General features: G+C 37.2%; 4 protein-coding genes across 18 annotated transcripts in view; 1 reads left to right on the plus strand and 3 right to left on the minus strand.

The window, feature by feature from the left end:
• Positions 1–24,119: 24,119 nt before the first annotated feature.
• Positions 24,120–58,564, minus strand: LOC134529910 (uncharacterized). The gene is made up of 7 exons (XM_063364467.1): positions 58,277–58,564; positions 47,482–47,557; positions 41,807–41,868; positions 37,616–37,651; positions 30,001–30,115; positions 27,292–27,356; positions 24,120–24,296 (listed from the first exon to the last, which is right to left on the minus strand). The coding sequence occupies exons 1-7, from the start codon at positions 58,343–58,345 to the stop codon at positions 24,246–24,248; spliced, it is 474 nt and encodes a 157-aa protein (XP_063220537.1). The 5' UTR covers positions 58,346–58,564; the 3' UTR covers positions 24,120–24,245.
• A 12,039-nt stretch (positions 58,565–70,603) lies between these two features.
• LOC134529109 (sideroflexin-2) lies at positions 70,604–126,381 on the minus strand. 11 transcript variants are annotated; one of them, XM_063362853.1, is made up of 9 exons: positions 126,213–126,381; positions 122,530–122,711; positions 121,007–121,177; positions 111,104–111,302; positions 98,323–98,448; positions 95,881–95,947; positions 93,162–93,261; positions 79,172–79,219; positions 70,604–70,898 (listed from the first exon to the last, which is right to left on the minus strand). In XM_063362853.1, the coding sequence occupies exons 2-9, from the start codon at positions 122,685–122,687 to the stop codon at positions 70,787–70,789; spliced, it is 981 nt and encodes a 326-aa protein (XP_063218923.1). In that variant the 5' UTR covers positions 122,688–122,711; positions 126,213–126,381; the 3' UTR covers positions 70,604–70,786. The 11 variants fall into 11 exon arrangements, with proteins under 11 accessions (XP_063218923.1, XP_063218920.1, XP_063218921.1 ...); XM_063362850.1 differs by lacking the exon at positions 126,213–126,381 and adding an exon at positions 125,873–126,128; XM_063362851.1 differs by lacking the exon at positions 126,213–126,381 and adding an exon at positions 124,681–124,783.
• A 17,372-nt stretch (positions 126,382–143,753) lies between these two features.
• Positions 143,754–169,841, plus strand: LOC134529111 (ubiquitin-conjugating enzyme E2 L3). Its single transcript, XM_063362860.1, has 4 exons — positions 143,754–143,859; positions 151,055–151,150; positions 159,414–159,600; positions 164,100–169,841. Exons 1-4 carry the CDS (start codon positions 143,833–143,835, stop codon positions 164,252–164,254), a joined length of 465 nt encoding a protein of 154 aa, XP_063218930.1. The 5' UTR covers positions 143,754–143,832; the 3' UTR covers positions 164,255–169,841.
• Positions 169,842–185,563: 15,722 nt separating this feature from the next.
• The window catches only part of LOC134529112 (histone deacetylase 6), a 116,008-nt gene continuing 13,213 nt past the window's right edge, over positions 185,564–288,358 (minus strand). For 2 of the 5 annotated variants that reach the window (XM_063362861.1, XM_063362863.1), the window contains exons 2-19: positions 286,218–286,304; positions 283,187–283,317; positions 277,923–278,106; positions 277,184–277,281; positions 276,207–276,380; positions 262,803–262,995; positions 260,956–261,015; positions 250,453–250,542; positions 249,001–249,107; positions 236,524–236,625; positions 224,018–224,163; positions 208,529–208,613; positions 207,076–207,163; positions 202,530–202,712; positions 198,547–198,704; positions 196,426–196,618; positions 191,572–191,701; positions 185,564–187,201 (exon numbers count right to left, since the gene is read on the minus strand). In XM_063362861.1, coding sequence (XP_063218931.1) covers positions 186,912–187,201; positions 191,572–191,701; positions 196,426–196,618; positions 198,547–198,704; positions 202,530–202,712; positions 207,076–207,163; positions 208,529–208,613; positions 224,018–224,163; positions 236,524–236,625; positions 249,001–249,107; positions 250,453–250,542; positions 260,956–261,015; positions 262,803–262,995; positions 276,207–276,380; positions 277,184–277,281; positions 277,923–278,106; positions 283,187–283,317; positions 286,218–286,304 — 2,499 coding nt within the window. In that variant the 3' untranslated portion in view covers positions 185,564–186,911. Of the gene's footprint in view, positions 187,202–191,571; positions 191,702–196,425; positions 196,619–198,546; positions 198,705–202,529; positions 202,713–207,075; positions 207,164–208,528; positions 208,614–224,017; positions 224,164–236,523; positions 236,626–249,000; positions 249,108–250,452; positions 250,543–260,825; positions 260,886–260,955; positions 261,016–262,802; positions 262,996–276,206; positions 276,381–277,183; positions 277,282–277,922; positions 278,107–283,186; positions 283,318–286,217; positions 286,305–288,358 lie in introns of all 5 variants that reach the window. The other 3 variants (XM_063362862.1, XM_063362866.1, XM_063362865.1) reach the window with 3 other exon arrangements.

Consider the following 288,358-nt stretch of genomic DNA (forward strand, 5'->3'; position numbering starts at 1 on the left):
ATTTAGCCCTGCATAGACGTGCAACGACTACTTCTTAGCTCCAAATGGCTCCAAATGCTCCAAACGGCCTCCAAATGGCTCCAACAGCTCCAACAGCCTCCAAATGCTTAACACAGCTCCAAATGGCTCCAAATGCTCCAAACGGCCTCCAAATGCTTGACAGCTCCAAATGCTTAACACAGCATAAACAGTTTCTGCTAGCTTGTAAACTTATCATTGTTGAGCAAATGAGCAAAGATAGAGTTCTTGTACAAGCCAGAAATTTATGCATTTTTTTAAAAAATTTTTATTAATTTATTTTTATTTTTAAATATTTTTTCCTGTAATTTTATGATAACAAAGAAAACATGTGGTGGTTTTCTCCGAGTACTTCTGATTAATCTGGTCAATATTATGATGGTTTTCTCCGTGTGCTCCTGATTATTCTTGCCAATATTATGATGGTTTTCTCCGTGTGCTCCATATTATTCTTGTCAATATTTTGATGGTTTTTCCCGTGTTCTTGCAATCATTCCTGTGGTTTCTTCAAGTGTATCTGACTATTCTGAGAAACCGCTCTCTGCATGGATTTTTTTTTGTCTAATGAGACAAGTCATTTTATTTGGAGTTACATTTAATTCGATAATTTCTGCTACTTAATCAAAACTTGCAATATTTTTTTCAGGTGGAATTAAAAAATATCATTACTCAGTCAAATTAATATTACGCCATGAGACATCTGTGGAGCACCAACATGCAAGACGAACTTCCTTTTCCTTGGAGTCTAGCGAAGCCATCCTTCTTTTGCGATCGTTAGTGAGCATCCCGCATCCCGCATAAAAGAACTAAATATTATTTACCTGCAAGTAACATGTGGCGACATCTGTTGTTGAAAAGCAGAACTACTTGCAACAAGTACCTTTGAATGAGATAAATTAATTCTCGCTGATGAAATAATTAAAAAATTCTATTTAAGTAATACATCTAATTTAAAACTCTTAGTTTGCTTCTGGCATTAGTCTCAGTAACTAATATGAATCCTGATTCGGGATTAGTTGCTGTATCGAAACGTCATCACTGTAGATACTGTAGCAAGGTGTTTACCTTGAGAAAGAATGCTAAACGACATGAAAAAAGCGAGTGTAATTTGGGTCCTTGTCAAAAACCATTTAATTGCAGTCAGTGTCAGAAATCCTTTGGTAGGAGATATTACTTGGATAGACATTACAAGACCTGTACAATTAAGATGAATAAAGATAACGAAGACTGGGCTACAACATCGCGAAAGAGGAACGAAGGCGAAAAGCTAATGCTAAAATTACTGATCTATATCAAGATAATAATTTAAAATTTAAAACAAACGAAGGAAGTTGTAACCTCATTAGAAATGAAAATATATTTACTCCAATATCTAGTCGTCTCCATGAAAATGTGAAATACGGAGAACCACCTGAAGCTTACAAGGTCGAAGACTTTGATGAATCATCTGAGGCTGGCATGATTGAAGATTGTGGTGACACATCTGAGGCTGACATGATTGAGTACTGTACTGAAGCACCTAAAGCAGGCAAGATCGAAGACTGTGATGGCGGTCTGAGACCGAAACGATGGAAACGACGTAATAAAATAAATTATCCTGATCAAGTTTGTGGTGCTGACATGATTGAAGACTGTGGTGACACATCAGAAGCTGGCATGAACGAAGACTGTGCTGACACATCTAAGGCTGACATGATTGAGTACTGTGCTGAAGCACCAAAAGCATGCAAGAGCGAAGACTGTGATGGTGGTTTGAGACTAAAACGATGGAAACGTCGTAATAAAATAAATTATCCTGATCAAGCTTGTAATAATCACTGGCACGATGTCGAAAGTGACCTTGTGGTTGGTGTTAAAACGATAGACACCAGAGATAATAATATTTATTATAAACATGCAAGGATGATGAACGCAGCAGAAGAGATTGATTATACCTCATGGGAAGATCCTAACATATTGGTTGACAGGCTACGACTACTACATGGATCGATTTGTGCAGGAAACTATTCGAACATTAAAGAAATATCCTTCATACTCAAAGAACTGAGGGAAGCTGGCTACATACAATAATGGCTTAAATTAAATGTATGTGTATAAACTTGAAGATAAATTAATATATTTTCTTTCCAAATGGTATCTACCAATTATCGAAATCTGATTTCTAAATAAAACTTATAACTTAAAGGTGCAAAATACGTTACCACTGCCAGTCAAAATGTATACTAATAAAGACATGTTAGTAATCATGCCAAGTTCGATAAGAAAAGTAATTGGAATCAGTTGGAACCAATTGAAGATGGAGCTCTTGGAGAAATTGGAGCCTTTTGAAGCATTTGGAGCCTTTTGGAGCTGTTGGAGCCATTTGGAGCTTTGTTAAGCATTTGGAGGCTGTTGGAGCCATTTGGAGGCCGTTTGGAGCATTTGGAGCCATTTGGAGCTGTGTTAAACATTTGGAGCTGTCAAGCATTTGGAGGCCGTTTGGAGCATTTGGAGCCATTTGGAGCTGTGTTAAGCATTTGGAGGCTGTTGGAGCTGTTGGAGATGGTGTACTCCAGCAGGAGGTAGCTCCAGGTAGCATGTACTGAACTTAAAATGTTGAATCCATGATGGTTGACAAGGACAAAGTCAAATTTCAAGGTCAAGGACAAAGTTCAAGGTCAAGATCAAAGTTCAAGGTCAAGTTCGAAGTTCAAGGTCAAGGTAAATTGCAAGGTCAAGGTCAAATTTCAAGGTCAAGACCAAATTTCAAGGTCAAGGTCAAATTTCAAGGTCAAGGTCAAATTTCAAGGTCAAGGTCAATGACAAAGTTCAATGTCAATAGATGAGGTTAAAGGTATGGTGAAGAGAACATTATACTAACATGTCGCCAGCACACTCTAGCAGACTACAACAAGATGGCTGTCTTCTGCGTACGAAGGCAAGATGGCGGACATGACATCATACCAGCTGATGGTAAATACCTTGTTATTGGTGGTAGGTCAGTCTATAGGTGGCTTCTGTGGAGGAAGGATCTGATGTTTTTTTTTATTTTTTGCCCTCACCGGTTTCGAACCAAGGACGGGAATCGATATAATCAATCAGAATTCTATTAAGTTAATTTTTTGATGAATTTTGGTATTTTTCCCGATTTTCTAACATAAAAATTATGGATTTCCAAGATGGCGTCTAAATTTCAAGATGGCGACCATAATGGTAATTGCAACATTAATAGGATCCAATATGACGGTCGTAACATAAAGTGTAACGATGGTATAGTACTCAACCAAGATGGCGGGTGTAACGAAATATGCAACATTTATATAATCCAAGATGGCGACCGTAACGATAACTGCAACAGTGGTTTTTAAGATTTTTATTATTTATTCGATCAAATAATTTTTTAATGATTTTTAAAATTTTTCCCGATTTTCTAACAAAAAAATTGTCGATTTTCAAGATGGCGGGCGTAACGAAAATTGTAACGGTGATATCATAATCCAAGATGGCGGTCATGGTATCCTTATTCCTAGAAATGGCTTATAAGCGGCTATCTCTTAGGAGTTTTAAGCCAGTTTTAGGAATTTTCAGCCGTTGGGTTTTTTATGGAATAAAACGGGAAATTTTCCCTCGAAACGGGAATTTTTCCCTCGTAAACGGGAAATTTTTTCTTAAAACGGGAATTTTTTAGTCATTTTGAGTCAATTTTGAGGAATTTTGAGGAATTTTTGAGTCCAAGATGGCCGCCGTGACGTCACAATCCAAGATGGCGGACAGACAATCACAATCCACGCGCCGGCGCCAGTTTCATAAAATACTTTCCTATACTACTAACGACATTATAGCCCACTGTATGTTTCAACATGCACGGAGATTATATAACAATAACTATGGCAGCAGACAAAGTACTCTAAAAGTAATGATCGCAAGCACATTCTAATACATATTTAGAATTATATTTATCAAGACAATTTATGCTTTGATTACGAATTCTGATGGCAAAACGGGGGGTCGCACACCACCCCTCGGATTGGACTTAAACACCAAAATGTCATTCACCTCACAAATTAGACTCGCCCCACGAGTAGTGGCAACCTGCAACCGATTCATTGGGACGATGCTCACTCGTCCTTTTTGCTGCCTATCATCGGTCACTTGCTGTCGGGCTACTCGCTCTGCACCCAACTCGCCCCGTCGGCCTTGGGACGATGCTTATTCGTCCTGTTTGCTGCCCATCATTGGTCACTTGCTGTCGGGCTACTCGCTCTGCGCCCAACTCGCCCCGTCGGCATTGGGACGATGCTTATTCGTCCTGTTTGCTGCCCATCATTGGTCACTTGCTGTCGGGCTACTCGCTCTGCACCCAACTCGCCCCGTCGGCCTTGGGACGATGCTTATTCGTCCTGTTTGCTGCCCATCATTGGTCACTTGCTGTCGGGCTACTCGCTCTGCGCCCAACTCGCCCCGTCGGCATTGGGACGATGCTCACTCGTCCTTTTTGCTGCCCATCATCGGTCACTTGCTGTCGGGCTACTCGCTCTGCACCCAACTCGCCCCGTCGGCCTTGGGACGATGCTTATTCGTCCTGTTTGCTGCCCATCATTGGTCACTTGCTGTCGGGCTACTCGCTCTGCGCCCAACTCGCCCCGTCGGCATTGGGACGATGCTTATTCGTCCTGTTTGCTGCCCATCATTGGTCACTTGCTGTCGGGCTACTCGCTCTGCGCCCAACTCGCCCCGTCGGCATTGGGACGATGCTTATTCGTCCTGTTTGCTGCCCATCATTGGTCACTTGCTGTCGGGCTACTCGCTCTGCGCCCAACTCGCCCCGTCGGCCAGTCCAAGCAGAGACGTCACCCCAGCGCGCCCCAGGTGCCTGAAGAGCCTCGCCACGTTCCGAAACTCGTCCTCCGGCGTGTGCTTCAAGATGGCGTGCCAACAAGTCACTTCTCAACCTCCTCCACTCGGTTATAGAAAACACATTCAATGGTATGTCATTGCCTCACCGTTCACCGAGAGGTCGCAACAACACTTTCATCACAACACACGTCATCCATGCTGGTCATTCTGTCGTGTTGGTATCGCCAGAAAAAAAATACCTCGCCACGCCTCCGTCGTCACCCCAGCCCGTACTTGTTAACTCTGCCTTTACCTCTACCACTCGCCAACTCGTTCAGCTAGTATTCCTCCCGAGAGTCTTAACACCCAAGATTATCTCGTTAAATGACTGTGTTTTAAACTGAAGAACGAAGTATCTTACCCCTGCAGATCTGACAGAGTCCGGTTCCAATGCTCACAGGGGTCGGGGGTCATGACGTCACAGACGGCGGTGTTGCTTCTCGGAAGTGCAGGCTGGTACTCCTTCACGGGTCGTTACCACAACGCCGAAATACCATAACGCCGAATGTCAAAATTGACCACAACGCCGACAGCTAGAAAACTGCTGTGTACCACAACGCCGAAATAACAACTGAATGAATTTGTGTGTGTTTCTTAAATGTACCTTAACACCGAAATACCACAATCAAACCTAACCTTACCTAACCTAACCTAGCGTAATATAACCTAACCTAACTTAACTTAACCTAGCCTATCCTAGCCTAGCCTAACCTAACTTAGCCTAACCTAGTCTAACCTAACCAAGTCTAACCTAACCTAACCTTTGTGGTAGTCCTGCAATTACATTTTTCGGTGTTAGTGTATTTTGGCATTGTGGTAATTCGGCGTTGTGGTACACAGCAGTTTTCTAACTGTCGGCGTTGTGGTCAATTTGGCATTTCGGCGTTGTGGTATTTCGGCGTTGTGGTGCGTTCCCCTCCTTCACTTTGCTGCGAGGCGTTTATATGCCCTCTCTGCCAACGGCCTTTGAGACTATTCTGGACCTCGCTAGAGCTGCCGGACTTCCGGCCAGCATGGCCATCCAAACCGTCTGGAGTGTTCTGGGCTTGTCGGTATACCTCCCAGGGGTGAACGAAGCAGTTTGTGTGTGCCGGGTGGTGAATCCACCAAGGATAAAACGGAATTAAGACAGAAAAATAAGTCCCTAAATTTAATACAGTTACAGAGGAAAATATCCGTAACAATACCTACGAAATTATTTTTATATTGTAGCTTATAGTTTTTCACGAGCAATGTGTAATTCATATCTATTTTTAACTTTATTAATTGTTCAAGTATGATGTCTTATTCCGAGTGCATAAGCGGAGTATCGAACTCACGACCTCATAACTAATAGTCTAGCATCTTAGCGACTCGTCCATTCTGCACGCTTACATAATATTGTGTATTGAGAATATGACTTTCGTAACCCAATGTAAATCAACTGTGGATTTTTGAATATAAATTACAAAATAATTATATTTTTTGCAGTTACTTGGTAGTTATTAATTTACTCTGACAAATATTTTGCAGTTTTACAATGACAGTTTACAAGTGCAGTGTACTGACAAAAAAACAGAACACTGATTTATTTAACGTTTTTTGTAAGTGTAATTTTATCTATAATCCCAATTGTGTAATAAAACTAACTAACTTAGTTAATGAAATAACAGGTGAAAATTAATATATTATTTTTTCCGAAGCCAGTAGCACTTTTTTTTTATATAGAAATATTTGTGTAAAGTTACACAAACTCTGGTACTAGTTCAAAATCACACGACTTAAATGTAAAATTACGAAACCTATGTATCTGTAATTTAACGATTTTTTTGCAGTGTGTACAATACTATGTTTAAAAACAAATAAGTAAATGTATGGAAAACACAAGGTTTATAACAGTTTACGCTTTCTGATTAAGATTTATTGGAATGCACTATTTTGACTACCCAAAAACTGAAATTCAGTTTGACCAAACTGAAATAATTAATTTTACCAGACAATTTAATGTTTGAAGTTTATTTTTAACACTATGCAGTTAAATGAAAATTTCAAAACAATAGACTCAAACAAATGTCAATTAAACTATAATCTTATAAAATACTACGAATAGAGCAGCGATACTAAGGATGAAATAATGTTGAATATATTGAGTTGAATAATATACAGCCTAATAAATGATGAGAGAAATTACATAGATTTGTATTTAAAGATACAATTATTATAATTAATGTTGACAGTGAGACACAAAATCTGAGCCTAAGTATAAAGTTTCCTGAATAAATTTTAAAAGATTAATTTCACAAACTAATGCTGTTTGTTAAATTTCTTACTTATAAAATGCTATTTTTTGAAATTATTTCTTTCTTTTTACATCAGCCTTACAATGAAATTTACCTGACAAAATATATGTTTAAATATAAACTACAGTAGTAAGTAGTAATGCAACAAGTCAGTTTTAAAACAACCGCCAACCTTTTATGAAATGCAAATTATAATGGGTGAATGCCAAGCAGTTGTTTCATGCATGAACAGCCCACAGTTGAAGCGTGGTTTAACCACGTGAAACCGGATTCGAAAAACGTTTAAGCAACACATATGAAAGAATAACATTACCTACTTCAAGGCTGTAAAATGAGCCAATTGTGCACAGACGTAGTAATTATCTCACCTGTTTCGTGTTTCAATGAGAGCTGATAATTAAACCACTGCCCACAGGGTAGTGCTTTCATCCTGTCTACCGCCTTCACCGACCCTAGTATGAGATCCTGCCGTGACAGCCTGCCATTGCCGTGACAGCTTGCCGTAACACCATCCGTGACAGCAGCTGTGACACCGGCTGAGAACGTGCAATGACCAACAGGCTTTATCATCAGCCATGACAGCCTTGCGTGACAGCCTGCCGTGACAACCAGCAATGACAACCTGACATTGCCGTGACAGCCTGTCATTTCCATAACCTGCCATTGCCGTGACAGCTTGCCGTAACACCATCCGTGACAGCAGCTGTGACACCAGCTGAGAACGAGCAATGACAAACAGGATTTCGTAAAAGACTTTCAATGTATTTTAAAATGTGGAAGAAATTAAATATTGTTGTAGGGTACATTTATGCATCTTATAAAAATTTTTATAATAAAAAAACTAGTCTTCCATTTTTTTGTGAAATATGGTTAGTAGTATATGAATGGGGCCCCGAGCGCAGGCTTCAGGCTGTGGTGTCTGTGGTGTTTTCCGCCATATTTGATTGTGACGTCACGGCGGCCATCTTGGAGGAGTGTAACGGGACATAGCGTAACGGGACAAGTTTGACCTTGACCTTTGACCCTCAAAATTCGCCAAAATTGGGCAAAAATTGCCCAAAATTCCTCAAAATTCGTCAAAAATTACAATTCTGTGAAAAACATTCCGCCAAAAATTTTCAAAAAATTCCACAATCCAAAAATTAGAATTTCGAAAAATCCTCAAAAGTCGTTTTGCCTTAGAAAGAACCCAAAGTCCTGAAAGTGGCTTAAGCATCCTTAGAGCTAGCCGCTTTAAGCCGCCAAGGTCATGACCTTGAAAATAAGGATGCCATGGCAGCCATATTGGATGATGACGTCACCGTTGCAGTTTCCGTTACGGCCGCCATCTTTAAAATCTTCATTTACTATCCGATTTTAATGAAAAAAATTTTAAAAATTATAAAAAATTCACTTAATAAAATTTTAATAAAAAATATTTAAAAAATATACTTTTACGACACGGAGTTCGGAGTCCTCGGTTCGAACCCGGTGAGGGCAAAAAAAAATTAAAAATGGCGACCGATCCTTCCCCCGTGGTGACTTTTGGCAGACTGACTCCCACCACTTTTCTTAAAGCATATATATCGTCACCTAGTATGACGTCATGTCCGCCATCTTGTCTTCGTTGCTGGAGACCACCATCTTATTTTCGTCGACGAGAGTGCGCTGACGCCATGTTAGTTTAATTCTTACCCGCCAGAGTGCAGTTATCATTTATTACTGTGACACCCGCCATCTTGAAATTTGGCCGCCATCTTGAAAATCCGTAATTATTTAGCTAGAAATTCGGGAAAAGTTCCAAAATTCATTAAATAAATCACTCATTAACTTACATATCGATTCGATCCGCTCCTGTTCTCGGTTCGATACCCGAACGATGCAATAATGTTTAATTTTATGTAAAAAATAATAATTGCAATAAACCATGTTCAACATATTTAAAGAGACTCTAAATCCTCTACTACCATCATCCTATCAGACATCAAGACCACCATATTGGAAATTCGTAATTTTAATGCTAGAGATTCGGGAAAAAGTTCAAAATTCATTAAATAAATTTGTAATCTATATACTGATTGATTAGATCGAATAAGGTCCTTGGTTCGATCCCTGGCCGATACAAAATAACTTTAATTTTAAAAAATACCACAAAAGCGACAGGTTTGAGAAAATAAAAACACCACAAGTTCTTTTAAAAAAATTTATTACATAAATTCAATACACTACTACAAGTACAAAAAAAACACTGACAAATTATCAAAGCCTTTTGGATTCCTCGTTTCAAACAGTCTTCTTATTGTACGGACTAAGCCTTTTACATGACTTTAAATGTCTATCCGATCCGTTCATTACCGCAGCCAGAGACGGACTGAAGTCCATATCACCAGGGTCTCACTTATATAGACTCATCAGTCGGTAAAAAATAAAAAATAATAAAAAAATGCATAAATTTCTGGCTTGTACAAGAACTCTATCTTTGCTCAACAATGATAAGTTTACAAGCTAGCAGAAACTGTTTATGCATTTTTTTATTATTTTTTATTTTTTTATTAATTTATTTTTATTTTTAAATATTTTTTCCTGTAATTTTATGATATCAAAGAAAACGTGTGGTGGTTTTCTCCGAGTACTTCTGATTAATCTGGTCAATATTATGATGGTTTTCTCCGTGTGCTCCTGATTATTCTTGCCAATATTATGATGGTTTTCTCCGTGTGCTCCTGATTATTCTTGTCAATATTTTGATGGTTTTCTCCGTGTGCTCCTGATTATTCTTGTCAATATTTTGATGGGTTTTCCCGTGTTCTTGCAATCATTCCTGTGGTTTCTTTAAGTGTTTCTGACTATTCTGAGAAACCTCTCTCAGCATGGATTTTTTTTGTCTAATGAGACATGTCATTTTATTTGGAGTAACATTTAATTCGATAATTTCTGCTACTAAATCAAAACTTGCAATATTTTTATAAGGTGGAATTAACACATATCATTACTCAGTCAAATTAATATTATGCCATGAGACATCTGTGGAGCACCAACATGCAAGACGAACTTCCTTTTCCTTGGAGTCTAGCGAAGCCATCCTTCTTTTGCGATCGTTAGTGAGCATCCCGCATCCCGCATAAAAGAACTAAATATTATTTACCTGCAAGCAACATGTGGCGACATCTGTTGTTGAAAAGCAGAACTACATGCATAAAGTACTTTTGCATGAGATATATTAATTCTCGCTGATGAAATATGAAAAAATTTCTATTTAAGTATTGGATCTAATTTAAAACACTCAATTGGTATCTGGCATTAGTCTCAGTAACTAATATGAATTCTGATTTGGGATCTGACGCTGTATCGAAAGAACATAGGTGTAAGTTTTGCAGTAAAGAGTTTATCTTGAGAAAGAATAAAAGACAACACGAGAAGAATGACTGTGTTAAAAATCCACTGCGCAATATGATAAGTTGTGTTCGATGTAGCAAGTCGTTTACGCGGAGAGAGAGCCTAAAAAGACATGGCAGAACTTGTAGCGCCAAGCCTGCGTACAAGCTAGAGGACAACGATGAATCTACCATCCTAAGGAAGAGTGATCTGCATTACGACAATAATTTTCTTGGCTCTTCCGATCTCGACAAAGAACTTAAATTGAAGGAGGTTGATGATTTACGGAAGAATGAAGACAATGGAAGAATCCTTAACGTGAAAAGTGAGAATATATTCCAGCCGAATTCAAGTAGATCTTTCCTACTTTGTAAAAATGATGGACTCCTAAAAAGGAAGCATGAAGACGATGAAGACACTTCAACATCATCAACATCGAATTATTACGGTAAATTGGGTGAAGACGATTCCTTCTACGGTGATTGTTACAGTGACTCTGAGGCTGTTGACAAAGACATAGACTATGATGAAGCACCTAAAGCTGCCAAGATCGAAGAATGTGGCGGTGTCCTGAGACCGAAACGGTGGAAACGACGTGATATATTAAATAAATCTGATCAAGCTTGTGATGATCACCGTCTCAAACATGAAAGTTACCCTGAGGTTGGTGGTAAAACGGAAGACACCAGAGATCATAATATTTATAAAGGTGCAAGGAAGATGGTGGTAGAAGAGATTGATTACACATCATGGAAAGATCCAAACATATTGGTTGACCGGCTAAGACTTCTACATGGTTCTCTTTGTGCAGGAAACTATTCGTGCATCAAAGAAATATCCTTCATACTCAAGGAACTGAGGAATGCTGGCTACATACAATAATGGCTTGTTTTACTTGCATTTGTATAATGTAAAGCAATAAAATAAATAATTTAAATTATAAGAATTTAATGTTTTTATTTCTTGTATTCTGATTTCTAACTAAGACTTAGATCTCGTAACTTGTGCTTCCTTTTTGCCTTTTTTTTTGTTGATGGAGCTTTCAAATGTGCTGCCTTTTCGATGATGGTGCTTCCAAATGTGCTGCCTTTTCGTAGTCGGTGCTTCCAAATGTGCTGCCTTTTCGTAGTCGGTGCTGTCAAATGTGCTGCCTTTTCGTATTCGGTGCTTCCAAATGTGCTGCCTTTTCGTTGTCGGTGCTGCCAAATGTGCTGCCTTTTCGTAGTCGGTGCTTCCAAATGTGCTGCCTTTTCGTTGTCGGTGCTGCCAAATGTGCTGCCTTTTCGTAGTCGGTGCTTCCAAATGTGCTGCCTTTTCGTAGTCGGTGCTTCCAAATGTGCTGCCTTTTCGATGACGGTGCTTCCAAATGTGTTGTTTTTTCGTAGTCGGTGTTTCCTATTGTTTTTTCCTTTTTTGAAGGTGCTTCCAAATGTGCTTCCTTTTTTGTTGATGGTGCTTCCAAATGTGCTGCTTTTTCGTAGTCGGTGCTGCCAAATGTGCTGCCTTTTCGTTGTCGGTGCTTCCAAATGTGCTGTCTTTTCGTAGTCGGTGCTTCCATATGTGCTTCCTTTTTTGTTGATGGTGCTTCTATTTTTTAAATGTTGTTTTGACTCTAGTATTTTAGTAAATTGTTCTTGATTTGACTAGCGTATTATTCCATACGGTGCATGTATATAAGCGAGTCCTAGACAGCAGGACGCTCAGTTTGTTACTGCCGTCGACGGTGTACGGATCACCTAGTTTGTTTCTTCTGGTGCATAAGTCGTGTCAAGTAGCTGTTCTTGAGACCTCGATGGCATCTTTACCGTCTTTAACGTTGAACTCGGAGGTTGTACCATCGACTACGGGTACCTTGACGACAGCTACGACGGAGAAGGAGCAGATCCCGTGTGCAACGACGATGTCAACATTGGAGGAGATTTCAACAGACGTGATACCACCATCATTCGAAGTTTCATCGTCAGCACTGGATTCTTCAACTAATGAAGAGCGTACATTGCGTCAGTGCATATACTGTGGTGCATCATTTACTATCACCTCAAATGCTCGCAGACATGAAAGAAGCAGTTGTTCTAATAATGTTAAAAGAATACAATTTCAGTGCAATAAGTGCAAAAAACTAATTTCACGTCTTGATAGCTTACATCTTCATTATAAAAAATGCTCCGAGACGTATAATGAACATGGTTCTTGTTTTGACTCATGTGTTGTACCGACTGATGAGTCTATATAAGTGAGACCCTGGTGATATGGACTTCAGTCCGTCTCTGGCTGCGGTAATGAACGGATCGGATAGACATTTAAAGTCATGTAAAAGGCTTAGTCCGTACAATAAGAAGACTGTTTGAAACGAGGAATCCAAAAGGCTTTGATAATTTGTCAGTGTTTTTTTTTTGTACTTGTAGTAGTGTATTGAATTTATGTAATAAATTTTTTTAAAAGAACTTGTGGTGTTTTTATTTTCTCAAACCTGTCGCTTTTGTGGTATTTTTTTAAAATTAAAGTTATTTTGTATCGGCCAGGGATCGAACCAAGGACCTTATTCGATCTAATCAATCAGTATATAGATTACAAATTTATTTAATGAATTTTGAACTTTTTCCCGAATCTCTAGCATTAAAATTACGAATTTCCAATATGGTGGTCTTGATGTCTGATAGGATGATGGTAGTAGAGGATTTAGAGTCTCTTTAAATATGTTGAACATGGTTTATTGCAATTATTATTTTTTACATAAAATTAAACATTATTGCATCGTTCGGGTATCGAACCGAGAACAGGAGCGGATCGAATCGATATGTAAGTTAATGAGTGATTTATTTAATGAATTTTGGAACTTTTCCCGAATTTCTAGCTAAATAATTACGGATTTTCAAGATGGCGGCCAAATTTCAAGATGGCGGGTGTCACAGTAATAAATGATTACTGCACTCTGGCGGGTAAGAATTAAACTAACATGGCGTCAGCGCACTCTCGTCGACGAAAACAAGATGGTGGTCTCCAGCAACGAAGACAAGATGGCGGACATGACGTCATACTAGGTGACGATATATATGCTTTAAGAAAAGTGGTGGGAGTCAGTCTGCCAAAAGTCACCACGGGGGAAGGATCGGTCGCCATTTTTAATTTTTTTTTGCCCTCACCGGGTTCGAACCGAGGACTCCGAACTCCGTGTCGTAAAAGTATATTTTTTAAATATTTTTTATTAAAATTTTATTAAGTGAATTTTTTATAATTTTTAAAATTTTTTTCATTAAAATCGGATAGTAAATGAAGATTTTAAAGATGGCGGCCGTAACGGAAACTGCAACGGTGACGTCATCATCCAATATGGCTGCCATGGCATCCTTATTTTCAAGGTCATGACCTTGGCGGCTTAAAGCGGCTAGCTCTAAGGATGCTTAAGCCACTTTCAGGACTTTGGGTTCTTTCTAAGGCAAAACGACTTTTGAGGATTTTTCGAAATTCTAATTTTTGGATTGTGGAATTTTTTGAAAATTTTTGGCGGAATGTTTTTCACAGAATTGTAATTTTTGACGAATTTTGAGGAATTTTGGGCAATTTTTGCCCAATTTTGGCGAATTTTGAGGGTCAAAGGTCAAGGTCAAACTTGTCCCGTTACGCTATGTCCCGTTACACTCCTCCAAGATGGCCGCCGTGACGTAACAATCAAATATGGCGGAAAACACCACAGATACCACAGCCTGAAGCCTGCGCTCGGGGTCCCATTCATATACTACTATGGTTGACTTTTAATGTTAATAAGAATTTTATAAAGTTAAACTTTTAATTATTACAATATAATCATCGTAAATTGTAAAATTACTTTACAAAAAATAAACATCTAATAAAAAAATTTATATTAAAAAAATTAATGTACTATTTGAGAAAATTTATTTTAAAAGTAATTTTACATATTTGTACCAACAATTCTGACATTTTTTAACATATATGTGGTTTTAATCATTTGATTTATTGGTATTTGAAACGCACTTATTGGACCTGGTTTTTACAAGAAGCGTTCGCCATAAGTAACAGTATAGGCATGATGTATGTGCATGCATTATTATCCTGTACCCAAATGGTAAAGAATGTTTTTTTTTTTACACGCGCTTCACGTCTCTGCAAACAAATACTACATGAGAACGAACACTAGCCTAATAGATCCCTTAGCTAATGGATCCGCTAGAAGTGCATCGTAGTGGACGCGGCCACATTTGCGTTGCTTCCGAATTCTCACAAGGAAAGCCTATGCATCCCTACATGCGTCCACTAAATCTAAGTTTCTAAGGAAGCGACTCTCGCATCCACTGATGCGTCCCTAAAATCCATTAGCTTCGCAATCGTGTTTTATTTCGTTTGTATATAACATAAGTTGAGTTTTCTGGCATAATATTTGTTAAAAACGTTATAAGCGTAAGTCATGACTCAAATAGAGACAAATGAAAACTTTAATAATAAAAATTACTGAAATGCGAACTTAAAACTTATACGGGGATTCAATGCTGATTATAATTTTTTTTAATATTTTAAAATTCATAACAAACTTTTTATTTTAACGTGACAACGTCTAATAAATCGATGAACGCCGGCTGCACGCACGAAAAAGTGTCCCGTTACGCACATTGTCCCACTACGATGTGTCCCGTTACGCTCATTGTCTTCCGCGGAAACCAGGCACTCGTTAATACATTTTTCCTTTGTTTATCGCGAGGGGCGTTATTGTTAATGAATTATAAATAAAATTTCGTGCCCGGGGCCACAATTGCATATCATTTTGAGCACTGGAAGACATAAAAACGTAAAATATTCTCGACGAATTTTAATCTCGGCCCCAGCGCACCACGAGCGTCTGGGTTGGAGATTAAAGCCGAAATTCTTAGATTTTATCATACAAAAGATAGAAAAATTAAAAAAAAAATTACTTCCTCAAAGAATAACATATTTTTAATGCCTAAATGGTTTGGTTGCAAAAACCTATTACGGCTCAGTTTCAGGCCGAATTGGATATTTAATTTTCTTCTGGATCAATCATTTCATCGATGTTTTGTTATGACGTTGTCACGTTAAACTATCGTCCGTAAACCGACTTTACAGACAACCAAATTTTTGTCATTAACATTTGTAACCACCACGCTACATTAAATGTTTTTAATTAGTCGTTATTTACGTTTTGCTGAATATTTGTAGGTATCACGACTCTAAATGGCTACACATTAGTAGCTACGACCAGTTGTCTACAGGTGGTGCTAGCAGTAGACGTATTCGGATACTATCCATCCATTAGAAATGCGTCCTTTACATTATGGCTGCATTTGCTAAGGGATGATTGGTCGTTGTCTCCACCAACAACACGGGATTGCTCACGCCACATATTTCTTTTTATTATTGGCTTTAGGTTGTTCAGTACTAACAAAACGAAATTCAGCCCGATCACAAAACTTTAATAATTTATGTACACACACAAAAAACGATTAAATAAGTATAGTTTTGGGTAACGTCTTTTATTAGTAGGTTATTAGAAATCTAACCTCCCACTGAATAATTAGTGAACGTTTCTGGGTTCAAGTCGCTAACATGCGAAGAGATATGAATAACCTGAAAAATTTAAAAAAGAAATAAATAATAATAATAATTTAAATTACTGTAGGTTAAAATTATGTTCGTCTTTAGTTTCTGGCTTCTGTTGCATGTTGATATTTGCGAGGTTTAATTGTGTAAGAATCACGCGACAGTTTTTTGTAGGATGGTTTAAATTGACACAGTGTTAAACAAACAAAAAAATGAGAGAGTCTTTCAGTGCCCGTCAGTGACGTATAAACAAATAACCTCTGCAACGAGAAAATTCATGTGTTCTCATGTTGCAAATAAACTTATAGTACGAAACTCTGACACGAAATTTAACGTAGAATTATTTAAAATAATTCAGAGCGTGATAAATATACGACAATATATATTTTTTTCAACTTCATTTCTGGACGCGAATCACACGTGGTTCCTACATCCGCCGCTAGAACTCGCTGCCGGAGCAGCTACTTCGACTATCGAATCATTCGATTTGCGGAGCGATAGGTTGAACTATATAATGAAACGGCTCCGATAAAAGCAAAAAGACTTTGGACTTTATTTTCGCCAAGGAAGGTTTTTTTTTTAATATTGACCATTTGTTGAAATCCATTAAACAATTAACACTGAAATGTTTTCCTTTGTCTCTACGAACTTTGGTTCGCACTATCTGCCACAGATGGCGGCACTTTTGTTTACGCGTTTCCGTTTCATTCACGAAATGACTCATGCCAGATTCAGAGTACCGAGAGCTATAGATGTTCGCACGCCAAACATTTGTTCGAACATTTTTGTTCACGAGTACGACTGCGAACACGGCACGAGTCAGCCACGGAAGGAAGGCGGTGTATAAATAATAACATCATCGTGGTGTTTCTCGGCCCTCGAAGCGCTAGGCGCTGCGCCGCGGAAGACGCGCGTAGCCGCAGCACATACCGCGCTGTAGTGGAAGCAGCAGTGCGGGGTGGGGATAATTGGAGCTAAATGCTTCACAAACCGGATTCAGATCAAACTGTCTGGCCGGGGCCGGCCGGGTACAGTCGCGTGCCGCGGAAACATGCGCCCGCCCTGCGAGGCGAGGCGGCTACGCCGGCGCCGCGCACAGGCAGCGACTGTACGCCCTTGGTAACGTCCCGCCACTATTGCCCAAAATGACTCGCGCACGAATTGATTGATAGATAGACCCGTTCCCCCGCCACTCGTGTGTATCGGATGAAATATTTTCGGTGGAAAGTGGAGGCGGCAGGGCGGGAGGCGGGAGACGGGGCAAGATGGCCGCCCGGGGCCATGATGGCGGCCATGTCTCCTTCGCTCCCCCTGCGCCCTTTCGGCGCTCGTGTTGGTAGTCGCGGTGGTTCGCTCGCAGATTTCGTGGCACACGCGCGCTTCGCTCGTCCCTCGAAACGCTTCAGCCGAATAATATGCCATGAGACATCTGTGAAGCACTAACATGCAAGACGAACTTCCTTCTCCTTGGTGTCTAGCGAAGCCCTCCTTCTTTGGCGATCGTTAGTGAGCATCCCGCATCCCACATAAAACAACTACATAATATTTACCTGTAAGCAACATGTGGTGTCATCTGTTGACAATAATCGACGCTACTTTAAACAGGTTATTTTGCATTAGATAAATTAACTCTCACCACTGAATGGTGCTATTGTAGTCAGAGTCATGTAGTCTCGTAGCCACGTAGCCAGTTGTCCTGGAAGCTTCGTAGTCCTGTAGCCTAGCAGTCTCGTAACCTTGTGTTCTGGAAGCTTCGTAGCCATGATGCCTTGGAGCCTCGTAGACTTGTATCGTAACCAAGTAGCCTTGAAATCACGTAACCTTGTGTTCGGGAAGCTATGTAGTCGGCTGAAACGTTTCGAGGGAAGCTGGAAAACATCAGTAAACAAGAGCAGACGATTTTAATGATCTATTTAAGGGGGTGTCTCCCATTTAAGGTCGAGATTTTATATTTACAGTAATTACAGATAAACTTGTAGACTTTTTTAATTGTTTAACTTTCAAGAAATGATAAATATATAACAGCGCATACTTTTTGCTTAATTAGCTGCCAACGTTACATTTTTTAACGTTTTTGGGTTGTACAAATAGGGAGAATTTAATTTATTGCAGAACTGAAACTTTTTAGGTTTAACTAAAATGTCACTGGCTACTTCAAGAAATGGTTTTAGTTTCTTTCAGAAAATGATAATTAATTTTACCTGGTATTTCAAAATTCTCAAATTTGTTACGATCTTGACAGCCAAGAAACATGAAACGAATTTTTGTGATAGAAATGCAAACCATATCATGAAGTAGCCAGTTGCATTTCAGTTAAACCTAAAAAGTTTCAGTTCTGCAATAAATTAAATTCTCCCTATTTGTACAACCCAAAAACGTTAAAAATTTAACTTTGGCAGCTAATTATGCAAAAAGTATGCGCTGTATATATATTTTTCATTTCCTGAAAGTTAAACAATTGAAAAAGTCTAAAAGTTGATCAGTGATTAATGTAAATATAAAATCATGACCTGAAATGGTAGGCACGCCTTTAAGCATTGGTGTGCTCCTTCAATTCAATAAATCCTGATATTGAACCATTAAATATTTTAGAACCATGACTTGTTTAAGCAGTTGTTTTACAACTAACAATCTTTTTTTTTTGTAAAACGTTTTCGGTATTTTTAATACCTTCCGTGATTTGCGAAGAGTTTCGTTTGCCCACCTTCGAAAATCAACCTATACCCATAGCCGCATTTCTACTGATGACATGTTGGACACACACTTTTTTTTAAGGCTCTTAACTGACTACATGACCAAATTTTTGGGTGTTTTAAGTGTTTATTAACGGAGTTAATATGCTGTTATTTAATTTTATTTTACAGCTTTCTTTTAATTATTCATGCAATGTTTAATTTACAGCTTGTTTTGATTCGAAGAAATATCTTCATTTATACTTTAAACTATCGATAAATTACGTAATTGGTACTGCTTTACTAGAAAACAGAAAAAAATCACTAAAATTCTAAAAATTTTTATATTTTGCCAAGCACTGAATATAATTAGCAACTAGACGCGCAGATTCACATAACCCGAACGAAAAAAAATTAAGAATTCGACTAACACGAACACGGAGTATGGAAGTATGTATATTAGTATGGGAGTATATACCGGAGTATGGGAGTACGTACCGGAGTATGGGAGTACGTACGGAAGTATGGGAGTACGTACCGGAGTATGGAAGTACGTACCGGAGTATGGGAGTACGTACCGGAGTATGGGAGTAAGTACCGGAGTATGGAAGTACGTATCGTGGTATGGGAGTACGTACCGGAGTATGGGAGTACGTACCGGAGTATGGGAGGACGTTCCGGAGTATGGAAGTACGTACCGGAGCATAGGAGTACGCACCGGAGTATGGGAGTACGTACCGGAAAATGAGAGTACGTACCGGAGTATGGGAAACATAGGCTACATTTTAGAGTTTGTGTTTTCGAGTCTTGGCCTTACTCAAGAGGATTATGAAACATGGCCACAATACACCGAAATATGTAACCAGTAAAGCAACTACAGATCATCTTTGTAGTTAATTTGCACGCTAGCAGTGACCGAACTTAATTTATAGCAATAGCATAATCTATACTGTTTATAATTAAGTTATATGTTATAGTAATGCATCCAAACTGTTTCGATTGCTACTTAAAAATTACTCTTAAGAAATGATCTGCTAATATGGATTCCTTAAAATAAAAATTCTTTGTTTTATGGTGGTTAAAATATAAATAGCAAAAACGGTAAACTACCTTCTTAGATTGTAATCGTCTTAAAGTTGATGTCGATTATGTAGTCAAAGTATCAAACATTATCAGGTAATGATTAAATACGTATATGTTGTAAAATGTTTTTTTATAATGAAACGGTTAATTTTCTTTTATCACACCTCACCGTGTTAACTAAGAAGACAAATTGTAAGAAGCATTTTGTTATTATGTTGTATCGAAAATTATTCTCACACCAGCTACCACAAAAGCAATGACTCAAAGTATATGCTAACCCTATAAAATTCTCTAATTATTTTCTTCCTCTCCGTTAAATTTTATTTTTTCTGAATAAACTTAAAATTCACTCAAACGATCCAATATGGAGAACAGGAAAGCAGTCGAATTTCAAAATGTTTGTTAAAATTTAAAACGTTTCTACTCAATTGCTATGACCAGCATACTTCAGACAAATACAATGCCAACCAGATAGTGTTGAGATTTAACTGGAACATAACAACCCCTGGCCCACCTTCGAATATATTTATTATACCTATTCGAAGAAAAAATGGGCTTTAGTTGAAAAACGTTGCTGAGACCAATAGAGACTTACTGCATTTAGTGAAATTCTTTTTTTCTAATAGGCGATTTTGAAAAAATTATTAGCGAATTTTTACGATGCGCGTGCACCATTCAACGGAATTTTCACATGATGAAAAAAAGGCTACATTACAAATAAAAATTATGTATGTGCTTTTAAATATTATACTTTAGTGATTGATATTGAATACTTATCCATATCATTAAAAAGATTTATTTATTGTGAATATTAGTCATGGAAATTGTGTTTATAAACTTTTGCAAGCATATTTGTAAGTGTATGTGAGGTTAGTTTATACTTCTTTAGGCGCATTATAAAACAAAGAGAAATAATTTTTACGATGTGTGCGCAGCATGCAACAAAAATTGACAGGATGGAAGTAGGCCAAATAAAAATAAAAATTATATATGTGCTTTTAAATCATATACTTAAGTGATTGATATTGAATACTACTGGTCCATACAATAAAAAAAAATATTGTGAATACTAGTGATATAAATTTTGTTTATAAACTTTCTCAGATGTATTATCAAGTGTATTTATATAAGTGAGGATATGTTCCTGTATGTATACTTGACTAGCATTATAAATTATTACATTATTATTTAATAAAATGAATTAATATTAACAAATAAGAATAAAAATTTAGGATAATTATTAATTTTCATTATTAACTAAAATTTATCTCGATTATTTTACTAAATTAAATAATTCATTTTATACACATGTTTATACTAATATTGAATACTGAGTAATTATTTATTATTCCTAATTTGATTTTTTGTATACATTACCGACCGTATTTATAATATCACTCCAGCCCTTTTAAAATTTTATTTTTATTAATTATATGCATGCAGGATTAAAGTTAGTTTTTATTACGCTAAGTAAGTATAACTTCTACTTAACGCGCGTACATAAGTGCACACACCAATTTTTTTTTATTCCTGTGACTTTTCGAATGATCAGTAAAAAAAAAAAACGAAATGTGCGTTCTTATCTGGCCGGGTACTGAGTTTCTGTCCTTCGTATACGACAAAAATGTACAGATTGGACATTCTTCAAAAATATTTTGAACTAGTTGCCATAAAATATTAAAAGTTTCACAACAAACAGCTATATCATTTCAGTAATTCAGACACATTTATATGATATTGCTGTGTCACACAAACACAATGTTTGTTATATATATGTATATATATATAGGTGTACCCTATATATGTATATATGTGTGTGTACCACAGTGTTGTCCCACGCAGGTACCGTCTAAGTTCTGGTGGAGGTCTTTAATTAATTGCCGAAACTGTCGTAGTACTCGGCTTTTTTCCCCATACTTTATGTATGCTACCCAGTGCGCGCCATTATCTGGAGATGCAACTAAATTAATAATGGCACACGATTCTTTGGCTGTGCAGGTAAATCTTCTCGCATGAACACGCCTTGGAAAATACGTATTTTCATTTGGCGAGCATACTTGATTAAATCTACATTTAGTGAGCGGACGTTTCAGAAGAGAACTTTGGATTTTTTAAATAGTTTGTTTCTCATGTCTCGACCTGCTTTGTAGGGTCGTAAGTAAAGCCATGCGCCATTTTTTGACGTGATAACGTCTTATAAATTGATGAACGCTGGCTGCACGCACGAAAAATTGTCACGTTCCGCCTGAGCCGAGCGTGCAAGAACCGTCCAACCACCGTGCGAGAAAATCTTCTATAATATCAAACAGGTTAAAGCGGGCTTTTTAACTAATTGTTCGTGATTATATTTAAACAAATTATTTAAATTAAATTTGCAAAAAAACTGTAAATATTATTTGAAAATTAAAAAGTATGAAATTTTTCATTAATGTTTTGTTATGACGTTATCACGTAAAATTATCGTCCGTAAACCGACTTTACAAACAACCCCCTTTTTTTTACCTATGGAAATGGCTTCCATGCTAGCATTGTGTCTTCGTGCTTCCTACAACTGCACGCTCGATTCAGGTAAAAGTAGCGGTAGAAATACACCAATAAACTTTTTGTCGAGAGTCTGTCTTTTTGACGCGATAACGTCTTATAAATCGTTGAACGCCGGCTGCACGCACGAAAAAGCATGGCTCATTGTCACGTTCCGCCTGAGCCGAGCGTGCAAGAACCGGCCAACCACCGTGCGAGAAAATCTTCTATAATATCAAACAGGTCAAGGCGGGCTTTTTAAAAGCAGCAATTTAATTTTTTTTATTTATTTGTCCAATTTAGTCATTTCATATTAACAATTTATTGACATTGATTTTATTTCAGTTTATTACTATAACTAGTTGTTCGTGATTATATTTCAACAAATTATTTAAATTAATTTGCAAAAACTGTAAATAATATTTGAAAATTAAAAAGTATGCAATTTTTGACGTGACGTCTAATAAATCTATGAACGCCGGCTGCTCGCACGAAAAAGGATGACTCATTGTCCCGTTACGCTGTGTCCCGTTACGCTCATTGTACGCTTGCGCCGCATCTGTCTCTCTTCCACTCGATTGGAACAACCATCGATTTGACTTTTTCGAAGCACCTTAAACTTGAAACACTCCCATTCGTTTCCTACTTTTCCTATCATCGTCCTATCCTTAACAGAATAACACAGATTGGAAGAAGTTAAATAGCAAACATGTATAAAAGTTATAGTTAAAATAATCTGTTCGTTAAAGTAATAAACATACATATTTGAATTAATGAGTGCAAATAAAAGTAAATTTATCAATTAAATTGCAGATTTCATTTCACTCCTTCTTTGTATCCATACAAAATAGTGATAATTCAATAAAATTGATTTAATTTTATTCATAAAAGTATGCAATCATTTGATCAATGTTTTGTTATGACGTTTTCACGTTAAACTATCTGCTGTAAACCGACTTTACAGACAACCAATTTTTTCATCAATGTTTTCTTATGACGTTATTACGTAAAATTATCGTCCGTAAACCGACCTTACAGACAACCCCCCCTTGTTTTTTGCTTGGCTTTTTGCACGCGTGCACCAGAGAATGTGTGTCCACTAACATCGCAGGACGAATAGCCTAGATGTGTTTATATCTCTCCTTCAGCGTGTGCTCTTGTGTTGTCAGTACCCGTCATAACAACACTGACTGGAGCAGCCTACCCGTGCGGCTGGTCAGCACGTCAGGGTTCCTCTTAGGCAGGGGCGCAACAACTACATTTCCAAAGGGGAGGCAATATACCTTTTTATAAAGAATCATCGATCCCCCCTATTGAAGCGGGGGTCCTCCCCCGGGAAAATTTGTATTTTAAGGTGGAAGATGGTGCTATTTAAGCAGTTTTATTATCTAAAAATTGATTACACAGCACTTTATTTGCCCCCGTTTGCCCCCACTTCAAGGTTTCAGAAGGGGGGGGGGGCAAAATACCCTTGCCCCCCCCCATGTTGTTGCGCACCTGCTCTTATAGGCATAACCGCACCTCCGTCATGTGACACTTCTTAGACAGAGTTCGTCATTTGTTAGCAACTCTAGTCTTCTCTAGCAGAGTCAACAGAACTGTGAAGCGATTAAAAATATTGTGAGCAACTACTTCTTTATTTCTTGTAAAACTTTGTGAGGTAAACAACATTGCGTGTATCTTTTCCAATAAAACTTTATTGATAGTAAATATTTGAATACAATATTATATTTTTATATAAACACATGTTCACTGGCAATAACAGTAAATAAAAATGAAATGTATATAATATTAAAAACTTACTCGACAGCATAAACATTTACCACTTAGTAGCCAAAATAAATAAATGTAAGGAGCATGCATCCTTGAACAACTAATATTTGTTGTAATATTCATCAGGCATAACGTATTCTTCCTCCGTCATCTGAAAAAAAAAATCAAAATATTTATTTACTGCAAGTTGGTGGTAAACGTAAGCTCTTTTAAGATACAGTTTAAAGTACAGTTAAGATATATAAACTATCAATGATGCACATTTGACATAGCGCATGCCTAGTGCGGGTGCTCTGAACAGTAGGCCTATGTGGGTGTGAAGCTACGCAGGCCACCCAACAGTCATGTTGAACATTGATTGCTGGCACGCCTTGTCCTCAAGTGTGGTGAGTACATGTCAAGGGCGTAGCCAGGGGGGGGGGGTGTTTAGGGGTTCAACCCCCCCCCCCCCCATTAGCACCAAATCTTTAATTAATTTCTTATTCATCACTCAAACAAATTTCATATTAAAATTAATAAAATTTTTACCATTACAATATTTAAATTTAAGTACCGAAAACTGCTAAAATAGCACTATTTTACACCTTAAAATCCAAATTTTCCCGGGGGAGGACCCCTCCACCCCCCGCTTTAATACGGAGGGGGGGGGGCATGCTTCTCAACACCCCCCATACACAAATCCTGGCTACGCCACTGAGTACATGACATGTAGTGCACAAGTGTTGAGCACCACGGCGAGCGGCGAATGACCTAACCACAACAATGTGGCCCGCCATTGGTCCAGTAGTTAAAATAAGGAAGCCTTCTTTTCACAGACGAGAGAGCCAAACGCCCGATCGTGCATCTTCGGGTTTTTGAAGTGAAACTTCTAATGCGACTTCCAACGAGGTTGCGTTAAACGTTTAACGCCACCATGGAGGGGATATGAAAGCACTGTTGCGTTAAACGTTCAACGCTCCTGGGGAGGGGGAATAGAAAGAGACAGAGCGAGAGTGAATGCGTGGCACTCGAACGCATGCGCGAGCGTTAGCAACGAGTAGCGTCCAATATTCCAACGCAAGAGGGAGAGAGAAAGAAAGATACGCAAAGGTAGAAAGTAGGAGAGAGAAAGAGAGTGAGTCGGTAGATCCCAAGCACATGCGCGTGGTATTCTTGCTATGCAGCGAAGTAAACAGTGTGGGCGTCGTGAAAACCAAAAGGGGAACTACCATTGATGTAGTTTTTGCAAGAAATATTGAAAAAATAGAACTCAAACATTTTGTATCTTACTTTAGTTATCATAATCCCATTGTAAATGTTATAGATTTGGATATTTCTCCACTCGAAAATGATAATTAAAAGATGCGATCAATTGTGAATTGTAAGCAATGTTAATAAAGTTTGTCTTAAAGAAACAATATGATTTCACTAAAAATCAATTTCTAACCCTTCATATTTTCATTTCCACATTACGAAGTTTCACTTCTTCCGCGCGGAGGGACTCCACGCACTATTTTTTTGTTCATTGTAAATAAATATGGCGGTGTTGATAAAAGGATACTAGTGGTCAATAAGGTTACGTTAGCTACATTATAAATACTTTAAAACATCGTGGACGGTTGATTTGGTTAGGATAGCTACAATAAAGATACGGAAATAAAAACATGAACTGCGGGGAACTTCGGGTTTTGGCTCTCTCGTCTGTGAAAAGAAGGCTTCCCGTTAAAATACGGATACTTGGAGACGTTACAATCTAGTGGCTGAGCCCCGTGACATTGAGATAGCCGTCAACAGACGTGGACGGCATTCAACACATTGTTGTCCGGCAAGAATGAAGGGAGGAAATATTCAGTTCTTGTAGTGACAATATTTCATAACAAAGCAGCTGAGTTGACTGCCAGTTTGTGGCATTGTATATTGGACGGATCGAAATGTCAAAGCTTCTGACTACAATCAGGCCTTACTGGGAAAAATTGAGGATGGAACAATCTTGAATAAAGTATACTTGTCCCGTTTGAATAATTATGTGTATAAAAATAACACGATTGTACGGTTTTTATATCTAGACTTTATCTGCAATTGATCTGAAATAGTTCGGTCGTTATAGTATTGTGCTGTTCAGGGAGTGGGGCAGGTCAGGGAAGATCAGCTAACGATGAAGTAAGAGTGTATGTGACAAATCATGGGGACATACAATACAGAGTTTTACAGACAAACACATCATCATTATTTTTGACTTGATTTAAGTTTCTGGACATACGCCATTGCTAAGAACTTTTTCTGTTGAAGAAAAACTAAAAAATAAAAATAAGGAAATAAATAAATAAAACCCAAAAAAAGACAAAAAAAAAACACAAAATTAAGCAAAAAATTGCTGTTTTCAACAAGGATATAAACACCACAAAATATTCCGTAACAGGAATATGGTCAACAAAACAAAGAAAAACAGGTGCGACTGTGTTTCCGTACCATGTGCGTCTCTGCCTGAGGACGGGAGCAGATAGCAGTTCCCGAAACGTCGCTTGTTTCTGTTTTGGTAAAACTATTGTGTTCGTTTCGTCTTTTCGTTTTGTCGTGTTTTTGTCTCGTTTCAACTGTTGTGCTGAATTATTTTGGGTTCAATATTTTTGTACTGTCATCATTTATGGTTTTTTTTATCGTTGTATTCTGTTTTGGAAAACTATTGTGTTTGTTTCGTCTTTTCGTTTTGTCGTGTTTTTGTTTCGTTTCAACCGTTGTGCTGAATTTTTTGGGTTCAATATTTATGTGTCGTCATCATTTGTGGGTTTTTTCGTTCTCTTAGTACATTTTGTTTTTCTTTGTTTTGTTGACCATATTCCTGTTACGGAGTATTTTGTGGTGTTTATATCCTTGTTGACAACAGCAATTTTTTTCTTAATTTTGTGTTTTTTTGTCTTTTTTGGGTTTTATTTATTTCTTTATTTTTAGTTTTTAGTTTTTCTTCAACAGAAAAAGTTCTTAGCAATGGCGTATGTCCAGAAACTTACATCAAGTCATGCACTCCCATTGCACAAATCTTTCAAAGATAATATCATTATTTTTCTACTACTCTATGAACATTTGGTAGAGAAGCGATAGTTTAAAGCCAGGTAAATTGTAATGGGTGCAGTATGTGCACTACTAATGCAGTGCGGTTATTTACTCACTTTCAGAGTTTCTGTCCAGAAGCACTGAGTGAAGAGGAATGCTCTCTCGCACTTTTCTTGCGATTCTGAAACAAAATGTAAGGAAATGCATCAAAGTACTCCCATAAATCATCACTACAAAATAGTGTTCAATCCAAAAATCAAACCTACTTTCATGTTTAAGTATACTTAAAATATTTTCAGTTTTCTTTACTGTGGAACATTTTAATTCTAAATAGCACACAGAACCTAATATAAGGCACTGTTGCCAGACTACTTCGTGGCTACCTGCAAAATATGTGCTTCATATTACATTTATTGGATACATAATTACCAACAAAATATTTTACTAAAATATTTAAATATAGATTATATTTGTAACTTGTAGTATTTAAAAAGCTCACGCAGATCACGTGTGTGTAAGGCTAAAAATGTTTGTGTATTTAAATACACACATACACATTCATATATAATATAAAATCGATGTATACATTTAATGTAAGAACTGTTAATAATATTGCATTCTACCAATACAATTTATGCTACATGCTTCAATTTCTGTAATTTTCTATGTTTTAACAATGTTCAGATTGTCGAGTTTTAACAAAGTCTATTTGTTAATGAGGTTCCTGTTCAGGTGCTAACCAGTAAAACCTTTAATTTCGCCCCCAAAGCCACCACCAATTTTACGAGTGAGGACTCTGCATAAATTTCCAGGTCCATATTTGTTCCTGTACTTATGTAACATATACATGAGTTTTCTCTGTGTGGTTCTGGGTGTATGCTCAGTTTTGTAAACCACTAAGACATTCAAGTGTCAGCCTACACAAAATTGCCTGCATTTTTGACAAACTGTACAGCTTGTGTAAACACCCCTACGACACTGCTTTAGGTTAAAACCTTCGAGAGGCTGAATGATATAAGGGTTAATTTCTATGTTTGCATGGAACATCAAGGATATATTATTGATGAAGATTTTAACTCGCTAACTGAGACAAGTGTCCAGCTGCTTTGCATTACTGATTACGACTTCAGCCTGCTGTCAGTCTACATCTGCTTTTTCGATGTGAACTCTCTTTATGGGCATACCATTTTTGGCAAGCTTCAGGCTGGCAATTTTTAGTGGGTACAGGAACCATAATATGGTAATTGGAACTTTAATACCCTAGACACAGATTAAGACTACTCCCATTTCCTGTCCTTCCTTCGTGAATGTATTGACCACCAATATGATCTCAGCCTCTTGCAACTGTGAATGGTATACTGCCAAATGGCATGGCGAACAAACTCTTATTGACTCTTGAACTGCGAAAATATTATGTTTTACATGTTAAAACACTACTGAACTATCTTGCAAATAGATCCATGCTTGACAAAGTTCATTTTCTATGTTTTGATCAAAAATCCAGGATGGTAAAATATGTATGTTTTGATTTAATTTTAAATTTCCATGCTCAGGCTGCAAACCCCTTTGATACATTCTTCTATAAGTTAAAGTCGAATGCAGTCTTTGGGAAATTGCCATGATGGGAACTTGACATTCGAGAGGTTTCATGGTAGGACTCCATCTATCGTATTGCTTAGTTGATAGATCGTCCGACATTCAAGGATAGGTAGGTTTTTGACCACCACCTGGTCCTCACTGAGTTATCTTAAGGTAAGATAACCTTCAACAAACCCCTCTACACTGGCGTGGCCATCATAGATTTATCTAAGTTGTACCTTTATGACTTCCACTATAGTTACACGCAGGTTAAATTCCCTTCTCCTTCTCTGCACCTACTCTATTTGGACACTGTTCACTTATTTACTACTTCGAGAGTCACCATGTGTTTGCTTCGATTATCCCCGATTTGACTACACAATTTGATGCATCGAGTTATATGGCACATGATGTTCTAAAGTTCTGGTCCATCAATCATGGCATGACTGGTGTGATGAAAGGTGAAGCTGGTTGGGGGAATCATCACCGAATATATAGGTCTTCAACCCAAGCTTTATGCATTCAATATGGAAGGTGGTGCTTCGTTCTAAGCAATATCTGGAATGCCTGTGCACAAATTCTTAAGTTTTACAAAGTAATACCATTTTCGTTCTTGGAATCACATTGTTTGGATGGAATGGGTGACTAAAGTGGTGTTGTTTTTAGGGGATGACAAATGGAGCATCTTGGATGATGGAATCAGTACACTTCCATGAGGTCATTTCTGTCTGGACCCGAAACCCGAACATGCTTCCCCTCAACATCCTCTCCTAAATTTCAAGATAAATATTGACCAACATTTTGTTATTTTTTAGTTTCGATGGGGAGGGGAATAGGGGGAGAGTGTTGGCGCCACCATCATAACAGAGAATTGGATAAAAAATTAATAAATAATAAGAAGCACAGCCCCAGGGGCAGGTTGAGCGTTGTGGAGAAGGGTGAAGAGGGGTCGGGGGAAAGGGGTATATACTCTGATGGTGTGAGAGGTGGCGAGGGGGAGGAGAATGGAACCAAATTCTAATGATAGGGGGAGGGGGTTACAGTGATTGACTACCCTAATTTTCATATCCTTTGTGCACCGCAGAACATACATGCTCCCCCTACTCTTTTCCATTGCAAAAATCATTCGAGGAACATATATTTTGTAATATTGGCCCGACCAATAATGCCTGTTCCAAACTCCGAAGCAGCTGTCTAAGACGAAGCAGAGAAGAATGCAGAGTGTGAGAGGTGTGTGGCATAATTACCAGCTCCAGTCTTGATGCACCTGTAGATGAGGAGGTCAGTGGTGAAGAGATCCAGTTCCGAGCTGGCGAGCGAGTCTCTCATGTTCTCCTGCAGGAAGTTGCCCTTCTCGTCCATCTGCGGAGAAGTCCAGCCAATGTCTCGAGCGCAGCGCATGCGCGTCGTGAACATGCTTCTGCGCCATCAAACAATACACCTACATTCAGGGCCGCAACTAGAGTCTCTGGCACCCAGGGCATGAATGGATTCATGCGCCCCCCCCCCCCTCTTTTTTTGCACATACCACACCAATAAAGCGGGGGTCCGGGGGCCCTCCCATGGAAAAATGGTGCTATTTAAGCATTTTCCATACCTGCATGTAACAGTTTCTGTGCTACTGTACCTTCCATGCATGAACCCACTATGTTCATAAAGTAGTCCGTATAATCACTAGACTTGTTCATTAAATATGTTGAGACGTTATATTGTAAATCAGATTATACATTCCTGGCATGCAAGTTAAAAAACGTTTTACCAGTTACCAGTTGTAGTAGGAATTACAATGCAAGCGATTTCGGCGCCGCCACAGCTTTGCGCCCGGGGCGTATGCCCCGCTTGCCCCCCCCCCCCCCCCCCACCCCCTAGTTAAGGCCCTGCCTACATTCCCATTCATGAAGTCCCCCTCATTGGTGTTTGCAACAGACATGTTCTGCAGAACTTTACCTTGGAAAATATTGTGTTAGCAAATAAGACTGTTGTTTACCAAGCACATACTTTCCTTAAAGAAAACGATAAATAGTTTATTTTTAATTAAAGCCATATTAAAAACGGTTCTGATAATTTTTTTTTACAAAAAAATATTTCGCATTAACATATTGTACTTCTTTACGTAAAATTTACAATAACTTGTTCCAATCAGGGACACACAAGCATTGGCATGTGATGATTTTTAATTAATTGTGACACTTCATCACACTACTGTGTGACATTTTGTAAAAACAAATTCCATGTCAATCATCTTTTGATGATGCCACAATCAAGAGAAACACAACTCGATAAGAGACAATGATTAAACGCAGTGATATTTCATGTAAGGGTACAAAGTACTGTAAGTTCTTTTCCATCCCTCTGATTGGAAAAAAAAATGTTCTTACATTGAATATATATTTAGGCAAATACTTGGCAATCTCTAACACAAAAAAACAACATTCTCACTGGTCCATTCTAATGAAGAGCGAGTTTTATTCACAGACCACAGGCAAAATATAAGAAATACTACGCATGAGAAGAAAGTGTGTCGAAGAGTATCAAATAGTAAAATTATGATACAATACAAACTGCGCTCAGAAGATCAACCATACGGCCAAAGTACATTTTTTCTTGCATGCCATCTCGTAAGAGACACTGCCGTCCCCCCCCCCCCCCCTTCAAAAACAAAATACAAATTCATTTTAGTTATATAAGCATATTTTTTGTGATTTTTATACTTATTAATGCTACTTTCTGGGTTAGTGAAAATGCATTTTCGAAAGGTTTTGAAATGTTGGTATGAGTGGCGTGAACCCCCTGCCTCTACACTGCTCTCCCACAAAATAGTCTTACGGGAAGGGCATTGCTAGCATCGAATGTTTCAACAAGTGGCTTAAAGTCACGAGGACAGCATGAGTGCGTTCCGCAAGTTAGTCCATAGTTCTCGAGTGAAGTACGTGTTGGTGTGGAAAAGGTGAGGTTTGAATTCAAGAAAAGTGAGCACTTTTTTGTACAAAATGTTCCAAATAAGATTTTCTTTTTAAACATGGATAAATGTCCAGGAACACTTTCTGATTCCAAGTCTGACCCTGAATCTAAGAGAGAAAAGTGTAGTGCATCAGTTAGTAAAGCACAAAAACATGACTCTAAAAGTGAAGATCCCAAAGCTGGGCCTAGGCATGCACAATAAACCTCTTCCGACAAAAATAACTTGGATAACATAGATAACGGTGTCTGTTATGATTTGGACTCAAATTCAGAGTCGCAGAAGTATTCTAAAATGATTAAAGAGCACATAAGCAAAAATTAAAAAAAAAAAAAAAAATGTTTGACGAGACCCATTCTTAAATCCTGGATTAGTTCGGGTAAAAGTAAAGTATGTACTGCTTACTGTAAATTTTGTAAAATACGTATTAATTGCAGCAAAAGTTTAATGATTCGTCATGTAAATACTCTTGAGACTCAAGTTGAATGTAGAATCTAAAAAAAAACACCGGGTATACTGTCATTGTTCAAATATAGTTCAATATACCAATCGTAAAAGACGGCTGTATTAAGATTATGCGCATATGTTGCAAAACACATTCCGCCATTGAGTACTATGGATACTCTTCCAGATCTGTTAAAAACAGTTTCCCCAGACAGTGAAGTCGTTAAGAAAATACAGTGTGGACGTACTTGATGTAGCCTAAATGCTCTATTAAAAATGCTTAGCTGTAGATTCACTAAATGAAATTACAAATAAACTTTTAAAACATTATTACCATTCTTTAATAATTATTTATTGGTTAAATTACATAACTGCAAACAAATATCTAGCAATTGTTTATTTCTATGATGACTCCAAAAAATCAGTAGAGGATTCGTTTCTTACTATAACTGATGTTAGTGATGCAACAAGTTCAACTTTGTTTTAAGCTATAATAGATTTATTAAACAGGTTTAAAGTGCAAGGCATCCACAAAAATTATTTTAATTTAGTACGTCACAATTAGTGGGATGCTACAGCTGCAGATACAGGATTCGACTCGAGGCATGTAAGAAAAAGATGACAAACTGAAAAGAGTACTGAAACAGGAAAAGGTGCTTGGATAAACATATTGTAAATGGTTAGTATAGTGTACACGACTTTTTTATTTGTTGTTTTGTTGTTTTGTTTCCCTAACCTGTCCATTTTTTTATAATTTTAATCAAATTATCTTTTTTTTTTTTGCATCGAGTAAGGATCCAAACAAGGCCGGATATCGATCGAATCAATCATTATTTTAACAAACTATTTTTTTTGATGATTTCTGGAAATTTTCCCAAATTTATAGTTTAATAAATACGAATTTTCAAGATGGCAGCCAAGATGGCATCGGTAGCTTACTGACTTCTGGTGGATGAGTAATTTAAGCAGTTTATAGGATTTTTTCATCATATTTTATTGAATAAATATTTTTTACCTGAAATTAACTTTTTTGCATCGAGTAAGGATCGAACCAAAGACAGAAATCAATCAAGTTAGTATTTTTTTAATACGCGTTTTTTTCTGATTTTTTGATTTTTTTTTCAGAATTTCTAGCTAAATAATTACAGATTTAAAGAAATGGCAGATTCCAAGATGGCGGATTTGTAGTCGTCAAAAATGGCCGCCGAGGTCCTGATCATAGTCAAATAGCGGCGGACACGCCCGAACATGGCCGATTCCTGACGATTGCTTAGCCACAACTGAGTAAGCTACCAAGCCAGAGGCCCATTAGAAAAACATTAGGCACGTATCGGCTATTACACACTAATGGTGTACATTGAGTGGCATAGTGGGCCAAACGGGCCCACTGTGGAGTAGGAGTACACAGAGAGTGTGGTGGATACCACCATTTACTCCTGTTTCAGTCTAACTTTGGTTTTTGTACTACTTAAAAATATTTAAGAAATAATGAAATTTTACAAAAAAAAATCACTACATCTAGTGACTTTTTTCAACAGTTGGTCTACTTGTGGCTTTAAATTTTGTCTGTTTCCTTTAACGTGCCATTTTATTTTAAATTTTAGAATAATTTTTCTCTAATGCCCATTTTGTTTTGGCCTAATTTATTTTTTTCTTCTCCAGAATTTTTAAAATACTATTTTTTTCTGGGTGGAACGTGTTTCATTGACCGGAGTTTCGGGAAGTGGTTACGTATTACGCCACTGTGAGGCGCGACTGTCGTGGCTAGCGTGGAGCGAGAGCTGGTAAGTGTTGGCCAGTGCGCTGATTGCCGGAACTGTTTTATTAAGGAGCTGACGATTCGGACTCGGGCAACGGCGCGTGGGAATACTTTACCGCTATCCTGTTAAAGCAATGCTTTTACGTGTGTGTCTGCATATTTTACTTTGCAGCCACAACTACCCACAGGAGAGGGGAAGCCTTCTTTTCACAGACGAGAGAGCCAAACGCCCGCTCGTGCATCTTCGGTTTTTTTTTGTTCATTGTAAATAAATATGGCGGTGTTGATAAAAGGATACTAATGGTCAATTAGGTTAGGTTAGCTACATTATAAATACTTTAAAACATTGTGGTCGGTTGATTTGGTAAGGATAGCTACATTAAAACTACTGTGAAATCATGTAAACTTCGGGGAACTTCGGGTGTGGCTCTCTCGTCTGCAAAATGAAGGGTTTCCCACTGGTGTTTGTGTGTGGTAGTAACCTCGAGTCTCCTATCGTGCACTATTGGAGGTCGCGTGTCGGTAGCTATGGTGGTGTGGGAGATACGGTGGCTGGAAGTGGTCCACATTTCGACCAAAGTGTTCTACAAAACGTTCGGCATCTCCTACAATGTTCTGGATTCCTCCAGTTTGGTAAGTGAGTGGGCCTGCGAATTGACCACCGGTCCTTGAATCTATACTAATACTAGATAATGCCCGGCATGCGTTGCAATGCCTCAATCAATTTTTTTTGTAATTTTTTAAACGTATACTAAGCATCTCTCTTTATCTCTCTAATCCTCTATCTATGTATATCTCTATAACTCTCTCATCTTTCTATTTATATCTCTATCTCTCTATATATCTTTCTAGCAGACCCGACAGACATTGTCCTGCCCAAATGTACTTTTTGTGAGATATGGATATGGCGGTAAGTATTTCTACGCTGGACATTTTGTATCTTCTCATTATGCCCTCCTCTTGGGCACGCCACTGCCGTTACCAAAAACCTTTCCCATGGTTACGCAGAAGGCAACAACAATGCAAAAGCCCGTTGCCATGGAGGCTAATTATCAACAATGCTTTGTTTTCTTGCTTTTAAAGCGTGTTTTTTTTTTTTTAGTTTTTCTTAACTCAGAATCGAGATAAAATATCCAATTGTGAATCTAAACCATCCTCGAATCCCCGTGAACTCACACACAAAATTTCATCAAAATCGCGTACAAACAGACAGACAGTAAAAGTACTGTTTTATTATAGTAAGATAGATAGATTATTCTTACATGTTCGCATCCATGCAGTATATGAAAAATCAGCATGCATAGCCCCACACCTATATCTAACTATACGTATCTACTGCCCACGACTTTTTCCGCATGGAATTTTGTATTATCTTGCACCATTTAGAAATTTAAACATTATAACATAACAGTTGATACAGTTGTAGTAGTTTTCTTATGTTCAAAAATGATAATTTTTCTCACCTCTATTTCAGTCTTTGCAATAAAAATATGTTACTACCTAAATTTTGAGTAAATATGTTTCTACTTTCAAATGTAATGACGGGAAGACACTTCATAAAATGTCTTTGTAAACCACATTTACTGTTTTTTCAGTCTCGAGCTAGAATGTAAAGATTGTCTGCATTACTGGCCCGCGAGCAAGCTACATACATTTCATAGAGAGAGAGAGTGAGAGAAAGACACCTATTGAATGTCTATCTAACTAATTTTTTTATGAGAGAATATTTTTATTAAATAAATCATGAAATCATTCAACGATAAAAGCTGTTTATTTAATTAAGCGGACGGGTTCGCTCCAAGGAGAAAATTGACGCGGCGAGACCTCGTGGACATAGAGAAATGACACACACTCACTATTTGTGTGGCTATGAAACATGATTTTTTTCTGCAATTTAAATTGTAATATACAAAAAGGGTATTGAAAATTGAAACAAATATGGCGACACTATAAACTGTCAGGATCTTTATTTTTTTTCTTACTCTCTACTTAGTTCCTTACAATAGCAAAACTTAATGGCTTCTAATAATGCGTTGCAATTTTTGCTTTTAAAGCGTGTTTTTTTTTAGTTTTTATTAACTCAGAATCGAGATAAAATATTCAATTGTGAATCTAAACCATCCTCACTATTTGTGTGGCTATGAAACATGATTTCTTTTCTGCAATTTAAATTGTAATATACAAAAAGGGTATTGAAAATTGAAACAAATATGGCGACGCTATAAACTGTCAGGATCTTTATTTTTTTCTTACTCTCTACTTAGTTCCTTACAATAGCAAAACTTAATGGCTTCTAATAATGCGTTGCAATTTTTGCTTTTAAAGCGTGTTTTTTTTTTTTTAGTTTTTCTTAACTCAGAATCGAGATAAAATATCCAATTGTGAATCTAAACCATCCTCGAATCCCCGTGAACTCACACACAAAATTTCATCAAAATCGGTCCAGCCGTCTAGGAGGAGTTCAGTGACATACACACGCACACAAGAAATATATATATAAAGATTATAAAGCTGAAGAGTTTGTTTGTTTGTATGTTTGAACGCGCTAATCTCAGGAACCACTGGTCCGATTTGAAATATTCTTTCAGTGTAGGATAGTACATTTATCGAGGAAGGCTATAGGCTATATTATATTATCAATAACATTAGGGATCCTTACTAAAAGTCCAATTTAGAATCAAATGCGTTGGAGGGCGTTAGATACAACATGCAGTACACGTACGAAGTGTGTGTTGACAATGCCGCAGGCGCTAGAAGTTTATTTCCTATTGCCTATTAACATTGTTGCCACGCACTAGATGCCTTATCATTCTTAATTTTCCCATACTAGTAAAAAAAAACCCGTGTGATGTTAACAACGAAGCAATCAGTACCCTCATAAGAGTTCAATTAGTATTTAAATACTTTTTATCACTTTAAATCGAAAACCTAAAATATTGTTTTTTTTCCTCTCTCTGTGTTTAATTTGTTTTTATTGCCCTTTTTTTCAAGTATAGGTATATATTTTACAGACTTGAAACTTCACAGTAATGTTCCTTATGTTACGCAGGATGACATTTTCCGAAAATTAGATCCCATGGGTGGTTAAAACCAGGCAACAGTGGGTACTTTGTCTGCATGAGAACAGGATTTTGCATTGTTCATGCCTTCTGCATCTCCATGGCAACGGGCATCGCGCGGCAGTGGCGTAACCACAAGGAGGGGCATGTATAATGAGCGGCGCAAGAGTGATCTGCCTGTAGACTGCCGTAGCGAAGTACGGGTACATCAGTTGTACGTTGCGTGCACGAGTCGGGAAACCATCGGTGCTATTCATTTTCTCTCCGGTACATTATACAGCATTGTAATAAATTTTTACTGAATTTTTTTTTATTTACCATTACTGTAAATGGGAGATGTTGCTTAATTTTTTTCCATTAGTATAGCCGTGCGAAGCCGGGTCGGGCAGCTAGTGTATTATAATGTTCTCGAACGTACTGTAATTAACTGGACCGGACTGAACTGCACAGATGTACCAAAAAAAAACAGCTAAGCATGGTTTTCCCAGCTAGTTAATAATAAACTCAGTACAAGTGCAAGGATAAAATGGCACTTCGTATTGCAGAATTCCCAAAATATCAGCGCTGAAATAAAATTTATTACATTTCTTCAGTTTTTAGTAAGATTATATTAAAAAAGAACTTTGTATAAATATACTTACGATTTCATATTTTGTGTACATGCAGTGAAGAAAGCACTGAAACAAAAAGAAAATATAATGGTACTATAAAACATTCTGAATGCAAGCGAAATATCGTAAAAATCAATTTAAAAAATAACAACCGACACCCATGAGCATTGTTGGCAAGTTTAGCGTCAAGGAGCACATGGGAAAATACGTTCTTGCATTACAATCTTTCAAAAGTAAGTTAATAAATCATTGTTGTAAGTCACCCTAAACACGTGCCGTAACAACATGCACACAATCCTATATGCAATACAGAGTACAGTCACAACACTACAAAGTTTGGTACTACATTTTTAAAAAATAACATGGCTGAGACTGCTTGGTAGAGGTGAGATCTGAGGCATATGGCGAGGCCTAGTATTTCGGTACCAGCCCCAACGTGCCTGAGTGATATTTAGTCATTAAACCCGACTTACAAGTCTGGATCGTGGGTTCGGTTCTTGCCTCGTGTGCGTTAAGAATCAGTTTTTTTTCTAAGTCCTGCCACATTATGACCAACAGTTGATGTAAGACGTTAACCTGCTCCAAAGTGACAATAAATGAGCATCTAGATGATATCCAAGTTGTTTGAAGCTAACTGTGGTATTGTAGAGGTTGTAACCAGCCTATGTCCTTAAGCCGAACACACAAGACTAGTCCACTCCCTCAGAAACTACCATTCATCTCGTTGTTCCTGGTCCACAAGATTAAAACCCACCAATGGCCGTTATAAGAGAATAATCATCAAAAGCAAAGTATCACAGCAGATCCTTTTCCAACAAAAAATACCCCGTGTTTAAGTGTGATGAAGTAGTCACGAAGCAATTTTTTTTTATGTTACGAGTTTGGCTCACAACTGTTATTTTTTCTATGAGCCTTCACAGTTAATTTAAAAACAGCTATGTAAACTTACTGCAACTCACGAGACTTCGTAAAAACCAAACCCACCTGGGAGTCATACGAAAAACAAAGCACAAAGAATTAAATTTTTTAAAAATGTGTAAAAAAAATAGTTTAACATAACTAAGATGCACTTGTAGTTACGTCTAGAAAATTAAACAGTCAAAATTTTTTTAAATAATAAAGCTGATTTAATACAATTTATTGGACATACATCATTGCAGATTTGCAATTCTTTATGGTAGGGAATAAATTCATAAATGCAAAATAAGATATAAAAATAAAAACATAAACCCACAGAAAACAGGCCTAAATCAGATGCTGTCAAACAGTTCCAATTTTCTCCATCGAATATATTTGGACAGATAACCTCAAAATATGTTTTAAATCATGTCACACTATCAAAGTTTATTTTTGGTCTGGAGCTATCCCAAACTTTTCATCTTTATCTCAATTTTGAAACTAAACAATGCTGGATGTAATTTTTGAACTTATTATATTTGTGCATTTTTTGAATTTTTTGAGTATGTACAATTTTAATTCACAGTACTATTCGTTACATAATGATAATAAATGATCAGTGATTTTTTTAAATTTATAAAAACATATTTTCATTTTTAAACATAAATTGTTTTTTCATACGACGTTCATATTAACATTATTTTAGTTATTTAACTGTTATAACCTCTTTAATCATCGATGTGCTCATCGCCATTTTAAAAACTGTTGTGACGGAAACGGATGTCATTTCCGTTGTCGCTGGGCAAGATTTAGATTGGCCGATCGCGTCCAACATCCGACATATTTTAGAACCAGTCCTGTATGCAAAATATTTGATGGAAACTCAAGACATCCAACTTTTCAAAACAAACACGTTTGTGCTTTCATTTCATTTCATTTTATTTTGTCCAGTAAATACAGTTTATATGTTTTGCACATCACCGTATTGGACATGTCTATACAATTATTTTACAGTTTATTTACAACAAATAATTAATTTTCACATTAAAAAAACAAATTACAAATTGAAATTATAAATAACAAATTTATAAAATAACACAAAAGTACTAATATTTAAAAAACATTTTTCTAAAAAATATAAAATAATCATCTTATAATCTATGCAAATGCTATGCTTGTGACGTTTTCGGTGACGTCATAACCCTTTAACTTTATTTGACGCAATATACTGGAAGGTGTTGGAAGTGAAACTTAGACAGTGTGGCAGGGCCTTTAGCTAATGCAGCCATAACGTAGGGGACGCATTTCTAATGGATGGATACTATCCGAATACTTCTACTGCTAGCATCACGTGTTGACAATTGGAAGTAGCTACTAATGTGCATGTAGCCATTTTGAGTCGTGATATCTACGAACATTCAGCAAAAACTAAATAACAACGACCGATTTAAATAATTTAATGTAGTGTGATTGTTATAAATGTCAGCGAGGGATCAAAATAAAAAGTTTGTTATGAACATCAAAATATTAAAAATACGTATAATGAGAATTAAATACCCCTGTAAGTTTAAGTTCACTTTTCGGTAATTTTTATTAAGGTTTTTATTTGCCTCTTTTTGGGTTATTACTTACTTATAATGTTTTAAACAAATCTTATGCCAAAAATCAATAGTAATATTAAATAGGCTACAAACAAAATAAAACACGATTCCGAAGCTAATGGATGTAGGGATGCATTAGTGGATGCGATTGTCGCAACCCTAGAATACTCGATTTTAGTGGACTCGTGTAGGGATGCTGATGCATCCCTTGTGAGAATTCGGAAGCAACAAAAAATGGCTGTGTCCATTATGACGCACTTATTGTGGGTCCCTCAGCTAAGGGATCCATTTGGCTAGTGTTCAGATGCAGCTAGAGTTTGATTCCTTTCTTTAATGTGTAAACATCTTAGCTCTGGGTATACAGAATATAATAGGATTGATTTCGTGAAAATGGAACGGAAGTCGATGAAAGGAAATGTGTATCAAAGAAGGCGGACTCACGTGTATCAACATAAACCCGTATATAGTCACTCTCGTAAACATTAGGGGACATACCAAACGTATGGTTTGCCAAATTAAACTTTATGATAGTGTAACTACTCTGGTAAACTAAAATAGTCAGAGTGAAAAGTAATCCTTAGTTTAAAATACGAATAAAAGTGGCATTACAAGTATTATAACACATATTCTCCTTTTATATTCTCAACAGACTTCATAGTACAATGGTTGAGAGCATGCTTTATTATACTTGGGGCGAATTATTGACGTGGTTCTAACCTTCTTAACAAATTTTTTTTTTTTTTTTACTTTTTAATAACAAAATAATGATACAAAATTGTGTAATAATAATAAGCTCAATAAGATTAAGGTTTGTTTGTATTAAGGATTTAGAGATTGGTTTCAGCTCTTTAAGCAAAAACGCATATACAAACATATACTTAGTGTTAAGAGTATGTGTTTTTAAAAGTTTCAGGTAAATATTTAGTAATTCCATAGAAGTATAACTTCTAACGTGTTTGGAAACTTTACAGTATGAACTGTTTACTGAATTTTAACAATATGGGCAGTATTTAAAAAAAAAATGCCTTGTCGAAAATCAGGTCCAAAGCCATACTAAGTCTTTTTCGCTTTTACCGGAGGAGTTTCTATTGTTCCGTGCTGCCATCTGGGTGTAATGGTAGAAAGCAACGTTTACGATTCAGGCTGCGAATTCTAGCGGCGGCCGCAGAAAGAAATGTGTGTTTTTCGCGTCCAGAAATTTAATTAATTGGAAAGTTAATACGTTATCAGTATATTTATCACGCTTGGCATTCTTTTAAAGAGCTCTACGTTAAATTTTATGTCCGAGTTTAGTATTGTAAGTTTATCTGCAACATGACCAACATGAGAAAACATAAATTTTCTCGTTACCGAGGTGAGATGTTTACACATCACTGAGGAGTACTGAAAGACTTCCACACTTTTTTTTTTTTTTTTTTTTTAGTTCAAGAACCAAAGAGTAGAATTTAATCCATCCCTCACTTATTATTTGATACATTTTTTTTCCTTAACCAATTAAATTGTATTTTTTGGCCAAAATTCAATGGGCTTAGTTTAGAGTTACTTGCTGACAAACATTGAGAAACACATACATACGTATCCTATTAATTATTTTTATGGTTAAGAAAGGTAAAACACACAAAAACATCCATAAGAAATTAACTAAGTTTGGTTTAATATGTTTTAAATTAATTATAATTTTTAACATAAAGTTAATTGTGAATTTATGACTAGGTGAACATACCTTGAATGGAAGTGTCTTATCTGTGGACAATTGACGATTGATAAGAGCAGAATTTAGGGTATCTGAAACACGGAGAAAGAAAGTTACCCAACTCATTAAAATTAATTTGCAAAAAAAAAAAAACACTTAGGAAACGGACATTAGTGGTATGTTTGATGAACTCTAGATACGCAAGAGCAGATACAAATATTGAAAAATTGCCATTTAATCTGTCCAGTGAGAAAGTATGGCTGTCAACCTTAAACACGAACTTATATCGAATCAGACATTTAACTCCCCCAAAATGTTTGTCTTGATGCATGCAGTGTCAGCCTCAGGAACATATAAATATTAAAATATAACAATTATTGGAATTTTCTTCTTTATAAGTAATATAAGTATTCTCATTTTCTCTGCATCCAAGTGTGACAAATGATATTAAGAAATGCTGTAAAGGTACCTTGGACAAGTCTCAACAATAAATAAAACATTATAAACTAACAGACATCTGTAAACGAATCGAGATACTCTGCTCTAACTCTAGTGAACGTTGGAAAAATTATTATTCCACCATGTTCACACGTTCTTTCAAAACAACATAACAGAACTTCGGCACTTTCCAACAAACACAAATCCTGACAGCCTTATCACTGACCGTAAAAACTGACCACCAACACAAACATCCTGTCTAATCCTCGCCTCTCACCATAAACTGATTAAGCCTAGTCACAGACCGTTGGAAAAGCCATTACACAAATATCCTGAATAAGATTTGCCGCTAATTGTAGAAAACAGACTTTTAACGGACCCTACACACATTCCTGACTGAGCAGACAATTCAGTACACATATCCAGTGTATATAGAAATATCAAATTTGAAAAAAAAAAAAATGTGGTGGAGTGTGGAGACGATACAAAATTAGCTTGGTTTGGTGGTGATTATGGGGGAGGAGGGGGTTGATGCGTTGTGTCATGGGGAAGCCTTCATTTCACAGACGAGAGAGCCACACCCGAAGTTCCCCGAAGTTCATGCTTTTTTTCCGTATCTTTAATGTAGCTAACCTAACCTAATTGACCATTAGTATCATTTTATCAACACCGCCATATTTTTTTACAATGAACAAAAAAAACCGAAGATTCACGATCGGGCGTTTGGCTATTTTGCCTGGGAAAAGAAGGCTTCCCTTGTGTCATGTGCCGGGGTGAGGAGAGAGGTGGATGGTGGGTCGTTTGCTGGCGGCTGCGATTTTGGACGACACGTCACGCACAGTTACAAGTTTTTCTACCAGAGTGTGCTAGTGTCACAGTGTCATCTACTTAATAAAACTCTAACATTGATTACTGAACGACTGACTGACAAAGCACAGCTTAAACCGATGGGTCTAGAAGCATGAAATTTTGCATAGATAGTTGAACCCGAAGAAAATATTTTTTTTATTCGTCTCTTAAGATGGTCAAATGGGAAATGAAAGTGTCATTTTTTAAGTTATAAATATCGAAATTGGTCTTTAGGCTTCTGTTTATAAATAAAAGTCAGTTGTGTCAGCGGATTTTGCTAATTCATCAAATATGAGGATCAAATACATTCCCATCGGGCACACGGCTAGTATTTAATAGTTTCATAACAAGCCGATCGCGAACTGTTGAGTTTGAACCATCAGGAATTCATCGGGAAATGTACAAACCGACAAATCTGCTCCTTTAACCGCTCGGCCACTGAGACATGACTAAATATATCGAGTTATAATAGAGAAAAATATTCCTTCAAGCCCATGTTTTAAAATAAAAAGTAAATATAAATAATCTTATGACATGGTTACGTTTTTTGGCCTACGCCCCTTTATCCGTACCATATATTATGTATGGTATAAATTTACATTTTAAATTTTTTTAGAATAAAAATGTTCATACAAGTAAAACTATTTCATACGTATGTCTTTAACCCATGCCCTTCTACACTTACCATACACTATAACTTATGTTATAAAATAAATTTAAAAGTTACTGAATAAAAATTCACATATTTATGATACATATGATACAGGATGTTTTTACCTGTACTGCTTTATTTCGTACCATATATCAGAACACGTGCTATAAAAATACATTAATAAATTTATAATACAAATTAAATACATTTATAATCTTAAAACATAGGTATGTCATACAGTCTTAGCCCCTTTATCTATTACTTTTATAATCATCTACACTATACAAATGCATTCAAAATATTTTACCGAAAACTTAATATACTTATGATTATATGACATAGTTTTGTCCTTTAAACTAGGCATTTTTATCTCAATGCTATATCGGATTGTATGCAAGAAAAATACATTAAAATTGTTTTTAAGTATAACTTAATTTATAACATAGAAAAGTCTTACAACTTACAATTTGTAATAAGATACTTTTATCGCCAGGCAAACATAAAGTCTTATATATACTTATGTTTACAATACTATAAAGTTTTGAAAAGTTTATAGCTGTAGATGGGGGTTGTCAAACATTCGTGGACGCCCTAGTGACGTTTTGTCCGAGCAGGGGTGCTAGTGATGTATAGGCCCGTCTACAATAGCAATGTCCTAAACTGTGTCCGAAGGACACTCGTCGCTGATTGGTCCACGTGATCCTCTGACGTCATGCGTCAGTCAAGTGGGCGAAGGTCCGAACCTACCTGGTCCGAAGACATTCGTCAATTTGAACTTTTTGTCCCAACCTGTCTACTTCGGACACAGAAAAAGAACAGAACACTTACGATATTTTAATTTCCGGTTCCCGTTTGAAAACGTGGTGTTTGTTTTTGTTATTGAAGGAAATGGAAGGTGTTGTAAAAGAAACAGAAATATTGCAGCAAAAAACCATACGGCCGTACACACGAATACATTTATGGCAGTGTGATATGAGTTCATTTTTTAGCATTTACATTTTTTGCCACTTTGCCTTACTGAATAAATATATAATATTGAACTCCCACAACTTTCATAAGTTCAGTCTCATACTACAAAGCATCAAAACAATAAACAAAAACATTTGGTTTGCCACATTTACTGCACTCTGGTGACAACTTTAGAAATCAATACATTCGGACATCGGACATCGCAATTGTGGACAGAGCAGTTTTCGGTGAGACAATGTGACGTCACTCACATTCGGATAAGGACACGGAACACGCACAGTTTCGGACTATTGTAGACGGGCTCTTACGCTCACATTTGTTCGACCATCTATCTGGTAAAGTGTGCCACTGCCGACTATATTAACTCCCAGAAGTGGCGTCCAGAGAGCAACACAGTTGCTAGGTAATTCCACAGTAGCCACCAGAGAAGCTAGGGTCGCCTACATTAATGCTACTTGTTCGTAGGTAGAGCGCACCACTGTCGGCCATATTTAGTGCAAGTATCATCCACTACAAGCACAATTGTTGCATGCCCTAATTCCCAAAGTAGCTACTAATACAAGACACTGGGACTGCTGTCACAATGATATTAGCAATTGATAAAAAAAAGGGCACAAAATATCATTCTCAAAGCCGTAGGCAGGGCACGTGTGTTGCGCATAAGGAAGCATTCCGTTTCATGTACTACACGCATACCTAGTGTACACCATGACTAATACTCATTCAAAACAATGAAAGTGGTCGTTGTTTTGATTCACATAATATATCTGTTGCTGCAAATAGGTATATATATGAGGACAGACAATGTGAACTCTCAGTTCGGATATGGCTTTGGTAAGGTGTAGATCATCTCTCTGCACTACATAACCTAGAATTCATCTCCAGCGGGGATCCTGATGGCAGTGGCGCCGACAACTATGGAGAACTTGATAGTACCGGCACTGAGGGGTAGAGTGGGCTTTTGTACCACGAGTTTCATAATGTAATTGCAGCACACACATCCGTGGGTTTTTAAGAATGAAAATCTTACTACACAGTTATTTTCTTGTAACAAATAAACCAGATGGTTTCTTGTATACTTCGTGTCAATGTTGTGAAGTTTGCTGTTGTGAAATTTAATTTTTAACTGTACGGATATTGTTTGGATTCAATGTTTTACCTTCCTTTATAAGGTGCATAAATTATATGCCATTTTTTTTCTTTTTATTCTCCCAAAATGAACGCCGCCATCGCCGAATATGGGTTGAAGGGTCGTCAAGTATTTTAAAATTGCGATTATTTGTTTTATGACCATTAAAGTGTACAAAATGTATTCCAGAATAGTTTCGCTATCATCAAGTTTCATTTGGCACACCGACACGCTTGGTACGTCCCTCAATGACCACAAAAATGACTACATAAGAGTTAATGGCGCCACATGCGGTTCAGCCATTTGGACGAGATAAACGAAAAAGTGAGCTCAGCGCACGCGCAGAATTTGGGCAACAGAACGGCAACGGATAAGACACCAAAATCCGTTGCCTAAAAATAAGGGACTAACCGTGGTCCTATCGTGCACTAGGAATACGGTTAGTGTTCAGGTATAGCATATTCAATACCTGAACCCTTATTTTGGTGTCTTGGAATACCGGTCCCAGTGACTTAAATCAGCTTCAAATTGTTCTTCGTGAAAAATGGAATGCTGTGCCGGTGCAGTACGTTTAAAATGTAATTTATTTTATGCCTGAGAGGGTTAGGACCCTTCACCGTGCAACAGGGGTTAGGAGGCCCTACCTTGTCAAAATACCTGACAAAAAAGTAGAATTATCAGTATTAAGAAAGTGTTAAAATCTTATTTTTATCCTTTATAATTTTCTGTAATAAAAACTATTTCTTAATGGTAGACTTTGTTCAAATAACCTATAAAGAAACTAATTCTTACCGTAAGTTTGAAAAAAAAATCGTATTTACAAGAATGATGGGGGGAAATCAGATTGTCCGGTATTTTTTGCTGCTGAGTGTATAAAGGTTTAAAATAAATGAAAAATGAAAAATTTCTTTGGATGAATATTAATTTAATGTTCATCCTTTTTTAATTCCTCATTTCCATGTAGCAAAATGTTTGTGTGGAAATTCCTTGAACTCCATTAATGTTACAATTTGTACTTCATCAAATTTTAACAAGAATTAGGTAACTGCATGCTGGATTCTTCTTTTTAGAAAGTTTTAAAGGTAAAAATAAATCTGGCATTTATCGAATTTCAGCAGGAAACAGGGTAAAAGGGTAAAAAGGTACTGCGCAGAAATGGGCTGTTCACATCTACTGACAGCCGGTGCATGGGCGTCGCAACCGGGGGGGACGGGGGGGACACGCCCCCCCCCCCCCCCAATAATAAAAGTCTTCAATTTCGTCCCCTCCAATAATATATTTAGTTTCGTAGTTATATTAAAAATATGATTTCTGTGATATAACCCATATGTTGCGCATGGTGCATTTAGTCCAATCGTGGTAATGTGAGCACTTTTTAATTCGATCTTCGTGTAAAATCAAAATCAGGTCCCATACCGAATACAGATATGTTAACTGTGTTTTTACAAATTTGTTCTCCGAATAATATTTTTTTAGAAAAAATAAAATTTATATTGCAACCAACTATAATTAGAATATTTAGGAAAGAAAAATGCCTAAAAACCACCTTTTTGCACCTTCTAAACCCAAAATTTTTTCCAGGGGATGGATATTCCTCAACAACTAAATCAATTGAAGTCCCTCCCAAAAAATATATCCTTGCGACGCCCATGGCTAGTGACTACTCACCCAAGCTGACCGGAGACGTCGTGTTGCAAGCTCGAAGAAGTTGAAGGTCGTTGGTGATACTCATCGCGGGCTTGCCCTGCTAGACAAACATGGCTGCTGGGATCAAGTAATATCAAAATATAACATATTCCAATTCATTAATACAATAAGCACAACTCATGAAAAAGATGCATATAAATTTGTTTCGATAAGTCCTTATAAATTAATTATATATTTATCATATTGTTTAAAAAATTGTAATATTGCTACACAATTTTCTATTTACGGTCTGATATTTTAGACAATTTAAAACAATAGTAAAGTAAATGTCAACAAAATTTGTATGTATTGACAATTGTATACAATTCAAAATTTTCCCCAGGCTGTAAACTATTACGAGTTATTGCAACAAAGAACTTAAAGTCACGATCGACGATAAACAGCGAGAAACATTGTAAGAACTGCACTGGTTTGGGTATGTGTTTGAGGGGGATACGGTGTTAAGCACGCATCATGTGCACGAAATGGAACACTTTGTCGATGTGTGGCATGCTCTAGTAACAGTTTTGGTAGTTAAAGATGGACGCCGCTAGCACTCACAGCTGACACTTTGAAAACTACATGTGGCGCGCTCTGCCCGCCATTTCTGACATTACATGTAGCATGCTATGCCCACCATTTCTGGTATTGCATGTGCTACACTCTAGTTGGGAGTAATGCAATTAAAGCATTGGACACCAGCGCACTCTGCCCGCCATTTCTGAAATTGTATGTGGTGGTGTCCCTGGTAGACGCTTTCAACATCATTAATTTCAATACCATCATGATTAATTTCATACTGTTTTCATTTCCCCCTTACCACCTCCCTACCCACCCAACTTCTACCAGATTCCTACCTCGTCCTCCCCTCCCTTAACCTTCCTCCAGTAGATATAATTTGAATACCCACAGCATTAATTTTGCCCCACTTTATAATTTCAACTCCCCTCCATTCATACTTTTATATACCGTCTTTACTGCTACACTAATCAATTGAATCCATGACCGAATGGATGCGAGTAGCGAGAGTAGGCTTCCGTGGCGCAGTCGATAACGCACTGGGCTGCTGTGCGGGGGCTTTGGGTTCGAATCCCGGGTAAGACATGGATGTAATTTGTGTTGTCTTAATAAAATACATTTTAAAAATAAAATAAAATTACTGATAGTTTAACTTATGAAATAAAATCACAAAAACCCAGTGAAAAAAGTTACTGCCAGGCTTAAAAAAAACCTTCGAACCGTTGCTACAGTAAAAAAAAATCATACACGATGATTTGTACAGGGTTAGACAAACTGAACGGGTATGTTGGTTGACCCATTTAGAAAATATACTGAGCGAAAAGTCCCTAGCTATTTAATATTTTATTATAATTTTTTTTATATTTTGCTTACGTTCTAGCGAAATTTTACCTATAAACCCACACAGTTTTTTGTCACGTGTTTTAAATTTGATATATTTTATTAAAATTTTGTCCCTGATGCACTATTCGTCTTTGCAAGGCAGTGTTAGTTGAAAAGAACGACTTAATTAGTTCTGAACTCTTACAGTTAGAAAAAAGGGAACAATTAGGAAAAAAGGTCAACTTAAACTTAATTAAAAAAAAAAACTTATCGCACTGAGGAAGTTCAAATGCTTTCAAAAACTTCTCTAGGTAGTGTTTATTAAAACGGTGTACTAATTTAATGTAAAACTCTACCAGCTTGTGTGAGAAATAAGACGTAAGGGGAAAATGGAATAAAATTACAAAACTTTTTTTTTGTCTATCAAAACGTTACAAATCGGACTCACATATTGCGCCCTTATTTCTAATACCATAACATCATACTACTTTAACCGGATTTGTGCCTTTTTGTTCAATAAAATGTTATTTTTATTCTTATTTGTTGTGCTTAATTTTTCCTTAGCATCTCATTTTTCACACAAGCTGATAAAGTTGTATACCAGTTAATACACCGTTGAAATAAACAACACCTAGAGAAGTTTTTAAAAGCATTTGAACTTCCTCAACGAGATTAGTTTTTTCCCCTTCAAATTAAGTTGAAGTTAACCCTTTTTTCTAATATTTCCTTTTTTCTAACTTTATGAGTCCAGAACTAATTCTTATTAAATCTTTACATCTAACACTGCCTTGCATAGACGAAGGATTTATCAGGGACCAACTATAAATAAAAAGATATAAATAAAAAGATTACATCTAAAACACACGATAAAAAAACTACAGGTAAAATTTAAAAAAAAATGTTTACAAAATTACAACAAAAATTAAGCCCATAGTGACTTTACGCTCAATTGTGTTTTTTTTATTGGGTCCACCATGTCTTACCATCTACAAATCATCCTATATAAAAATCCAAAATGCAAAAATATTTAAATGATGATGTCTCACGTATACCAAGCACATTGGTAGACTCACTCGATGTGACGTAGAATCATTAAAGCCAGCGAATTCTGTCCCTGACGCAAACTAGCAGCTAGTAGACTCACTCGATGGAAGACAGAGCTGTACTGAGCAAGAACTGCTGTCACTCACGCTTACAGGCAGCTGGTAGGCTCGCTCCATGCGAAAGAGAGCTTAACTGAGCCAGCAAAAGCTGTCTCTTACGCACACAAGAAGCTGGTAAAGTAGCACGATGAAACAAAGGTATGTGTTGAGCTAGCGACTGGTACCTCTTACGCACACAAGTAGTCGGTAGACCATCTAGATGGAAGAGCTGTACTAAGAATACGACTCCTGTCTCGCATGCATACTGGCAGACAGTAGACTCGCTCGATACGAGGTAGGGATATATTGAGCTAGTGACTGCTGTCGCTCACGCACACTAGTAGTTGTTACAGTCACTCTATGGGTTGAAGTTTTGAACAGAGCTAGCTACTGCTGTCTCTCACGCACACTGGCAGATGGTAGACTCGCTCTATAGAAGGGAGGGATATATTGAGCTAGTGACTGCTGTCGCTCACGCACACTAGTAGTTGTTATAGTCACTCTATGGGTTGAAGTTTGGACAGAGCTAGCTACTGCTGTCTCTCACGCACACTGACAGACGGTAGACTCGCTCGGTAGGAGAGAGGGATATATTGAGCTAGTGACTGCTGTTAGACTCACAGGACGGGAGGAAGTTGGGACCGAACCTCTCACGCGCACATACAGTAGACTCAATCTATAGGAGGGAGGGATATATAGAGCTAGTGACTGCTGTTAGACTCACTCGGCGGGAGGAAGTTGGGACCGAATCTCTCACGCGCAAAGACAGTAGACTCGCTCTATAGGAGGGAGGGATATATAGAGCTAGTGACTGCTGTTAGACTCACAGGACGGGAGGAAGTTGGGACCGAACCTCTCACGCGCACATACAGTAGACTCGCTCTATAGGAGGGAGGGATATATAGAGCTAGTGACTGCTGTTAGACTCACTCGGCGGGAGGAAGTTGGGACCGAATCTCTCACGCGCACAGACAGTAGACTCGCTCTATAGGAGGGAGGGATATATAGAGCTAGTGACTGCTGTTAGACTCACGCGGCGGGAGGAAGTTGGGACCGAACCTCTCACGCGCACATACAGTAAACTCGCTCTATAGGAGGTAGGGATATATAGAGCTAGTGACTGCTGTTAGACTCACTCGACGGGAGGAAGTTGGGACCGAACCTCTCACGCGCACATACAGTAGACTCGCTCTATAGGAGGGAGGGATATATAGAGCTAGTGACTGCTGTTAGACTCACGCGGCGGGAGGAAGTTGGGACCGAACCTCTCACGCGCATAGACAGTATACTCGCTCTATAGGAGGGAGGGATATGTTGAGCTAGTGACTGCTGTTAGACTCACTCGACGGGAGGAAGTTGGGACCGAGCCTCTCACGCGCACAGACAGTAGACTCGCTCTATAGGAGGGAGGGATATATAGAGCTAGTGACTGCTGTTAGACTCACAGGACGGGAGGAAGTTGGGACCGAACCTCTCACGCGCACATACAGTAGACTCGCTCTATAGGAGGGAGGGATATATTGAGCTAGTGACTGCTGTTAGACTCACAGGACGGGAGGAAGTTGGGACCGAACCTATCACGCGCACAGACAGTAGACTCGCTCTATAGGAGGGAGGGATATATAGAGCTAGTGACTGCTGTTAGACTCACTCGACGGGAGGAAGTTGGGACCGAGCCTCTCACGCGCACAGACAGTAGACTCGCTCTATAGGAGGGAGGGATATATTGAGCTAGTGACTGCTGTTAGACTCACAGGACGGGAGGAAGTTGGGACCGAGCCTCTCACGCGCACAGACAGTAGACTCGCTCTATAGGAGGGAGGGATATATTGAGCTAGTGACTGCTGTTAGACTCACTCGACGGGAGGAAGTTGGGACCGAGCCTCTCACGCGCACAGACAGTAGACTCGCTCTATAGGAGGGAGGGATATATAGAGCTAGTGACTGCTGTTAGACTCACTCGACGGGAGGAAGTTGGGACCGAGCCTCTCACGCGCACAGACAGTAGACTCGCTCTATAGGAGGGAGGGATATATTGAGCTAGTGACTGCTGTTAGACTCACTCGACGGGAGGAAGTTGGGACCGAGCCTCTCACGCGCACAGACAGTAGACTCGCTCTATAGGAGGGAGGGATATATAGAGCTAGTGACTACTGTTAGACTCACAGGACGGGAGGAAGTTGGGACCGAAACTCTCACGCGCACATACAGTAGACTCGCTCTATAGGAGGGAGGGATATATTGAGCTAGTGACTGCTGTTAGACTCACAGGACGGGAGGAAGTTGGGACCAAACCTCTCACGCGCACAGACAGTAGATTCGCTCTATAGGAGGGAGGGATATATAGAGCTAGTGACTGCTGTTAGACTCACTCGACGGGAGGAAGTTGGGACCGAGCCTCTCACGCGCACAGACAGTAGACTCGCTCTATAGGAGGGAGGGATATGTTGAGCTAGTGACTGCTGTTAGACTCACTCGACGGGAGGAAGTTGGGACCAAGCCTCTCACGCGCACAGACAGTAGACTCGCTCTATAGGAGGGAGGGATATATAGAGCTAGTGACTGCTGTTAGACTCACTCGACGGGAGGAAGTTGGGACCGAGCCTCTCACGCGCACAGACAGTAGACTCGCTCTATAGGAGGGAGGGATATATAGAGCTAGTGACTGCTGTTAGACTCACTCGACGGGAGGAAGTTGGGACCGAGCCTCTCACGCGCACAGACAGTAGACTCGCTCTATAGGAGGGAGGGATATATTGAGCTAGTGACTGCTGTTAGACTCACTCGACGGGAGGAAGTTAGGACCGAGCCTCTCACGCGCACAGACAGTAGACTCGCTCTATAGGAGGGAGGGATATATAGAGCTAGTGACTGCTGTTAGACTCACTCGATGGGAGGAAGATAGGACTGAGCCTCTCACGCGCACAGACAGTAGACTCGCTCTATAGGAGGGAGGGATATATTGAGCTAGTGACTGCTGTTAGACTCACTCGACGGGAGGAAGTTGGGACCGAGCCTCTCACGCGCACAGACAGTAGACTCGCTCTATAGGAGGGAGGGATATATAGAGATAGTGACTGCTGTTAGACTTACGCGGCGGGAGGAAGTTGGGACCGAACCTCTCACGCGCACAGACAGTAGACTCGCTCTATAGGAGGGAGGGATATTTTGAGCTAGTGACTGCTGTTAGACTCACTCGACGGGAGGAAGTTGGGACCGAGCCTCTCACGCGCACAGACAGTAGACTCGCTCTATAGGAGGGAGGGATATATTGAGCTAGTGACTGCTGTTAGACTCACTCGACGGGAGGAAGTTGGGACCGAGCCTCTCACGCGCACAGACAGTAGACTCGCTCTATAGGAGGGAGGGATATATAGAGCTAGTGACTGCTGTTAGACTCACTCGACGGGAGGAAGTTGGGACCGAGCCTCTCACGCGCACAGACAGTAGACTCGCTCTTTAGGAGGGAGGGATATATTGAGCTAGTGACTGCTGTTAGACTCACTCGACGGGAGGAAGTTGGGACCGAGCCTCTCACGCGCACAGACAGTAGATTTGCTCTATAGGAGGGAGGGATATATTGAGCTAGTGACTGCTGTTAGACTCACTCGACGGGAGGAAGTTGGGACCGAACCTCTCACGCGCACAGACAGTAGACTCGCTCTATAGGAGGGAGGGATATATTGAGCTAGTGACTGCTGTTAGACTCACTCGACGGGAGGAAGTTGGGACCGAGCCTCTCACGCGCACAGACAGTAGACTCGCTCTATAGGAGGGAGGGATATATAGAGCTAGTGACTGCTGTTAGACTCACTCGACGGGAGGAAGTTGGGACCGAGCCTCTCACGCGCACAGACAGTAGACTCGCTCTATAGGAGGGAGGGATATATTGAGCTAGTGACTGCTGTTAGACTCACTCGACGGGAGGAAGTTGGGACCGAGCCTCTCACGCGCACAGACAGTAGACTCGCTCTATAGGAGGGAGGGATATATTGAGCTAGTGACTGCTGTTAGACTTACTCGACGGGAGGAAGTTGGGACCGAGCCTCTCACGCGCACAGACAGTAGACTCGCTCTATAGGAGGGAGGGATATATTGAGCTAGTGACTGCTGTTAGACTCACTCGACGGGAGGAAGTTGGGACCGAGCCTCTCACGCGCAGAGACAGTAGACTCGCTCTATAGGAGGGAGGGATATATTGAGCTAGTGACTGCTGTTAGACTCACCCGACGGGAGGAAGTTTAGGACCGAGCCTCTCACGCGCACAGACAGTAGACTCGCTCTATAGGAGGGAGGGATATATTGAGCTAGTGACTGCTGTTAGACTCACGCGGCGGGAGGAAGTTGGGACCGAACCTCTCACGCGCACAGACAGTAGACTCGCTCTATAGGAGGGAGGGATATATTGAGCTAGTGACTGCTGTTAGACTCACTCGACGGGAGGAAGTTGGGACCGAGCCTCTCACGCGCACATACAGTAGACTCGCTCTATAGGAGGGAGGGATATATTGAGCAAGTGACTGCTGTTAGACTCACTCGACGGGAGGAAGTTGGGACCGAGCCTCTCACGCGCACAGACAGTAGACTCGCTCTATAGGAGGGAGGGATATATAGAGCTAGTAACTGCTGTTAGACTCACTCGACGGGAGGAAGTTTGGACCGAGCCTCTCACGCGCACAGACAGTAGACTCGCTCTATAGGAGGGAGGGATATATTGAGCTAGTGACTGCTGTTAGACTCACTCGACGGGAGGAAGTTGGGACCGAGCCTCTCACGCGCACAGACAGTAGACTCGCTCTGTAGGAGGGAGGGATATATTGAGCTAGTGACTGCTGTTAGACTCACTCGACGGGAGGAAGTTGGGACCGAGCCTCTCACGCGCACAGACAGTAGACTCGCTCTATAGGAGGGAGGGATATATTGAGCTAGTGACTGCTGTTAGACTCACTCGACGGGTTGAAGTTGGGACCGAGCCTCTCACGCGCACAGACAGTAGACTCGCTCTATAGGAGGGAGGGATATATTGAGCTAGTGACTGCTGTTAGACTCACTCGATGGGAGGAAGTTAGGACCGAGCCTCTCACCCGCACAGACAGTAGACTCGCTCTATAGGAGGGAGGGATATATTGAGCTAGTGACTGCTGTTAGACTCACTCTACGGGAGGAAGTTGGGACCGAGCCTCTCACGCGCACAGACAGTAGACTCGCTCTATAGGAGGGAGGGATATATAGAGCTTGTGACTGCTGTTAGACTCACTCGACGGGAGGAAGTTGGGACCGAGCCTCTCACGCGCACAGACAGTAGACTCGCTCTATAGGAGGGAGGGATATATTGAGCTAGTGACTGCTGTTAGACTCACAGGACGGGAGGAAGTTGGGACCGAACCTCTCACGCGCACATTAAGTAGACTCGCTCTATAGGAGCGAGGGATATATAGAGCTAGTGACTGCTGTTAGACTCACTCGACGGGAGGAAGTTGGGACCGAGCCTCTCACGCGCACAGACAGTAGACTCGCTCTATAGGAGGGAGGGATATATTGAGCTAGTGACTGCTGTTAGACTCACTCAGCGGGAGGAAGTTGGGACCGAATCTCTCACGCGCACAGACAGTAGACTCGCTCTATAGGAGGGAGGGATATGTTGAGCTAGTGACTGCTGTTAGACTCACGCGGCGGGAGGAAGTTGGGACCGAACATCTCACGCGCACAGACAGTAGACTCGCTCTATAGGAGGGAGGGATATGTTGAGCTAGTGACTGCTGTTAGACTCACTCGGCGGGAGGAAGTTGGGACCGAACATCTCATGCGCACAGACAGTAGACTCGCTCTATAGGAGGGAGGGATATATAGAGCTAGTGACTGCTGTTAGACTCACGCGGCGGGAGGAAGTTGGGACCGAACCTCTCACGCGCACATACAGTAGACTCGCTCTATAGGAGGTAGGGATATATTGAGCTAGTGACTGCTGTTAGACTCACTCAGCGGGAGGAAGTTGGGACCGAATCTCTCACGCGCACAGACAGTAGACTCGCTCTATAAGAGGGAGGGATATGTTGAGCTAGTGACTGCTGTTAGACTCACTCGGCGGGAGGAAGTTGGGACCGAACCTCTCACGCGCACAGACAGTAGACTCGCTCTATAGGAGGGAGGGATATATTGAGCTAGTGACTGCTGTTAGACTCACTCAGCGGGAGGAAGTTGGGACCGAATCTCTCACGCGCACAGACAGTAGACTCGCTCTATAGGAGGGAGGGATATGTTGAGCTAGTGACTGCTGTTAGACTCACGCGGCGGGAGGAAGTTGGGACCTAACATCTCACGCGCACAGACAGTAGACTCGCTCTATAGGTGGGAGGGATATATAGAGCTAGTGACTGCTGTTAGACTCACGCGGCGGGAGGAAGTTGGGACCGAACATCTCACGCGCACAGACAGTAGACTCGCTCTATAGGTGGGAGGGATATATAGAGCTAGTGACTGCTGTTAGACTCACTCGGCGGGAGGAAGTTGGGACCGAACCTCTCACGCGCACATACAGTAGACTCGCTCTATAGGAGGGAGGGATATGTTGAGCTAGTGACTGCTGTTAGACTCACTCGGCGGGAGGAAGTTGGGACCGAACCTCTCACGCGCAGAGACAGTAGACTCGCTCTATAGGAGGGAGGGATATATAGAGCTAGTGACTGCTGTTAGACTCACTCGGCGGGAGGAAGTTGGGACCGAGCCTCTCACGCGCACATACAGTAGACTCGCTCTATAGGAGGGAGGGATATGTTGAGCTAGTGACTGCTGTTAGACTCACTCGGCGGGAGGAAGTTGGGACCGAACCTCTCACGCGCACATACAGTAGACTCGCTCTATAGGAGGGAGGGATATATAGAGCTAGTGACTGCTGTTAGACTCACTCGGCGGGAGGAAGTTGGGACCGAACCTCTCACGCGCACATACAGTAGACTCGCTCTATAGGAGGGAGGGATATGTTGAGCTAGTGACTGCTGTTAGACTCACTCGGCGGGAGGAAGTTGGGACCGAACCTCTCACGCGCACATACAGTAGACTCGCTCTATAGGAGGGAGGGATATATAGAGCTAGTGACTGCTGTTAGACTCACTCGGCGGGAGGAAGTTGGGACCGAACATCTCACGCGCACAGACAGTAGACTCGCTCTATAGGTGGGAGGGATATGTTGAGCTAGTGACTGCTGTTAGACTCACTCGGCGGGAGGAAGTTGGGACCGAACCTCTCACGCGCACATACAGTAGACTCGCTCTATAGGAGGGAGGGATATGTTGAGCTAGTGACTGCTGTTAGACTCACTCGGCGGGAGGAAGTTGGGACCGAACCTCTCACGCGCACAGACAGTAGACTCGCTCTATAGGAGGGAGGGATATATAGAGCTAGTGACTGCTGTTAGACTCACTCGGCGGGAGGAAGTTGGGACCGAGCCTCTCACGCGCACATACAGTAGACTCGCTCTATAGGAGGGTGGGATATGTTGAGCTAGTGACTGCTGTTAGACTCACGCGGCGGGAGGAAGTTGGGACCGAACATCTCACGCGCACAGACAGTAGACTCGCTCTATAGGTGGGAGGGATATATAGAGCTAGTGACTGCTGTTAGACTCACTCGGCGGGAGGAAGTTGGGACCGAACCTCTCACGCGCACATACAGTAGACTCGCTCTATAGGAGGGAGGGATATGTTGAGCTAGTGACTGCTGTTAGACTCACTCGGCGGGAGGAAGTTGGGACCGAACCTCTCACGCGCACATACAGTAGACTCGCTCTATAGGAGGGAGGGATATATAGAGCTAGTGACTGCTGTTAGACTCACTCGGCGGGAGGAAGTTGGGACCGAACCTCTCACGCGCACATACAGTAGACTCGCTTTATAGGAGGGAGGGATATGTTGAGCTAGTGACTGCTGTTAGACTCACTCGGCGGGAGGAAGTTGGGACCGAACCTCTCACGCGCACATACAGTAGACTCGCTCTATAGGAGGGAGGGATATGTTGAGCTAGTGACTGCTGTTAGACTCACTCGACGGGAGGAAGTTGGGACCGAGCCTCTCACGCGCACATACAGTAGACTCGCTCTATAGGAGTGTGGGATATGTTGAGCTAGTGACTGCTGTTAGACTCACTCGGCGGGAGGAAGTTGGGACCGAACCTCTCACGCGCACATACAGTAGACTCGCTCTATAGGAGGGAGGGATATGTTGAGCTAGTGACTGCTGTTAGACTCACTCGACGGGAGGAGGTTGGGACCGAACCTCTCATGCGCGGCGGGCACTCACCTGAGCGGGGGAGGCGCACCGTGCGACCAGAAGCGCCCAGGCGAACAAGCTCCAGCGCGCGGCAGCCATGATGTCAGGGCCAAGGAGCGCCCGCTGCCTTTTATTGGCTGCAGTGGGCTGTGACGCGCCGCGGCGGCGGGAGCATCAGCCGTGGCCGGAACTGGGCTGATTGTGTTCCCGGTTCGTCGCCCATTCGCCCGTTCGCCCATGCGCCCAGGCTTCCTCACCTCTGCGCGATCAGCTCTGATGCACGCCATTGTGTTGAATCCTCTTCATTTGCAACATCTCAGCTCTCCGTGTACGGCACTTCGTAGGGGAGACCTAAGATGCACATAAAGTTCTACCATTCCCGATTACACCCGATCAATTTACCTTCGGTCAACTTCGGGATTTGTTTTATTTTTGCGCAGGAAAAATGAATTCAAATATTAAAGGTGGTCGGTTAGGTTAAAACACTATGGACGGTTAGTTAGGTTAGTATAGCTACATTAAAATAAACAGAGAAATGTAAATATATATAAATAAACTTGAGGTTGGCAGAAGGTGAATTGTTCGGGTGTAATCGGGAATGGTAGAACATTATGTGCATCTTAGGATTCCCCACTTCGTAGGAGCAATTTCGCGAATGGAACGGAATTAGCATGAAACGGGAATGGGTAACCACCGTGCTGCCATCTGTCGCAGTTCGCGCAAACCAAAGTTCACAAAGCCAAATGTCAACTTTATAGTATTAACTGTTTAATGAATTTTTACAAGGTGGGCAGTATTTTAGTAAAATTCATTGTCGAAAATAAGCTCTAAAGCCGGAGTTTAGTATTTTTAAAACTTCTTTTTTTTTCTCGCTTTTATCGGAGCCGTTTCTTTATATAGTTTAAAATTTCGCTATGCAAATGGAATGAATCAATAGTCGACGTAGCTGCTTCGGCAACGCATTCTAGCGGTGGGTGCGGAAACTACGAGTGATTTGCGTCAAGAAATGTAGTTGAATAAACAATTTGTGTATATATTTACCACGTTCGGTATTATTTTAAAGAATTCTACTTTAAATTTCGTGTCCGGGTTCTGTATTATAAGTGTATTTGCAACATAAGAACACGTGAATTTTCTTGTTACTGAGGTTAGATCCCTGGCGACTGATTTGCTGGCATGGTTTTCTTTATCCCTGATTCCGTTTTCTCCGTATCAACAGTGAGGCCTTTCACGCCAAAATATGTAAGGAAAATTGGCATATTCATTTCGTGACATTCAAATTACGTTCCCTTTATGCAGTTTGTTCTGTTGGCCTACAGCTGATGTGGTTCACACTGTGCCAATAGTAATGTGAACGAAAACATTAAACTGCCAAATCATGTGTAACACAGTCGAGAATCTCACAAAACCTGCAGATAAAAACCAGACAACTGTGGTATGACAATAAAGACTGTAGAGGGAGTGCAGTCTACAACAGTTATACAATACAGACTCTCGAGTAAGTGCAGTTTTCAGTGACTCGACAATGTACATTGTAGAGACGGTTCAGTCTACAAGACATAGATCAGTATTATACTGTTGAGAAAGTGCAGACTTCAGTGGTCCGACAATATAGAATGTTGAAGAGGTGCAGTCTACAAGAGCTCGATAATGTAGACTGTAGGGAAGAGCAGTCTACAAGAGCTCAACAACGTACTCTGTAAAGAAAGTGCTGTCATTAGTGGCTCTACATTGTAGAATGTAGAAATAATGCAGTCTACAAGTGCTCGACAACATACACTATAGATGAAGTGCAGTCTTAGGTGGCTCAATAATGTAGAATGTAAAGTAAGTGCAGTCTATATGAGCTCTACAATGTAGACTGTAGAAGACGATCAGACAACAAGATCTCGACAACGTACACTGTAGAGGAAGTGCTGTCTATAAGAACTTGACAATGTAGACTATAGAAGATGAGAAGTAAAAAAGAGCTCGACTACGTACACTGTAGAGGAAGTGCAGTCCTAAGTGGATCGATAATGTAGACTGTAGAGGAAAGGCAGTCAACAAGAGCTCGGAAAAGTACACTATAGAGGAAGTGAAGTCTCAAGTGGCTCAACAATGTAGAATGTAGAGTAAGTGCAGTCTACAAGATCTTGGGAATTTGGACTAGAGGAAGAGCAATGTAACAGTGCTCGACAACGTACACTGTAGAAGAGCTGTCTTAAGCGGCTAACAATGTAGACTGTAGAGGAATAGCAGTCTACAAGAGCTACACAACGTACACTGTAGAGGAAGTGCAAACTTTAGTGGCTCGACAATCTTTAATGTACAGGGAGTCAGTCTACAAGAGCTCGACAATGTAGTCTGTAGAGGAAGAGCAGTCTACAAGAGCTCGACAGCGTACTCTGTAGAGGATGGAGGATGTGCAGTCTTAATGGCTTGACAGTGTAGACTGTAGAGAAAATGCAATCTTAAGTGGTTTGACAATGTAGACTGTAGAGGAAGTGCAGTCTAAAAGTGTTCAACAACGTACACTGTAGAAGAAGTGCAGTCTTTAGTGGCTTATGTATAATTTAGAGGAAGTGCATTAATAATATTGACATAGGTGACAATTGGTAACTAAAACGATTTTTGAAGAAGACTAGAAGGCCCTGTAGCCCATGATCGAGTATATACTATTTACGTTTTAGAAAAATCTCTATCCCAAAATAAAGGAATAGTAAACTGGAGTTTTAATGTCTAACAGTCTTACATTAAAATGACTAAAATAAATATAATCGTGTGCATTACAGATCACACCAAAGGTGATGCAGTAGTGGTTCATAAAAACGACGCCTTACTGACAGGAAACAGATGAACAATAGTATTGTATCTCCTGATAAAAGAATTCGAGAGAGCTCTCGATGTAACTGACTGTTGAAAGAACGCCAGGAAAAAAAAAAAAGAATTTCAAGTATTTTTATTTTGAAGATAATTTATACGATTCACTTGCTGGGAAGTTCAACATCCGATAAAATCAATCAGCCGAATTACAATTCGTATGGAAAAAACTTGATAGATTAATTAAGATCCTATCACACAGTCAAATATTTGTCTCCAAATATATTTGACAATAGAGTTGGAGGGGTGGCGTTTGAATGGGTCTGTCAGAAAATGCCAAATCTCCACTTTTTAACTTACTCTATTATATCAATACACTCTAGTGACACCGACTCATGCTATTCGTAAAAATATAATTACTATATTGCTTCTGTATCGCTCCAATGCGCAGTAGCCAGATCAGAGTTTATTGGAAATGGCCACGTGGTAAGAGAAATATCCTTTATTTTATCTCCTGAAATATTTCATTTGTAGGAGATGTAACCATTTCAAACAGATTGATTCACTTGGGAAATGTAACTACGCTGAATGTACCTTTTAATGGGAATAAACTACACTTAAAAACTGACACTATGTTAGATATGCCCTGGAAGGAGAATGACTCAATTCTGTAAACACAACTTGGCCGAATGAAGGATAAGGATTGCATTTGGGAATAGCAATTAGGCTGAATAAGTTCTGGAGCAGGGAATGACTTTCAGAAACTGCAAATAGACTAACTGTGCCTACTCATTGAAGAAGTACTACATTTTGAAACCGTAATTAGGCTGAATGTGCACTGAAGTAGAAAAGGACTATATTTCGAAATGCATTTAGGCTAAATGTAACCCGATACGATAAAGAACCAAATTAAGAAACTGCGCTTAGGAAAATTTACCATAGAGTCGGGAAGGGCTACATTTGGAAACTACAACTACGCTAAATAAACCCTGGAGTGAAAAAAAAAACACTGGAGTTGGAAGAAAGTTATTAGGGAATAGCAAATACAGTAAATGTGTCCAGGATCGTCTAAGGGTTATATTTAGAAATTCCAAATAGGCTTAATTGGTCCAATAGTGGTAAATGACTACATTTGTGAACTGCAATTGACGTAAGTAGTTTTTCAATGTGAAAGAAAAAAAAATGGTAACTGCAACTGGAGTGAATACTCTTTGACGTTGGGTTGAACTACATTTTGGAACGGCAACTAATGGGAGTATGAAAGGAAATCTGGGAAATGCAACTAGACAGAATGTGCTCTGGAGTGGGGAATGACTACATTCGGGAAATTCTACTAGGCTCAATGTGTCCTGTAGTCAAGAAGGACTGTATCAAAAGAATGCAACTAGGCTAAATGTGCCTTGGTGTGAAAAACAACCTACCTTTATGAACTAAAACTATGCGGAATGAGCCCTGAAGTGAGAATGCAACTAGGCTAAATGTGCCCGAGAGTGGTAAGGGACTACATCAGGTAAATTGAACTAGTCTGCCAGCACCCTAGAGTGGGGGAGGACTATATTTGGGGAATGCGACTAGGGCTGGTGTTACCTGGAGTTGGGATGGTACCTCCCAGGAGCCAGAGAGCTAATTTGCTGCTACTTCAATCGCACGGCTGATAACAAGGCGCAGCGGTGTGTGGAGTGTTCACCGGACATGCTCCAGCTGGTAGCAGATAACAGGGCGAGGAAGTTCCGATAAGAGCAGTTCGATGAGCTCGTCGCCTGACCCGCGACTCGGCCGACCAACTGCAGATACGCCCCACAGCGAGCCCATGTGCAACACGCAACAAGTACTTCGCACAGATATGCCGGATTATTGCGAATTTATATACTGCATTTCTTTAACAGGGCTAGACGCGACTCCAAACTGAGTTTTAAATGTGAAGTAAGTATAGCAAAGTTAATAAAACATTACTTCTTTTTTTTTTCTGTACTTAACCAAAGTGGGTAAAATCTGAATGTAATGTAACACTTTGATATGTAGGCTATAAATTGAGCTTAAAAAGATTTTTCGTTAAACTCAGGAACCATGGTGACTATCGAGCTATAACATTTTCACTAGCTTGCCAGATTTTTTTAATGACTTAATTCAATGTATAGTAAGCTAATTTTAACGTAATTAATTTTGAAACTGTCATCAAAATCTATAATCTAGTATTTTAAAACCTGAATCACTAAAGCTTATTTTAAAAAAAAAAACTTTAAATGTAATTCTATGTAGGTAAAATCAGACCTCTTGAGCTGAAATTCCTGCTATTTCACCGAGGGAAAAAAGTTTGGAACGAGAGATTAACTTCTCGCGTTATTTAAAATGTAGATCGTTCCCAAAATAAAAAATAGAGACAGACTAATATAAAAATGTACTAAGTAAAATAAAAATGCTGTATCACTTAATGCATTGTGAAGTTATTCTGCTCTTCATAGAGAAATGATTACTCTACAACAATGTCCGGAACAGTTAGAAAAATTTGTTAAAGTATAAATTCCGCTTTAAAATGCTCATTGACAGCACTGTAGCGTGAATAAATACGTCATAAATGTTATCATTACTATTACTATGCAGTAATCACATTTTTTGAAGACAAAAGTTTATTATCTGCTTGGGTGACTGCGGTGTTTAGACACATGTGAAGTGTATTACTAATGACAATGAATTAACATCGTGTGGTGCAACCTTTTTATATGTCAGCTGTTGTAATACAAGTATGTTTCAATCACCCACCAAAAATAAGTAATTTAATGTCAGATTAGATTTTCAAGTCTTTGTACCAGGTGACAACTGGTCAAGCAACAAACTGATGGTTTGTGTGAATCACAAGGAGATAGCTGTTCAAAGTTTAACATGGTAGAGTTGGTTGTTGACTTAACAAGCAAACCTGACTATGTTGTATGTCAATTAAAAGAACTTAGAGAAGAAAATAGCCTGTTTGAAGCCACGATTGAAAGTGTTTAAACTGTTTCAAATGTGAATTATATGAGCAGTGTCATTCATTGGTACAGTGTCAGACAAAACTGCATCTAGTTCCACTAATCTGCAGCATCATAAAAATTTCAGTGAGGTTGTCAGAAATCAACATGGAAAAGTGAGGAACACATTGGCCATACAGATGGCAGTGGTGCAAACGAAACCAGTCAGCAGTTTTCTGGCCCACTTCGCGACCCCTTTCCATGTTCCAGGCAAACAGAAGTGCATCTCACGAGGGTTCTGGCGCCAAACATTCTGCTGATGCAAGAGCTGAAGAGGATGGTTTACGTGAAGTTCGCAGCTGGTGAAGAATTTATGCAACTGCAAAAATCCTTCAATAACATGAGCAGCTCCGTAAGCGTGCCCAGATGGAAGTACGCAACAGTGAAAATTTTAAAACTGTTGCAAAACCAGTTAGGCTCACTAACGCGTTGTTTGTTTCTCGCTTTGCTCTTGACGTTCAACAATCGGACATCACGACTCACATCAATAGTGAATTGAACCTTCAACAGCTCCATGTAACAAAACTTTAAACCAAACATGATTCCTACTCTTCTTTTCTATAGCTGTGGCTGAAGGAGACTGGCGGAATTAATAATACAGTTACCTGGCCGGCAGGTTGTCTCAAACCCATTTTTTGGACGACTAAAGCCTGACCAAATATACGTTTATCTTCTTCACAGTTTACAGGATCAGCTATAACCGTGTCCACAACATATGCGCATTAAGGGGCCCGCCTACCTGGTCACACACACGGTGTGCAGAGCTTCAGGAAAAACAACGCGATTTCAAAACTACTCAAGATATCCGAGTGGGGTATGTTTACGAAAAGCATTTAAGAGTTCGCTGAGGCCCGAAAAGTACTTTTAATTTTGGATCATGTTTTTAAACTGTATTTCTAGAAGAGTTAAAATGGCTGAAACACATGTTTTCAGAGTAATTTTTAGGTGTAAAAAAAGTGGTATAGATTCTTGAAAGCACTTAAGGGGCTTGCGTTACACCTTTATCTTCATTTCCCCGTAATATAAAAATATGGTCACCGCACAAATTTCACAGTTATCAATTGACGACGAGAAGACTGCGCGCCAGTTCAGAGCCTTGAGCTTAGAGGCGATACCGCGCTAGAAATACCATCGAGCGTCGCGCTTATCATCCCGCCTCACTAACACACATACACCCCTGACGAGGCGGGCCCCTTAAGGGGATATCGGAGGGGGCACCATCATTAATATAGTTTTCAAATGACTGCAAGTAGGAGGGATTTACATCTTATTATCAGAATGTCCGTGGTCCTAACTATTTTTTAAAAATTTAAGTGCATATCCTGTTATATGTTGAACATAAAATTGGTTCACTCCTGAAAGTAATAGCTGTCATTATTTTTCTGAAAATTGCACTGTACTCAGAGAAGTTTGAGATCAAAACTTACGAATTTATCTCGTGGTGGTGAAGTACTCCCCCCCATCGAAATAAAAATTAAAGTTTAAGTACACTCGCCCCTCGAAGTACGGCATGATTTAAAGTAGCGTGGTCATAGATTCGAAGTAGCGCTTTTTTCTTTTGCATTAATTTTTATTTCCATGAGTGCAGAATGGCAACAGCATTTGTGTAACATCAAATACACTGCAATGAATTAATAATGTGATGAATCAACAAACAATAGTTTGCCTTTTTCTTAATAGCTATTGATTTTCTTCATTGAGTATTTATTTCCGACGACCCCCGAGTGTTCAGCCATTCCGCATGTCAGCGGTAGCTCTGGAGAGAAAAGGCATAAGCTTTCAGGGTTAGTTTACCTTGCTCGTACTAGGATGCGCTAGTGGCATCATGGCAATGGCAGACACTCATTTAGTAAACAGAGTCGGGAATTACGTTCACAGGTTAGTTTTCTCTGCTTGTCTGTCAATTTATTTTATCTGTTTATTGAGTGAGTGAGCTTTTTGAATAACTGTGAATCTGCATTTTGCTGTGATGGAATCTTTAATTGTTGTTAAGTCAACTGCATTCATAATGAAGAGACAAGCCTCTATTCAAAACCTTTTTACAAAGAAACAGTGTGTGACAGTGTTATTGACAGTGTTAGCGACAGCACTGTTAGTGACAAGACTGAAGTTGACTGTGCCAGTAACAATGTTTCTTTTGGTGTCACAAATACCAGTACTGTTGATTCAGACCCAGTTGCGGGGGACATTAACCAAGTAATAAAAAATATCTATGATATAGGAAACTATTGTCAAAGCAATTCCATTCGCTCATTAACAAATGAAGGAAATATTTCGCTTGTAGAAAATGTTTGGAAATCTCAATCTGTATATAAATTTACTTCTACTTCTATTAGTTCCAGTTTAAACCATACTAGATCTTTTCAAATGAAATGGCTAGAAGAATTTGCGTAGTTAGCTTATCCCAAAGAAAAATATAGACATTTTTGTAAATATTGCGTAATATTTTCTGACTCTAAAAGTGTAGAAAAAGGAGATCACCATGCAACAGGGGCATTAGTAACACAGGCTTTAAGTCATTTGAAAAAGCCAAGGAAATGTTTCGCCCACATGGAAATTGCACATATCATAAAACATCAGTTCTGATTGCTGAAAACACAAAAACCATTGTTACGAAAAACAAAGTGTTATCAATTAGGTCAATGCTCAAAGAAGATTGAATACAGATAAAAAAAAGACTGATCCCTATAATACGAACTATAAGATTTTGCGTAAGGCAGCAAATAGCATTAAGAGGTCATCGTGACGGTGCACAAATAGGCCTAGAAGAACCAGAAAAAAATTGATGGAAATTTTCGATCACTGCTGAGATACAGAGCTAAAAGTGCTAACAGCTAACAGTGCTGACAACTAACATTAAAGACCAATTGATGAACCGTGGTGGAAGGAGCATGTACACAAGTTCTTTTTTTCAAAACGAGCTCATTAACATATTTGGTCATTTAATCCAATCTCGAATTGTGACAAATGTTCGGAAGTATATTTTTTATTCAGTTTCAGCAGATTAAACTGCTAACATTAGCTAAATAGAACAGTTTTCTCTTTGTGTACATTATGTTCAAGACCAATCATAAAAAATTAGAGATTTCCTAACCTTTGTCCTCGTTTTTGATGTTACTGGTGGTTCAGGCTCAACTAACACAGTGTTAGAGACCTTGTCAAGTTTAGGATTTGACTTAAAGAAAATAAGAGGTCAAGGATACGATTATGCTGCCACGATGAGAGGGCAATTCAGAGGATTTGTCGGATGCAAGTAACATTCCTTCTATAAGAAATTGTATGGGCGTTATCAAAGAAGTCTGCGGATTCTTCCATGTCACCCAAAAACACTGAAATACTGAAATAAACGATATCTGACTGCAGTCCTGAAGGGAAAAAAAAAACTTATTTCACCATGTGAAACCCGATGTGTGGAAAGGTACGATTCGGTGCTTTTATTTAAAGATATTTTAGAATAAATCCTTCTCTCTCTTTTGAAAATAGAAGAAAAATCAAGCACCTCAGCACCTAAGGCACATGCTCTACGTAGTTCAATCAATTTCAATTTCTTGTCAATATTTTTCTTTTGAGACGGATGCTGTCAACTACACATAACTTGTCTGAGAAGCTTAAATAAATCTTTCTCAAGCCATAGCAAATGTTACAAGTGTATTTGATCTGCTCTTGAAACAAAGGGTAAATGCTAATGACAACTTTGAAATCCTGTATGTTCAAGTAAAGGAATTCACTGCAAAACTCGACATTAAAGAAGAGATTCCAAGAGTCTGTCGCCTTCAAACAGCCCGCAACAATGTCCTTTACAGAACAGAAGAAGAATACTATCAACGAGCTGTTTATGTACCTTACCTGGATGATTTTTGTAATTCACTGAAGGAATGCTTTGAATGTCACAAGAAAACAGTTGCATCCTTAAAACACGTCCTTCCAAAAGTTTGTACCAAAACAGATTTTCGGTTCATTGGAAGCTGCTTTCAATTTCTACGAAGAAGATTTGTCACATTAAGAGGTCATGCAAAGTGAATTTGTGTTGCGGAAAGAAAGTCAATTAATTTGAGAGATGCCTTAAGTTGTAGCATAGGTTTAGCAAAGAAGTCAGTATCTGGTTGGATAGCATCAGCCTTATTTTTAGCAGCTTTAAAGCACACTCAAAACTTAATCAAATGTAGTATAGGTGAGCATATATAAATTCTGTTTGACGATCACGGTAGCCATAAAAGTCTGGAAACCATACTTCTCTGCAAGGAGAATGGGATTGTTTTTGTCACTTTCCCTCCTAACTGCACACGTTTACTACAACCCTTGATGCATGTATGTACCATTGAAGAGTTATCTGAAATTCCTTTCAATAGCTAGCTTTCTGCTAATCACGGGGAAAACGTGTCTGTATATGGACAGAAAAAGCATATCAGAAAGCTTTCTCAATGGAGAATATTTTCTCAGGGTTCAAAAAGTGTAGGATTCTACCTTATGACAGGAATGTGTTCACAAAAGATGACTCTGCTCCTGCAAGTATTAGGCCTCTTTCCAGTAAGCCTTCTTCAGTAGATTCAATGGTGCATGACTAGGAAAATCCAGAAATAAATGCACACATACAAACACACAGTATATGCGCATTAATGCTGCCTACAACTACCTCCACTCTGATCATTTGTACCTTTTACCATCTTTCTTGAACAACTCAAAGGCGGGTGTTCAATTTTTGTTCAATTTTTGAGGATTTTATTTTTACCTTATGCTCCACTGTATGTTGCGACGAAGTGAGCTCTTTGGAAATAAGAACTACGCCGCAATACCTCTCGTGTAAACTGCCCAAACAAGCTGAAAACACGGTGCTTTAGTCATTTTCCATACTTTTTTTTTTTTAATGCTAATAATACGATCGATGTAAATAATTCACATCATACATGTTTATAAATTTAATAAAAACTTTTGTTTTCTTAGGAACATTGTAAGCTGAGAAAACAGTCAAGATGAAAATACCAATTTTAAAGACAATTTGAATGAAAGTCCCTTTAAGGAACACAAGTCTTCATACATACCTTGTTTTCTAACACTTTTCTTTTTCTTTCAGAATACATATTTGAATTGAATTCCTGCATAACGCTGCCATAATGGAATCGTTCTTTTGTTTCATCAAGAGTATTAGGCAGAGTTATTTTGTAGGCAGAGATGTAGCAACATTGCCAAGTTGAAGAAGTCCTCACCACGAAGATCTGTTTTCGTGGTCCAGCCACCTCCCCTTCTTTCCCCATCATAGTGCTGTGACGTCACTTTGTTTGGGCTCCACCCCTCTTATGCTTGGCGCAGTGGTGCCTGCGTAAGGCATAAGTACGGGTGTCGGTGAGGCCTCCGCCTTCTTTCGGGCCTGAATTTTGAATCAAGCGTTTGTAGTTACTATTAGACGGGAGCCTCACCCTTGCTTGGCCGAGTTCAACCTTAAGTTTCCAGTTTAGTATTTTCCATATCTAAAATTTAACTTAACACTAAAAATAAAATCGTGATGATTGTCAAAAACTATCCATACAATTTAACCGGGGGACTAGATATTTATTTTATCTATATAGATTATAATAATTTTAATGATATTGATGCAGTATTATTCCAGTAGATTTGGTTTGTTTAAAATCAGTGTAAACATACCCGTGTGATTTAATAAACTTCAATACAATCACACAATAATGTATAATTCTCGCTTCGATAATTTTCGTGATGATCAAAACAGGTGTTGCTCTCATCTTCTACGAAAGATTTTCTAAATGAGTTGTTTATGTGTAGGTTGGAATTTCCACACTTTTTTTTTAAAGCTAGATGATTTATAAGGTATTTTGTACATTTATTTACATCGACTCTCTTATCAGTAACAATGCTGTAGTTTGCATTTTTCACATAATCATATAATTTAAGTAATTCACTAGTTTTTGACGTGATAACGCCAGCTGCACGCACGAAAAAGCATGACTCATTGTCACGTTCCGCCTGAGCCGAGAGTGCTAGAAAATCTTCTATAGGGGAGCAGGGGGGAATGGCGATCACTTAAGCAGAAATCAGTTTTTCAACATAAAAAAAACATTATTAACAACGTGAAAAAATTCATACACTTTTGGCACACACACAAGTGCCTCTCGGAATTTGACGCTGTGACCCAACAAATTTATTGGTGAAACTTTGTAGCAAGGTCCAGCACAAATCTCTAAACATGTGCGACATACATAGAGTTAATGGCGGGTCCCTTACAGTTTGTGTGCGATTCGATCTGAAAAGTGTTTTCAGTCATTACCTGAAGTGTGTATTATTTAATTTTCCGTAGTTTTCTGTAAAATAAAGTATGCTTAATTCACACACAGGTAGGCGGGCGCTTTAATACAGCAATAGCAGCTCAAATGTGCTTGTTTAATTTGAAAAAGGCTCTTAGAATTAGCATCAATTACAAAAGAAGACAATAACATGTTATACGATTAGCAAGGAGAAAATCAAAGCAGGCAAAGGACTCAAAGGATGAAACAAATGTTCTTGAATATTTTATCTGGCTTTTGTAAGAAAATTAAAACAATTTATGAGAATATTTTTATTCGTACCTTTAAAGATCGTCAATATTATACACACTAATCACAATAAACATGATTTACAGATATCATTTTTTTTATATCCCATAAACTTCATGAGACTCCAAAAGGATATAATCAAAATTTTCACCTTCGATGGAAGTCATGTTCTTGAAGGCCCTTCCAGATGTTCAGAGACCCTTATTAAAGAAAACGTGTGTAGGTATTTGTCCCTTACAGTTCTCTTCAATTTTATGGTATTGGTTTGGTTCCAGCATTGCTATTGTGCCGACCTTCAACTTGCTGCAATATAAAAACACAAAATAAGTTTATTTGTATAATTAAATAAACTTTAGGTAATGTATGCTTCCACATGTTCGTTCAAATACACTTATAAACATCAATCATAATTTTGTAACGGGACATTCAAAGCCAGCTATAAGAACACTGTAATCATACAATTAAAATGTAAAAATCTGATAAAGTAAACACGTTTTAAAACATCCTCTATTGCCTTGCTCAATCCTGCAATCACTACAAGTACAGCCAACCTACGGGACAATTGGTTTTAGCGCCGACTTCTGAGTAAGGGGTTATGTAACTGTGACTGCACAGGGCAGCATTTGTTAATAATACAGAGTTATTGTAATGTTTTAATAATTATGTCTAGTACGGACAATTTACAACATAAGAATCTCACACCAAAATGTGTGTTGTTCAATAGTATTTACTAATCATTGAAGAGTAAAAAGTGTAAGTATAGAAGCTACCATTTAATTTATAATCATAGTGCTAGGAAGCACCGCAGTCGAATTTGATGAGGTGGACTCAAACAGACATCAAATACATGTAAAAAAAAAAACTCCAACCACACACATAAATATCGAGTTGTATGGGAGATACAGTTCAAATACTGTGTTTAACACTGTTAGTTCTTATTAGTGATGAAAAACATAACTGTTTGGCCGGATGCCGGATATGCCGGATATGCCGGATAGCCGGATATCCGGATATCCGGCCGCCGGATGTTCAGCCGAACATTGCCGATTGGCGTATCGTAACGAGCGAGCTCGCGTAGGTAGCGTACAAACGATCGGACGGACTCTGGTGAATTCTAGTCTTTTCGTTCATGAGCGAAGTTAGGAAGTGTTTCATTTAATTGTTGAGTTGATTGTAAACACGATCATTTGAGGTCATTAAAAAACGTGATATTGTGTAATTTGAGGTTATTATAAAAGTATTTTTTTTATATAATTCTAAACAGATTTAGCGACGAAAAATGACATCGGTAAATAAAATACCCTATCACCTGTATGGGAATATTTTGATATAAACAGTGACGATCAAAAGTTTGCTGTTTGTTTGTTTTGCAATGTTAAAATTTCTCGGGGCGGTGAAGGAAAACAAAAGCAGTTATGTAACAAGCAAAACTAGTTTTTTTTTTCTTTTTTTTAATTTATCATGTTAGGTACCTACATAGTTTGAAAAAATATGATTAAGAATATATTCTTAACATTATTGGTGTAATTTTTATATGCTTTTACATAAAACGTTTACACTGAGTTTTTGATTTTTAATTACGTTTCGTAAAGCACGTTTGTAGCAGAGTTTTTTGACAGTAACCTATTTTTTTTAGGTGATTCTCCCACGAAAAATCATACAAAAACATCCAGATGAATTCCGTGCACTGAATAAAGATTCAGCCGCCGTCGTGCCTACTGCAATGCCTTTAGACATACCGGAGACAAGTCCATCTTCAGTATCGGCCAAAAAGCAAATGACTATGAAAGAATCGTTCGAAAGGAGATTGCTTTGGGACGTAAATGACGCAAAAGCCGAGAAGGACCATCATTTAATAGCAGAAATTATTACACTAGACAACGAGCCATTATACATACTAGAAAGAACCAGATTCACCAGACTCCTAGAACAAGCTTTACCCCTGCAGCCACATGTACAGCGAAAGACCTTTTTCTGAACCTGGCTGTGTCTAAGAAGATACGCGAAACCGTTTGGTATTCATTCACCGTAATTTGAGCTAAGTGCAGTACGAGTACTAATTTTTTTTGCTGTAAAATGAAAATGTGGTGTTATCTGGATCAAATAAAGTACCTAAATTTTATATATAGTATTTTTTTAATCCGGTATCCGGCCGGATTCTCGCTTATTTTCCGATATTCGGCCGGATAGTACATTTAGGTCGGATTGGCAGGATACCGGATAGTTACCGGATATCCATTTTATCAATAATTCCTACTATACACAACATTACAAACTGAACTGTTCGCAGTGCCTCGTTCAGCAGCACCATCACCCATTTACACCTGCTTCTGCAAGTAACACTGTTAGATTAGTGCACATTTCCAGTAACCATGCCAATCAATCAGGGAATGATTTAATGTAGTGATCTTTATGCATCTACGTGAATTTTTAGTTCCTGTGCTTCTAACATTAAACACAATGCAACGAATCAATATATATATATATATATTTTTTTAGCTTAAGCATTATATAAATATTCCTCCAGTGGCTGGGTCCGCGTCTACATTGAGCTTGTCATCCACCATCGTTGACTGTGATGTCATGGCGGCCATCTTGGATGACTTTGACCCCAGCCACCACTTGGATTCCGCCACTTTGGATTATGATGTCACAGTTCCCAATTTGGATTCCTACATTTTCCCCACCATAATGTATTATACCACCATTTTGTTTTCCACCATCTTAGATTCTAGAACTGTCCGCCATCTTAGATTCTGCCATATTGAATGTCATATCCACCATCATGGATTCTGAAACTTTACACCATATTGGATTATGACATCGCATATGCCATCTTGGATTCAAGAATACTTCTACTAATTTGGATATTCGCATCAACCATACTGAAAATTCATAATTATTATCCAAAAAAAAGTCGGAAAAATATATATTTTTAAATATCTGATTACAATTTTAATTTTAAAAATGCACTTATGAAATGGACCTTAGATTTCTTTCTTAGAACCCGGTGAGGGCAAAAATAAATAATCCTTACCCCATGGAGGCTGCTGGCAGACTGAAACTTATCACTAATGCCTAGGAATATATATTGTGCCAACCAATATCACATCATGATGGCTATCTTGGATTCGCTATTTTGTTTTCGTCTGATAGAGCTCGCTGCATCCACCTTTATTTTTTTACTCGCTATAGTGCCGTAATGTCAATAACCATATCGTCTGCTGTCATAGCATGCACTATCCTGTCGATCATCTTGTCTGCCATATTGAAAATCAGTAATTATTACCCTAGAAATAAGTAAAAATATATAATCATAAAAATCACCTAATAGTATAGGCCTATTTATTCTATCGATTACTGTCCTCAGTTCGATCCTTAGTCGATGCCAAAAAGGTAATTTTTGCTTAAAATAACTTATTTAATCAAATATGATGTAATGTACAAAAGGCTTAAAATCCCCATCTACCAGCCTCGAGAAAGTTGCCTATTTAATATTGTCCATCATATTAATAAATTGTAATTATTAAACAAGACATACAAAAAAATTCTAAAAATCATTTTAAAATTTACTAACTTATATATATATATATATATTTATTTGTTAAATCAATTGATTTCCGTCCTTGTTTCGATCCTTTGTCAGGGCTAAACGTAATTACAGCTTAAATTCATTTCTAATTTCTTTCCCCATTACCTATTGATTGTGTATTAGTATGCATTACTAAGAACATAATTATATACAAGATAACTGCCCGACTGAATAAGTATGTTACTCGATAACACTACGCGTACATAGAGGACATATTCGGCACAACTTATGACTAGGGGCAGCCATTTTTCGCGAAAAGATCTGAACACTTATTAGACTGCAACAAGGTATACCCGCACCAGTGGTTTCTTCCTTGTGATTGGCGGCCGTCTGCGAGAGAAGTCGTTGCCTTTTTTTGACCGAGCCACTCAGGACGCGTTTACTTCCGCACTGAATCACTGTGATTGGTGTTGTTACAATCGATATGTACCTGGGAGAAACTCTCCCAATCACGAAACACAGACGGTGCTACAGTGTTTTAACTTTCATCTAGTCCCGAAATCTTTTCGCGAAATCTGCATGCCCCTACTTATGACTACTAGAGTGCCAAATACATGCATATAGGCCAAGCGTCTCCGAAACACGAGGCATTCTTCGTCGATACTTTACATGCCTTTCTAGCACGCCATGAATAATGCCAGGCAAATAGACCAAACATATTCGAAACCATGAAATCTTTTTCGATACTTGAAAAACCTTTCAAACAAGCCATGACCTATTTTAAGCAGACAATACAAGTCTCCGAACTGTCAGACCTAAGGTAAGACCTTTAAACCATATTGACTAACTTTAACTAAGAATATTTTATGCTTACTATAGAACCAAGTATCTGTTAAATGTGTTTTACGCTTCTACAAGAACAGAGATGATGTTCTAAACCATTAAATCTTCAGTACTGACTACAGATTTGACTACGCACATTTAACGAAAAGACGCAAATTTGGACACACATTCAACTCAGTAGGATACGATCGATAGAATATTATGGGATACGGTAGGATAAGTGGATTCGATTTCGGGATACCCAGATCTCGGCCCATTTCCAGTCCCAAAATTATCAGGATATAAATTTCCTGAACCCGGGATTTTTTGGATTGACAAAAGAAGAAAAATTGGTATGAAACATACATCATAAAACGAAAAATTTCCGAACTAAATGCACTCATATTATCTGTCACTTTCACTTTCTAGTCCACAATCTTGTTTAACAGCTGCTTTTAGTCGCCTTTGCGCTGGCAAACAGATAAGTTGTGATTTGTGATAGATGTGACGTGAGTGAAAATGTGTCTAAAAATCTGCGTTTTGCATCGCGCAAGTAGCATTATTTATTCGTTTTTTGGTTAATTAGCATAAATTAACTAAAATAATGGTTATGTACCAAATTTAGCAGTCATTTTTATTATTGTTTACAAGTGTAAATAGTAAACAGCCAATATTTTCTTGCAGTTCAGGGTTTCTTTTTTATTATAATGTTAAGTTCGATAAAAATTTGCAAAATTTTTATCTCTCCTGTTTACCCAGAGAGCTCTGTTTCTCTCTGTCTTTAAAATGTTCAATACCATAAGTCACCATTCCAATCAATCACTTTAAAAAATAAATATTTTTTACCTAGATAACGTAAGCCACTTTCATGTGCAAAATCGTGCTCTGTAAATATTACATTTAAACAATACTTATATATAATATTCATATTCATAAAACATGTGTATAATCTGAGCAAATTTTAATCTATCATAAAATTATATATATAGGATAAACATTGATGTTTATGTTAAAAATATGCATATTCATAGTTTAATGCAAAAAAGTATATATGCAAGTATACAAATAAATGTTTATTTGCAGAGAACGATTTTGCAAGACTTCTGTTCTCCACGTGCTCCCTTTTTTTTCTCCTACAAGACGTCTGTTGGTTTTCTCTGTATGCTTCTGTTATTGAGACTTATATATACGCCATGGAATTTTATTATATCGGACCTGAGATATACAGAGAAGTAGTATTTTGGTTAGTGAGTTCCTGTTACCAAATCAGCACTTATAATATTTTTATTATGTGGAATTCGAAGAGACACACTGAAATTGTAATTCAGGCACGTGAAAAGTTAAGTATTTTTCTATGGAAATTTGTATGCAGTTAACTTTATGTCCGAGTATTTACATATTGTAAAACGGTAACTGTAGCAACATGTTTCTTTAATTTATGCTAATGTTTTTGCAAGGTTTTTAAAATCAGGTGTGGCCACATTAAACTCTCCGATTATACTCGTAAGCCAATGCCATTAAGTACTCTGAATACGTGATATGCAAATGGAATTGCGTGCGTGCGTCACACAAGCAACGAAAACGTTAAGTGCAAATGTGCGAGCGGAGGTTGTGACGCCACTGCCCTGAGAGTGACGGCCAATGAACAGGTTGGCAGCCTTGGACTTCAGCAGCCGAGTTGTGGAGCAAACTGCGCCATGACAACAGCCATAAATTAGAGACCTGCAAAATTCGCGGCTTCATTCGGTGATAGGCTAGAATGCAAACACATATACCTCTTAGATAATTTTGCTATTGGCTTACTGTTCATCTGGACGAATCTCAACCAGTTATAAACCCTCAACCAAAGAAGGATCGAATCACAGACAAACCAGCTGAGACGACTTACAAGTCGGCAGCCAATGAACTTTCGTTATTTTCCCGAGTGTACAGGGGTATGTGCAGTCTATCCTGAAGACCATCGAAACAGCGAATTTTGCAGGTCTCTAGCCATAATGTGTGCTGCGATCTCTCTCCCTGCCACACTGCGTAGTTAAGGGTGCCTCCCATTTCAGGTCATCATTTTATATTTATATTAATCACTGATCAACTTTTAGACTTTTGACGTGATAGCGTCTTATAAATCGATGAACGCCGGCTGCACGCACGAAAAAGCATGACTCATTGTCACGTTCCGCCTGAGCCGAGCGTGCAAAAACCGGCCAACCACCGTGCGAGAAAATCTATAATATCAAACAGGTTAAGGCGGGCTTTTTAAAAGCAGCAATTAAAAAAAAAATTGATATAACGTTTTCACGTAAAATTATCGTCCGTTAACCGAATTTACAAACAACCCCCCTTTTTTTCAATTGTTTAACTTTCACGAAATGAAAAATATATACAGCGCATACTTTTTGCATAATTAGCAGCCAAAGTTACATTTTTTTTTACGTTTTTGGGTTTTACAAATAATGAGAATTTAATTTATTGCAGAACTGAAACTTTATAGGTTTCACTGCAATGCCACTGGCTACTTCATGCTATAGTTTGCATTTCTATCACAAAAACTCATTTCATGTTTCTTGGCTGCCAAAATCATAACAAATTTGAGAATTTTTAAATGCCAGGTAAAATTAATTAATATTATCTTAAAGAAATTCAAAGCATTTATTGAAGTAGCTAAGTTAAACCTAAAAAGTTTCAGTTCTGCAATAAATTAACTTCTCCTTATTTGTACAACCCAAAAAAATGTAATTTTGGCAGCTAATTATGCAAAAAGTATACGCAGTATATATATTTTTCATTACGTGAAAGTTAAACAATCGAAACAGTCTATAAGTTTATCTGTAATTACTGTAAATATAAAATCTTGACCTGAAATGGGAGGCACCCCCATAAGGGCTCCGATTGAATACCTGGTTATTTAGACGGTTAACGTTATCAGTTACTGGGCATTAAGGTCTGTTTTCAATCATTCACTATTCCAGTTGCAAAGAGCGACTAAAAAATCATTACAGCCATCAAAATTATGGCGTAATTTTTATACTGGCATTGTAATTTTCTTTTTTTTTCATTAAAAAGAAAATATTTTTTTCGCGGTTGCAGATGTAATTATCATTTGATCCAAGCTGCTTATTTATTTGCATAATTACGAAGACATTTTTACTGACTGAATGAATGACACATTTTATAAAATTTATCTCATATTCCGCTTAACTTTGACGTGCAGACACTATATAGCCTATTGACGCACACATGAAACCATTTAAGGGCCCAGCCTTCTCGGGCACACACACGGTGTGCAGAGCTCCAGGAAAAACAACGCGATTTCAAAACTACTCAAGATATCCGAGTGGTGTCTGCTTACGAAAAGCATTTAAGAGTTCGCTGAGGGCCGAAAACTACTTTTGATTCCGGATTAAGTTTTTAAACTGTATTTTTATAAGAGTTAAAAATGGCTAAAACGCATGTTTTCAGAATAATTTTTAGGCGTAAAACAACCAGTAGAGATTCTTGAAAGCACTTAAGCGACTTGCATTACACCTTTATCATAATTTCTCCGCCATATAATGTCACGGTCACCGCTCAAATTTCACAGTTATCCTGTGACGACGAGAAGACTGCGCGTCAGTCCAGAGCCTTGCGCTTAGAGGCTACACCGCGCTTGCCACGACCATGGAGCATGCGCAGTCCAGACTGCTTACACACACCAGCGTCTACAAGATAACTGCACGCGAGACCACAGTAAAAAATTTCAGAGTCCACTCTTACCATCTGGAATCAGTACTTGATTCATTTACTGTCGCTCTGTCAGATAATATGTGCTGGAAATCTGTTTACAATGTCCCGTTATAAATCAAGTCAAGTTTAAATAAGACAGTACTTATGTACATCAAACACTGAAACTGCCCAGTCCATTTACATCCTTTTCAACCCCGTTAGGTTGTCGACATTAAATAGCAGTTGGTTAACGTAAAGCAGTTCAGAGAAGTAAGTTTGGGCGTTCCAGCATCGTTAGAGACACGGTTATGCTATGATGGACAGTTTCCCTGCCTCGACATGAAGAAATAATGACTCGCATAATCTAAAATAGTCTGTTGTGTGTCCTTGGACACTGTATAGTTTAAAAACGGTCTGCTTAAGGGATGACTGGTCAGCATTTCTTTTCACTATTCTAGCACACTTTTTAAACTTGGCATTAACAATAAAAGAAACCTCAACGAAACTCAAATACAACACTTACCATTGTTGTGGGAATAATGCACACGCAGTAGGCACCATAAATAGCAGGCTAGAAAAGAAAAAAACACAAGTTAATAATCTGATCGTACCGGTTATAACACACCTGATGCAGAGATGATCTGAAAAAAATCAGCCCTGCAACTATACAGGGACAAGGGACAGGAATATCGTGAAGACATCGCACTGTCAGGCGCTCTGATAATTAGTCAATGCATACATATAGCTTATTTACATTAAAATTTTAATTTGGCAGGTCCTTATATATTACATTAAGTTTTAATATTTCATAACTCATTTGTTTGTTGCAAAAAATTATTTTTTAGGTAAGTTATTTGAGTGATTACTGAAATGGGGGAAGCTTGATTCGAAAGATATTCATATACATATCCCATTGCTGATTTTAACAGTGAGTCATCGAGAAACCACAATAATGAACAAGAAAGATGAATACACAATCATACAGAAAACCAGCCCAAATCAGCAGATGTCAAATGTTTAATACACAGACAGCACGGAGAGAATTCCGTGAAAGGAATTAGCCGGAAAAAAAATTATCACCGCACAGACAAACTGCAACTGTTTGTGTTCGTCTGTTCCGTCGTCGTCGTCGTCGTGTTGTCGTCGTGTTGTCGAGAACATTTGTTTAGTTTGATCGCCGTGTTTGCCTGTGCGTCGCTGTGTTGTCCTATATAGTTGTTTGTCTTGATGTAAGCTTTTGGACATACACAATTGCTAAGCTTAGCAATGGCGTATGTCCAAAAGCTTACATCAAGTCATGCACTCCCATTGCAGAAATCTTTCAAAGATAATAGTTGTTTGTATTCTGGGTTGTAGCCGCGTCCTTGGCGAATGATTCACCATTCACCATAGTTGGTTGGTGAATTATTCGCGGAGGACGCGGCTACGACCCAGAAGCCAAGCTACTTCAGTCAACGGCCGTGACAGCCTGTTGTTTGTGTTTTCTGTTCTTGTTGCAAGATCCCACCGCGTGGCTTGGCCGGGCCACGAGGCACGCCAATCAGCACGTCCGGTGGAAGGAGGTTTGCCGAGGTCAAGCGCGGCTCCACAGGAACCCCCTTCCGAGCCCAAATTTTACTTCTTATTTCTTTGTAGCGAATATTAATGTTAACTTAAATACTTTCGTTAATGCGCTAAACTCTTCTTTCAATCATAATTTGTACGAAAATACTAAATTTCAGTATTTGAGACCATATATTAAGTGAATATACCAAGGGCAGGGCCGGCGCGTCCATACAGGCGAACTAGGCAACCGCCTAGGGCGCCAAGTAGCTGGGGGCGGCGCAGCACGACACATAACAGCTGATATAATATGTTTAACGATTATTGAAACTAGATGAAAATGGATTTTTATAACAGTTTGGAATGTTTATATTGATATAAGTAATTATTTAAAGTGCACGGTGACCTGTTTATGATTTGTAACAAGTAAACTAGTAAAAAAAAAAAACGCAAGTCTGCTTACATTTGATTGTTGACAAAAGCTTAGGCTTACGTGATGTATTTTGAGGCAAGGACAATTTTTTTGGGGTGTCCGGCGGGTAGGGGGGGGGGGGGGGCATTAAGGTTTTTCGCCTAGGGCGCACAATTTACCTTGCACCGGCCCTGACCAAGGGCAATGTCATGATTATTAACTGCATCCTCCTGTGTGTGAGAGCCCTGTCCGAGAGATCTTCCTGGAGCTGCTATTGGCCGAGGTTCGGAGTGAAGCACGAACACAAGGCAGGAGAAGAGACCCTTGGGTGGTTGGTCACCAGAGAGCTGACATAACAACTGTTGGTTTTCTTTTACTGTAGAGCATGACCCCCACATTCGATTACGGGCCCTGGACCTGGACCCAGGATCGGTGACGACTCCCCCCCCCCCCCCAAAAAAAAAAACATTTACAGTCACGTGCTACATGCTACATTGGCACGGTTATTTCTTACCTACACTCTTTTTAGAATGCTATTTAACCTGAAAATACAAGGTAAAATTACGGTTTCTATTTTGTAAGTCCAAACTAAGCTTTATTTATAAGATTATTTTACTTTAAAATAACCACATCAAGTATGTATATTTATTTCACACACAGAAAAATAAAATTAGCTGCAGGTGTGTAAAATCTGATAAAATTTCATTGGATAAAAAAATATTTTTTTTAGTTATTATAATAGTTAAACGTTTAAAAATAAACAGGGCTGATCCCGGGCTCTGGACTCAGGGGTCCACCAGCCCCGCCCTTGTGGGGGCAATGCCGTAGAGTAGTCTGTAGAGAATGAAGCTTCTTCCCAGCTTCATCGGCTCTGTATTACCGACACTCATTTTACTTTAAAGTAAGTTTACGTTCAACATCGTTTCCACATGTCTTTGTGTATTGCTAATTTCAATTACGTCAAAATTGAGCGAGAAGAGTTTTTTATTGCAGTGTGGTTCGGTCACACATTATTTCAAGGCCAAGTATTACACACGGAAAGTTTATAATGTAATTTTGACGGCATTACTTTCCTCCAAGGCTATTTCTGTCAGTCTGAACACGAAATCTCGCTTGTATTTGTTGTTCTGACACAGATTATTGCGAAATGTTTTTTTACTAAAAGTAGAAGAATGGGGTGTAAAAAGTCGCGCAAATGTTCGCAATTATCATCACTTGTATTACGTTTTACTCCCATGATAACAGTTAGAAAATAAACTTTGGAAATATTTGTGGCTGAAAAACAAATGCAGGAGACGTATATTGTTCAATATAGAGAAATAGCACTTAACTAATGGTAATAACAAAATTAAAAATAATCAACACGACGTGGGAGACTAAGCCTTAAAAAATTTAGCGATCTCTACAGACTTACATCGAGTACGTAATTTTAACAGTGTAGTTCTTCGCTGATTCAACACCGCTATGGTGTGGAAAGTACAGCTAGCCCAACATGCTAAAATAATAATTAGTATTTTTTGTATTTAACAATAATGTGAAGCATGAAAGGAAATACTGTTATTTTTAGTAGATTATAGTTAATCCTAGTGTGCTGGAATGAACTACCCGAGTCAATCAGACTTAAAAATTCCCTTTCTATGTTTAAGAAAACATTATTCAGGTACTTGCTTAACTCCGATAATCAGGTTTAGCTGTGGTATCAGATATGCGTGACTGAATATGTGTGAATGTACGTGTATATGTATGATTTATTGTAATAAAATGTATATATATATAAATTGTTTGTGTCTTCGTTTTTACATAAATTTTTAGGTTATTAAATATCTTTAAATCTTTATAACTTTAGCATTAGAAAGATTAAAAAAAAAAGGAATTTTTATAATATGCCTTTAATATATTATACTTTAGGTAGCTCATGTGTATCTTATGTATTATTTTTTTTGTTATTTTTATATTTGTACTAATATGTTAATTCAGTTTTTATTTAAATTTATTTGTGACAATTTTTGGTATGAACCTAGTTAGTAAAGATGTACGTGTAGTAAAGATGTAAGTGTAAGACAAGGCGGCACGCCTTAACTTCGCCACTTAAAATAAGGCAATAAATAAAATAAATAAATAATATAGTAAGCTAATACATTTGACATTATACTTATGATTCCATTTTTATTTCTTTGAATGGTTTTGGTACATTCCGATGCTGGTTCTACTAGAAAAGTTTTTGTTGGCTCGGCGTCTAGTTGAAAACAAGGTATTAGAGATGAGCATCATAGCACGAGTCATGGAGACCACCGCTCATAGCAAGAAACCACCCCTGTATTTGCTATGAAATACCCCAATAAGTGGCCGGGTTCTCCAGATTTGGGGTCGAGTGTCTTACCGCTATGCCACCTCGCTCTAAATTGGAGATGGTGATGTAGTGAAGGTATTCAGTTGGAAATGAGAAATGATGATGCCATAACCATAATACGATTAGTAATTTGCCTACTGATCAGTGATGAGAAATAAAAATCATAGATTTATTGAAGTAACACAAACCACCTCTGCCATTAACAATCAGCAAAAGTGTTCGAAGTGACCTACGTCAACTTCATTACAAAGGGGCAGTTCCAACACGTGCAAGTTGTTTACTCTCTGGAAGATGGCGACGGTATGTGAAGTGTGCGGAGATCTGTCTGAACCAGTGTTGGGTGCCCTGTGCTAGCAGCACCCAGTTTGCAGAGGGCGCGATTATCGTATGACATGGCATACCCAAGTTCTGGAACGCTCAGACAATATTCTGCTAGAATTATGGTACGCTATTTTGACCTTACACACACCGTCCCACCCTCTAGGAATAATCTGCCACTGTCGAACATGCTGGCAAGGCCATCAACTTGCTTCCGAACTTCTCCACTATGTGCGCTACATGTACATACATTCGACTATAAACCTTAATAACTGTTAGTGCTAGATTTCACCACTGTAGGTCATCTTTGATTCCAGCGATAGTTGCCAGAGCACGACACGCATAATTCCAAAAATAGCAGCTAACGCCTAAATAGTTCCAGGTGTTACTGCTAGACTGCACTACCGTTGCCCATATTTACAATGGCTTCCAGAGCGCGAAATTGTTGAAATAAATTAATGAATCCGCTATCAGGCCCTAATGTTGCCCTGGTCGGCCGGCCCTAAAGTCACTATGGTTGACCGTCCCCGATTTCACCATTGTCAGCCAGTCCTTCACGTACCCTAATCGTCCGACCAAAAAGGCGTCCTTGTCGGCCGGTTCTAATAGATGCAATTGTCAGTAAAACATAAGTCGAAATGTAAAACCGGCTTTAAAGTCGCCCCATTCAGCCGACCCTCAATCTCTCCCTGATCGGCCAGCCCTAAAGTCACCCTGATTCGCCGTCTCTAAAGTCACCTTGAACAGAAAGCTTTAAGGTCACCCTGGTAGGGCAGCCCCAAAGTCACCTTGGTCGCCCGGCCCTAAAGACACCTTTATCAGAAAGCTTTATGGTCGTCCTGGTAGTACAGCCCCGAAGTCGCCTTGGTTACACGGCCCTAAAGTCACCCTAATCAGCCAGCCTTAAAGTCGCCCTGGTTGGCAGAAAATAAAGTAGCCATGGTTGGAGGGCTCATATGTCGTCCTGGTTGGACGGCCTTTAATTCGTTCTGGACGCACTTCTCGTAAGTAAAAAAAAAATATTTTTTCAGTGTATTTGCAATAAATGTATGTAAGTTGAATACTAGATGGCTTGCCATTCGATGGAGTGGTAGGCAGCAGAGTAAGAGACTAATTATTATCAAGCAGGCATAAGCCATTAATAGACGCATAGGAACATTTTGAGTTAAATTCAATCCCACAGGCAGGAGGTAAAAGTCCAGTGGACTAGGTACTCCAAAGCAAAACTGCACGAGTCTCTGGGCGGCACTCTACACAAGAGCTGGCACAGGACTCAAGTAAAAAAAAAACCAATGTCATACAGCTATAAAGTCGCCCTGGTCGGCTGCCCCTAAGGTCACTCTAGTGGGCTGGCCCTAAAGTAACACAAGTAAAATCAATCGGATCAGCCGGCGCTAAAGTCGCCCTGGTTAGCTAGCCTTACAATTAGCCTGCTCTGCATTAAAGCTTAAAAGAACTCAAAAAAAATCATTTAAAACATTTTTTTTGAAAAGCAGCAGTTATACAGAAGTAGCTCTTTTGCACAAAAACAAGTATTTGCAGCACACTTGCTACATGTTAGGGGTCGTCCATTAATCACGTGATGTTTTTTTAGGAAATTTTTAACCCCCCCTCCCCCCTAGTGATTTGTGGTGAGGTTTTAGACTACCCCCCTCCCCACCCCAACAAATCATGTGTATTTTTTCGGTACAAAATATTTTTAAAAATTTCTGAATATTATCTTTAAATATAGGTATAATCTAATTTAATTCTGGAAAATTAAGCACAGCATGTATATTCGGCGCCAAAATCACAGTCTTACTGGCGACTGGCAAGCCGAGCCGGGTGGTTCATGTTGCGGCGGGTGGGGATATTGTTGCCTGGCTACGGCGAGTCAAGGTCACGCGTCGCTTTTCGGTTTAGTAGAAATCGCGTGAAAAAAAAATACACGTGATATCTCTCTACACCCCTCCTCCCCCCTTGTGATGTTTCGTGATTTTTCCGAACCCCCCCCCCCCCCCCCTTTTCGAGCCTCACGTGATTAATGGACGATCCCTTAGTGTGTTCTAAGGTCTTCATACTACAAAATGTGCATAACAAAATATATAAGTGCCAATTCAAGGGCACTCTAATTTGAGATGGATAATTTTTGACGTGACAACGTCTAATAAATCGATGAACGCCGGCTGCACGCATGGAAAAGTGTCCCGTAACGCACATTGTCCCGTTACATTGTGTCCCGTTACGCTCATTGTACGCTTGCGCCGCATCTATCTCTCTTCCACTCGATTGGAACAACCATCGATTTGACTTTTTCGAGGCACATTAAACTTGAAACACACTCATTCGTTTGCTACTTTTCCTATCATCGTCCTATCCTTAACAGAATAACACAGATTGGAAGAAGTTAAATAGCAAACATGTATAAAAGTTATAGTTAAAATAATCTCTTCGTTAAAGTAATAAACATATTTGAATTAATGAGTGCAAATAAAAGTAAATTTATCAATTAAATTGTAGATGTCATTTCACTCCTTCTTTGTATCCATACAAAATAGTGATAATTCAATAAAAATGATTCAATTTTATTCATAAAAGTATGCAATCATTTCATCAATGTTTTGTTATGACGTCACGTTAAACTATCGTCTTATGACGTTGTCACGTTAAACTATCGTCCGTAAACAGACTTTACAGACAACCAATTTTTCATAAGCAATACAAATAGTTAGATGTGTAAAAAGATATGTCCAATAAAATATCAAAACAACAATGGATCTTAAAGGCTGAAAAGTTCATAAATGGTAAAAAAAACTTTTCAACTTAAATAAATGCAATAAACTTCATTTATAAATTATATTTTCCATCATCCCTAATTAATGGTTAAATGGCTTAAATTGTTTATCATCTCATTGAGTACAACTTCTTAAATTAATTTTTAACCTGCATAAAGATGAAATGTGGCACAGCATCCAAGATATTTTCTCTACTTACTTCCACTGTGATGTTTCTACACAACTAAAAATGAAACAAAAATAATTAAAAATTCCAAGCATAATTATTTAGAATATACAGTATAAATAAATTACAATGTTTTTAGTAACTGAAAATTAGATGATAATTAGTCCTCTAAGTTTGTTTTAAATGTACTTTTACTCAAATATGTAACTTAAGTAGAGTCCCGCACATCTGAACCCTGCTAATCCAAAAATCCGGCTTATATGTATTAGTTTGGGGTGAAAATAAACACAAAACATTTTTTTTTTTTTGTATTTTAAACATCATTTTCGATGTCTTCACCCAATTATCAACTTATTTTGTGATTTTGTGCATTTAAAGTGTAATAGGTTACGTTACGGGATAAATTGATGCTTCTAGAGATATATTTTACTACACTCTCTTGTATTATAACAATAAATTGGCTAATCCGAAAATATGTTCATTCTAACAGGTCTCTGCTCCAATTAGTTTAGATTAGCGGGCTGCTACTGTGTTAGCAATGTACAAAAGTTACACACAATGACAACTATTAAAACTATATCGTTTCTCATTTTATTTTAAAAGAAACACTCATTGAATTATTAACAGTAGTTGGAAAAATACACTTTGAACTATTCAAATGAAAAGGTAACATGCCATTAAGAGCAATAAAGAGTTTTAACTGCCACACTAAAAAAAAATAGCTGCAATTCCATGTTGGTTGATAAATTGTTTAAACATCAACTTGACTTGAGTAGTGTATATCCGGATATACAGTCTACGTCGTGGCCATTGCTGTTTTGTGATGTGTATCATGTGTAGTAAAAGACAAGTAGTACTTATTGACCAACGCATTATTATCTAAACTGCATATACACAATAGAGGTTAAGGGCCCAGGTGTGTCGATCAGTGCGGATTAATGAGTTAGTCGACGCGGGAGTGCGGATATTATTAACATTTCTCATCGTGGAGTCATAACGTCAAAAATCCGTCCTTCGTGGAAAAACTGAAAGGCCGTGAAAACTACACAGCCTGAACATTTCATATGAAAGCTGTAAGCTTAGAATACCAGTGGGATATTGTTCAATGAATGGTCAAGGTAGATGAAGCGAAAGCGAAAGTTCACAAGGCATTAACCAAGATTTCATTACTGGCAGGGAAGGATTTAATCCACAACATTGAAATATGTGAAACATCAAAGCAAGCATGGGACAAGATACAAATGCTATTTGAAGATTTTGACCTAGCTTTGTAAAATCGGATTGCTGCGTCGGCTAATCTTGACTCGGTTGAATAACTGCGAATCCGTTGACGAGTGTCTGAATTAAATAAATTCAACAGCTCAATGCCCATATGATATTAAGTTTGAGACATCTGATGAATGAGTTGGGACTTTACTGCTAGCAGGTCTCCTAAAAAAGTACAAACTCATGAAAATAGCCTTGGAGAGCTCCGGAAATCCAATTACAGCTGATGCAATTAAAATCAATAGCCACAAGATGTAAAATCTAGTTCAAGCCAAGTTGGATCACCCAACATCGATTCGGCACTCTACAGTAATCGATCGTCGTCGAATAACAAATCGATATGAACCACTAAAGTAAATCGATTTCCGTGGAACAACAAACAAAAAAAACCTGCAGTGCCTTGCAAATGCTACAACTGCAACCGGACGGGACAGTTTGCTGCAGAATGTCTATCAAGATAAAGGCGAACGAAAGAAAAGGGATAATAATTCTGACAATTAAACCAACAAAGCAATTTTATCATGTACTAGCTGCCCGACCCGGCTTCGCACGGCTATACTAATGGAAAAAAATTAAGCCACATCTCCCATTTACAGTAATAGTAAATAAAAAAAAATTCAGTGAAAATTTATTACAATGGTATATAATGTACGTGAGAGAAAATGAATAGCACCGATGGTTTCCCGACTCGTGCACGCAACGTACAACTGATGTACCCGTACTTCGCTACGGCAGTCTACAGGCAGATCACTCTTGCGCCGCTCATTATACATGCCCCTCCTTGTGGGTACGCCACTGCCGCGCGATGCCCGTTGCCATGGAGACGCAGAAGGCATGAACAATGCAAAATCCTGTTCTCATGCAGACAAAGTACCCACTGTTGCCTGGTTTTAACCACCCATGGGATCTAATGTTCGGAAAATGTCATCCTGCGTAACATAAGGAACATTACTGTGAAGTTTCAAGTCTGTAAAATATATATACTTGAAAAAAAGGGCAATAAAAAGACAAATTAAACACAGAGAGAGGAAAAAAAACAATAGTTTAGGTTTGCGATTTAAAGTGATAAAAGTATTTAAATACTAATTGAACTCTTATGAGGGTACTGATTGCTTCGTTGTTAATATCACATGGGTGTTTTTTACTTGTATGGGAAAATTAAGAATGATAAGGCATCTAGTGCGTGGCAACAATGTTAATAGGCAATAGGAAATAAACTGCTAGCGCCTGCGGCATTGTCAACACACACTTCGTACGTGTACTGCGTGTTGTATCTAACCCCCTCCAATGCATTTGATTCTAAATTGGACTTTTAGTAAGGATCCCTAATGTTATTGATAATATAATATAGCCTATAGCCTTCCTCGATAAATGTACTATCCAACACTGAAAGAATTTTTCAAATTGGACCAGTGGTTCCTGAGATTAGCGCGTTCAAACAAACAAATAAACTCTTCAGTGTTATAATATTAATAATAGTATAGATATTAACGAACATAGAAAACAGTGAAACTTATCGGTATTCTGATTCATGTGCATCAGTGTTTTTGACAAAAGGTAATTTAGGGAATTGTGTGTCCGAATCTAAGCTAAAATTCCTAACAGCAAAACATCAACCCTCTCACGACAAAATCTGTGGGAAATGTTGATATTGAGTTGTCAGTCAACGACAAAACTAGTCGTATCACAGACCACAAGGTGCATCATGCTCCAGACGTCGCAGCCAACCTACTCTCATTGAGTAAAGTCACAAGCAAAGGAAATACTGTGATTTTTCATAAAGATGGTGATAAAATACAGAACTCAAATGATGAACTGATAGCCTCAGCATCATTGAAAAATTAAATTCATCAGTTAGACACACTTCAGTCTGCATGTGTTCATAAAGTGTATACTGTCACTTGTGGTGAAGATCTATGGCACAACAGGTTATGTCATTTAAAAAGAAAAGACATGAACTTGTTAAAAACAATGGAATATGGAGTGCAAAACTTGCAGACAAGCAAGACCCCATCTAAAGTTTGTGTCAAAGGCAAACAATCTCGTTTTCCATTCACACAAAGCATCTTTAGAGCAAAGGAACCCCTGGAACTGGTGCATACGGACTTGTGTGGACCTATGGAGACAAGTCTAAAGGAGGCAGTAAGTATTTTTTAGTCCTCATAGACGATTATTCTCGATACATAATGTGTACTTCCTGAGGTCAAAGGATCATGTGTGTGATGTGTTTAAAGAATACTGTGTACTTGTTGAAAACCAGACAGGTAACAAAATAAAAATCTTTTGCTCAGATAATGGGACAGATTTCATAAACACTGAGTTCTTCAGTTTCCTTAAAATGAAGGTCATCAGACTCCAACGCACCATCAGGTCTTCGCCACCACAGAACGGGGTCGCGGAGCATGCTAATTGGAAAATAGTCGAAAATGCAGGGTCTTATTACAAGATGCAGGACTACCAAAAATGTACTGGGCTGAAGCAGTGGAGACATCTGTCCATCTCAACAACAGGAGTCCGACAAAGGCCATTGAAGAAAAGATACCGTTCGAAGCTTGGTATTCGAGGAAGCCAAAGCTCAGTTACCTCAGGATCTTCAGTTGTGAAGCCATGGCCCAAATTCCAAGAGAGAAGAGGAAGAAATGGGATCCCATATCCACAAAACTGATATTTGTTGGTTATTGTGAAAATACGAAAGGCTTTCGCCTCATAAATTCCGTGACCAAATAAGTGACTATCAGCAGAGATATTGTGTTCTTAGAAGAAAAATGCTCAACGAAATAATGGTGAGAGAAGGCGAACCCACCTCACAAACTGTTGGTATTGTTGCAAAAGTTATCCCTCGAGAGCCGGTGAGTGAAGATTTTCTTTTTGCCACAGACTGCTAGTGACAATAAACAACTTATCTCTCAAGAACCAGAATCTAAACAATATAAATAAATCGTTGACATTGCTGCAGATTCAGATGAAGAGCCCTTCATGGGGTTCATGGAAAATTATGATCTAGAAGAAACCTCAAGTCCTACACAGTTAAGAATGAGCCCCTCATATCAGGGGAAGCCTTAAAAAGTCCACAAGCCCAAAGTGGAGGGAAGTAATTAACAAAGAACAATCTTCATTCGTTATAAAATTAAACTTATGAATGGGAGGACTTCAGATGGTGCAGTCTCTCAAATCAAAATGGGTGTTCAAAATTAAAAAACCAGACTCCAAAAAAACAAAATAAAAGGCTAGACTAGTAGTCAAGGGTTGTGGACAGATGCTTGGTATAGACTATAAGGAAACCTCACTGGTAACTACACACACTTTATTACGATACCTCTTTGCACTGGCAGTAAGGGACGACCTTGAGATAGTGCATATGGATATGAAAACAGCTTATTTACACTGCCACTTACATAAGTCATAAGTGTGCAACCTCCAGAAGAGCTCGAGAGAAGACCTCCTGGCAAGGATTGGCAACTCAAAAAGGTTATGTATGGACTTAAACAAAGTGGAAGGTGATGGAATCGTTATATAAACCAAGACCTCACAGATATGGGACTAGGACAGTCCAAAGTAGACCCTAGTTACTTTGAACATACAACCGAAGGAGGTCTTTATGTGTGCCATATATATTGAAGACCTTATCTTCAGGAATGAACCGCAAGTTCAAAGGGAAGTCCAGAGGAAATTAGAATCGGAATTCCACATGAAAGACCACGGCCAAATAGAAAAGTACCTAGGCATGAAAAACAACAGGGACAAATAAAAGACAACTCTTCATTGACCAGACGAACTATATAGACAGTATGCTTCATAAATTTGGCATATGGGACTGCAACCCTGTTTCAACCCCAATGGAAGCCAGGACCACCCTTAGAGACCCTTCGCAAAATGGAACGGAGCATGATAGTAAAAATGTGACTCTGGTGACACTGTACTATATCAGCAGTCTATTGGCTGCCTCCTGTACCTGTCCCAAGTTTCTCACCCAGACATATCTTGTGCTATTAATTGTTTAAGTCAATTTAACAACAACCTACAAAAATACCATTGGCTTGTTGTCAAGAGGGTGTTTAGTTATCTGAAAGGTACAAGAGACTTGAAATTAGTATGTGACAAAAATGGGAACCATGAGTACTTAGCTACAGTGATGCCGATTGGGGGAGTGACAATAATAACAGACACTTAATTACTGCCTACAGCATCAAGTTCATGAGCGCCTGGTTTCATGGTCTAGCAGGTTGCCTTGAGCAAAATCAAAGCTGAATATATGGCACTCAGCTCTACAATTCAGGAAACCTTGTGGTTTAGAATGTTGTGTGGTGAACTGCAACCCGAACATGAACCCAAACCATCCACTGTGTTTTGTGACAACAAAGGGGCAATACCTCTGGCTAAACAATGTAACCAGCCAAAGATCCAAACACATAGACATCAGGCATCATTTTGTTAGGAAGTATGTCCAAGACAAAACTATTCATTTAAATTATTTAAAAACAGATGACATGATATCAGTCATTTTTAAAATGCCCTTAACCAACATAAAACATAACCATTTCATCAGTATGTAAAGTCTTAAATGTGTTATTGTGTTTATTGTTGAAGTTTGTTTATTATTTGCTTGTTCCTATTGAGTGTGTGTGTTTTAATGTCATGTTTTTGGTGTTTTCAAACAATTTAAAGGGAAGTGTTGGTTTGTAAATTGTTTAAACCTCAACTTGACTTGAGTAGTCTATCTCCACTCCTGTGTTTCCGGAATCTGGATATACAGTCTATGTTGCGGCTATTGCCATTTTGTGATGTGTATCATGTGTAGTAAAAGACAAGCAGTACTTACTGACCAAAACATTATTATCTAAACTGCGCATACCCAACACTCCATGTATTCAATTTAACATCCCATAACTGTTATTAGCAAATCAAAACAAACATGCATTTTACCAGCCACAATCTGGCAGAAAACACACAACAGTTCACTTGCTAGCTCATTATGTAAATGCAAACCAGCATCACAAAAAATGCAGAACATGTGCAGTAAGACCCCACTTCTATTTTCTATATTCTGCATTCAGGCAAAAAAAAAAAACTAAATTTTATCATGCCTTTAGGTTTAGAAGATTCTAAGATTAAAAATGCTTGGTATAAGGAAGAGTAAAAATGTTATAAAATCAGTTATTTTGTATTAAAATTAATAATAAACTAATAAGGTATAATGACATTAAGTTACATTTGATGTCAACACACTAACTGCACTGTAGTCAAAGGAGGAAGAAGAGAAAAAGGAAGTGAATTTATTTTATGTTCTGGTCAAGAGGTCACAAAGTTCAAGAATCATGAGAATGATTATTTGCAACTATACCACACTATGAGTTAGTTGGAAGGTACAACATTAATGTAAAACCTAAATGTACTTTTAGGAATTTTTCAGAATAACTGGAGGGAAGATAAATAAACTACAGAAAAAAATAATGTGCTAGGTAATGCAAATATGCAGACTGTAAAAAGGTAAAAACAATGCATGTTTAATATCCCAGTACAACAGTAACATAATAACCAAAAACTACCACAAGTGCTTGTTAAAAATTATAGGCTGAAACATGACTCTATAAAAGCAACAAAAAAATAATGGAATATCCAACACTGCCTACAACATGAATGTTTCCCAATCATAGCAAATAGTGCTAAAAAGAAAATAACACTTACAAACAGCCAACAAGCATCACTTGAATTGGTGCATGGAGTGGCTTGATTTTTTGCATCCAATTGTAGCTTTCCAATTTGACCATAATGATTGGGAGGATAGCTGTGTGCAAACAAATAACTAAACAAACACACTTAGTTCAGTCCTGGAGTGCAGATAACTGGATCAACGATGTTCCAGCTCCTACAAAATTGGGAGCAGTTAAGATAATTCATGCTACAAGCAAATACACATTAGCTGAACTTTGTGTCACCACCTGGATTATAATCCGATCACTTGGATAGAAAGCAGCGGTACCCCCCATGCTGGTAATCTACTGGCGCTGCCTTTAAAAAGACACATTTACTATTTCTTCATATTTATTTCTACTCCCATTTAACTCTCAATAGTAAAAAAAAAATGAAAACTGCTATAACTGCTGCATAAACAAGAGAGGAACTGACATCTAAGATTACATTCAATTCAGAATCAAAGAATAGTGCATAGCACAATACCATAAAAAAAAAGACAACTACAAAAAAAAAACAGCACAGTAACACACAATAACTTTTCCTTTCATTGATACAAATTTTAATAAAATTAAAGTTACGCAAATAGTTTTTCTTCATAAATGCTCAAGACTGTCCAAAACATGGTCAATTTTGCTTTGTACCTCTCACAAAAAAAATTCATGCATGACAAATTACAGGTTTATTACACTGCAGCACTAAAACCACAATACTTTCAATGAAATACTACTAATAAAAATACAGTTAAAATAAATAAATAAATATGACCACATGAATTAGTTATTTTCATATTTCAACATGTATGTACACTATAATACAAATGTACAATTTTATGAGGATTAATTAGCAATAGCATTAGCATCATGCACACTCCTGTAGTATCGTGCACACCCTTGCAGTATTGTGCACATACCTGCAGTCACTGTGCATACCCCTGCAATTATTGTGCAAACCTCTGCAAGCTCTTCAATGAGCATTGGTGTGCATGTCACAAATGTAAATAAATATAAAAAAAATACGTAAAGGCAGTCATGGGGACTGTCGACAGAAGTGAAAACTTAAAACTTTGTTTTTAAATGTGTAATATCATCATTTCTACGTCAAATGTACATAAGAAAATGATTTTGGTATTATATCACTCGCATGTCGGCGACACAAACCCATAAGTTTTGCCCCAACCAATAATAACTTTAAAATTAGAAGAAATGAAGTTTTACCATTGAAAAAAATTAAAATTAAATATGAAATTTAATCCACAAATAATCAACATTACCTCTCATAAATCAACAACCTGACATTTAAAGAAATTCACTATGTAAATAAAATAAACAAAAGAAAAACATTACCTCAACTTAACTACCTACTAAAAAATAGCCAATACTCACAATATGTACCACACAATAACATTAAAGTTTGCATGGAAAATCAAAATAAAATGAAAAACTTAAAAATTTAAAAATATAATAAATGAAGTTTTATCCTTGAAAAATCAAAAAACTATGAACTTAATCCCACAAATAATCAACATTCACTACGTAAATAAATAAACAAAAGAAAATCGCTCAACGCGGTCAATTCAACTTCGCTTACTGCTACTACAGCATGTTGGTGAGGAGAACTCACTAGATTTTACCCGTGTACACAGGCCGGTGCGCGTCGCCAGTCTGGCGCAACACGTCACTAGCATGTCGGTGACGCGAGCCCATAAGTTTCGCTCCTACCAAAAATCGCTCAACGCGGCTGAATAAGTTTTCACTTCAATAAATAAAATACTGGAGATACTTTATTTTTCAGCAACACTATGTTTTCACGAAACACTTCTCCCCCAAGGGGAGTCTAGGAAAAAGGATGGGGTGGGAGATTTGTTACGGGGTGTTTCTGAGTAATGCCCCTTAACGTGTGCGAGATCGCCACCGCCTGGCCACAGGTCTGTGAAAGCGAGTACCACACGCACAAGGTAGGGCCCTCTCGAGGCTCGAGGCAGGAGGCGGGCCGACACTGAGTAGACAGTATAAATAGGAGCGCGTCCGACAGAGAATTCAATTGGTCCAAAACTCCAGTCAGTGCTGGGCATGCTACGCCGACCAGGCAATGAGTGGAGACAACAAGTAGTTAACGGTGTCATGCTAACGAGTCTTCTTGTTCAACAAAGCAGCCAATAGGACAGGTAATCAGTTCTTGTTCTGACGTCACGATGTACAGCCCGCACTCTCGTGAAACTCCAGGAACAGTTAAAAAAAGAACCTCCCAGCGGCTGAAAGGCTTTGGGTTCAAAACTCAGTCTGCTGATACAACCTTTATGCATTTTTACATTTTATTTTAATACATTAAACCTGTAAGTTTAATTTATAATAAAATTTAAATAAACCTGACAAAAACATAACTTGTTGCCTTTATAAACATCTTAATATTTTCAAAATACTACAGCTGGACCGTCAAAATTATTAATAAAAAATTAAAACTTGCTTAAATAACATTAATAGCTTAAAATACATTTAGAATAAAGCTAAAAAGATTATCGTGGGATGGCCAGTGGTTACACTAGCCACAAGTGTAACACACTCAAATTCCAACATGATTACTACTCAGGTGTTTTTAGAAGGTTACAGGATATGCTCTTCCTTCTCTTAGTGAGAGCTTAACTACATCCCTGGGCCTTGCATTTAATACTTTCCTCAATTTCTGTGTACTTTATACAGTTGGTAGTACTTACTCATGCCTGGAGCACACATGATGATACGACACAGGACCACCTGAGAAATTCCTTTCACTGCCGCCACCTACAAAAAAAATAATATTTTTAAGTTTCTATAGTTCCTTATTTTAGCTGTTTTGGCATGCACTTTGAATCTCTTCAAATTATAGGTTTTAATTAAAATAAATAAAAATATTAGTGCCAGGTTAAAACAATTTTTAAATATAATTATTATTTTGAGGTATGCAAAACATGCAGTCACACAATAATATGAAATTAGGAAGGGAATGGGCCATAGTTGTTACCCCAAAAAATCGTTAAAAATTACTCAATTTAGCAGTTATCAAAGTTTTTTTAAAAAATTTCAAAATTTTTACAGAAACCAAATGGCTATTTTCATAAGTTTATCTATGCTATTTTTGCAAACAATTGTGTGGTATATCATAGATATGTAGAACAGGGAAAAAATTCAGTAATAATATACTTTGATATCACGAAAGTAGTATTTTTCTACTAAAGCGCCAATTGTATTTATTAAAGGCACAAACCTGATACGCTGTTCTATGTGCTGTGCTTACAGCAAAAAAGTAATACATTCTGTATCTTTACATCTTTGGTTATTTAGTGTAAAAGAAGGGTGACATTGATTACAAGAGAAGCTAAAACATATTTAATTTTTATACCTCATTTTATTTTACTTTTTAATTATATGATGTGACACTAAAAAAACTTTTTTTTTGTGGAGAAAAACTTTTTTTTTCTCAGGAAACGTTAAAACAAATGTGAAAAATAATACGGAATCAACCTGTCTTCTCGTTTATTTACACTTTAAGTTGCAGTAATTTTATAGTTTAGGCTAAGAAATAATTGTTAATGGTATGAGAAAACCTTTAAAAATGTGCACTAAGTATATTTAGCCACATCCATTAGTATGCATTTTTTACCAACTTGATAAACATGTTAATATTTTAGACAGAAAAATTAATATGAAACATTTGATATCAATCTTAATAAAATAATTTTTTTATTCTTGTCATTATTATGTTTAAATTTATTATATATAGATTTATTTCAAATTTTTGTGTCAGGAAAAATTTTGCATTTCAATAAATTTATAATTTATCTTGTAATTAATAATTGATCATTTGCTCAGTTTGTGTTCCAGTAGTTTTACAACATAGTTTTTGTCTTCTATGTGTGATTTTTTTTCTGTGTTAATGTGTATTTGTTCCTGTACATTATATGCTTTGTGTATATGTATTGTACATAAATGTATATAGAGCACACCACTAAGTTCCCCAACTGCTGGTATGCACATCACAAAAAATAAATAATTAAGTGGTTTTTGAACATCTAGGAATGTACACATTGTGTAGTTCTGTCCTGTTTGTCACAAGCGTGGCTCCAAAGGGAGGACGCAAGAGGCAATAGCCCTTCCCGAAACCCAAAATTTTATTTTTTATTTATTTATTTTGACTTCAGTTTGGCACAGTTAAGGCGTATACACCTTCTCTTAAATAAATACAAAATATTAAATATTATTAAATACTAGCCTAAAATATATTAAATATGGTTTTAAATAGAAAGAAAATAAAAATGTGATTAAAATTCTTATGATTTCATTCTCACACACACGTTCATTCAATATTCCCTTGGTTAAGTTTCTGTGAAATTAGAGAGCCATTTTTTAAAATGAGAGATTTTTTAAACATCTTGGTAGACCAGTGGTGTCTAGCATTTTGGTCGAGGCTGTTCCAGAGGCGAGATGCAGTAACTGTGAAGGATTTTGACAGTGTTTTGGTTTTAAGCATGGGGATTGAAAGTTCACAATTTGATTTTAAACGTGTTCCAAGCTTGTGATGCGAGCTTAAAAACTTATCAAGGGTATAAATATTGAGGAGTATCCGCTATAAGTATTTTATGTAGCATAAGTATAGCGTTTTTTATTTATTTTTGTGAAGTTAAGCCAGCCTAATTATAATACTTAATAAATGTGTGTGTGAGTGTGTGAGAGAATGACGTGTCTTATTAAAAATATTAATTATATTTTAATAACCTTTTTCTATTTAAAACAATATATAATATGTTTTAGGTTTGTATTTTATTATATTTTAATATTTAACATGGCTTTTGTTAGTACTAAACTTGGATGTTAAATTGGTAGATGATTCATCAGTAAATGCTGTAATTTTTAATGTGTTAGTATGTAATTTGATGTTTTATACCTAGTTATAACTTATTCTTTTTTGTTTATGTCTTACGGTCCAATGTAAGGGAAGGCGTACACAACTTAACTGCACCAAACAAAAGTTGAATAAATAAAATAAATATTGAAACAAATGGTTATAAATGTAAACAATTTAACTACTTGACACTAACCTTGCACTTTAATGCACACTTACATGCACAGGATAAGGTAAAAGGATTTTTTACTGCATGTGCCTGGATTTATGTACTTACTTTGGATTGTCCAACTTTGTTGCCATTATCATCGTACACATCCACACCATACAGGATTTCATTTTGTCGCATCAAAGGAATGTTGACACAATTAGCTGCTGCAACCGCAGCAAATGGAACATAGCGCTGAAAAAGCAAAAACCTTTATTAACACATGAATTTCAGAGAAACCAATAAAAACTGAAAAAAATATTTTTACTACCAAATTTACCAACATTCCTCAACCACAAACACACACACACAAGCAACATGAGAACACAAATTCTGACAAAAATTACAAAACTTACTTCCCGTCTGAATGCCAAAGAAAATCATTTTAACAAAATTAAAAGTTACAAAAGCTTTGCAAAAAATGAATAAAATTAAAAGTAACAAAAAGAGGTACGAAAAATGAAAAACAAAAATCAAACAAAAGAAGGTATGTATCACTTAAATACTAAACACAAGCAGTGTCAATGTGTGCCATTGCACTCTCTCTCCTCAGCACGCAGTTTCATTTTTGACTCTACGTCAGAGATACTTATTTAAAGGATTTTTCTCCCACTGTACTTTCTGGGCCTCGTTTGATTTAAACTTTACCCAGTAGGTTCTCTCCTTGTCTCAGCGCCACGGCTCCCATGCGGAGTTGGCGGCACGATTCCCATTTCGCCCGCCTCCTGCCCGATCCGGCATGTTATTTCTACGTCTGCAGTATTGGGTCCTGCAGCCTTCTCACAACGCAAGCTTTTCCTCCTCCCCCTCAACTATGAGTTTTTTGCATGCCTTCTCACAACCAGCACCCAGACAATGGGCACCCTCCCCTTAGGAAACACGCCACACCCATGCTAGCACCTGCACGCCCCTCGGGCACAATCTCTCCGACGCCTTTGGAACTTAACTCTGACTAACTCCTGTTTGCCCCGCCAGGGAACGACACCTCCCCAAGCTCTATGCACGTGGCTGGATCCACCACCGATGTCTTGCAGTACACGATCTAGCGGCAGTCATGCTAACTATAGTTCGGCGCAGTTAATATTTATCCTGGGTGTTTTGGATGCCCCTACACAAATTAGGACAGAGACTCTCCTCCCTCATTCCTACTAGCCACGTCCGCTTTTTATCTCCCCCACCCTTTTTTTTGAAGACTTGTGGGGCTTTTAACATAGTGACCCTCCCGTCCCCGCAGGAAGTCACAGTGTATCTTTCGTCGTGGTCACGTGTGGACTCGCCGACAGTTTGTACACGAGCATCCACATAACTCGCGAGCAGAGAGATTGACTACAGTGAAGCACGTAGTCACTATACAAAGGTTTTTTTTCCCTTTTTAGTTTAAAGTTATAGCCGTAGTGAGCAGGTGCGCAACAACAGGGGGGGGAGGGGGGGAAAGGGTATTTTTCCCCCCTCTGAAACCTCGAAGTGGGGGCAAACGGGGTCAAAGAAAGTGCTGTGTAATCAATTTTTAGATAATAAAACTGCTTAAATAGAACCATTTTCCACCTTGAAATACAAATTTTCCCGGGGGAGGACCCCCAGACCCCCCGCTTCAATAGGGGGGATCGATGATTCTTTATAAAAAGGTACATTGCCCCCCCCCCCCCCCCTTGGAAATTTAGTTGTTGCGCCCCTGGTAGTGAGTGAGTACTGGTTACTAATGTTTTCGTCTCCGCACCCGCGGGCGGTTCTTATAATGGTTTAACTTCACCTCCGGACACCCCCACGCTCTGGTGAGTAATACTTCTGACTTTTCCCTTGTAGCACCGTTACTCAAGCACCATGTTTTACTGGTCATTCCGGTGTGCCTTTATATTTCCTTAACACTGTGTGAACTATGTTCCACAGTGGGGTCCCAGGGACGGGCTGAATAATGCAAGCCCCAAGCTGTGTTCCTTCTTTCGGCCTCGGGAGCAGCCCTATTCAGCTACCCCTCTCTCCAACGCATCTAGAATCCAACATGCTCTGCCTCGTGTCCAGCCAAGTGCCAAAGATAAAACTGAGTAATGTAAGGCTTCATCTAAATATTCATCTCTCGGACCTATTTTTTTTAATATTTTACTTTAAAATCCGGAAGACATGAAGACTATTTGGTATCGTGGGACAGTTAATAGAAAATTATAATGTTTATCAATTTTAAGATTATGTGATTTCATCAGTCATATAATGGTTAGAGTTTAGATAACCTTAAAGCATGGTCATTAATAAAATTTGCAAATAACCGCGGGTGCCTTGCGAATTATTGTAATTATGTTTGTTATTGTATTTAAATTTTGATGACTGATTCTAAAAGTGTTATGAACCATGTAAGTTTCTCCCAGAAATCACCTAGTTAATACCAGTCAAATGAATGCCTTTAACTGTGATAAATGGTGATATCAAAACAAAACAAAAAGATATCTCCACATTAAAAATGTTATATAGTAACCAGAGATCTGTTGAGAAGATAAATTTAAAGTATGTCTGGAGACATTCTATGTATTCTGGTTGGTAAGCCTGAAAACAAAAAAAAAAGCTAATGCTTGCTTGGTACTTTGTAATGTATGTAGGATATAACACCGGGTTAATGTAATACCAGGTTAATGTAACATTAACATAAAACTAAATAAAAAGTGCTCGTGTGATTATGAGTTGTCTGTGTTTATATTAAAGAAATCAACAGGTTATGGGCCCAGGTGTGATACTGTTAAAATCGTTGGGATTGTTTTCAATTATGTGACAAAACGGAAAAACGTTTATTGCAAAATGGCTACATCGTCGGACGACTTCTTGCAAGTTGAAAAACTCGTTGGTCATGCAAATTTCAGTATTTGGAAATTTCAAATAACTGTGTTAATGAAAGCAGCAGACGTGTACAATGTCATTAGCGAAGAAGATGATACCGAAAAACGTGACAAGGATTGGGAAAAGAAGGACGCCAAGGCACAAAGATACATTGTTACTACTATTGACAAAGGTAACATTCAGTTTGTTATGTCGTGCACCACGGCAAAGGAAATGTTTAAAAAATTGTGTTCTATTTACGAACGAGACAGTAACCACAACAAGAACTCACTACTTCAAGCATTTTTCAATTTCAAAATTAACTGTGTTGCATCAGACCTCTCGGAAATTCAAAATTTATCTGTCAAATTGAAAAGTATAGGGCATTGTATTGATGATGAAACGATGATAGGAAAGATTTTGTCATCATTGCCGAGCAGTTACAAGTTTTTCATGACTGCCTGGGATTCAACTCCTAAGTGTGACCAAACCTTGACAAACCTTATTGCAAGGTTATTGGCAGAAGAGGAACGCACCCAGTCAAGTGGTGAGTGTGACAATGTTGCATTCAGAACTGTGAACAGGGACGTTATATGTTATAGATGTAACAATAGAGGCCACATATCCAGAAACTGTACCTTTAAATCAAAACCATGTAAAATATGTAAAAAGGACAACCATAGTGAAGAAAACTGCTACTTCAGAAACAAAGGAAACAGGGCTGGTACACGTGAAAATTTTAAAGTTGCATTTTTAACAGAATCCACCAGGAAAAACCATAAGGGAACATGGGTTCTTGACTCTGGCTGTACCTCACATATGGCCACAACCAGTCAGTTCATGTTGAATACTGAAAATGTTGACTCTGAAATCACGACATCCAAAGTTGACGAAAATCTCAGTGCAAAACTTAAGGGTGACATAGAGTATAAAGAATGTATACTTAAGGACGTGTTGTATGTTCCAGGCTTGACGAAAAATTTGATGTCTGTAAACAAAATTACAGAAAGTGGAGGCAGTGTTAACTTTGCTGAAGACAGGGTAGAGATTAATAAAAGTGGTGTCAAAATTGTAGGTGTTAAAGAAGCAAATGGACTTTATACCATAAAGCTGACACATTGTGAAAAAACATTTCTGACTGAACACAAACAAGTGACTGATGCAATGTTGTGGCACAGAAAACTGGGACATTTAAACTTTGAAAACTTGAAGAAACTGACTGACTTGTCCTTTGGACTGGAAAATCTGAATTTTAGTTCTGATACTGTCTGTGAAACTTGTTTATCATCAAAACAGACCAGAAAAACCTTTGGAGGAGAGAGAGAAAGGGCAACAAGACCTCTGGAAATTGTTCATACAGATGTTTGTGGACCTCTTGATTCTACCTGGGACGGCTACAATTACTTTGTGACATTCCTAGATGACTATACACATTTTGCTGTGGTAACTCTGATTAAGAATAAATCTGATGTCTACCATGCCACACAATGTTTTGTGGCTGAAGCAGAATCAAAATGGAATATGAAGATACACAAGCTTCGGTGTGATATGGGAGGTGAATACAGCTCTAATGAATTCCGAAATTGGTGTCTAGAAAGGGGAATTAAGATAGATTATGCTCCACCAGCTTCTCCTCAGCTAAATGGCCGCGCAGAAAGACTTAACAGGACTTTGATGGAGAAGACAAGAGCACTTCTTTTTGACTCTGGTCTCGACAAAAACATGTGGGGAGAGGCGTTGCGCACGTCCACATATTTGTTAAACAGAAGTCCATCCGTCACGGTAGACCTTACCCCTGCAGAGTTATGGTATGGAAAAAAACCTGATCTCTCTAATCTAAAATTGTTTGGTTGCAGTGCTTATGCCAAGAATGTGAAGAAATTAAAAAAACTGGATGGTAGATGCAAAAAACTTGTGATGATTGGATATTCGTCAAATGGATACAGACTATGGAATCCAAATGAAAACAGAATTGAATTGTCAAGAGATGTAACCTTTGTGGAAGGTACTGAACTGAGTTCTGACAGGGAGTCTTCAAATAGAATAATGGTGAGAAGTAAATCTTGTGAAAAAAATGAAGGTAACAAAAAATTGCTTATACACCGTGAACCAGTAGAACATGCCAAAATTGAAGATGACAGTGATGGCGAAGAACCATTTTTGGGTTTTCAATCCAATAAAACTCATGAAGAAGATTGTCAAGCTGCTACTAAAGAATCTGACGTATCTACTGAAGACAAAAATTCATGTGTGAAACAAAGAAGAGAGAGAAAATTGCCTACACATTTGCAAGAATATGTTCTACTGTCTTACCAGGAAGCCATCACAGGTGCAGATAGAGAACTTTGGCTGAACGCGATTCAGGAAGAAAAATCTTCCCTACTGAAAAATGAGGTCTTTGAGTTTGTCGAAAGGGACAAAGTTAAAGGGAGTCAAAGACTGCTAAGTAGTCGATGGGTATTTCGTATAAAGGACAATAACGTATACAAAGCCAGACTAGTAGTGCGTGGATGCGAACAAAAACCGGGTAATGACTTTGAAGAAACTTTTAGCTCAGTTGTGTCTGTAAATACTTTGAGATTTCTTGTGGCTTATGGAAATTCCAAACAAATGTCTTTCAAGCTCTTTGATGTGAAAACAGCTTTTCTGTATGGTAATTTGGAACAAGAACTTTACATGTCTTTGCCAGAAGGTTTTGAGAATGAAACTGGTTCAGTGATAAAACTGAAGAAGTCCCTGTATGGACTAAAACAAGCTCCAAGAGCTTGGAACAAAAGATTTGTGGATTTTATCACAAATCAGGGACTTTTGCAACTTACAACAGACAAATCTGTATTCAGAAACAGTGAAGGTGATCTGTTCATGGCACTTTGGGTTGATGATGGACTTGTAATGTCTACAAAGAGAAACAAAATTGATGACCTGCTGTCCAAGCTTCAAACAGAATTTGAAGTAAGAATAACCAACAATCCTGAATGTTTTGTAGGAATTGAAATCAAAAACACTTCAGATTCAGTTGTCCTTCATCAGAAGTCCTATACTTCCCAGTTGCTGAAAATGTTCAACATGGATTGTTCCAAACCTGTAAAAACCCCAACAAGTCAAGTAATTGAGATAGAACGATTATCCAATGTAGAAAAAGTTGTGAGTTTTCCTTACAGACAAGCAATTGGTAGCTTACTATATCTGTCCAACAGAACCAGACCGGATATTACATATGCGGTGAATGTAGCTTCAAGGAAAACTGAAAACCCTTCTGCAGATGATGTTCAGAAAGTTAAGAGAATCTTAAGGTATCTCCAAGGGACACAAAACTTAGGACTCAAGTACTCCACCAGTGAAAACACCACAGTGTTGAATGCCTATAGTGACGCTGACTATGCAGGCGATGAAGCATCTCGTAGAAGTACATCTGGATATGTCATCATGTATGGTGGTAGTCCAATTGCTTGGTCTACTAAACGTCAACCTGTAGTATCGCTAAGCACTGCAGAAAGTGAATTTATTGCTGCAAGTGAATGTGTCAAAGAACTGATTTTCTTGAATTCTGTGTACAACGAGCTAACAGGTGAAGACATTTTGGTGAACCTGAACATTGACAATCAAAGTACAATCAACATGATAAAAAATCACAGTGTATTTAAGAGGTCAAAACATATTGATATCAAGTTTAAGTTCTTGTGTGAAAAGGTGAATGAAAATAACTTTAACCTGCAGTATTGTCCAACTGAATGTCAGCTGGCCGACATGTTCACAAAAGCTGTCAACTCAAATACTTATTGTAATCTTGTAAAGAATATTGTTTTTGATGTCTGAAGACAGTTTGAAATGAATGCTTATGTTTTAAATTTATGAGGAGAGTGTTGAGAAGATAAATTTAAAGTATGTCTGGAGACATTCTATGTATTCTGGTTGGTAAGCCTGAAAACAAAAAAAAAGCTAATGCTTGCTTGGTACTTTGTAATGTATGTAGGATATAACACCGGGTTAATGTAATACCAGGTTAATGTAACATTAACATAAAACTAAATAAAAAGTGCTCGTGTGATTATGAGTTGTCTGTGTTTATATTAAAGAAATCAACAAGATCAGGTGGTTTTAATTCATTTGAAGTTTTCCTATTATGATCCACCATTTGCACTTCTGTGTTGTGGGTGTAAAATCCAAATTTGTATGTTCTCTCACTGTGTTTCTCCTCTGTCTATTGCCTTTAACTTAGTATTTACCAGCACGCTTTCCAGGCCTTTTGCAAGCACTCAGAGAGTGCACCTATTCTCTACGGAACACAGGAAGCACAAATGGTGCTCACGGTGGCCACCCACAGTTCTTCTTCACAGCTCACTCCATTCGGTTACATCTCGCTCTTGTGCCAACCATTGTTCTTTTGGTTTTTGTTTATTATGCTATGTACAGTTAAAATTCCTAACTGCACATTTTACGGACGGGTGACACAACTATTATATATAAACAAAAATCTGTGGCCGGTGCTTGCTAGGACCCTGACTTTTCACGTTCGAGAGTCTCTTTTATAGTTAATTCTGAGGGTTAGCCAGCACCCGACAGAGCCCATGCTGTCTTCCTCCAGCACCAACCTGGGTTTCTGGGGGAACCCAACCTGACACCACCATATATATTACTCATGTATCTACCTATGGCAGGTATTTTTCTAATACCGAACACATTCTACAGCATGTATGACTCCTGGCAAAATGTGGCTGTGACGGAACATAAACTACCTGCACGATATACACTATCCCCATTTTGTCGAAGAAATAACCCATCCAATGAAAACTTTTATGAAGAATTAGAGTGTGGTACATATCCAACGATAGCCTAGAAGCACAGTCAGCACACATTTTTCTATCTTTGCTTTCAGCTGCCATTGAACAGATACTACCTACACTTCCCTCCAACAAGACAAAGTAATGGATGGTAAACCTTTGAAAATTGCCTGCAGTGTGTCACCTCACTCCTCCCTTGGCTCTCTTGTGCTAGCCCAGGGGACGTGTTTCTACCGACCATACTGAACCATGCTACTCTCCTGGTAATATAAAATCCCCTTGGCAGCATTTACAAAGTGCCTAAAATATGAACAATGAATATTATTTAACTAAACCCAAACATATTTTTGGGTTTAAAGCAAAGTGTAACACTGTAATTTAACTTTTCACTGACTTAGGTTACGGGTGTCGCTCTTCCTCACCAAAGGCAGTACCAGAGGTATAGAGGTCAGCGTCCTTTACTCATCCTGTGGTCACTTGGTTCAAATACTAGCTTGAACACAGGTGATTTTAAAAATGAGTTTGTACGCTGTCACCCGCTAAGTCTCCCGACAAATAACCTGAATTAATGCTCTCTAAAATTGAACAGACTTGTAGGTCACCGAGACTGCTGTTTTGAAGAGCCCGCCATGCCTCAGCGGCGTTTGTCTGGCCAAGAGACTCTGTCCCCTCCTCTTCTTGCCTAGGAACCCCTTGACTCTCATACATCAGAATATGAATAGTACTTTAAAAAAACAGCACTCCGCCGAACCTGAAAATACATACTACGCTCCTACAGAACTTAATAAATTAATTAACAGTCCGGTCATCGTCATCAGTCCTCCGAAAATTCCCAGTGAAAATGGGAACATGAAATTCAAATACCGCATCAAGATAAAGACAACATTTGAATATAACATTGTGTTCCTAATCTTCTGCAAAAACGCACAACCTGGAGCAAGAGAAACAATCACACTTCCAAAATTACAACCTCAAACCGAAAATAAGTCTTGGAAATACTTCTACCCTGGATTCAACTAAATACATATGGCAGTTATAATACGCCTCTTGGGGAACTCTCTGCCTTAACAAAAGAGTAACGACTCTTAAATACTAACACCCCTCTGGGCTCTGGTCAGTTGGAAACGCATATTGATGAGAAGGCCACCGACAACAAATCACCTCCGTCTCCTGAGGGCAATAGTTAAGACAGCCTGCACACACTTCTGACAAAACAAAGTAGAAATGTACGCTAGATTCCTTAACAATGGACAGACAAATTCTACAGGACGGTAACACACCTCTTCCACATTCGAAAAAGGCTTGTTTCTAGTCTGTCATTGCCTCAGCCAATCATCAGGGCAAAAGAACTCCCGTGGAGGCCGGCGTCGCTGCTTAAGTACTGTGGCGCCCTTCTAGAACCGACGAGAGCAGTTGTGAAGAGTCGCGTCATTCCGAGCCGACCCGACGCCCGAAACATCGAGAATAGCATAATTTGCTCACGCCACTTCACACAGCGGCCTCTGTGGAATTATCAAGGCCGCTCAGCGATAGATAACAGCGTCAAGACAGGATGATACGCAGGGAGCGGAGGGAGGAGGGGGAAGCAACGACCCTTGTGATCCGGCCAGGTGCACGTGGCATGCCTTACGTCAGTGGACGTCACGTGACACGGCGCGTGACGCCAGTGACCATGGCAACCAGCCAGCTCCGAACCTGGTCTCTCGCATCCGTAACAATATTGATGAACCAAACTTATAGAAAAAATTAATCCTCTCATTAATTTCGACCCCCAACACCTACAAGCAGAACCCACTGACGAGCCTACATGTCAGGACAATGGAAGGAGTGCTGGTTGCTGTGAGAACAGAAGCAAGATGACTGGGGTTCATGTATGTGACTAGTGAGATGCCGAAGAGAGCCTCAGTCCACGCTGATAAATAGCTCTCAAAATTCATTATTATGTATTGGGAGGAGTTGCTTTAACATCATTCATTCTTGAATTTAGCACAGTTTATTCCTTCAAGTTAAAATGTCAAGAAGCAACTAGAAAGACCCTACTTTCTTCATATTTTGCTCTTTTAATTCCAAATTTAATCTCTACTCAACTTTCATACCCACCTCCTTCTTGATCTCTAATGACAATGGAGATATTTTTAAAAGAAACATGTTGTGTTGCATTCCAGGTAGGCCTGGCTAAGCAACCAAGAATATTAACAACACACTAATCTCTGGAGAGTTTGTGATGTTTATATACATTAATTCGAAGTTATGTTTTTAAGTTTGTCTTTTTGTCAAATTGGAGGCTGAATTATTCTTTCAATAGAGTAGTTTTTCTGCTAGAAATTTTTATTTAAAAGAAGTTTTGGACAGTGTGTTTTATTATTTTCTCAAAACAAAACACCGATCACAACTTATATGTCCAGATGATTTTCCACAGTCACTATAGCTCGTCGCTCAATTGAACAAAAAAAATTAACTGACATCCTCTACCTAAATTTTTAAGCGAAGTACAAAATTATCCGAGGCCAGTGTGGTCTTGCTGGCAATTACCATTGCAATGGGCCAATGCCAAAGCCTGAGGTCAAATTTATAGTTAAAAAAAAAGTCTGAAAACACATAAAACAAAGGTTAAACTTCAGCCAGGCCTTAACCAGCAGGCGTGAAATTATCTACACCAATCCCTCACTTAGCACGACTAATTCGTTCCTAAAAATGTTCGTGTTAATCGAAATCGCGTATTCTGAAGCATTAGTCCCCATAAATATAAGGCTAAATTATTTAATGTGTTCCAAGATGTGTAGGGAAGTAATCTTTACATAATATAAATGCGTAGAATAATACTTGAAAATGCATATGTCATATCATTTATCTTTTTAAGCCTACCACCGAATACGTTAGATAAAGAAAACATGGCACAGTGTAACGGGAGATAAGTGGTAACATATTTACCGTCAGTCAGCAGGTTGGCTTGCCCGCCCAGGCGTGACCTTCAACACGCGCGGGAGTCTGTCTGCCTGCTGTTGCAAGCAGCTGGATCCTTTGTTATTACGTTTAAAACTTAACAAAATTAAAACACTTTTATGAAATTAAGAACCGGTTTTATATAGGTAACTTTAAAACACACAGCCATATGTAAACATTTAATTTGTTATGCACACCTCTTATAAAAGCGGCTATGTAAACAAATCAGTTAACAGATAAACAGATTTAGATTTTCCCTAGAGCACAAACATAACATTAAAATATGTACAATATGTACATATACAAAACATAAAAGTTAGTTAAATATTTTCTGGGGTGAAATTAACACTATCATCTTGCTTTTTTTTAAAAAAACGTGTCCAATTTCATCTGCTTTGGTTTCTGTACGGTACGGCCTGGTCTGCAGCCGGGCATCAACGGTACGGCCTGGTCTGCGGCCGGGCATCAACAGTACGGCCCGGTATTTGTTTATCTGCGTGCGCATCTCTTTCCCCTCGCATTCCAAACCACTCTTCCCCCCTCGAATTCCATACCTGACGTCGCGTCGTTTCCGAGATTTTTTTTAGCCTGTGGCGATTTCGTGCTAACTGAAATTTACAGACGTGCTATTCGAGACTAGGGCAGTAAAATTTACATCGTGCTAACTGAATTCGCATTAATTGAAGACGTGCTATGCGAGGGATTGGTGTATTTGTAAAATCTTAATTCCTTTTCACGAGTTCCTGATGACGTGACTGCATGCAGTGAAAATCGAGTGACAAATAGTTAAACAAGGAAGTTGTGTTCCCTTACAAAGGTGAAAACAAAACAAAGCAACCCCGTGGGTTAACCAACCACAATCACAATACATAAATACATAACCAGGTTCATTACCATATAGGGAAAGTACATTTCTAGCATTTGTTCCCTTAAAATTTGGAAAGTAACATCACATCACAGCATGGCTTGTCCTGATTGGCTGGCGAGTCAGGACGTAGCGAAAGTTCATTGCTGCACAGTCGTGCACCTATGCGTTGGGTTTTCTCAACAAAGCACTAACTTGAGGCATGAAAAATAACTTACTGGCGACAGAGTATTGCACCCATGTCTTGACAGTGTTTCCTTTCTTTTTAAACCTCCTAGAATGTTACAGCCTCACTAACCAGAATATGCTTCAAAATTGTAAAAATGTAATTAATACATATGTTAATTTTAACTGATTAAGCAAAATAGAGAAAAAATCAATAATAAAAAAAATACATTCATCTTTATATAAAACCTAACCTAATATAATAATAATTAATATTCAGGCACAAACAAAATACCTTAAATGCCTATGCATAATAAAAGAAACATGAGTATAAATTAATTACGAAACATGAAGAAAACATCAGCAACATAACAAATTCTCAGTTACAGTATTATTAGTAGCAGGGGGCAGGAATCATGCTATGTTACAGGTGGAATTCCATCATGACTGCTCGTATAATTTTAAATCCTATAAAAGGCTATTTGAAACACTATTTTACTGAAAGTTAGAAAAAAAACTGCATAATTAGAATTTGTACAAATATTGTTCATTCTTGTGTTTTCACTATGACATACAGTTAAACCCAGCAATAGCATATGTTCAAGAAAATATTACAAATTGAGCTTCACCAATGCTAGATCATTCAAAGAATGTATTTTCTTTATTGGAATAAACAATAAATTCACTACCTAAGACTTGTATTTTTATCCTGTTACAGGCATAGATGGTGTGAAATGTGTAGTGCATTGTAGTGCAGTGCGGGTCGTTACCACAACGCCGAAATACCATAACGCTGAATGTCAAAATTGACCACAACGCCGACAGCTATAAAACTGCTGTTTACCACAACGCCGAAACAACAACTGAATGAATTTGTGTGTGTTTCTTAAATGTACCTTAACACCGAAATACCACAATCAAACCTAACCTTACCTAACCTAACCTAACCTAGCGTAATATAACCTAACCTAACTTTACCCAGCCTATCCTAGCCTAACCTAGTCTAACCTAACCTAGTCTAACCTAACCTAACCTAACCTAACCTTTGTGGCAGTCCTGCAATGACATTTTTCGGCGTTAGTGTATTTCGGCGTTGTGGTAATTCGGCGTTGTGGTACACAGAAGTTTTCTAGCTGTCTGCGTTTGTGGTCAATTTGGCATTTCGGCGTTGTGGTGCGGCCCTGTTTAGTGCCATTACACCAGATGTACACAATCATAGTTCAGTGGAATTCGCATAGAGTCTGCAGCATATTCAGAAACAATAGATGGCTGAATGTAGTTTGAAGGCAGTTACCTGAAGGAAGGGACCAGCGGTTCTCTGCCAGTAGGACTTGCACCCCATGGCAGTAACAAGTGCAGCAGCAGTTGCAGATACGTAAGCCAGGCCCAGCTGAGCCGGTGTGGTGGGAGATTTGGCATTCCGGTTCGTGTAGTTTACGAGTGCGTTGAATGACTGATTCACCCACTGCCAAAACACTACTGCCGGCAAAGTCCTGGGAAAAATACCTTAATATTTCAGAATACCTACCTCCTTACTTAAAATAACACAAAAAGATGGGATATGAGCATCATCACAATACATATCAGTTCAATCTGTGCAATGACTAGAGACCTGCAAAATTCGCGGTTTCGATGGCCTTCAGAATAGACTGCACATACCCTTGCACACTCGGGCAAATAACGCAAGTTCGTTGGCTGCCGACTTGTAAGTCATCTCAGCTGGTTTGTCTGTGATTTGATTCTTCTTTGGTTGAGGGTTTATAACTAGTTGAGATTCGTCCAGATGAACAGTAAGCCAATAGCAAAATTATTTAAGAGGTATATGTGTTTGAATTCTAGCCTATCACCAAATGAATCCGCCAATTTTGCAGGTCTCTAGCAATGACATGAGATTCTGATATCACTTACTCATTCCATGTTCTACAATGAAGCACATTAAGTTGCAAACTCACTTTCGTTTGTGTTTAAAATACCTAAACAGTCTATCATTTTTGCTGGAAGAAGTTTCCTCCAAAATAATGATTGAAAATGTTGATTGATGTATGAATAAACTTAAACCTTAAGATAGCCACCTAGTCAGGAGTGTATTTGTGCTAGTGAAGCGGAGATGATAAAGCGACGCTCGCTGGCGCTTCTAGCGCTGTATCGCCTCTAAGCGCAGGGCTGTGGACTGTCATGCAGTCTTCTCGTTGTGCATGGGGCAACCATGATATTTGAGTGTTAATCATAACATTGTATGGCAGAGAAATTAAGATAAAAGTAGAACGCAAGTCCCTTGAGTGCTTTACAAAATCTGTACCTGGTGTTTCATGCCTGAACATTAGTCTGAAAACACGTGTTTTATTAGTCATTTCCACTCTTATAAAAATACAGTTTAAAAATAAAATACAAAAACAGAACTCATCCACCCTCAGCGTATTCTTAAATGCTTTTCGTAAACAGACACAGCTCGGATACCTCTAGCAGTTTTCAAATTGCGTGGTTTTTTTTCTGAAGCTCTGCACACTGTACATGTGTCCGGGTAGGCACGAGGCTGACATTAACCCCTTAACATATTAACCCGAGTATATTCGTTTTTTTACATTTGGCACGTAATTATTAACCCGAGTTTACTCGTCTCACTAACAAAAACGTGCGTCTGATTATATTATTTCGAGTTTTCACGAATGAGTTACATGAGCTCTCGCTAGATGTCGCGGTAGGTATTTTCAGCCTTTGAAACAGACTTCCAGTAGTTTTATGTTACCCACTAGATGTCAGGGCAGATTCGATCCATCACGGTAGCCTACTTACACGCGTTCGCCGTTTGTGTTTGAACAATTGTACATTAGATGTCTCTAATAGTACTATTATGAATTTATGATGTTCCCGCCAATGTTTATATATTTTAGCTGAGGTGTCAACATTACTGTAATGTGAATAATAGAAATTGTTCAAAATGAGTGATTCCGACAGTGAAGGAAGCGACGTGAGTGATCTTGATAAATCGGGATCTGATAGTAGCGACAATTATAATGACATTTCTAGCTCAGAAGAATCAGGTAGTGAAGAGATATCTGGCAGAATGTGGTGTGAGATAAACTGTAGTTTGCCAACTATCTCTCCTCCAAGATACCCATTTACAGGTAAACCAGGCGTCAATGTAAATGTAAATGTTGACGATAATTTTCTTCGTTATTTTCTCATATTTTTTGATAACGATTTGGCTGAACTCATAGCTACAGAAACGAACCGTTTTGCATCACAGTACATTCAAACTCATCCTCAAACAAAATGGAAACCAACAAACAAAGAGGAAATCTATGTTTTTCTTGCACTAGTTGTGGCTCAAAGCATAGTCAAAAAACGTACATATCAAATGTACTGGGCTAAGAACCCAATATTTGACACACCATTTTTTAGGAAAACCATGCCATTTCGCATATTTGTTCAGCTGAAACAGTTTCTTCATTTTGTGGATAATGAGTCATATGATGCAGCCACCCATCCAAACCCTAAACTGAACAAAATATGGCCTATATATATTCATTTGCAAAATAAATTTTCTGAACTTTACACTCCAGAAAAAGATGTCACAGTAGATCAGTAGATGAAAGCCTTATGTTATATAAAGGGCATCTAGGTTGGAAACAGAACTTACCTCTCAAAAGGGCGCGGTTCGGAATAAAGTCATTCATGTTATGTGAATCGTCAAGTGGATATGTATATTCCTTCGTAATTTACAACGGACGAGGAACCAATTTTGATGATGAATTTAAGGTTTGCCAATGTCATCACAAGTAGTTATGTCATTAGTGCAACCTCTTCTTGGGAAAGGTTATTGTGTCATTACTGACAATTTTTATACCTCACCACAGCTATCAGATATGTTGCTATCACATCGAACCGATTCTTATGGGACTGTGAAAACGACAAGAAAAGAAATGCCACCAGAATTGCGGAAACAAAAATTGCCGAAAGGCAGTGTCATGGCTTTCCAAAGAGGGAAACTATTGGCATTGAAGTGGATGGACAAAAAACCAGTCACAATGTTGTCTACAATCCACAATTCTGAAATGAAAAGTGTTACAATCTATGGACAACAGCACATAAAACCACAAGTTGTGTTAGATTACAACAGTACAATGGGAGGTGTGGACATTGTTGACCAGCGCACAACAGACTATGCAGTACCTAGAAAGAGGGGGAAAAATACTATAAGAAGATTTTTTTCCATTTAGTGGACCTAGCAATATGGAATTCATTTTTGTTATATTCAAAGTTGGGAGGGAAGCAGTCACATTTGGAGTGCAGTGAGGCTGTTGTCAAAAATTTGATTGAACAGTTTCACAAGCCAACAATGTCACCAGGACGAGGTAGGCCTGGAAAATCAACGAATCCACTGAGAATGACTGAACGTCACTTTCCAGCTACGATCCCGCCAACTGACAAAAAAAGCAATCCTACACGCCAGTGTGCAATGTGCAGCAGGGTGACAGATGCACGGGGGGAAAAAATACAGCGTGAAACACGGTACATGTGTGAAGACTGTGGTGTGCCACTGTGTGTAGTGCCGTGCTTCAGAGTTTATCATACAACAGCAGACATTTAGGCAGAAATTAGTTAGGCTTACAGTCAGAGTGAAATGCATTCAAGAATAACTTCACAAATGTCAATACAGACTCGTGACATTATTCAGCTACTGTATTCAAATAAACATTATTTTATTTATTGTGCTGTGAAAAAAAAAACTGAATGTCTCACATAAAAACTTTGTTTTTTGTAAAGAATGACATCCTTGACATTACAATGATTTTTTTGTGTATTTGTGAATGTTCAGCTATTGCAATTAGTGTACACTGTACAAACCTTGTGAGGTAAATTTTTGTACCAAGATCTATTCGGACTGACAACATTTACATATCATATGTACAATTTTGTTTTTCATGTTATTCAGGCAATTTTATAAAAGTAGATGTAATTTTGTAAAAGAAATATGGTATGTTGCAAAAGTTATTTCATTGGTTTCTATGTAAGCTTATACTATATCTGGCTAATGTTATAAATATTTTTAGTAATCTTAGTAAATATTAGCACTGACGAGTATACACGGGTTAGTAAACCAGTGTCCATTCAAAATGACATGATGGTGTGATAAACGTGAAATTTTAATGTATTTTGTGTGGTATGTCCATTTGCATATTGAATAGGTAAAATAGATTGCTGCATAAATGTGATTTTCAAATAACTACTTTTGAGAAATAATTCTAACCATGCTGAACATTACTAATGTTGTTATAATGACTTCCAATTTGTGTTAAATGTTTTTTATCTAAATATTTATCTATTTAATTATATTCCATAAATATTTATAATGTATTTACATATATTTCAACAATGACGAGTATACTCGGGTTAGTAAAACAGTGTGCATTAAAAATTACATAATTTTGTAAAAAATGTAAAAAGTATGTTTTACATGTGGTACGTTTATTTGCATATTAAAAACAATAGATTACTGCAAAAAAACCAATTTTAAAAATGTTTTTTTTAGACACATATATCTAGCCATAATATATATATGTTAAGGGGTTAATGTTGGTTTTTCAAACAAAAAAAAAAACCAAACATTGGTCTACTTTAGTTTGGGTTTGACAGCAAGCTCATTAGAGACCACAAAACACAATTCAACATAAAGGCAAATGTGGAATCAGCCATGGTCTATAGTAGGGCATTGCCTCGAGTGAATTCCGAAGGCATGAAAAACGGAAATTAGGATGGCTGGATTTAGATTTGAACCTGGGTCTTTTGGAATGCAAGTTCACTCTCTAGTATCGCTCCATATCAATTCTTCTTGCTATAAACATTTTCTACTAAATACTATGACCAACAAAAATATTTTCCATCAACATTTAAATACATTATAAAATAATAGTCTATACCATAACTTGGACTAAACAAATTACTTGTTCCACAGGATAAAAAGATTATATAAAAACTAACTTATCCAAAATTTTTATACTAAAGCCCATTATTGCCCTACACTCGCTAACACATCAAGAACACTGGGTCTCAATGCAAGCAAGTCGGTTTCATTCATGATAGCTAAATCTCTAGCACTACTCAAACACAGATGTGAAAAATTAACTACTCAAACTACACATTTCTGACAAAATGTTTTACTGACCTTGACACTGCACGGGGTGTGCTACGATTACACAGAATGTCAAAGATACGGGACTGGATGCTGCTGACATGTCCAAGGCATCCAGCCCATCCGAACATTATGAATAAATGTATTTTAATACCTATTATACGACAGAGCTCTGTGGCTACACAGTGTTTGTTCCAATCATTAGTGCTTTCTAGGCTGGTAAAAGAGAAGTGAAGACCGTCATGTCGGATGTCAGGTAAGATCGCATTTGACATAGTTGCATTATAGGCACAGTGCGCCCTACTCTTGCAGCAAATGTGGTAAGTAACAGCAGGATGGCAGGAATAAAGAAACTGCGCGTCAAAACAACTAGCAATATGGATGGTTATAAAAACCGGAAAGGTAACATAAATTATTGTACGGTTGGGTGTAGTAATGCTTACAGAAATACATTATCAGATATTTTGTTTTATTCATTTTCAAAGCGGAAAATTGAAGAGGAACAATGAAGGTTGTAGAATTAAGCTGTAAGCAACAAAAGTAAGTAGGCCTTAACTGCTTTATATATATGTATGTATGTATGTATGCCAAAGTTAAAAATTTATGTAGGCTTACACTAATAGGAAGTCCTTTAATTTACGCACAAACTAGGTGGATATTATGTTACTGACCCGAAAATAACATCTTTTATTTAAATTCATTCATAGTTTCTGTATCTGAGACAGTAAAGAGAAGACATGTGTAAAATAAACACATCTTTGATTTTAAATCATGCACAGCTTCTGCAGCTGAGATAGTAAAGGGAAGACATGTGAAAAATAAAACTGCAAATATTCTGAATATTTTGTAGGAGAAGTCATAAATTTCAGTGCTGTATCAAACATTTCTGTTTAAGAAAATAAACAGTTTTTAAAATTGTTTACTTTTACTGATGTCCCATACCGTTATACATTTTTTTACATATGGTCTGTGAACTTAGTGATAAAGTTTTGCAAATGCTTTTCCATCATTTCACGGATATATTTTCTAACGATGTAATGCACTTTTATTTTAATATTAATTTTGCGAAATTGCTATTTACAAATGGAATGTGATATATTATATTTAAGTTTTTATTTTAGTCTAAATGGTTCGACTTGGGAACCATTACCAGCACCCAAATATGCAGTGTTCATTTATTTCATTCGAAACAAAAGGTCTGGACACCCCAGAGATCCTGCATCCAACCGCAGTATATTTCCAAAAATTATAAAAAGAAGGCTGCCTCACTGCATGCTTCTGAGACGTATGAAAGAGCCGCAGAAAATGTTAAAAAACTGTAACAATGTAAGTATTATAAATTACGATATTTCAAGTGCTGTAACTAAGAAAAATGAAGTTGCGACACACAAACAGATGTAAATGAAGCCACTGGTTGTGATTTTTTTTCCTTCCACAATTAATGGGAATTAATTGTCTACTGAAGCATATGTTCCATTACATGCTTAGCTGAATTCTTATAAGAAATATTACGAAAAGATCTCAGAAACAAGTGACATGTTAAAAACAAGGATTTTAAGTAAACCCCTCAATAAACAATGAAACAAATTTGCAAGAATTAATGGGTGTGACATTTGTGGTTTTCAATCTATTGTTAACACTGCTACCTTTGAAACACAATAGTACTGCAAGATTGATCAAGAAAATTATATTTTAATTATATTTTAGTATTTTTAATGAAGATGAAAACTGGTTTTTCACATTCTGCTACGAGGGTGATTTCGTAATTCACCGTAAAACTACATGACACATTTTCACCACTACTTTGATGCTGCTAGCATCTGCAGTGGCTAATTATGTGTTTGGCGAAGAAAGGAACATATGTAGAAACAATGCCTGCAGTGTCAATAATATGGAAATTGTATGGAAAGTTAAGTTGAACAGCCACCTAATGTTGATCAAAAAATTTCTTTACTTTAATTACAATAAAATTTCTGATGGACTTTTTACCAAGTGGAATGGTAACCTTAAAATAATAATCTTATGGTGGCCGATCAAATGGCACATTCATAACAAATAATTATTGATTATTGACCCTTTTAGAAGGTGGCAATGAGGTCATGCTGACAAAGGTTTTCCAGGAATAAAAAAAAGCCTCCCCGACAAATATTGTTGTAACTTCATCATATCTCATGACGGAAAATTAACAACTGGAGAAGTGGAAACTACTAGCAGCATTAATAGTGTTCAAATTCATGTGAAGAGGTGCATTCGACGAATAAAAATCTTAAACGTTTTACACAAATCATTCATTGAACTGCTCCCATATGTTAATGACATTATTCATATTTGATGTGTTTTAGTAAATATGAAGTTTCCTATTTTTAAAAAATCTATATAGACAGCTTTTAACCATTGAATTAATACATGCTAAACTTTTACATGTATTAAATAAACATGAATATTATATTGCTAAAGATAAGTTAGATAAAAAGAAAAAAAACTAAGCTACACAAAAACAGATAAACAAACAGTAACACACACAATCTGCAATGAATGACATTTGTTATAATAATGTATATTTCTTTGATATAAACTGAAACAAGTGTAGTTAGTAAAATGTCTATATTTTATCAATGCAATTCTCAACATACGATAAGTCCTGAGCTGGCTAAAAATAACCTAACCCAATTAGAGTACATGTTCCCTTTCATAAAAGCACTGCAGCAGAACAAAAATTCTGAGTTTCAAAATTAATTTTTGTCACCTGAATTCAGGTAGAAAAACCAATTAACAAAAAATGTTTGAAAACGTTTTGGAATTTTTTCTTCATCAAATCAGTTGCTGAATAAACTCCAAATGCACTGCAATAGGTTTTTCACACACTAAAAAATATTGTTCATCACCTGAACAAAGAAATTATTGTCCGACGACACCAAACAGAAGAAACTATTGCAGAGGAAACTGTCAATGAAAACGTTCCACAGTTAACTTGTAACTGGGTTCTCCCAGAGATCTTCAGTTCCTGGAGGCAACTGCCACATGGGCACACCCATGCTGGCGTTGATCGAAAATGCCGTTGCCCATGGTCGAGATACCTCGAGACCTCAAACCAGAGCCGGATTTAGGGGAGGGCAACCGAGCGAAAGCCCCGGGGCCTCCACAAACGGAGGGCCCCACAAATCCTTTGATATTCTTTTTTCGCTGTTTTACCTTTACCTACAGTACTTTGTACATACATGATTATATTATTGTTAAATATTAACAGAAATATTCATTAACACTAAAATTTAATTTCATATAATTCTTGTCTCCGATTATATTTGTGTATGTTTTTTTTTAAATACTAAGAGAATCTACTTGATTTCACAGTAAATTATTTATTGGAAAACTCTACAGAAAAAAATTGTTCGTTTTATTTGTAAAATAATTTGGGGCCAGGGGGCCTCCGCTCCTCTGTTGCCCCGAGGCCTCCAGACCTCTAAATCCGGCCCTGCCTCAAACCCCCAAAAGAAGGTCGAAAAAGCACCACAGCCCAGACTGAGCGACACCCAACCTACCAGTTCACCCACAGAGCGGCGATCAACAAAATGTGGCTGAACTGCTCCACAGGACAAGTATTTGTACAACATTCTAGAACATCACTGCATGTGAAACCACATGTACTCCCTTACAAACATAAAAAAAGATCACAATTAATCTTCCAAAATGCAAATGAACGCTAAGAAAAATAGAAAATGAAAATATTTGTGTCAAAACATATAGTAAATGTTAAAAAAAATAGGCTTGATTACCATAAAACTATCCTTAAAACAAATAATCTATTAAAAAATATTACTTTAAATTCAAACTTGATTTCACATTTAATTTATATTTTACCATTAAAAACAAATTATCAACTTTGTAAATAACTCTTCATAAACTTAACATCCCCTTTCTAGAAAAAGGACTGTTCCAAAATTTTAGCGGCCAAATGAAAATAAATACACTCTTTAGATACAATACTGATGCTGTATTGTAAATAGTTTGGATAAATACTATTAATTAGTCAGATAATATAGTAAACATTTGTTCATTCTATCATATTGTGTTACTTCAATGACTTATATTTAAAGGAAGAGTATTTTGAAAAAACTAACATTTTCAATTTAAATGTACGAAGAAATTACATTGTTTTCAGTAGGGACGAAAAGAGCTTCAACAAACTTTAAATATTGAAAAAGGTATATTGAAAAATTAATTCTGTGTGTCTGAGTACGAGTGCACTGTTAAAAAATCAAATTATAGAGCTAATGTGTTTATAACCCAAAACCTGGAGAGAGTTATTGTAAACATCCACAAACTAGATTTCAAACTTCTTATGATAACTGGTGACTGCATTCATCGGAGTCTTCGATTCTTCCATGATGAAGTGACAGAAAACCTAACATCACTACCTATTAAGGGATGGGGACATTAACTCAAAACCTATTTCTGCACTGAATAATTACACAATGGCTAAGGAAGCCTTTAATTACATTTAGTCATAATAAGTATTGATGGTTACATGAACAATATCATGCTGACACTGAACTGATTAAAAGTTAACAATTAGAATAAAACTGAAGAAGATAGGTCTGATTACAAGAGAGAAAATTAATTCAACAAAACGAAAAAAAAAAAAAAAAAATTGATCATTAACTTAGCAGGTTTAAAAATAAAATAAACATGTGGAGCACTGAGTCGCCACAGCAGACAACATGTTACTTAGTCAGTGGCTAGGTCCAGTGGCGTAGCCAGGATTTGTGTATGGGGGGTGTTAAGAAGCATGCCCCCCCCCCCCCCCCCGTATTAAAGCGGGGGGTCCGGGGGTCCTCCCCCGGGAAAATTTGGATTTTAAGGTGTAAAATAGTGCTATTTTAGCAGTTATCGGTACTTAAATTTAAATATTGTAATGGTAAAAATTTTATTAATTTTAATATGAAATTTGTTTGAGTGATGAATAAGAAATTAATTAAAGATTTGGTGCTAAGGGTGGAGGGGGGGGGGGGTTGAACCCCTAAACCCCCCCCCCTGGCTACGCCCCTGGCTAGGTCTAGACCTCACCTGTAAAACTGCAGCATAGCCCCAGTTACCGCCATGCCTCCGGGCACCTGGAAGGACATGCGGCCAAACACGTTCTGCTTCTCGCCGCTGTCCGGATGGAACGAACTTTCGTACAACTTCTTGGCATAAATGATTTGCTCCTGTGTTGTGCCTGGAGGTTCCTTGCCCAGCCTGTCACGAACATTACACACTTTTGTTAAATATTTTATCCCACCTGAGCTCGAATTATATCACTTTGGCACGTAGGCATCTACCATTTATGAACCTTTATTATATGTTAGCGTAAAACCAACTGCATTGAACATTTATCTTTTAAGTAACAAATTTCTTCAATAAAAAAGCAACAAATATAAAACATTCCACATGTATTATGAAATGTGTATCAGAATGCAGCGTCTAGGACTGATTCAACGCATTAGCTAGTGGTGCAGTTGCATAATTGAGAACCTAATGAAGCGAGAGCATGTTAGAACATTGTTTGTGTTTATTATGAAGAGAAAACACAGTAATTGTTTCTGTTTTTTTAAACTACCCAAACAGTGAAAAAAATTATTTTTATTCTCTCAAATTACTTTATGATGAAGTTATCAGTTTATCTGTATCAAATTCTTTTCTTAAAATACCTAACTGATAAAACAACACAAGTACAATGGTACACGAACCAGTGTTTCGCACAGTTACACTGAACTCCATTGACTAATTCTCATGCATGAGGTTGCATTCAATAAATCCATTTCATTAATAACAGTTCTCATTCAAATGAACATTTTCTCAAGTTATTCTCTAATATTTACAGAACTGTTTCTACAGTGTGTAATACTGAGTAGAATGTCAAAATCAAGTAACTTTCTTCCCATCATGTTTGGTATAAAAATAGTGCATGGAATACATAAAAATGTTATATTTTGTTTGTTCTAACAAATATATTAATTAAAACCCAATGTTTTTTTATTTGTCTGGTTACTACAGTGAAACTGTTTTACCCACATTTTTGAACGAAACTTTGTACATATTTGAACAGTTCCTAGCCAGTGCACATAATTTTTAAAGCAATAAACCTTTTTGCTTGGCATTTTTTGATATCATTACTTTTATAAAATAAGATACACATTCTATATATAGCAAAGAAAATTTTTAATTAACACTAAGTTGTGAACGACTAGTGGTATGCATTTCACAGTGTATGTGTATTTTACAAGCCTACGTAAAAATTCTTTCATCCGGCATTCTACGGTTTATCATATTCTGCAATTTGCACCAATCGAGTCATTAGCATTCACATTTTTTTTGGGTAGATTTCAGCTATATTGACTTTTGCCACCAGCTCACAATACTGCGCTGTCAGCGTGTTTAGTTTCCTCAGAGTCGATTTTCATTCGAGTACAGTGTTTCTTGTTTTCTAGCAGGTTACATTTCACTTTTTCACATTTGGCATGCCCATTAAAACTGTATTATGTTAGATGATCCGGCAAGGTGGTGGTTCCTATGTGACGGATAAAATACCTTTCACAATAATGACTTACCTGTACTGCTCTATCAAAACTTTAGCCTGATCCAGCATCTCTTCTGAAACTATGCATGTTCGAGGGTCTGTGACCCAAAAGAAGTGTTTCAGTCTGCCCAAGAACGTGCTCTGATCCCAGAGAGACTTGTCCACATCAAGCCTGCTCAACCCAGTCATCTTCGTCACTGGTCGCTGCTAACACTGAATCAACACAATCCACGATTGCCACATACTACGGTCATGGTATAGCATACAACTTTAAGTCACAAATACTCCTGAAACAATTCAAAACTGAAGACATCAGCTCAATTATTTCACAGTTATAAAAACCTGTTTGTACACTGTGTGAGTTGGTGAAAAATTAAAAATTTATTTTTGATGGATATTTGTACATTATTAGAGCAATGTATTTCCTGCATTAGAAAGTTTCATTTAAAGAGACTGTGGTGGTGGTACAGTCAGGTCACTTGTGTCCCACCAAGGTGGCCGTGTTTCATTCCTGGCTGGCACGACTCAAGTTGTCCGCAGGTGGGAAACATGGCAGACGTTGCAGCTTACCCAGGGTACTCAAATCCTCCCCTCCCCTCCCCTACCTGGTGCATTCCACCAATCCTGGCACCAGAGCTGTGGCTTGTGCCTCTGGCAAGACAGTCTGCTCCGACGAGGTCCAGTGGTCAACATGCATAAACGATGGAGCCCAAGTTTACGTCCCCACGTCCAATGTACAGGGAATTTTACCTTTCACTTTCATATCACAGAAGGCCATTACTCCCAAAGGACATGATTGACGTGATGAATGTTTTCATACAGGCTATGGATGTTTAGAAGCCCAATACAACACAACTTCTGTAGTGCCTCCGGGAGAAACCTCGGGAAAAGTCATGGTGAGCAAGACAACGGCACACAGCCAGAACACAAGCTAACCAAAGCACAATTTTAACTGTGGAGGCCAAAACGGGAAATTAGAAAAAAAAAATACCTAATTCCAACTTCAAATGAGGTGCGGCCACAATATACCAGCAACAAAACTCAAGTTAATAGACTGCCATGACTCACCTGAAGAACCTTCCTGGGACACTCTTTGACTCGTAAATACTTCATTAGACGATGATCAAATGCAAACCAAGGCTCTTACGCTCTCCCCTTTTCATACCCAAAAAACTAAAGCACACGTGCAAAGATCAGGGGAGGGGCGTTAAAATAAGGAATAGAGGGAACGCAAGATAGGTTGGAGTGGGGGCAGAGGGGAAAGTAGGGAAGGGACTACAATAGGGGAAGGAGAGACAGAGACCGAACCACAGCGATGTCTTCTGAAAGTTGTGAGGATCAATCCGCATACACATTTTGACTATTTATTTATACTTAAGGCTAGCCTTATTTCCAAACAATAAAATAGAATTTGATAACGGCACATGAGCGCTAAAACCTTTGCCATATGAAGCATGCTGTTACAAGTTATATTTTTCAACCAATCATCTGCTTCATTCGTATTGACTTTGTGAGGCTGATCCGTCTGTACACAATTTCCCTCATTCGAGGCACGGAAAATAAAAAAATGGTCACGTTAATTGCATGCATTGCAATGTAAGCTATAAGCAGTGATTTCTCAGAAACAAGTAAGAATTCAGAAATGCTGTTTTAAGGGTAAATACAGGTACATCTCTAGTGTTAAATTATATTTATATATATATATATATATATATATATATATATATTCGAAATTTTCTTTTTTCTTTATATAAAAGCCAATCTGTAAGAATATTACTAACTGAAGGCTTCCCATCAAATCAGACTGAGAGCTCAAGAACACTCAGTCCGAATCCGAACTCCAGTGTGTGGGAACGTCTCGCCAGTCCATCCATCCATCCATCAGTTAAGTGTGGTGACAGATATATTTGGTTACTTTGCTATATTTATCTTACTAAAAGTGCAACTGCAATTGCAACGTCCAAAGATTCGTCCATACTCTGCGACGAAACGATACATCCAACAGCAACAGCAATCACTGTACTGATCGGTGTGGGGGAAGGCTTCAGGTCGGTTTGGACTGTTAGGTCCGAACTGAGCACCTGGACTTATATGTGCAAAGGACCTAAATTCAATCTAAACTGTCAGTTCGGGCTAAGCAGTTCGAACCAAGAGCTGAACTAATGTGAGCCTCAACACTCACCTCACGAGTCGTGTAAATACAGAATTCTAAATAGTAAACATCATAGAGGTTACAGGCTTGGATTTATTTATTTTTTTTTTTTTTTTACCGCACCATTTAGAAGAAGGAGGGGGGGGAGGGTAAAGTGGCCAACAGCTCGTAGTCCAAGGCTATAGTTTTATTTTTGTCTTTTTTGCCTTTGAGGCCCTGTCACACTGTCAAATATATTGTATCCAATAAATTGGACAACAAAATTTGAAGGGTGATAATGGATGAAATACGTCTTCAAATATATTGTATTCAATATTATTTGACGAGCAATGTAAAATATATTTGAAGTCATTTCACACTATCAATTTTCTTTGAGTGAGCTCGTTTTACCAAACATTCTGTAGAGAACTGTAAATGACAGTATTTAGAATCAAAAACAAATTTTGGGTCAAGGAACACTGGCTTTTTTAAGTAGGTTATATTCCAATTTAGGTATATTGTGATCATACACAGTTTAAAATTTACGTTTTCCAGTTGTTTGCAATGCCTGCATTAAGAGCATCAAAGTGTTTCAAAAGCTGTAGCTGTAATTGCATTTGTAGCAAGTCTCAGTAAACTAGAAGAGAAATCTAAGAAAAGGAAACGCAGATGGTGGACGAGACAGTGGATACTTTCCCGGCAAACAAATGGTGTTTTACCCCTTTTTGTCATGAACTTCGATACGAAGATGCCGATTCATTTCCGAACTATGTAATAATGGATTCTGAAAGTTTTGATCTTCTTCATTCAATTGTGGAGTCTCGCATTGCAAAGAAGGATACTCATTTGTGCCAGTCTATACCAGCAAAGCAGAGGCTGGCAGTTCATTAAGATTTTTGGCGACAGGGGAATCATTTAAGTTCTCTACAAGTATTCCACACAACACCATCTCAAAATTTTTACCTGAAATTTGTAGTGCAATTTATAGTGCTCTTCAAAAACTATATTTAAAGGTATGTTTTGTAAGGATAAAACATATAATTAAAGGTAAATATGCAAGTAGGCATATCCCTTCTCATTCCCGCTTATTTTCTCACCCAACTAGCTGCTGTTGTATGGACACTTTCACTTGTATTTCATCAAAATTGTTCCTATACTTTAAAGTGAATGTGTTAATTTTTGCTGTGTTTAGAAATTGGCAATTTTGTTTTATTTTGAATTAAGTGTATTTACTGTTACAAACCTCAACCTGATGAGCCTTTAAGCTAACTTCACCTCAGTCACATTATCTTTTTAAAATAATTTTTTAACGAGATATTAGACCAGGTATGCTTGTTTCGTACAGCCTGGGAAGTATAGGCTTACTGACAAGGATCTGCTACACAAATATTTACATTCACGAAAAATGGTATTACTTTCAAAACTTAAATAATAATAATTGGACACGTAGGCAGAATTTTAATATTTCTAGGCCTTTCTTGCAAATCACCAGAGCTACTTGCTTACTCAGAGATGCTGCTTTAACATAAGTCAGTACCATCTATTTTCAGGAAATTATGCAGAAAATTCCTGACAATACTTACAGAGTAGCAGCTATTGTGAAATAAGGAGAACAATGACTTATAAGAAAGATTGATTGGGTAAGCCAAAATAATTTTAGTTACATTAAGTCTCTGAATTGAGATATTTTAAAATTTATTTTAGGTGTTATTAATTTGGATTTGTAGGTAAAAGTTCCGAAATGCATATCCTAAGGTTTGTTTGACTCGAGGTCTCTCGTGCTCCTCGGGAGTTGAAAGAGTTGAGAGCAAGTTGACCTGAGGGCAAAAAGAGTCGGTAACTTTTAATACACGAAGAAAACGCGATTTGTTGTAAAACAATGATGGCGGAAAATATAGCAGACATCGTGAGAAATTTGTTTGGAAATGGAAGGTTCATCTGAAGATGAAGTAGCTATTGATTTACCATATATTGGACTACAAATTATGAGAGAGCTTGATAAAGGTAAAAAAAAATATATAATTATTGCTTTTTGACTTTAAACCGCCTGTGGTATGCATAAGCTAACCTGTACTAGGAAACTATTGCAAATCTTTTGATTGTTAAATAAAGGACGCCGAATAAGTTATATTGTAATGTTTTTCCGTTTCAATGTCGTCATCTATTAAAATATTACCGTCATCACCAAATGTAGCTTGATAACATATTAACTCCATCGTCAAAGTCGCGCCAAAACAACCAGCAGACGACTTGCCCTCGCAACTCTTCCTCGAGAGGAGGAGCATCGAGAGCATGACCTGAGTGACCTGAGAGCAACTTGCCCCCACGAATAAAACGACCATCCACAATACTAGGTTTGTTTGACTCGAGGTCTCTTTTTGACCTGTCAACTCTCGGGGCACCCTTTTCCGGAAGCAGTTGGTGGATGGTCGTTTTACTCACGGGGGCAAGTTGCTCTCAGGTCACTCAGGTCATGCTCTCGATGCTCCTCCTCTCGAGGAAGAGTTGCGAGGGCAAGTCGTCTGCTGGTTGTTTTGGCGCGACTTTGATGATGGAGTCAATATGTTATCAAGCTACATTTGGTGATGACGGTAATATTTTAATAGATGACGACATTGAAGCGGAAAAAATTTTCAATATAACTTATTTGGCGTCCTTTATTTAGCAATCACAAGATTTGCAATCGTTTCCTAGTACAGGTTAGCTTATGCATACCACAGGTGGTTTAAAGTCAAAATTCAATATTTATATTTTTTACCTTCATCATGCTCTCTCATAATTTGTAGTCCAATATATGGTAAATCAATAGCAGCTTCATCTTCAGATGAATCTTCATTTCCAAACAAATTTCTCAGGATGTCTGCTATATTTTCCGCCATCATTGTTTTACAACAAATCGCGTTTTCTTCGTGTATTAAAAGTTACCGACTCTTTTTGCCCTCAGGTCAACTTGCTCCCAACTCTTTCAACTCCCGAGGAGCACGAGAGACCTCGAGTCAAACAAACCTACTGCTTCCGGAAAAGGGCGCCCCGAGAGTTGACAGGTCAAAAAGAGACCTTGAGTCAAACAAACCTCTAGTTTTGATACCTCATTCCTGATGGCACATTTTGTACGCAATGCTTGCTGTTTTAATTTAGTGTATCAACAATACCTGAACATAAGCAAAACTGGTATAGCAGTCAAATAATGATCGTAAGTTGAATATATGTTTTCTGGTTTAAGGACCATAATATTCCAAAACTACCGTAACTTCTTTTAGTCAAATATATTAACCTGCACTTCCGTAGATACAGATTCAATTGGAGGAAAATATACAATAACAATTACATATTCCAGCAGGAAATAAAATAGTATTAATTCAATTACTGCATTTATTTCCCATTCGCCATTGCTGATATTTAAACTATTACACTTCGGAAACGGAAACAAAAGCGGCCGCTTTATTTTAGAATACTCTGATTGGCTGATCCCATCCAACATCCAACATATTTTAGAACCAGTCCTATACGTAAAATATTTGAAGGAAACTCTAGACATTCAATCTCTCAAATAAACATGGCTGCGATAGTGACGTTTAACGTGACGTCACAACCCTCAAAGATATTGTATCCAACATATTGGAAGGTGTTGGAAGCTAAAATTTGACAGTGTGACAGGGCCTTACCAATCTAATATCCGCATGTAAATTTTACAAACATGCCTTACCCGGGAATGGAACCCAAGACCCCTCGCAATATAAGCCGGTGTACATCTGACTACTGTACGGAGGTCGTCAGGTTAGTGCTGTTTGAACTTTGCACGTGTATTTACTTGAAATAACGCATTAAAACCAAACTGACTGGTGCCGATTTGGGACCACTAAAAGGAAAAAGATATATAACTCATATCGATTGTCACATTACTAGAAAGCGTAGGAGTAATGCTCGTTGCTAGAAAGTAGGCATATTACTGATCTGAAAAATTTTTCCCCTTCATAAAGATAAGGCGTGATCACGGTCATATAGATATGTCTGGAAACTTCCGAGCCGTTGCTTTAGTGTGCCGCGGTGACCTGGATTATTAAATTATTAATTACATAAATTAAATATATTCAAACAGTTAAATGTGTATGTGTATTAAAAAGGAATTGTTTCCAATGATACATTTTTTGAATTTTATTTCCAGAAGAGTGTGGTTTGTGATTAAATTCAGAACCTCACACGATTATGTAATGTAACTATTTAAACATATTTAAGGTCAGATTTTAATAGTTTAATAAAAAATTTAATGAAATATAACAGTACCAGTGGGTATCGAATCAAAGACCAGCATGCAGATTACCAGGTCATTCATTTGACCAATTATTTTAATAAATATTTGTTTATTGATAACTTATTACTGGAACATGCACTGTACAGGCTGAGGTACTGACCACTGAGCCACACCTCTGACTTGACAACACTTTAAAACATATTCTTGAAACATCAATTAAATTTAAATAAAAGAATTCTGAAAATAATTAAGGCATTAGTACAGATAAGGCATTTGCCAAGTACCCAAACAAATATTAAAATAGTAATCGGGAAAAAATTTCAAAAATTAAGACGGAATTAGGAATGCTCTTAAGGAGGAATTAACTTCACTCGGCTTTGAAGTTACTTTCATAAAGCAGCTGAGTGCCAAACTTACTGACAGGTCAACAGGCCAGGTGTACTACGAGCTTTCTTCCTCGTTCATTGTAAATGTCGCGCCGAGCGCACGGGATATTTACTCTGTCAAACACTTGTACTATACAAGCGGGATTAAAGTCGAAAAATACATGAACCGCGTGGAAGACATTCCCTGTGTAAGCGATGTGGTGTGTTCGGGCACACAACAGAAAACTGTAGGGAAACCCCGAAATGCATCAGGTGCTCTGGGTCGCATTCCAGGAGCGAGTGTGAGGCCCCGGAGGAAGCGCCGAAAGTTTGCATTAATTGTAAAGCCACAGGGCACACCGCGGCGTGGAGACAGTGCCCAGACTTTCTGAGAAGGGTGGAGGCTAGGAAGCGAGCCGCGGCCGAGCAGGCAGCCCAGAAGGCAGCCCGTTTAGCTCCGTGAGCACCCGCGCTGACAACTAAGCACTTCCCCCCCCCCCCCCCCCCCCCAGCAAACGCGCCAACACTCGTCACCCGACCGCCCGGAAACAGTCGCGCCACGCGGCGATGACGCGGCCTCGCCCGCCGGCACGCAGGGCAGCCAACCGAACAGACCGGCAGTTCATGTGCGAAACGAGGCGTGTTTCGCCTCCGCTGTCGCTGGGCCCAGCGCTCCACGCCGCTCTGCCGCGGAAATCGTTCAGGCCCGAGTTGAGAAAAGCCAGCAAAGAGCAGAGACTCTTACAGAAGTAACGAAACTAGTACGATGTCAGGCCTTGGAGAAATCGCCGAAATTCTTCACTTATGCGATTATTGGAACCTTGTTCAGGCCCTTGAGCCATATTACATCCGCATCCGCGCCACGCCGACTAAAAAACAGCGCCAGACCATTTTGCTGGAAGCCCTACCGAAAGTGCTCCAATAAATGGCTGTAGACATGGGGAAAACACTGCAAATTCTAAATTTTAATGCAAATGGCGTCCGTTAAAAATCCTACGAGTTAGAACAATGTTTAGTCGTGTACGGGATAGATGTGGCATTAATTTCGGAAACAAAATTAAAGCCTCACCATCGATTTAATATAAGTGGTTATACAACCTATAGAACCGACCGCAACACTCTAGGGGGCGGCACAGCCATCCTTATTAAGCACGGAATAAATCATTACCCTATAGAAATAACTGGCTTAGAGTATATTGAGGCCACCAGCATAAATATTCGTAACAAAAATGCGCACGTCTGTATGTCAGCAGTCTATAAACCACCGAACAAGCCTTTATTGTTTAGGGATTTAAATAAATTAATAAATCCAATGCAACACTTTTTCATAGCAGGTGATCTTAAGAGTAATTCAATCGCGACCTCAAAATAAAATAGGCGGACCTGATGGAATAAATTTCGAATCACATAAAAAATTACCTCTTCCAGCACTCGAATATCTTTTAAAAATTTTTAATGCTCTATTTATTTTAAAAACCTATCCTTCCGAGTGGAAACTCGCGAAAGTAATAACGATTCCGAAGCCAGGGAAAAACGCGGCTTTACCGCAAAACAGGCGTCCTATTAGCCTTTTAAATAGTACTAGCAAAATTTTCGAAAAAATATTATTATTAAAACGACTTAAAGAGCACTCCGACCAACACAACATTATCCCAGATAACCAATTCGGTTTTCGGAGTGGCCACTTCACATCTCATCCATTAATTAAGCTTGTTGAAGATGCCACTGATGACTTTAAATCACGAGCGAAGTTTACAGTAGTCACTATGTTAGATGCGGAGAAAGCTTTAGACAAAGTCTGGATTCCTGGCCTAATTCATAAATTGGTTACTTTTAATTTTCCAGACACATATATTCATCTGGTGGCCCATTATTTATGGCGTCGAAACTTTTTTGTCGCGATAGATGGGGCGAAGTCCTCTATTCGATCCGCAGGGCTCCCCCCTCTCCACCTTCTTGTATAATGTGTATACAGCCGATATACCGCGCAAACATGCCCATGTACAGCTCTATGCGGATGACACTGCGGTAGTTTATCAATCCTCTAATTTAAATTTCGCCTTAACTATTGTCCAAAGACAGCTCACATCACTAGAACAGTGGTACACTCGCTCGCGCATTAAAATTAATGGAGCCAAGTCAACCACAATTATTTTAACTAAAAAACGTACAGCTCCTGATCGCGCACTTAAAATCCTTAATCAAGAAATTCCCTACGAAAAATCTGTAAGATATTTAGGCCTAACTCTCGGCTCAAGTCTCACCTGGAAACATCAGGTTAATAAAGTTTCCAGGATTGCACGCGGCACTTTAAGATCCCTATACCCAATGTTTAAGGCCCCTCAATTCCCTAGAAGGAAAAAACTTCAACTATACCTGCAAATAGTTCGCCCTCAACTTCTTTATGCTTGCGAGATATATGGCTATGCGGCCCAGTCGCACATAAAGAAGCTTTAAATAACACAAAATAGATTCCTACGAGTAATATCAGATTGTGCCTGGTATACTAGCAATTTAGAAGTGCACCAGCTCCTTAAAGTAGAATATGTCTCGGAATATATAAAACGCCAAAATAGGTCTTTTTATGGCCAACTCCCGGCACATCCTAATGTTTTTATACATACTATCCCCGACTACGACCCAGCTGTCCAGCGACAATTTAAAAAACCGCGACTTGCCTAAGCCAAGGCCACATACATCCCAGTGCACACAGCACCGAAACGAGTATACACAGCCGAAATGCGGCCCAGCGGGGCTCTGACTTGTTTTTGATATAGTTAGCGGTGTTGCCTGGCCAAGTACTGTCCATGCCCATGGTGAAAGTACACACCGTTGAAGCTGGTCTCGCCAACGAGTGGCATGCCTGGGCTGGCGGTGCCGAGTGCTGGGCACATGATTGCAGTTACTTCTGGCCCATGCGGGGCTTTATATTAGCATGTAAATTTGCCGTCGTCCGGGGGTCTCGGGTTCGAGTCCCGGTGGGGATCCTAGTGGGGATGGCTGTGGCGAAGGTAGTTTGTCCGGGTGGGCGCCAGGCTAGCTCGGTGTCTAACCAATAGGTGGGTCGTGGGGTCGGTTGCCCTGCGTGGCCCACTAGGACCGTCGGCGATGTTGCGTGGGTGTAAGGAATTCCCTACTCGGCAGTGGTTGGGAATCGTAGGGTCAAGTAATCGTACGCTGAAATGAGGCAATAGATGACGTGCGTCATTTATTCAGGCGACTGTGGTTCGGGTGTAGTGCCGATGGTTACACGCCACGTCGTACAACAGGTAACGTCACAAGATACAAAATTACACGATTACAAAGAAACGAGTCTGAAAGTTACTTAATAAAACGTTGCACAAGTTTACAAAGGAAATGTTACACGAGGGTGCGTTGCACAAGTTTATAAAAGAAATGTTACACGAGGGTGCATGGCACTAGGCGTTTCTGGGCCTGGTTACTCACACGATGGGTGAGGGTGATTGGAGGCGGCCAATCCCGTAAGTCTACGTATTAAGGCGGTGCTCGCGTCCAAGGTAATGGAGCGTGGACCGCAGCTAAACTCGTTCAAAAGTTCCCCTTGCGGGTGGTGTCAGCACCGGAGCGACTGATTAACGAAAGTTCTGTTCCTCGGGAGACGGCCCGTGCCGGATGCTGAACCTACCCCGTGGACCAAGTTGGGTGCAGGGGGGGGGGGGTTTAAATTTATGCAGCCGGATTAGGTCCTGGACCGAAAACTGGACCGGGTACGCACGGAGAGGTTAGTAGAAAAGAGGTTTTAAGAAGTGACTATATTTACCAGAAGTGAACTCGGTGTGGACAAAGGATGATGCCTCTCCGTGGGACGTGCGTCCGCCCCGGTCCACGAGTCGCGCTGTACTGGCGTCATGTCATGGCGCCCGGCCGAGGCTCGGTGGCCCTCGCGCCAGGGTTGACCTTATTACGTTATTTTCTATGTGACATGTTAACTATTAGAATTTAATGACGTTAAATTCTTACATTAATTATTAAAGTTGAACTAGTGTCATTTGTCCCTTCTACAAATTGCAGTTATTGTTTTTAGGAATTAATTCATTTAAATGCTACGTCACACCAGCGACTGTTCGTTTCTTGCCCGATTGCTCTGGTGGGGGTAAAAAACATAAAACAAGGGATGAATAATTATGTCACATGATCTAATTGATAAATTTGGGCAGAAGGCCGCCAGGGGGCCACTCACACATGTCTTGACGTATTAACACACGTGAGTGTCCGGACACTCCTACGTCGCACTTTTGTTAATTGACTGTTAATGTATACATAATACTGTTTAATAATCTTTGCTTGTTTTTATATCGTGATTGGGTGCGATGACGGTCTGTTTATTTGGGTGGGGGGAGGGGGGTTCTACCTTGGTTGCTGGTGGCTCGCCTGACTCGGGTGGGTCATGGCTAGGGGCGCGTTCCGTTAGCGGGATCGAATACTGGCGGTTGCAGGTCGGGCTTTAGGGTGGCCTTCGGCCGTACGATGTCAAATTCATTATTAGTGTTGCCCGGTCAACTGAACATCACCATTAGAAATTAAGCGTAGGAGTTGTGGCCAGGGACTCGTGATGAAGGTTTGGGCAATTTCTCTAACTGACCGACTGCCTTTTGCTGGCGACAGGCGATTTGAAGCTATGTCCTCTCCTGAGCGAGTCCCGAAGCAGCAACTCATGGGAAACTTTACATTAATCATTTCACGAATTAAATTTAAATTATTATAAATTCATTCTTTCAGGCCTTCATTAGCCCAGGCGGGGCTATAGTTTATGCTAGTTGTTTTCCCCAGATACTTTTAATAAAAATACAGGTATCATCCCAGTATTTATTAATGCTATGCGCTCTCTCCCTCACCGGACTAACCCTACACGATTATATGCCTCCTTGGTCAGCCGGGTATGTGCGGCCTTGGAGCTATACACTACACTCACACAACGCGGTTAATTAGGCCATTTTTGCGCAAACTCCACACGCCTCTAAATACAGACATCACGACACTTTCATGCATCAGTTAGCAAACTAACTGAGCGGAAAGGGTGACCTCCCCCCGCCTCTTGAGGATTACATTCTAGGACCATCCCCCTGGAGTGGCCTTTACCTCCCTCCTCTTCCTTGTTACCCAGCAAGAGGGAAGGCTGCAGCCTCGCTCGACCTGGCAGACTGTCTGCCTACAGGAGCTGTTCGACAGTGACGACTGAGGACATCACATCCCAGGAGGGTGTTCACCCCACTTCAAGCCACTCCAGCACGGGATGCTGTTGCTGGGACACATCAGTAAGTTGCCACACTTATGTGTATAACTGTGAGCATGATTGTAAATATTGCGAACAACAAAATATGCCTCTTTATGATGCCTATAATTGGCTGTCATAAGTTAACATATAACCACATATAAGAGTTTTATTAATAATTGTCCTTATATTCTGACAAATTGTTTTCTAAACAAAATGTTACAATATTCTAATCTTGTTATAAAATTTCGGAAAGTCAGTGCATTAGGATTAATGTATTTATCACAAGAACAGAATGTTATACGAAATTTTAATACCTACATTAAACTTTAGTAACAACTAATTTTAAGTTTTATCATAAGGCAAAACAGGAATAAATCTATTTGTATCAGCAAATTATACAGAATCAATGAATAATCAGGCACTGATATGTTTACATCTCAAGACAAAGGCTGGTATTCCAAGACCGAAAGGAAGGATTTAAGGCCAGTATCCAAGACAGTAAAAGAAGGATTTAGATTTTGAATATGCTACACCTGTACCCTAAACATATTTCTAGTGCACAATATGATATGGCCAGTCCCATATTTTTAGGCAACAGATTTCGGTCAAATTATGTGCATGTGCAGAGCATTGATTTCGTCCAGATGGCTGAACTGCATCTGGCACCACTAATAAGTATATTATAGTCATTTATAAGATCATTGAGGAATGTATTGACGTCCCTCGGCTTCTGGTCCCTATTTCCCTGTTTACTAGAAATGTCTGTTATGCCTGTACTGCTCTCGTCGGAGAGGTGTGGGTCCAGGCCGACGTGGCCGGGACCAGGAAATGCGGGACCTGGAGGGATGGTGAGGTAGAATGACAGGTAGATCGAAAGGACCACTCGATGTTAATCGTCCCACGAGCTCTTTTATTGCGTTCAGAGAGCTTGCCGCGGCCTGGCGGATACGTCGCGGGGTGCGCGCCCTTCTCACGAAGACCCGGACTCCCGAAGACCGTCTCGTACGGCCTACTCGTCCCGACGCGTACCGGCAGTTCTCCCACATAACAAAGTTCCTGACAATCAACTGCTTCGCAAAGACACGTGATGCGTGCGCGGCTCTTACGTACTGACTCGTAACGTCGGCGATGGTTCAGCAATGAGTAACTATATTCCTCACAGAGACACGTTATGCGTGCGCGGTTCTTATGTACTGACTCGTAATGTCGGCGAAAGTTCAGCGGTGCGTAACTATGCTTACGCGTCCTATAATGACCGACTCGTGACGTAACTCGTAACTCGTAACTCGGACACCCAATCGCGTGGGCGGCACGACGTAGGCAGCGCAACTGCTGCGAATGCTCGTACTGTGGCGGTGTCGCCGTACCGTGAGCTCGACAGACCCGTCTCGCGATCAGCGCTTAGCGGAGCGCACGTCCGCCGCTGCTCGAGTCCTGAGTTCAACTGCCCTTCCCCGCTCGCCCGCGGGCCGTCGCGCGCGGGCAGCGGGGGAGGGGAGGGGGAATCGGCCGGCGTGGCAGAGCGCCACCCCTCGCGACGCGGATGAGCGCCAGGCCGCGCTTACATATAGACACTGCGACACGTTTACGAGAATTACAAGATTATTACACGATAGTTGATACATTACAGTTGCATTATTTACACACTTAAAAAAGTCACGGTCATTTGGTAAGAAAATATATACACACAGAAACATTTACACATTAACACTGGCTCACTGGCGTGCTAGGGCGCACGCAGGTGCGTCCCTGGCCGATGCACATCACTGAGGGCTCACTGGGGGGAAAAACAGACCCCCTCAGGTCCGCGTCGGTGGCCAGGTACGGCCTCTGTAACTGGGAGGGTACGACGACTGTCGTCAGTATTAAGCAAGTTGGTGTTTCCAAATGAAACCTTATGATAGCGAAAATTTCATGGAATACATTTTGCACACTCTAATGGTCACAAAAATAAATATTCGCAACTTTAAAAGTACTTGATAAAATTAAAAATACATCATTTAATTTCTACGATAGTGCTGCTATCTGTAGGAATTTTGCAGATAAAATGTATAGATGGTTGCCTAACGTCCGCTAGAATGCATTAAAATCAGTTTCTAGCCTCATGCAAGGAACAATTTATTAAAGCAAATTCTTTTTTTTGTTACTTTGACGTCGTCCGGCCGACGACCACCACAGAGCCCGACCTGCACCCGCCAGTATACGCTCCCGCTAACGGAACACACCCCTGGCCATGACCCACCCGAGTCAGGCGAGCCGAACAGCGATTAAAGGCAAACCCGCGAAAACCTGAGTAGACAAGAGAAGAACCGTACCCATTCCTCCTGGAACATTAAATTAGGATTTTAGCGACAATAAAGTCTCTTCCAGACACACCCATTTAGAGTCTAGCGTAATGAGGTCAAACCTGGCGCAAGAGAGGCCGAGCCTCCCTCGGACGCCATGCCAGTTCGGCAGTTCAGCACAGCTCACGGACCGGGGCGGACCTACGTCCCACGGAGGGGCAACAGCCTTTGTCTTCATCGAAAGTAACGTCCGGTAAATATAGTCACTAATTAACAGAACCCCTTTTTTTACTTAACCTCTCCGTGAGTACCCGGTCCCCCTTTTCGGTCCAGGACCTAATCCGACCGCATCAGTTTAAAGACACCCCGCACCACACTTGGTCAGCGGGGTTGATCTTCAGTATACGGCACGGGCCGCCTCCCGCAACTCACAGAACTTTACTTAAGGTCACGCGCACGGCGCTGACCACAAACCCGCAAGGGAACTTGGACAAACTTAATTGCGGTGCGTGTTTCACCACAGTGGGCACAACACCCGCGCAGAGACATTCGTATACGGGATTGGCCGTCTCCAACCGTCCACCCCTTAATTCAGTGTATTTTTGTGTCCCGTATTTTGTATTACTAACTTACGTTACCCGAGTAACGAGTGCCACGTAACTTATGCGCGCCCCCTTAATTCAGTGTATTTTTGTGTCCCGTATTTTGTATTACTAACTTACGTTACCCGAGTAACAAGTGCCACGTAACGTGTGCGTACCCCCTTAATTCAGTGTGTTTTTGTGTCCCGTATTTTGTATTACTAACTTACGTTACCCGAGTAACGAGTGCCACGTAACTTGTGCGCACCCCCTTAATTCAGTGTACTTCTGTGTCCCGCCTTTGTGTTACGAAATTACGTTACCCGCGTAACCAGTGAGACGTATGAGACGTAACAGCGTCCGAGGCCCACGTAACGCGGAACACGAACAATACGGCGCCATGGAATTACGAGCAAACCTCCCCCCCCCCCCCGGGGACCTCTGTAGAGTGTTGTATTGTGTACGACTCGCTCCTATGAATAAAAGGTACGACACCGCCACCTCAACTCCACGTCTCTTATTTAAACATCATCTCACGCAACACTGCCGCCGGCCCTAGTGGGCCACGCAGGGGCACATACATCCACGACCCCAAATTCACGACTAGAGCCGAGCTAGTCTGGCGCCCACCCGGACAATACGTATCAAGAGCCGCCTTTTCCCACTAGGAGCCACACCGGGACTCGAGCCCGAGACCCCGGACGACGGCAACTTAACAGGGATAGGGTTTGGACACGTTCTGGAATACTGTCTGCGAGTTAGGTTACAGTTGTATCCCAAAATGGTTGTGCTTATTCGTTACCTTACCCGAATGTATTGGAATACCACCCCTAATCACGTAATGTGCTTCCAATCCTAGCGATTTCGTCATTTTAGAACCACACAAAGGTTAGTACATCACACAAGAGTAGCTAAATTGTTCTAAATTGTTTGTAATTAAAAATCCTTTCATTCTTATTTCCTTACAACCAATTTAATAGATTTTGGAAGGGAGTCAAAATCACTCTTATAGCAAATCAAGGGGAAAATATACACAATATGATACCATTTAAAAAAAATGTTTTCTTCAATCAAACAGTTAGTTGGTTTAAAACAAACAGTTATTCACAAATTCCAGATAAACATATGCTATTTTCAAATGTTATTAGCCCATATTAAAAAAAATATATATCATAAGGTGTGAAAATAACACAACCCATACTGAAGAAATGAGTATTTTAGGTGAACTTGACATTGTACCTCCTGTGGCAGTAAAACCCAGTCCCTTCCTTGCCAGTACTATTCCCCACTGGCAGATTGCACCCCCCAAACAGTTTGTAAGAGACTAAAACAATAAGATTCAACATGCAAGAAACTATCAGCGCAGAGTGTTGTTTACCCTTACTTCTGCTTTGAATTTAATAATTTAATTCATACCACCCATTGTGTATGCTCTTAGTGATTAATTAGCCTAAAGTAATAAATTGAGTAGTTATGAAATGAAACAGACAAACTCCATTTTTATAGAATTTTTAAAACTTATTATTTACATTAAAATTTAACGACCAACCTCCTTTGGCCACTTGTTTTTCGCACAAATAATTTAATCCTGATAATTGCTATATGTCTAGTTGGTAATTTTAGCATATAAATTGACTTCGACCGGGGCTACGCCCCCCCCCCCCCTAAGCCCGATGTGCCTCACGCCGTCGACACCCCTCTCCTCCCATCACAACCCTCTATTTCAAAACTCCCGCCCTGTGTGCAGGTGTGTGTGTGTGTGCGTGTGAGGCTGCCGACAAGAGGCGGGAGTAAAGTCTGTGCCACGACCCCTTTTATTTTATTATCAAATTTTTATGTTTACATAATTGTTACCTGTCTTTTCTTTAAATAGTATTCCCTAAGTGTTAACGTTTTAAGTGCTAGTTGGTAAGGACGGCGCAGCGCCCCACGCGGCAGGCAATGGAACTACCCGCAACCAGTTTGAACCATATTCCTAATTAAAATAATCAATACTGCTTAAATATTTAAGGAAACCTTGGTATAATTTTATTATAGAATTTTTAGTGTAATTGTTTTAGATAAACATGTATTAATAAATAACAGGAGAGGCTAACAGTAAATCCAGCGCTTTTCCGGCCGCCATGCAGCCCTGGCCTCTCCAGTCACTTCCATTCGTCACCCGGGGTAGGATGCTTGATGAGCACCGCACAACTTCATATTTTTCTTAATCAACTGATCTTTTAACATCCGCCAGACTTTTTATAATTCTTAAACCTTTTTGGTCAGCCTGTAAACTGATTCTCTCCCGCCGTTGGCGTTATTAACAGTTTAATCGAGTGTATGTAGATGCAGAGCAATTGGAGTCGTGTTGTAACGTTGCTGGAATAAAAGGAGTACGTCGAACGTGTGATTTTTAGTCGAGTGACCACGTGTTCCTGCTCCCGAACCTCGAGGCGTGTGGGACGCCTTAAGAGCCCACTGGAGTGGTATCGCGTGTTAAGGGAACCGGGCCTAGCCTCACACGGGTCACGTAACGCCCTGAAGGGAGTCTCCGCCGGGTCCACGTGCAACATCACATGGTGGCTTCCACTCCGACATTTAATTTGTTCGTTCCCTTACATCCCTAGTACGACCAAATATAAACTGTTTTTTTTGTGGGTTTCACACAAGGCGGTGCTGCTCCCCTCCTCACGCTGCCTCTTCTCAGGCAGTCTTCATCGGACCACGATCCCGGGCAGATGCATCGTCCCATGGGGAACCATAATCTTTGTCTCATTAATTCACTGCTTGTACCAGATCCCGTTTTCGGAGCGCACCCCTTGCTTGCCAGAAATGAGTCAGGCGAGCGCATCGGGGGTGAACCAACTAGACTCAAATAAACTTAAGGGTACGAAACCCCAGGGGCTAGACCCCATATAACAATTAAGGAACAAGACATTAGGAAACAATTATTAATTCACAGGCATTAAACAATTGCGTCGTAGCTACTCTGTGCGAGCACCGTACACACGGAGTAGACAACGAACCTCATTACCAGTCACTGTGGCTACTGGCCTTTATTAAAGTGCACGTGACAATGATCGAGTCAGATTAGGAGAAATCCAACTAGAACAGTTCACAGTGAGACAATATGTTAATAAATTAACAGTTGCCAACTTGATGCCACAATTCAAATAATTAAATACTATAAAATATTTGTTAGGCCTTAAGCACACAATTACCAGGTGTTACCTTTTAATTGAACTCCTGGAACGTGTTTTTAGCTTATAATAGATTAAATTAAGTTGATATAAGTTTTTGGTGCCAACTCACAAATGAGGTGAAAGTTTCCCTCCCTTGCGAGGCAGTCATGTTCGGCATTCTCCAACCACTCCGTGCTGGGTCAAGACGTGTGTCCGTCAGTAGCCTTTAACTTTGTTCCACCGATCGTTCACTCTGCACTTGATTTAATAACCAAACCTTTTTACTTCATTGCTGCTCACATAGACTCGGCGTGTATATCGCGACCCGGGCTTATCTCTACTGTTTCCTTGGTGATTCCGCTGCGCTTCGCGGACCACACAATTTACGGCACTGGCCGACTCCAACCAACTCGTTTTCACGTCCCAGCAAGACTGCCGCAGTATATTCACAGTGTTATGTGCCGTGTTTTGTTTTGTAATCAGCGTGTGTTAGTGTAATAGTACAACAGCTCAGACGTTGCATAGCGCATTATCTTAGCTTTTGTAGTGGTTCTGCTACGGCGTAGTGTACGTGTAGGTAGTACAGCGTACCCATGCGTACCACCGGAGAAGTCCGTGGATTAAAAGCCAATTTTATATAAACTGTGTCATCTACGATTATTCCGTATCATTCCGTCCTCCACACGGCCGAGCGGCCTCACAGCCAAGTCGGGAGTTTCAGGGTAGATTTCCAGCCGCATACCTGGCGGGACACGCGGGGGCAGAGTACCCACGACCCATCACCAATGGCCTAGTGTCCCACTAGCCCGGTCTCCCCCCTCCACCCCCCCATCAACAGCAGCACCGTGACGCCCGTAGCGCCCGTCAAGTACTTCCCGGGCCTTCTACAGAGGCCGGGTGATGGCATTTTAAAGTTAAAAATCCTAAATTCAGAATTGTCTATGGATTTTGTTATGAGCTGATATGTCGCAATTTTTAGGTTCAACCGTAGCTATATGTCTTTTTCTTTTCAAGTAAGTACATAACCAATGTCATCATGGATTCAGGGCCGGTGCAAGGTAAATTGGCGCCCTAGGCGAAAAACCTTAATGTCCCCCCCTCTCCCCAACCAAGCCGCAAAAAAATTTCCTTCCTCAAAATATACATCACGTAAGCCTAAGAGTTTGTCAACAACTAAATGTAAACAGGCTTGTGTTTTTTTATTTTATTATTTAGCTTTATACTTTTTACACACTTCAATGGAAAATAGTAATTCTTTTTTACAACTTCATAATTAATATATATATATATATATAAAATATATATTAACTGTCAGAGAATCACAGTAAAGGTAGTGGCAGTACATCAATGGTTGAACTCTTAAATTACTAACATGATTACGTGCAAAATTAAAATGATCCATTTTTCATGTTCCAACAACCTTAACGTTAGTTTAAAACTGTATAAAATCACAATATTATACCGACTCTCCCTCTTAGTTACAGAAAATGAAATAAATGTGTTATTTAAAAAATATTCCACTAGAAAAATTTAAGTCCATTTAAGTATGTGAGTGAATGACAGATTTTGGTCAGTGCCTAAGAGGCCCGCCTCCCTTGCATTTGAACTGCGTTGCAGTTGGTTAGGAATATCAGTTTATTTGGAGAGTTGCTATACTTTTGCCGTGAAACGTCTAATAAATCGATGAACGCCGGCTGCACGGACGAAAAAGTGTCCCATTACGCACATTGTTCCATTATGCTGTGTCCCGTTACGCTCATTGTTCCGTTACGCTGTCGGCGAGTGCAGTAATAATAGGTTATGGTACAATTGACTAAAAAATTATGGTGATTCATATAATTGATGATAGATATTTGATTACAGTTTATTTATATGAAAACTTGTTCATAATTATATTTAAACTTTATAGCTAAACGCCAGTTTTTAAAATTAATTACAAGCCATCTACACGTGAACTGTTTCGTCGACTGTTTATAAAGTGAAGTGAAAAGTTAATGTGGTTTTCATTGCTTATTACAACAAGAATTTCGGCAATAAAGGTTAATTAATTGACAATGTTTTAACCAACCATGCATAATGAGTAAAATTTAAACCAACCATACCTGTTCCACTATACGAAAATGTCACGTCTTCAGATCTACTTCCATCTTGGCTTATACACACTAAAATACGAAAACAGCCTAAACAAAAACATTGTGGATGTCAAAATTGTTTAGGTCAACCAGTGGCACCTAAATGTACCTTTTAAGAAGAATAAAGCTCATCGAAAACTGAGAAAACTGGATATGCATTCACTTTAAAATACAGACTGAGTCTTGTGTAGGAGCCACAGCTTGCAGTGATGATAACACGTATACATTTACTGTTTGAGGGGTGTTATTCAAGATTCTGATAAAAATGTGTGATACTCTATCATGAGAAACACGAGAAAAAGAAAGGTAGTGGGTTGTCTCGCCGGTACACCTGCTGCTGGGACAAAGGACCGCACATTTAAAGTCACAACCGATGAGGTGGTGGAGGGTGGAGACTGGAGGTATTGCCCTCTTTGGCGCACATCCTCTAAGTTACACCATGCCCCAGTCAATTGATACCTACCACGATAAATTAGTAAAATAAGCAAAAAGAGTTCATAGTGCCCCCAGTCCTTGCTTTCCGGCACCACTTCCTGTTCGAATTACTACTCTCATCGTCTTTCAAGCATATTGCTATTCATAGCCACCCAAATCACTCTCAACTTTACTTTTTTACCTATTATGAATCATAAACAGGTCACAGTAGACTTTAAATAATTACTTACATTAATACAAACATTCCAAACTGTTACAAAAATCAATTTTCATCTAGTTTCAATAACCGTTAAACATATTATATCAGCTGTTATGTGTCGTGCTGCACCGCCCCCAGCTACTTGGCGCCCTAGGCGGTTGCCTAGTTCGCCTATATGGACGCGCCGGCCCTGCATGGATTACAATTTTACGTAAAACAAATTATTAACTGACAACTATTATAAACAGATATCCACATCAAAATGCACATGATAAATATGATTACAAATATTCAACTTAATGACATGGCTGCTTTTTATTCTATTTATATTGGCTGGAATTAACGACTACTAATGCAACCATAAACTTGATTTTACGTAACAAAGTTATCGTTGGGTTACAGGTTAAGTTTATAATACTTAATTTTTTCAATTTTAATCTCACCTTAAACTTAAAATGTTTTCAAAATCACGTCAGAATAAACAACTACTCCGTATCTTTTTAACTTAATGGCTCTGTACTAGTTTTTTAGTTTTTCTATGGATGTAAGATAGAATGGCGGCGACTAGGAGGTTGCAGAAGGTATTGTTCTGTTAAAATAAACTTCTGATATTTTATTTTTTTACATTACTTGGTCATGATCAGTGTGCTCACTTGGGTACATTGTAACAGAAAATATTAACGAATGTTGAAAGTGGCACATCATAAAATAAGTTTCCAATTATCGGTTGACTATTCTGCAAAACGTTTTTAAATTCTTACTGTATTCTGAAAAACTCGTTTGCGGGAAGGCCGATGAAGTCTACCTAAGTTGTGGTGCAGGAGCATCGAAAACGAGATTATTCTGAAGAAATAAATATAAATTATTTTAATTTTTCCCATGTATATTTACCTTTTTTAGTCTATACAACTCCAAAAAAATTTTTTTTAATGCCTTTAACAAAATATTGAGTTTACCTAAATTCAGTGGAAATAATGAGTTTTGCATGAATTGATACAGTTTCACTATTTGAAGTATTTAAAATGTTGCTGACTAAGCATAACTGACCTTTTACTTTAATCACTTTGAAGTGCAAACACTTATCATCTTCAGGCAGCGGTTCGCAATTTATTTATTTTTTGGGCAGGGAATATGATAACTTTCTTTTGGCGGAACCCCAACTCCAAGGAACATTATTTGGCAATAATTGTGCCTGCTTTATACGACATAAGTCCTGACTCACTGAACGTGAGGGTTCCTTGGAACACCGTTTAGGAACCGCTGCACTAAGGAACATAACTATAAAACATACTATTTGCGGAAAATTAACGCAATTGATGTTAATTGATGTACAAATACAAAACAAATTAATTTTTTATGGAGTCACCATCCATCCTTAGCATTGTTTGCATGTCTAGATATGTATGTGTTACAGTATCAATTTGGTGTGATATTAAAATAGATATGCAATAAAAACAGATTCACACAACAGGCTAACTCTTAAATTATTATAAAATGCCATAATGCTTACCTTGACCTCTCACTACTAGCATTAAAAGATGAATTTCATATTTTAATGTCTACAGCAATATAAATTTGACGGTCTACAATCTAATTGTTTTTCAAAGAATTTAATGGGGGTAGTCTAGATCCCAACACCATTACATTATAATGACTTCACCAATGTTGCAGCGCTCACATTATTACCACTCCTACATTCTTATGGGACAAATGTGAGAGAATGGAAGTTTTGGACGGCATTTTGTTTTTCACAAACTGCCTTTCTTAATGTAACTAACTTTCGGGTATCATAAAGTATACAAGAGCGCTATGTACCTCATTTATTGTAGAACACAATATGGAAGATATATTATTATGCGTATTATAACTAATTTCCTCAAGAAATATAATGCAAAACAAGCATGTGAATCTTTACAGTCTAAAAGGCATTATTCCAGCGTTTGTAACGAAAGAACATAAAGGTCGTAATTAAACTTCTCCTTGTGGATGACTTCATCAATATCACTACCATATTGCAATGCAAACTTTTAAAACAATTTTTAATGGAGTCAAACCAACCTCACCCCCCCTTTGCATTGTTGCTATTTCTTCAACGAACACAAAATTGACACCTAGAAACACAAGGTGTTTTTACTTTATCTAATAAATTTTATTATTCATCTAACATAAGGAAGCAAATATTCAATCTAACATCACAAATTACCCTTCTCATCTAGCACAGCAAATGAATTGCACACAAAACCCAACTACTGATTACCACAGTTAACAGTCATAAAAAACTACCTTTCTTGGCTTTATGGCATTAAATCATCTGCTATCAATGTGACGTGTATATAAGAGGAGGTGGTGTTTTGATTGCTAAAAGTACTGTGATATGCTCTTTGGAGAGTTTTCCTCCCACACACTTTTCTCCTTTAAATTTCAAAGTTTTTTCGGGGGTCAACTTAAAGAAAATTCCGGTTTCATCATCATTAAAAATATCACTTGGAGCGTACTTTTCTTTCGATTCTGGCCACACACTATTAATCCAGTCCATAGTTGATATGGTGATGTTGCTTGAACTTTCCGAGCCATCCTTCTGATGCTTTGAAAGCCGTTAAGCCAAGGTCTTCAGAAAACTTCTCTGCCTTAGCTTTCACGATCGGCTCTGAGACAGGCATATTATTCTGGTACTTTCTGTGGAACCATGATAGCATAGTTTGATCCAATCTTCGTATTTAGGTTTCTTTAATTTCTTAGAAGATTTTCCTCCCTCCTTTGCTTGTAGAATTTTTTCTTTGTTCTTCCATATTGTAGACACACTAGTGCGACTGAATCCCAAGCGTCTTCCAACATCACTTATCTTTTCTGCCGCCTCTATTGCGCGTATTAATAAAACTTTTTCATCAATACACAAAGATTTTCTCTTACTCACCATGTTCACAGTTTGAAAGTTTGTGAGCAACTAAGAATATGATAACGTATAGACAATGACAGTCTAGCAGCTAAGGTAATCACAACAAACAAAAGAACGAATTTCTTAGAATCTTCGATACGTGCTAGACAATGAAGCAACAAAATAACAAACAAAAGAACGTACACAGCTGCAGTTCTTATTAATTTTGGCAACTTAGAAGTACTGTTTATTGCTTAATAATGAGGTATTGTTGTCGTTATTTAGAGTGGGTGTGATGCTGCATAGAGTGTATCATTGTACGGACAACAAGGTAAACCAACCGAAGTCAAGTAATTTCGATGTTTTAGGGAGTTTGTCGTTGGCATAGCTCTGGTCAACGTCAGTGCGGTCATAAAAGTATTCGTCCAAGAAGATATATTTCACCCAGCTTTTGAACTACAGAAACATGAAAATGGACATTTTCATTAAAAATGAAGATAACTCGTCTAAATTTTTTTATCTATAAGAACTGTCAGTATTTGATTTTATACAAAACTCTCAAAGAACACAATTGGTCAATCATTTATGATATTTGTGATGTAAATATTATGGTGGCTTATATAACTACAACTGTGAAGGTTTACAAAAAAAAATTGTGGAAACCACCTTTAAGCTACCTTTATTGGTAATCCAAGAACTTATTTCATTAAAATCTAATAAACATTACAATAAAAGGTTTCAAACATTTCGTGAATTTAAACTATTATGCTTTTTTTTTCTCTATGCTATTCAGAAGCTAAGTCTCACACTGCTCGTGATAAAAATTATTGGATGCAAATTTAAATAACAAAATCAAGCACAATCCTAAAAGAACATTATGTGTGATTTATGAGAGATAGATATAAACAGCACATATCTCCGAAGGTAATGAAAAATTCATTGACCAATGACTATTTCCTTATTGCTAACAGCTTTGCTAAATATTTTGCTAGTGTAAATGTACAATCATAATCGTTCAAATTCTGATCCAGTTAACAGTTTCATCCCTATTTCATATACTGCTGAATCTTGTCCTTTGAGGTACAAAATCCTTGAAATTTAAATTATGTCTGCAAGCTCTTTTGGTCCAAAGGTCATTCCTATACATAGGACAGGCAGCAAATTATATGTAAAAACTAGCTGCCCGACCCGGCTTCGCACGGCTATACTAATGGAAAAAATATTAATCCACATCTCCTATTTACAGTTATAATAAATGAAATAAAATGAAAATTAATTAATTTTGACAAAAACTTAATACAATGCTTTGTAATGTACCGAAGAAAAAACGAATAGCACCGATGGTTTCCCGACTCTCAAGCACGCAACGTTGTCATGGAAACAAATTACCCACTGTTTCCCGGGCTTAAACACCAATCAACATTGATAATCAGTTTATTATTAATTATAAATTATCAAGACTATTAATCGAAATAAAAACTACCCTATCTCTCAAGTTGGAAACAATTACACATAAATGCCAATTTTCATCGAAATCGGTTGACTTGGTAAAGAGTTCACTGGACCTTTTTAGAAATCAGATGTAGTTAGTAATTGTCTTCTTAATTTGAATAATTTATATCACTTTCAAATCCCGACCGACTTTGTTCTACCAGTGTATAGTTATTTACCTGTATATATCTAAAAATTGGTGGTCTGTATTTAATGAGTGATGAGGACTACACTAACAATGAAATAGTCGTTGCCATGGAGACAAATGAAGCATCAACAATGCTACAGCCGTTGCCGTGGTGATTTTCTGCCAACTCATACATACATCACATTAGAAAACTCTAAAATTATCAGATTAAGACCATTAATCGAAATAAAAACTATCCTATCTCTCAAGTTGGAAAAAATTACACATAAATGCCAATTTTCATCGAAATCGGTTAAGTGGTTTAGGAGTCCATTGAGGACAAACATTGTGACACGAGATTTATATATATTAAGATTATACGCTCATATTGCTGTTAAATGGATTTGCTAAAGTCTTTGACAAAATAGTATTAAAACACCTTGAATTTAACTTTAAATATAAACTTACTAATAATACAAATGGGTTTAGATGTGGTAAAACCACTATTACCTACTAAGTTACTAATTTTTCTCAATCTTATATATTCTCAAGTAATAACAAGTATGTATTACTCAACAAATTAGCTAACATTGGTTTTAGTGATAGATACTTAATTTTTTTTTTCAAATTTGAAGTTATTTAAAAGGAAGAAATTTCTTTGTTTCTTTCAATAAATTTTCTTAATTCTGATTTACACCTAGCTAGCTCTGGAGTTCCTCAAGGAGAATATCTATCACCCCTCTTTAATATCTTTATTGCTGTGCTAAACCACACCTTTGGCAGTTTATTTGCTGATGATCTAAAAATATACAAAATAATTACCTGTTTACATGACTGTTAACTTACTTCAACATCAGTTCATCATAAATAACCCTACTATTGATAAAAATTCAAAATGAAATAAAATATGCTATAATTTTAAGGAAAAAAATTTTATTTGGAAGACTTATGCAGAAAAGAATTTTTAATCTTATAAATTGACTAGTCATACTGTAAATAAATTACTCTGATAACTTATCAAGTTATTTGAAAATATGGCTAATTAACCTGCTATGCTATCAAAGTAATATTTTTATAGTGTGAATAGTGGAAGTTACCCAATTAAAAATTATTGCCGCATAAGTAGTGCAAAGAATGTTTTTTTCTTAAAAGTATAGTATGTTGAATTATATATTGGTATTATCCTAGGCATAAACTCAGCAGCATTATTACTACAGAAAATATTAAAAGGAAAGTTATTATTTATATGCTATAACAGTAATTGTTATTCTACATTGGGAATTATTTCTGTGGTGTGGCACCCCTTTCTTTAGGATGAACACACACACCAAAAACAATGCCCCCGGACTGGGATTATAGCCAAAGAAGGTACAACAGCAATAAAGTAACTAATTTATTTAAGCATGCATTGAAACCCTACTGTTGATGAAGCATAGTTCTTTGAAAGTAATTCATGAAGGAAACTAAATAGAAGAATTTAGTTGTACAGACAAATATATAAACACAAGATATTTTTTTCAAAATAAAATAAATTGCAAAATGTTACCTCTTGACATGTTTGCTTACATAACCCCATATACTCTGTGAGATAGTATGCAAAAATTTGAAATTACTTTACCTCCATTATGTGATTTGAAATATATCTCCTATATTAATAACATCATTATTTTGTAACTCAGAAATGTTGTTAGAGCCTCTTGCCCAAACCTTATTATGTAAACACTGCAATCCATGAATATTTTGATTTTAGGTTGTTTAATTTCAAAATGTTAGGTACTCAACATTTATTTAAAAGTACTTCAAATATATTTGGACATATGTAGGTACTGTGAATTGATTTTAACGGCAGTAGCATCGTGCCTAAAACTTTTGTCAGCAAGCACACTTACCTGATTGGAAAATTAATAATTTTTATTAATTATATACATATATTTGATTAGCGGTCTGTTTTCCTGGAACGAATTAGGGTATTACTTCAAGGGGCAGGTGTATTTTGTTGTCACCAAAAAAAGTATAGCTAAACAGCTAAATGACACATATTGTTTAGCAAAATTTGAGCCTGGAGTTGATTCAGTAGCTTCTTATGGAAAATTTAATATACTACTTTACTAAGATATGAATTTATTCCATTATTTGGAATTCTTCTGAAAAAATATTCCCATAACATGTGTTCAAACATTCGCTTGTGGCTAAAAAAGAAATTGTTAACAATTTTGCCTAGCTTTAGCAAGTGGCTTGTGCAAACAGCATTTTTCAACAACCATGTTAGTGGCTGATTGCTACAGAATAAGAAGTTTTAATGTTAAATCATAAAATAATTTTATTTCCATGTTTTCTGAATAAAACTTCATTGCATATGGCATTTTAAATGCCTTTTTTTTTTTGCCAAAAGAAAGTTAAAGCTTAGAGTTATACATAATTTTAAACAAAATATGTGTGCAGATTTATTCATTATCAGAGATTTCATATAAAAAATTTAACATAGTCGTAATGACATGGAAATTAATTTTACTAGATAGACATTTTAAGAATAATACACTATAAAGATTAAGTAAGACAAGTCTAGGTGGAAACAAAAACGTAAATGTGGATTTGCAAGTGACCTATCGTAAATAAAATAAGTGCTGAATGCATGAGATGTGATGCGTGAACTTTAGTGTGTTGATAGTAAATAGTATGATACATTTTGAAAAATGTTTTAAAAATTATAGCATTTTTTAACAAAATTGTACATTTCCTAGTTTAGCATTATTGGAATTGTTAAGTTAAATGATTTTTCATTACATGCTACTTTTATTGCTTTAGTCACAAATAATTGTTTTTTATTTGCAGTTAATTATTGTTGGTCCTACTCTTTTAAATAAAAGATAGTGATGACGATTTTGGATACTTTTTGTTATTAGTTTAATCTGTTGACAGTAACTCATCTATATAGCATACTTACTTCAACAAAACCGTCTAAAAGATTGAGGAAAAAATATTAAAGGTTGTTTTCCCCAAAAAATGGTCTGTCTTTTTAATTTTCAAACTGTGTTTACTATGTTCTGCTTGGTTTTTGGCTAGTTTTGCTTGATGTTCCTTTTGTGTTTATTTGCATTGATCTTTGTTGTTTCAAATATTCATGTGAGTTCATGCCTATTAAAGGCCTGGTTGCTTGTTAATAGGCATGCATTAGGATTTGAATATATCTTAACCAAATAAATAATCAATATGTGGCACCTGTGCAGGCCCATAATAACTGTTGTAGCATGACGTGGCAGTTGGTTTTCATTGTGTGTTTCAGGAGCTTGCGGACATCAGGAATTCTGGCTTAAAAGCCTTTCGTGACATTCATGTGGATGACACAAACATTCTCACTTGGCAAGGGCTTATTGTTCCTGTGAGTATTGCATTGCCTTATCAACAGAACCTATGTGAGCGTTGCAATTCTTGTTTGCGGAGAGGCTTCATGACATCTACCCCCACATTGAACAATAACATTATTATGAAATGTGGATGATATTTTCACATCCCGTCTGTCACACCTCTTTGTCATCAAATGGAATTTATGCGTGTGGGTGGCGTAAAGCTGGTCTCTCTCTTTTTTTTTTTAAATTTACATCTAATTTAATCAAGTACAGTACTGTTGTGTCCTTTGTTAAGGTGTGGTTTCATTAGTGTATATTGTCACGTGCACCTAGCCGGTGCCACCGCCATTTCTGTCACGATCCACTTTCAGAGGGGGGAGAGAATCGTAGCTCTTTACATAGAAACAACTCGCTTGGCATCAACTAGTCTTAACTTCATAAAATACTTTACTGTACCTAGGATCATAGGTTCGTCATCCCGTACAGGATGTCTGGTGAGAGCTGAACTAAGGAGATTTTGCAAAATAACATAATACTTAATTAAAATTATTTTATTCTTAAAGTCAAATACTCAACATCATTTTAAAGAACATTTAAATAGCGGGATTACAATTTAAAACAATAATCTCTTTACTTCCTTAACGATTGAACGACCTTATAAGAGAGAGAATGAGAGAACTTCACTAAACACTTCCCTAGTCCTTCCGAATACCTCAAATCATAATTAATACTTAAAATTAAAACAAAGATAAGTCCATACTCACATTTTCCGAAAAGCCTTTCTTGATCGATTACTTAAAACTAACGTAGGGGCCTCTCCTGCCCTTAAAATCCGAACGAACATTACATTTTAAAAATTATAACTAAACGACTAGTGACGAAGGCCATTGCCTCCGCCCGAAAGCTTGAAGATGACTACATTATGACCTAACTTAAATTAAATGACTCGTGGCCTCTGGCGTCGGCCATAGCTTCTGCCCGAAAGCTTGAATTCCTACATCACGAACGAACTAACAACTCGTGACCACAGGTGAGACGCATAGCCTCCGCCTGAGTGAGCCCCGAGTCACCAATCACTTGCGCTTAAATTCGCGCGCCCTGCCGCGCCTAGCATAACAAAAGCTCGTTATTGAAGTCAAATTTACTAAACAACTAACTAGAACATCTGGGAAGACTACCCCCCCTCTACCCCGATGTGCAGGCCACACCGCGCGGCTTGTTACGACAGCGCGCCCCAGTAACTGCGGCCCGTGGCTGCGCCAGCGCGCGGCCAAACAAACAAACAAAATTCTGCAAGCCCGCAGCGCGCCGCGCCGGCCCCGTGCCCCAATTACATGGTCACGCCACTTGCGCTGACGAGTGAACAGAGCAGCCAGCCCAGAGTCCCGTCAGTAAAGTCCCTAAATTTGATTTCAACAACCCTGCAAAATTTCAACCCGCGACATAACCCTCCCCTCACAGAGCTCGAGCCCCATCGAGCTACCTCAAAATTACAAATTGTCTTTTTCCATTAAACCATAACTATAAATTCCTCATTTCACAAAAATAATAATTTTCTTAGTTCCTTGCTGTCTGAACATACATCTAGATTCTGCATAAGATTTATTTTAAAACAACAAGTATTCATAAAATTAAATGTAAAACTTTTATCTGGTTTGTTCTCACAGGAACCTTCAGAGGCTCGAGTTCTCAATTCTAAAAAAATTGTTCTGTTAGTGAAGCTCTCTTTACAAATTAAATTACTGTTCTTAGTTTCTCAGTATTCGTTAAACAATGTGCAAATTCTTGATAATTATTATTATTTTTTTTTTCAGTTTCCGTTTATTACCATACTTCTTTCGTTCTTCAAAAAAAATTAAGTGTCCTTACAGTGTTTCAATTAATTAAACTCTTATCTCGTGAAGGTTGGTGCAACTCCTCGAAGTCAGTGTTGTCGAGAAGAGTAGCTCCCTGGGCTGGCCATCAGCAAACACCACTCAACTCCAACAGCTACTGGACTGGCTTCCAGGGCAGCTCACAACTTCTCCCCACATCTGCTTCGGAGTTGTGCCATCCTCATCACGAACAGATTACAATTCTGAAACATCATCAACAGGCATTACCATCACGCCTGACAAATACAAAACTAACTACTAAACTGCAATCGATGGGCAAGGATGCAAACACACAAAAAAATAAAATTAATTAATTCAACTGCTAACATAAAGTATCCCACCCTTAGCATAATCTAATCAGGCAAATAATTTGATAGGAAAAACTTAAGGAAGGGAAACATGACCTCCAATGATTTTCCCTAACTCTTGAGTCTTGATCTTCTCTATACAGCAAATAGTCCCCACGAAGTAACTGGGTTGAAGGTCAGTTCACATGACCCACCCATAACCTCTTCTACTCTTCTTTTCTTCTGGGGGCAACCACAATGCCCACCAATCTCTCTCCATGGTGCCGAACCAGCTATCCCATGAGAGTAAACAACGTAGTCAATAGGAGCGCAGAGGGGAAACACCAATCTCTGGCTTGTCGAGTCATAAAACTGCTTTATCTTCTTCTTCTTCTTCTTCTTCTGAGTAAAACATCTGATTAATCTTGCTACTATTCTTCCCAACAATAAAAAAAAAGTTCATCAGGTATCTTCATAAAAAAACATTCTAACTAATAATAAGTCTTCTTTTTCTTCTTCTTTATTTCTGTTAGTTGTAATAGAAGGCCATGTTAGGGAGGTTATAGGGAAAAAGAGTGGCCAATTCCCACCCCATCACCCACCTAGATCATGACTAATTAACTTTTAAACTTTCTATTTCAAACAAATTAAAAAAAAAACATTTTTTTATTCAAACTTTTAAATTATAATTACTTTTACTTCATAACCTCAAAAGCTAATCAATAATTCTAAATGAAATTGTGATTTACTGCATCCTTGTTCCATCCGATCTGTTTGTTTATAACCTTTCTTGTAAAGTATAAAATTTTCAAACATTACTAATTCAAAAAAAAATTTAAATTCTGGTGTCCTTTGAGTTACAATTAAATTTACTATTTCTTAGCTTGAAATAATTTAAGTTTTCAGAACTATTTCATTGTCTAATTCACAACACTTAAAAATCAACTCAAAACAACAAATCATCAAAATCAATAAGATCATCTGACCTACCTATCAGTACTGTGAACTTGAACTGTTCGTACACATTTATAATAAACTATTATCTTTAAATTCCAACCTAAATAAGGTTTTAAAAAAAACTACTAATCCCTCTGTAAATTAAGAAAATTAAACTTAAGGTATTAGTTCTTTTTGACAGCTACCACAACTCACTAGTTCCATTACATTACTATAACCTAAAAAGTTCTGTAAATAATGTTTATAACAAAAAAACTCCAGTTACTGTCTTCCATAAAAAAATAAAACTTTACATGACCTTATTAATCTCCACTTGTAAGTCCATGGCTGCCAGCTTTCTCTTCTCTTGAATCTTCAGTCTTGGCTCTTGTTTCAGTGATCTTGTATCTTGTCTCTCGAACTCTTGTCATCTTGTAAACTGGACTGCTGCTCAGCTCATCTTAAGGAATCTGTAACAGTTTCAAAAATACATGTTAATTTAAATTACATAATTCCTGTTCTTTGGTCCTAAAAAAAATTGTATTATTAGTACACATTACCCTGAAACAACATTATTATTCATTGTTTATTACTTAAAAAAAATGCTTTACCATAAAATCCTTTTTTGTTCTTTTCATTAGGCCTATTTATTTTCCTTCTTCTTAATTAAATTCTGCTTCAAATGTTAATCCTAACTTAAGACCTACCATCTATTTATTATTCATTACCTACATTATTTATGTTACCCTAAAATTCCCATAAGTTTCTAATACTTCCTATCAAAGACATTCTCTCTAAAAAAAAATTTACTTGTGACTCTTAACTTAACAAACTTAAAAAAAACTTTTACACTAGACTTAACTTATTATTCATTCTTAGTTACTAAATTTCTATATGTAAACTTTAGTACTTACAAACAAAAACTGCCTATTTCTCTCTACCTCTTAATCTCTTTCAATTATTACAATAATAATGTTACCTTGCATCTTTAAACTTTCTTCTTTTCAATTAAATTAGACATCTCATAACAATAAAAATTCTGCCTATACTCTTCTTATGGGTGTACAAACCAACAACAAAATTTCAAATTCTCAAGTTTCCTTATATTTAAATTATGCAATGCACATAACCTCTGTGGTGCCTGTACCCTTTTAGGCCTACCACCTTCTCCTCTCACAGCATAACTCTTATTCCTCGGGGGTCTGTATTCACTGTTCCAAATCAAATATCTCAAAAAAATTAAAAACAAATTTATTATTTTAAGAAAACAAAAATTTACATTGACTTTACTATGGAGCCTGGAAATCTCAATGTCCCACAGCAGCTAACATGACTAAATCCCATGGAACCCCAGGTTTACATAACCTGTGCCCAAAAATTTAAGCATACCAGGCTTTCCCTGCACTGGTTTTACAGCATCACACACTATTTAGGGCCCCTGATCTGCCATCAGTCCCAAGGAGTTTTCCCACAACCCCTCTCTACACAAGCGCCTACCGCATTCCTCTCAATTGGCTATCGGTTTTACGGCATTCTTTTGGGATCCGACCATCAAGTTAGGGCTAATCGAACACTAAACCTCCATACTTCCAAACTAATGTAAATCAATTAAATTTTCTCTGTAATTTCTTAAAATCCAAATAAAAATTATTCAAACATGCCCAAGAAACTTTCAAAAAAAAAATTCATAATCTTATCTTCAAACCCTTAAAATAAAAATAAATAGATTACTCTGTTTTCTCCTTAATAACTGTAAACTGTCAACAAATATTATGTCGTAAATTTAACTATGCTTACTGACTCTAAATCATAAAATCTCATTCGTCCTAATTAATAAACAACCAATTTCCTTGAAATCTCACTGTATCTCTCATACTCAAACTCCACTGGCTGAATATCTCAATAAATTCAAAAACAATTATCTAAACTCTTAAAGAAATTCCTCCCCAATTATTCAAACTTCTTCACATTATTTTATTTCATTACTTAAAACACCTTACTCAAAAAAATTAATTAATTCCCTTCCATTATTATTTGACCAGAAAAAACTTTCTCATTAATTAATTTATTAAAATTCAATTTCACATTAGGCAAGTACACTAACTCTCTACAGCAATGCTTCTCATTTCCCTCCTTCCTAACTGAATCCAATCTTACTTAACCTCCAGGGAATTTACCTCACAAAATAACCAAATTCACTGTAGTGCCTATCTGCTATAGGCCCACTACACAACAAGGGATTCTAACCCCACCAACAAACTTCATTGAAATGGTACCCTATCCCATACAGGATAGCCACTTCGGTACTACCATGGGGAACTCCTGCCCCAAACTACTCACAACTCTCAGGATTCTCCTGACCCTTAATTCCGTAGTCAGCCCATCTCCTATGGTCTGCGCTACAATTCCCTTTCTTCCCAGGGACACAACGCCTCACCTTAGGGTCCCTCGCCCTAATGAAAACATTAATTTTGTCTCTCTGTTCTTTTGGAGTAAATTCCCTCTACACACAAAATCTAGCCTTCCCAGTTTTCTCAATGCTTATCGATTTTATAGTGTACCTCCTTAATAATGTTTACAAATCCCAAAAAAATATTTTTAAAACCGAGGTAGAATTTAACTAACAAAAACATAAACAACTTACAACGAAACACTTCTAGCCTATACATCATACACTTCTTAAATTAAATTACTTACATACTGAAAGTTCCTCTTCTTCTAAAACACACTTAAATTTAAATTTATTTAACCAATAGTCTATTTTCTTATCGCTAAGTTACCGTACAGCTGATCAAAACAAGGTCACGGCCGTCCACGTCTCTGTACGTGCTCGTGACGTCACCGAATTCCATCAGGTGCGCCAACCCTCGCTTGCGGTTCCTCCGTTCTCCGCTAGGTCTCAGCACCTCCCCGTCACGTGTTCACTCTGCCACGTCCACTGACGTGTCGTTCTGAAACAACTCTCAACATTTTTCTAATTAAAACAAAACATCACTATAAATTCTATAACTCTCTTTTACATAAACTCTCGTTTTCTTTTTAATTCCTTTCTAACGTTTATCCTTCCCTCGACTGATTTAATTCGTACGTCTCGTCTCCTACGCGCACGAAAACAAAACAAACTTCACTTGAAAATAATTCCTATTTACGACAAAAATTTTTTATTTTAAATTATAATTCTCTTAACCTACAATCTTAAATTAACTTTAATAAAACTAAACCACTTGCATTATCTTTATTAAGTGTTTAAATTATAACGTATTCTCCTCACGTAAAAATCCCTGATAAACTCAACGACTTAAAACAACTTATCACTATAAACTTTATCCTTACAAGTATACTCAAATAAACATCTGTTACGTCAAAAAAAAAATCTCAAAGACTTCCTCCACTTAGATTAAATTCCGTAATCCTCTCCTCAATTAAACTCTTAATAACCTGCTATCAGAAGCTGAAACTAACTTAATAATAAACATAAAAATCTACCTCTCTCTCTCTCTCCAGAAATAGAACCTATCCGGCGAACTCTACCATTTCTGTCACGTGCACCTAGCCGGTGCCACCGCCATTTCTGTCACGATCCACTTTCAGAGGGGGGAGAGAATCGTAGCTCTTTACATAGAAACAACTCGCTTGGCATCAACTAGTCTTAACTTCATAAAATACTTTACTGTACCTAGGATCATAGGTTCGTCATCCCGTACAGGATGTCTGGTGAGAGCTGAACTAAGGAGATTTTGCAAAATAACATAATACTTAATTAAAATTATTTTATTCTTAAAGTCAAATACTCAACATCATTTTAAAGAACATTTAAATAGCGGGATTACAATTTAAAACAATAATCTCTTTACTTCCTTAACGATTGAACGACCTTACAAGAGAGAGAATGAGAGAACTTCACTAAACACTTCCCTAGTCCTTCCGAATACCTCAAATCATAATTAATACTTAAAATTAAAACAAAGATAAGTCCATACTCACATTTTCCGAAAAGCCTTTCTTGATCGATTACTTAAAACTAACGTAGGGGCCTCTCCTGCCCTTAAAATCCGAACGAACATTACATTTTAAAAATTATAACTAAACGACTAGTGACGAAGGCCATTGCCTCCGCCCGAAAGCTTGAAGATGACTACATTATGACCTAACTTAAATTAAACGACTCGTGGCCTCTGGCGTCGGCCATAGCTTCTGCCCGAAAGCTTGAATTCCTACATCACGAACGAACTAACAACTCGTGACCACAGGTGAGACGCATAGCCTCCGCCTGAGTGAGCCCCGAGTCACCAATCACTTGCGCTTAAATTCGCGCGCCCTGCCGCGCCTAGCATAACAAAAGCTCGTTATTGAAGTCAAATTTACTAAACAACTAACTAGAACATCTGGGAAGACTACCCCCCCTCTACCCCGATGTGCAGGCCACACCGCGCGGCTTGTTACGACAGCGCGCCCCAGTAACTGCGGCCCGTGGCTGCGCCAGCGCGCGGCCAAACAAACAAACAAAATTCTGCAAGCCCGCAGCGCGCCGCGCCGGCCCCGTGCCCCAATTACATGGTCACGCCACTTGCGCTGACGAGTGAACAGAGCAGCCAGCCCAGAGTCCCGTCAGTAAAGTCCCTAAATTTGATTTCAACAACCCTGCAAAATTTCAACCCGCGACAATATTATTAAACACTGAAACGTAGTCAGTTTCACAGTTTGCCAAAACAAATATTTCATTACCATCTTTTGATTTGGATGTACTCGTATGAATTTTTTTAATATTTGAAACACTGCATTTACCGTCAAAATTCTCATTCGCCAAAATATTTAAAAATTTGGCTTTTGATATTATTCTATTCGAAATTATGTTACATATTGGGCGTGTCTATATTTACCTCCAAACCAGAGGATTCTGAATTTACGTGCACACATGCTCGTGGACTCTGTGTATGTGTGTGTGAATTGACCCACAACCTGTGGTTGTTAACTAAGCTATGTGCTTAATTTTAACATAAGAATATTTAGCCAGTCAGTTTTCATTCTTCATGTTATCAGAAGTTGACAAGTGAGCAAAGAAAAACAATATTTCTATATTACATATATTTGAATGGAAGCCTGTGTAGAAAACTCATTTTATACTTGCAAGACCATAAATAAAATAAAAAATGATTTTAGTGTTAAAATATTTAAAGAAATTTTTCATTTTCTTGCAGGATAATTCGCCATACAACAAAGGTGCCTTCAAAATTGAAATAAATTTTCCTGCAGAATATCCTTTTAAGCCACCAAAGATAATCTTCAAAACCAAAATCTACCATCCAAACATTGATGAGAAGGGACAAGTGTGCCTTCCAATCATCAGTGCAGAGAACTGGAAGCCGGCCACCAAGACGGACCAGGGTGTGTATACAGTCTCCACTTCTCATTGACCGCCTGTTACTAGCTGCTTTGTAGGCTTGTCCCGCGAACAAGGGAAAGTAGGCAAATGCCACTTACTTGGCACGCTAAAATTTTTAAATTAACGCTGACATTACCAATACTGAAATCATATCTTAGGTTTGATCATTTATTTAACCATGTTTTCAACCAAATGTGATTCCTCGCTATGTTTATGCTGTATCAGGATGTCCGCCCGACGGGGGAAATCGGGAAACCTTGAATTAGCCAGGAAATGTTTTGTGGTAGGCCTACCGGGAAAACCACTGAATTGTGAACGTTGATCACATCATTACTTCCAACATTGCATTTAAAGAAGTTTTGTAAACGCGTATATATTATTGGTATGTTTAAATTTATAAAACTTCTGTAAAATAAAATGTGTTCAATTATTTTTCTTTTTATTGTGTCTTAAATAAGTATTTTAAGGGCTGCCATAAGAAAAGATCATAGTATTTCTGTTTATTATGATTTTACCATTACAATTAGTTTTTAGATAAATTTGTTCTACAGCCAGTATGAAACTGATTTTTAATGAATAGTAAAAAAAATAGGATGGACAAGTAGGGTGGTACTTTTACAACTCAGAATTCATAATGTGCAGATTACTGTGATTGAAAGGTTTTCAATGAAGAATTTAAAGCTGGAACATGTTTTTATAGGAAAAAAAAAAGAATTTTAATTGTTTTTGTTAATACTTACTTTTTTTAATGTTTTCACCCCTGGCAGTTACTAAGGTAATTTTAGTTGTGCCCTTATGGTTTGCTGAATTATTTATACTAATGCTGTCTTTTATTAAAATTTTGCTGTTGATTGCTCCTGCCATAGTTTAAACAACACACATGTGCTACATAATTATGTTCAAGAAATACTCTTTTATCACAGAAGTACGAGGGTTATTTTTTTTGCAACCTCCGATCGGCTGTAATAAAAAAAAGGGAATGAATTGGGAAATTATTTTAATGTCAAAAGAAACGTACATCTTTACTCTATTTTTCCACATAATCACCGTGCAGATTGAGGCATTTGTTGTACCGATGGACCAGCTTTCCAATACCCTCTGCATAAAATGATGCCTCCTGCCTATTCAGCCACGTTTTAACAGTGCCCTGCAGTGTGATTACAGTTTCATTTCTTCATGGCATGCCCATTAATCGATACCCTAATCACTCGTATACAAATCAATACGTCTCGTAGTGTTTACCCTCTTCCACCAACCATGTGGAGCGGCCAACTCACACCTCAGTTGAAGCTTGGTTATGGGAATGTCAACATGGCTGCAACGATAAACTGTACGGCGAAATGCGAGCTGCGTGGAGTCATCTGTTTCTTACAGGCAGAAGGGCACACTGTAGCAGAAATCCATCGCCGAATGAGTGTTGCAGACCTGCCAACTCTCACGATTTTGGTGTGAGGCTCACAATTTTAAGGTCCATCTCACGCCCTCACGCCAAAATAGTGTTTCCTCACGATTTTTCGGGGCCCCAAGATTTTGTTTGTAAAAGTTACAAAACAAGTTTTACGAAAGCTTACAGTAATGAGTTTCCATCAATACTTGAGTCACGTAAAGGAAGCAATTTTGAGTTTTGTAGCGTGTGCCGTGCTGATTTTTCTATCTCGCATAGTGGAAGAGGAGACATTGTGAAACATGTCGCTACAAAAAAACACAACTAACACGTGAAGTGTATTGCTTCCAATAAAAAAATTAATTTTGCTGTGAACAGTGATAATAGTGTTACACGAGCAGAAAGTTATCTTACATCTTTTTTAGTTGCGGCCCTGCATGATCACTACACGACAGCGCTAAATTATGTTCAACTAAATTAAATCTGCAACCTATAATTTGTTGAAATAAATTTTGAAGCAGAGACCATGTAACATATGTACAGGTATGTCACTTAAATTTAAAGATTCTCATTTGTTGTTTTTTATATCTAACCTGTATTTATGGGCCTGAAAATTTTTATCGAGGACCTCATGATTTTTTAAATTTGAATGTTGGCAGGTCTGGTGTTGTGTACGGTGAAAACTTTATGAGTGATGGCATTGTGCGAGAGTGGTGTCGGAAATTCCGCGAAGGCTGTATTGATGTTCATGATGAAGGTGGCCAAGGAAGGAAGTCGGTAGCAACAGATGAAACAGTTCAGAGAGTTGATGCAGTTGTTCATGAGAGACGTTGATTCACGATTTCAGAACTGTCTGAACAATTTCCGCTCATTTCAAGGTCAGCCCTATACGCCATTGTTACAGACAATCTCGGATACAGGAAAATCTGTGCCCGATGGGTACCCAAGATGTTGACTGACATCAACAAGGAGCGGCGAATGACATCAGCCTTGTTGTTTTTGCTGCGTTACGCAGACGATGGTGAACACTTTTTGACTCAAATTGTGACAGTTGATGAAACATGGATTCATTTCGATAATGAAGAAACAAAACTTCAATCACAACAGTGGATGCACACCTATTCTCCAAACAAGCCGAAAAAGTTCAAACGGACATTCAGCACCAAGAAACAGATGGCTACAGTGTTCTGGGATCACCAAGGTGTGCTACTGGTTGATTTCATGGAGCCAGGGACAACAATCAATGCTGCTGCATACTGCGTGACACTACGACGGCTAAGACAGTCGATACGCAACACGCGGAGAGGAATGCTGACATCTGGTGTTGTCTTGCTTCATGACAACGCCCGACCGCATAGTGCCGCCGTAACACAACAACTCCTTGCAAGATTTCGATGGGAAGTGTTTGATCACCCTCCTTACAGTCCGGATTGGGCACCGAGTGACTATCACCTTTTCCCCACGTTGAAAAAGTGGCTTGGAGGACGACGCTTCAACACCAATGATGAACTGCAGAGCACTGTTAAAACGTGGCTAAATAGGCAGGAGGCACCATTTTATGCAGAGGGTGGCGCATCGGTACGACAAATGCCTCAATCTGCACGGTGATTATGTGGAAAAATAGAGTAAAGATGTACGTTTTTTGTGACATTAAAATAATTTCCCAATTCATTTCCGTTTTTTTATTACAGCCTATCGGAGGTTGAAAAAAAAATAACCCTCGTAATATAGTGTTACGTTACATGTGTGGCCCGGCTACGCACACAGAGAAACGTAACAAAACAAAGACAAACAATGTTCTTCAGGAAATTTTTCATTACGATGGTTGCGTTCTACGTTATTTGGAAATAAAAGAGTTTATTAAATTACCTTTGTTTATTTCTTTCAAAAAAAATGTTTTTTCTCATCGTTACATGGCCTCAGTACACAATTTTACAAATTAATTTAGTTAGAAAACTTCGTTACTTGCACAGTTTTTTTTGTCTTTTCTTATACAAATTTTTACGATGTCTTTGAATTTTGATAGGATGAGGTCCAAATACATACCACAACACCATACATCTTGCTGTTGACGGCCGAGGAGTCTTGTCACTCGCCAAAAAAAAATTTTAGTAATGTCCCTTGGTTAACTACATAACTCAAGGTACCGTCGATCGCGGACCGTAATCACACGAAGTTGGGCCGATGCTGACGCCTAGGGCCTAAATTTCTAATTAATTAGTCCGAAAAAATAAATAACTTAAGTTAAAAAAATACGGCCTGGCCCCAGCCCCTAGGCGTTAAATTGTCCCTTAGTAACTTTCCATGATGTCTTGTGACTTGCCGACGACGCGACCGGGTTCGGCAACGATCGAGCAACAAGTGACTTGGTCGACGAGATTACCTTCCCTTGTAAAGGTGAAGACAAGGGAGGCAACCCCGTGGGCCAACTGACCAATCAGACATTTTATGTTTAAAATATGTATGTAATTACTGATAAATACACAAGCTAAAGTTTACTTTCTTTTTACAAGTTCTTTATTCAATTGAAAATAAACATCAAAATATTATCCCAATTATCTATTTAATTTTATTTGCTTGAAAACAATAGGTTACTTTCATGTTTTGTTTTCATCAAATATCAGCTAATACAATTGTGCTGCCATATTGCTGTCTGATAAACAAGTTTGTGTAAACACCCAATATTGGGTCGGTAAAGTTAAACTCTGAGTTTCTGTCTTAAACCCTACAAACTTGTTGGTGAAATGCAGTTTGTGAATAAATGAAATTGGCTCTTGAAGGTATAAATAATTCAAAAAGTATTTCACATTTAAGACCAGATTTTGCTGTGGATAAAAGTTACACCAAGGTAGTGTAGTATAAAAAAATATTGTTGAAAATGTTTTTAAAAAAATTAAACATTTAGGGTTAAATATTAGCAATGTTTTCTGTGAATGCCATCTTCCTGACTTCTCTCCTGCCCTTCAAGATGTTGCCTTGTGGCCCTTACCCATTCCTAATGAACACTCTTTGGTTCAAGTTATAGATTCATCAAGCATCAGTGCATAGGTTGTGACTATATTTTTATTGCTTGGCATTGTATATTTGTACTAATTTAAAATTTTTTTTTTTCTGCAGTGATACAAGCTTTAGTTGCGCTCGTCAATGACCCAGAGCCAGAACATCCATTAAGAGCTGATCTTGCAGAGGAATACCTGAAAGATCGCAAGAAATTCATAAAGAATGCAGAAGAATACACAAAAAAGTACAGTGAAAAACGGCCTGCTGACTAGATCTGAACGTTTCTAGTGATGCAAGTATGTTACGATGTCAGAACTGTTAACCTCATTGTTTTGACGTATTACTCATGGTACTTGATATGAGTAAACGTTTGGTGTCGTGTTTAGTCACCTTGATTTCCAGAATTGGGAAATTGACTGTCAGGAGTCTTATTATTTGTTTATATTCAACACATTTAAAAAAATGCAACTTCCATCCTGATTTGTAGGCATTAGACTTAAGACTCCATGTCTAATGGGGGACCTCTTGGCATGGAGATTTAAGGCAGCATTATTAAACCTAACTGAAGCTTTTGGACCAAAGTACATTTCATCAGTTTTTGCACAGCCCCGCATGTGGACAAGTGGTCAGAGTTTGTAAGAAAATAGTTGAGTAGCTCATGAAAGTGTAAGGTTGAATTCCCGAGGGTGGAAGTTATAAACATAAATTATCTTGTTACGGATTTGGTATTTGTTGTCCTAGATGACATCTTATTGGTCATATGGAAGACATAACCAAAAGTGATACTGTTGAAGTAGATGTGTTGGACATTTTAAATTGTTTTGCCATTTGCAGGTCATGGGGACACTGTTTTTAAAAAAATATCAATCACAATGTATGGTTGCAATTCTCAACCCCATCCTCCCAAATATCAGTATGCCATTTTAACTGATATGGAGGCAGGTTCTTTTTGTGTGCTATTATGTGTTAGACACTGTCGTTTGTGATAGGTATTGGCAAATAGTTTGCAAAACTATCTAACAGAAATTGTTTTCTACTTTGTGATTTATCTCGACAGCACAATGCCCCACAGAATGTTCAAACCTAAATTTAATAGTTTTTTCTTCGTAGTGAGCATCATGAACTGTGAGGGTTATTTGATTCAACCCAGAAATTTTAATATCTGTAAGTAAATGCTATGCAAACTTATGTATAGATTATGGTGCATGTAGTAATTGGTGTAGAATTATGCAAATATGAGTTAAATAACACACAAAGAGAGACACACACACACACATATTGACACAGACACAGATACACAAATACACAGATACACTCAGGCACAAAGACAGAGGCATAGAGAGAAAGACACACAGAGACAGACACACAGTCACAGACTCAGACCGACACACAGACACACACATATAATTTTTGTTGGTGTGTGTTTTTATACCGATCTAGGTTTTATTTAAGTTTGATGAAATTTTGTACTTTTGACCTTCAAAACAAGGGGAGGGTCACTGTCTACATGAGTTTTCGAAAAACTATCCCATCCCCCTTTTCTACCTCTTAAGTCAGAATTGTTGTACTTCTTGAAATTTTGCATATATACTGCATTCAAAATAGAGGAAAATTACTGTCTACATCTGATTTTGAAAAACACTACCCACATCCCTCTGTCTACATGATATTGAGAAGAAACCATCCCTATTCCCCTGTCTAACCCGTTAAAGAAGAATTTAGTTATTACACCCACCTTTTGAAATAATGCCATAGTTAATTCCAGGAAAACAGAGCACTAATAAAATATGTTTTTCCCATAACCGGAGAGGATAGGGAATTTTGGTTTGAGAAAATTTTGAGCAGGAACAAAAATTACAGAGGAAACAGGACAGTATTTAGTATTATTTTAGGTTACAAATTTCAAAAATTTCCCTTCTATTACAAAGGAAATATTTCCTTTTTATTGTGTAGGCCCAAACATAGTGATGATAAGCTAACTGGACAAAAAATTAGTCACCCCTGAAGAAATAATTACAAACATCATTTAATGCAGTGTAACTCCATCTCTGGACTTGATAATCATCTGGATTTGATTAGAAAGTGAGTCCACAAGGTTTTGCAGGTACGTCGCATCCAGGTAAAGCCACTCTCTGAGGATTTGATTATGCAATTCCACAAAATTGCAGGGATGCTGATGTCGGCATTTTACCCGCTGTTCCAACATGCCCCTCAGATTTTCAATAGGGTTCAAGGTAGGTGATTCGCAGGCCATTCGAGATGTTACAGGGAGAGGAGTGTTCATGAAACCAGTCTCATATGCGTCCAGCCTGATGAACTATTCTGTTTCATCTTGATAAATTGGAGTATCAGTTGAATTCTCGTCGCAGATGTTGACTAAAAGGCAACACCTGATGATCCAGAATGTTTGAATTAACATGCTGGTTCGTGTTAGTGGTTACCGTAGTGAGCGGGCCCAATCCATGATATGAATAACACCCCCAAAACATCTCAGACCCCCGAAACATCTCAGACCCCCGAAACATCTCAGACCCACCTCCGGCTTGAACATGACTTACACACGTCCAGGGTGAAATACTTCATTTGGCCTTTGGTGCACTCTACAATGTGCGTCATTGGAATGCAGGCAAAAATATGATTCGTCAGACCACATTGATGATTTCTAGCTCATTGAAGATGCACAGCTTTATGTGCCTGTGTGAGCAGTGGCCTCTTGCTAGGTGACCAACTTCCAGTGTTCATTGCCTGCAGTTCCCGTTGCAATGTTCTCTCGCCAACAGGTTGGGATGGACCTTCTTTCACTGACTACAGCAATTCCTGTCGGGTTTGGAAGCGATTTTGATTGACAAGCCGTGAAACGCATCTCAGGATCTTTTCCCGACCACAATTCTGATGTGTTTCGTGGCCACGTGTGGTACACCACTGCTCATAGACACGTCTTATTTAATTTTATGGTAGCCTCTAAATTAAAACAAAAGGCCTAATTTGCAAAATAGTGATGAAATTAGCTCATATTTACACTTTCAACTCGAGGGTTATTTACGATGGCCATGTACCCATTCGGCAATACTACAAACACTTTATCTGCAAATTTACACTCAATTGGGACACTTTATATATGTTTGTTTATGTTGCTTTCAAGGCATAGGTTGCTGCTTCTGTGGTGTCATAGATAACTAGAAAAATTGGAAAAGGTAATTTCCGGCTCGATGTGTCCCGAAAACGTTCCTGGTTTTTCGGGACTAACGAGGATCCAGTCCGGCTCTAAATTTTGTTCGTAATAGTGCGTGTCAAACTAAATAATTGGTTTCCCGACCATTGAAGTGTTTTTGTGGACTACCATTTCAATCAAAACAATACTCCTGTTGAAAGCAATTTACAGTATTAATTATTTGTCTCAAAAGATCTAAAATACATTTATATCAATTTTTGAAATATTTTTTGAGAATAAACATCTTAAAATAATTCATGGGCCACATTGTTTACATAAAAGGCCTTGGGCATAACATTCCCTAACGAAGTAGGTGCGAAAAACATTTTTGAGTTACAAAATTAATAAAGTTATTAATATTATATTATATAGAACATATGTTTTAACATCTAATACTATTAGAGAAGCATAAACTTTACATTTTAAATTATTAAGAAATACTATGTAACCTTTTAATATAATTCATGACCCAGTTGTTCACTAAATTCATGTTTGCTGATTATAACATTTGAATCACTAACCACATGACTTACCACTTGTGTATTCTGGTAGGCACGAGTTGAACTTGCTGTGTAAGCTTTTGGCCTTTCCAATCAGAGTTGCTGCCAACTTGCTGGCCGGCTTAATATAAACATGGCTGTACACACACCGGCGCCTGTGATATTTCTGCATAATATAAATCTTTGTACAATTTTTGATGGGTTTTTAAGTAAATAGGTAATGAAAGAAGTGAGTGTATTAATAAAGGGTAAGGGTGAGCTATCATTTTTTTATTTGTCTCATTCTTAGTTATTTCCATTGTTACACATGTGCTGTTGCCATTTTACACACTTGATGTTCGAATTGAGAGGGAAAATTTTCTGATTTGAATAAATACTAATCTCCCCCTTTCTCACTACTTAAAACCGATCTGAAATTAGGTGCATTTAATTACAACTCTGAATTTTTTACTGTAGTCCCCCTAAAGTTCTTACAGGACAGATAGTTGCTGAATGTTGAATGTAAACATTGTCAGGCAAATAAATATGAATGCAAATCGGCAGGAATGTGTTTCTCCAATGGAAAAGTGAAGCTGCTGGCACTAATTGAGCCTCTGTCTCCCTAAATGAAGCCTCTTTGCTCCGCCTAAGGCCAAGCAATGCCAGGTATGAATATTAGTGATACAGTAGATGTCTGGAGTGTATGGAAGTCATTTGATGGGGGGAAAAGGGTATGCAGGAAGTTGTAGATAGCCAAAGATTCATTCAGTATTTGTTTTGATAGTGGTAGCTAGCTTCCAGTTTGTCGTAGTTTGTACACTTGTGTATAAGTAATTGTTTTATATTAGTAGGCACATTTATTGATTTAAAAATTTACTTCAAGCAGGCGTAACCTTCATTTTCACTTGTATTAATTTTGTCCTTCGTAACTTGTGTACTAATTTCAGCTGTAAGTTGTTTGATGGATCAGTCTATAGAACTGCTGTAATTCTGTTTTGTGGCTATTTAAACTGAGTGTTGCATCAAAGAGTTTATTAATGTGTATTAAGTGTTTTTTCTGTATTTTTGTCATGATGCCATTTTGAAAATGTTTACAATAAATAGGTAGCACATGGGTGGACAGCCAATAGCCTTGTGCAACAGTGAAGGGACCAACTATCGCGGAGCTACTCTATGTGACGATGTAGTAAAATTTACACTGTTAATCAGTTACTGGCTCCCAATGTCACTATTTTTAAATTTAAATTTCTCGTGGAGAAGGGGGAAGAAGGGGTGAAAACTCAGACGATGGCCGTACAGAGAGGCAACATTGGAGTACGTGTTGGTTGCAAATGTTTCCCCACTGGTTTTCGCGGTGCCTGTATGCTTCCGTGCCTCATGTGCTGCCTGCTCTGAGCAAACAGATTTAAGGATTTGGTAGACTGGGGTCCACCACCATTATTTTGCTCTCAAATTTGTAAGCATGATAATGTAAGCAGGCCACTTCAGATGTATGTTATTCAGTTTTACAAGAGTTTAAAGTGTATGATGAAAAAAAAAACTTTTCTCTTATCTTAGTATCCACACTATTGCACATTGTCATGTTCAGTTTTGAAAATGCTGTATCTTTTACTTGTGGCTAGTGCAATTAGGGCAGACTGCCTGTACGTGTCTCCCAGCACTTATGTTCCACCGGAGGCTGTCCATGTCTGATGGAGTGTTTCAGGCTTGCTCCAGGTGGCACAGACAAATGGAAAAGTGTTATATTTGACTGAATTGTAAGTAAAGGTAAAAAAAAATTCAATAAGTTGTTAAGCTTTTATTGAAATTATTTCAAGGAAGATTATGGAAGTTTACTAATGTCATCTTTTTTTTAGTCCGTCACATCACATGAGTGTGAAATTGTGGTGAAAGGTACAGTTTGATTATCTGTGCAGTTATAACAACTGACACACAATGTTTATTGAAGCATTAAGATGTTTTATTTACAGGGTGGTGTTTAGGTTGTGTAGAATCCAAAGTGAACCTGTGGTGGGAACCCTTGCAGGGAGAAATGTTTTGAAAACTAACCTGAAATAATTCCATTTTAGAAAAATTTTCTAACTTAAACTTGTAGAAAATTTTTTACCATACATTATTTTTATGTTAATGAATTGATAAGATAATAAAAATGAAAAGAATAGAAAGTCATTAAGGTTTTCAGCCTAATTTATTAACATTGCTATGAACATATGTGTATATTAAAATAGTACTTATAGTTGAGATTCACATGTTCACAAATATGTGAAACCGGTATTTGAAATAGAAAATGACATATTTTTATTTTAAGCTAACATGTTACGTGAATGTAACAAACAAGCAAATTTTACTAATATTTAATCCACCAACAGTACTTTAAACTCTCATACTTAAAAGTATCAAAAATAATCTTAGTGGCTAATTTATTTGTGCCTACACTTCATCTTGATGAAGATACTTATAATATCTTCTTAACAATTGTCTTATGATATCCCTTTCAATAATGAGCAAAGCAAAAATATTGAGCCTGTCTTCTAACATGGAGGTTTGCAGCTGGTTTTTGATCAACTTCAATCTTGAAAATGACCTTTCTGAACTGGGTTTTGTGACCATAAATGAAAAGTGGTGTTTTTTAGAGCAACTTGATACTAATAAAACAATGTTTAACTTTTTTCTAGGAGTTTACACACCCACATTTTCTGAGTAATGACTTTAATTTTCCTCATCTTTTTGAAACTTATGGTAAAATTCCTTGAACGGAATCAGTTCATGTTCTGGTTGGTGGTCGAAGTCATTGTTATGTTTCTACTAAGTTTCGAGCTGCTGCAATCTCATTATTAGCAAGTGTATCAAACTATTTGAGAAACCCAAAATGGGTATCAACTAGTTTGTATGCGTTAACGTCTCTACCAGTGGTGAATACAGAAAAAACTCAAGTTGAGGGTGCTAAAAGACATCTTGAGCTATGGGTGTGATAACAAATCGTCAAGTCAATTCGAGCAAAATATTAATTTTTTTTATAGATAATAATGCATTGTATAACGTGGGCGACGAGGGAGGGGGGTAACCTCCCCTTGCTGTGAACCACGCTTGGCACTGGGCCACCCGTATCAAGGTGGGGGCACGTCTCCGCCACTGGTCTCTACTGCAACGGATCTGTAACCTAGGGAAACAGGGTCAGCTCATCTTCTGGTGCTTGGGACACCATCGGAAGGTGCTAAACACACCATTTCGCACGTGCGCAGTGTTTTATCCTCATAATCAGTGCAATCAGCTAACTCGGCAGCTTTCTCCTCTCATTCCTCAAAGCTAACCTGTTTTGTTCCAAAGAAGCGTGTTAGCAATGTCAGAGCTGAGGTGACTATGTTCACGCCTAATGTATTGTACTGCAGTTTCACTAGTTTCGTTTACTTGCCCCGAAATATCATCTCAAAATACTGTGTTCAGCCCTGTTTATATTTTTGACATTTTTTTACTCGGACAGCACTGGGCAGCAGCCTGCAATACACATACTGCTAAATTAAATTATTTTCTGCCATTTCCACCACTTGAAGGCCATTGTAATTTACACTCATTGAAGAAGCGTTGTCATATGACTGACCATGGCAGTTATTAAGGTCTATGTTGTACGTTTTAAAAAAAAAACTTACTCATTCTGAAGTTGGTCTAATGATATAGATTAGTATTTTTACTGCTTGGTTCAAGATTTAACCTCATTGACAACTTGTTTGCCAATTAGTTGCACAAATTTTTCTTCAAATCGTCTATGTTGGTAGTTACCGCTTCATGATCACCCATGTAGCTAGTTTTGCCTCTAAATGACTTTTTCACTAATAAAAACTATCACACTTATCACACTCCTGAGAAATTCTTGCCAGTATTTTTCTCTATTTATCCTCTGCTTGTCATGGCAGTTCTCAATTAATACGTCCTACTTCTTTTCAGCATCCTGAACAATAATTGCAGCATTCTGGTGGTTCTTAGAAGTTTCATGTTCAACCAGGTGTGCAGCAACATTTTTCCAATCACAATAACTACCATGATGAGTAAACTGTGTGTGTTTAGAAAAAAGGTTTGCATACATAGCAGTAGACATGTCCATTGATATGAGATAAACAGAGCCATGAATGTTTAATGTTTTCACCATTCCATGTTTTGTGCTCAAACCTGTTTGGCATTTTCTTGTAAAAATTTGTTTGTAACTTGTCACTTAACGTGAAAGATTGAAAGTCAAATATATCACCATCATTATTTTGAAGTGCAGTGGTGCCCATTTTCATGTTTTATGCAGTAATCATGTGTCAACTCAGGCCATACATAATCCATAATTTTCCAAGCAAACATTTTCACTTACAGCAGGTGCTGGTGTTTTCTCTGAAACCTTTGCTGGAATTTGTGAAACCTGAAAAGTTTTATAAAAATTATTAATATTTATTTTAGAGTGAAAGAATAGAAAATGAATTACATAATCATTAAGAGACCTTAGTGTTTAAAAGAGTTAAGTCAGTTGCCATAACTGTTCTGAAAGGTGTTCACTCATAGAAATTGTCAAAAATATGAGTAAAGGGACAATAAGCATGGTATCATGCAGAGTTTTCTGCTTAAAGAAACCTTTTAGGCAGTTTCATGTAAAAATTTGTTGATAACCTGTTAATCATTCAATTGGTATGATTACTGCTCTGTACAAATCAAGCTATAATTTGTTGGAGGTCAAATTACTTGAAAGCTTGTCACAATGTGAGGAGTGTACCTTTTTTTTTAAAAAATAATTGCATTAATATTTTAATCTGATGATAGTTGAAATAATCATAACTGCATCAGTTACAACTATGTATTAAAACACTTCTACAGTTACAAGTAGATTAACAGTTTTAAGTTTGTCACCTATCTAAAGCCTAAATAAATTTAAACTAGACATTTTTGCAAAACTAATTTTCCAAAAACAATTTATGCATTGTTTTTAACTTTAACAATAACATTATTTTTTCAGAAAATTCTGTTAGTAATTAAAGGAAACAATTTCAACCTAAGTGCTTAACAACTTTAATAATAATTTTTTTTAGCTGACCCAGGCTGGCAGGTGAACGTGTATCATCATTTTTGGACAGCAGATGAATTTGGCTTAAACTTCATGGAATCTGTCACATGATGTGACTTAACTAAACTTCCTCAGTCTTTTCTTTGACTTATGCAATCTTTTTTTATTGGCATTTACACTTTTTAATTTCTCTTTATTGCAGTTAGTTTTTTATTTTATGATGGTATCAAAAATAGTTCACATTACAAATATATAAAACAAATTATTACAGTGATAGCTTTACCTTGTTGTTTTACTTACAATATGAAACTGCAGGCCATGAAGATGGCAACCGATCTAGTTTTAATTTTCATACAGCGATGGACTTGCCAGAGCCTTCTCTTATCTTGCTGTGCTCCCCTTCCAGTTCCTGGGCGATAGAGATTCCTTAATGCTGGCTCAACTCATATCAGCTGAAGTAACCCACACAAAATAACTGCGTCATTGTCTTATGATCACAAGAAGGCCTGCACCACAGTATTAAAACAAAGATGATTTTTATTTTAAAGTATTAAAAATTACAATTTTTAAACCGAGTTATTTGTAGTGCTGGCCTGTAACTGCAGCGTAGATAGCTTGTGTGCAAATTCATATTGTTAATTGATGGTGTAGTTGTATTTATATAGATTTTATTTAAATTTTACTGCAGTTTTAAATGTCACCATCAATTAAACTATATTTTTTTCTGTTTCATTAATTGTAAGTATGTTATTCTTCTGAATAATTAGTGAAAACACTGAATACATATTCAAATTATTTTAGACATTTTTAGGTACATATATTTTAAGCAATGGAAACATTTTTATGTTTTAAGACTTGCTTGCATTTAATTATATCACTGTCTATGCTTATGAGGAACTTTTACTGAAAAGTTTGAATACTTTTTTGTAAATAATCACTATATAGCTTTTAATATGTTTAGTATGTATTAATATGTATTACAATATTCACATTGAAGATACACATCACCACCACAATTAATCCAAATTTTTATAGGAGACAGTATTACTTAACTTTTTCCATCATACAATATCAGGTTTTTGATGTGTAAACATCTTAGCTGTGTGTATACAGCATTTGGTAGGAGTAATTTCATGAAAATGTAACGGAAATCGATGAACGGAAGTGTGCACAATGATGGCGGACCCACGTGTAGCAACATAAATCTGTACATAGTCAATTTCGTAAACATTAGGGTACATACCAAACATACTGGTGTGTCAAATAAACTTTATGATAGAGAAACTACAGTGGAATATGTTTGGTAAACTAAAATAGTCATGGTAAAAAGTAATCCCAAATTTTAAAATACGTAAGAAAACTGGCATTACAATGTTGATAGTAAATGGTCTCCTTCCCATACCCCAGTAGTCTCGATAGTGCAGTGGTAGAACAGGCGGGTGATAAGCTCAAAGGGTAGTTTTTAAGTGGTTCAAACCTCGTCTCTGGGAAAAAAATTTTTACTTTTATTTTAATACCAGATTTACTGGATTGTATAAATTGGGCCTAAAGCAAATATATATGAATACATTTTATTTGTTTGTATATTATTGCTATAATATTAAATACGTAGCTTAGACCATTGGATTATGTCATACTAGGCAGGCCTATATCCTTTATTTTTAATTCAAATAAATGTCCTTTAATACATTGTTATAATTTATAGTCATCTAACGTGTGCGGAAAATTTATATTATTAAAAGTTTGATAAATTTTAATAAAATTCCTTGTCGAAAATCAAGCCCTAAACCGGGGTTTGGTATTTTTTCAAGCCTTTTTCATTTTTATTGGAGCCATTTGTATTCCTTGCTGCTATCTGCACGTGATGGTAGCAAGCAATGTTTATGATTCAGGCAGTGAATTCTAGCGGCTGGTGCAGAATGTATGTGATTCACATCCAAAAATTTCATGAAATTACTTGAAAATCTAATATATTATTTTATCAGTTTATTTATCACGCTCTGCATTATTTTAAAGTATTCTATTTTAAATTTAGAGTCCGAGTTTTGTATTATAAGTTTATTTGCAACATGGGAACACGTGAATTTGCTTGTTACTGAGGGAGATGTTTTCAAGTCACTGGCAAGTACTGAAAGACTCGCTCACATTATTTTAAAACTAAAAGGAAGAACCTGTGATAGACAAAAGAACTCAATTTAGAAAAATTAACTGTAAATTCTATATCATATCAAATATGAAACCTATACATTGTTACACTTCAACTCTCTCTTGATGACTTGTGTAACTGGTTGATCTTTTAGTTTCAAAAGGCTGAACAAAAAAAAAATGTGATTTTGTCTAGATATAAGTACCTCTATGTTTATTTAACTCTTAAATACTTCCACATTAAAATTATAACATTTGATAAATTAATTGACAAATATATTAAAATTATTAAATTATATTAATTTACATAATTTAAAGAATGGGCTGGCCCTAATTAAAAAATTACCATTAAGTTTCATTGGACATAATTGAAACAGAATCAGAAACAATAAACAGGTTAAGTTAACAATCTCAGAGTGTGCTCTTAGAGCAATTAAAGTCCCGAAAGAAAAATTTATGGTGTTCCAATATTTTCAACGTTGTGATTTAATGTTTATACAGAAGTCACAAAAAAAGCTGGAGGACTGGAGGTTTGATGTTCGCTGGCCGAAGTTGAGCTGCTCACGAGGTGTCAGGGTGCCTTAGTCGTCCTGATTGCTGGAGGAAGGGCTCGAGGGTGGTGTGGTCAGGTCCGCATCCGGCCCTTGGACCCTGTCTGCGAACAAGTCTGAATCAAACATGATCAGAACTGGTTAACAGACAGTTAGCAAAATAGGCAGAAAATGCCCACTAAAAACGATGATGGTCGGGGATTATTAAAGATTGTCAAAAACTCACCATACAGGGAGATGGCTTCTAGCGTCAGCCAGGGTGTGGAGCTCGCGAACACGCGGATGTCGCAGATGTTTCCATAATTTAAAAATATAGAAAATATTATGAAGTATTATTAACGAACCACGACTATTTCTACGAGGTACGCAGACTGACTAATTACTTATTCCTAAAAATTTGTAGGGACCACATCCCTTACCTAGCTGATTACATATTTGAGCAATGACCAGAGTGAAGTCTTGATGTGCGGCTTGCCGACGATGCGGTGTGGTCCGTCTGCTCTCGCGGCGTGAAGTGTATTCGGGGTGGCAGCGACTCGTAAATTAAAGCTACCGATGGCTTTCGACAGATTTCTGAGGGGGTGGTCGAGAAATACTGACTTCAATATCTCAAAGTTGGTGATACTGACCAATATCAGCGCGACCTACTGAGGGGTGTCCGAAACAAGAAAAGATTGACTCGCACGAGCCGACTGCTAATGCATTGGGCTTATGGAGGAGACTAGTGCAGCGCTCTGGTGGCCTGGAAATGAACTGCGGGGCACTGTTTGTTGCGTGAGGCGCCAGGGGGCAGGCGTTTAGCGGGCGTTCAAACACCCAGGGGAAGTAACTCGCAAATCTGCCACGAGAGGGCAGAGGCGGTGCCTTCGCAGACATAGAGACAGGCTGGGGTTGATGACCGGCCAGTGAACTGGGCATGGTTCCCTGGAAAGGCTGGGGAGAGGTGGTGGGGTGGAACTGCGCTGCTTGGGAAATTAAGCCAGAACGTGCCGAAACGTCAGTTAAGACGACCCAGGGGTGTGCCTGAAATCGCTCGCAGAAGGCTGGCTCAGAACGTAGCTGCTCTAATAGCTTGCAGGACATAGTAGTTCTTGTCACGGCTCGGAGGAGAATCACAGGCAACAGGTGTGCGCCAAGGCGGGGATAAGACGAGCGCACTTGCTGGGTCATAAGAGGGTTGGCAAAAATCAGACCTAGTGCTGGGAACAGCATGTGGAGACTGGCCTGACAAAGATTAGATGGGAGAGTACAGGAGGTTGAAAAAGTTTAAGTTTTTGCAGCAAAAAAAAAAAAGACTGGCAAAATTATTTTTCAAAAATTCAAATTTAGAATTGTGCCAAAAATACTAATTGGTGGCACAACATTCTTTCACATTATTTCCAGGCAAAATTTGTAGCTTTCCCTAGTTGATTATTTAAATTATTATAAACTTTAATTTTCAATTAATTATATGCTGGCAAACTGCTTTTGAGTAATGATAGGTCAGGCTGTTGGGAAGGCTAACATTTAAAAACTTTACTGGTTTTTACATTTAATGTCGATGGAAAATCACATTGTATGAACTCACCTTGTTTTTAGGTTAGTCTTGAATATGAGTCATTTACACTGTGATAAACAGCATGCTGTTCAAAATGTAATGTCATTTGTTACATTCATACCTGTACAATAAACTTGTTTGGCAGTGTTGTTACCATGATGTGTGTTTAGTACAACAGTGTGGCTAGATGGGTTAGAAATGGTTTATTAGTGTTTATTAGTTTGATTTATGAAAAATTAACAAAAATAAATATTTGGATATCAGGTGAGGGGACCCACATCTTGCAGTATAGGTAAGGATAATGGTAACTTAAAATAACTTGCAAGATTCTCTTAATACAGTAGAATCCCTATTATCTGGGTGCAGGTTATCTGGTTTGTGGGTTTACTGTGTCATATTTCACTTTCATAAACAATAAAAACCATTTTTTTACTTTTTTTTCCATTCATTCACAATACAAATTGCATTTTTATTGCATTAAATACAATGCAATGAATAAGTAAAGGAAAGAATTAATAATGTGATAAATCAACAAACAATATTTTGCTTTTCGTCAATAGTTATTTGCATCCTTCATTCCGTAATTATTGCTGACGATGCCCAAGTGTTCAGCAAACGTTTATATTCCGCCATCCTACATGTCAGCAGCTCTGGAGAGAAAAGCCAGAAGCTTTCAGGGCTAGTTTACCTCGTACCACTAGGATGTGCTAGTGGCAAATCATGGCAGACATGCATTTAGTAAACAATAGAGTCGGGAATTACGTTAAGAGGTTAAATAATCTTTCAAATAATAGAAAACATTAAGTTTATGCTTTTTAAATTCTTATTAGAACAAATGTACATCCTATATCAATAACATTACATTGTAACTCAGAAATGTTGGTAGCACCTACATAGGAATGTTATACCCAAGCCTTATGTAAGCAATGCAGTACATGAATAATCAAATTTAATTTTAGGTGGTTTAATCTCAAAATGTTATTTAATATTTATTTAAATGCATGTCTATTGTATTCAGAAATACGTGTGTTAGTACTGCATTTTAATTTTAACGGGAGTAGTGTCTTGATTAAAATGGTAGTCTGAAAACACACTTACCTGATTGAAAAACAAATTATTTTGAATAAAATACTTTGTTATTGAAAAAAATGCATTTGAATAGCACTGTCTTGATTAGTGCTATGTTTTACTGGAACAAATTGGGGCATTACTTTGAGGGATGTATGTTACAGTGTTTGTCTAGATAGTCGGGATAAAAACATTTTAATTTTTTTTTTTTACATTGCTTTAACCATGTTTTTTGGTTATTCGTGGACCTCTTGCCAGTCTTCACCACGGATAATTGGGAGTCTACTGTAGTTCACTTAGGCCCACTCACACATTTTTGGCTTAATTTGATTAACCTGCAAGGTTTCTGCTTTGATCATTCTTAACTGGTTGAGCAAGACAACCTTTATTCAACATTCTGTAAAGGAAGTAATTGCTTTTAAATAATGTTTGAGTGGACCTTAGCAATTACACCTAACAGATGCATAAGAAATCCACATACCTGATATGTTGGAAGTAAAATAGGCTTATAAGCGGCAGTGTAACATTTACTACCAATTATAAAAAACACAAGAGGGTGCTAATTAAAGAAAAGTTTTTTTTGTTTGACAAGATCATGGAAACAAATTTGTATTTTTGTGTTTTATTTTTCATATTCATTAGATTAAAACATGGGCAAGGAAATAAAATATACACACACGTATATATATATATATATATATATATATATATATATATATATATATATATATATATATATATATATATATATTGATTATTATTTTTAATGGACGTCTGAGATGATATTTTCACAGTATCATTAATGACTTAAAATATTACTGTTACATTACATAAATCTCATCTTTAAAACTATAAAATAAAAACTAAAAGCTTCATCAGCACTGATATTATTAGATTTATTTTCCTCTATGGCTGCACATATTGTTATTTTATTGAGAGCACATGTGTTGAATAAAACAATATTTTATCATTGGGACTTTTTTTCTTTCATGTAGGAGACTTGTAAACATTACTTCCATGCAACCTAATTGGTTAAATGAGCAATCTTCATGCAATTTTCATGATTGATAGGTAGTTTAGAATGTTTAAATTTTAGTCCTAGATAGACTTACGAAAAAATTTAATTCACGAAACATGCCAGAGAATACATTTATTTTGTAAATTAGTGATTGACTACGCATTACAGTCAATGGTACTAGCCGTGTTGCGGATTGATGCAGTGTATTTTAGGCCCATTCAGATTTAAATTCTCTGCGTTCAAGGGCTTGTGCCTTCCTTAGTTATAAATAAGATTAATGTAAGTACTATGTTTCTTATTTCGACTTACACCTTTTAGCACCACTTTTTTTTTTATTTCCTGGACCTCTAGTTACGAACAATATGAAGATTTTAAAATTTAAATGTTAAAAGTTATAGTAGAATTTAATGATAAAAGTATAAAAGAAAGTTGTTAACTACTTAAGTATTTTGTTGTATGTTTTAGATAAGGCACAAAATGTCTCAAACTTTAAATAAATAAAAATGTAGCAGTTTTGGGTGTATTACGTGTATTTAGTTCTGACCTAAATTTAAGTGTTGATAATGTGCCTAAAATGTTGTGCTTGAATGTGTACATGGACTCATTTTCCAGCAAAGTCTGTCTTGCAGCTTGATGGCTTGTTTTGATGGGTCAGTTACCTAGGAAAATGATGGTAATGTTTTAGTTTCTTAGGTATAGAAAATAAAACAATTTCTTTTTTATGTTCTTTTGATACAGTGTTAATTTTGTGAATGTTTTATTTATGAAACATTTTGGTGTGTGTATATATTGAAAATTGTTAGTGCATAACAGTTTTTTTTGGTGCAGTAAATTAGCTTTTTTCAACTGTGACATTTCTTGTGTTAAAAAACTTGTCAAACTAGATACTGTTGAAATGCAAAGAAACCAGTATGATTTATTTATGTGATGATTGGTTTTTATAGGCTGTATTAATCCCTTAACCTTGTTATGTAGATGTAAATATATTTGCATTTATAGGATGCCAAAAATTGCTGCTAAACTCGTGTAGTAACAAAGCTGTATGAACCAAATATACATTTAGCAACCCTTGCTACCAGAATTACTACATGTATAGAAAACGAGAGAAAGTTGGCAAAATGAGAATGGTCACAGAATACTGGGGAAGCTAGAGAAATTTCCAAAAATTTCATAAATTTCTGGCTTTGGTAAAAAAATATTTATTGAAATGAGATTTACATGTGTCGTTTAATGATGCACTGGGTAGGATCATCTGCCTTGCGTTAAGGCTTTATGCTTTTGCAATTTAATTTAATGACTTTGCTCCTCTTCCTTTGTCACCTATTTCACAAACATGTTCGATCTTGGTCCACGATTGGCATGTCCATTGGGACAGGTGTTCGTGCATGTAACTCGGTACACATAGCAGAAGTGAAACTTCTTTGGCAATTCGAACCTCGACTCGTAAGTATCGTAAGGGGTAAAATGGCAAAAAGAGAGCGAAAATGTAAAAGATGACAATTTTCTAATTATGTTCCTACTGACGAAGAAATGTTTAAAAATGTCGTGAAAATGTGTAGCACATGAAAACTCTGCGACAAGTTGCAGAAAAGTTTGGTGTACATAAAATAAAAATATTCTGGACGATGAAAGGGCTGAAAGAAAATCCGTATGGAGGCCAAACAGTGTTTACAAATACAGAAGTAGTTCTTTTAAAAGGTAATATCTAAGTATCTACATATTATTACTTAACTATTTTCAAGTAAACTTAATCGGTTTTATACTGTGTCACCTACCTAGTTCCTCTAATCAGTTGTCATGATCATTCTCATTTTTCAGATAAAATTATCACAATCAATGAATGGGGATTTCCTCTGACACAGGAGGATTTGAGAGTTGTCAAAAATTACCTATATACATTTGGACGAACAGTTACAAACTAGGTTACTGGGTAGGATCATTTCTTCACAGGCACAATACAGATTTAGTTGACACACTAGCAGAAAACAAAATATACAAGGGCTGAGGTATCTACTAATGTAACAAATTAATATTTTGATAATTTGTAGGTAAGTCTTGCTGGTGTCAAACCTTACAGTTTAGTTAATTATGATGAGATGAAGCTTTTAGATGACCCTGGAAAAAGGAAAGTGATCACTATCCCAAAGGAGCGCTGCAATCAGGATATGAAAACCCAGTTGCAGCTCCAACTAGGCGAGGACCATTCCAAATGGAACCTACCCCGGCGGCAGACTGTGCAACTTAATTAATTAAAGCTCCCCCCCCCCGTCCCGGAAGCATTTTGAATTATTCGGCGGACTTGTACTTTCGGGGCCAGGCCACGCGGTGTCCTGGTCAGCATGAAAGCTAGACTACGTGCTGTTTTTTGTATGTGTTGTCAGTGTTCGTGTCGGCGCCAATAAAACTCAATATTCACTCGTTGCACTCAATTCCCGACCATGAGTTTTCCAGCACAGAGACGGAGGTGTGTGGGGTGCATCAAGACCCCACAAGCAGTAACATAGCGTGCCTGCCGCTGAGTGCTAGCGGGGGAAAGTCGAGCCTAGCTCCACATGGGTCACGTCACAGCCCTGGGACAGAGTCTGTAGCCGGGTCCATGTGCCCACGTGGTGGCGCCCAAGGTATACACGTACGCCGTTTCGAACCCCCCCCCCCCCCCCCCCCCCCTCACGACAATGGAATTTGTTTTTTTTTGTACATGAAGTCTGGAGGCCGCCTGGCTCAATTAGAGTACAGGCTCTGTGTGGTAGAGAAAATGTTTGAGAAACACAACTCCCAAGAATTCTCTTCTCGTGGTGGCAGACCAGAAACCAGAAACTACTACACCTAACCCCTTTAAGTTGACGGGAGTGCCAGTTTCCGGAAATTAATTTTCCAACCCAGAAAATGAAAATGCCTACAAGAAAGTGTGTGGTTTGCTGCTCCAAGAGATGTACATGCAAGGAAAGAGAGCAGATACTTCTGCTCCGAGCGTGATGTAGGCTTGTTTGTTGGACCTTGTTTCAGACTTAACCACATGAAAACAAAATCTGATCCATTTTTTGTTGACATAAAAATGTGATATTTTTTGTAAGATCACTAACAAAACACGGATAAAATACGAACTATTCTTACCAAATGAAATTCTACTAATGTAAAAGTAAATTTGTGGTAATGGTTTATGCTTTATGTGATGCAGTGCTCAGTATCAGAAAATAATTTTATGCATATTAAAAAAACATTATATACGTACCTAATTATATTTCTACGTATAATGTTTGCTGAATACAATAACAGTAGCTAATAACAATGTTTTGTAAAATTACTGTGTACTACTGTTTTTGTAAAACAATTTGGGTTGTTGATATGTATACCGTAATCACTCGCAATTTGGATTTCACTAGCTATTTTAAAAAGAATATTGCTGCAGGATCGCTTGCAAACAACCCGGCTTAGACCATGTTTACTTTGCTGTAATTGCCACCGGTAACTGTCTCGCACCTGCCGGAACATTAAAAAAAAATACGCGCTACACTGAAATAAGTGTGGTTACGTGTGCCTTATTAATGTGATTAATATGTGATGGATTAAAACGGCTATTAACGGCACAGCTGCAATATTTTAGCCGTACCATATCCTTACGTGCGGCGCGTAGGGAACCAGCGAGCTGGCAACAGCGCAGTGACTCACCAGTTCCACATCTGCTGTGCTCTGTACTCCCCCCCCCCCCCCCCCTTCCCGATAATCTGATGGCCTTCGTGACGTAGAGAAGGAGGAAGGGGAAGGAAACATTTAGAGCGTAAGAAAGGCCAAGGGAGGGATTCCAACCAAATGTAAACAAAGAGGGGTTCTGTTCTGTCCTGACACGTAAAACAGGGTACACACTAATTAAAGTTGACGTTTCTTTTACGCTGTGCTGCGTGTCTTACCTCAACAGAAAACAAGACTGATCCACGCCGTGTTGCATTTGTTGACTGCAACTGTTCTTTTATTTTCCGCCACTGACGAACACTTTTTTCGTGCACTTCAAACTCCCTTTCAGCAGCCCTGTTCCCATGCTCTTCAGCATAACGAATAACTCTTAATTTAAACCGCACAGTGAAGGATTTATATTTACCCATTCTGTACTCTACACTACAAAACTCGACGCGAAACTCATGCCTTGAACTTGCGTGCGTGTTGGTCAGCTGTGTTTACCGTTACCGTGCTTTGTTCAGTTCAACGAATTTCCCCACCCTTTCAGGACAGGAGAGAAAGGAGAGCTCAAGGTCACGGCTTTGTTTACAGAGCCGTCAACTTTCCATTCATACTGCGTCCTTTAGGGGTGGCCAAAGTTGTGTTGCCCGCCGTAGACGACTGGTGCGGACATAATGCGAATTTTAAATTTTTTCTTTTAAGGATATATAAATAAAGGGTGCGGACATTATGCGAGGGCGGACATTACGCGAGTGAATATAGTACTATATAGATAGGTAACTAAAACTCTCCACATGATAAAAATATTGGTTTTCTAAGAACATATCAGTAATACAGTTTTTTTATTCCATTTTGTTGTACACACTTTGAAGCAATTTTTTTTTTCTGTCAGACATGTAGTTTTGATTAATTATGATTATCACAAACATATAATTTAACTAATAAAAATTTTCTTTCTATATCATGTTATAATGTTAATTAAATTTTGTCTTTATTTTGCCAATTTTTGAAGACATTATACAGCCATAAAATATCAAGAAGGCTAAAATGAAAATATAAACAACAATAAAAAATTTGAATAAAAACCAGGGTAAATGTTAAGAGTAAATTTTAAGAAAATGCAAAGAATGAATTAATGCAATAAAATACATGTTTTTTTTTGACCAATACACCCAAATAATTCCACACTGATGGGTTAATGAATTAGGGAAGTTTGAAAGAAATGTGTTGGTGGTGCTATTAATTTCTTTTTAAATACATAATACACTCTTATCTGCACTGCATTTGAGTGCTATTTTGTATCAATCACTTAATGATGAGAACAGCTTTAGTTACACACAGAACAACTATCCCTTTCTTAGTTCTTACTGCATTTGCATTCACATGAAGATGGATGTGCAGTTAACTTGTGAAATAATAATTTGTACAGAGTTAATGCAAAATACATTAAAAAAATGTATACTGTGAAAGGTCTTTGATCTGTCACATTTGGCCTATGGCCATGCCAGTTCAAAGTTTTTGTTGTATTATAACGTCAATGTGAATACGAAATGTAACCTGCTAGAAAACAAGAAATACTACATTCAAATGTAAACAGAGAGCAATGATAAACTCTGTGCGAACAAAAAATGACAAGGTAAACAGCCGGAATACACCCATAAAAATCTAGATGCTAGCGGCTTGATTTGTGCCAGACTACAGAAAGTGCCGAACCTTAGGATTAAAGATCTTTCACTGTACTAAATACAGCAGACTCTCGGTTATACGGGGTCCACGGATAACTGGAAAAAAAAAAAAAAAAAAAAAAAAAAAAAAAAAAAAAAAAAAAAAAAAAAAAAGGTTAAAGCAATATTAAAAAATTAAATTTTTTTTTTATCCAGACTACCTAGACAAACACTGTAACACCCGCCCCTCAAAATAATGCCCAAATTCGTTTAGGTAAAAAAGAGCGCTAATCGAAACAGCGCTAGTCAAATACATTTTTTTTATTCCCATAATATCTAATAACAATTTATCAGAATTAGTTTTCCAAACCGGTCAGTATGCTTGCTGACTAACATTTTAATCAAGAAACTCCTCGTGTTAAAATTAATTTACATTATCAATATATAAATATACTAGAAGTACATTTAAATAAATGTTGAATAACATTTAGAGATTAAACAATCTAAAATTAAATTTAATAATTCATGTACCGCATTGTTTACATAAGGGGTTATGATTTTTTTTCTATGTAGGTGCTACCAACATTTCTGAGTTACAAAATAATGTTATTGATATAGGAGATATAGTTAAGTTTTAATAAGAATTTAAAAACCATAAACTCAACATTTTCTACTATTAGAAAGATTATTTAACCTGTAAATGTGATTCCCGACTCTGTTGTTCACTAAATGCATGTCTGCCATGATTTGCCACTAGCCCATCCTAGTGGTGCGAGGGAAACTAGCCCTGAAAGCTTCTGGCTTTTCTCTTCAGAGCTGCTGTTTACATTCAGGATGGCGGGATATAAACGTTTGCTGAACACTTGGGCATCGTCAGCAATAATTATGCAATGAAGGAAATGCTACTGAGGAAAGAGAAAAATATTGTTTGTTGATTCGTCACAATATTAAGTACTTAAGTATTTAATGCTACACAAGTGCTGTTGCCAATATGCATGCATGGAAATAAAAAGTATTTTTTTTTTTTATGGTCTATGAAAGTAAATATGGTACAGTAAACTCAAAACCAGATAACCTGCACCCGGATAAACAGGAGTCTACTGTATTTTAGTGGAGATCAAAGAATGCTGTACAGTTGAGTGTCTCTTTAAAGTACAGCACAAAAGTACAATATAACAATGAATAACTTTACACCAAATAAAATTATAAAGTTTTAATTTTGATCAGTACTGCTTACATAACAACATACATTTTTGCTATTTAAGACTTTACAGTGTAACAATAACTTGCAAACTGTAAATTACAAGTATTTATAAAACATACAAAAATATAAGATGACATGTATGGTATGGCTATTCATGTATATTCAGTTATCAACCCAACTGTAATCACCCAAAGTTTGTCAAGGCACTTTTCCCAAACATAGAAAATAGTCTTCACTGTGCTGTTTCCTTCAACAGGAAGATCGTCATAACATAGAATATTGCGAACTAGTACAGACTGTAACTCTCACACAAACATTAATGAATTAAAATGATTAACATACAATGATCATTATTGTATACACGTATACATATTATACTTAAAAGTAAAACCATGAAATACACATAACACAGGTTGTCAAAAATGTTGAAAATACTAAAAGGTTTGATGACAGAAATGACCATACTAACTCTGCAGGTATTAAAATTTTGTCATTAAATAAAGTATAAACATACACGTATATTTTCTAATATACATAAGTAATTTTAAGATTCAAAAATAAACTTTAAAGAAGGGATTTCAATATGAACAACAATATCAAATAAGGTCCATAACATATGAGTACCCAGCTTTATATTTTTTAAAGTACGTACGATTATATAAATTTTTTAGGAACATTAAAAAAAAACTGCTAGGCCAGCAGTTGCATTTCCAGTCAACATTAAAACGAACAGTCATTAGGAAAAAAAAATATGCATAAATTACCTGATAAATAATAAACAGTAATCATAATAAATAAGAAGAGGGATAATAATTTAGGTAACAGGTAATATATACATAAATTAACAGAATAAAGAATACTAGAAGTATTTTACTAACATAAAAACCAGCGACACTTGGAAGTTCAAATTTTTGATACATTAAAATAAAAAAGCTATACAATATATAACAAGCATAAACTTTGTAATTACATTAATACAGAAGATAACACACATTTCTAAACAAAACACCCACAAGCTCAAGTTTTTAAGTACAGTTAGATACTTTTTTTTATAAATGAGCTACAGAAGTAAGTCTTTCACACATCATACAAGCTTTTTTGAAGTCACTGAAATCCTCCTACCCAATGAAATGTTACCATACAACTGGCCTCTTCTACAATACTGTAGGTATGTCTTTACCCGAGCTGAAGGATGCATGCACATAACAGCAACCGATACCAAGGCATTACTGAGAATGATCACTCATTTTTATACAAGAGGGAAGCACACACACAGAAATCTACATTTTGTGTGTCACACATTTTAGACTTTTCATATTCGGAGCTTCTTTCAGTGATCTGTTTAGGAATGCAAAATTTCTGGTACAGGAATGTTGACTGCAAGACTTGTCCAAAATTGCTTATGGACATTTGTAACATTCTGCAGTGTTTTACATGCTGCTTTAGACAAGGCAAGTTTGGTATCGAAGGATGGTAAAGGATCTCCGAGCAGTGCTTTGACACACGAAGTTATGCCGTATGATGTGGCTTGAAAGTTGTAGCCACCTTCCAAGCACAAGATCACTTTGCCATTTGCCAAGGCCATGAGATAGTGCGTGAGGTGAGCAAAGCACTGGGGAGTCACTTTGCAGCCTGCAACAAAACCACATGCATTAAGTACTGAGACTATAGCATTTTAAAAATACAGCATTATTTTAGGAGACAAACACTATGCATAAAAAAATATTTTCATTTGAAGTAAGAGTATACTAAACTGCAATAACAATCTTCATTGATCACAAAATCAAGTTAAGCATGATCAAATATTATCTCTTTGTTTGTGCCGTGTATATGTCATTGTAGCAATGAATACAAACATCAGTGTTTCATGTGTGTGTTTTATTAGCTGTTGAAGACTTTAGGAAATATCTCCATGGAGTGAGGCTGCAGTATGAATCTCTTTTGTGGGAATGTTGATTTACATCTGGATGTTAACCTTACATTGTGGCATGACAGTAATATTATCCTACAATTTTACTAAATAATAAAAGAATGTATCACAAGTTTGTGAGATGTTCTGATATTTGAAGCGTATAGTGACCATACAGTATTGTGACATTACTTCAAATGTTAAATTGTAAAACAAATGCAAAATTTTATTATACTTAAATATATATTATACATATATATATATATTGACCAAAGACCAATTTGCAAAATATTCATGCAAATAAACTTAGAAGTCAGATAAAAAAAATTATGCAAAAATAGTAATATCTACAAATACGCTGGGCACAGATTATACCAAAAATTTATATATATTTCACTTAATAAATTTAACAGTTTTAAGGTCTCAGAGTTTTTATTTCAAAGTTTATGACAAGTTCACATCGGTAGTTTACTTGACAGTACTAACAGGACATTTGGCCTATGACTGTTTGTGCTCGCCTGAATGTATGTTTTTAATAAATATTGGCTTAGGGGCACAAAAAAAATTTGCAAACAGTAGCTTGTACTTTAGGCTGCACAATAAACATTAAATTACACTTGAATGATAGTGTAAATAGGCCTCAATCTGGTAGGCGTCACGAAATTTCCCAATATGGCCTACCTGATGCAGTCTCTGGACCATACACAAATGTACTCACAGTAGGCAATTGCAGGTGAGCTGGGTGATAATTTATATCACACTTTGTTCGTGGTGCTATCGCCGACCTACACCATAACACCGTAGTGCCTGCACACACAATTTAAACTGTAAAACTAGCTTCCGCAAGAAACTTCTGCACCAGGACAAGCTCTGTAGTGCTGTCGATAGGGTGGGTGAAGGCCTAACATATGGTACCACTGCCAAAGCATTCTCGGGTTTGATCCTCCCTTGGTTATTCTGTACGTGCCTAGGTGACATGATTGAGTGAGTTGGCTGAGCGGCCAGGAGATCATTTCCACAGTACGCATCTGCACGATGAAGCCATCTAATCTGGACTTTGCATCTCCTCATAAGAAGGGGCAAAGCTCAGGTAACGTGAGCTCGTCCATATTTAGGAGCATGTCCTTGACATCTACACCTGGTCAAGGCAGCGAACACGGCGTATAAAAACTTCTGCACTCTCGTTGGTAATTTGCGCCGTGCACAAAAGCTTGGTCTGGCATCTGGCTCGTGTTTGCATAATCACTCTAGCATGCTTCTAGTTACGTGAAAAGCTTTCCCAGTCCATCCCATAATCCCTTGCATGATTCCATCAGCAGGGTGGCCACTCTTCTGGGATAATAAAATTCCTGGTTTTTTCCAGGTTTTTTCAAGGGTGGTTTTTATCAATATTTGCCTACAATTTGCATTTTTGTTACACAAAGCACACACAATATGATGTTTTATTGGCGTTAAACAATAGACAACTTAACTATAGGCTTAAAAATTAAATCAATGAACTTGCTTAAAACAAAACCTACCACCAACAAAAAATTTATAATCTCACGTCACAAAAATTACTTGACACCAAACGCACGTGTTTTGCCTCTCTTGCGTGGCTGGCTAATGCTGTTCTTCCCATCCATGCTACCGATATTGATTTTAACATTACACAAATTGCAAATAGCGTGTGTCCTGCACTTTGGATCTTTCTCCACCCATTCAAACTCTTCCGTATATTTGTCATTGTACGTGGTGACCGAACTCGTTCACATTTTGATAGTCTGCGCCAATTACATGTTAGTTTAAAAAATTCAAAACAACGTCCCGCACAACTAAACTTTTTAAAAAAACTCGAGAAAAGTATCCGTGATACCGTGACGCAACAACATGAGCGCAAAGTAGAAACAAATATACATACAAAACTAGTGCTACCAACATGCAGTGCGAGAAATTACTACCACCCTACAACAACGTTTTCAGCCAAAATGCTGTTGCTTTTGAATACAGAAACATAATAAGTATGGAAGTCTGAATTGTTAACGGTTTCTTACGTACTACAAAAGTTTTTAAATGCAATATGAACAAATTAACTTTCACAAAATATAGCACACGAGCACGCTGTCGTGCTTCGACGGGTGGTGAACGTGATCATTTAACAGCCGTATGTTATTGTAACCGTTACTTCATAAAAAAATTCCCGGTTCTAATAAAAATTCCTGGTTGATTCCCGGTATTCCTGGTTTTTTTAAGAAATCCTGGCTATTTCCCGTATTTCCCGATTTCCCGGTTGGCTGGCCACCCTGCATCAGGCTTCCACACATGGCCGGCACACTCGTCAGGGTCCACCCCGTACCGGGTTGAGTTCACTGCACACCTGAAGAAAGTGTACAGGATATTCATGTGCTCTGCCTGAGAACTCTGGCACGGAATTATTCACCCCATTGTACTCGGGTGAGTTCACTGCACAGCTGATTTTGCAAGCTCTTGGCTTGAGTGCTTATTACATCAGACACATCGCATACGATACGTCCATCGTGAAAGTTGGTAAACTCACGTGGCCGAGTGCAGGCCTAGTGTTTCATCGTGTAGCAGCTTATGCACTGTGCTAATTTCCCTCCCTGTGCTCCGCAGGCGATCACTGTGCAGTACATGCATAGGGTAGTCCAGGCAGGGGGTAGGAGCAGAGCTACCAATACGTCACAGTTCGTAGCCCTGTACCACGTTTGGCTCATATTCAATGTCTACACAAACTTTGAACTCTGTCCATCGCAGACATGTGCCCCAACGATAGATATGGAATGTGCGTGGTGGGCGTGCAGAGAGGAGAAGGTGAAGAGGGGAAGAGGAAGGGAAGAGGAGAGAGAGTGGTCTATCACGTCACTTTCCGTTGCTTCAGGAAGCAGGTGGTCCGTTCAAGCATGCACATATGCACACGCGCCTTGTGAACCCGGACTGGTGGTGTCTAGTAACTCATGCAAGTCCTGTTACGCATGCATGCAACAGACGATGCGTGGTTGGACTTTTTGTCGTTCTTGAACTTGACAAGAGTCAAGACTGCGAAAATTATTAGGACTGGAAACGTTTACCACTAAGGAGGGTATGGCTTGATGGTATGGGTCAACGAGCAAGCGTTGTGACCACGTGCAGATTCACAGTCGGTAGTGGCGGAGGGAAAGCCAGAAGTGTGGTCAGGCCATGTGGCAGGATAGCAAGGCTACAGGGAGACCAAGCTCTCGGGTCAGACTCCCTCAGGCACCAGAGAGGAGCTAGCCAAGCAGTTCCGGGCGGGGAATCGGGCAGCCATCCTTGTAGTGCAAAACACATGACAACTCAAAAACATATCAATTTAAAAAGAGAAAACATGCTTATAAACCGAGGAAGAACACAAACACTAAATGCACTCGGAATTGTACATGCTCTGATACACTGGTTCGCACTAATCACTTACTCGATGATCTCAGAAGGCATTGGAGCCCAATTGGCATCAATACTTAGTTAGTTTGCCTTATAAACAAAGCCATTCTGGGATTTCACTATACAACCAAAGATATGATGGTATAAGATGTTATAACTTTGTTATCAATTTTCTTTTTTGTTATAAATCTACGCTGTGCTGTTAAGATGCTTTCAGATATAGCATTAATCAATACACAGAAAATAGACTTATATCGCAACAAACTTGGCATTTCTACAAAAAGTTTGAAAATTAGCTAATAGTACATTAAAGTTTAGCTTGATTTTTCATGCTAGCATGTAACAAAAGATTTTGGTAAATGTGGCATAAATTAAAGTATGGATGTTAAGTTTGTTTACAATGGCAAACAAAGCTTTCATTACCACAGGCTCTATAGTATAGTAAATAACCTAAACAATATGCACTCAAAATTAATTTTAGTGTTCAGTCTTCATTTTATTGTGATGGTTTGCTATCAGTATTGCGCTGCTGCGACGTACATTGCAAGAAGTACTTTATGCATAAAGCGGAAAAGTAAAGCATTAAAACACTGTAGGGGAAAATGAAGGGTCAAATAAATAAAATATGTTAATTACGAGAATTCGTAAATCCTAGGAATGTAAAAATAAGGAAATACTGTATAGCTCATTGCATTACCTCCGAGTGGGTCACCATCCAGGGCATCAAAGCCTGCAGACACCAACACCAGCTCTGGACTGAATTCGTAACATATTGGCAGAATCACTCGATGGAAGGCTGTTACATACTGTCCATCACAAGCCTTCCCCTAAACAAACACAGTCCCTTACATGAGCTGCACACGTAACAGATAATATGCAAGCTGAAACAAATACATGCAAACAAAAAAACAGCCATGAAAGCGGCAAATATCTCGGTGAACAAATGATTTATAATTTGTGTTTCACCACGCATGAGTACACTGAATAATCAGCCTTATGACAACACTTAAATTAGGTGGCATTACTTTCTTAGGAGACTAGAGTAAGGTTATATGAATATGATACCCATACAAATTATTCGTAAAATGTGTGGTATTAGGATATATTTAGTTATAGGATATTAAACGTTAATAACATACCACATCCTGCCCTAGACATTAAAATTACAATGGCTATTTTGTTAACAAACAGCAACATCTCTACCTATTAAAATTACAAAAATGGTGATTATCTGGGTATATACAAAACCATTAAGGAACTGGACTGGACAGATATTTAATTAATCCTGAAGTAATGCCCTTGTTGATCAATAATCTAATTTATTATATGATAAAATTAATGATTTTATTCCAAAGTATTCAAAAAGAATCCCTAAATACCCTCATTGGATTTCCAAGGAACTAATACAAGGACTGAAATTATATATATATATATATATATATATATATATATATATATATATATATATATATATATATATATATATATATATATATATCATAAGCTCTTCAAATGAAATAACAACTCTCAGTACTAACATACTTTTCCCATTACTGTAAATCAGCCAAAAAAAACTCAAACGAGATAAAATTAACCGGACTCAAAATGTAAACATCATCATCAAGAAAAATCCTACAAGATTCTGACATTTGTAAAAATCATGAACAAATATCTTTTAAAATGAATGGGATTGCTTCCTGTGACCCTAATGTAATATCTAATTCTTCTGCTAAATATTTTGCCAGTGTTTATGTCAAATCAGACAACCTCCACCAATCACAAATATCAAATACCAGCTCTGACTCAATCTCTTTTTCCTCTCTGAGAGCTTGGTACTTTGGGCCATTAAATTCCTAAAATCTAGCATGCCAACTGTACCAGATGGAATACAAAATTTTATTTTGAAAGGCTGCCTCAATCACTGTGACACTGTTGCAACATATATTTAACAATAGTATCAAATCCCAAGTTTTCCCAACACAATGGAAAATAGCTTAAGTCATCCTATCTACAAAAATGGCAGCAAATCAAACATCAGAAACTATAGACCTACATGGTTTTGCAAAAAGATTTAAACAAAATTCCACCTAAAAAATAGGTTATCTGATAGCACGAATTCAAAATTGGAATGGCCACTACAATGAATCTACTCACCTTTTTAAATCCAATTTATGTAGTAACAAACAGGAGTCAGGTGGATGCTTGCTATTTCAATTTAGCTAAAGCTTCTGACATTGTAAATCACTTTATATTATTGGGAAAGCTGTCAAATGTCACCATATGTAACAAAAACATAAATTTATTCACTAGTTATCTAAAAAACAGAATTTTTACATCCATACTCTTCTCTTTAATACGCCGATTTTTGAGTTCCGCAAAATGGTACGCTATCACCTCTGCTTTTCAATATATTTATTAATGATATAACTCAGATTCTACATCATTCTACTGGCCTTTTATTTGCTTGAGAATAATAGAAAATTTTAAGAAACATTACTTTCATACACAATTGTCTCCTATTCCAGGAAGACATTTCTGAAATTAATAAATGGTGTAAAACAAATCTTGTTGAAATTGAGAAAAAAAGTAAAAAAAATTATGTTGACAAGGAAAATACACTCTTGTTAGGTATGATTATAAGTTAGACAACATTGAATGTTCAATTACTCCCTTTAACAAAGATCTGAGCATCATATTAGATTCAAAATTATACCATCATCATGTGAACTCTTTAGTTTCCAATTGCCGTAGAACCCTAGCTTTAATTAAATACAATACCTTTTATGCCACTAATATTGATTCCATTCTTGCACCTTATTTAGTCTTAGTAAAATTAGAATATGATTGTGTGTTTGGAATTACGTTAATAAATAATACAGTGAGAAAAGTTAAAATATTCAAATTAAATTACTCAAAATTATAAGTGTAAAATTTATCCTTGTCCTAACTTAGTTTGTTGAGTGAATGCAGAGTTTACTTAGTTTCACTTTTTGTTAGCACCTGTTACAATTTCAAACTAAACTGTAACTACCTTCTTGACAATATTGGTATAAGAGTACCACACTTTAATAGTCAATTACAGTTTCCATTATGTACAATACACAATAAAATGCATTTTATGTAGATTAAAAAACAACTTCAATAAATTAGCCAAATGTGTATGTAATAAATACGTAACACTAACAACTGCTTATTCTCTGGCACTTCAATACTTATGTAAAGTGTGTATATTTATGCCTTGTATCTTCTTCCTTAGTACTGTGTATAAGTATTGTTCTTTATTTTCATTACTGTAATATTACACATTACTTGAGTGTTTTGTTTTCATGTGTCAATGTGTTATTTTTTCTTTGTTTAAGTTGTCACATTTTGTGTCTTAATTGTATTGTTAGTTGGTATAGTGCCTGCCTTATGCAGAGTGCCTTCCTTGTGAATAGATTGCAGTGCCCACCTCACAGATAGTTTTTTTGCTAGTTCTGTCAGTTAAGTCTATATTTTGTCTATTGTCTATTTTGTACATCTAAATTTGTGTTGTGCCTATCTCTAAAGTTAACTAGCTTTAACTGTTGATAGGCATGTTACAATTAGAAATAAATAAAACTTTAATTAAAAAAAACTATACTAAAAACTGCAAAATGTTATAGCACTCAAAAGTGTCTTGGATCCTGTATATTTTAAGGATTAACTACAAAGAATGTAATTATTTGTCTGAGTAATGAGCAAAATACGTATTACAAAAAAAAAAAAATTTAATTTCAAAATGTAGAAAAAACCATGAATACCAAATTTTTTCATATTGAGTCAAACTATGTAAAGTATATGTAAACATGAAGGGTAGATAGTTAAAAGTCATAAACAGTTTTGGATATTATTATGTATTATAGAAAATGGAATTAAAATATTTTAAATGGATGTTTATTTAAAAAAATATTGCTCAAAGTTTCATTCAGCACTGACAAAAATATTCTTGCAATTTTTTTAAACATTTTTTTTAAAACCTTATTTGTTATTTTGTGAAATTTTAAACAAAATTTAGGCAGAAAATACACTGTTTCTAATCAAAAATTTATTCTAAAATCAATTAATATATACATGAACTTTTTTAAATGACCTGTTGTGAATAGTTTTGGAATAACTTTTATTTTATGTACAGATGGTAACTTATGCCAAAGAAATTTCACTACAGTGAAGACAGCTGAACAAACAAACTTACAAAGCTCATATAATAGTAAACTTAGGAATTATATATATATATATATAAAAGAAATTGAAGGCTGATAAGGGTAGGTACCTTTCCCATTTTGAGAAATACGATTATTGGTCCATCAAAGTTTTGTTAATGTAACATAACTGAGAATATATGTTAAGTAATGTAAAGAGTATGTCATAATAAATACTGGTCCTGCAGAATGAATTATAGTTTTATTTCCAAGGTAAGAGTAGTAAGGTAAGGTAGTTCAAGCAATATAAGGTAAGGTAATTCATTCATCAGGAACCTGAGAAAACCCTGTCATCTCAAGTTCAGCTTTGTGAGTTTGATCTTTTGTTGATTAGTGTCTGGTTTCTCTCGCCTCAGCTTGACCTACGTGTCAAGGAATCAGAGAGTGGCGGAGGTTTTATTTTGGTTACTCTGACACATTTTGATTCACAGTCAAAATTAAATAAGTTACGTCCCAAGTAAAAGATTCGAAGAATCCCCAACCCACTAACTGTCATACATAATCTTTATAAATTCCATTCTCATAGTTTTGTTCCCATAACAATATATGTATTTTGGTATCATATTGTGAAACTAGACTCCAACTATTATTTTAGTATATTTTGCAATATAATTTATTTATAGTAGAATTTTGTTTTTAATTTTTATATTTCAGGTTGGAAAAAAACTTGAATCTCAATTATTCTAGCATATAACACAATAATGAATATATTTTACTTAGGGAATCCTAATGTATTTTTCTTAAGGTACAGATTTTGTGCAAAACAAGCATGTTCCCTGCCCAAAACTCCCAAATTATCATGCTTGTCTAGTAAAAATGTAAGGGTGGCAATATTTCAGCCTCTCCTTGTTGACAACTTTATCAATGTTGCTATGTTGCATACTTGTCAAACATTACTTTTCTTTCACTTTAATAAACCAAAAACCTCCATTTCACTGCTGTTGTCCTGTAAAAATAATAATGAAGTAAAGAAGTAAGCACAATTATAACACCAGTGAATTATGACACAAATTCTAATAACACTGCAACACATTGGTTGCTATTTCTTAAACAAGTCTACCTTTATTTATGATTCCCACTGAATTTTGTCCCCCCAAAAATCTCCTATTTGCCACTCACCATATTTACCAATGTATCACGTTACAAATTTTACATATTTATTATTATGAACTACACTTTTACCCAAATCATTTTAGTTTAGTCATCATAGGACTTAAAAAAAAAACACACACACACACACACACACTTGATAAATTCAAAACTAAAGCTGATGTTCTTTTCTAACATACAAATAAATTAATGAAAATGCACAGAATATACACTGGTATTACCTCAACCCATGGGATGTTTACAGTGAAACCACCGCCCTCTTCTTCACCAACATAATCATAGTTCCCTTCTTTAGAATAAGGGAAGAACTTGACAGAATATCGATGAAGAGATATGTACAACACATCTGGGTCTGACTTAAAAATCTCTTGCGTTCCATTCCCATGATGAACGTCCCAATCAAGAATCAAGATTCTGTAAAACCAAACATTTTTTTTCAAAACTTTACATATTTAGAATTAATTAATTTTATAAAGTGAGCAAACTACACAAAATATGGATATTGGTGTACAAAAAAGATTCCTTATTAAAGAGAATCAACCCAGTGTTTGCCTGGAATGATTTCAAAACACCATAAAAATAAAAAATAAAAACCAAAAACAGGATGGACAGCCCAGGAAGTAGCCAGACCAGCAGTAACACAACCCTCAATACCAAAAGTTAGTCGTGGGGTAGCACATCAAGAATCATCATGTTGAATGGGGTAGCACATCAAGAATAATCTCGTTGAATGGGTAGCACATCAAGAATCATGTTGAATGGGGTAGCAGATCAAGAATCATCTCGTTGAATGGGGTAGCAGATCAAGAATCATCACGTTGAATGGGGTAGCACATCAAGAATCATCACGTTGAATGGGGTAGCACATCATAATTTTAAATCTAATCAAGTTGAGCTCAATTTTTGCAAATGGAACAATTATTGTTAATGACATGTTTATGTTATTGATCTATCATTTTATACAAACAGGTTGAGAACTTTGAAATACTGTTCAGTAATACTACAAAACATTGCCATTCAGTGGAATGTTAAATACCATTAAAATTTTTCATAAACAATCAAATACAGGACCTAACAGCATGTGAGACATTAGGCTCAGCACAGGCTCGCTGTCAGTTTTGGGATAATCTGGCTGCACCAATATTAGTACCTTTATTTCATGAATATACCTGTAACTAACGTTAACAAACTCCCAAGTTCCCTGTATACAGCGATTCAATGAATCCCTGTTTACAGAATTTCATAGTCACGTGTTAAAGTGCACATACAACAAACTGGCATGCGAATCATCACCTGGCTCAAAGTACACATCAACTACAAACAAGAAAACATAAGATTAGCCATAGCAGAACACTTCATGGACACACACCATAGCATTGAATCTGATCAATATATGACTACAGCCAACATCCCCCAACACAAGAAACAATACATTCATGAAGCCATATAAATATTACAACACCCGAACATAAACAGGGAGTACGGTTACAAATTGAGAAAATTTGGGACCCTCTTTTCAGGAACCTTCAAAACCAATCAACAAAAAAAAACATATTGCTACTAACTGGCCAGATGGCTCAGCCAACCAGAAAAGAAGAAGCTATTGATTGGGCAAAACAACCAACAAGGAAATACACAGTTCCCTGACAAGAGTATATAAAAGCAAGAGGACATCTAAGACCTTAGTAGGATGCTACCTTGATGAGGTGACTGCAATGGTGACCGAATAGTTGGTGAAACACGTGCCCTCCACACGGCTAAATCCCAAAATCCAAGAAACTTCAATGGCCATGAAAGCCTGTGATTTTTACTGGGTTCATGTTTTTGCCAATGTTTATGCTGACAAATTTTTAATTTTACATATTTTAACCTGAATATGCATAGCAAGTAAAATATTACAGCTCTCTGCCAAACAATTAATTTTCTAGTAAACAAAACATAAACAGCCAAATCGGCTGTGTTGTCGCTTGGTTTTATTAAGCTAACTTTCACTTATTCAATGGCCATAACTAGAAACCTACGAATAATATTACTTAAAATATGTCAACCTTTTAAATAGATTAACATCTTGTCATTAGAAAGTAAAATTTTTTGCACAGGAAAGTTGTAAACTTGAATGTAACCTAACCTCATAAGTAAAAATACATTATCTTTACATAATTGTTGTGCTTATAGCTCCAAATATTTTAAAATTAGGTTATGTATCAATTTTAATTAGCCTTTATAGACTTCACATCCCTCCAGTTGAAAACTTTTACAGTTCTTAAATAGAATTATTTAAAATTGAATTTTACAACTTAAAAGTTCATTCAGTCATAAGGCCTTAAAAGTTGATTACTCACCTCTTCAATCCAAACTTGGATTTGGCATACTTTGCAGCTATGGCCACATTGTTGAAAATGCAAAATCCAGATGCTGTCTGACATCCTGAATGATGCCCAGGAGGCCTAACAATGGCAACTCCTGATCGATACTGTCTGCTCAGGACACCATCCGTAACCTAAAATGCATTTGCCACAAACATTATTAAAAGAATTACCAACTAAACATTATTTGCTTTTAATTTATTACATGATTATTTCAAATTAACTTCTTAGCACTACTACAGCAAAACCTTTTGGTAGATAACTTAGAAAAGCTACAACATGGTTAAGGAAGCCACGAAAAACTCTTTTACGTAAAAAGAATGTTTACTGAAAGTTGTTGCAACTGCAAAATTTTGAAAACTACGCAATCTAAAATAAGTCTTGTCATTATGATTTATTTACTGATGACTTCTAATCAATATGGGTTGATATATTTTTACCATCCGGTAACAAAATTTAGATTGGCAATGTTTATTTACCATTTAACATAAACCAGATGAATTTTAAAAACTATTTTCTTTTTCTGAAATCCAAATTATTATAATACTCAAATAAAATAATACTTGTTGGAGACTTCAATGTTCTAGGAATCAAATGGATTAATAGAAATGCTCAGGACATAAATTATTACTACAAAAAATAAAAGCTCAATACCTGTTAACATCTACTAATTTTTTAACTTATATTAGTTCAATTTTACAACATCTCACACAAGTATACTTGATTTTATGTTTACTAATGAATATATTCATCAAATGGTTAAGAGTGATGACCCTTTAGTTAAGAAAGATAATCATCATCCTGTATTGAAATGTACTTTTCATATCAAGTGTAATCCACCAAAAGATAATGTGATCAATTTTTCTCAGTCACTTTACAAAATGAGATTTTCTGTGCTTGTTTTTTCAATAAATGCTGTTCACTAGGAACTTATTTATGACATGCTTGATTGCAATTATATGGTCAGTCATCTAACATCTCAGATAAACACCTGTATTGAGCAGAAAATCCCACATTTTACTTGTAAAACTAGTGAATATCCACTATGGTTCTCCAAGTGTTTAATAAAACACATTAAAAAGAAAAATCACCTCCATATAATATACAAAAAACACAAAACTTCTGCATACTACAGCAGATTTTACACATAACATTAACTTGTTAAAAATAGGATGAAATTTGACAAAAGATGCTGGTTGGCTAACATAAATAATAAAATCAAAGCAGATCCTAAATCATTTTGGAATCATATAAGAATTATTAGAAATGGTTATAAAGAAAATTTAACATCCAATTAAAAGATAACATAATTACTAACCCTGAAACAATCATTAATCATTTTTGAAATTACTTTTAGAATATGTTTGTTAAATTTAGAAATGATAGTAAACTAAATAAAATTTCTCCTAAAACATATCATTATAAACCTATAGGTACCCAAAATTTCAAGTAGTTTGGTTCTTTGGGTGATAAAAAAATTATAATCCAGCAAATCAACTGGGTGAGATTACATCCCTAACTTTATTATTAAAGGCTGTGATAATGTATCAACACCTGTATTAGTACATTTTTTGACGTGACAACGTCTAATAAATCGATGAACGCCAGCTGCACGCACGAAAAAGTGTCCCATAACGCACATTGTCCCACTACGGATGTGTCCTGTTATGCTCATTGTACGCATGTGTGGCATCTCTCTTCATGCTCATTGTACATATGCATGGCATCTCTCTTCCACTCAATTGGAACAACCATCGATTTGACATTTCAATCATATTTTCATCGTTTGAAATATTAATAGTATGTAATTTAACGATCGTCCACCGATTTTCAGCACAATCTGTACGGTTATTTAAAAGTAATGTTGAATATTCAAATACGTTTTAAAACTTCCACAACACAAAACAAAATTTTTATATATATAACATCTGAAACAATTACTTCCAATATGGCCTCGTGGCCGTGCGGTTAGCATCGCTGACTACTAATCCAAAGGTTGACGGATTGAATCCCAGCGTTACAATATATTTTTTTGTATTTGTAAAAATAAATATGGCGTGCGTGACACTTCAAAAGTAATAAATATATTTGAATTAATGAATGCAAATAAGAGTAAATTTATTAATTAAATTGTAGATTTCATTTCACTCCTTCTTTGTATCCATACAAAATAGTGATAATTCAATAAAAATGATTCAATTTTATTCATAAAAGTATGCAGAGGTAGATTTTATCATACAAAAGATAGAATAATTAAAAAAAATTTCTTCCTCAAAGAATATAATATTTTTAATGCCTAAATGGTTTGGTTGCAAAAACCTATTACGGCTCAGTCTCAGGCCGAATATGATATTTAATTTTCTTCTGGATCAATCATTTCATCAATGTTTTGTTATGATGTCACATTGCCATCGTCCCAGGTGCTCCCGTGGCTCGCACAGGTCGTTATGCCACCTCGGTGCCTCACTGGTCTGCGTTTGTGGTCGGTGGTAAGTGTCTCGAACGGGTGTAGGTCAATTGTCATGGAGAGCGGAGATCGACTCGAGCCCTACCGGGACCTGCCAGGACGCGCCAGTTGGCCTTCACCCCTCAGCGCGAGCAGTCGTGTGCGACTCATGGAGTTCGGCGATCGGCGTTCGTGTGCGGACCGGACAGGCGTGTGCGTACCGAGAACGTTACAAGTTAGTCGTGTGTGTGGTCCAACCACTCCTGCCTGCCACGTGGCGATGTCACGACCACCGAGAGAGACGGAGTCTCGTGCTGTGAACTGGCCCACAGCAACAACCCCTGTTAAAGGTTAGTTGGTGCCCTCAGACACCACCCAACCACGCATCAACATCGGCAGGACGACAATGTTAAACTATCGTCCGTAAACAGACTTTACAGACAACCAATTTTTTTTTTAAGAGCCTATTTACCATAATCTTCCCTGATCTCTGGAAAATTGCTATAGTCATTCCAACTCACAAAAAAGGCATGTAATAAATAATTATAGTAAAAAATTATAGACAGTAAAAAACACTAAATAATACACAAAAAAAAAACAGTATTTGGACTCTTGTAATATGAGTGGATGGTGATATGGTCTGTAGTATTTTATTTATTAACAAAAATTATAGTAAAAAGAAATGTCACTTTTAAATAACTTTCCTTCCATCCTCTTGCACACACCTCTATAAGCGCACATGCGAACAAGAAACATTTGTGCATTATAGCAAGCTACTAAAAACTCTTAAGATGGTCATGTATTGTTGGTCAGTTAGCAGCTGGATGGCCATACTGTTTGTGTTGAGGCTTAATAAATAACCTTTCCCAAGGTGCGTGGCTTATGGTTTATCCAACACCTCCCCGGCCCCAGTATATAATTCACTTTGCTTTATTTTACTCTATGATATGCATTATTTAGAAACAATATAGTTAAAACTAATCTCCCCCTTTTGTTTACACAACTGCTATTCGATGGATTCCGATACACCAACACTTATCCTCACGTTCTGCTATCAAAACAATTCTGTATCTCACTAAGTGATGACATCTGGTGAGGTATCTCGTCAATGAGTCTGGTGGTGGTACAAAAATATTAAAAACAGTACAACCATTCCATCCTTCCTGTCTGCCATCATGGAGAGTAAAAAACAAATCACGTCCTTTAAATATACACACACACACACACACACACACACACACACACACACACACACACACACACACACACACACACACACTCCAAAATACGTACTTGTACATGTACACACACATCCACATGCATGCGCACACAAACATGTGCAAGGGTCACCTATAGACACACATATTACCCTCATATAATTCCGATGAACAATTATTGGATGACATGTGCACAAGCCAGGTTGTGCCACTTCCATGCTCACGGCTCACGTGACCACATCTCACATGCCGGAAGGCATGGAAAACATGAATAATGACAATTATGACACACAAACCTGCAGAACTGCCCCAGCAGCTGCCCTCGCAGAATCCACGGAGTACGGACACAAGTACACGGATTCATAGTCGTCAGCAACCCTTGCGATTTCTTCATTGCCCATGTACTTTGTGCTGTTCATCAAATCAACGTAATTTTTGGTGTGAACTGCCTTAAGCTCTTCCAATTTCACATTACGAGGCTGCAAAACAACGAGACACCCAACTTTTTAACTAAGTCATAAGAAAAAAATTTAGAATTTTACAATGGCTACGTAAGCGTAAGTAATATTTTTAATTCACATTTTTACAATGTAAAGATTTATGTTCACACTAAATGAAACATCTGTTATTCCTACAAGGACTTACACAGCTAATTGTATCAGTATCTAAAATAACTTAAAAATAAAATAAAAATTCAATCATCTTAGCACGAATAACGTAGAACCACTTTTATTCAGTTATTATAGTTTTTATAAGAATTCATAAATTTACTGCATTCATAAGAATGGTTTTGATTTGTTTTGACCAAATTAAAAACCAAAAACTTTGAAATAGTTAAAATAATGTATCTCTAACAAATGTTTCAAGATAAATCACCTCTTAACATTGCTCAAGAAATATTAATTTGGTTCAACAGGCTCACATCATCAACAGCTGGGCCCTCATGGAGATGTGAACCAGTCTGCCGGGCTTCAGTTATATAAATCATATATGACGAGTGATGTGTGCACAGGTGCAAACCACTCTTTCATGAGGAAGTGCAGTAGACTAAGTGCCACGCACCCCTAAATATGATTAAGTAATCAATCGTACTTTATTCTTCCCCCCTCTCCCCGTGTGTAATGTACTTTCTAAAACAGAAATTTATGAATTGTATGTTATGAATGGTATATGAGCACCTTCATAGAAATAACTACGTTTGCAGCTAAATTATCCATTTTGTTTTTTGTCCATGAAATGTGTTATTCTCAACCAAGTACTTTTTTTCTCTATGCGTCATACTTTCGACGACCAGCATTAAATCTATGCCATAAATATGTAATATTTTCAAATGCGAATAGAAATTGTTGCTGTAAAATTAGCATTTATAGAAAAGTTAATAATTTCTTTATTTCAGTATTATTTCAAGTGATAAACTTTTCAAAATATGTGATCAAATTTATGTATGTAAATTTTATGTTTAAATTAGTTTGTTAATGTGCATTTAAATTCTATATGCTTAATTAACGAAACCAAACAAATTATTAACGTCAACCATGATTGGCTAAAAGTTTGATACCATTTCTGAGTCTGTCAGACTAGCATATGGTTTTAAACACAAAATTGAACGTCGCTCGGAATAACCAAACAAAAAGATGTTCTGGAAGTTTTTAGTTTTTGTCTGGACCAGCTCTGAAAAGGAAGCTTTGATTTTAATGTCCAATTTTGAAGCAGTACAATACTCAAGAAGAAATATTTAATTGACGACTGCCATCAAGTTAATCAGAATATACATAGAAATATATTGAAGACAGTAACATTGATAATATTTTGAGATTTTAACATTCTGTACTGAACAGCTAAGTCATTGACAATTGGAATCAAGATACGATTCAAGTTGGAATTTACTACTAACTGCTGAAACCAACAATGGAAAGGAGAAAAAATACTGATCCCTATTCGCCACCTGATCATTTCGAGAGCCCTGATGATTTACCCTGAAGGAAGGGAAGACGTTCTTTATCATTTCGTGAACCGTGACAACTTTCCCGAAGGAATGAAAGACATTACCAGCATCCCTGATTCCACAGTACATCCAGTTACAACTCGTCTTCGCTGGTGATATATTGCTGGATGAGATTCATCATCTTTGGTACAGTTTCGTTACGTTGAGGTCAGTAACAGATAGACAGTTGCGAAGTTGTTAACTTTACATATGGAAACCATTCTGAGAGTTTATATTTTAATTGCAAAATCATATCCCGCTTTAAATTACTAATTTTTTGTTGTTCATTTCATGTAAAAGATATTGTATGTCAAACTAACAATATTACACAGTTCATAGTCTTACACACACTGTAAAGATGACTGAACTAGTTTTGCTGCCAAAACTGATATGTAAATATTAGTAGGCATGTGCGAAGGTCTCTTTTTAAATGCGAAGCGAAGTCGAAGCGAAGCTTATATTGTGCGAAGGAATGTCGAAGGAAAATCGAAGTCAAAGGATTTGAAATAACATAATTTTTAATATAAAAAAAAATTGTTACATATGTTTCATCATGATTATATAGACTAAAGAAAATTCCATTGTACCAAACATCTTCAAAAAAATGTATGTATACTACATAAGTACTGTTAAATGTCTTAATCCACAGGAAAAATAAGTACTTTTTATTTATTTAAAATTTGTAAAATTCATTAATCTGGTTTTCATTAGTAAAGTTAAATTCCACCTGGCTTTGAAGCGTGTGAGCCAGCCATTTGAGGCTTGAAAATTGTCACTTCCAAGCCTTAGTGCATCCATTCGTGCTTTTTCTTGCAGTGCTGTGCCCGAGATGGGTATGTTATTAGAGCGTGCTTGCACAATCCAATCAAAAAGATTTTTGTCAAGGTCACTATCGATATATTTACTATATCTTTTCCTCTTCTGGTGCAGTTTTGCAGCATTTTCTTCAATTTTTGCTCTGTCTTTTATTATTGTGGACAGAGTTGTAGGTGCAATATTAAAGCGTTTTGCAACATCACACTTTTTCTCGCAGTTGTCAACAGCTGTAAGAATCTCTAGTTTTTTGCAATGCTGATACCCACAAGCTTTTGGGTACTCATAACTTCTACGGGTAGGCCTACCTACATATTATGCTGCCATAATACACTAAATATAAAAATATAAACAGGTTATCCACGTCGTCATAAACAAGCTTCACGAAACGTCACAAAATGTTCACTAGCGTCGGAAACGTGCCACTAGATCTGTTAAATAAATGTTGTATACGTATTACATTTGTGTACGATTGCGAAAGATGTCAATCTGAAATGATGTTTACAAACAAATTATAGGTTAGGTCATCGTAACGGAAAACAAACGGTAACAAAAAACGCATTAGTAGTCGTTGGCCATTGTATAATCCACGTTTTATGTACCTAGCCAGATATGGCCTCCATCTGCCAATATCCATTGCTACAAATTCAAACGCGAAAATACGCATTTTGTAGGATAAATATTATGATTGAATCTTTTTTTTCTTAATTGAAAAAGTTAAGCGTTTTTTATTTATAACTCTTGATTATTCCGCATAAATGTTATGTTGTTACACCAATCACACAAAAAATGGACCTTTTTTTATATGAATGAATTTTCTATCCGCACGGTTACCAGCACTGCAACTCCCATTTTACTCAACGAAATAAAGAAAACGTCTGTAAACAATATCCACAAGACCTGTCTTTAAACAAAGCTATAGAATTGTGAATGAAATGAGAAAATGTTTAATATTTTGTGTATTAATATCGGCAAAACGATACGTATTAACGAGAAATTATCATCCAGGGCTTTGAAAAACGTTCTTTATATATTTATTATGCCTATTAATTTGCATGGCGTTTCAAGGGACCGGCGGCTTTATACGTTATACTGGATTGTACGTTAACAAGAGGGACGTACTAGAGAGAATTTGCTGTATACATAAACGGGAAATTACCCGCCGCTAATATATTTTGGCAGTGTATATATATATATATATATATATATATATATTGATCCAAATAGTGGGCCAAACGTTTCTGGCAAAAATCTTAGACTTTTCCACTCGAAGTTTATTTTTGTCGAAGCCAAAGTCGAAGGAAAAAAATATCTTCGATTCGACTTCGAATACTCGAAGCTTCGCACACCCCTAAATATTAGATATATTTGCTATTTTAATTTGATTAAATGTTCACTAACTTGTAACGTAATACCAAGTGGTAATCGCTTTGCCATTTTAAGTCTAGTAGAGGTATTTGCATGAACCAGTGGTATAACTTTTATACTTCTTAAAGTAATTTTAAATTTCACTATTTTTCCTTGTATGTGATGATTACTTTTGTTCTTCTGAATAATATTTTGTAATATATGTAATAATTGACAGTGACATTTTTGAACTGTTATTTGTTGTTGATTAATTGGTTCGCTGCATTACTATTTCATTTGTTCCAACTGAACATTATAGTCTTAAGCTGACCGAACTGTTTAAGTAGTAAGATTGAATTTTATTTAGTGAATCAATGATACAATGTTCAACTGAATGTTCATTCGATTGAAAATACATGTTACCAGACACGTATGTGACAGTTAAAATTATTTCAGATTCCTAGTTTGAAAATGGCACCCACAAGCATAAATAAATTTATTATTGAAATTAAAAAAATTACAGGATAAATTCACATGAATATTTGTTCCGTGATAGATACAGTTACTACCCGACGAACAAGCACAACTGTGGAACAGTTACTACTGATATACATGAACTTATATGCCATCTGGTGGCCTGGGTATTCAGGCTATTTAAATTTTAAATTTGGAAAATCAGATTTCAATGTTAATCTTACCTTAAGATGAGAGCAGCGTTCATATAAACCCCTTACTTTCAAATCCGCCATTATCTGCGTAACACGACCTGGTAGTTCGAACTCCAGCCTGAAACAAATACATAATCCTTTTTCTTAACCAACACACCATAACAGTTCTTCATAAAATAGATAAAAAATTTACATCATGAATTTGGAAGTACATTAACATTGATGCTAACACAAAAGTCATAAGCATCAAAATTGTTTTAATAAGCCCAACACTTCAAAAAACAGTCAAATTGTAAGCAGCAATAATACTGCACAATCACAAGAGATTCTATAAATAAAAATTCATATGACATTTTAAAATGGGAGTCAAATTCAGAGATGTATTCAATTGTGAAGTAGTCGCCACTGTCAGCCTGCAAAATTAAAATGCAGTGCGTTATACGCTTAGGACTGAACTACAGATATCAAACCCTCAGCTGGAGTTCACTGTAAATAAAATGTCTATGGGTCAAATGACCATTATTTTAACCTAACATACACACTGACACACCACTTCAGTTCTTGCAGCTGTTTACTACTACCCTGTTTCAATATATGTACTTGACAGTAACCAACACGTATGTAAACCTCTACTTCACACTTGTACGTGTATTTATGTATTTGTAACAACAGATTGTATTACCAAGGAATTATAACTGAACTCAAGCTTGTACTTTCTCCCCCCAGTACAGATACAGGTTCTATGTTATTGTACTGGACTTCTATAAACCACTGATGTATCTCGGAGACAACAACAGCACACAAAGTGGAAAAGTTTTCATAAATGGCAAAACTATGGAGCTAGAACAATTTTAATAATATATTCTATTAATCTATTAGATATATATGTAATATAATCTATTAAATCATAAAATCATACTGAAACAGCCCTAAAACTGTAATTTAAGCGATGAATTAAAGTGATTTATAAATAACAATAACAAAATGTTGATGACAGACCACTGATTAATAAGATGTGTATTGATGGGCTTTAAAAGACTTTCATTATTAATATGTAAAATTACACTAATTATTGCAAAATTTGTATCTGCCATAAACTGTTTGGCAGCTGTGATGAATCAACTGTATTTATTCCTAATACTTATATGAAAGAATAAAAGAAAAAAAAATTTCACATTGATTAATTTTTAAATGTGAATAATACCTATACAGACCTAGAATTAATGAACAGAATTAATTATAAGTGAAATTTATACTGCAAAAAATGTTTAGAAAATGTTAAAAATTCTAACTTCTAAAATTTCCACAAACATAACCTGTTTTAAAATCTAAATTACAATGTTTTAAATAAGTAGGTACCAATATTTAAAATCTAACTTTAAGAAATTATACATATTTTTTTTAAAAAGTCCAACATTAAAAATTATAGAGAGTAACCCACTAAAAACTATGAATATGAACAACTTATTGCACCTGAACTTACCTTAGACTATCCAGGGGACTATGCCTCAGAACAATTTCATCAAATGCAATGCACACATTATTTGGTGGAACAAACAAATCTGTACCTGAAACAAACAAAAAAAAAAAATAATGTAAAAAAAGAGGCCACTTAAGTTAATATCCAATTATTTTCATTACTGAAAGAAAATATACTACACAGCCTTAATTAGGCTGGCATGAACAGCATCTTTGTATAACACTTTTTGATCAACACACAAGCGCCAGAAGTTTGAATCTATAAACACAGTGAAAAATTTTATCAACGGAGATACTTACTACACAAAGATTGGCTTAATGGTCCAATCTCGCTTTAAATGAATAATAACTGTACTGCCCTCACATCTTAAGATGCTATTGCCGAAAATGTAAAAATGATTTCATAAAACAAAAATTTTTAGCAAAAAAAAAATAATATTTGGCAAATATCTCAAATTTTTAAAATCATTCACAAAATGCGTGGCCTGTTGGCCACTTCATTTCCTTAGAGATTATTTACGATGTGTGTGATTCTACAACTTTGAAAGTTTGTAAAAAATATTTTAAGCCGTACTAAAATGTGTAAGTTGGTACCTGTTAGGCAGGTTCAAATCTAGTTATTTTAATATAATTTAGTACCAATGTTACTTGGCATGCATGTTTCCCTTTATATCTTTCTACACGCTTTATATTAGCTTCACCTGTATGTTTGTAACCGACTCCTTTGCACTCGATTTTGACCCACTTTAAACGGACAGATTTAATCTAAACTTCGTACACTTATTGAGGACCGGTGACAATACACTAATTTAATAAGTTTATATCATTATCCTGATTAGGATCGACAGGATTAAATAATTTCCTCACCCAGCCTCTGTGTGAGAGCAAGTGAGACAACCGTACCGTCGGCGCATGCTCGAGCACTCGGGGTATTAGTATTATTACAATATATCTTCAACAGTTGGTTTGTTGGCCGAGCGGATTAAGGCGCGGGTCTTTGATGACGTCAATCCACGGAATCACCGATCGTGGGTTCTAATCATGTCCACGGCTAAAAAAAAATATTTGTTTTCTTTTCAACAGATTTCGGGATTGGTGCCGTAAAGCCAAATAATTTGTCTGGGACTTCGCCAATCCTTCTATTCAAACTAAAAAGTGAAAAATAAATATAGTTTAAAAAAACTAATAAACACGCTTTTAAAGCACATCGAACTAAAAAGTGAAAAATAATTTTTAAAATAAGCTTAAAACAATAATGAATGAAAACTACTAGTATTATTGTGAAAAAAGCGTGGGGCGCTTTGTTCCATATTTATCGTACATTGAGCGCCCATTGGTAGAGCAGCCGACATGTCATCGGAAGGCTCTGGGTTTGAATCCCAGTCCGGGCTATCCAAATTTTTCTCACATATTCTATACACTCTCATTGAGAAGGTCCTTTCCTCATCCTTTCTCAATCCTTATCCTTCCCAAAATTCCTGTTACGTAAATGTGGACCGCTTCACGTAATAATTAATCCGTAACTCCCATCCTTTCCTGCTTCACAGTATTAATTTTGTACAGTATGTAAGACTGGTCAATATCACTTGTTCGTTAATAACCTTATATCATTAAGTCTCACTGTATTCATTGATAACGTTAAAATCTTTGAATGTCTTCTAAAATCGAGATTTGACTATCAATACAGCTGTACACATTAATAATTTGGAAAATAATTACAGTTACTTATAGTTATCACGGAATTAATAGTAGATTATAACAAATAACAGTTTAAAAAAATTAAAAAAAAACACGGTTTTATAAATAAACCCAACTAAAAAGTAGAAAATAAATAATAGTTAAAAAAAAACTAAAAAACACGCTTTTATAGAAAATTGAACTAAAAAATAGAAAATAAATTTTAATTTTGAATTAAAAATAGTGTAAAATAAAAAAAATGTATTTTATTTAAAAAAAAGCGTGGGGTGCTTTTTAAGATATTATCAAAATGATAATCCTTCTACCCATATCTGTCAATAAAATAATTATAACTATTGACACCGTGCACCCCATGCTTTTTTTAAAAATAAAATACATTTTTTTAGTTTACACTATTTTTAATTCAAATTTATTAAAATTTATTTTATATTTTTTAGTAGGATTTTCTATAAAAGCGTGGTTTTTTTTTAGTTTTTTTAACTATTATTTATTTTTTGTTTGTTTGTTTGTTTGTATGGTGATAGCATCTCAACAGGCAGGGTCATTAGAGACAGATAAACTCGGTAATATTGTTCAAGGGGGAAGCAGTCAGCCATGAACCAAGGAACCATTTGCCTCAAGTGGTTTTCTTGATGAACTTTTGAAAACCAAAATCAGGATACCAGAAGCAGGACTCCAGCATTTCATCGCTGGGAGTAGCTTGTTGCAATTAACTTTAAGTTTATAATACATGGTTCATACCCTCTTGTGCAATCAAAAATTAAGGTATTTTAAAGCACCTCTTTATTTAATTGCATTCACCACCATAGAGAGGTAGAAAACCATTTTCCACATAAAATAAAATCCCTCAAAAAGGAACAATGTTAAACAGTTAAGGAAGAAAAAAATTATTTTGTTGGTTAGTTTAATTCTTACAGATAAGCACCTTGTGATCTGACTTATCTCTGGAACACATATCCTACCCAAACAGTGTGATCACCTGAAATGTGTAGCCTTAATATTTCATTTGATCACTAAAACATTTACTTTATAAGTAAAAAGTAAGTCAGTATAACACACATTATTAGTTTAAAAATGTGATACAAATTACAAAAAAATATCCAAAATGTTTATATATACATATATGATCAAATCATGTGGCCCAAAATTTGCCATTTGTAACTGCGCATGCACGAAGCGTTGTTAGCTTCCAAACCGGAAACAAAAGAACATTATCAGTCTTTAGTAAGAAGTTTTTTTGAAGGATTCTTAGTGAAATTTAAGGACTTTAAAAGCCCTTACCCAATTAAAAACAAATTAAGGTCTTTTTAAAGTTATTAAGGAGGCGTACGATTCATATAATACATAAATAGATTTTTATTTGAATATTTATTTATACTTGAAAATAATCAATTCTGTGAAAAGTTGGAGACATGTTTTGCATGGTCACTGTTGGAAACATGGTGGTTGTGGAGCAAAGAGTTAGGGTTGATACAAACTTGGAATTCATAAACCACCTTACTTTACAGTTTTTCCAAAACCAATAATGGACAATTTTTAGTGACTTTTCGGACAAGAGTGGTCATGAACCAAAGTGTTAGTACTTATGGTTAACAGAGGAGTTATGTAGAAGAAAAGTTTTATAAATTATATTTAAAATGGCCAGTGATGAAACAAACTATATAAATGCTAAAAATATTTTCAATTTTGGAACCTATTTAATATTCACTTGTGTTAACATGAAACAAACTTTCTGTTATCTGTTTATTTGCACAGAGGCCAAGAAAGCTGTGGTCAAATCACACGCCTAGCCTACCACCAAGGCGATACGGATTCAATTCCTGATTGGGCCAAATCCAGATTTTTGTAAGTGCGTAACATGGCTAATTGGGCTACGAGTCAAAGGGACATCTCCGGATACTCCAGTTTCCCCTGCAAGTTTATTCCGTTCATCAACTCTCGTCGTCTAGTGACCTTCGTGTCAATGACATTCATTTATTTATTCATTCAGGCACATTTGTAGAGCTTGGGTGCATGAAAGTAGACAATTTGTAAAAATTGGCTAAATTTTTATAAATCTCTGGTGACAAATTAATTTTTGGGTTGGTGATTTTTTACAGGAAAATGTTAGTTTTTTTGAGCTTTAACACACTTTGTTTGTGTCTACACAATGTATGCTGTAGGAGATGCATGGCTCTTGATAACGTCTCACAGCTTATTGCCACGTAAGAAACACTGTCCTCTTTTTATCTGCTTTCTGTGCTTTATTTATTACTGTAGGAGTGAGTGAGACACATTCTTGCAGCTAATTTTCTACCCCTTCCCCTTACTGCTTTACGACCCCTCCTAATAACAAAAAGACACCCGTGTATCCCTTCCCGGCAATTTTTTTTACCAGTTCTCTTCCAGAAGGCAGCAAGTTATTCTTTCTTGTCAGTTACTTCTATAAAAACTAGCACGCACATTACAGTCAGAGAGAAATTTATGACAGACGAGTAGGAGAACGTAAAAAGCTGTGCTTTGAAACACGGCTTTCAAAGCACCAACGATTTCGGGTCACAACTGCGTCTTACAAACCTGTCGAATAACATTGGGAGATTGTGTACAGTGCCAGTTCATGGACACGCTCTCAGAGTTGATGTAGGCTTTTGGACGTACGCCATTGCTTAGCACATGTATGTCTGTAGAAGAAAACTACAAAAAAACACAAATGACAAAAAACACAAATTAAGCAAAAAATTGCTGTTGTCAGGATTTAACACCACACAATACTCCACAACAGGAATATGGTCAACAAACAAAGAAAAACAAAGAAAAATGGACTAACAGAACGAAATAAATCCCTACAAATGATGACAGCACAAAAATATTGAACCTAAAAAAATTCAGCACAACAGTCAAAACGAGACAAAAACAAGACCAAACGTGCCGGCGCAACAGACGAGCACAATGGCACTATTCAAGGTGTTTTTCACGCACTACTGAGATATTTTAACTAAACAATTTTTAATTATTTGTGATGTTATACATATTAAAAAGCAACACAGGAGAGTTATTACACACATACTCAATGACACAATGTAATAATGAATTTTTTGGACACCCAAAGTTATAAATTCGCACAAGGATCACACTATATTTTTTATACTAAAAATCGGCATAAAATGAGCAATTCATAGTTGGGTACATACGGTTAACTAAACATCACTCAGTTTGATTCATTTTTGCCAAAGTTCACTTTGTAAAAACAATGTAGTTTCAGGAACTCCTTTTATTTTTGGATTTTAAGTGAGTTATCAGGGTGGCCACCCAATCTACAAAATAAAATTCCCTGATTTTTCCATGTGAAAACTGAGATTTCCCTGATATTTATAACACTCATTTAAACTTTCAAAATACATTTCCTGGCAAGCTACATTATATGGTATGTACATAATTAAGGCAGCTGTTACATACCTGCATTCCAAAATCGTTGAAAATTTTATGGACTTTATCATCAAGGGCAAAATAAATAAACTTGTGTCTGTGAAAGTTAGTGTCAGTTACTAACATCAAATCATCCTCTAATGTAAATAGATCTTCAAAACCAATTTATCATTTTGTATAAATTTCCAAACAGAAAACTTATCAGTCATAACACTATCCTAGTTCACTTCAGTATACAAACATAAAACAAAACTTTTGATTAAAATAATTGTTAAAACCTAAGTATTTTTAAGAGACTCAATTTCTGCATCAATAAGTGAAGCTTCCTTTTTTGCTTCTTCTAAGAGTTTTTGTTTTTTAACAGCAAGATCTTTAACAGCCATTGCAGTTCTTTTTTTTTTTTAATTTCGACATCATTATTGGCCTCTTTTTGAGCCTTCATTTTAGACGTTGCTTCCTTATAACGAGCATGAGAGTTTCGGGCAGCATGAATGACTTCCTTAGAAATATTGGATATAAAGGCGTCGACTCCACCTGCTGCTGTTACCCCATCATAAACATGTCTCTGGGCTACAAGTGATTCTTCTCTGAGGTTTTCCACTAAGCACTCGCCATTAATTGAGAAACCTCTCTCTAGATTTGCATTTCCAAGCAACCAGATGAGGACAAATTTAAGAAAGGATACAAGCTCATCACAATTTGGTTGAGAGGCTACAAGTTTCATCCATAAACTATCCAATTTATTCGCTTTTCTTACAAATGTCTTCATGGTGCCTTTTACATCTTCTGCATCACACAAAACCCTGAACTGACTATCAACTCTGTCAGCTTTGGTTCTGGAAATCCAGTTGTTTTCCACCAAGATTTTTAGAGTCTGCTTTAGACGTTTGTTTCGCAGAGTTGGTCGCACTACAACATCTGGATCGAGACAGGAGATCCCCTCAGTCAGAGAGTATTTAAGAGGCGAACATTCCAGCATTTTCTCACAAAACTTTTTCAAGCAATTCCTACAATCATTTTTTAAATTGCATAATTTCCAGTTCAGATGCACTTTTGATTTTACGCAGAGAATCACGAGTTGCATAACCAATATCAACATGCTTTGCTCCCAGTAAACTATTTTTATCAGAAAGATCAATACCCATGACCTTACTAGAAGAGTCCAGCTTCTCAGATTTGACAAATTTTGTCATGATATTTTTCACCAGTGAGTTTAATGCCTCGAACAACAGAGGTGCCATTGGTGCATCAGACTGAAAGTCGGTCAGGAAAGGCTCTACAGTGGAAGCCAACGAATGGAAAAAAGTTAGCTCGGAAAGTAAAAACTTATCTTTCAGTAGTTCTGACACGACTGAGAAACTGCTACACTGTGGAACTTTTTTTTTGGTTACTTCTACTACATACTTTTCTAGAAAAGGCACAATTATCATTGCTCTTTCTGCTACATTGGTGTTTTCTAACCATCGTAGGGGACAAAATTTCAATGGGAAAGTAGAAGAGCCAGAATACTGAATATAATTACTTCCACGTGAAGGCACATTTTTAAATAAGAAATACAGAGCTCTCAGAAACTCCATTACCTTCCACCCAGTGGCCTTGATTGATGCCTTAAAAGCCTCATGAAGAGAATGCAGCCCACATTTGCCAATATCCAAAATTGATGCAACACTTGGATCTTTCTTCAAAAAGTCAAGTAAATCTTTCATAAGCTTAACATTAACGTTTGGCCCATCCATTGAAACCTGTACAATTTTATACAAATCAATCTCACTTAAGGCTGAAGTCAGGGCTTTTAACAGGTCTTGTGATGTTGCATGCCCAACAAATGCAGAACAAAAATACCTTGTAACTACACGATTGGTTACCTCATTCCAGAACCTAACCATAACATCCATCTGACATCTTTGTGCCACCTTGTTCAGAGATTCATCGAAACCAATAACAATGTGTTGTAGCGGTTGGGTCCGCTAGATTCAAAACTGTGCGCGCCGTCGCGGGCCTCCGGCACTCCGTTCCCCTCCTCCTTCTCCCTCCCTTTCCCCTTCCTAGTGATGTTCAATTTTTACTCGTTTCCCCCTCCACTTGATCGGCGCATGCGTGCGCTGCGGCGCGAGCTTATAATTTCAGCTGCAACCATGTTGAGGGCCTTCTTCTGCTGGTTTACTTAGTCAGGCTCGGTTGTCAGCAGTAGATGATCTGTTGTAATTCTACTAGCATGTAGTCCGAGAGGTTCTAGTTGAACTTTGTGCGTGTGCGACCTCAGGGGAGAAATGTAAATTGGTTTTTGAGTCGTCAGTGAGGCGGTGGCCCTCACCCTAATGTAGAGTCATTCGTTCTTGAATTTCTTCTGTCTAAATTCCTTTTCGGCCGCCACCATCAATAATTGTTTGGAATATTGCATTAAATTTAACTTCATCTTCGCTTCCATTTTTCTGTTTGTAACTGTCTCCCCCTGAAATGTCGTCGCACGTATTTGTTTGTTAAAGTTTTTTAAAGAATAATGTAACTTCTTTCTTTCTTGTACCTGCACTTTGCAGTAGTTTTGTAATTTAATTTTGTAATATAACTTCATTCGTGGCAATGCTTGTGTTTCGAGTTAACTGCGCATTGTCTCTTTTTGACGATCGTTGTTTGGATCGCTTACAGTGTAGCCGGCTTACCCATTAAAATTATAATTGTCAACTAACTCGCTTTGTCAGAAATTGTTCCCACTTTATGTATTCAGCCTTGCATTGTTTAAACTTAACATTATCAGAAATGTTAACGTAATGTTTTTTGAATTAATTTTGAATTTGAATAAAATGTCTGTGTACCTGAAACCATTTACCTTGCATACCTGATCTATTCCATTCACGTATACCCCAGTCCATGCCAGGTTCTGGCCTCCCTCAACACTTAGTAAGGCCCCCAACCTATTACAACTGCGCTACTCTGCTGCAGGACTGTGAGTGCTTACGTGTTTCTGTTCTTTGTTTTTATGAACCATGGGGACTCCGGCAACCGGGTGGATATACCGTTTGCGGAGAGACGACCTCATCCAGGTTTTAACGGAGGAAGCCGTTCCTTTCGAGGAGGACGCAAATGTGGCGACCCTTCGTGGATTGCTCGTCAGGCACGTGCGCGGTGCCTGGGAGTCGTCAGACGAGGTACCGTCTCATAGTTGTGAACCGCGTGCGGTTCTTGATTTTCTGAGTGCCGCGGCACGTTTAGCTGGTTTAAAGTTAGTCAATGAGGTGGAGTTTTTGAAAGCTCTCTTGAGCCTGTGTGGACCGGCGTTTTTGCCACTGCTCACTGACGTCGTAAATCAGAATCTGACATTCGCACAGTTCAAGACGTCTGTGCTACAGTTTGCCTGTCCGCCACGTGTGCTAGAAACGTGTAAACGTGAACTTGTATTCAGGTTTCAGAAGCCTGATGATCCCCTGTTGCAATTCATTAATTCAGTTGCGGCCTATACTGAGATACTGGAGTTGAACCTCCCTGAGACGGAATTAACGCAAACTATTGTCGGTAACGTGTCTCCGCTAGTGTTACAGCATAGCGCCATGCTTAGCCCTCCTTCCAGTCTGAGTGCTCTCCGTAAGTGGAGCTCAGAAGTGGAGAATAGATTGCTAGCTGTCAAAAAATATCACGAGGATTTTCACTCCCAAGCCCACTCCAGGCAGTTTTGTTCCTGTTTCTAATTCTAATTCTAAATTCAATTCTCCTAATGTTCAGTTTACGTCTCAAGTCAACACCGTACCTGCTCGCGCGGTGCACGTAACGTGGCAAGTTGAGTGTGCGGCTAGTGTAAGTGATCCCTCTGTCGGGGCGAGTTTTGCCGCCAGCAGACGTCATGAGTCGGCTAATGCGCCCGGCCCGTCCTCTAACCGTCCCAGGTGTGCCTACTGCTGTACTTACGGCCACGCGGTGTCTGAGTGCACGCAGCCCGCTGTGAGCCGCGAGCAGCGAAAATGTTTTCACTGTAAGCGCACTGGGCATTACAGAAATCAATGTCCGGGAAACGGGCCTTGACCGGGCGTGCGAGTGGTCGCCACGGTCGTCGCTTGAGGAAAGCCGCTCATTATTTGTACAATAATTTTGTACACGTTCGTCTGCTCAGAAATAATATTCCGGCCTTAATTGATTCCGGTGCTACTCGTTCTTTGATTAGTTCCGAATTGTTCGATGCATGTTGCATCAAACATCCACAATTGTTACGCCATGTATGCACTGGCTCTGACGTAAAAATTTGTGTCGCCAACGGCGTGATTGTTACGTCAGACGTAGAAGTTGAAATGCACATTAAGATCGCGGGTTTCTCTTGGAACTGGCACTTTAATGTTGTTCCCGGGTTATGTCACCCGCTTATTCTAGGTTTAGATTTTCTGGGAAAGACGCAATGTTTGTTAGACGTCGTTAACCAGGAACTGGTTTTTGGTTTTCATCCTGCACGTAAAATTAAACTTATTCATCAGGACTCCGCTCCTATCGTCATGTCGTGCGCCGACACGTCTGACGTCATAAGTAGGGACGCGGTCATTGCTGACGTCATGAACAGGTATTCTGACGTAATTTCCAACCGGATAGGCAGGTGTGACGTCATGCCCTATAAATTTTATTTAAAGGACACGACTCCTGTTAGAGCTAAAGGACATATAATTTCTCCTCCCAAATTGCAAAAGTTGAAAAACATTATCGATCGACTCCTAGAAGCAGGAGTTATTGCTCCGTCTGTTTCCGATTTCAGTTCGCCTTCCCTTTTAGTCCCTAAAAAGGAAGCGGGGGAATTTCGGCTGGTACACAATTACAAGGAACTGAATGATAAAATTAAGGAGGACAGCTACGAGTTGCCAACCGTAGAGAGCGCCCTTCAACATCTAGGGAATGCCGCAATATTTTCCGTCATTGATTTAAATGCTAGTTTCCACCAATGTTTGTTGCATCCAGATTGTCGCAAATATACTGCATTTTTGACCCCGTGGGGGCAATTTCAGTTTAATCGTGTGCCCATGGGTGTGTATTTTGGTAGCCAGGCGATGAGCCGAGTGCTTGATCATATTCTAAGCGACTTAAAATTTAAATCAGTCTTCAATTACATTGACGATATTATCGTCTACAGTGATAACCTGGAACAGCACAAGCAACATTTGTGTCAGGTGTTTGATCGTCTCAGAGCCGCTAACTTGACAGTTAATCCCGAAAAAATTCATCTGGGAAAAGAGTATGTTAAATTTTTTGGTTACATTATTTCGCAAGGCAAACTCATAATGGATCCCGATAAAGTTTCCCCCATTGTAAACTTCCCTCCTCATAGGAATGTCAGAGGAGTTCAGAGATTTCTCTGCATGACGGGATATTATGCTCGTTTCATTCCCGATTACGCCGCAGTTTGTGGTCCACTTAATACGTTGCGAAAAAAGAATGTTGTTTTTGAGTGGGGCGACGCTCAACGGAAGTCCTTTGACAGTCTTAAGGCCTTGATCTCTTCTCCCCCTGTCTTGGTTCTTCCTGACTTCCAACGCAGGTTCGCCCTCCAGGTAGATGCGTCAAGCATCACGGTAGGTGCTGTATTGGGGCATATTGAAAACGATAGGTTGCGCCCTATTGCCTATGCCAGTAGAACACTTACTGACGGGGAACGACGTCTGGGTACCTACGAGAAGGAAGCTTTAGCATGTCTGTTTGGCATCGAGAAATTCGCGTCTTATCTCGATTGTCACGAATTCGATTTGTTCACGGACAATCAAGCGCTCAGTTGGCTGTTTAACCATCCGAACCAGCTCGGTAAACTAGGGCGCTGGGTGTTAAGACTGTCCCGCTTCAAATTCAAACTGCATCATATTAAGGGTAGTGACAACGTTGTCGCAGATGCACTCTCGCGAATGTTTTCGCCTGACGAGTTTGCGACTCGTGTTTCGTCTGCGGATGAAACACAGCCGATGTGTGCAGCTGTTTGTAAAGTATTTCCGGAATCTTTTCTTAGTATTCATCAATGTCAACAGGAGGATCCTTTGTGTGTTCAAATCCGGAAGGATTTGAGTGCCGATAAAGCCGTGCCATATGTTGAGGAACAGGGTGTTGTATACTATTCCGGGACATCTGGGAGGCAAAGGAAGGTTGTTGTTCCTGCATCCCTCCGCCCTATAGTTTTGAAATATTTTCACGATTCCTTATTGGGTGCACATTTGGGCATCGACAAAACGTTCCGTCGAATTAGTGCACATTTAGCTTGGCCTGAATTGCGAGCTGATGTTCAAAAACACGTGCGAACTTGTCGAGATTGTCAAGTCTCGAAACCGCCGCAGTGTGCCAAAGTCGGCTTGTATTGTGCTGATGCTCCTGTTGCCCCCTGGCATGTGCTTCACATTGACATTTTTGGTCCCCTAACACGTTCTAAAAAAGGTAACAATTGTATTTTGGTTATTCTTGACATTTTTTCAAAATTTGTGTTGCTTATCCCCTTAAAGAATATGAAAGCAAATAGCATTGTTAAAGCCTTACGAGATCAGGTGTGGAAATTTTTTGGTGCGCCTGCTTTGATCACGTCTGATAACGCAGGTTACTTTCGCTCTATAAAGTTCAAAGACATGTGTTTTCAATGGGCCATTAAGCCTATTTACAGTAGTAGTCCTTACTGCCCCCAGGGCAATCAATCAGAGCGAGTCAATAAAGTGCTTAAGAGCATTCTAACTGCTTTCTACAGGGATGATCAGTCGCTATGGGACAGCGACCTGCATTTTATCAATGTAGGGCTTAATTCAGCTGTGCATTCCGCTACTCGATTCCCTCCTTCAATTCCATTTCTAGGTAGGGTGCTGACCCACCCTCTCCTTAACATGTGGGGACTGCCGCCCCTGGAGGCTGCCTCGGATGACGAGTCACTGGAGGCCGTGCTGGATAGTGTGGCATGTAATCTCACGAAGGCTCGGCAAGCTGTTGCTAGTTCATATAACGCTTCCCGGAGGCCTCATGGTTTTTCTGTTGGACAGCTGGTCCTAGTAAAGAATTTTTTGCTACCAAATAGGGCTGAAATGATTAATGTTAAATTAATACTGCCTTATGTTGGACCTTACGTCATAAACAGATTTCTTAGTGAGAATACTGTGTTGATGCACAGTACATCTGGTTCTAAAAAATTTAGAAAGGCTCATGTCTGGCAGTTAGAAAAGTTTAATACTTAATTTGAGGGTTTGCTGTTGTTTTGGCGTGCGCGTCTGGTTTTGTGTTTTTTTTTTTGTTTTCAGTTTGGTATGGTTATTGTTCCTCCCCCCTCCTTCCTCATCGCGGATGCCGTGCCCTCGAGAGGATCTGCGCAGCTACGGACCTGAGGCTCCTCCGCCTGCCCACTCCATCGTGGTCACTGGTGCCCGCCCGCTTTTTGCTGCGTCTACGAGGCCGCCTGCCTTATTCGCCGTCCGTGCGACTCCGTCATTCGAAGTTCCGCATCAGCATGCTGCTGTGCCGCTCTTCCCTGGCTCGCCCTGAGGTGCCAACCTGAGTCGCCGCGGTTGATGGATGCTGTCCCTGGGTGAGCGAGCGGCAGGCTGTTCTGCCGTGCTGGCGTGCCGGTGTGAGATTCCGTTCCGCCAGTCTGGAGCCGTGATGCATGCCGCATGCGAGCCTGCTTGATGCACGCAATTGCATCTGGAAGCCCTCGCCCCTGTGAGCATGCAACCCGCTCGACAGGGGTACGAGGTGAAGAGTCGAGCCTGCCAGGAGCTATCGGCGTCAGCTGCCTTGGGGAAGCCTGCGGCAGTTGCGTCCGGAGATGCGTCTGTCTGTCGACGTACGAGCTATGGAGCTCGTTGCAACAAATTGTTTGAAAAATGAACTTTCCTGGGACGTCCCTCAAGATCAAGAAAAGTCTTCAGCGCTGAAGATGCTCCCTTTGGTCTTTGTATTTGACCTTTGTAATCCTTTAAGAATCCTTGGCCATTATATTCGGTGTATTTATCTTTCACTGACAGTTAAGTTATTAATAATTATGTGTTCGTCTAAAATTGAACATTAACTATGACATTGTTCTGAAGTTGGAGAGGGCGGCGGGTACCATGGTTTAAGGGCAGGGGAGTTGTAGCGGTTGGGTCCGCTAGATTCAAAACTGCGCGCGCCGCCGCGGGCCTCCGGCACTCCGTTCCCCTCCTCCTTCTCCCTCCCTTTCCCCTTCCTAGTGATGTTCAATTTTTACTCGTTTCCCCCTCCACTTGATCGGCGCATGCGTGCGCTGCGGCGCGAGCTTATAAATTCAGCTGCAACCATGTTGAGGGCCTTCTTCTGCTGGTTTACTTAGTCAGGCTCGGTTTTCAGCAGTAGATGATCTGTTGTAATTCTACTAGCATGTAGTCCGAGAGGTTCTAGTTGAACTTCGTGCGTGTGCGACCTCAGGGGAGAAATGTAAATTGGTTTTTGAGTCGTCAGTGAGGCGGTGGCCCTCACCCTAATGTAGAGTCATTCGTTCTTGAATTTCTTCTGTCTAAATTCCTTTTCGGCCGCCACCATCAATAATTGTTTGGAATATTGCATTAAATTTAACTTCATCTTCGCTTCCATTTTTCTGTTTGTAACTGTCTCCCCCTGAAATGTCGTCGCACGTATTTTTTTGTTTAAGTTTTTTAAAGAATAATGTAACTTCTTTCTTTCTTGTACCTGCACTTTGCAGTAGTTTTGTAATTTAATTTTGTAATATAACTTCATTCGTGGCAATGCTTGTGTTTCGAGTTAACTGCGCATTGTCTCTTTTTGACGATCGTTGTTTGGATCGCTTACAGTGTAGCCGGCTTACCCATTAAAATTATAATTGTCAACTAACTCGCTTTGTCAGAAATTGTTCCCACTTTATGTATTCAGCCTTGCATTGTTTAAACTTAACATTATCAGAAATGTTAACGTAATGTTTTTTGAATTAATTTTGAATTTGAATAAAATGTCTGTGTACCTGAAACCATTTACCTTGCATACCTGATCTATTCCATTCACGTATACCCCAGTCCATGCCAGGTTCTGGCCTCCCTCAACACTTAGTAAGGCCCCCACCCTATTACAGTGTGAAGCATCTGAACACATTTTAACAAGTTCTCTATGGAATTATGGTGCCAAACCATACACGACCAGATAAGAAATTTTTGTCCGGTGTAGCTGCATTTTTTGGGCAATCATAGAATCAGGAAACACAACCTTTAAATACGATGCATTTAGGTTCGCACTGCGAACTGACATAAGTGACATAACTGTTAAAACACACCAAATGATCTCTGCATGAGCCACATTTTCATTCATAATAAACCTATTCATACCACATGACTCTTGCCTAGATTTAACCTCACTTACAGCTGTAGTGTTTTCTGATATAATTGTAACAGCAGTAGCTGCTGGCGTAGAAGACTGCTGCGAAAATAAGTCAGGTGTAATCTCAGATCCACGAGGTGATTTATCAGCACAATTAAAAAATACGTCCAATGTGCATCCCAAACCCGAAAGCTTTGTTATCGATTTATGTTTCTTGCCATTTAAATGACTCCTCACTGCAGTCTTTCCCATATTACTTAATGAAACGGTAGTGTTGCACAAACTGCATGCCGCAGAGAATGGATTTTATTTTACTGGGCGAAGCCATTCCTTAAACCGCTGATCAACAAGCCAGTCCTTGTGAAAACTTGCACTTATAATTGGCATTCATTTTACAAGTCGCATGAAAAAATGTACCTTCTATTCTACACAAACACACTGCAACACTGCAAAATACAAATAGAAGCCAACCATTTCAATAAGCCGCAAACATACTGTAGCCGATAAAATCTGAACACTGTTTGCTAAACATAGTTAATTATTAAGGCCACTCATACACACCCGCCATTTAAAAAAAAACTGTAAACACTAAACAACATTTCATTCTACTCGCGACTGCGCAGTTGAGAGGCCCCGAAAGGCGCATACAAGTGCGCATTGATACGGCCCCGCATGGCGCATGCATACCGCAAAATCCCGGCGCTACAATTGCACGCTGGTAAACACGAAACACGAAAGTAAGTAAGCTAAGGTTTGTGAGGCACAGGACCAAATATCCATTATTTTTTATTTATGGGTATTATATTTTCTATACAAATCCTGTTGTTCCAGGTATGTATACACCCTGCAATTTAAAAATAAATATATTCAGATAGGCAAAAACAACCTCCCGGTATTAAGAGAAAAATCCCTGAGATTTCCCTGATAATTCCAGGTGATAGTGAAATCCCTGATATTTCCCGGTTTTCCCGGTGAGTGGCCACCCTGGTTATATATACAACCTTACCATTGTTCGTCGAAACAAGACTTCCTTAATGCAAAATTAATACACATAACAATTGAAAATTTTAATTTTCCATCTGTTAATTTTACTATATATTAAAAAAATACATGAATCACTTACTTGAAATCATTTCATCCAAAGTCTTTTCAAACAGATTTTTCTGTTCAATGCTTTGAGAAGGGTAGCAAGCTCTTGTTGGAAATGTTGAAGTCACATTCTCTGTCACTCCATAGAACTTCGGTTCCACCATTACATGTTTCCCTTCACTAAAAAAAACATAAGAAACAATGAAACACCTATTGATGATCACACTAGCATATGATTAAAAAAATTAATTAACATATAATTCCTCAGCATTTGATAGCAAGACAATGCTGATACACATCTGAACAGTAAAAATTTGCATCTTTATTTTTCCAAAACCTACTTCTGGGGCATGGTTAGGATGACAGCTCGTGAAGACATGACGTCTAGGTTTGAATCTCAGGTGAGGTGTATATATAGAATCCATTATTTAGTGAAAGGTTACATCTGGTTTAGTGGGTAAGCCATTATCTTACTGATATAAAGTATCAATAAAATTCAAGATACAACAAAAAAAATTAGTTTTTAATGATTGTAACATCTTCTATCCAGCCTTGAATAGCATGATAGTTTTTATTGACAATAAACATTTAGTTGTTCCAACTAGCATAACGTGGTTTCAGTCTAAAAGTCAAGAAACTGCTAGTTGTATGGAAACTTTTTAAAGTGTACATCATTGTGGTTACACAACACAATAGTGTGAAAAAATATGTACTAGATCATCTGCCTAATGTATAATTGTAATCCGAACCCTGTGGTACAGCCATTTGTCAGACAGATAGCTTAAGTTCTGTAAGTACAATGGTAAAGTGTGACGATATTCACCACATTAGGCAATTGGTAATTGCTATGGTACAAAGTCGGTGTAACCCAGTACATGTTATTTCAGCTGAACAAGTTGAGCCAAACACTGCTAGAGGGCACAAGGTCGTATTCCTACCCAAGCAACCACCTAAACTGGGTTTCTTTATTCCTTCGCAGGCTAGTACATTGAAAATATCAAAATTACATAATAATGTAAGGAGAAAAGGAAGGAGTCGGCTAGACCTCACTCAAAGGATTTGAGATGGGGGTGGTACGTGAAAAAAAATGAGGGAAGAGGTAGAAATACCCTGTTTTATCACATAATCGTCGCACATTTTATAATAAAATCATATTTGAATAGTAGGGAAGTGCCTTTTATGAGAAAAATAAAAATTTTTATCAGGTAAAGTTATTCATAAAAACAAAACCCATTCATGGAAAGTACGTTTATTTAAAAAGTAGAATATACAAAAGTATGCCAAACAATTTAAATTAATAAGTCATAAAACAAAACCTTTTCTTCAACTTTAAATAGAAAAACATAATCTGTGACCCGGATGCGAGCCTGAACTAAAGCATAACTATCGTCGTAGTGCACACTTACCCGCAAAGAGTGTGGGCCATCAAATGTAGTTAACTCGGCACTCGACGGAGAGCGCGTGTTGGATGCAATTGGTGAGATATCGATATTCGACTACATGTGCGCGCTCTATACGGGAAGCAACATAGCCAAACATGAATGATGCCAACTAGCGCTGGCTACATTTTTATAAGCAGTACACCGCGGGGACGCAGACGAACAGATAAAGGTTATAACATTTAAAAAGCCTTTAAAAGAAAATTTACACATCAGACAACTTCGTATTTCCGTGGATTAAATAAGTAAGTAGTAATGTCTGAATAAATATTAGATTTCTACTTTAAAATATGTTGTTTCATACGGAAAAAATACCTACATAAAGCGCTTGGAATCTAATAGCAGGACCAAAAACCTCATGCAACGTTTACACGAGAGGTTTTTTTTAATCAAATTTTGACACCATAAAATATTGGTGCGCAATTATGCGATAAAACAAAACAAATGTTCCGCAAGAGGGTAAATCATGACTAGTGAATTTTTTTTGCTCGGATCATTTAATTTTATGTCAAAGTAATTTTCAGGTATGAAAAGTTCTTAGGTGGTTCTGCTGCAATCTAATGTACATTTTGTGAAACATCCACAATGGCTTGCCAGTTTGCTTTCCTGCATCCTACTCTTAATATTACACCAAACCACGGTCATTTTATAAATAATTAAATTATCTAAACAAATTAATTTTCTTACTATTATAAAAAAAAGATTAAATTCTACCATAAAAATAGCAATTTTAAATAGAACACAAGCACTTTATTAAAGTTCATATTATTTATTCTTGCCAAACTATATTTTTAAACTATTTATCCAAAGCTTGCAATAAAAGTTTCCAACACTGATTGACAAAAGTAATTATTAAAACATTTACAATCAACAGCATGAAGTAATCATTTATTTTCTCCCTGAAGTCATTTATTTATTTATTTATTTATTTAGTTATTAATTTATCATTTGTACCATGCCCACCAACAGTTGAGGAACTTCGAAGGTGGACACAACAGATAACAATCAAACATATACAAACAAACAAACAATCAAAGACAAATACAAAACAAAAAAGAAGAGACAAAAATATACAAGGGCCTAATTGCAGGCACTGCATGAAGGTAGGCTCCGCCTGCAGGCAGGCACCACAATCAGGCATAACACACAGGAAAGGACCATCTGCAGGTAGGCACCACCCTCAGGAAGGCAGCACATGAAGGCAGGCACCACAAGCATGCAGGCACCACAAGTAAGCAGGCACTACAAATAGACAGGACGGAGACAAAAGACAAAACACAACTAAACACATCTACAATTAATAACAAAAAATAGCATAAGATACGCAAGAACCTTATGGTAAGTATAGAAAAAATAAAGGTACAGTGGAACTCCAACTATCCGTACTCCAGCTATCCGGATCGCCGTGAGAACAAAAAATCGTAATTTTATTAAACCAGCAATTTATGTAGTTTCTTTAGACAGTTATTATTTGTTACTGTACAATCAGTTATGCGCGCTTTGTTGGGCTCTTCTTACAGTGAGTGTACTGTAGCAGCTACTGCATACGCAGACGATGAGTCATCATTCAAGCGAGCACTGTTTGTTTTGTCAGTGCCAGTTGCCAGCCAGTTAGTCTGTGTCCTTCACCCAGACTGGTTTGTCGCTATTCGTTCTGTCTTCCATGTATGTTTCTGTTTGTGTGAGTGTTTTATTTTTCTGTGCATTATGTCATATAAAAGATAACATGTTGTTATTGCTGGCAGACAAAATAAAAATCCTTGAACAAGTGGATAAAGGAAAGACTGGCAAGCAGTTAGCTGAGGAGTTTGGCGTCGGATCATGAACAATTTCGGACATTAAAAAAAAACAAATCTTCAATTTTAAACTTTATGTCTGTCCTTGAAAATGAAGATGGTAGTTCGTCTAGAAATGCCATGAAAACACCAGAAAACAAAGTTCTTGAAGAGGCTGTATTCAAGTGGTTTTTGCAGCATCGACCATTGGGAAACCCTCTTACAGGACAGATTATTTGTGAAAAAGCAAAACTGTTAGCCGGGAAAATAGAACCCTTGTCTTCATTTCAAGCGAGTAATGGGTGTATACGAAACTTCAAGGCAAGACATGGCATTCGAGAGTTAGATTTACGTGGCGAGAAACTTTCAGCCGACCCTAAAGCAGCGGTAAAATTCATTGAAAGATTCAAAAGTGAAGCAGGGTTGAATGACCCAAAGTTTATATATAATGCAGACTAGACTAGCCTTATTTGGAAGGCTTTTCCTAAATCCACTCTACCTTCTAAAAGGGAAAGTAGTATGCCCGGCCATAAGGTTAGCAATGACCGTGTTACTGTGCTGAATTGTGCCAACTCTACAAGAAATCACAAAATTCGTCACCTGTTGATAGGCAAATCAAAAAGCCCCCGGGTTTTCAAAAATGTAAAATTACTTCTCGTATTTTACAAAAATCAACCGAAGGCCTGGATGACCGGTGTTTTGTTTACCGAATGGTATGATTCAATTTTCATACCTGAAATAAAAAAATATTAGAAGGCTATAGGAAAAGAAGGCAGTAAGGTTATGTTGATTCTGGATAATGTATCCACCCACCCCCCAGAAAGCCTTCTTGACAGAGAAAAAGAATGTTTTAAAACCCTTTTGCTGCCACCAAAAGTTACCAGTTTGCTGCAGCCAATGGACCAATCAGGTATTGAAACTATGAAGTGACACTACAAAAGACTACTGTTGAGGAAACTTTTGACAGAAGATGAAAATGAAGAAAGCATTGTGGCTCATCAACAAAATTAATTAAAAAGATTGATCTTATATGGTGGCAGAAGCATGGAATTTGGTGAAAACATGCATATTAAAAAGAGCTTTGAACAAACTGAAAGGCATTTTAACTGAGGAGGAAGTACAGACAGAGAAAGAACAAGAAACAAATGTGAACTTGCAGATAAAGAAAGGTAAGAAAAAAAGGACGAGGACAATGTGTCGTTAGAGAACATTCTCTTAAAAATTCCTGGTTGCTCCGAATGCAGTCCGATTATTAAAATAAATACAGTACATACATTTTTACTGAACATATTCTGTACAATTAATCTGCGTTATTTTTTTTTTTTTTTAAGAAATTACTACCTATTTTTCATTATTATCCAATTATTCAGATATTTGGCTATCCGGATCAGGTATGGTCCCAATTAATTCGGATAATTGAACTTCTACTCTATTGAATTGCATGTAAAAAAATAGCTGTATTTTAATAGTTCCTTTATTTAAATATTTGATTATTTTTTTAATTAATAAATATATACACATAAAATTAAACAGACATTTCACACCACATTAAACCAGTATCCATTCAATGACTAATTCAAAAAGTCATAAGTAAACACAAACATTATTACAAATCTTAATTTTTCCATGTTTGATTATTAAGAATAGAACAGTTTTTAACACTACTAGCTTGATTATCAAAGAAATATAAATATTTATCAAGATATTTAAAATTAGTGATTAATCTATAGATTATGTCATGTATATTATGAATTGAACAAATAATATAATGTAAATGACTATTAAATTATGGCTCTCTAAGGCCAGTATTATCTCATAAATGTCATAAATGTTTGCAGTTAAATTTATAATTACAACAATTACAAACCAATAGTGCATCCAATAGTTTTATATGTTCAACAAGTGATGCGACATTTGTTTTAGGTAATTTTCTTAGATAAATCATTTTCAAGAATTTGTTTTGAATGTTTTCAATTTTATCACTATATGACTGTTCCATACAACCGAGCCGTATTCTAATTTTGTTCTTACTAAAGCTAAACAATAGGAAAGAATAGAATCAGTGTTTCATGCATGGTAAGTAATGAATTTGATTAAGGCTAATATTGAATACGAGGATTTCCTAGTGAAAACATAATAATATTCAACTTTTCTTTATTAAGAGCAGCAAGATTTTAACCACACCAATTTTCAATTTCATCAATAACAGATAGAAGTATCAAACAATCATGAATTGTGGTAATTTTTCTGCATATTTTTAAAATCAACAACAAATAACAGATGGTAAGAATGATTTATAACTGTAGTGATATCATTAACGAAGATAAGAGTACCTCCTTGTAGGACACCAGAACTCACACGATGTATGGAGGATTTTTAATTGTTATTTGAAACAAAGAAATATCTATTATTAAGATAGCTGGAGAACCAAACTAAATATATGTGACACAAACCAATTTTGGATAATTTATCAAGTACATAATATAGAGTGATTCAATGTATCAAAAGCTTTGGCCAGATCAAAGTAACACGCATCTACCTGACCCCTATTTGTTACTTCAATATATAGGATTAAGGAGTACAGTACACTCCCTATTTAACGCGGTTGTCGGGGGACATAACTTTTACCCGCGTTGTTGCATAACCGCGATGTTTCGATGTGACCAAGGTCAAAAGGCATAAAACACCGCCTGTGTTCTAATAGGTCGGCAAGCACGCACAGTATAGACGGCCCGCCTTTGTGCGGACTTTGCATCCGCAGTTTTCACTAAACGCGGGTGAAAAAATAAAAATAATAAATTGTAAATATAAATATTAAATGTTGAATTTTATTTTTTATTTTTCCGCATGCCGCGCACAGTTTGTCGCACGGCCTACGAGCGCGCCACACGCCGCCATACACACGTGCGGCACACAAGCTGCTGCCAGTCTCGTGGTGTCAGCCACAGTATCTGCTTCGTCTGAGTGTCCGTAACAAAGTAAGTGCAGTGTGTGCGGTTACACACGATTTTGTGGTCAAAGTCTTCTAAATAGAAAGGCCATAGTAATACTTCAAACCGAATATGAATCGCAAAGTACCGAGTTTGATTGACAAAATAAAAATTCTAGATTTACGTACTTACAAATAGCGTGTCTTTTGCAGAAGTATGCAGCAGATACGTAAAAAACTATTCTAGCATTCGTACAATATAAAATAAAGAATCGTCTATCGTGTAAAGTGGTTAAACTTTGTTATCCATGCTTACAGTAAATTATAAATGGTCACATGTGGGATACAAAAATTGCGCCAAAATAATTTTAGCGCAATCAGTGGCGCCGTATTAAAAAGTCTGTTAAACTTTGTCTTTACTTATTCCATCCGACGCTTTGTCGAGTTGCTGAGTGTGTGTGGCTCGAATCGGCAAGTGTTATATTCCCCAGCCTCTGGTTAAAGGTCGGGAGGCTGCTACACATAAACATTTCCGGGGCTTGTTTACTACCTCACGGCAAAAGTGGTACAGTATGGTTCACGTAAGTATTGGACCACTGGGAATTCCTCGGCAAAGATTAAAATTACGCTAGCTGATTTACTTTATTATTTAATGTTAAAACATTATACCAAAGTAAAAAGATGAACGTGTATAATACAACGAATAATATTACGTCTGTAGGTTCAAGTTGTAACAAAACATTTATATGTCTCCGCTTGTCAACACACGTGACCACGAGAAGTGTGCAGACGGAAATGAGTGAACTACTCAAGGTCACCAGACTTCCCCCCTTTCGGCTTAATCGCCCCTCTCATCACTGGCGCTTATATTCCACTCCTCCCGTCTACCCGGGTGTCTTGGTCGCATATTCTCGGCTCGCCTCTCCCCTCCCAGCGCTTGCCGTCAACCAAACCTATCCAAAATCAATCCCCAGCCGAGTCACGCTGGATAATGTCGCTGGACGGTAGGCTTTATCGGGTCCCCTGTCCGATGCTTTATTTGTGGGTTAAAAAAAATGTTAAGAACTAATGTTTCAGAAAATAACACTGGTCTGGATTGGATCATAATTTGAAAACACTACAAGATAGGGGAATAATGTACGGAGATATCTTGTTTAGAATTTCACTGCGGACATTTTCTACGCCTAGGCTTTTTTCTGCCCGATGCTTAGTTTGTGAGTTACAACGCAAAATTATCCTAATCGGCTGTCAATCATTTATTCCATTATTATTACAGTAGAAACTCGTTAATCCTTGACGCGCTAATTCGGGAATCGGATAATCCGGGACGATTTAAAAGTGCAGAAAAAAAAAGAGAAGTAAAAATTGTCAGCGCTTAAAATTAACGTCACGCGGGCCTGCGGCCGGCAAACACTGCAAGCCTTTGCATGGGCCGCCAAACTCTGCAACGCTGTTTGTACCGACCCTTTGTGTCGTCCCCCTTTCAGCTGTCACATTTGTCACTCTTTAAACTTGAGGGGGATGTCCTGACTTCTGCTTCCCGTTTCCCTTTGTTTGTTTCCACCCGCCAACGCACGGCAGGCGCCTGGCGAGTGACGTGTCTGGCTGGCATTCGGCTGGACGAAGTGGGATGATTGAGAGGGGGGGGGAAGGGGGGCCTACCCAAAATTTATGTGTGCAAGTTCAGCACGATCTTATCTTTCTCTCTTCGGCTGTTGTAAATGACCGTGAACTAATGGCTAGGCAGTGCCGTATTTTTTTAAGCCGAGACTAATTCGAAGACGGTCTTTACCGTGAACGGATTATCCGGGTTTATTACTTTTTTTTTACAGGATTTTAATTAGCCGGGCATCGGCGGGTCCCAATTAACACGAATAATGGAGAGTTTACTATTTTTTATCCATCTGCTGCCAAGGCGCAGTAAGCCTCGGGAGATGTTACGTCACATGACCTTGGCCTTAACCCAGCTGCACGCCGGTGTCTGAGAAGCTTGACGAGACCTTCCGGGCTTTTAATCGCTAGTCCGTGAAATTCGGTAATCCGTGATTATCTCGGTCCCAACCATCACGAATTAACGAGGTTCTACTGTGTTATTATTATTATTATTCATTTCTGATTGGGGGACATGGTTTGACCCGCGATATACCCGATTCCGCGATCTATCGGGGCGCGGTATACCGGGAGTTTACTGTATATGTAAATTTGTCGTAGCTGTCATTCCTATTCTAAAACCAAGCTGACAGTCTATCATATAAATAAAATTAGGTGTTAGAAAATCATTTTTTTCAAATATTTTCGAGAAACCACTAAGCAATGATATAGGAGTATAATTATAAACATTTAATTTGTTTCCATTTTTGTGAAGTGGGATAACTTTAAGAAATTTTCCATTTGGAAGGAAAGTCTTGAGTTTTAATGCTGATATTAAAAATCTGTTGCAGCAAGATGCAAACAACCCTTCAAGATAACGTTAGCTATTCCATCAGGACCAGTAGAGAAGGTAGATTTCAGAGATTTAATGGCTCAGTAGAGTGCCATATTATGTCATACTAAACAATAGAGGATATTTGGAAAAGCATTAATATAATGCATTATAATGCATGCAATATAATTAATACAATGACTGTTTGTGATTTACAAAAAATAAATTATTCACCAAGACAAATATCCAACAAATATATTCAGAAAACTTAAACTGCACAATATCATCTCTTTACACTGTTGAGATTCTATCGGGTTAAAACCTACTCGTAAAACTTCCAATCAACGTAACCATCAACTGCAGTACTTTTCTAAACATTCGGATAAATCCTTATCTTTAATAGTACTTTGATCATTACACAATTACTATAGAAGTATAGTTTTTTTTAAGGATAATCATATTCACAAAATGTATTTAAACATTGTTCTAGGTGAACCAACTAATATGTGTCACTTTCAGACACCATTTTAAATGCAAACAAAGTACATGTTTTCTAGAACTTGGAACCGACATATAGCATCAGTCATATTTAGGTTCACCCACCTTAATTTACAAGGAAAAAATTAAACTAACTTTAAAATATGATAGTGTTCATTAAATACATAAATATGACTAATTGTCATCATTACCTAAAAATAGTATCTTTAAAAGATTTGTGCAATGGGAGTGCATGACTTGATGTAAGTTTTTGGACATACGCCATTGCTAAGAACTTTTTCTGTTGAAGAAAAACTAAAAAATAAAATAAAGAAATAAAATAAATAAAAATGCCCAAAAAAGACAAAAAACACACAAAATTAAGCAAACAATTGCTGTTGTCAACAAGGATATGAACTCCACAAAATATTCCTGTTACGGAAGACGAGATGATGACAACCACAAGATGCTCATCCACCTTCACCCCCCTTGCCAAGTGACTGCAGCAGTGATGTTCATGTTTTGACAGCTCAGGCCATTATTTCTTCCGCCTAGCTGACGAAAAAAGGATCAACCTGCATCTCAAGGAGGCAGAAAAAATCATTTGCGTCTTTCACACAAGCAATCAGAAGAAAAACTTCCTAAACTTTTACTACACACTGTTTAAGATAAGGCATGACATTTTTGGCAAGTCTTCACTGAACATTGGGAAATTAACAAAATAATTTATACATGATTAGTTAGAATGGTGACAATTATGAGGTGTCAAAGTTTAAATATTTGCTGAAAGACAGATCAAAAAGGTCTCACCTTACTTATCATGTAAAGTGTGTATCATCTTTTTTTCTTGTGTAGGTTAAATTAAAAATAAATGCCATTAATGTGAACAGTTGTTAGGCCAATTAATAATGATTCTGAGTATTAAAAAAAATGTAATTTTTGATTTACAGACATTTTTAAACAGTTTTTTATACCACCCCCGCTACAAATGATTTTTTAATGTTGCTTAAAATTTCTAAATTTCTACATCTTAACTTTTGGTACACAATCCTCAATAACACTACTGTTAATTCAAAATAAAATTAAACATTATATACTTTTGGGTAAAGAAAAAAATTTGTACATAACCTATGTGGCAAAAATTTTTAATCAGGTTTCTTTGATTATTCATGCTGTGAAAACAAAATTACATAGTATGTTAGATTGTCAAGATATTTAAAAAAAACGAAAATTTAAAATTGTACGAATGCTACTTATTTATAAAAAAAATTTAAGTTCAGAGATTGAATTCTGTTAGTCTGTGAGAGAAAGAGGGTGAGGATAATAGGCCGTTTACTTTAGTTTCATAAAATAATTACAATAAATGGTTAGTTTCAAATTGAATTTCACTATCTGTCACGTTCTAACTCACGTCCGATGCCTGCACTGTCAGTCTCACGCAGACAAATTGAATTTGAGTTTTGAATAGTCAGTGTGTCCTAGACTTTTTTTTAAATTTACATATTTTGCAATTTTCTGAAAGAAATAATGAAAAATTCCACCTCCACCATTTCCATTGCTGGCCTAGAATTACATAACAAAAATAAAAATTCAATCAGAAATATGGATATGTCATTTTATAGCATGTGTATGGACTAAAACACCATTTGAACAAAATTCTTTCACAGTCTGGGTGATGGCAGACTGAAGCATGAAATTTTCCCTTAAAATTACTACTACTGGGTTATTTCCATGACTTTTCTAGGATTTAAAGTGAATTCCCTGACTTTCGCTAACCAATTCCAACTTCCCAGACTTTCTGGAATTGGACACCCTGATAGTACTAATTTACTATCTATCTATCAGTAAAAATTAGAATAATATGGAAATTAGTAGTCACTATCTAATAATTGGGTGTGCGAAAAATTGCATCAAAATAAGACTATTGTGTGATGACGGGTGATAAGATTAGAATGAAGCATTGACGGAACAGATGGATGGGAGAAACAGAAGTACCCCTGTAACATACGCCTCATTTCTCACTTACCCCACAAAATGTGCATTCATCTGAAAACCTACTTGGTTTAATTATATTTACAACAAGATTTATGTTTTGGAATCACTTATAAATGGTCTTCCAAAATGTCAGCATTTTCCTACTGCCAAACTCAAACTTGTTTAGAACATTAGAGGGTTGTCTGAAAAGATTCCGACCTCAACATGAAAATGTTAACACTTGTCAACAATAATCGAGGAATGTGTTTGCTTATGCTTTGGAATGTTCTCTCTGAAATTTAAGCCATTTTGGACGTGCAATTTTTTTTTTTAAACAATCAATTACCTGAGTCGATGCGCATGTTTTTGTGAAAATGGAAAATTGAGTATCGAGCTGCCATTGAATAATTGTTTTTGAAAGGCAATACACTAACGTTAAATTAACGTACTAGGACTCTGCACCATCATTTACCACAGTAATATTTTGGGCAGCCGAATTCAAAGATGGCCATACCAGCTCGGGTGAAGATTAACTTTTGCAACACCAAAAACTGCAAAGGGGGAATCAGCTCCAAAACAAGAAAAAAATGTTTCTTTGGCCGGGAAAGTGGTGGTGACTGTTTTCTAGGATAGTCATTGAATCGTCTTAATCAATCCTCTTGAAAAAGGGAAAACATGGTACTACGCATCAATACTTGACAAGATGAAGGCAGAAATTGCAGAAAGTCACATTTGCAGGAACAAAAAAATTTGTTTCAATGAGACAAAGCACCAGCTCACACCTCGCAGTTGCCATGACGAAAATCAACAAATTACAGTTTGAACTGCTTGACCACCCTCCTTACTCCCCAGATAGAAACTCAATTGAAATTTTTTTTGTTCCCTAGGCTAAAAATTGCGCTCGGAGGACACAGATTTTTGTCGAATGAGGCCATCACCTTCATACTATTTTGCAGCTCAAGCAAACGATTGTTAAAAAAAAATGGGCACCCTAATTGGCTGAAATTTCACAGGGTATGTTCCAAAGCATTAGCAAACACATTCCCCAATTTTTGTTGATGAGTGCTGCCATCTTAATGTTGTGGTCGGAAATTTTTCAGACAAGCCTCGTATTTGTGTTAAACTCAGCCTATTGTTTGCACAATATGCAATCGTAAAAAAGGGTATGGACAGTTTACTGCTAGCCGTATGCATTTTTTTTTAAAACATTTTCTGAAAATATTTACTGAAGATGTGTGAAATATTTAAGTGCTTAGGAAAACAATGTTTCGTTTGTAGCGCTTGATGCAGTGTCTGCCAGTATCCGAGACACTGTCTCAACCACTTCACTTCCCGCTGGGTGTTATTGTAATTTATTGTACGGGGTTGGTGTTAATACATTTAAGAATAATTTCACTAATAATAGAAAACATATATAAAAATAATTTGAAAAGTTCACTTTATAAAAATATAAATGAGTCAAACCAAAGCACAATACTTAAAACTTATTAACTAATAGAAAATAAATTACAACATGAAACTTACTCAAGAACCTCATTTCCTTTGACAACATAACTGGGGTAGGATTTCAAACACTTCCAAAATGGTCTTTGGACAGTTATGACATTAAGGATTGTTTCAACGATGCTGAAAATAAAGTACACTCACATTAATTAAGCAGACATTACATTTTCCATCGTAAATTGGTTAGTAACTCAAACAAACCCCAGACACTGCTGAAAACAAACCAAATTCATGCTGCAGTCTACACCTTGCACCAATTCCCTCCACAATGTTTATAACTAGAGACCAAGGAATTTATTGAGTAGCATGTCTTCAAATTCTTGAGTGATTGACGCAATTTCTTGAGTAAAATATAAATTTTTTTTACTAAAAAGCCACATTTTGTTGGGGGGGGGGGGGAGGGGGGGGTGGGGGGGAAGCACCAAATAATGGGTTAGGTGAGATTAAATAACATTAATTAAAAGAATTAAAACTAAAATGATTCCACTTATATTCCACTTAAAACAAAATATTTCCAGAGAAGCCCATTAAAATTATTATTTAATAAAAGCGATTAAACATTTATTTATTTAATTCATTTAATTCGTAAAATGCCTACCAACAGTACAAGACTCAAGCTTCTGAAGCTTTTGAGATATGGAGAGGCCTCTGGTCTTGCAAAAACTACGTCAACCTCAAGCAGAAACCATTTCCCCCTCAGAATATCGGAATCATTATCTTCAGCGGGTCATCTGGCTTGGAAATCTGTAGCTGCGAAAATGTGGTTTACTGGGATGGGCCTGCTGAGGCTGATGTAAACAGGTTGGTCAAGAGGGATGCATGAGAGGAACACATCCTACCGTGAAAAGGGTGGGAGCGATGAAAATTCTTGGCGAACAACCGAAGAAAGAGACAGTATAACATAACGGTCCAATCATCAACACTGACCTTGCTATAGCCTTGAAGGCTTGAGAACCGGGTGTGCTCTGACGTGTTTGCTTTGATCTCCTTTCAAAACGTTATGTTGCTCATCGAACACTTTTTTTCATGACAAAAATTATTTTCTTAAAGATAAAAAGCATATGATCAAGTGTGAGATATTTTACTTCTTGAATGCTAGTTGTCTGAAACTTAGATAAAATGACATCATCCTGCTGCCGCTTCATAAGACTTTGTGCTTTGTAATAATCTTATTTCCTCATGCTGCGTTCATGCCTATCAGTTTTATCATTAAATAATTAGATTTCATAAAATAACAACACATTAATGGATACAAAAACCTGTGAATAAGATCATTTACAAAGAAATTTGTGAGTGATTTGCAAGTCCAAATACTGGAAATCAGATGTAACTTGAATTAAAAGTCATTTTACACTGTTTAGTATTTTTCTCAAATTATAAAGTCACAATTTTCCCAGGTCTCTATTTACAACCAAGCATCTTGACAGGCATAATTAAAAATGTATTTATGCATGGTATATAAGGGAATAAATTTATTTTTAAGTTTTACAAATAGCCCACCATGTGTTCATGATGCACAATTCAAAAATACACACCACACCAACCGTCACACCAAAATTTTAAAAGACCTCACACCAATTGTTTTAGCACCCCTAAGTGCTGTTGCACTTTTTGTAACAGTTCAGTAACTTACCCTCTCTTTTAACGCACTTACAATTTCCCTTAATGACTCCACCTTTTACGCCACGCCTTTCAAAATTCAACCTCATGATGTGAGAAGCAGATGTACGTTGTTATTACTTTTCCAGTCTTATGAGACATGCTCAACAGCTTTTGTGTTTTTGGCCAATTTTGTCCTAAAAGAATACTGTCCGCTATATCCAAAGCACATTAATGTTGTAAGGAACTAGTAAATATATACCTGGAATTAACTTATGTAACTTAAAGTACCCAATCCAAAACATCCCCATTCATAGAGAATAAATCTGTTTTCTCTCAAAAAAATATTTTGGGCTCCTGCTATATGTCTTCAGCAAAACAGATAACAACATTATAATATGCTAGCTATTCACAACATCTAACTTGTGGTATTTCATTATCATGAAAGTAAAAATTAAAAAATTAATTTTAATAATTGTATAATTGGCAGCTTAAAATTTATTTATTTTTAATCAAAACCAAGGTCCAGCAAAATAAAAAGGATTTTTCCTGACAGGGCAAGTTGAACAGCGATACCAACATGACAATGGCTTGTAGGTTGATGATGCTAGTAAGAAATTGTGGCAAGCATCCTGAATTAGTTTTATGTAGGAGCAGGAAACTTTTAACTGGTTTGTATTTACTAATGCACACTAAAGAGATGAACAGGTTTTAAATTTTTAAGAAACTAGATTTTGAGGTCGCTTCAAAAAATTCTTAACTTAGTATAACTGTGTATGTTTCCTTTAAGAAGATATTATTACATTGTACACAATTTCGCTTATTACATTGTACACAATTTCGCTGACTTTTTTTTATTAGGCTAGTCTAGATTCTTAGTCTAGTCTTCTATTGGTAGTACATACTCATTTGTCAAGCAAAACATTTAAAATGTTATATAAATCATTTTCAAGCTTCTCATTATGAAACTGCCTAGTTATTGTATTTTTACAGTTAAAACAACCAGTAAGTTAAAACATTTGCAAAACAAATAATTCCAATTAAAATAAGTTTTTGTCTTCTGAAGAGAGTACATTTAAGTGTGAATTTCTGAAATTGATACTGAATCACATTTTGTAACCATTTTGTCCTTTACAAGGGAACAACACACAATTGTGTAAATAGTTCTCATTTGACCTTTTGGGTTGCATAATGGTCATACCTACAAGTCTCCGGAAGTAAAAAATAAAGACTTCTGTAAGTGAAATCTTCGATAGACATGTTCTAACAAGGGGAGGGTCTGAGTCGGGACTCACCGATTTGGTTTAAACTGTATGAGTAGAAGACGGCAGGGGCCTCTTGCAAAGTTCTGAAATATCTCACCTGGGTGCGTCCTAGGAAGCAAGAAAAAGCTCTTTAAAAATTTTAAAGTAGTGTGAGGGATATTTTTCCATGAACTGTCAAGTCAGTGGCGTGTAGCAGTGGTCAAACACATTGTCTGACACACCACCAGCTCGGCTTCGATACCCACTGGTACTGTTTTTTTTTAATTTCTCACAATTTTAAACTATTAATAACAGAATTCAAACTTATTTTAACAGTTAAAGGTACATATTTAAAACTAATATATTTGATTTAGTAGAGTTTACTGTAATTTAGTTAAACAATAGATTTAAACGGGAATTGTTTTAAATGATGTCCATTTTTGAAATGTATTCACTGTAGAGCATGGTTTGCGAAACTTTTAACCTTCAATAGCAACGCTTAGCAACGAATTGTTTGAGACCGGAAAAATTTGCGGGTTCAATGACCTCCAGGATAGACTCCAATATCCTCTACACGCTCAGGCAAATGCCAACTGTTAATTGGCTGTTGACTTAAGAGTCGCCTCGACTGGGTGGCCTGTGATTCGACACTTCTATGAGTGAGGGTGTCTAATTGGCCCTCAGTCCTCCAGATTAAGAGTGAACCAATGACAGAAGCAGCACTAAGGTAAAATTATTTGAATTTTAGCATAACACAAAATGACTCCGCAAATTTTTCAGGTCTCTACGAATTGTTGTCGTTATGTCCCCATTTGATCCTCTCTCTTTAGTCTCTTTAGTGCATCCAGAGTACATGGCTTGGGCAGCTGTTTCAAATCCCCTAAAGTCAGCCTTTACCATATCTTTTTTCCTACAGTTTGTAACAGTTTCTACAGTTGTGAATAGCGTCTCGACATGTGTCTGCAGTGATTTCTCATAAAAACATAATATTTTATTGGAAAAGGGAAAAAAATATGTTACTTTTATTCAAAATCTCATCCAATTATGTAATTTAACTGTATAAATATATTTAAATTCTGTGAATATTAGTTTATTATTGCAAAAAATAAAAAAAAAATGAAAAGAAAAAACGAACAGTACCAGTGGGTATCGAATCCGAGCCGACGGAAAATAGACAATGTGCTTGACCACTGCGCCACGCCGCCGACTTGACAGTTCATGAAGAAATATCCCTCAAACACTACTTGAAAATCTTTAAAGAGCTTTTCCTCACTTCCTAGGGCGCTCTCGGGCGAGATATTCCAGGACGTTGAAAGGGGCACCTACCTGCCTGCTTCTACTCGCAGTGTTTAGGCCCAATCGGTGGGCTCTGACACGGACCCTCCCCTTGTGAGTTATACAGCAACCAACTAATCAGATAAAGCTACTGAGTAAGCCAGAATTAGTGAAAAACCAAACCACAATTTGGTTCAAACTATAAGGCACTACCAGGTTATGTTTTTAATTTTCACAAGAAAATGAGAGGCTATTTTTGACAGTTTAAATGAAACTCTAAAAATATAAGTAATAACTAAAATAAAAATTAACAATAACACGATTGCAAATCTATGAAACATGCAATTTATAGCAATAATTTGTTTTGTTTGCAAGAGATTTTGAAATTATTTAGAAATGAATCGGATTCATTAACAGCCTGGCATCTTCCTCTTAAAAAACAATATCTGCAGACGCTAATAAATATTACTGTCAACATAAGCAAAAGAACTGGCAATGGCATGAGATGTGCTTAGACACATGTTTGTTTTCTTATGAGAAACTAAATTGGTCTTTATTAATGAAACCATCATTTCACACATAGGGGCAGCATTCTGGTTCAAATAATATTGAAGAAGTGCAGAAATAAATACTGAATAACATAAAAATAAACCGAAAGATAACTGCATATAGGATTAACATGCTGAGCCTGAAAGAACTCTCTCTCAAAGTTTGCAAGAAAAAATGTTTTAGTAAAGAAACATCAATATTTTGTCAAAGAGATGTGTTGCAGTGAAAATTAATGAGTTCAGTGTGATACAAAATAACAAGCACTATCTTTAGCCTGTTACTCCTCTACATGGTTGTTTTAGAGCCACCTCCTCAACAGACCTTGGGCTACAATTAACATTGTTAAGGGTGGGTTTCCACCCACCCTTTATGTGTCTTTGTGAGTAACCCCTGTTGGGACGGCAACCCGCAACGCTCCCAGAGAGCCTTGTCGACAAGAGGACCGGCGAAGCTTGTGCACGGATGTCGGAGAACAATCCAGTTCACTTGACCGCCACGTCGCCCGGAAGTTGTGCCAGCACAGTTCTGGCAAGCAGTGTAAAGAACTTTCCAGGCCTAGAAGACCGTTGCCCCTGGCGGGTATATAAACCCCGTCACGAAGCGGGAAAAGGAGAGAAGCAGCTTGACCACCACCGAGGAAGCTTTCGACTTCGCTGCCGTCACCGCCGGTATGCCACTCATGCTGTCAGTACTTAAGCCAGATGGACCGCCAGTAGGGGTAAGCTCAGTAAATCCAAGTTTGGAGATAGACTTTCGACGTACTGTCAGTGGAGTTAGAAGTCACAAGAGGTACTCGGAGGTGAGCAAGTATTAACCATGGTTGCTACAGGCTTTAAATTCCAAAATTCCATGACTTTTCCAGGATTTCCAGACCTGGATTGAAAATTTTCCCTGACCTTTAAGACACAAACAATCCTGCTGGGCCACTTGAGGTTAACAGTTCAAATGTCATATTTTTATGTATATGAAAGTAAATGCATACCAAAATAAATTTAAAATTACATAATAAAACCTCTTTTCTCAGAAAAAAAATACTAGCACAAGATTTCAACTAAAACTATATGTTTTTTCACAGTAGATGAAAATTAATTATTGGTCATTCTGAAGGAAAGCCTCATTTCTGGAAAAAAGTTATGTTACATTTTTACTCCCTGACCCAATTTACAATCATTCAAGTTTTTTACCAGTAGTTTACGGTTCTGAATGGTTAGGTTAGCGTTTATATATTACAATTAGTGTGATATAAATCAATAGAAATAGGTTCGCTGGATTAAAAATATTTTAAAATAGTGTAGACTATGTTAACGTTAACTACATTAAAAATACTTTGAATGTATTTGAACGATTGGTTATGAATTACATATTCTAGCTAACCTAACCTAAAATTTTATGTTAGAATGAAAAAAAAAAAAAAAATAGTACTGAAGTAGGAACCACTCACTCAATAGAATAATGTTTATAACCAAAAATGTAATATAATTTAAATTACAAATAATATAAACTATAATTATTTATTTCATGTTTACCTGAGGTTGCCAGTTTCATAAGTTGAAGTTACCTGATTTTGAAAGCTAGTTTCACAAGTCACTCACTTCATACAGATGCCATTGAAGATTTGCTGATTGTGGTCATGCCACACACTTCCTAGCACATCTTTTTTTTTTTTTTTTTTTTTTTAATTTTTTAGTTTTGAATTTCTAAATGATTCCTAATGCCATTTTTTTTCGCCTACCGACATCACAAAATGTGCAGTTTTGTTATTTGTTTTATATATTTTGTTTAATATTAACACATAAGCCCTAATTGTTCGTAACTTTATGTCTATTAATCCTCAGAAGCCGGTCATCTCCATAATTATTGTAAATAAATTCAGTGTTGAATTATTTATTGATGACACACGCCCAGTAAAATAAACGGCCACGTAGTAAAATAAACACAGTTTGAGTTCAAAATACGTTTTTCGCAAACGACTACTACTTATTGATTCTCATTAAACTGTTGAGTACAGGTTATCAAACTCGTATGTAAAACTTGTTAAACTATGTGTTTACAGAAAAAAGCCGGAGAATTCACACGAAAAGAAGGAAAATCAACCAAATTTCATTATATTAAATGTTTCTGAAATTTTTGAGGTGTCTCAACATCAATAGAAGCGGTATTTTCCGTTTCACTTTTGTTAGCACAAGAAGAAATTCCAGAAATATGTTGTGATCTCCCTGACATTTCCCCATTTTATGGTCCTGTAGCAACCATGATTAACCACCCAGAGGGTAAAAAGCAGTCTAACTTGTGGAAGGGGTAGGTAAGCATAGCAGCATGGGCACGGCGAGTGTGGTAGCGAGCTGTCGGACACACTCGCTACACGACTATGGAAACAAGTTACACTATAGAGACCCTTCATCCTTCACACCACTCACCACTACTTGACTATTGTTACTACAAGGTTGTCTTTGCTAGTATCGAGGAGCGAATTGGACTGTGGTGTTAATCTGCATTTTGGTATTACCACGAGGCACCGATAACGAGTGTGGAGACCAGGAAGTTGTCCTTGTCGAAAAATAGTCTGCCAGAGTAGACTGCAGCGTCGGAGCACGGTGAGTACAGGAGGCCATCCATACGTGGACAGTCCTGGTGGCAGAGCCTACTCGTTGCTGCCACGAGTCGACTACTCATTTCCCTGGCGGTGATCGCCCGACGACTGGATTCACAACCAGCTCACGCCTGACCTTTTGCTGCTCCTTAAACGTATAGAACAATGTTTAATGAAGTTTGGTTTTAATAATCTTGGAGCTTTTTTTCTATTAAGAGATCTGTTCTTGGGCCATAAATATTGGAGCTGAGCCATGCGCTGTTGCCTTAACGAGAATTTAACTGTCATTTTATACGAGAATTTAAATGTCATTTTATACAACAAGAATTTAACTGCAATTTTATACGAGAATTTAACTGTCATTTAATACAAAGAGAATTTAACTGTCATTTTATACAACGAGAATTTAACTGTCATTTCATACAATATTTTTGTGAAGGTTCAGTATTTTTTTTAATGAGTAATAAGCCCACAAGAACTTTATGATTGTCTTTGAATTATTACACCAGTTTTATGATACTTAATACCTGTTTGGTTCTGTGTTCACCGCTGAATCAAGTTGTTGAAATAAAGTCTCGTAATCCATACACAATGTTCAAGTCATTTATTATTAATGAATAGTATTATTGGCTCCAATCACCCACTTGCGTATTCTTAATACCGTTGCATACTTACCCATGTTGTAACAACATCAAACATGGGACAGCAGAGTTCAACTAAACAATTAAGTAATGACTGATTTTCTTAAATATTCTTGCATTTTAAACAATGCACAGCATTGCAGATTTAATCTCTAGAATAATAAATTAAATTCAGCAGAGTCACCAACACAACTGTTTCCACAAATACAATATGCCCAAATGATAGCACTACCATGCATAAGCTTCAACTTTATAGTGTAAAGATACAGTAAGTCCTCTACTTACGTTGTACAGATTTACGTCGTTTCGGATTAACGTCGCTAATGTTTGAGTACTCATGTTTCAATTTAAGTTGTCGTCGATTCACAATAACGTCGTTTACAATGACCGTAAATCTTTATTTTAACCAAAACACCGTATATAATTCTTTATTTCCTTCGGTAGTTAATTTATGCTATGTAGCGTAAGCTACACGTTCACCACCTTATCTTATCATACATCATGAGGGACGCTTCCTGCTCTCCGCTGCTCTCCGCGCGGTGATGCAATACTACCAGCCCGCCCGCTCGGCCACCCACGTATCTCGCACGTTGAAGTGTTATCTACTTCCCGCAACGAAACAGCATTTTCTCCTACCCCTTTTCGTCCAACTCCTTGGCACTTCAGTCGCTCTGATATCATTGAGTTGGCCGGAGTTTTAAACGTGCCGTTGTTAACTTTATCGTGATTAAATGCGTTTGTAGTAGGCCTACAGTATCAGCTCACTGAAATTTATGATTTTTTCTTCATAAGATGTCTTCCAAACGACTATATATCTGTTTTTATATTTCAATCAATAAAGGTAATAAAGCAGCTGGTTAAATAACCATTCTATAAAGCTGAGAAGTACTAGTTGGACTTGTTTCCCACGCTGTCTGCTGTCATTTGCTGATAAAATTGCCCGTTGTCACGTCTGTATGCCAGCGCTTCCGGCCGACCTTGGGCCGTGGCCGGCCGGTGGCATGAAACATAGCTCATTTTGCGTCGTTTCTATTTACGTCGCGGTTTTCAGGAACGTAACCCCGACGTAAACCGAGGACTTACTGTATTCCAAAGCAAGCATATTTTAAAAGAAACAATAATTTATTAAGTTTCTTTATGAGTCCCATTCAGTAACTAATTCCCACAAAAATAACTAATAATAAGGCTAGTTAGGTATAGTGGACAAAACAAAAGAAACACCATAAACGTGAAAACAGTGAATATTGTACGAAAATTTATTTACATATAGGCAGCAACATGTTTGCACAAAATAAAACTTAGGTGTTTCATTAAATGAATTTATATATGTGTAAATCCTTTTTTTTTACAAACTATTTTAACACACAAAATATTTACATGAAAGTAGAAAAAAAAATATTAAAAACTAGTATACAAAAGATTAAATAAAAAAAAAGATTATGAATAACACAGTTAGTTAGCCTTCTTTGAATTATTTAATTCAACATAGTGTCATGGTTTTTCGTAAAGCTGGAAGTGAAAGAAATCAAGTTGTTGTATTGACGTGAGGTCAAAATGTTTTCCCCGCCAGAACTCAAATCCAACTTTGGTTAGTAAATTGTTACAGATGAATATAAGCGATTGCAATTGTGAACCAACCATCACATAATTTACCACATCTTTTGGTTATTAGTGCAAAGCAAGTTGCGTAAACATAGTGAGCTTACTGGCTGGGAAATATGGCAATTGTTGAAAAAATTAAATGTTTTATTCAGTGAATCTATTTTATATCCAAATTATTGACTTCTTACTACCTACCATTTTAAATATAATACAATTCCTTACATGGTACTATTCATTGCCGCTTAAGAATTATCCATTCCAATTCCAGTAGAATCAGTAGAAGCAAAGCACCAAAGAATTGACATTCCATCACAAAATGTACCTTCGTGTATTGTGTGCACATTTCCTGCATCATTTCCAGTGTTATCAAAGTGAAACTTAAAACTACTTCTAATAAATATTTCTATTTTAAGTTCCCCAACATACTACAGTAATAGCATGCTTTGCATACTACAGTAATAACATGTTTCACGCACTTCTACCACACATCAATTGTTGCCAGTCGGCAGCTGACTCATTCCTTGTTCTCATCAAAACCATCTAAACTTAAAACAGTGGAAAACATGCACTCAGATGAAAATGATAAATGCACAGATCTGTTTTATTCTTCACTGTGACTTTATATTAACTGTTTTTTTATCATGGCTTCAAAACAACAGAGTTGGTGTTCAACAGCAATTAGTTTTAAAAAACAGAAAACATGTTTCATCGTCCACATAATGGAAGCCTAAATTTTTGTCTCGACTGATTGGACTGCAGCTGAAAGGAAAGTGTTGTTCTACCATCTAACATTACAACTTATTTTACATGCATCATTTTTAAAATGCCCAATGAATTTTATCAGGCAACATGAATTCTAATTTTCCGACCTATCATCACGCACTCTGAACAACGTGCCTTTCATGTTACATTCTCTCTATAAGCTGTTTACACAAGGTGATGTGTCACACCCCAGCCTGTGACCTAGATAATATCATATCATGCAGTGCTTCTCAAGTTTTGAAGGTCAAAAAGTGCTGGATATGTTTTCACGTGTAAAAAGTATTTCACTGCTTATACTTTGATTTAATACAATGTAACTATATTAATTTTTTGAACTGCATTGTCGTTTTCACAAAGATATATGAAAATCATCTTTATACACTGTTTCAGGAATATAATTTTTAAAATATAAAAAAAAATATTACTTTCTTTTGTTCCAATTTACTACTATGCAATTTCCAAATATATATATATATACATACACATTGTTTATTTACATAAGTGGCAGCCCCAGTAACTCTGGCCTAATTGACAACTTAGAGTAAGTTTTAAATTTTAAAAAATGAAATGTGAAATTTAATTAATACAACATGGTACATTATAGTGTAAATAAATGAAGAATTATACATTTCTGCTTTTTAAACTGTGTAATTTGTGATGGGAGTTTTGTAACTATTATACAAGTTAGCTAGTAGAGAGCTATGGTAATTAAATGCATGATAAATGATTATTAGTGTATCATACAGATTTGTGAGCTCAGTAACGAGCAAAGTCATGTGTTCTCATATTGTTAATGTTGCAAATAAACTTATAATATGAAACTTGGACACAAAATTTAACATAGAATTCTTTAAAGTAATGCCCAGCTTGATACATTAATTGATAAATACAACATACCCTTTTCAAATACCACAATTTCTGGATGCAAATTATACACATACTTTCTGCACCTGCTGCCTGAATAGTAAGTATTGCTTCCCACCATCAAACGTAGATAGCAATTAGTAGCACGAAAAAAAACAAAAATATTTTACCCTGGCTTTGGAACTGATTTTCGACAGAGAATTTTATTAAAATATAGCCCATCTTGTTAAAATTCACTAAACAGATAATACTATAAAGTTTCCACACACGTTAGAATTTATGCCTCTATGGCATTACTAAAATATTAGCCTGAAACATTTTAAAACACATAGTATAATACTAAGTATATGTTTGTATATTTGTTTTTGTTCAAACAACTGAAATCAGTCTGTAAATACATTCTACAAACAAATGTTAACCTTATTAAGCTGATTAATCATTATTAATATATTATTATATTACTAAAAAAAAAGTAAAAAAGAAAATTTCCAGCAGCAAGATTTGAACTACATCCCTTGAGGTTGACACGTGTGCATTCTTCCACTGTGCTACCGAGCCCATTTACATATTGGAAGGAGAATAACTATTACTAACATTGTAATGCCAGTTTTGTTAGATATTTTAAAACTTATTATTTTACTATTTTAGTTTACCAAAAATATTCCAGGGTAGTTTCACTATCATAAAATTTCATTTGGCACAACAACACATTTGGTTATGTCCCCCAATATTTACGAAATTGACAATGTACAGGTTTATGTTGCTACATGTGATCGACACTTTTCCTTGCATCAATTTCCGTTACGTTTTTATGAATTGACTCCTATCAAATGTTCTACAGTGAGAGCTAAGATGTTTACACATCAAAAACCTACAAAAACAGTTTGATCCAAAGGAACAAAAGTTTTAAGTTAATAGTAAAGTGTTTGTGTTAATAGTAAGTTAGTTCTGATGCAGTTAAAATGTAGTTTTCGGGGGAATGAGAGCAGAAATTTGCAAGGAACCCTTCTAAACAGATATTCCAAAACAAATGAGTAGGGGCATGCAGATTTCGCGAAAAGATTTCGAGACTAGACAAAAGTTAAAACACTTTCGCACCGTCTGTGTTTCGTGATTGGGTGAGTTTCTCCCAGGTACATACTGACTGTAACAACGCCAATCACCGTGATTCAGCACGGAAGTAAACACGTCCTGAGTGGCTCGGTCAAATAAGGCGACGACTTCTCTCGCAGACGGCCGCCAATCACAAGGAAGAAACCACAGGTGCGGGTATACCTTGTTGCAGTCTAATAAGTGTTCAGATTTTGTAGCGAAAAATGCCTGCCCCTAAAAATGAGTGATGATGCACGGGAGATACAAAAGGAATGCATACCTGGAACAAGGTGGTGGCAATGGGCCCAAATACGGGCACGGATCCCCGAGAAGTGCACGCAAGCTCAAGGCCGCACCTTCTGCCAGGCTCTTCAGACAATAGCCACCCTACAAACAACAGCATCATTCACGTCATGCATACCAACTCTTTTTCTTACACGGAACTAAGGTTATCTGTAGTGAACAAAATTTACTGCCAGCATAACTTTTTAATTCAATAAGAAAACACTGCTGGATTTTTCCTCTCTTATCAATGGCAGGTGGATAACTACCAGGTCCAGATTGGTAGGATGTCACACAAGCTGGATCAAAGATTGTTTACATATTTTTTCTACACAAAGAACAGCGTGGCCGCAAAGAAATGACAGATATTACTGATTTCTATGATACATTTCTCATTAAATTTGACAGTAATAAAGGCTAATATTTAAAATTGTCTTTGAAATGTTTTGTATGAAAAAAGCTGCCAACAAAAAGCATTATTCTGTAAAAATACAAAACAAATTACTATAGCATAGTAGCATGTTAAAAAATTTAAATAAATGTGGAGTTGTTTGGTTTCTGGTTGTAGTCACGTCGAAGGTAAAGATCTCACTGACGTTTTGATCAACGTTGCAGTTGCCATCATTAGCACTGCCTTTGATGCGGCTACTACCCAGAAGCGAATCAACTCCAGACAATGGCCGCAAAAGCCTGCGATCTTTATTAAAATAAATGTGACACTTTGTAAGAAAACATGTTTGTGTAACGTATACAAAAACAATAACATCGTAAACAATAACTTTTCTTTTTATTCCTCAATAAATCAAGAACACTTCTTTTGAATCTACTTAACTTTAAACTACCTTTATACTTTGGTCAAATATCTTAAGACTGCTTTAAAGGTATCATGTCAAAGAAATATGAAAAATCTATTTAAAACAATATTGAATTTTTTTGTTATACAAATTGATGCAAAGCATAAGAGATCACTTTCAAATGAATTTCTGGCCAATATTAGTCTAATCTGTTTAGTTACCCTCAGATATCTGCTGCCAACAATGTTCCCTCAAAGATAAACTACTTGATGGGAGAGCCATTGGATAACTAAACTAACAGAATGGTAGCTTGTGGTGATTTGTGAAATCAAATGTAAAAAGTGTAAGTGCATGAACAAAAAGTTGCTGCAAAAAGTGAAACAATTAGCATAAAACCAAACACCACACAATGAACGTAGTGACAACTGTAGACTATTGGTCAGGTGTAATATCTTTCAGATTAAGCTTGAGTTGATGAACCCAGTCCATACACAATGTTTCCTTAGCCTATCATCACCAACTTGTGAAAATAAGTTGCTTGCTGCATCTAAAGTTAAAAAAAAAAAAAAGTATTTTCAATACATTAACATAAATACATTAAAATTCTCACTTTTTTTTCATTTATTGCTTTCAAAATTTGCATATGGAAACTTTACCTCTAAAATCAGTGCTATTTTCCCATTTCCAAGCTGCATCAGAGACCACACCATGTGAGCATAGCATGACGGAGTGACCAGCATTTCTCCCTAAAAAAGTGAATTGTACATATTTAAAGTGGATACCAGTTTTATATTTCAGTCAGAAAAATTAATTATTTGCACACAGTTGCTTACAATAAAAATCTGCTCTCACGGATGCATTTATTTACCAGGGATACTGTAGAGTTACACTGGATGAGTCCGGAGACTTCCAAGGCTCCAGCATCCACGGCTGAAGACACCTGTCTCAAAAGCTATGAGTGGAAAACCTACTGAATACACCCGGTACACTAAAATCAAAGCTTTCTCAAAAATATAGTTCATTCTTATTACTGAATTACATTTATGCACCTTCTTCCCCCCCCCCCCCCCCCCCCCCCCCTTCACTGTGGTCACACACACTGTATTTTAAAGAATTAAAAAAGGAAGTGCTGTTTCAAAGACTGTTAACATAGATCAAGAGATTTTATATGTATTTTAAGTAAAAATGTACTTTAATTAAGTTTATTTTGGTTGCGCTAAAATGTTCAGCGCCAACCCCGGAAACCATAGAATTTTTCATGAATAATTGTTATTAATTGGCTTTTTAATATATTTTACTAACGGGTCAATCCATTTCAAATCATCCAGGGGTCTACACCCCACCCCCTCAGATTTTCTTGAAATTTTTTTTTATAGCACCTATGAACAAATATAACGCATATTTTTTATTTTGGCCAAATTCGCTTTAGTTTTTATTTTATAAGTTTTTTTTTTAGAAAATGGTGCATTTTAACTGATCTGTTAATTGAGGTGCAAGATGAAAAAGGCACTTTTCAGTAAAAATCTAATTGTGAAGTTATTATTTAATACTAACTAATGAATTATACAATTATTACTTAAATTTAATCAGGGTTCCAAAAATCAGTTTAAAAATAACATTTGACTCATATTAAACCCTGTTTTCATTCTTTAAAGTTGGCGCTCTGTAATTTTTTTCATCTGTACGGTGATTTCCGTAAATGTTCATAACTTTTTTCTGGCTGATCCAATGGGGCTGAGAAATGTCTCATTTGAAAGAGAATGAAAAGTACTATAGTAATATAAAACAAAATTAATGGGTATTTGATGTTATCATTCCATAAAAAGGGAAAAACATATTATATTGCTGAAAAGATGCATGTTAGCCTAAAATCGTTATCAAATCAATAGTTAGAACAAATATATTAATTTTATTATTACACATAACAAATAGCTTATACACACTAATAGGCTAATGAAACTAATCATATAGTTTTAATTTTGTGAAGGTTACTACTTAGGATTTTTAGGTAACATTCATGTGTCGAGTAGGTAGTTAAAGTGTGTTAAAAATTATAGGTATTAATAAATTTATTTAATTTTTTGGCTTACCTTTTTTGTTGATATGAAACTTAATATTTCCTTGGCCAGGCAGCATTAATGTTTTTAACACTTTTTTTTAGAAAGACTGAACATCATTTGTCCAACTTGAGCAATTAATTGTGGAACATCTATGGAGCAAATTATGTTTGTAAAAGCGACCTATCACTTATACTCTCTTCCAACATTTCGGTTTTCTGGCCAAAAAAATGTCTGTGATGGCCAGTGAGGGTGCATAAAATTGATATCAGCATCTTTATTGTCATCATCAAGCTCCAAAATGAGTCCAATGAAGCACTTATCTTCATACACACAGCCTATGTAGGTATTTGGTTGGAAATTTGGAAGTTCTAGTTTTTGCGATAAACTATACCTCGATGAAAAATCTTTGTCACTGCTTATCCGATTTGCTGCTATTACAGTATTAGATAGAGGTTGGAAAAAATGGAAAGATCATGTGCCAGGTACAGTTTTATGTTCACTAAAACGCTGAGTCAACTTTGGTTCTACATTTTCTACACTATCTATATTAATGAATTGAAATATTATTTTTGAAAAGTGTTTGCTACAAAACTTAAACATTTCTTCTGGTGTGCAAATTTGGCCTTTATATGGTCTTTGGAGGTTGGCTCTTGTAACAGATCGTTTAACTGAGCCACCTATACCATCGCAAGCACATTTTCCATGGCTTGTGGCATGAAAAGTCCAGGAAGCTTTTAGACTAAAATCTGCTTCATGAAAACAAAGATTGACTAAACTCTTGAAATTTTTGTATTGTGCAACACAGCCATCTGTGATGTATTCTACTGTTGTTACTTTTGATTGTTTTGCTTTCATGTAACTGCAAATTCTGCTTTGTACTTCATAAACAAAGTTTACATCATGTTTAATGTAATCTGATAAAAAGCAAAATGATTGCTGTGAAACAAGAGGAGCTAGCATTGTCTCTGTAATAAACTACTACTGGATGTAGTGTGCAAGATGCATGGGACCAATGATAACTTTGAATCTCATCTTGAAGGATAAATCCGTAATTTTCAGATCTGTGGTGATCAAATCAGTAATTTTTTTCTCATAGTCTGGTTTGTCAAGTATGACTCTAGCACGACCCTTATCGGCTGGGAGGATTACAATGGTATGGTCGGATTTCAGAGTTTTGATGGCCTTGAGTTCATCAGGCGGCAGATTCGGTTTAGGCGGACCAGCTGAGGTGATTGCTGTACGCACATTCCAACGAAATTCATCTTGTTTGGTGGCAGGAAGTTTGTATATTGCACTCTCAACAGATGAAACTATGTCAAGTGCAGGAATGTGTCGTGGAGCAATGCTGAAATTGAGGCCTTTTTGTAAAACATTTTCCTCGCTATTGGACAGCTTTCTTGAAGATGTGTCATCATCATTTGTGTTTTTTTTTTTTTTTTTCGTTCTCTTAGTACATTTTTCTTTGTTTTTCGACCATATTCCTGTTTCGGAATATTTTGTGGTGTTCATATCCTTGTTGACAACAGCAATTGTTTGCTTAATTTTGTGTGTTTTTTGTCTTTTTTTGGGTATTTTTATTTTATTTATTTATTTTATTTATTAGTTTTTCTTCAACAGAAAAAGTTCTTAGCAATGGCGTATGTCCAAAAACTTACATCAAGTCATGCACTCCCATTGCACAAATCTTTTAAAGATAACACAGTTTACTTTATCCAAAACTCACACTGTATTCTTTTATGTATAAATTAATTTACTATAAAAACTATTTTACAAAACTACTTTTCATAATTTTTATACTTGTTCACAATTAACCAATGATAAAAACTGCTAGTGCTATGCTTCTCTTGTCACAAGAGGGTCACAGAGATAACTGAGGTTAGAGGGCTCAACATCCCTGCTGCTGTGAGTCACTGCTCTCTCTAAAAATGATGTCAAAAAGGTGTTTGGTCTGACCCTTCTTATCTCACCCCCTCAGCTGTCACATTTGTCACACTTGAAACCCAGCCCCCCCCTCCCCCCCCAGAAAGCTGCTTCACAGCACCTGGTTTGTTTCAGCCTGCCCCTGTTTGCCTGGCAACCCCCCCCCCCCCCCCTCCCACCAACAATTTTTTTCTATGGTCATGATACTAACTGGCAAGGAACTCAGAAGAAATAATAACTTTCCACCAAGGAAAAAAAAATTAAATACAAGGAAGGAGGGAGAAGGGGGCCTCTCCAGCAGATGGAGAAATACATGTGTGGGGGGGGGGGGGGGGAAAGGGAAGAGGAGGAGGGGGGGGGCAGTGCTGCAAGGTTTACATTCCAATAGCTGAGAAAAAATACAAAGCCTTCTCTTGTGCTCAGAATTCTACTGAAGGAAAATATATGGTGCAATCCAAATTCGAGGGCTCTTAGCATGAAAAGGATTATCCTGGGTTTTTACATTGGTGGGTTCTAATTAACATGGATAATCGAGAGTTTACTGTAAATATAAATCTCAAGTAAAAGAAGGTTAACTAATTTTAAAGTGTACACAAACTATGTGTTATGTGTAATAATAAATAAATAAAATAATATGATTGTTCTAACTATTGATTTGATAATGATTTAGAGCTAACCTGCATATTTTCAGCAATATAATAATTTTTTCCCTTTTTATCAAATGATAACATCAAATACCCAAGAATTTTATTTTATATTATTATAGTACTTTTCATCCTCTTTAATATGAGACATTTCTCAGCCTCATTGGATCAGCTAGAAAAAAGTTATGAACATTTACGGAAATCGCTGTACAGAGGAAAAAATTACAGAGCGCCAAATTTAAAGAGGGGAAAAAGGGTTTAATATGAGTCTAATGTTATTTTTAACCTGATTTTTGGAACCCTGATGAAATTTCAAGTAAGAATTGTAAAATTCATTAGTTAGTATTAAATAATAACTTCACAATTAAATTTTTACTGAAAAGTGCTTTTTTCATCTTGCACCTCAATTAACAGATTGGTTGAAATGCACAATTTTCTAAAAAAAATTATAAAATAATAACTAAAGTGAATTTGGCCAAAATAAAAAACACGCGTTGTTATATTTGTTCACAGATGCTGTAAAACAAATTTCATAAAAATCGGAGAGGGTGGGGTGCAAAATTTTGTTTTCTCTGGATGATTTGATTTGGAATGACCCTAACTTATTTTACTATGTTATTTTGTTTTGGATAAATTAACCATGGTGTCTTTATAATTTATAGTGATAATTTACATTCAATACTAGGAAAACTGTTGAATGTTTAAAGACAATAAAAGAAAAGATGTTACCGAAGAAGCTTTGGCTTGCGGCCACTTAAGGGGCCCGCCTCGTCAGGGGTGTATGTGTGTTAGTGAGGCGGGATGATAAGCGCGACGCTCGCTGGTGTTTCTAGCGCGGTGTAGCCTTTAAGCGCAAGGCTCTGAATTGACGCGCAGTCTTCTCGTCGTCACAGGATAACTGTGAAATTTGAGCGGTGACCGTAACATTATATTGCAGAGAAATGAAAATAAAGGGGTAATGCAAGTCCCTTAAGTGCTTTCAAGGGTTTGTGTGGGTTGTTTCATACCTAAAAATTACTCTGAAAACATGCGTTTTAGCCATTTTAACTCTTCTAAAAATACAGTCTAAAACTTTATAATCCGAAATCAAAAGTACTTTTCAGCCCTCAGTGAACTCTTGAATGCTTTTCGTAAGCAGACCCCACTCGGATATATTTAGTATTTTTGAAATTGCGTTGTTTTTCCTGAAGCTCTGCGCGCCATGTGTGTGCCCGGGTAGGCGGGGGCCTTAAGACAGAGCTCATGGGGAGTGGCGGCAGAGTGGCGGGAGGAGAGGAACTTGAGTGCCTGCCACCAGCATGGACGGACGCGTGACCATTTTCTTGGCCTGGTCAGCTGTTTTCAACCATCACAAGTATTAATTTGTGCACTACTTTTGCGTGCATTTGACGAACTGTGGTTGGTCCCTTGGTCCCCGCATGCGGGATTGTGGTCAGAGCATGATCACCGAAACGTCCTTCGAAAATAAGTTTGGAACTCATTCTTGGTGTTGTGAGTTTGTCGTAACATGCACATTGGCAAATCTACATACCAGCTTTGGCAAGTGAGCTGGTTTTTTGGCCCTTTGAATCTACAGCCTGCAGCATTACAGGTAAGTGATGACCACGGCATCTGTGCTATCGTCAAAAGGTCAATCTCAACGGCCCAGTGAGTAAGGGAGCATTTGACGGCTATAGCTGTAATGGTTTTGCGCAACGAACAAATTTTTTATAAGGATGTGTATAAACATGAATTATGTTAAAAATTTCATGGCCAATATTCCCCTATTCTACTTACTTAAAAAGATGTGATTGTAAAAATCCCTCCCGTCTCACATCACAATAACAAACTAAAAGACAAATACTAGAAAAAAAAATAAAACTATTTTTGTGCCGTGAGCATGTCATTCTGTGTCTTGTACATATAACGTGTGTACCTTAACATGCGCAGCACTCGGTACGCCTGCAAGTTAGGCTCCCACAAAGACTCCAATCAAAAAAGTGTCCCAGCGTAGAAAAAAAGATTCCACTAGAAAAAAGGGCCATTATCGCAAGCAGCTAGGAGGCTATGAAAGAATGTCTAGGCTCTCGTTACGGACAGAACTATAGGTATAAGCCCTCAGCTTGGTCAACAGAAGGTCATCGCCTGCGAGAAGGTGCTCGCCTAAGATCTACGAAGCAGACGCCCGCTGACGCTCCGACCCGCAAAATCACACTGCCTGACTGCCGCCAGGACTTCATAAGAATAGTATGACACTGATATATCAAATAAGTTTGGTGACAAATTTTCGAGCGAGAGTTGAAATTAGTGATAGAAATATTTCGAGATAGTTACAGCAGGTGATTGAAATATTTCAAAGTAAAGCTGGAACTTAGTCATTTTCTCGCTCGGCTGGTCAAAATGTGGGCGCATAGCGTAACGTAGAGACATGTGGACGTTGAGGTGATAATGTATATGGTGGCTGCGGTTATTGAGCTTGTCGGTGCAGGGCAGTGATGTCGGGTGTTAGCACGGACTTGACCTTAACTTACCAATAGTAACCGGGGTGTTCTTACGTAAAAGCAACGTAATAAACTTAAAGAGTTTTACGGTTACATCAACTGGACACACGGTACCTTGGAATGGGTTCTGGACATTGTGGCCATACACTGAGTGGCCTATAGAGTGCTATTTGGGACACTGCACTCACGTGTGTTTAAGTAGAGATACATGGCTTACATATGGACTGTTGCCCGGCCTGAGTGGCAACAGAGCGAATAAAAACCACATGGTCCGTGGATGTGCTGTCATTCTTTGGAGGATCATTTTGGTCAGTTGAATGCAGAGTACGAGAAACCAGCGAGGACACTCGTCATTATGTATACGTCTACGTGGGAAGCGAGACGTGTTGGTGGATACGGCGACGTTTACAGCAAATCAACAAGCCACTGGTGTGGATCGGCACCTGATGACTTCGTAACTCGTCTCTTGGCTGGCGAGACCTGGAACGAGCGGAGAGGCCTGCTGGAGTGCAAGAAGCTGTGGTAGCGAGTTGGCACTCGTGACCGACGCTACGTGGTTTCAGGCGAGAGACCAGGCATATGCAACATTCCCGTTTTACGGGCAGTGTTTTAATCGAGTGTTTGGGCCTTTAAACTTTAAACTCCATTTTCTATAATTTATAAATATTTTAATTTTTATTGAAAATTGTAGCAATCAATGTAAAGTATTTATTCATGGCTTAATTACTGGGTCTGTTCTTTAGAGTTCACCCCACTATTAAGGTGTGTGACCATGGCGTGATAATTAACATAGTGGCCGAGAGCTGTATTTTTAATTTATAGGCCATGCCATTTTGCGGCTTGAACACAAATGTTATGTGGACATAAGAGGTGGAACATTTCACGCCTAGGATCGGGGCTGTGCCACATTTAATGTATTTCCACCTTGATTATTTTTCAATTTTCGGCCTTTTTAATTATAAATTAGGCCCCAGGCGTGCGACGTAGGCCCGGGTGGCCAGTGAGTTCAGCGAGACAAAGTTCTTTTATGTCGTGCCTATAAATCGAAGGTGCTAGGGACATTATTTCATAAAGGCACAGATCTGTAGAGATCGACTAAAGTGGCGAGTGTTTTCTTTCGATCACATCAAGTAACGGACGTGTAGATTCAACGGGAAAAGAATAAATTACCAAGATTCATTTCAAAATTTTTAATTTAAATACGACCATTAAGAGTTTCAAAAAATTAACAATCAGAGACAGAACTTTACATATAACTACCTGCACTATCAAATGGAATATTTTTTTAAGTGTTTTCTCCATGTGCAAGGAACTATCAATGTTTTATCCGGGCACCTTTGTGATTTGTCACAACACACATGTTAATCCCTGTCCTAAATATTATTTCGTGCAGAAATTAAGCACAATTTTTTTGCAAAAAGGATCATTAAGCCTGAGTTTTTACACATATGCTTTTCTACAAATATTTTTCAATGATGAAGCTGCTATGGAGTTGTTCATCATTACACATTTGATATCTACTCCTCTTAAATTAAATAATGGGGTGCAACCCTCTCAACAGCACAAAATATCGATGCCTTATGATGTGATGAATTTTTGATGCCATCCTATTGAGAACACTTACCCTCTTGTTGCAACTGCTTAAAGATGCATAATTTTAGTGTAAAACAAATGCAAGAGATTCAACAGCAATGTAACAGTGAATGGAATGTGTACCACACTTCCTGCATGCATAAGTAATTACATTTTAAAACAACAATATGCGGGTCACACATTCAGAGAGGTTAAACATCACATACAAGATCGTGACCTTTCACAAGGCATACTGGAAAAAAATGGGAACAAAGCCTCCCAAAAATTAAAAACAACTGAGTCAGAAAATATATAAAATTAAATTATTCTTTTCTAACAATAAGAACTCTTTTCTAAAATTACAGTGTTTATTTTTCAAGTTTTCGAAGTTGTAGCAGTACAATATTCTTTAAATATATATTGTACTAAAAAGGCTGGTTATTTGGTCCAAACAATTATTTTCTCATAAATGGCCAGCCACACCCGCTGTCCCAATATAAATTTTATGGCACAGCAGAACTAGCTTATTTGGATATGCTTTGTACATTTGCTTCTTCATTAATATCTATATTTATCCATTCATTTATACTACCCTCTGGTGCTTTACCTGTTTACCAAAAATCTGAAATGAAATTTTTATAATATAATATTTCAATTACTATTTTTTAAAAAAAAAAAATTTGGAAAAAAAGTTGATCTGTATAATTTATGAACTTACATATCCGATAAGCTAAAATTTATTCAGCTATTATCTCAAATGTAAGATTTTGCAATTACCTTACCATTTTTATATGACATGTTAATTGGCATAGTTTGTTACTAAATCATAGAATATGAGCAATGTACTTTTGAAAACTGTCACAGAGAGAACAATCTGGAAATCTCTTGAACAGGAAATTTCCACTTACCAAAAATGACCAAAAAAAAAAAAAAAAAAAAAAAAACAACTTCTACTACGTATAATATCTAAGCCTGTGCGAATATTTGAATTCTCAAATACAAATACGAATAATAAACTTATTTGTATTAGATTCAACCTCTAATACTAACACTTCGAAATAACGAATATTCATTTGCTTACGAATATTTGACATAGCATACATACCTCATGAGTTTGTCGTATACCAACGTTCACTATCGAGATTACGTAATTTGTGCAATATAAATACCCTTTTCTGATGTTTTAATGGGACTTCATATTCAAAAAAATGAACAATAAGTGATGTTTTAAACATGCAACAAGTATTCAAAGTTTTTTTTTTCATTACTGTCTCGATAAACTGTAAGAGAAAAATCACGTGGATGATTCACAAAATTTCATATTTGTCATTTCAAACTTGAAAACAAAATAAAATTTTTATTCATTTCGTCACATCAAACATCAAGGACACACGCACCATAAATGGGGGGAAAAATAATAAACAAATGTCAACAACCATGGCCCACACCACCATAAAACACGAGCACTCCTTTGCGGTGGCTATAAAAACAAGTAAACGTCATAGTTTCAACGGCAAAATCAATAGTTACAATCGATCTAACACCATATGACACACTAACAGTTTCTTTGCTGTATGTATTGATGACCTATATAAAAACCTATATATAAAAAAAGTAAATAATAGTATAAGATTCCAGATGAAGTTAGCATAAATTGTGTTTATAATACAACTGAACCAAAAAAAAAATTTACTTCCGACTGCGTAAACATAGAAAACTTGTGTATAATTAGGGTTTAAATATGTAAATATGAACTTATTTTAATTGGGAATAGAGCATTTAAAAAAATATATTCACATTTTTTTGTGAAATTGATTGCATTGGATTTCACAGTATTTTGCCTTTCGCGAAAATTTTCTGGATCAACATGTATAGTAGCTGGTTTTGGGAAATAAGGCGAATAGGAACTGAAATGAAAGGTTGGTTTGTTAGCTTAGGTTAAGAAAGCTTAGCTGCATAATTAAAAACAATGTTTTATTTCTTAATTTACATATTTTAACAAACAGTTTCTGTATAATTATTGTAGCTGACTTAACCTAACCAACCTTTCACATTATATCATTTGCCTAATTTTTCAGAAGTTGTAACATGATGTGAAAAAAAAAATTAGTGGGATTCTATCATTCTTACTATTTGTATTTGATATTCGTACTCACAAATAATTTGGTATTCGTATTCGATCCAAACTAAATAACTGATATTCGCACATGCCTAATAATAGTAATTAATGATTAATAAGCTTTAACTGCCAATTTTAAAACTGAGTTTCGAGTTCAGAAGAACTCTCCGACCACTTCGATTTTAATATGTTTCACAAACACATATAAGGAAAAAATAAAATATGTTCATATACCTTTTCATCACCTAAAGCTGAATCAAAACCAGCAGAAATGAGTACCACTTGAGGCCCAAACTATCACAGAAAAGAAAAACATAGAATTAATAAAGTATATGATTCGCATGCAAAAACAAAAGTTGTTAACCTCAGGACACCCATATGCAGCGTCATAACCTGCAGATACGATCACGAGCTCAGGCGAAAACTGAAACACATAAAAATAATACAGATAAGATAATTCAAACATAAAGAAAGTCACTATGCATGTGTCACGTTCAACAGAATAACCGAGAACTGAAACTATAATTTAAGTAGTTGTTAGAGACCTGCAAAATTCGCGGTTTCGATGGCCTTCAGGATAGACTGCACATACACCTGTACACTTGGGCAAATAACGCAAGTTCATCGGCTGCCGACTTGTAAGTCGTCTCAGCTGGTTTGTCTGTGATTTGATCCTTCTTTGGTTGAGGGTTTATAACTGGTTGAGATTCGTCCAGATGAACAGTAAGCCAATAGCAAAATAATCTAAGAGGTATATGTGTTTGAATTCTAGTCTATCACCGAATGAATCCGCGAATTTTGCAGGTCTCTAGTAATTGTTTCTACAATATTCTATTATTACACACAAACAGGATAAAGAAAACTATAATAACTGACTTTAGCAACACATCTTAAACTGGCTCCAAGTAAGGTAGAACAACTACAACAATACTTATGAACTTTCTAAATCCCATTTTTTTGTGGTCTAATTAATGGAATTTAAGTAAATTCCTACTACTTTGACCTATCAAAAGCTTTGGTTACAATGAATCACACCTTGCTGCTCAAGAAATTATCTAATTATAGACTAAGTGAGCCATACGTACAATTCTTCGATAGCCCTACAACCAAAAGACATGTTGAGGTTTATACTGAGAGAACATTTCTAAAATTTTCAGTGCTTCCGCAAAGTGAAATACTTTCACTACTATTATAAGTGATTTTCATTGATGATGTAGCAAATGTTGTAAAACTGTTTTTATTTGCCTACTATAATTATTTCAAGATCATGCAAACCCTTTTATACGATGGTGTAAACGTAACAAATGCTAATACTAACTGTTATAGTTCTAAAATAAATTGTAAATATATACTTGATAATTCTGGTTCCCAAATTTCAGAGCCGATTAACATTAACTTTGTGTACATTGAATAGTAACGATCTTATATTTTGATTAATACCAAGTAATGAGTATTTCAATTGTGCCAACTGCTCTTAATACTCTCATTAAAGGTGATCTCTCAGCTGTGAACTCTTCATTGAAATATTGTATTACAAAATTTTAAAAATTGACCAACTTGTAAATTCAGTTGACAAATAATCTATTCTTTTCCAGAAATACTCATTGAAAAACTACTTATTTATAGCCATGGTATCTGGTAGGACCACCGATAGCTTCACATTTGGAGCTGACAAATGCTTCGTGACGAGAGCTTCAACACTTCGCAGGCTGTTACATCACTGGATGAAGAGACAATGATGATGCTACATATACTTTATTTAGTTTTCTACATAAGCAAAACTGATTGCTATAGCTAACTTCAGCTGATGTTATTTAAACTCTTGATTATTCTTTTGTCAATTTTTTTTATTAGAATATGGATTAATAATATTGAATTCTCAAACATACTCCGACACACAAAAAATTTGTGAGAAAAAAAAATGTAATGATAAATTTTTACATTAGTAAGCAGCAGCCTTTAAAAATCTTCCAACTTTCACTTTACCACCACCAGATAAATTTCATGCACTATTTATTTAGGAATGTCATGAACTGAAATTTTAGTGTTATTTTTTTTCAAAAGCTCATGTACACGTTCAAATAAAAAATTTAATGAATGCATTTCAATGGCAAGTTTAAAAAAATTAGGCAAATATTCATGAAGATGTATAAAGCTAAAATGATAAGAAAGCAATAGTAAAGACAATCATCATGCCTGCACTTCACTTACCTCCACTGCCACAGGAAGCAACAGATGATGAAAGATTGCCAAGTAATCTCCATTTGTCATGGCATTCCGATTTAATGGTACATTCCAATTATAGCCCCTGCCTTTGTTTTCTCCTATGTGGTCATAATCTGAAAGACGCAAATTAGGCCAGAATTTTCCTTCTTCGTAACGATGCATGGAGAAATACAGGACCCTGAAAAATTTTTTGCATACGCTTAGACCTCAAACAAAATTCAAATAATAAGGACAACACTTTATCAATGTCAATGAACACCAATTTAATCAGGCTTCACACAAGCACCTGCTTTCAAGTTTCTACTCCCATTTTTCTGCTTGATATTGTCCTCCTCCCTTTTACCTCTTCCCCAAGCTCCACCAATCTTACCAACTGTCTAGGTGGATGTGACATGCTCATGCATTTTTCTGTGACTTCACTGATCTGCTTTAGTTCGAATAACTGTACTGAGTTACATTTTCTATCAAGTAGCGTTTATGACACAAAAGTATACACTATATGCCAAGTAAAACCTCGTAATTAACTAGATTGTATTTTTTTTTTAAATTAGGACAACTTACACCTCTTACAACATAACTTTTTTTTTTTCCATTAAAGACTCCTAATACTTTCCACACAGTTTGTGGTCACAATGTCAAGGCAAGAGTTGTTCGTGTAATTGGCATTCTTCAGCCATTATCACAGCCTAATTTGCATAAATGTTTGCTCTGTATGTTTCGCCTGCCATTTGTCATCATTCTGATTTATGTTACTGAAAAGCACCCTCCGAAATGGCACATAGAGAATCTATTCTGGGCAACGGAAAATTTAGCTATGTGAAATAAGGGTGGGGTGGGCTAAAAAATTGGTGCCATAATTTTTGTTATAGCTTGATATACTTCGGAAGTTGTGCTAATTTATTTGGTAATACTAAAATTAATTTGGCAGTGTAATTTATAAAAAATTATTTCATAGCCATAATGTCAGGCTACTGTTCTGTTGCCGTGCAACTGATAACACTTCCCAGTGAGCAAGTGCGCACTGGACGAGGGAAGGCCACAGCTGAGGCATTTGTCTACTTTTCTGTTGACTTGCAACTGATAACACTTGAAAGAGAAAGTGAAGTCCAGAGAGCACAATATTTACACAACATATCTGCAAAGTACACAATACACACACTCATGCAGGCAAACAAAATATAGACTGTGGATATTCTTGGCCATAAAATTCACACACAGACTTCCCATATTCAGTTTATTAATATTTTCACGTTATTCGGAATTTAAATCGTTTTTTTGCCGGGATCACTAGAATCCCACATTTTTAGTTTACTAAACGTCATCAGAGAAACAACAAAACCAGATTCACAACATGAATAAGTTTATGGTATCATTACGCCTGATAGAAATAACTACTCATCACCCAGGTGGGATGAGAAGGACTGACTGTATAGCATTGCACTGAAAGACACAAGCGGGCAGGTTGTCGGGCAAATACAGTTTGGTGCAAGCAATAAACTACCTCTGGCTAAGCAAGAAATTTTTGGTGCAATTTAGTTGCATTGTTATTTTTTGGTCATCATTTTCAGTATATATTTTGAGTTTAGTTAATGGAAATTACAGTTAAGGGATGTTCTAATATAGTTTTGTATACCTCAGCTGCATTCAACTATTGTTGGCCTATATGCAGTTTATACCTTGCTTGGTATACTAAGTGATTTTAACAATTTGGTTCTGTGAGCAATACTGCATTTCAAATAACATTGGTCACCTAAATTACTAATGTATCATTTGATTGAATATTTGATTGAATATTTCATTACAATAACTGCAATCCTTAGTTGGGAGTGTTAACATGTCGACTTGTAGATACTTGATATGCCATCACTGCTAAGGACACATTTATACTAGTACCTATCCAGCATATAATTACTTAACACATAAGAGATCACCATTCAAGATAAAATGCTATGGACGTTCAGAGCAAGTAGTATTTAATTTACAAAATACTTACAAGAAAAAGTTATAAAAATTTAAATGAAACGGAGGGGAGGGAGTAATTAAGTAATACCTTGTTTTTGTGTTGCAGTATGACATACCAATCTGAAGTTGAAAGTTTATTTACGTTTCAATAATAAAATCTGTGTAATGATATTTCTCATACCTCAGCCTCAGGAAGATGTAAGCTCAGTCACCCACACTTAACAACCAGCAAAATCATACACAGGGGGGGGGGGGGGGGGGGTAGTGATCCACCCCCACGCAAAATCCTAAAATTCTAGCATTTATAACATCTTACAATGATTTATTATTTATTGTTTGATAAAGAATACAGAAGAGCTTGGATAAGTGGTGAAAATTCACAGGTTGAAAAGGCGTTAGCGATCCTACAGAAACAGTTCAGGTCTAGACGAGCAAGCAGCGGAGTTCCGAAGCCTGGCGTCTCCCGAGAGTCTTCCCCTAAGACTTAGCTACGCCGCTGGATGACGGTGGGGACCAGGCTGCAGACTGCTTTGGAGTCCGAGCCCCCTCGTACCTGGAGCGAGCGAGCGAGTACGCGTTACATGCTCGATGAACTTGTCGGAGACCGACAATGGGGCTCGCCCTCACCAAAAAGAGGCAAATAGTTCTGTCGTCTGCTACTGTATGGACGGCGGTGGTTAGTTAAGACTTGCAGTAAAGTTTAACACAAGTAATCTGAAAGTTAAGAAGTTGACCTTGCAACGTTTACCTGAATACTGTTTTATTGGTCGTAAATTCTGTTTGTAATACATGCCAATAAATATTCACGCATTGCCGATAATTCCTGCTGCTGGAATAATTTTAATAATGATTTTAGATTTTTATATTATTCTCTCTTATGGTGGAGCCGTTTTAATTTATATTTTTACGTGCTTTATTTATCTCTAATTAATGGCGTGCACCGATAGTTGGTGAGCACATTTTATCTAGGCGTAAATAGTTTTTTTAAATTATAAAGCCAGTATGAAGTTTACTTATTGGCCTTATATATTTTCTTTATTGTAAAACCAGGACAAACTTTCTTAATGTATTTAAATTGTTTTAATACTAAGCTTGTTTGATCTTTTCTTAATCTCTCCTTAATTTCTCCGCAGCTTAAAGAATCTCAATGAAATGACATCAGCTGACAGAATCCACGAGGGTCAATCAATTGTGTACTGAATGAATTGTAAAGTACTATGGCCATGTGGACCTTTTGTTAATACATTTGTGGCTCCAAATGCACCCTCGCTCGCTAATTTCTCAACCCGTTGCACTTAAACAGCGTAACAACTTGCTTGTGGTGGAATTATAGTAAAGTGGGGCAATCTGACGTCATATTGAACAAATAAACATTCCATCTATCAGGAAATTCTGTATCTTTGGTGTGACTGGAAACTGTTTGGTAGGCCAGTGCAAATATTCTAATTTTCGAATATCAAAACAAATAGTTTATTATTTGTATTCAATTCAATTTCTAAAACTAACACTTCAAAAAAACAAATATTCAGTCGTTTACGAATATGGGTGTGCAGGATCACGAAAGTCTGGAAAAATTTCGGGATCACAGAAGATTTTCTCGTCAGGTTGGGAAAAAATTTCCACAGGATTTTCGTAATGTTTTAGGGTTATTTATGTGGAGTTTGTTGCAACATCTGGCCACATAAATTTTGAGAAGACTAATATAGTAAAACGGATTTAACACAGTAATTCAGAACCATTACTAACACCCATGTTATCAAGTAAGTATTTTAAGGAGGAGAGAGTCCAGCAGGTCGTTAAAAATAGATTATAACTGACAGCATACTGATATGGATAAATACATGTCCATAAAAATCAAAACTGCACTGGTGTTAAAGTTGACGGTTTTCAGATCAGAGGGTAGAAATACTGCATGCCGGCTCTGTGATTAGATTCATTCAGAATGGAGCATCGAAAAGGAAAAAAAAACTTGTATAGATCTTGTGGAAAACATCTGATTGGATACTCACAGCAAAGACTTCTAAAGCCTAACAACCTACTACGTTTTTCTGTCGGATAATACACAGTGAATGACGACAGGATACAGGCCCAAACTCACACTCCTAGCATAGTGACAGCTCAGGCAATTATCTTGTCATGTGTGGCCCAATAAAAAAGGTCACACTAAGAGACGGAAAAAAACTTTGCCTCGTTTAACAAGCACACAGTGTAAAAAAAGAGAGAAACATTCTCCCTAACAATTTATTACAAGGATACCTTGAACAAGGACATTGACTTTTGTAGCATAAACTTGGCACAAGGAAAGAGTGGGACGACCTGTGCATCAGGGTTTTGCCAACATTACGCAAGAAAAGCTTTACGATGGAGTCAGAACCATCAGTCACAGCAAGAAAAAAGATATGCTAGATCTTCTGCGGTTCATACCACCTATTCACCACGAGAACTTCCTAAGCTTAAAGGAGAATCCTGAAGAACACAATGAAGTTGAACTTGGGCATCTTGAAGCGGATGATCCTGAGTTATGTCTTTGGTGAATAATCACTTACTTCCTTACGAACCATAATACTATTGAAATAAATAATTTTTCATGCCACTTTATGGAACACGTGAATTGTGATTATACATACTCTTTACAATATAAAAAAAGCACTCAATTATTTATAATAATAATACCAAGTGACTTTTTTTTTTTAAATTAATGTATATTGTTGTACACATTATTTTTCCATTCACATTTATATACAAAGTGGTGTAAGTCACAGATTTTTGTTAAAAAGTCTAAAGCCGCTTATGTTTTACTTGTTGTGAGATGTAAGATATAGATTTTATAATTGCAAAAGATAAAATACATAATTTGAGAATAACTAGTACAATTGAAATGTCGTAATGTTGTCTTAGGAATTTTCTGTCAATCAACAACTTTAAGCCTTAATATCTCAGATGTATCAATTAATGACTTACACCACTTGGCCTTTCAGCACCTCATATAGTCACATGTTGTAGAATAAAACTTTCTAACAGAAGTGAAGAATACCTCCTTATCCTCATGCTTCAGAGAATCTACTACAGTGGTAGTAGCACTACCAATGACTATGTCCGAGCCCTGTTTCTGATTTCCTTCACTGTGATAGTCAATTTCCAGCAATGAAGGTGATGAAAGGACAATTTATGGCTTGACAAATTTGGACATTAAATTTTGCAGCATGTCAAGTAAAATAGACCTCAATAAATGGATATGAGGTGTACTTGATTGGAGAACTATGTTTGGAGTTTCAAATACTGGCAAAGTACTTGACACAAATAAGCAAAATGCCTTGTTTACATCAGATAACCATAACATAAACAATCTTTCTTCACGTGATAGACTATTTGCAAAACTGTCACCATGTTTTGACTTCTACTGATTACTTGAGTGTACACTTTGTGATTCAGAAATTCTCTTTTTCAGAACAGGATCAACCAATTTACATTGACCACATTTTTTGCTTGAAACAGACCTGGAACCAGAACTTTGACAGTGGTCTTTGCTAGAAGCAGTCCTCGAACCCCCATCCTTGCAAGTGAGAAAATATTTTTTTGGGCTGTTTGTGAGCTTCAGTTTCGGAATTGTGAACGTATCTAAAGTACTTCCAGAAGACTTCTTAGAATTTACTTCAGTCATGAACAGACTTGTGAGTGGTTGCCACTGCTGCAATAATCTTGCCAGACACCTCCCTAATGAAAGCCAGCGCGTGCAAACGTGTTTGAGAACTTTTCTAGTATCTGTGTTATGCAACTGCTGAAATTCATGTAACTTTTCCTTTCGCTTCACACTTTTTTCAAGATAGTAATATATATCAACTAATTACTTGTCAATGTTAACTGGAAGGCATGCAGCTCCTTTCTCTGCTGACAAATTTAGTAATGACATGGACACCCTATCACTGCCAAATTTTCTATTTCTGTTGTTAGAACAGCTGCCACTCCACTCTTCTGCCCTATCATAACCGGCGCATTGTCCGTACTCAAAGCTACACAATTTGACAATGGAATTTCACATTTCATTTCAGATAGCAAAAGATTGCCAATATTGTGTCCAGTAGAGTCACCTACTAAAGAAGGTGCACCCAGCAAGCAACTTTCTACTTTGTGTTTTTCATTATTATAGAACGTCACTACAATAGGATACAACTTTGAGTCACTTTGATTACTACCATCTGTAGCAATAGAAAATGTAGTATTTTTCAAAGCCACAACAAGATTTTCCTTTTCCAAGTCACCCAGTACATTAATAATTGAGGCTGTTTGTCCTGGCACAGCCATACTGCTTTGCTATACTGCTGACCGGGAACATTATCCTGAATAAAGGTCCCGCATGATCGACAAAATTAAAAGGTAGGTTATGTTCTGTAATAAATGTAGTGAATAGACATTCAGCACGAGTCACACTTTCACTACCAGTATCTTTTACAAAAAAGTCTAACTATGGTTTGTCTGCACACATTCACTGTTTATCAACGTGTTTTTTAGTACGCACGTGCTTAGAGACATCACATTTCCCACCATGAGAGACAGTGAAATCACACCTGCACACGGTACAAAACGCATACGTAGGGTTTTCTATGAGCAAATTTCTGGATGTTTTTGGCCAGGTATGAAATCAGGAATTTATGCCAGAGTTTCAAAACATGATCAACATATGCTAGATATGCAAATTGCTCTCAGAGCAGATTATCCTCAATTTTCAACATTCTTTTTCAACTACTGTGGTTACCTGCATCCAAAGCTGATCTAAGAGGTCTTTCTCAATGTATACGTGTACTTTTAGTGACCAGACAAGAAAATTCAAACCAGAAAATGATGAAACATATACAATAGTTTCTTTCAACTAAAGACAAAATGATGTTTTGCATTTTGTCAAATATTGTATTTAAAATTTTGTTTTCAATGAGGCCTACTTAAAAAAAAGTTATTTTTTTCAGCTTTTTGCTATCTAGTTATAATTTTAATATGTAATATAGTGTGTGAATGTGCAAAAACATTTCATATTGTTAAAGTAAAATATTTTTTATTTATTTTAAGTATGCACATTGTAACCAAAATAAACTTAAGTCTGTTTGATACACCTGTTTAACACTTTTAAAACCATTAAAAATTAGTTTAGAAGTTGAAACGACAATAATTTTTATAACAGTGAAATAAACCGCAAATGCCATAGTTTTGAATTTATAATTGGCAATTTGGTTCTTCACTTTTTGGCTGTCAATAACTGAGGTGAAGACACTTTCAGTTTTGATATTGGTGAATTTTGGTGCTCCAGTAAAGCTGAAGCTAAATCACAATCACTGTACTGTATCTTTTATAATATAGACTTTGCCTAATGATAATATTATGATAAGAACAGGTAAAGAATGGAGCATGGTAAAGTAGTAAGTAGCCACAATAATCCCAGATCATATTATGTGGTAAACAAAAAAAGGAAACACAATTTAATAGTCAACGAATGAATCAGTAGAAAGTTCACAGGAAAGTTGAGATGGATGTTGATCATAATAAAGGTAAGAATAATATTGGTCAAAATAATGAACATAAAAACCGGAAAATGATATTTCGCATTTAGCGTTGGTGAATGATGATAGTCTTGTCTGATATTAATGAAAGTTTCAGGAAAGGTAAGGATCGCAGGTCACGGATATGGTTGTCAATAGAAGAGGTCGAAATGTAGACTACCAAAAAGAACAAAGATTGTATAATGTAAGTTGAAGCTTTAAGCAGGGTGATTTATATTGTAACGGCCGAAAATACTGTAGGATACCAGGGAAAGCTTTTCTGTTTTTTAATAGCTAGCCAGACGATCAGTAACGGCGGGACACGATGAGGAAATGACAAACGCAGCAGGAAACATTGAAGGACAGGTGAAGCGGGAGTTGGGGGGAATGTTTGCTAACGCAAGCATAACACGGTCACGGAAACAAACAGGGGGATTGCCGTGCGCTCAGCGGGCGCGACCTTGATCACAGCGCAGCGAAACTCGGTCATAGGCACAGGGAAGGAGGGGGAGTGTGTAATGACGTCAGAAGCGGCGCCGAAGCGGAACTGTTTATGTTTTAATAAACAGACGCAAACAGGGTCAAAACGGGCTTCTTATACGGGGAGATTTTATTCGAGAAGTGAGAGTCACAGAGTCAGTTGGAAGCCACGCTACTCCGCCGCCGAGACGACACGACGATTGGTGAGTGACCAGTCACGATGCGACGATGGTTTAACACTAGACCGCAGCACAACGGCCTTATGCCCATGTAGCTGGTAATATTCGATATCTCTCTCTCTCATTTCAAAAACTAAGAATACACATTTCAACAATCACTCGATAGAAATTATGAATAATGAATTATAAATTAATTTAAAACCGTCACGTAACTTGGGAGAAATTAGTCTGCAACAGTTGGTAACTGCACAAACAAGTAAGAGACAAAAGAGGTCAAGAATAAGCTCTAGGAAATGGCCGACAGCACGGTTTATTTATTAACGACAGTATCCCTGATAGGCACGACCATGGTTCAGTAATTATGTGGGATAAATATAATGTTATAAATTGTAATTATAAAGACACAGAAAGTAGAGGATTATATGTGTTCAATAAAATGTCAGTTGAAACTGCGGAAATAAACATGTTCTTGTGGAAACGTTCACCCTTAACCTCTTTATTTAAAATGTTTGGCAAATAGGGACTCGTCACCCTACCTTAAGGATAATTAAGGAAAAACACGAGTGGTGGAACCGCCCCCAGAACCTGATAATCATGACAGGGCCGTCACGATTTCAGGAAAACAGAAGATCCCGGTAGATTCACTGCCATTCCCTTTCCCCACCATCCTTCACGATTCATTTCATTATCATCATTTCATGTACATATTCCCTTCATTTCCATCTTTACGGTCGACACAGATAAGTGTGAGTCGACGGCCATAACAATATGTTTTAATTGGTTGTGAATTCAATGTAATGTCTTGTTTGATGTTTCCACTTATTATGTTAATAGTACTGTTGCATCTTATAGCACAACGTCTCCTTTTCCTATTTTTGTCTCTTCGTAACTTTAATGTGTTGTTTAGATGCCTGTAGCTAGGCTATTGTTGATACTCCCCGATGTGATCAAGTATTGCACTCAATCGGTAGGCTACTGGTGTTGCTGACTGTATAAAAAAATGCTCCTAGTGTTAACAAGCCGCCATGACAGCTCCTCTTTCTGGTTCTGGATGGCGAGAGAAGCTTCTTCTTTGTGGTCATGACACTTCCTGTTACCGATTCTGGATGGTTAGAGAAGCATCTTCCTAGCGGAAATCGCCGCGATTTGGGCGTATAAGCCCGCCTGTAAGTTACTCCGGGGCAGTCATCCTCTGAGTTGAAGAAGTTGATGCCGCTACCACACTGCAGGTCGTCGCCCCGCCGTTATGCTGCCGCCATGAAGTCCTCGGTATGTCAGCGTTTAAGTATTGTTACTTGGGTGATAGAAGTTTAACGAAGAATATGCGGAACTTAGCCATATATCTGAAGAAAGTTAATTTGGTGATAGAAGATTTCCTGCAGAAGTTCGACTTAAAGTAATTCATGAAAGAATCCACTTTGCACTTTGATGATAGAATATTTTCTGGTCAGTGGGACTTTGATTATTTTCACAAGGCCAGAGGACTTAGTAATTTTTGCCGGCAGTTTGGAATAATTTTTTGAAGAAATCACCCAAGGACATACAGTGAAACCTCTTTAATACAAACCTGAAGGGACCTAAAATTTTGCAGTTTGTATTAACGAGGTTTGTATTAACAGGTGCATATGCTCACATTAATAATAATCGACAAAATCAAGTATTGATTTTTTACTCGAAAATTAGTCAAATAGAGAATTAAAGAGGCTTGAAAAATTCATTGATTTTTTTCTGCACTTTTTTAGTTGCATAAATGTCCTTTACTACACTGCAAAGTTTGTCGAAGGAAGACAAGACATCAGTGTCTACATCACTAGCAGCCAGAACATTTTCCAAGACAATTAATGCTGAAGTGGACTTCACTCTAAGAATTTTTAAAAAATATTTCAACCTCAAAATTAGTGTCAGAAATATATCAGTTACTTGTCATTAAAGTTAAATCAGTTGAAAAATAAATAAAAATGGAAGTATTTTACTTAATTCAATTTACACTTGCAAAAAAAAACATACGCACAATAAATCTACATGGAAATTAAAGTCTTTTTCAATATCCTGAAGTCTGAAATATGTTTACTCATGTCATCAAATGTAGAGCTGTACTGAAGAAGCCTATTTTGCCAATATTTAGTTGAATCGACATTTCTGCCGACTTCCGATACGCTTGTTAATTTTCGGCCGATATTACTGAAAAACGAGAGAGACTGCCATAACCTAAAAATCCACGATTACCCTTTTCGCTTTTCGTTTTTCGTAGTAGTACTGCATTTTTTCAGATCGCATTATTTCTTCACAACATGTGCCAAACGTACATATAAAAATTTAACATCCTATTTTTCAATAATGTTCTTTATTTTTAATATGTCATAAATAAATACATTACCGTCACGGTAAATATACATCTCGGTTGTTACGGTAACTGTAGTGCAAATGTGGTAGCTATCGTGCTTCTGTAGTAATTATGGTATCGACAAAGAATCTTTAGTTATTTTTATGGTAATTATCTTAGGATAACAATTGGGTTTGTACTGTAGTTATGGTACATCATCCAATTTCTTCGTAAGTTGTTGTTCATTTGTCTTTTCTTCATATTTACGTGCTCCATTACTTGGCTGCAGATTTAAGTTGATTTTTACTACTGTATACTATCGTTACTGTTTTTATGACGGTTTCTTTCTAAGAAATGGTTATTTCTGCAAAATCTTTATGGTTAAACAATCATCTATTATAATTTATAGTGACGGGACCACATATTTTGTACGATCAATGCGGAAAAAACGATAATTCGAACATCGGTACAAGCTGACTTTTTTAACCTTAGTTGTATGGCAATTTTGCCGGGACTGTAGAAAGTATACGATAAACACGGACAATCGATACATGCAAGTTCGATAGATAGAGGTTTGACTGTAGACCATTTACCGTACAAATTATTTGCCGTTAACAGAATTATAGTGAAGTTGCGTGCACGTGATTAAAGTGTGCGATTCTTGTTCTAAAATTTCATTCGGTTTATACGATAATAAAACAATAGTACACTACGTGAGCGGACGTGAGGTTACTTCGTAATACATAATAACGAATATTTCGTATTAACCGTATTGATTGACATTAAATATGCTATCCCAGTCTGAAGGAGAATTAAAAGTTCTACAGAGCTGGCTTGGGCGGCCATATTGTACATAGAAAACTAGCACTCGGTCGGTGTTTCAACGTAACATGTATGAACAGATACTTACATAACAGACGTATGAGTTTACGTTACGTAAACATAAGGATAAGTGCTATGCGACAATGTGATCAGGTGACTATGCTATGTAACAGTCTTAAGTTCAGCGCCATTGGTGAAGTTTTACTTTTCAGTTCACGATGCCTTATGTAATCTCCGTATCAGACTTGGAGAAGTTTGAGCGATTGGTGTGGACTATACGAGTGTTTGTTGGAAGAGAATCTTAGTGTAATCCTCTTTGGTTCTGGTCTTTGAAGTTAAGGAGACTTCTTAGATTTGTTTCTAAGGTATGTACGAGTGGGAACAAGGCGAACAAGTTTCTAGTCAGCTTCGAGATGGCAGCCAACATATGAAGAGTATTGTCAGCCCTGGCAATCAGCTGGTACAGTGCCATGATTTCCCTCCGAGGACGTGAGGAGTAGCGCAGCATTTTGAGAACTAGTAAGGCGACTGTTTTCTTATCCTTAAAGCACCGAATTTTGGGTGTGGAAACTTTTGTATCGTAAATTATATCTCTATCCGTGATGTCTCGACAGTGGAGGTATAGACTGGTAGTTTGTCAACACAGTAAAGAATGTTGTAATTAGAGTTGTTTTCAATTTACTGTGTTTTAACTTGAAAGCTTCACTTTGTAAATTAATATAGAGTTATTGTTTTAAAATGATTAGTTGCCATCGTTCTTGCTGATGTTTATTTTTCATAAGTTAAGTATTTTTATATTACTCGCTTTGATTCATTATGTGATTAATGCAGTTGTTTTCTAAAGATATTGTTTTCTGGTCTTACATGTGTTTTGATAGGAACAGGCATCAGTGTTAATGAATGATTGTATTCTCTTACAGTGAGTATCCAGGTTCCTTGAATACAGTGTGGTAGCAGAGAAATTGATGCATCTTTGTTGCTTGTTTATTGTTTAATGATCTGGTGCAATAAAACTAATGCTAGCACGACTCACCTCTCTTTAGGTTTGTAATCCAGTAAATATGCTTCCTAACACTACATCCATTACGTTTTAATTTATTCATTTGTTTAATTATAAAATGGAAAGATGTGTAATGGCTTATGACTAGAGATCCGGAAATTTCGCGGATTCTTCTGGCCTCAGGATAGAATTCAAAGTTATAAGTGTGCTAGACCCATGTTTACTTTCCCATTGGTTGATTTCTTAGTGAGAACATTTTTATCCTTGTTATTTGGCACTACCTGATTCGCTTACTTCTCTCCTAGCTGGGCATCATTGGCTCACGGTCGTAGAGGGGCGTGTTCAAACAACTGCGGTCCAATCATGAACACAGTGCGAGCGTGTGAAGGTTTGCATTCTAGCTTGCGACTAAATGAATCCACGAAATTTCCGGGTCTCTACTTTATGGCCATGTTGAAAAGCCAAGGCTAATAGAGGCTTATTGGATTGTGATAGAGAGCCATACAAGGGGTGTATTTAAGGGAGGAGATGTGAGGACATAACACCCTAGATCTTAAGAAATCTATCATTTCCACCAACAAGAGTAAAGAATTTCAAAGCAAACAGCAGGCAAAGAGATTCTATCCCCCCCCCCCCCCCCTGAAATGAAATTCTGCACACACTCCTGACCAACACAGTCCTAGTACCAGGGGGGCAACAACAGGGGGGGAAGGGGGCAAAGAAAGTGCTGTGTAATCAATTTTTATTTAATAAAACTGCTTAAATAGCACCATTTTCCACCTTGAAATACAAATTTTCCCGGGGGAGGACCCCCGGATCCCCCACTTCAATAGGGGGGATCGATGATTCTTTATAAAAAGGTATATTGCCCCCCCCCCCCCCCCCCCCTTTGGAAATTTAGTTGTTGTGCCCCTGCCTAGTACAGTGTACACAGATGTATGCTGGACAAAAAGGAACTGAAAAACTCAATAAAAGTATAATGAAATAGGTGTTCCATTATACCTGAAACAATTTAAAGCCATAAGCGACATTTTATAAATAAAATAAGATTCTCATAGACTGTATAAAAGCTAATGATAGTAAAACAATACGGACCTTTTTTCATCATAGAACGTCTGCTGGATACCCTGGCCATGGTGAACATCCAAGTCGACAATCAAGATTCTATCCACATTCAGATTCAAAAGAGCATGTTTTGCTGCAACCGCAACATTGTTGAAGAAGCAATATCCATTGAAATCATCACGCACGGCATGATGCCCAGGTGGCCTGTAAACATAAAAATTAACTTTTATTGCAATTCAATTTTATTTCAGTGATATTTTCACAATATCTACCATAACCAACGACAAATTATAAATTCTTAGCATATCAAAATACAAACAAAGTGTGACATTGTTCACTCTCTGCACCTTCTTGTACACTTTTTATAGCCATTTTGTTTTTTAAAGTAGTCTGATTTGTATGTTCAAAAACTGTCTAGTTTTGTAATTGTTGTAAGCCAAAAATTTTTTAACTTATAACTTAGTTCGCCACAATATGTTTTCAACATTTATATAGTAAGGAAAAAAACAGTTACATTTTGTCAAGCAGGTTTCAACCTTTGGGTAAAACTTGCATGGCAATACATCGAATTTCCCCAAGCACTTGGTGATTACACCACAAAAACTCTGAACTAGGTCAGCAACAGCCTTTTTTCTACCTTCCTTCCTCGTCAACAGCTGGAATAATGGGACACTAAGGGAGACGCATATTCACAAGTCAAATTCATCTTGACAGATTGGGCAGAACTAAAAAGCATTCATGAATTAACACCTCCACAACACAATATGTTTTTGCTGAAAAAATCTAATTCCAGGATTAGATTATGAGAAAGATGCAGAACTATGGTGAGTACCCAGTTCCATAATAACCTGTTACTCTTCAAATGCAATAAAACGGCAGTACTGGCGGGCAAGTAGTAAGGGTTTATACCATGGTAATGGTTTAGGTTTTGTAACTTCATTTTACTGCTTCTACCTATCACACACAATGTTACAACTACAAAATAATTTTGAATATATGAAACTTACCTGACTAAGGCGATTCCATTCTGAATTGAACCTTTCCAAACTGCATCTACAAGATCGATTGCACTTCCAGCTGCAGTGAGCGCATCATCAAATGTGTCCTATGGAATATATGAAAAAATCATTTATATTGCAAATAATTTTTATTCTGAGGTAATGGTAATAAGGCATGGTATTTACTACAGGTTTTTTTTTCTGTATTATTATTAATTGTTATTAACTGATAACGAAAATGTTAGTTGTTCCCAAACAACTTTTTTAAATCAGGCTTTTACTGATGTAACATTTTCTGAAGGAAAAGAATTGCTTCTTTTTTTTCTATACCCAAGCATTGATATCCTATGCAGCAATAGAATGTCTGTAATTACATTTGTATACCAAAACAGTGTTTAAGTATGCAAATTGTGTAGTATGTATGCTTCATGTACATGAATGGTGCTGGCTGGTATACGACTAGTGCAACAAAAAAAAATGTATGATCTGCTCACAGATATATAATTATGAACATACATAATCATATCTAGTAATAATGATACATTTATGCAACAAACACTTTAAACTATTTGGTGACACTGAAATATTCTGGACCATGACAATATTCGACATGCAATTCACTACTTAGTTAAAAGGAGAAATAATTCTGATACAAGCTTACAAGGAAAAAAATTAATGAAAAAAACCACCATGCAAGAACTCAATAAATATTCCATACGCGAGAACTCAATAAATATTCCATACTTACATTATTTATAAATATAGAGTCAAACTGTGAAGAGATATGCTCCCGAAAGTTCACACTGGCAATTTTGCTTGCAAGCTGAAGACTGTTGTAATCGTCTTCTGAATGGCACATCACAATCTCATGTTTTTCTGCTCTTCGGGGAGTCAATACGCAGCACCTTTCAATAAGACCCAGTTCCTTGATCCTGAACAAAAAATTTAATCATTTCAGTTGTAAAAAATAATATTGGCCTAAAGTAAAAGCTTTAAGTCTAAAATGAAAATAGCTCAAGAATTGGTGCAATTGCACCTACAAGAAAAATTGTGTGTAGGTGTTCAGAATTTGAAGCTAGGAAGGGAGCAATACCCAATTTTATGATTTATTTTGTTTAAAGTGCGTGACAAATTTAAAAATAGACAAATATAATTTGTTTTCACAACAGGTGTGCATGCCACAAAATGGTAGAAACCTTCTATACTAACACTTAATTAAACTTACATTTTTTTGTTGCCTTAAGAATCAGAAGACGTCCACTCCATTCTAGGTTTCCTCCTTGTGTTTTACCCTTTACCCCTTCTACCAGTTTGTCAGTGTGATTTCTCTCTTTTCTTTGCTTCATCACCTCTCAGGTGTAGGGGAAGTACATGTGCAGGCGAGACTTGCACGTGCAACATGCATAAATAGGGCTCGAGACCCTAGCCTCGGTCTTGTTCTGGTTAAAATTGCAGTCGAGTTATTAACTGTACCTACATCACTGTGATACTCTGAGGTAAGCCATGGCAACACATAGGTGACTTGTGTAGAGGTTCGTAGAGGTCAAACCATGTAAGCATACTTTACAGCTTTTAAAGTTTTTAAAATTCCTCTTTTGGCTACCACCGTCAAAATTTTGTCTGGGTTTAATGTTCTATCCTTTTGTTATTTTGTTTGCTGCCAGGTTGTTGTGCCCCCTGGCCTCCCATGTCGTTCCCCTATAATTTATGTGTTTATTTGCTGTTGTATAAAGAATTTCCTGAGAAGTATCATCCCTGTGTGGTAGACTACCTGCCAGGAACCATAAAAAAATGCTACTGGTAAAAAAAGCCTCGGTTAAGAAAAAAATGGTACTTGTGTAAACAGTGTGACATGCTACTCAAAAGTGGGGTTTTTACGACGCTGTTCTCGAAGCTCGGAGAAGGGTCTTCCTTGAGGATCTGAGCAAGCTGGTCGGGTATGTAAACTCGCTTCGCAACAGCAGCAGCAGCAGAAGGCCTCCAAGGGGCCTGCCAACGAGACGACTGCTGCTTCGCCCTCGCTCCAGATCGCTATCAGCTCCGTCGCTACGCCACCCAGTACGTCACTACAGAAGAGGACTTAACGGTAGGCCTTATGTCATGGTCACTACATTCAAGTTTTTTTTTCACAATTTTTTTTTTTTTTAAAGAGATCTCTGACATTAGTGACTGATTGTAAACAAGTGACATTTGAACTCTGCATACTTTTGTGGGCTGTCTGATAATAATTAAGTTGAGCTGGAGTGGCGAGGCATCGACGAAAATAACCACTATGATGTTGATTGAGTTTGGTAGTGGTTTACAAGTTGTTACGAAGATACACAAGGGATGTAACATGTTTACATTACGCAAGAATCAGCGAGTGCTATTCCTATTCGAGTTCATAGCTGTCTCCCGAACAACATTCATAAATATTATGACCCTAGCGAGTCATAATATGATCACTACCGAGTGGCCATACCACCGCCATGCAGGGCGTCAACCAGTCTCTTGAAATTATGTTTTGACAAAATTAATATGTGAATCTTTAAAAAAAAAACTAATAATAATTTTTGAAACGAGTGAAACGAGGTAACGAAACATGAAACGTGAGGGTTTACAACTGCTTACATCACTGACGTAACAAGACTTAGTTTTTTTTTTTTTTTAGTGTCAAGAGAGATTGTTTGTTCGCCTGTACTTGGCTGGATTGGAAGTGGAGAGTTTGTTGTTAGCAAGATTTGCTTCGTGTGGACACCCTACGCCCTAGGAGAAGCTTGTGATGATACTTTTCGTACGAGTTGTGCAGGAACTGCCACAAAGTTCTGATTGGGTGAGCCGCTGTATTAGAAGAGTGACTTGGGGAGGTGTTCCCGAGTCATACACCAACTGCAAGCTGGGAGAACTGTTGGCTGTCCATCTGGTGGACAGCCATCGACCAAGACTGGTTACACCCGATACCAACGACTGTCAGTAGAGGCCCTTCTTAAAACAAATTATAAAGGCGAGTTATCATTTTTGTCATAGGCACCGCTAGTCGGGTGCACTTATTGTACCAGAGTTAAATCAAAACAGTTCACGGCTTTTCATAATTGTAAATTGTTGTTTGTTCATTAGAGCCATTTTGGCTTTTAAGACCTGTTTTAAAATTTTTCTTTATAGGCACTTAATAATCTTATTTATTGATGCAATTTTAATGTTTGTTTTAACATAAATTTTAATGCCCTATCTTTGCTAAGCTGCGCTTTCTGTACTTTTACAACAGATACTGTGTTCTGTAATTCTGCGAAGAAGCTTGATATTTTCCTGGGTGCTTTTATTTGATTTTTAGGAGAAATTTCGAAGGTGAAGTTTTATGAGGTGCCTGATTTAAAATGTTACAGTCGGTACCAGGATAGTAGAAAGAGAGAGTTCATCGTAGCAGAGCCTCTGGTCATTGCATATTCAATTGCCAAGGTGTCCTATATTCATTGCAATTATTGTAAAATAAATAATGTTCTATTTGCACCATCTGTTTAGCTCTATTCTACTGCCCAGTTCGATGCTTTGCCACAAGGTCTTGCCATGCTTTACATCACTTGGTACCACAGCAATCTCCATTTTTGACATATGTTATAAGTGGCTTCTAATAACATTTATTTTGTGTTTTTTCTCTCACCCTAATTTGTAAATTTAGGGCTGAATGATTTTGTGGGACACCTTATTCCATGTTATCTTTTGCTGTGTAAATACTTAAGCTACCGATTTTCAGTGTGTACTTTTCTGCCCTGGGTGGTTATTGAATTGTCATAATCATCGCATAAAGCCATTTTTGTGTTAGTTTGGAGTGATTTTTTGACATCCCTTGTAATTGTAATATATTCACATGTTTGTATTGCATATTCTTTCTTGCTAGCATGTGCTCTAGTAATGCGATTGAGCCTCCGTACTGTTAACCTTCTCAAGGTCAACTTTATACTGAGTGTGATGGTAACTATTCAGAGGTTTGCTTGTATTCTGCTTTCCTGTAATAGAGTAAAAAATGCAATCTTCATTTTGGGTAAAATTCACTGTTGGTAACTTTTATCTTAGTTCAACTTTTAAATTTTTGAATGTGAAAGATGTTTGTCACTGACCTGACCTCACAACCCAAGGTCAAGGCTGACAATATATTCATATTCCATTTCTATGAGTCAGATATTTTGGGGTATTAAATCCTTAAAATCTTCTTTATCTACAGGTCCAGATGGTATTCGTAACTTTATTTCAAATTATGTTCTTATTTACTTGTGCCTCTTCTACAATATACATTTACCATTAGTATAAATACACATGTCTTCCCATCCAATTGAAAAATTGCCAAGGTTATTCCTATCCACCAAAAAGGATACAAACTTAATGTTACAAACTATAGGCCCAGATCCTTGCTTAATGATTTTGCAAAAAAATTTGTAAAAATTATATTTAAACAAATAAAGTTTAATATTAAAAATAGATTAGCTGATAATCAGCATGGGTTTAGACCCGGAATGTCAACAACCACCAATATACTTACTTTGTTAAATCCAATATATTTTGAAATAACAAACAGGGGTCAGGTTGATGCTTGTTACATTGACCTTGCCAAAGCCTTTGATACCATGAATCAATCATTATTACTTGATAAACTTTCAAACAGTTTATGTGATAACTATTTACGATGGTTCTCCAACTATATAGGTAATCAACGTTTTTGTTTCAATAAACAACTTTAAGTCCTCAACTTATTATTTAACACCTGGAGTACCTCTAGGTGGTAGGTGGTACATTATCTCCTTTTATTGTTCAACATTTTTATCGATTTTCAGAAAGTTTACTTTTATAAACGATTGTCATTGACTCCAGTCTGATATTCCTAGCATTGATAATTGGTGAGACCTCAACTTGGTAACAATAAAAAAAAAAAAGGGAAAAACAAACATAATTTCTTTCACCAATCCGATATGATTATCAGCTAAATAATTCACAAATTGCCTATACTATGTTTATTAGAGATCTTGGTATCATACTTGATATAAATTATTTTTTCAACATGTTAATTCCCTGGTTTCTAAATCAAACCGTACTTTAAACAAATAAAAATATAAATAAATAAATAATTGTTTTTGACTTTGGTCCAGTTTGGCCAGTCAGCAAACTTTTGAAATTCATAAACATTAAGTTGCATTTTGCAGTCCTCTGAGCCAATGAGCCATGACCATTCTCAAAAGTGTTTTGGTTTTGCAGTCCTCTGTGCCAATGAGCCATTACCATTCTCAAAGTGTTTTGCAGTCCTCTGAGCCAATGAGCCATGACCATTCTCAAAGTGTATTGGCCAATCAACACCCTCATCATAGTATCATTATTAAATTTAGTGTCTGCCATGGAAGATCCCATCACTCATTTTATAATAGTTTATACTTTAGGTTAAGAGTAAAATATTTTGTGATATTATATTTTCTTTGATAATAATTAAATTGGGGTGCCAACTAATAATAATGAGAATAATAAAGAGTTAAATTTTTTTAAATTCTACTCTCTCTCTTGTTCCAGTCAGAGCTAACTGTAACTCCTTGTCAACAATAATTTCTATATCAAATTTTTAATGAGGTTTTGATCTTTTAGGTTTCATCCCCAATCTAGCTTTGAGAATTTTCTCTCGTAGGTATTTACTGTTCCAGCCTGGGGAAATGATCACTTTTCTGAGTATGGACTACCAGATTATCCTATGTCAGCTAATAATGTTGGTTCCAAGACCGAGGTTTTCGCTTCACTTACTTTAGCAAGCAATTAAATTTATTTTAGTCTTTTCCACTTCCATAAATATAGAGACAAGTCCCATGTACTTTCACTGGTTTTCTTCTGGAAGGACTACTGAACAAGACAGCAGACCCGTAAGTTCACATTCAGGGGACATAGGAAGAATAAGTCTAAACTCAGTCCTGACAACTTTGAAATATTGGGAGATTATTATAATTGGCATTGGAAATACATGTTAGCGTGCACAAAATTAACAGTGATGGATGCATTACTAACCTTCTTATTATGGTTGTGAGCCTCTCAGAACGTTCAGGATGGTCTACATCCCAACTACATTCATGTGATGATACAGATGATTCAATTACTATTCCAGTCCCTCCACGAACAGTTTTCAAACTTTTTTCTATCTAAAAAAAGATACAAATACAATAAGGCAGGTTACAGATCCTGCTCTGCACTGTCCAATAGAAACATTTTAACAAAAATAAGGATCATGGAAAGGGATGTATAGTATATTGTATGGTAACCTGACAGCTTGTTTTTAACATGATGTCATTTTTAAGAATGTAGAATCATTTGGACAATAGTTTGCCAATTCAGCTACAACTTGGAACCAGAAAAAATATTTGGGAGTGGCTACTTTAAGTTACTAGTGCCATGACATGTTTAGAGCCCTCTCTCTCTACAGGAATTAAACAATCATTTTAACTCGATTGCTACTAAAGTAAATGATGTAAAACAAAATACACTTAACTCACTCAAAAAATAACCTATTCAAATAAGGATTTTATTTTGTCTAACATTTATGCCATGCCATTATATGAGTGGCGCTAAGTCTCGCATTAGCATCTTGTGCCTGATGCCCAACCGCAAGAAAATACCATAAATGGTTCTCTATTTTGTAAAACACGGTTTGGGCCATGTGTTAAAATGTTCTCAAGCACAGTCTTCGAGTCTGTAGCATGGCAGTTGGAGACTTTATTAAATTGCAATAATAAGAGTATTCAAAAGAATTTTTTTTGTTAACAAAGCACTGATGGAGGATAGCAAAAATATATTTCAATTTAAGCTGTATCAATCAATAATGGTTATAAGCCAACCAAATTAGTTAAACTTAAATTATCAGGGCTCGAACAAAATAAATAAACTATACAAAAATCTAAAATAGCTTATTTTTAGTGCTAAATGTGCTACTGTCATCCACATTATGTTATTATTTATAACTGAAAACCTAAATGTGTATAGCCCTACGGAATTGGAAAAGATTTGGATGGAGGTGGCTGAAAATTTGGATAACGCTAGGGAAAAAAGGCAACCAGCAATATAATAAAGGAAGGATTGCACATCCATATTCTGTGGGACAACATGTTTTACTACGACAATTTGTTTTAAAACAGAAAGCAGAGTTCAATCCTCTAAATATGAAAATGCTTATGCAGGTCCTCTTAGAACTCGGAAGTTTTTTGGGCTGGTAACGTGCAAAACTGACACGCGTGTGCTTCTGTTTCTTGGAAACGGACTGTTGTGAGCACATGCGAATGACGTCACACAAGACCAGCTGACCGCAGTAGCGAGCAACTCCGCGTTATTGTACGGCGGCTAAGCCCAGAGACGTGTGTGGGTTGATGCACTGAGCTCGTAAGCTCAGCGATCGGGAACTTCAGCAACTGGGTCTCGAGTATTCAGTATGAAGATGACGGCAGTGACTATTCTACATGAGCGGTCTAATAGTTTTAGGCCCCTTTACCTGGTGCGCTTCGGACTCACAAGTAAGTGACGAGCCCAAATTTTATGCCTGCTTATGCCCCGCGGATGGAAACTTTTAGTGAAATAATTTATTAGATGGAAGCCAATCATTTTAGTGACCCTTCAGTGTTTCACTTAATTGAACAGATTTCTCAGGGCAGTTACCTTTCATGTTCTATGCTGTATGAAAAGACGGTATAATTTTTTTTATGCCCGGCAAGTGGCATTATTAAATTGTGGAGTTAAAATTGAACCTTTTTATATTATTTGGATTTGCCCAGCAGTTGGATTGTACACGCAATAATTTGCGAAAATGTGGCTGTTATACTAAGAAGTTAATGTCATGTCCCAACAAATAGCAAATTTAAGCCTTTGTGTGAGTTATTGAAAATCAAACTCGTGTAAAGAACTATGATAGAGGAATGTAAGAAACTACGAATAAGTCATTTTTATGAGCGTGTTTTGGTTTGTTTTAATATTGTTTTTACAATATGTAAAATTTTTGATATGTTTAATATACATTTCAAATTTTGTAACATTTTATTAGTTAGTTAGCCTTCTTATACATAGTATTTTAAATATAGTGGATTTGCAATCTAATATTGACCCTTGTATTTTTTAAATTTTCAGTTAACTGTCAAACAGCCTTTGTTAGCAAAATATTTTAAGCATATTTTAAGGAAAATTAAAGGTGATATTTTGATTTATAAATTGATATTTAATTGATATTGAAGCCCACTTTGATTCTCCAGTTTTTTTTTTTTAACTCTTGAGTTTGTTTTGGATTTGCTAAACACCAGGATTGGGGGAATTGGGCAAAATAATTTTAGAAGCAAATTTTAATTTTTTTTTTAAATTCCAATTTTTTGAATTTTGTAATACTAGCAACCGTATGCTGAGGTTGTGGACTATCGCTTGTGAGTTGAGGAGAGCCTACAACCAGGAGAAAGCTGGAGCAGAAAAGCCACTCCAGGTGCCAACATTCAAGTTCCAAGAACCTGGATGCGATCTTCACAGAGGACACAGCTAGCAAAGCAGAAATCATAGCCCTGATCCAGGTGGACAATCCCTGCTACTTCTGCCAATGCTAACAACTCGCATCACAGATTCACAATACGTAGCTACAAGTTAATGGTTCAACCATTCTTCTTATATGGCCAAGTCATGGAGTGTGAGTAAGGACTTGAGCAAACTATTTTTGAGAAGAAAAAAATCATAACAATCTTTGGTCCAGTACAAGATGTAACCACGGGAAGTGGTGAACTCGATATAACTACAAGCTGGAGGAGCTGTGCCACGAAGCAAACATTATTGGCCTCCGTTTACTTCTATCACAGAACAGAGAAGGGTAAAATTAACTTTATGTACAAATGAATTCATCATTAGGTAATAATAAAACCTTAAATTTAAAAAAAATTCCTTGTTGCTTCATTTACAGTGCAGTGACCTCCGTTGGCAACACAGTTGTGAAAACTTCAGCACTCTTGAAGATATTACCGAAACAGCATACATGTACCTATTTGTATTATTTCCTCACACTAATCCTAGCTTATATTCTTACCTCTTCGTAGGGATCTTTCACCAGATCGATGCATGGTTCGTTTTTGGTTTCAAATCTTGCAATTTTCCGTAAACGACTAGCAGCCATCTGCAAAGCCCAATAAGTATATGACTACTAGGTACATAGTTAAAGTAAACATTGTATTTCACAATTAACAAACACATTGTTAAATAAGCTATACATTATCTATTCTCAAGTTTCCACAACAAATGCTACTTCATTCACACATGCAGGTATATAATTCATAGGGTCAGCCCACTGAAATTTCTGAAGCAACATACAAAATCTGTTTAGAAAATATTGAGCAAATGGAAGTACAAAGAAAACGTTAGGTGTGGTTGTGATTTAATGATCACAGTGTGGGTGCGAATGTGCTGTATCCTGGATGGTGGCTCCAGATTCCAGTGATTCATGTATCCTTTACAAACCCTTAAAGACTAGCGTTTCGTGTAGCCGCCAGTAGAAGTTTACTTGGCAATGATAGTAAATTATTTCTATCTTCTTCAGTTTAGAATAAAATTTTTGAGTGTTCTATGATTATTTTGTAGTTTGCCAAATGAACCTTTATGATAGTGAAACTACCCTGGAATACATTTGATAAACTAAAATAGTCATAGTAAAAAGTAATTCCAATTTTTAAATGACCTAAAAAAAACTGGCTTTACACTGATTATAATTAATACATATTCTCCTTATATTCCAATGATCTTGATAGCATGGTGGTAAGGTGTGTGCTTCATAAGCATGAGGTCCATGGTTCAAATCTTGTTGAAAGTTTTTTTTCTTTTACTTTTGAAAAAATTTATGATATATATTTTATAGTAATAATGTTGAATCAGCTCAATAATGTTAAGGTTTGTTTTTAGGAAGTATTTAGGCCCTACAGACTGATTTCAGTAATTTAACAAAAACAAATACACAAACACACCAACATATATTTAGTGTCATTGTTTTAAAATGTTTCAGGTTAATATTTTAGTGTGGAAAATTTATAGTATTATCTTTGATGCCATGTTTGTCACAACACATTTCCTGGCTAATAAATTATAGGTGTTTTTTAAGTTGCTATTATATTTTGTTATGTCTATTCAAGTTTATAAAATGTATTCCAGGATAGTTTCACTACCATAAAGTTTACTTTGGTACACCAATACACCTAGTACATCCCCAGTGGGTCCACCATCTTGTTGACTTCGGCTCGTAGCTATAGCAGTTTCTGCACGCATGCGCATTAAACTTTCAACCTGTCATATTTCCGTTGTGTGATGCATGCTTTCATTGCATTTTTGGTGCATACTAAAATTTCACCCTCAACATGCCTAAAGAAGTATAACCTCAAAAACAATAGTACCATATTGTTAAAATGAATTATAGTTAGATTTTAAGAAAGGGAAAAAAATTTTTACAGTTTTCCCTTAAAATGAATACTTTTCATATATTTATCTCTCTGCACTGTTTTAAAGAATTCTACGTTAAATTTTGTGTCCAAGTTTCATATTATAAGTTTATTTTATGAGAACACATTAATTTTCTCGTTACCGAGGTTAGATGTTTACACATCACTGGCGAGAACCGAAAGGCTCGCTCACAATTTTTTCACATATGTGCATTACAAAGCCATGCCTTCGATAAAGATCCTGACCAAATTGCATATGAATGTAGAAAATTCTGTTTATCATTTTCACATATATATGCTATCTTCCCAAGTACAACTTACTCTACATATAATTACTCTCAAAAATAAATTTAACTTACTAATTAAATAAATAATTTACAGAAAAAATAACCATTTTTATTAAAAATTAAGTAAATAAGTACAGAAAAATAAAGTTTTGAAACATTCACGGCTAATAATTTAATTTATTTGCAAAATTTCTTAAATTATTGAAAAATTAATAAACGCAAATTAAAATATCTGATATTGTCATTTAGTCAATAAAAATAAATTTACATCATTTCATGATCCAATTTTTATTTATTCCCAACACACAAGATGCTAGAGCATACAGCTAGCTCTAAATGTCTGTGCTTTTGTCGCTGGCTTCTTGCAGAGCTGCGATCACACATCCTCTATGCCAGTGAAGGGACGATGCCTAATGCGCACTACTGCTCACGTAGATAACTTTGCAGGGTTGCATTTA

This window comes from Bacillus rossius, chromosome 2, assembly GCF_032445375.1.
Source record: "Bacillus rossius redtenbacheri isolate Brsri chromosome 2, Brsri_v3, whole genome shotgun sequence".
Classification (NCBI taxonomy): Eukaryota; Metazoa; Arthropoda; class Insecta; order Phasmatodea; family Bacillidae; genus Bacillus; species Bacillus rossius.

Excerpts from the sequence above, each read along its gene's own strand:
- LOC134529910 (XM_063364467.1), bottom strand. The coding sequence starts at position 58,345 with ATGGCTGCCGCGCGCTGGAGCTTGTTCGCCTGGGCGCTTCTGGTCGCA. Across the intron at positions 41,869-47,481 it reads GACGTCTCCGGTCAGCTTGG|ATACCCTAAATTCTGCTCTT; the intron begins GTGAGTAGTCAC and ends TCCGTGTTTCAG. Across the intron at positions 37,652-41,806 it reads ATAAGACACTTCCATTCAAG|TGCTTTCTTCACTGCATGTA; the intron begins GTATGTTCACCT and ends TTTTTGTTTCAG.
- LOC134529109 (XM_063362853.1), bottom strand. The coding sequence starts at position 122,687 with ATGACTGGGTTGAGCAGGCTTGATGTGGACAAGTCTCTCTGGGATCAG. Across the intron at positions 98,449-111,103 it reads CCGCTGGTCCCTTCCTTCAG|CGCTATGTTCCATTTGCTGC; the intron begins GTAACTGCCTTC and ends TTGCTTTTTCAG. Across the intron at positions 70,899-79,171 it reads GCATTATTCCCACAACAATG|CAAGTTGAAGGTCGGCACAA; the intron begins GTAAGTGTTGTA and ends TTTATATTGCAG.
- LOC134529111 (XM_063362860.1), top strand. The coding sequence starts at position 143,833 with ATGGCGGCGACTAGGAGGTTGCAGAAG. Across the intron at positions 143,860-151,054 it reads CGACTAGGAGGTTGCAGAAG|GAGCTTGCGGACATCAGGAA; the intron begins GTATTGTTCTGT and ends TGTGTGTTTCAG. Across the intron at positions 159,601-164,099 it reads GGCCACCAAGACGGACCAGG|TGATACAAGCTTTAGTTGCG; the intron begins GTGTGTATACAG and ends TTTTTTCTGCAG.